This window comes from Pristiophorus japonicus, chromosome 3 (genome assembly GCF_044704955.1).
Source record: "Pristiophorus japonicus isolate sPriJap1 chromosome 3, sPriJap1.hap1, whole genome shotgun sequence".
Taxonomy (NCBI): Eukaryota; Metazoa; Chordata; class Chondrichthyes; family Pristiophoridae; genus Pristiophorus; species Pristiophorus japonicus.
Window position 1 is genome coordinate 288753220 of NC_091979.1, and position 288358 is coordinate 289041577.

Consider the following 288358-nt stretch of genomic DNA (forward strand, 5'->3'; position numbering starts at 1 on the left):
AAAAAGGGTTAGTGTACTTCTTTTCTTTATCTTTGTTGCAGCAATTCAGGTAGATGTGGTCCCCTGAAGGATTTCTAGTATTTTTTTTATTTTTTGAATTTTTTAAATGTAATCAGTTCCCCCCTCTCTAGGCCCGACTCAATCCTCGGTGGTACTTTGCCGAGGATTGCATTTTCTACCGAGAATGGGAGCTACCGCCCACTGCCATCCAGATTCAGGACGTAAGTCACATTTTTGCCGCCGGGCGGTCTTTCCAGGATTTTTTCATGAAATTTTTGCCCAAAGTACCGTCAGGATCTCAACGGTCCTTTGGGCAGTATTTGGGCAGAACTTAGCTTCCATCAAGTTCGGGGCCTAACAGACTTGTCAAATATGATTTCCATTTCATAAATACGTGTTAATACTGCCCAATCACATTATTATTTTCTAAGTGCCCTGTGTAAGTAGTTTTGCCCTTAGTGGTTTTGAATCACCCCTCTTACAACAGTTCTAGACACCGGAATTACAGTGGTGAACAGAAATACAGTTACAGCCAGATCTTTCGGTCTCAATCGTCACAATACTTTTATTCAAGTTAAAGCACACACACTTCCCCCCATAAAACACACCCTGGTAGTGTAAAATAAACAAACACAGTACAACACACAGTCTGGCTCGTCTAAACAGGACCCTAATGTGAAGTACCCATGTCTAAAACACCCCTGCTTGGATTCAAAAGTGCACCTCTGAAATCTGTCCAACAGAATTGTGCATACATTTACGATCTGTGCTAAAACCTCCCCACTAAACCCCTAAGGCTTGGTTGGGACACACAACACCCTTTCACACTATGCAGTGGTCTTAAAGATGTGTGGGTTGGGATAAATGCTCACCAATTACCCCCCTGGCTTACTCGCTGCTTCTCCCGATCTGGGTCTGTACCAATCTGTGGTATTCAAGTCCAGTCTTAAGAAATAGCGAGGCTCTCTTTGCTCGTAGATGGTGTTTCTTCTCTCCGTCCCAGACGGAGTGCTCATTCCTTGTGCGTTGAACAAAACAAGCAGGTGTAGAAGAGGGGAGAGAGAGAGAGATGGATGTCAACTGCTGTCTCTTATACCTGCAAGATGCTTCTTCTCGCACCAAAAGTCCAACTGTCCGTTCGCCTGAGGCAGTCCAACTGAAAAGCAAAATCAAGTCTTCGGCCTGTTCCTTTGTCAATTGGGTGATACCTCAATGTGTGGCTATGAAAAGTCTGGGTGGCCACATTGTTTCCTTTGTCTTTTGATGGCCTGAACATGGGCCACTTTACTTAATGTCTCACTGATGGGTTCCCATTATATGACAAAAGGCGCCATCAACCATGATGTTCCTGCTTTCAGCCATTGATTCATTCCCGTCCAGCTGATGTGTATTCAAGTTAAACATGTTTGGGCCTGCCCCAAGTTAGTGCTGTCTGCTCCTCTGCAGTAACAGAAAATATGTCCAAGCAAAGTCCAAAAGGTCCAAATGTGTGTTTTTGCTGAATTCTTACACCTGTTACCATGTCCTCAATAATAGATTCTAGCATTTTCCCTACTACTGATGTCAGGCCAACTGGTCTGCAGTTCCCCATTTTCTCTCTCCCTCATTTCTTAAATAGTGGGGTTACATTTTCTGCATTCCAATCCTTCTAGAATCTATGGAATTTTGGAAGATGACAACCCATACATCCACTATCTCTATTGCCATCTCTTTCAAAACCCTAGGATGTAGATCATCAGAGGATTTATCGGCTTTCAGTCCCATTAATTTCTCCAGTACTATTTTTTTACGAATACTAATTTATTTCAGTTTCTCGTTCTCGCTAGACCTTTGGTTCTCCACTATTTCCAGGAGAATTTTTGCATCCTTTTCCATGAAGACAGACACAAAGTAGTTGTTTAATTTCTCTGCCATTTCCTTATTCCCCATTATAATGTATCCTGTCTCAGCCTATAAGAGACCCACATTTACTGTCGCTAATCTTTTCCTTTTTACATATTTATGGAAACTTTTACAGTCTGTTTTTATGTCTCTCAAAGTTTACTCTCACATTCTATTTTCCCTTTCTTTATCAATTTCTTGATCATCCTTTGCTGAATTCTAAAATCCTCCCAATCCTCAGGCTTACTGCTCTTTTTGGCAACATTATAAGCCTCTTCCTTTGATTTAATATTATCCTTAACTTCTCTTGTTAGCCACAGTTGAAGCATTTTTCCTATGGAGTTTTTGTGGCTTGAAGAAATGTATATTTGTTGTAAATTATGTATTAATTCTTTAAATGCTAGCCATTGATTGTCTGCCTTCATAACTTTGAATGTAATTTCCTAATTTACCTTAGTCAACTCGCCCCTCATACATACGGAGTTTGCTTTGTTTAGATTTCATACCCTAGTTTCGGATTTAGCGGAATCACTTACAAACTAACATCAGTCATTGAAGGTTGGCATGCAGGTACAGCAGGCAGTTAAGAAAGCAAATGGCATGTTGGCCTTCATAGCGAGGGGATTTGAGTACAGGGGCAGGGAGGTGTTGCTACAATTGTACAGGGCCTTGGTGAGGCCACACCTGGAATATTGTGTACAGTTTTGGTCTCCTAACTTGAGGAAGGACATTCTTGCTATTGAGGGAGTGCAGCGAAGGTTCACCAGACTGATTCCCGGGATGGTGGGACTGACCTCTCAAGAAAGACTGGATCAACTGGGCTTGTATTCACTGGAGTTCAGAAGAATGAGAGGGGACCTCATAGAAACGTTTAAAATTCTGACGGGTTTAGACAGGTTAGATGCAGGAAGAATGTTCCCAATCCAGAACCAGGGGTCACAGTCTAAGGATAAGGGGTAAGCCATTTAGGACCGAGATGAGGAGAAACTTCTTCACCCAGAGAGTGGTGAACCTGTGGAATTCTCTACCACAGAAAGTTGTTGAGGCCAATTCACTAAATATATTCAAAAGGGAGTTAGATGAAGTCCTTACTACTAAGGGGATCAAGGGGTATGGCGAGAAAGCAGGAATGGAGTACTGAAGTTGCATGTTCAGCCATGAACTCATTGAATGGCGGTGCAGGCTAGAAGGGCCGAATGGCCTACTCCTGCACCTATTTTCTATGTTTCTATGTTTCTAAACTCAATATAAAATTCTATCATATTATGGTAACTCTTATCTAAGAGCCCCTTAACTACAAGATTATTAATTAACCTTTTCTCAATGCACAATACTAGATCTAAAATAATCTGTTCCCGAGTTGGTTCCTGAACATACTGATCTAGAAATCTATCTTGCATTCATTCCATGAATTTGTTCTCCACATTATCACTGCAAATTTGGTTTGCCCAGTCTATATGTAGATTAAAAGTCCCCATGATTACTGTATTACCCTTGTTACATGTGCCTCTAATTTCCAGAATTATATTCTGCCCTATAATACAACTACTGTTCAGGAGCCTTTAAATAACTCCCACCAATGTTTTCTGCCCCTTGCTGTTTCTTAGTTTCACCGAAACTGATTCTACTTTTTGATTTTCGGAGCTAAGATCCTTTCTCTCTACTGTTTTTATCCCATCCTTTATTATCATGGCTACCCCTCCTCCATTTCCGTTTTGCCTATCTCTTCTAAAAGTTAAATATCCTTGAATATTTAGTTCAAACTTGGTCACTTTGCATCCACGTCTCCATAACGGCTGTTAGATCAAACCTATTAATTTCTATATGCGCTATTAATTCATCTATTTTTTGCAAATGCTTCACACATTCAGATATAGTACCTTGAGCTTTGACTTATTTCTATTTTTCCCTGATGTCACAATCACTGATGCCCTGTTACCCTTGTTACTCTCTCTGTCCCTTCTGACCCACTCTGCTTATTTTTACCCCAAACTCTGCTCTGCTCTAGAGCCTTGACATTTCTCTTGATACTTTTAAATGTAATCTTTCCTGAATCCTCCCCACCCTTCATGAGGTTAAAGCTCTGGTTCTAGCCCAGTTTAAGTGGAGCCTGTCCCAATGGAACAGCTCCCTCTTTCCCCAGTACTGGTGCCAGTGCCCCATGAAGCAAAACCCTGCCTCCCACACCACTCTATGGGCCCAAGTTTCGGCCTCAGTTGCTCCTGACTTTTTGGAGCAAAAACTGGTGTAGAATGGAGTATCTTAGAAACACAAATTCTCGGCATTTAGTTTGCTCCAGTTCTAGTCAGTTAGAACAGTTTCACTTTGGAACAGAATTTTTTTTTCAGAAGGGGGCGTGTCTGGCCACTTACACCTGTTTTCAAAGTTTCGGCAGTGAAAACTTACTGCAAACTAACTTAGAATGGAGTAAGTGAAGATTTTTGTACGCTCGAAAAAACCTTGTCGACACTTTATAAAATCAGGCGTAGGTTACAAATTAGGCATAGGGAACTAGGTGGGGGGGGGGAGGGGGGAGGAAGGGAAATCATTAAATTCTACAATCAATCCTTAGTTATACTTATACAAATATTATACAAATAAATCCAACCTGAATAAAAATTTATAAGCAAAGAAAAGATTAAATGAACCATGTTCCTACCTGTGTGAAAGTGCTTCAGGCAGGCCTTTCATGTTGGAGACAGGCAGGGGTGTGGCGTCAGTGTCTCGACGGCAGCCCCAACAGCGGCAGCAAGCAGCCTTCGAGCTGAGCTGCTGTGCTGCAGGCAGGCCTTCATTCTCTTAGTGGCTGGCCGGCAGCCGAAGGATCAACACCAGACGCATGCAGCTTTTCAAGGGGGTTGAGGCCATTCGGCCTTGGGATAGGAGCGGCGTCAGTGGCTGGCCGGCAGCCGAGTCCTTTTAAAAATGGCCGAGTGCCAATGTTTGTTTGACACTGCGCGTGCGCGCACGCTCCAACGCACACGCGCAGGGTTGCCGGCACCACGTTGGCTCATTTAAATTGGACCCGCCCCCCACTACTTACAGAATCGGCGCGAGTGTTTGGCTCCGCCCCCCCGCTCTGAAGAGCGCGCTGCGCCAAGCGGAGATCGAGCTCCGAGGAGCCGGAGAATAGCGAAGTTTTTTTCTCGCGCACTTTTAGGCGCGAAGAACAGGCGTCCAGCTCAGAGGTGCGCCGTTTTCGGCGCGGGCTGAAACTTGGGGCCCACTCTTTAAGCCACACATTTAACCATCTAATCTGCTTATCCTTATACCAATTGGCATGTGGCTCAGGTAACAATCCAGAGATTATTAGCTTTGAAGTCCTGCTTCTAAATTTGGACCCCTAGTCCTCAAACACTCTCAGCAGAACCTCATTCCTAGTTCTACCTATGTCGTTGGTTCCTATGTGGACCACGACTACTGGATCCTCCCCTTCCCACTCCAAGTTCTGTTCCAGCCACGAGGAGGTGTCTTTAACCCTGGCACCAGGGAGGCAGCACAACTTTCGGAACTCATGGCTGCAGGGAACAGTATCTATCCCTCTGACTACACTGCCCCCTACCACAATTACATTCACTTTCACTACCGCCCATTTGAATGGCCTCCTGCACCATGGTGCCATGGCCAGTTTGCTCATCCATCCTACAGATTTTTCCCTCATCCACACAGGCAGCAAGAACCTCATACCTGTTGGATAAGGACAAATGCTGAGGCTCTTCCAGTACTGCACCTGGGGTTCCCCTAACTGCCTGAGTTTCAGTCTCACCCTCCTGTACCTGACCATTAACCAGACCAGTACCATTACCTAACCTTATGGGATGAGAGTGAAGTGAGATGTGAGAAGGAGGATAATATATGAGGACATTGGCATCTTGTATTCTTTCAGCCCTGCTGCTGGCATTGGGCTCAGCCCAAACACATTGCATTACATTTACTGACACACTTCCCTTTCTCTTGCAGGGAAAGGTAGCACATAACCAGCATCAACAAAACCTTATTGGTGGGGGACAGGCTCGCTTGCATCACCACACCCATCTTGGAGGAGACGGTGCTGGCCATTCTTAGGAGGAGCGGGGCTGAGCCCGTGGCCAGGAGCAGGGCTGAAAGAGTGTAAGATGCCGGTATCCTCATACATTATCCTCCTCCTCTCACCTCACTTCACCCTCAACCAAACAACTCTTCTGATTTACAATCTGCACATGGTGTAAACATGCACTTCTTGCATTCCCCTCCCCCCTCAACCCTCACTACAACCCTACCATTGTGCCTTTCTCATTTCAGATACCCAAGAAATCCAACCTGTGAAGCCAGTGGTTCTAGCAGAAGCGGGAGAGGAGAGTCATTAAGAAGAAGAAACACCATTACTCGATCTGACACAGGCAGCCTCCAACTCAGATACTGGCACTGCACGGAGTTTAGAGGGTAGCTTAGAGGTGGGATCTGCATGCGGTGAGTCACCAGGCACGAGTGGGCTACAGCCAGGGCAGGGGGAAAGGGTAGCACAATGCCAGCTCCCCAGAGGTCGCATACAAGTTCTGCTGCAAAGGACTCAGATGAGGACTTCGATGGGACAGCCTACAGAAGAACGCAGATGGATATGCACAAAAAAATGCTTGGTGCAATGGCAGGCCTGCAAGAAAGCCTGAATGCAATTTCAAGGAGCATGGAGGAGTGGCACCAACATTGCACAGGGCTTTGGGCAAAGATGGAAGCACATCCTTTCCAACATGGAAGGGATGGGCAGATCCATTAGTGCATTTGTGGACCCAACAATCATGCAGAGTTTGATGGTTGATATCTCAGTTTCCATTGGAGCACAAGCACAAGCCACCCTACGCCTGAGTGCTGCATTGGAAGCTCTGACTGAAGTCATGCAAGCTGACCTTATGATGGAGAGAAGGTTGTTGATGAAACATCTGAAGATTATTGGGCTGAAGCTGATGCCCTGAAGAACTCATGCAGTGTTGCCCTGGGGCTGTAATGATTGGCCTCCAATAGCCAAGACTATCTTTCTTTGTGCCAGGCATGAATCCAGCCACTGAAGAGATTTCCCCTTAACTCCAATTGAGCTCAGGTTTGTTGGGGTTCCCTTGTGCCATTCTTTGTCGAATGCTGCCTTGATCTTAAGGGCCGTTACTCTCTCATCTTTTCTGTCATTCAGTTATTTTGTTAATTACTGTATCAAGGCTATGATATAGTCTGGAAGCAAGTGGTTCTGGAGGAATCCGAAATAAGCATTGATGAGCAGGTTATAGATGAATAGGTATTGTTTGATGAGACTATCGATGACTCCTTGCACCACTTTGCTGATGTTAAGAGAAAGGTACCATGGCAATCATTAACCATAGAAACATAGAGAAACATAGAAAATAGGTGCAGGAGCAGGCCATTCAGCCCTTCTAGCCTGCACCGCCATTCAATGAGTTCATGGCTGAACATGAAACTTCAGTACCCCCTTCCTGCTTTCTCGCCATACCCCTTGATCCCCCGAGTAGTAAGGACTTCATCTAACTCCCTTTTGAATATATTTAGTGAATTGGCCTCAACTACTTTCTGTGGTAGAGAATTCCACAGGTTCACCACTCTCTGGGTGAAGAAGTTTCTCCTCATCTCGGTCCTAAATGGCTTACCCCTTATCCTTAGACTGTGACCCCTGGTTCTGGACTTCCCCAACATTGGGAACATTCTTCCTGCATCCAACCTGTCCAAACCCGTCAGAATTTTAAACGTTTCTATGAGGTCCCCTCTCACTCTTCTGAACTCCAGTGAATACAAGCCCAGTTGATCCAGTCTTTCTTGATAGGTCAGTCCCACCATCCCGGGAATCAGTCTGGTGAATCTTTGCTGCACTCCCTCAATAGCAAGAACGTCCTTCCTCAAGTTAGGAGACCAAAACTGTACACAATACTCCAGGTGTGGCCTCACCAAGGCCCTGTACAACTGTAGCAACACCTCCCTGCCCCTGTACTCAAATCCCCTCGCTATGAAGGCCAACATGCCATTTGCTTTCTTAACTGCCTGCTGTACCTGCATGTCAACCTTCAATGACTGATGTACCATGACACCCAGGTCTCGCTGCACCTTCCCCCTTCTTAATCTGTCACCATTCAGATAATAGTCTGTCTCTCTGTTTTTACCACCAAAGTGGATAACCTCACATTTATCCACATTATACTTCATCTGCCACGCATTTGCCCACTCACCTAACCTATCGAAGTCACTCTGCAGCCTCATAGCATCCTCCTCGCAGCTCACACTGCCACCCAACTTAGTGTCATCCACAAATTTGGAGATACTACATTTAATCCCCTCGTCTAAATCATTAATGTACAATGTAAACAGCTGGGGCCCCAGCACAGAACCTTGCGGTACCCCACTAGTCACTGCCTGCCATTCTGAAAAGTACCCATTTACTCCTACTCTTTGCTTCCTGTCTGACAACCAGTTCTCAATCCACGTCAGCACACTACCCCCAATCCCATGTGCTTTAACTTTGCACATTAATCTCCTGTGTGGGACCTTGTCAAAAGCCTTCTGAAAGTCCAAATATACCACATCAACTGGTTCTCCTTTGTCCACTTTACTGGAAACATCCTCAAAAAATTCCAGAAGATTTGTCAAGCATGATCTCCCTTTCACAAATCCATGCTGACTTGGACCTATCATGTCACCATTTTCCAAATGCGCTGCTATGACATCCTTAATAATTGATTCCATCATTTTACCCACTACTGAGGTCAGGCTGACCGGTCTATAATTCCCTGCTTTCTCTCTCCCTCCTTTTTTAAAAAGTGGGGTTACATTGGCTACCCTCCACTCGATAGGAACTGATCCAGAGTCAATGGAATGTTGGAAAATGACTGTCAATGCATCCGCTATTTCCAAGGCCACCTCCTTAAGTACTCTGGGATGCAGTCCATCAGGCCCTGGGGATTTATCGGCCTTCAATCCCATCAATTTCCCCAACACAATTTCCCGACTAATAAAGGTTTCCCTCAGTTCCTCCTCCTTACTAGACCCTCTGACCCCTTTTATATCTGGAAGGTTGTTTGTGTCCTCCTTAGTGAATACTGAACCAAAGTACTTGTTCAATTGGTCTGCCATTTCTTTGTTCCCCGTTATGACTTCCCCTGATTCTGACTGCAGGGGACCTACGTTTGTCTTTACTAACCTTTTTCTCTTTACATACCTATAGAAACTTTTGCAATCCGCCTTAATGTTCCCTGCAAGCTTCTTCTCGTACTCCATTTTCCCTGTCCTAATCAAACCCTTTGTCCTCCTCTGCTGAGTTCTAAATTTCTCCCAGTCCCCAGGTTCGCTGCTATTTCGGGCCAATTTGTATGCCACTTCCTTGGCTTTAATACTATCCCTGATTTCCCTAGATAGCCACGGTTGAGCCACCTTCCCTTTTTTATTTTTACGCCAGACAGGAATGTACAATTGTTGTAATTCATCCATGCGGTCTCTAAATGTCTGCCATTGCCCATCCACAGTCAACCCCTTAAGTATCATTCGCCAATCTATCTTAGCCAATTCACGCCTCATACCTTCAAAGTTACCCTTCTTTAAGTTCTGGACCATGGTCTCTGAATTAACTGTTTAATTCTCCATCCTAATGCAGAATTCCACCATATTATGGTCACTCTTCCCCAAGGGGCCTCGCACAATGAGATTGTTAATTAATCCTCTCTCATTACACAACACCCAGTCTAAGATGGCCTCCCCCCTAGTTGTTTCCTCGACATATTGGTCTAGAAAACCATCCCTTATGCACTCCTTAAATCCTCCTCCACCGTATTGCTTCCAGTTTGGCTAGCCCAATCTATGTGCATATTAAAGTCACCCATTATAACTGCTGCACCTTTATTGCATGCACTCCTAATTTCCTGTTTGATGCCCTCCCCAACATCACTACTACTGTTTGGAGGTCTGTACACAACTCCCACTAACGTTTTTTGCCCTTTAGTGTTCTGCAGCTCTACCCATATAGATTCCACATCATCCAAGCTAATGTCTTTCCTAACTATTGCATTAATCTCCTCTTTAACCAGCAATGCTACCCCACCTCCTTTTCCTTTTTTTCTATCCTTCCTGAATGTTGAATACCCCTGGATGTTGAGTTCCCAGCCCTGATCATCCTGGAGCCACGTCTCCGTAATCCCAATCACATCATATTTGTTAACATCTATTTGCACACTTAATTCATCCACCTTAATGCGGATACTCCTTGCATTAAGACACAAAGCCTTCAGGCTTGCTTTTTTAACACCCTTTGTCCTTTTAGAATTTTGCTGTACAGTGGCCCTTTTTGTTCTTTGCCTTGGGTTTCTCTGCCCTCCACTTTTCCTCATCTCCTTTCTGTCTTTTGCTTTTGCCTCATTTTTGTCTCCTTCTGTCTCCCTGCATAGGTTCCCATCCCCCTGCAATATTAGTTTAACTCCTCCCCAACAGCACTAGCAAACACTCCCCCTAGGACATTGGTTCAGGTCCTGGCCAGGTGCAGACCATCCGGTTTGTACTGGTCCCACCTCCCCCAGAACCGGTTCCAATGCCCCAGGAATTTGAATCCCTCCCTGCTGCACCACTGCTCAAGCCACGTATTTATCTGCGCTAATATAATATAACCAGGTTATATTTGTTCTGCTTTTTGTGAATAGGACATATCTGGGCAATTTTTCACATTGTCGGGTAGATACCAGTGTCGTAGCTGCAATTGAATAGCTTGGCTGGGAGGGGGCAGTTAGTTCTGCTGCACAGATCTTCATCACTACAGCTGGTACATTATTATTGCTGTGTCTAGTGCACTCAGCTGATTCTTAATGTCATGTGGAGCAAACCAAATTAACTGGACGCATATATCTGTGATGATGGGAACTTTGGAAGGACTTTGAGTGGGGCATCCACTTGGCAAATTTAGCTGAAGACACTGATAAATATTTCATCTTTGCCTTTTGTAGTGAGGGGATCAGTCATCGTTGTGGCTGGGAATACTCATGGAACCTCCTCCTCCGGTCAGCTGCCTGATTATTCACCATCATTCTCAATAGGATATGTTAGTGCTGCACTGCTTTGCTCTGGTTCGTTGATTGTGGGGTGGCCTAGCTCTCTCTGTAGCCTGCTGAATTTTGTCTTTCTCATGCAAGTAGGCCTGTGTTATAGCTTTACTAGGTTGGTGCCTCATTCTCAGACATGCCTTTCTACATTTTGGATTCCCTTCTAGGTTTTCCTTTGAATCAAAGTAAGTCTCACAGCTTGATGATGTTGGCCATATTGGAGGGATGAGAAATGCGTCAAACCTTATACAATTCTGCTGCTAATGATGGCCAGCAGCATCTCGTGGATGCCCTGTTTTTGACTGCTAATCTGTCCGTAGTCTGCCCCACTACATAATTTCTGCCAAGGATTTCATGCACAGATGTGTCTGCATTTGGTAGTTTGGTGAGGATGAGGTAAAGTCTGTTCCTTCACTATCCAATGCATCCCCAATCTGGTAGCTATGTCCTTTAGAAGTCAATCAGCTTGATCAGTTGCTGAATTTTGTACTAATCCCATGCCTGTGTCAGGTCATTGTCGATTCATCCTTCATCTGTCCTGTAGTGATTATTTTGCAACTGAGTAACTTGCTAGGTCAATCCTGAAGGCATTAAAAGAATTAACCACACATACTTTCCATTGGAGTCATGTGTAAGCCAAACTGGAAAAGGTGGAAGGGTCCCTTCTCTGAGGGATATTAGTGAATCAGTTGAGGTGTTATGGCAATCTAACAGCTTTGATGGTCATTTTTCCTGGTGATAGCCATGATAATTAATTTATGTCATCCTTGGACCTCAGCTGGAGACTCCAATTCTGAGCACCACACTTTAGGAAGGATGTCAAGGCCTTGGAGAGGGTGCAAAGGAGATTTATTAATGCGGTACCAGGGATGAGGGACTTCAATTAAGTGGAGAAAATAGAGACGTGTCCTGCATAACCATAGTGACTACACTTAAAAAGTAATTATTTTGATGGAAAATGCTTTGGGATCTCCAAAGGACATGAAAGATGTTGCATAAATGTAAATTATTTCTTCCATTAACACTTCATTTGAATAAGCCTACTTGACATCACTTCTGGTGGGAGATCCTAGAAGTATTAATAGGTGGTGAGGAGCTGGAGAACTGGCTTCCCACCAAATTCCTTCTCAACTTCTTGGAGTTATCCTAGACAGCCAGTGTAACTTTAGAGGAAAACATTCTCAAACACTCCAGTCATTATTGTTTTGCTCTGGGGTTCCCATAATGCATTGATTCCTCCATTACTATAATTAGCATTGAGAATAAATCTTCCCCAATGAGTTGAATAAATTGAATCTTAAATTTGTGTAAGTGGGGATTAAATAGGATTAGTGAACTTTGCTGATTGCATCTCAATATGTAAAAGATGTACACAGTCAACAAGGGTTTGTACCTTGCTACTACTCATGCATTACAGAACAATTTCATGCCAATAATTCTAAGTTTAAATTACTCAAGAATAGACAACAATAATCAGATATTGAATCAAAAAGAATAGCTTTTATTTACAAAAGGTGTAGTCCACACAGACAGTTTTCTCCACAGCCTCGATTATAAGAAATCCTTCTGTTGGATCAACCTTTTAAGAACATAAGAAATAGGAACAGGAGTAGGCCACCTGGCCCCTTGAGCCTGCTCGGCCATTCAATAAGATCATGGCTGATCTGATCATGGGCTCAGCTCCACTTCCCTGCCCGCTCCCCATAAACTTTATTGATTTATCGCTCAAAAATCTGTATATCTCCGCCGAAAATATACTCAATGACCCAGCTTCCACAGCTCTCTGGGGCAGAGAACTCCATAGATTTACAACCCTCTGAGAGAAGAAATTCTCCTCATCTCAGTTTTAAATGGGCGGCCCCTTAGTCTAAGACTATGTCTCCGAGTTTTAGTTTCCCCTATGAGTGGAAATATCCTCTCTGCATCCACCTTGTCGAGCCCCCTCATTATCTTATATGTTTCGATAAGATCACCTCTCATTCTTCTGAACTCCAATGTGTATAGGTCCAACCTAGTCAACCTATCTTCATAAGTCATAGAAACTTATAGCACAGAAGGAGGCCATTTGGCCCATCATACCTGCCTGTGTTGGCTCTTTGAAAGAGAAGTCGTGCTTAGCCGTACTTCCCCACTTTTTGTCTGTAACCCTGTAAGTTGCTCATGCTCTAGTACCTGTCCAACTCCCTTTTAAAATTATTTATGGAATTGACTTACACTACCTTTTCAGGTACAGTGTTGCAGATCTCGATAACTCTCTAAGCGAAAAAAATTCTCCTCATTTCCTCTAAATCATTTTTCAATTATTTGGAATCTATGACCTTTAGTTATTGACCCACTCACCAGAGGAAACACTTTTTCCCTATTTACTCTATCAAAACCTCTCATCATCTTGGAAACCTCTATTAGGTCACCTCTTAGCCTTCTCTGTTCCAAGGAGAACAGTCCTACCTTTTCCAACCTCTCCTCATAACTACCCTCATCCCTGGCAACATCATGGTAAATCTCCGCTGAACCCTTTCTAATGACTTTACATCTTTTCTGAAGTGTAGTGCCCAGAAATCTATTTCCAATCATTCAATTCCAGATGACCATAGCAGTCTCAGAAACAAAATGATTCTTGGCACTTCTGTTCTGCGTGGTATTAATCAGGTGATCCACAGACAAAGGGAGAGAAATTCTGTATTGACCCATTTGGGGACGATAACAGTCAGGAGGCATGAGACATAGCACCAGGCACTGAAGTCTCACCCCTCTCAAGAAATTCGGGTTACCGCCCCCGGAGGGAAGTGGTGTGCTTAGAGAGTAGGGGTAAAAGGTAGATATTCACAGTGGCAGAAGGTGGGTAGTGGTGTTCCACAAGGTTCAGTGCTGGGACCACTGTTGTTCACAATTTATATTAACGATTTAGACTTTGGAATCAAGAACACAATTTCTAAATTTGCAGATAACACCAAATTGGGGGGGATAGTCAATACTGAGGGAGGACTGCAACAAATTACAGGAGGACATTAATAAACTTGCAGAATGGGCATATCAATGGCAAATGAAGTTCAACACAGATAAATGTGCGGTATTACATTTTGGTCGGAAGAATAGAGAGGTCATTTAATACTTGGAGGTTGAGAGTCGAGCTGAGTCCAGTTGGGGTCTCAGAGTACAAATACACAAATCGCTAAAAGTTGCAACACAGGTTAGCGAGGCCATTAAAAAAAGCAAACCAAGCACTAGGGTTTATTTCTAGAGGTATAGAATTAGAAAGTAGGGAAGTTATGCTAAACTTGTAATGAGCCTTGGTTAAACCACACTGCGTACAGTTCTGGTCACATTATAAAAAGGATACAGAGGCACTGGAGAAGGTGAAGAGATTTACAAGGATGATACCAGAAATGCGAGGGTATACATATCAGGAAAGGATGAACAGGTTGGGTCTCCTTTCTCTTGAAAAAAAGAAGGCTGAGTGGTGACCTAATAGAGGTCTTTAAAATGATGAATAATTTTGATAGAGTGGATACGGAGAGAATGTTTCCACTTGTGGGGAAGAGCATAACTAGAGGCCATCAATATAAGATACTCACCAAGAAATCCAATAGGAAATTCAGAAGAAAATTCTTTACCCAACGAGGGTGAGAATGTGGAACTCATTACCACAGGGAGTACTTGAAGTGAATAGTATAGATGCATTTAAAGGAAAGCTAAACAAGCATACGAGAGAGAAGGGAATAGAAGGTTATGCGGACAGATTTAGATGAGGAAAGATGGGAGGAGGCTCGAGTGGAGCATAAACACCAGCATGGACTGGTTGGGCCGAATGGCCTGTTTCTGTTCTGCTTAATAGCTTGTTAAAGTAGCAATAGAGCCACAGTCTAGGCACAAGTTTCCATTCCCAGTCTGCGGGTTAGCTGAACGCAGCCAGAAAGGTAGGAGTGATCCAACAACGGGCAGAGTACTGTTGAATTCCTATTCCAGATCTTTATTCAGTGTTCCTTGCTGTAAGTGAGTACATAGAATTACACAGACCATACAGCACAGCAACATGCCATTCGGGCAACTGGGCTATTCCAATGAATTTGCTCCACACAAGCCTCCTCCCATCCTACTGAAGCTAACCGTATCAACATAACCCTCTATTCCTTTCTCCTATGTGTTTATCTAGCTTCCCCTTAAATGCATCTATACTGTACACCTCAGCTACTCCTTGTGGTAGTGAGTTCCACATTCTCATCACTCTCTGGCTAAAGAAGTTTATTCTGAATTCCATCTTAAATTTATTAGTGACTATCTTATATAGATGGCCTCTAGTTATGCTCTTCCCCACAGTGGAAACCCTCTATATCTACTCTATCAAAACCTTTCATAATGTTAAATACCTCCAGTAGATCACCCCCCCACTCCCTGCCGCCACCCCACCCCTAGCCTTCTGTTTTCAAGAGCAAAGAGCACTAGCCCATTCAATCTCAATCTTTCCAGGTAAGTACAACTTCTCCGTTTTGGTCTCGTCCTTTTAAATCTTTTTTGCACCTTCTTCAGTGCTTCTATATCATTTTAAAAATATGGAGACTAGAACTGTGCACAGTACTCCCAAGTGTAGCCTAACCAAGATATTACTCAGGAAGTGAGGAAATAATTGGATAATTGGAGCTTCGACCTCGAAGGGGATAGACAATTCCCTGTGTCACTTGTCACACGGGTAGGAGGGTAAATTACAATGGCTTCCATAGATAGCTTCCATTGTAAAAGAGAAATAACTTGCATTTCCATAGGGTCTTTGACAATCTCAGAACATCCCAAAGGAATGTATGGTCTCATCTGAAAAATGGCACCTCCGACAGTGCAGCACTCCCTAAGTATGACCCTCCGACAGTGCAGTGCTCCCTCGGTACTGCCCCTCTGACAGTGCATCACTCCCTCAGTACTGCCCCTCCGACAGTGCAGTGCTCCCTCCGTACTGCCCCTCTGACAGTGCATCACTCCCTCAGTACTACCCCTCCGATAGTGCAATGCTTCCTCAGTATTGCCCCTCCCACAGTGCAGCGCTCCCTCAGTACTGCACTGAAATGGAAGGGGGGAAATGTATAATGGAAATATAAAAATAAGGACAAAATCTCTGGATTTAAAAAGGGGAGCGATTTATCTCTGTGAGCCCTGGTCCAATTATCCCTCGGCACTATAACCCTGCTCCCCCTGACACCTACACTTGCCCTTGACTCCCAAGAGCAATGCCTTGTCATGTAAAATTTAAATTACAAATTTTCAAATAAATGGACTTGCCAGAGGAAGAAAAAACACATCACTTAAAAACAACAGCAATTGACAGAAGGAAGCTGGAAGAGAAAGATCAGAGCCACATTCAGTGGGAAAATTGTGCAATTACAAAGTGTGAAAAGCTTACACAGCTGGATTACAGTATAAATGTGGACATTTATACTGGAAGAGTTTGACAAGAGGAAGCTAGGATCAGTAGATAGAAAGTGTGTGCAGATTTTTAATATTATACACAGATAGATGGTGCAAGTGAAAATATTGGTGTACTAGGGGAGGATGTGCAAATAGCAGAAAGAGAGAATGTGCATTTCTACAGCTCCTGTGAGTACCGCCGTCTGCCCCAGAACACTTTACAGCCAATGAAGTACTTTTGAAACATTGTCACTGTTTTAATGTAGGAAAAGGAATAGGTTGTGAAAAGAGTAGCCGAACACGAGGAAGATAAGTCAACAGGGACTGATGACAGGTATCCTATGCTGCTGAAGGAAGTCAGCGAGGAGGGAGAGGCTCTGGCCATAGTTTGTCCATAGAAACATAGAAACATAGAAAATAGATCCAGGAGTAGGCCATTTGGCCCTTCGAGCCTGCACCACCATTCAATAAGATCATGGCTGATCATTCACCTCAGTACCCCTTTCCTGCTTTCTCTCCATACCCCTTGATCCCTTTAACCGTAATGGCCATATCTAACTCCCTCTTGAATCTATCCAATGAACTGGCATCAACAACTCTCTACAGTAGGGAATTCCACAGGTTAACAACTCTCTGAGTGAAGAAGTTTCTCCTCATTTCAGTCCTAAATGTCTTACCCCTTATTCTTAGACTGTGTCCTCTGGTTCTGGACTTCCCCAACATCGGGAACAGTCTTCCTGTCCAATCCCGTCAGAATTTTATATGTTTCTATGAGATCCCCTCTCATTCTTCTAAACGCCAGTGAATACAGGCCCAGTCGATCCAGTTTCTCCTCATATGTCAGTCCCACCATCCCGGGAATCAGTCTGGTGAACCTTTGCTGCACTCCCTCAGTAGCAAGAACGTCCTTCCTCAGGTTAGGAGACCAAAACTGAACATAATATTCCAGCTGAGGCCTCACCATGCCCTGTACAACTGCTGTAAGACCTCCCTGCTCTTATACTCAAATCCCCTAGCTATGAAGGCCAACATACCATTTGTCTTCTTCACCGCCTGCTGTACCTGCATGCCAACTTTCAATGACTGATGTACCATGACACCCAGGTCTCGTTGCATCTCCCCTTTTCAGATATATTCTGCCTTCGTGTTTTTGCCCCCAAAGTGGATAACCTCATATTTATCCACATTATACTGCATCTGCCATGCATTTGCCCACTCACCTAACCTGTCCAAGTCACCCTGCAGCCTCTTAGCGTCCTCCTCACAGCTCGCACTGCCACCCATCTTAGTGTCATCTGCAAACTTGGAGATATTACACTCAATTCCTTCATCTAAATCATTAATGTATATTGTAAATAGCTGGGGTCCCAGCACTGAGCCCTGTGGCACCCCACTAGTCACTGCCTGCCATCCTGAAAAGGACCCGTTTATCCTGACTGAAGGGCAGCCAATGTCACATGCCACTGTTCCTGTAAATGCTGCTATAAAAGTAGAAAAATATTTCAATGTAGCTAATATTGTTACATCTAACTTGCAGGCAAGTAGTTGATGGATTCACATTACATTCATCTTAAGCAAATGAATTTGCATTTTTTACATGGCAGAACCTTTGGATACATCACCGAGGGTTTATGACTGCTGCCATTCATGATCAGGAAAGGAAATGTTATGCAGCCAATTAGTGGCTCAGTGATTGCTGCTGTCATACTTCTGCCCATAACTGCATTAAAGAGTTACTGGAAAATAACATATTGTGTGAGATATTGGCTTGCATACAAATACATTTAATGTTAGCAGTGCACAACAATTGAAATATTTGCGTGTCCTCTAAGAACATAAGAATATAAGTAATAGGAGCAGGAGTAGGCCATTTTGTCCCTCATGCCTGCCCTGCCATTCAATAAGATCATGGCTGAACTGATCATGGATTCAGCTCCACTTCCCTGCCCGCTCCCCATAATTCCTTACTCCATTATGGCTCAAAAATCTGTCTATCTCCGCCTTAAATATACTCAATATATTCCAGCCTCCATGGCTCTCTGCAAACTACTATCTGCCGAATCTTTAGATCTGAGCAAGGCCATCACGATAGCCCAGGCTTCACATCCACGAGCGACAACACGCAACAGATATCTTCACAGAATCGAAGCTGACCGGTAATTACTGTGCATAAAATAATGCCCTCAGCAGGCAGAACTGTACATAGTAGGGCCCACACGACCGCAGAGACCAGGCCTAAGGTGACTCAGAGGCCGCTGGCGCATGCTAATGTGAATCCATTAACACCATGCTGGCACTGCGGGGGCAGTCACAGAGCCCATCAATGTCGATTCAAGCACTATGTGTGCAAGGGCTGTGGAACTCCAGCGAATGTGCAAGCGACCTCGGACTCACCACGTGGCAGAGTCAGCAGAGAGCGACCGATTCATCATGGATCACGCTGAACGAGCAGGAGAGGCAATTCAACCGGAGGATGAGGAGGAAGTGTATGGGGTACACACTTTCACCACCAAAAGCCCTCCGATAATGTTAAAAGTCAAACTTAATGGCATTCCAGTCTCCATGGAATTGGACACAGGGGCGAGTCATCGATTATAAGTCAGAAGGCTTTTGAGAAACTGTGGAGTAACAAGGCACAGAGTCCAAAACTGAGCCCGATTCACACTACGCTGCGCACTTACACCAAATAACTCATACCTGTTTTCGACAGTGTGGCAGTGAAAGTATCATATGACGGAAGGGTGCATGATTTACCACTATGGATTGAACCAGGCGATGGCCCAAAGCTATTGGCATGAGCTGGCTAGGCAAGATCCGGCGGAACTGGGACGACAGCAAAACACTGTGGATGACGTCCTGTGCGCCTAGGTGCTAAACAAATTCTGCCGTTATTTGAGCCAGGCATCGGCAACTTCACAAGCGCCAAAGTGCAGATCCATCATGTTCCTGGGGCACGGCCCGTTCATCACAAGGTCCGAGCAGCCCCATATATGATGCGAGAGAAAGTCGAAATCGAGCTGGACAGACTTCAACAAGAGGGAATCATGTCGCCAGTCGAGTTCAATGAGTGGGCCAGTCCAATCGTGCTGGTACTAAAGAACGATGGGACAGTCAGAATCTGCGGGGACTACAAGGTGACGATCAACCGAGTCTCATTACAGGACCATACCCACTACCCAAAGCGGAGGACTTATTCGCAACACTAGCAGGAGGAAAGTCGTTCACCAAGCTAGACCTAACCTCCGCTTACTTGACACAGGAGCTGGCTGAACCATCAAAGAAATTGACGTGCATCAACACGCACAAAGGACTGTTCGTGTACCACAGATGCTCCTTTGGGATTCGCTCGGAGGTGGCCATCTTCCAGAGGAGCATGGAGAGTCTGCTGAAATCGGTTCCATGCACCGTGGTGTTCCAAGACAACATCTTGATCACAGGTCGCAACATCACCGAACACTTGCACAACCTGGAAGAGGTTCTAAAGCGACTGGACAGAGTGGGACTGAAACGCTCCAAGTGTGTTTTCCTGGTGCCAGAGGTTGAATTTCTGGGGAGAAAGATTGCGGCGGACAGCATCAGACCCACGGACTCCAAGACGGAGGCCATCAAGAATGCACCCAGACATAGAATGTGACGGAGCTGCGTTCGTTCCTGGGACTACTCAACTACTTTGGTAACTTTCTACCGGGGTTGAGCACTTTGCTGGAACCCTTGCATTTGTTGCTATGCAAGGGTGATGACTGGGTTTGGGGTAAATCTCAAGAGACAGCCTTTAATAAGGCCATAAATCTGCTATGCTCTAACAAGTAATGTGTGACCCATATAAACGCTTAGTACTAGCATGTGATGCGTCGTCGTACAGGGTCGATTGTGTGTTACAGCAAGCAAATGTGTCAGGCAAACTGCAACCGGTTGCATAGGCATCCAGAAGTTTATCCAAGGCTGAAAGAGCCTACAGTATGGTTGAGAAAGAAGCGTTGGCTTGTGTATAAGGGGTTAAGAAAATGTACCAATATCTATTTGGTCTCGATTCGAGCTCGAAACCGACCACAAACTGCTTACTTCACTGCTCTCAGAAAGCAAAGGTACCAACACCAATGCTTCGTCCCGCATTCAAAGATGGGCACTAACATTGTCTGTATATGACTATGTAATCCGCCACAGACCAGGCACTGAGAACTGCGCTGATGCCCTCAGTCGGCTGCCATTGCCCACCAATGGGGTGAAAATGGCGCAACCCGCAGACTTGGTTCTGTTAATGCATGCTTTTGAGAGCGAGGAGTCACCCGTCACGGCTCACCAGATCAGGACCTGGACTAGCCAAGACCCCCTGCTATCACTAGTAAAAAGATGTATCCTCAATGGGAGCTGGTCGGGGGTTCCCGGGGAAATGCAAGATGAAATTCAGCCTTTTCATCGACTCAAGGACGAACTGTCAGTCCAGTGGATTGTCTCCTATGGGGGAATCGCGTGATTTTTGCCCAAAAAGGGCAGGGAAACATTTATACGCGACCTACACAGTACCCACCCAGGCATCGTCATGATGAAGGCTATCGCCAGGTCGCACGTCTGGTGGCCCGGTATTGACTCCGAATTAGAGTCATGCATATACCAATGCGACACTTGCTCACAGCTGAACAACGCACCCAGGGAGGCCCCTCTGAGCCTGTGGTCATGGCTCTCCAAACCATGGTCCAGGGTCCACGTAGATTTCGCAGGCCAACTAGATGTTTCTATTAGCAGTGGACGCTTACTCAAAATGGATTGAATGTATAATAATATCATCATGTACATCCACTGCCACCATTGAAAGACTTAGGGCCATGTTCGCCACCCATGGTTTGCCGACGTCCTTGTCAGTGACAATGGACCATGTTTCACCAGCTCGGAATTCAATGAGTTCATAACCCACAATGGCATCAAGCTTGTCAGGCCTACCTCATTTAAGCCCGCATCCAATGGCCAAGCGGAATGGGCAGTCCAAACAATCAAGTAAAGCTTGAGACGCATAATGGACGGCTCATTGCAGACCCGGTCATTTAGGGTCCTGTTCCGCTACCGTACGCGCCCCCACTCGCTCACCGGGGTTCCCCTTGCAGAATTGTTAATGAAGAGAGCACTCAAAACCAGGCTTTCCTTAGTCCACCCGGATCTCAATGATCACATAGAAAACCAGCGGCACCGGCATAACGTGTACCATGATTGCACGGTGGCCTCACGTGACATTGAGGTCAATGATTCAGTGTTTGTTCTAAATTACGGTCACGATCCAAAGTGGATTTCTGGCACTGTCTTAGCCAAGGAGGGGAATAGAGCATTTGTTGTGAAATTGTTGAATGGGCAAACATGCAGAAAGCACCTGGATCAGACCAAACTGCGATTCACGGACTACCAAGAACAGTTTGAAGAAGACCTTACCATCTATGATCCACCAACACACACCCAACCAGCAATTGACCTCGCAGTCAACCACGAGGATGAACCCACCTTGCCCGACAGTCTGATCAGACCAGCTGAGCCACCGTGCAGCGATGATCCGCAGCGTGCAACTCACCCATGCCAGGATTTCAACTCAGGCGATTGACCAGGGAACGCAGACGTCCAGATCACCTCAACCTGTAAATAACTTGTACTCAAGATTTTGGGGGGGAAGTGATGTTATATATGTGAACCTCACCTGTGTGTAAGACTTGCCACTAGGGGCACACCTGTGGGAGACCTATGGGTCACCTGTGTACCCTGGAGCAAGCAGGTATAAAAGGCAGTCCACCACGCTGCTGCCTCACTTTGGAATTATATTAAAGAGACCAAGGTCACAATGGTTTGAGCTCGTGGAGTTATTCTGAACTTAACAATCCCAATATTCATTCACTTGACCAGTAGGCTCTGACCATCAGGTCCTTAACTGATCTCAACTACCACCCTCATTCAATTGGCCCAGTGGGCAGCCTCAGCCTACTTCCTGCCTGCAGATATTTCAACAGATTTACCTGGGCCATTGCTCATGTACATTGCTCATTGCTACAGCGGACTTTGATATCTGTCTTAACTTCAAACCCTGAAAGGTATTCTGACTCTGGACCTTGTTAGAGTTTTTAATCGCTTTGCGATGGTTTGGAAATCTAATTTTTAATCATAAAACATTGTAATAGAGATTTTCCTCGGAGTGTAGTGGCAGCATAATAACAAGTGCGTGAGCAATTCTCCCTTCACAGGCATATGCTGAGTGTGGCATGGACTGGGAGTCCATTAGGAAATGTAGCAGCCTCGATAGAAAGTTGGATGATGGATAGGGAACAAAATGTTAGGTTAAATGAGTTTTGTTCAGAATGGTGCAGGATTGCAAGTGGTGCACCCCAGTGATTAATGCTGTGTCCACTTGTGTTCCCAGTATATATAGATGATTTGGGTTTGAGTATAGGGAACACAATCTCAAAATTTGCTGACAACACAAAAGTAGCTAATTTTGGAAACTAGTGAAGTGGACTGTAAAAGAATTCAAGAAGAAATTGACAAGTTAACAGATAAAATTTAATGTGTTGAAGTATGAAGTAATACATTTTTGGAGGATGGAAAGATGCTGAAGGGTGTCGATGAACAGAGACCAAATGGTTTAAATACATAATCCGTCGAAAGTGCAAGCACCGCAAATAAAGCCACAAAAAGGCAGAATACAAGAGTAATGACGAATTTATAAAAATCATTGTTTGTGAGCCACAGTTAAAGTACTGTGTGTAGATTTGGATACCTTATTATAAAAAGGACACGATAGCCATAGAGAATGTACAGCAGAGATTCACCAGGATAATGCCAGGGATGGGAAATTAATTATGAGAAGAAACTTGAAATGCAAGAGATATTTCGACTAAAGCACAGAAGGCAAAGAGAGATTTAATAGAGGATTTAAAAATGATGACTAGTTTTGATACAGTAGTTTTGATAGTTCTGATAGGGAAGGCTATTTCCTCTGGTCAGGTGTCAGTAATAAAGGTCATCAATTTAAAATTATTACGAAGTGAGGAAAAATGTCAGGAGAAATTTTTTTACTCATAGACTTGTTGGAACGTGGAATGTTTTGTCTCTGAGAATGATTGAGACAGCGACCATTGCATATTTTAAAGGAAAATTGGACAAATATTTGAAGTAGAAGAAGATACAATGGGGGGCAGGAGGGATGCAGGGCAGTGGGAGTAATTTTTGATTTATCTATCTAGGAACCAACACAGATACAATGGCCTCCTTCTGTGCTTTCAATTTCTATGGTTTTATGAGAGTGCAGAGCGGAGGGGACAGGAGGAATTATATCCAGTTCAGCATGACAAAATAGCTACTGCTTCACCTTAAAGAAGCACCTACGCTTCTCTGCTTTTAAATGGAAATATTAGTCTTTATTATTTGCTGGACTTTTGATGATATTAGGAGGCTGCAAGGGCCAAAGGAGGCAGAAGGACTGTTCCCTTTTAAGAGAGGTGAAGTAAAGAAGGGTTCATATCATTCGATCATAGCAAGAGTAGACATATATGAAGTTACTGTTTCTCAGGATGTTCTCACTGTACATTCATACTACCCCATTCAAATGAACCACACACAAGCAAAAAGCAAGTAGGTCCAGATCAGGCAGTCACCACAGAAGCACCATTGTGTCTATAATTGCAAGTAAACCTTATGACGGAGCAGAAAGCAATACAAGCTACCACCAAAGACATCCAGCAGCCAGTCATCTAATTTTCCTCTCCCAATGAATAAGTACAACAAAAGACAGTAGGATATACTCTTTATATTCATTCACAAAGGGGAAGCACCTGCTTTCTTAATCGTAATGTCCTGTGCGAGCCAGTTACTGGGCCAATTCCTAAAATGAGGAAATTGGACTTGTGACTCGTAATACTTGGTCTCCACGCCCACCACACTTGATACACATTTACCACACAGCCCAGGTCTGGAAGGAAAGCTGTTACATGAACTAGGTGGAATATTTAAATTTCATGGAGTGATGTCGTCATTTTCCTGGGTTTTCACTTGACATCAGCCACAGAAGGGTTAGAGTTTGCCAGCCAGCACTTTCAGATCAGAAAAGATCTGAAAAGGGGCAGCAGGCAACCTCTTTGGATCTGTAGCAAGGTCATTTATTTAGGCCAGCAAAGAAGAATAGAAGCACTTGAGACCAACTGTCTGCTGCTTCTGATGGCAACTAGAACTCACCAGGATAGAGCAACCCTGCAGCAGCCTGCAACTTCCCTCCCTTGATTTGAGGTGATTGCTTATTCACAGGCAGTACTGTCACCCAGGGTATGACCAGCCCATGCAAATGACCTGAACCCAGAAATTCAGCCAGGCTCAGCTATGTTCATGTCAGGTGGTTGTCAAATGTACACAATCCAACTTATGCTGCAATTAAGGGGGCGGGGGCTGGGGGGGGGCGGTGGTGGGGAGGGGATAAAGAAAGGCTTGCATTTATATAGTGCCTTTCATGACCCCAGGACATCCCAAAGCACTTTACAGCCAATTAATTACTTTTTGAAGTGTCGTCACTGTTGTAATGTAGGGAACGCGGCAGCCAATTTGCGCACAGCAAATTCCCACAAACAGCAGTGAAATAAATAAGTAGATCATCTGTTTTAGGTGTTGGTTGAGGGATAACTATTAGCCAGGACACTGGGGAGTATTCCCCTGTTCTTCTTCGAAATAGAGGGCAGACATGGCTTGATTTAACATCTCATCCAAAAGACCTCTGACAGTGCAGCATTCCCTCAGTACTGCACTGGAGTGTCAGCCTAGATTTTATCCTTAAGTCTCTGGAATGGGATTCGAATCTACAATCTTCTGACTCTAAAGTAAGAGTACTAATGTTGAGCCACGGCTGAAATAGAAACAAAATTAGCACCAGTAACACTACCAGAAGCACTCGTCTAATAATACATTTTTTGTATTGAATTTTGTTTTTATGCAGAGTCCATTTGCCTGCACCACATTTCTGCAGCATGAGATGAATGAATGACCATGAATGGCAAGTGAGATGAAGTATAGGGTCATGATGTCATTTGGATTGGGTGTATCAGTTCATTGGGAATATGATACAGAAATGTTTGTGAACTTACAAATTTATATAACATGGTTCTCCAGGAAATATCCTGTGGAGCTGGCATTTCCTCAAACGCTTTCTCATTATCTCAGTCTTCCATCATTTTGTGATCTTTCTCTTGCATCTGCTATATGCTGATTGTGCTCTCATTTGGGGATCCTTTACAGAGCAGTACAACAGGACACGCAACATATTCAGGCAGCAGAATCTTTGTTTCAGTCAGCAGGACTATTGTATATTCTGTTTGTATAACTTGTGGAGGTATATGTCTCATAAGATTGTTTCTTGGCTGCACTTGCTGAACTCTGCAGTATCAGCTGTAGCTCCAAAGGCTTTCCTTGCTTAAAGAAAGAAAGAACTTGCATTTATATAATGTCAATCATGACCTAAGGACATTCCAAACCACTTTACACCAAGGAAGTACTTTTGAACTGTGGGGCACTTTTGTAATGTAGGAAATGCAGCTACAAATTTGCTTACAGAAAGGTCTTGCAAACAGCAATAAAATAAATGACCAGATCATCTGTCTTTTTATTTTTTTTATGGGATATGGGCATCGCTGACAAGGCCAGCTTTTAATGCCCATCCCTAATTACTGTTGAGAAGGTGGTGGTGAGCTGTCTTCTTAAACCGCTGCAGTCCAGGTGCTGATGGTACTCCCACAATGCTGCAAGGGAAGGAGTTCCATAATTTTGACGATGAAGGAACAGCGATATATATCCAAGTCAGGATGGTGTGTGACTTGGAGGGGAACATGGAGGTGATGTATTCACATGCACTGCTACCCTTGATCTTCTAGATGGTAGAGTTCGAGGCTCTGTGAGGTGCTGTTGAAGAAGACTTGATGATTTGCTGCTGTGCATCTTGTAGATAGTACACACTGCAACCAAAATGCACCAGTGATAGAGGGAGTGAATGTTTAAGTTGGTGGATGGGGTGCCATTCAAGTGGGCTGATTTGTCCGGGATGATGTTGAATTTTGCCCAGGATCCTTCTATCTAGATTGGAACTTCCATTAATTAATGGTAGAACATAACAACATAAGAAATAGGAGCAGGAGTAGGCTAATTGGCCCCTCGAGACTGCACCACCATTCAATAAAATCATGACTGATCTGATCTCAGCCTCAACTCCACTTCCCTGCCCGCTCTGCACAACCCTTGACTCCCTTATCATTCAAAAATCTGTCTAGCTCCATCTTAAATATATTCAATGACCCACACCTCCACAGCTCGCTGGTGTAGAGAATTCCACAGATGCACGACCCTCTGAGAGAAGAAATTCCTCCTCATCACCACTTTAAAAGGGCGACCCCTTATTCTGAAACTATGCCCATAGTTTTAGATTCCCCCACGAGGGGAAACAACCTCTCTGCTTCTATCCTGTCAAGCCGCCTCATAATCTTATATGTTTCAATAAGATCACCTTTCATTCTTCTAAACACTAATGAGTACAGGCCCAACCTGCTCAAGCTTTCTTCATAAGTCAACCCCTTCATCTCAGGAATCAACCTAGTGAACCTTTTCTGAACTGCCTCCAATGCAAGTGTATCCCTCCTTAAATAAGGAGACCAAAACAGTCCGCAGTACTCTAGGTATGGTCTCACCAACGCCCTGTACAGTTGTAGCAGAACTTCCCTACTTTTCTACTATATCCCCCTTGCAATAAAGGCCAACGTTCCATTTGCCTTCCTAATTACTTGCTGTACCTGCATACTAACTTTTTGTGTTTCATGTACAAGGACCCCCAAATCCCTCTGTACCACAGAATTTTGTAATCTCTCACCATTTAAATAATAATTTGCTTTTTTATTCTTCCTATCAAAGTGGATAACCTCACATTTTCCCACATTATACTCCATCTGCCAAATTTTTTCCCATTCACTTAGCCTATCTATATCCCTTTGTTGATTATTGGCGTCCTCCTCACAACTAGCTTTCTCATTTATCTTTGTATCATCAGGAAATTTGGCTACATTACACTCGGTCCCTTCATCTAAGTCATTAATATAGATTGTAAATAGTTGAGGCCCCAGCAACGATCCCTGTGGCACCCCACTAGTTACTGTTTGCCAACCTGAAAATGACCCATTTATCCCGACTCTCTGTTTTCTGTTAGTTAGCCAATCCTCAATCATAAGGGGAATAGATAGGCGTTTCTGCGGCCGCAATCAAGACTCCAGGATGGTATGTTGCCTCCCTGGTGCAAGGGTCAAGGATGTCTCCGAGCGAGTGCAGGACATTCTGAAAAGGGAGGGAGAACAGCCAGTTGTCGTGGTGCACATTGGTACCAATGACATAGGTAAAAAAAGGGATAAGGTTCTACGAGACGAATTTAAGGAGCTAGGAGTTAAATTAAAAAGTAGGACCTCAAAAGTAGTAATCTCGGGATTGCTACCAGTGCCACGTGCTAGTCAGAGTAGGAATCGCAGGATAGCACAGATGAATACGTGGCTTGAGCAGTGGTGCAGCAGGGAGGGATTCAAATTCGTGGGGCATTGGAACAGGTTCTGGGGGAGGTGGGACCAGTACAAACCGGATGGTCTGCACTTGGGCAGGAATGGAACCAATGTCCTAGGGGGAGTGTTTGCTAGTACTGTTGGTGAGGAGTTAAACTAATATGGCAGGGGGATGGGAACCAATACAGGGAGACAGAGGGAAACAAAAAGGAGACAAAAACAAAAGACAGAAAAGAGATGAGTAAAAGTGGAGGGCAGAGAAACCAAAGGCAAGAAACAAAAAGGGCCACTGAATATAAAAGGGCTGCAGGAGGGGTAAAAACTAAAAATCACGGTTTAAAAACTAGGATGAAAACACTCTACTAAATGAACGCAGCATTAGAAATAAAGTAAATGAGTTGACGGCACAAATCATTACAAATGGGTATGATTTGGTGGCCATTACAGAGACATGGTTGCAAGGTGGCCAGGACTGGGAATTAAACGTACAGGGGTATCTGACGATTCGGAAAGATAGGCAGGAAGGGAAGGGAGGTGGGGTAGCTCTGTTAATAAGGGATGATATCAGGGCAGTTGTGAGGGATGATATTGGCTCCAATGAACAAAATGTTGAATCATTGTGGGTGGAGATTAGAGATAGTTAGGGGAAAAAGTCACTGGTCGGCGTAGTTTATAGGCCCCCAAATAATAACTTCATGGAGGGGCGGGCAATAATCAAGGGAATAATGGAGGCATGTGAAAAAGGAACGGCAGTAGTTATGGGGGATTTTAACCTACATATCGATTGGTCAAATCAAGTAGCCTGGAGGAAGAATTCATAGAATGCATACGGGATTGTTTCTTAGAACAGTATGTAACAGAGCCTACAAGGGAGCAAGCCATTTTGGATCTGGTCCTGTGTAATGAGACAGGAAAAATAAACGATCTCCTCGTAAAAGATCCTCTCGGAATGAGTGATTACAATATGGTTGAATTTGTAATACAGATTGAGGATGAGGAAGTTGTGTCAGAAACGAGCATACTATGCTTAAACAAAGGGGACTACAGTGGGATGAGGGCAGAGTTGGCTAAAGTAGACTGGAAACAAGGACTAAACAGTGGCACAATTGAGGAACAGTGGAGGACTTTTAAGGAGCTCTTTCATAATGTGCAACAAAAATATATTCCAGTGAAAAAGAAGGGCGGCAAGAGAAGAGATAACCAGCCGTGGATAACCAAGGAAATAAAGGAAAGTATCAAATCAAAGACCAATGCATATAAGGTGGCCAAGGTTAGTGGGAAACTAGAGGATTGGGAAGATTTTAAGCAACAGCAAAGAATGACTAAAAAAGCAAAAAAAAAAAGGAAAGATAGAATCCGAAGGTAAATTTGCGCAAAACATAAAAACAGATAGTAAAAGTTTTTACAGATATATAAAACGGAAAAGAGTGACTAAAGTAAATGTTGGTCCCTTAGAAGATGAAAAGGGGGATTTAATAATGGGAAATGTGGAAATGGCTGAGACCTTAAACAATTATTTTGCTTCCGTCTTCACAGTGGAAGACACAAAAACCATGCCAAAAATTGCTGGTCATAGGAATGTGGGAAGGGAGGACCTTGAGATGATCACTATCACTAGGGAGGTAGTGCTGGACAGACTAATGGGACTGAAGGTAGACAAGTCCCCTGGTCCTGATGAAATGCATCCCAGGGTATTAAAAGAGATGGCGGAAGTTATAGCAGATGCATTTGTTATAATCTACCAAAATTCTCTGGACTCTGGGAAGGTGCCAGCGGATTGGAGAGCAGCTAATGTAATGCCTCTGTTTAAAAAAAGGGGCAGGCAAAAGGCAGGTAACTATAGGCCGGTTAGTTTAACATCTGTAGTGGGGAAAATGCTTGAAACTATCATTAAGGAAGAAATAGCGGGACATCTGGATAGGAATAGTGCAATCAAGCAGACGCAGCATGGATTCATGAAAGGGAAATCATGTTTAACTAACTTACTGGAATTCTTTGAGGATATAACGAGCATGGTGGATAGAGGTGTACCGATGGATGTGGTGTATTTAGATTTCCAAAAGGCATTCGATAAGGTGCCACACAAAAGGTTACTGCAGAAGATAAAGGTACGCGGAGTCAGAGGAAATGTATTAGCATGGATAGAGAATTGGCTGGCGAACAGAAAGCAGAAAGTCGGGATAAATTGGTCCTTTTCAGGTTGGAAATCAGTGGTTAGTGGTGTGCCACAGGGATCAGTGCTGGGACCACAACTGTTTACAATATACATAGATGACCTAGAGGAGGGGACAGAGTATAGTGCAACAAAATTTGCAGATGACACTAAGATTAGTGGGAAAGCGGGTTGTGTAGAGGACTCAGAGAGGCTGCAAGGAGATTTGGATAGGTTAAGCGAATGGGCTAAGGTTTGGCAGATGGAATACAATGTCGGAAAGTGTGAGGTCATCCACCTTGAGAAAAAAAAACAGTAAAAGGGAATATTATTTGAATGGGGAGAAATTACAACATGCTGTGGAGCAGAGGGACCTGGGGGTCCTTGTGCATGAAACTCTTTTTGGAGTTCACCTGCAAAACATAAAACATTAAACGGTGCCACCCGACCTGGGTGACACTCCAGACATTTACAAGGCCCTTTTTTTTCCCCCCTTTTTTTTTGTTTTTTTTTTGTGTTTTTCTTCTTTTTTTTTTGGGCACTAAAATCACAATTTTTCCCCAGTGCCCCCTATAAAAGGGAAGGGGACACTAAAAGCACCGGCAATTAAAACAAATTAACTTTAAAACGTAAAATCAAATTAAAATTTGGTTGCCGGGCGTGATGATGCACTCCAGTCCCTCCGGTGCCCACCTCTCGCGAAAGGCCGCGAGCGTACCGGTGGACACCGCGTGCTCCATCTCCAAGGACACCCTGGACCGGATGTAAGAGTGGAAGAGAGGCAGGCAGTCAGGTTGAACGACCCCCTCGACCGCCCGCTGCCTGGACCGGCTGATGGCACCCTTGGCCGTGCCCAGGAGCAGTCCTACGAGGAGGCCTTCGGACCTACCCGCTCCCCTCTGCACAGGGTGCCCAAAGATCAGGAGAGTGGGACTGAAGTGCAGCCAGAATTTCAGGAGCAGCCCCTTCAAATAGTGGAACAGGGGCTGCAACCTTGTGCATTCAATAAAAACATGGAACACGGACTCCTCCAGACCGCAGAAATTGCAGGCGGCCTGGGAGTCCGTGAACCGGCTTAAAAATTTGTTGCACGGCACTGCTCCGTGCACCACCCTCCAGGCCAAGTCCCCGATGAATAGTGGGAGGACCCCTGCGTAGAGTGCCCTCCATCGGGGACCCCCGCCTCCTCCGGACGGCAAGATGGTACGCCATGGCGTGTCCGGACGGCCGGCGAGGATGGCAAAGTTGAGGGTGTGCAGGAGCAGCCCGTACAGGAAACCCCTCCGCGCGGAACTGAAAGGCACGGAGGGGATTTCCCCGAGGCGGCTCAAGTTGTGAGGCGCCGGCCCCCGAGGGAGGTTCCGGGGTTTGGTGCCGATGAGGAATTCCGTCCGGACGGGGGTCAGTTCGGACGGGATCTCCCCACGTGCTTGAGCCTCCTCGATGCACCTAACGGAGTCAGGGCCCAGAGCTGTTTTTAGCGACTCGATGGCATCGGCCGCGTGGCAGACGTTGGTAGAATTTAGGCGCCGCGCCAGCGTGTCTGGCGCCATCCAGCCCGCTCCTCCGCCATCGAGCAGGTCCCTGACCCTGGTCACCTCACCAGCCACAGCCCTCTCTTCCGACCGCCACATAAAACCTCGGCCGTGGAGGTACGGATTCCCGAGCAGCGGTTCCTGCAGGACGGCCGCCACTCCAGCCGGCGGAGAGCTGCGCTTGGTGGAGACTTTGTTCCAGACCCTGATGAGTTCCCTGTAAAAGACAGGCAGCTCCCGGAGGGCGGTCCTGGCACCCCCCAAGTTCACAAACAGGAGCTGCGTGTCATAATTGAGGTCGAGCTGCTGGCGGAAGAAATACCTCGCCAGAGCACACCACCTAGGAGGGGGCTCGACGTAAAGGTATCTCTGCAGGGTCTGAAGACGGAAAGTCGCGAGCTGGGCGCTGACGCACACCAACGACTGACCGCCCTCCTCAAGCGGGAGACTCAGGACCGCGGCTGAGACCCAGTGCTTCCTGTTGTTCCAGAAGAAGTCCACCAGCTTCTTCTGTATCTTGGCGACAAACGCAGGGGGAGGGGTCAAAGTGACCAGCCGGTACCACAACATTGCGGCCACCAGCTGGTTTATGACTAGCGCTCGACCCCTGTAGGACAGCACTCGGAGCAGTCCTGTCCAGCGCCCTAGGCGAGCGGCGACCTTGGCCTCCAGCTCCTGCCAGTTCGCCGGCCAGGCTCCCCCGTCGGGGCTAAGGTAGACTCCCAGATAGAGGAGATGGGTCGTGCTCCAGGCAAAAGGCCTGAGCTCCTCCGGCAGGGAGTCCACCCGCCACTGACCCACCAGGAGTCCGGAACATTTCTCCCAGTTGATCCTGGCGGAGGACGCGGCCGAGTAAATCTCCTGGCACTCACGCATCCTCCGCAGGTCAGCGGGATCCTCTACCGCGAGGAGCACGTCATCGGCGTAAGCCGAGAGGACGACCTCCACGCCCGGCCCTTGCAGAGCCAGTCCCGTCAACCTCGTCCGCAAGAGGCGCAGGAAAGGCTCCACGCAAACAGCATATAACTGGCCGGACATGGGGCATCCCTGGCGCACCCCTCTCCTAAAGCGAAGGGGCGCCGTCAAGGACCCGTTAACCTTAATCAGACACTCCGCGGCGGCGTACAAAAGTCGGATCCGGGCGACGAAATGCGTCCCGAACCCGAAAGCGCGCAGAGTTCCGAGCAGATAGTCGTGATCCACCCTGTCGAACGCCTTCTCTTGGTCGAGGGATAGGAAGGCGACTGACAGACCAGCCTCCTGGGAACAATGGATGAGGTCCCGGACCAGATGGATGTTATCGTGGATTGTCCGGCCCGGGACTGTGTAGGACTGGTCGGGGTGGATCATGTGGTCCAGCACGGCACCAAGGCGAGCAGACATCGCCCTGGCGAAGATTTTGTAGTCCGTGCTGAGGAGGGAGACCGGGCGCCAGTTCTTAAGGAGGCGGAGATCGCCCTTCTTAGGCAGCAGGACGATGACTGCCCTGCGCCAAGAGAGGGGCATCTCCCCGGTCGCCAGACTTTCCCCCAGGACCCGCGCGTAGTCGCTCCCCAGGACGTCCCAGAACGCCCTGTGGAACTCCACGGTCAGCCCGTCCAGCCCCGGGGATTTTCCCCTCGAGAGCCGGGCGAGGGCACCGGTCAGCTCCGCCAGGCTTAGCGGAGCTTCCAGATTTTCGGCGCCCTCCGGGCCGACCTTCGGCAGGTCCTCCCACAAAACTCTACGCGCTTCCTCGCTGGACGGATCCGGAGAGAACAGAGCCCCGTAATATTCACGGACCCTGTTGTTGACGCCCTCCGGATCCGAGACGAGAGAGCCGTCGTCGGCCAGCAGCGTCAAGAGCTGCTTACGGACACTCTGCCTTTTTTCCAGCGAGTAGAAGAAGGGGGAGCCGCGGTCCAGATCCCACAGGAACCGGATCCGCGACCTCACGAACGCGCCTCGGGACCCGACGAGCTGCAGGTCCTTCAGCACGGCCTTCTTCGCTTCGTACACCGTCCGCAGGGCCGGGTCCTGGACGACTTGACCGAGACGGGCTTCCAGGTCGAGCACCTCTTTTTCTAGGCGCCCGACTCTGGCCGCCCGCCTCTTGGTCGACCCCCTCGCGTACTCTTGACAGAAGACGCGGACGTGAGCCTTGCCCACGTCCCACCATAGCCTCAAGGAGGGGAAGCCCCCCTGCTTCCTTCTCCAGTCGGACCAGAATCGACGGAACGAGTCCTGGAACCGCACGTCCTCCAGCAGCCGGTTGTTAAAGTGCCAGTACGCGGACCCCGTCCTCGCGCGGAGCGAAGCGAACTCCGCCCACACCAGGTGGTGGTCCGAACACGGCACCGGCCGCATGGAGGCCGCCGGGACGCAGGAAACGTACGCCCGTGACACGTAAAGGCGGTCGACTCTAGACCATCCAACTCCAGGCCTCACCCAAGTAAAGGCGCTGGAGTCGGGGTGGAGATTTCGCCAGACGTCCACCAAGTCGAAGGACCCGACCAGGTCCCTCAACTTCTCCATCGCCGTCATGCACTGCGGGGCACCGGAGCGGTCCCTCGCCTCGAGGGTGCAGTTAAAATCCCCCCCGAGGACAATGCAGTCGCCGACGTCGACGGAGCCAAGAAGAGCGGACACCTCTTCAAAGAAGCGCGTTTGCTGCGGGCCGGGATGAGGGGCGTACACGTTCACGAGATGGAGCGGCACGTCCCCCAGGCGAACCGTTACGTGCAGCAAGCGGCCTGGCACGGGCTCCTCGACCCCCAAGATCTCCGGCTGAAAATGCGGGCCCAGCAAGATGGCCACCCCACTAGAAATGGCGGTGAGGTAGCTCATGCGGACCTCTCCTTGCCATTCCAGGAGCCACGTGGCTTCGTCTCCCGGAACGGTGTGGGTTTCTTGCAGGAAGCACACCGCATATTTCCCCTCCCGCAGGAGCGAAAAATTGTCAAATCTACGGCGTGCCCCTCTGCCGCCGTTGATGTTGAGGCTGGCTATGGTTATCTTCATGGCAAAAGCATAGTGCAACCTCTACCTTAACCTATTGTGGGGGAGGGAGCGGAGTCTTTTGTTGAACTCCGCTCCCTCCGCAGCCCAGCGAGGAGTCCCTCGAGCTCGCGCAGCTCAAGGTGTTGCGCCTTTGTCAAGGGCACGCCCGCGGCCAAGGTTTTAACGGCGGCGCGGACGGACCCCTTGATCAGCTCCGGCTCAGACCATTTTTCCAGGGCCAGTCGGGCTTGGTCGCGGCGACCCCGGCTCTGGGCCAAAAAGTCCCGGAGTTCCTTTGCAGGAATGAGGAGGGCCTCAGCGGCGGTGGTCTCTAGTTCTTCTCCCGCGTCCCCCACCGAGTCCCCGTCCTCCTCCGGGAGGTGGCCGCCAGCAGCCGGCCCATCGACCGCACAAGGTACGGCAAATGAACCGGCCGCTCCAACCGGCCCTGGCTCTGCCCCGATCCCACCCCCAGGATCGTCGGCAGAGGAGTCCCCACTGGGCTCTTTTAAAAATGGTGCTGGGTCGGGAAATGACAGCGGAAGGGGTTCCCCCCCCGCCCCAGGAACCGGAGAACAAGGAGAGACCCGGCCATAGGAAATCCCCAGGCTCCCCAAGTGCACCAGCTCCAAAGTAAGGGGCGAGGGTGGGTGTTCCTCCCCCTCCCCGCTGCCACCCCCCGGCCCAGCATCTACAGTTTCATTAAAATCAGTTTGTGTTTCTGCCGGGTCGAGCGACTCCCGGGGGAAGTTGGGTATTGGCTGGGCGGGCTCAGGTTCGGCCTTTTCGGCCTCGCCCGCCTCAGTCCCCGGGACGCCCGGCCCGGCGGCTACGCATTCCTCCGCGGTCCCCACGCCCCCCACGACAGGCAGATCTTCCATGCCATCCCCAGGAGGCAGCGGCTGGGCAGCCTCGACTGCCTCACCCTCCCCGGAGACAGACTCTTCGCGCCTGCAGCGCAACTTGGGAGCGCTGGTGGGGGACGCGGGACACGCGGCGGGCACCGACTCCTCCGCGGAGGGATGTTGTTCCCCCTCCGCCTCATCGGAGCCGCGCCTCCTTTTGTTCCTGGGGGCGCGCGGAGGCAGGGAGACCCCCATGTCTGCCGAGGCCTCCCGCTGCGCCCCCCCCTTTTCCTTTCCTTTCCCGCGCCCGGGCCCCTCTGTGGTGTTATTCAAGGGCCCGGGCACGGGCTCGGGGCACCCCGCGCTCGCCGGTGACTGGGTTGGGCTGAGCGCGGTGGTCAAATTATCTGGCGCACCGAGGGGACCCGCCTCTGGATGTTTTGCCTTCTTCCGCGCCTTCTTTCCGGTCGGACGCTCTCCCTCCCCCCCGCCGGAGGCCCTGAAAACAAAGGCCTCCGACGATGCCCGCGCACCTACGGCTCCCGGCACGCGGACGCAACTAGGGGGAGGGGTGGCGGCGGCGCCAGCCTTGGCCGCCTTCGGTGGTTTGGCGGCCTTGGAGGCGGGGCAGTTCTTACGAACATGCCCCACCTCCCTGCAGGCATGGCACCGCACGCCGTCCGACGTCCAAAAGACGCGGTAGGCAGTCCCCTCGTGCACCACATTAAAGTTCCCCTCCGTCGTCTCCTCCCGCGCCAGCCGGACAAAGAGCTGGCAGCGGAAGGAGAACACGTGGCGCAGGCTGTTCTCCCTGAGGCCGAGCGGTATGGGGTTGATCCCTGATCTTACCTCCCCCAGTTGTTGTAGGTGAGGGAGGAGGAGCTCAGCGGGAACAAAGGGCGGGACGTTCGACACGATGACCCTCTGCGCGGTGGCCTCGAGAGGATCCACCGGCAGGAACGTCCCGCCCACCGTGAGCCCCCTTTCGAGGGCCAGGGACACCGCCCGCTCCGACCCCAGGAAGAAAACAGCCTTCCCAGACATCTTGGAGGCCGCGACAATGGCCGAGGGGCCGACTACCCCAGCCATCGCCCGCACGCACTCTTCGATGCTCATTGTGGGGTGAGTGTAGCTCTTGACCCCGTGTTTCTTCGTAATGAGTCTGAATGGTGGCAGAGCAGCGGGTGGCGCAGGAGGTGCCGTGGAAGCGGTTGCCACCTGCGCATATGTCTTCGCTGGCCCTGCCACCGGCGTGGATGGGGTCGCCATCACGGGGTCCCTTTAAGGGCTACACCCACCCCAAAGTCACAGGCCTTAATGGTCTTTAATGGCCTCGTATATTTAACTGAGCAGAGGAGCCCTTAACGAGGCACCTCTCCCCTCGTTGGCAATTGGGGAGAGGCCTTGCTCCCTCTGCTCAGTTGTCTTAATTGTTTTTTTTTTAAAAATTAGGAAGAAAAGCGTTCTCAGAGAGAGAGGGGAGAAACAGAGGGTAACGAAGAGAGAGAGAGGGGGGGTGGGAAGGGGGGGGGGGCTGCGAGGGCAGGTCTCCCCTCGCAGCTGTGGGTGGGTGCACTCCCCAGAATGCAAAACACACAAGCACAGTCTTTGGGTTGGTCTTCAGGTGGGGGGAGAAGACGTCTTCACCTGGGGTAGCTAGAGCCACCAGGCACTCACTCCCAACGATGTTAATGGGGTGATTAAACAATCTTCAGCCTGGTAGCTCCAGCTATCCCAGGCCAGGCAATTGGGGGGGGGGGTTCAGTTTTGTGTGGGGCCTAGTTGTAGCAAGGCCCCCACACACACTACCACACACACACACACCCCCCGCAATGTTCCGGCCCTCAGTGGTCTTCTTTCCTCCCCCCACCGATACAACAAAGTCTTTTTGGGAAATGCACCAACACCCACCTGTTGAAATGTAGAGTCTCCCTCCTTCCACACTGGATGTTGTTTGTCTTTTCCCCCTCTCTCCAACTCCTTGCAGAATGGTAAAAAGATGTTAAATGTTTTCTGTTCTCCTCCTCTCCCTCTGGATAGAAGTTGGTGTTGAAGCCCCTTTCTTCCTTCTCTTCCTGGCTGGTCTCAGGGCTCTCCAGGCAGGAGCTCAAGTTGATAGCTCCTTCTCTCACTGCTCACAGCTCCTACTGTGCAGGACACACCTCCACTGCTCCACGATTGGTTCCTTGTGCATGAAACTCTTTTGAGTTTACCTGCGAAAACATAAAACATGTATCCGTGCCACCCGACCTGGATGACACACACAAGACATTTACAAGGCCCTTTTTTTATTTTTTGGTTTTTTTTTGTGTTTTTTTTTTTTTGGGCACTAAAATCAAATTTTTCCTTTTTTCCAGTGCCCCTATAAAAGAAGAGGGGGACACTAAAAGCACCGGCAATTAAAACAAATTAAACTTAAAAAACGTAAAATCAAATTAAAATTTTGTTTGCCGGGCGTGATGATGCACTCCAGTCCCTCCGGTGCCCACCTCTCGCGGAAGGCCGCGAGCGTACCGGTGGACACCGCGTGCTCCATCTCCAAGGACACCCTGGACCGGATGTAAGAGCGGAAGAGAGGCAGGCAGTCAGGTTGAACGACCCCCTCGACCGCCCGCTGCCTGGACCGGCTGATGGCACCCTTGGCCGTGCCCAGGAGCAGTCCTACGAGGAGGCCTTCGGACCTACCCGCTCCCCTCCGCACAGGGTGCCCAAAGATCAGGAGAGTGGGACTGAAGTGCAGCCAGAATTTCAGGAGCAGCCCCTTCAAATAGTGGAACAGGGGCTGCAACCTTGTGCATTCAATAAAAACATGGAACACGGACTCCTCCAGACCGCAGAAATTGCAGGCGGCCTGGGAGTCCGTGAACCGGCTTAAAAATTTATTGCACGGCACTGCTCCGTGCACCACCCTCCAGGCCAAGTCCCCGATGAATAGTGGGAGGACCCCTGCGTAGAGTGCCCTCCATCGGGGACCCCCGCCTCCTCCGGACGGCAAGATGGTACGCCATGGCGTGTCCGGACGGCCGGCGAGGATGGCAAAGTTGAGGGTGTGCAGGAGCAGCCCGTACAGGAAACCCCTCCGCGCGGAACTGAAAGGCACGGAGGGGATTTCCCCGAGGCGGCTCAAGTTGTGAGGCGCCGGCCCCCGAGGGAGGTTCCGGGGTTTGGCGCCGATGAGGAATTCCGTCCGGACGGGGGTCAGTTCGGACGGGATCTCCCCACGTGCCTGAGCCTCCTCGATGCACCTAACGGAGTCAGGGCCCAGAGCTGTTTTTAGCGACTCGATGGCATCGGCCGCGTGGCGGACGTTGGCAGAATTTAGGCGCCGCGCCAGCGTGTCTGGCGCCATCCAGCCCGCTCCTCCGCCATCGAGCAGGTCCCTGACCCTGGTCACCTCACCAGCCACAGCCCTCTCTTCCGACCGCCACATAAAGCCTCGGCCGTGGAGGTACGGATTCCCGAGCAGCGGTTCCTGCAGGACGGCCGCCACTCCAGCCGGCGGAGAGCTGCGCTTGGTGGAGACTTTGTTCCAGACCCTGATGAGTTCCCTGTAAAAGACAGGCAGCTCCCGGAGGGCGGTCCTGGCACCCCCCAAGTTCACAAACAGGAGCTGCGTGTCATAATTGAGGTCGAGCTGCTGGCGGAAGAAATACCTCGCCAGAGCACACCACCTAGGAGGGGGCTCGACGTAAAGGTATCTCTGCAGGGTCTGAAGACGGAAAGTCGCGAGCTGGGCGCTGACGCACACCAACGACTGACCGCCCTCCTCAAGCGGGAGACTCAAGACCGCAGCAGAGACCCAGTGCTTCCTGTTGTTCCAGAAGAAGTCCACCAGCTTCTTCTGTATCTTGGCGACAAACGCAGGGGGAGGGGTCAAAGTGACCAGCCGGTACCACAGCATTGCGGCCACCAGCTGGTTTATGACTAGCGCTCGACCCCTGTAGGACAGCACTCGGAGCAGTCCTGTCCAGCGCCCTAGGCGAGCGGCGACCTTGGCCTCCAGCTCCTGCCAGTTCGCCGGCCAGGCTCCCTCGTCGGGGCTAAGGTAGACTCCCAGATAGAGGAGATGGGTCGTGCTCCAGGCAAAAGGCCTGAGCTCCTCCGGCAGGGAGTCCACCCGCCACTGACCCACCAGGAGTCTGGAACATTTCTCCCAGTTGATCCTGGCGGAGGACGCGGCCGAGTAAATCTCCTGGCACTCACGCATCCTCCGCAGGTCAGCGGGATCCTCTACCGCGAGGAGCACGTCATCGGCGTAAGCCGAGAGGACGACCTCCACGCCCGGCCCTTGCAGAGCCAGTCCCGTCAACCTCGTCCGCAAGAGGCGCAGGAAAGGCTCCACGCAAACAGCATATAACTGGCCGGACATGGGGCATCCCTGGCGCACCCCTCTCCTAAAGCGAAGGGGCGCCGTCAAGGACCCGTTAACCTTAATCAGACACTCCGCGGCGGTGTACAAAAGTCGGATCCGGGCGACGAAATGCGTCCCGAACCCGAAAGCGCGCAGAGTTCCGAGCAGATAGTCGTGATCCACCCTGTCGAACGCCTTCTCTTGGTCGAGGGATAGGAAGGCGACCGACAGACCAGCCTCCTGGGAACAATGGATGAGGTCCCGGACCAGATGGATGTTATCGTGGATTGTCCGGCCCGGGACCGTGTAGGACTGGTCGGGGTGGATCATGTGGTCCAGCACGGCACCAAGGCGAGCAGATATCGCCCTGGCGAAGATTTTGTAGTCCGTGCTGAGGAGGGAGACCGGGCGCCAGTTCTTAAGGAGGCGGAGATCGCCCTTCTTAGGCAGCAGGACGATGACTGCCCTGCGCCAAGAGAGGGGCATCTCCCCGGTCGCCAGACTTTCCCCCAGGACCCGCGCGTAGTCGCTCCCCAGGACGTCCCAGAACGCCCTGTGGAACTCCACGGTCAGCCCGTCCAGCCCCGGGGATTTTCCCCTCGAGAGCCGGGCGAGGGCACCGGTCAGCTCCGCCAGGCTTAGCGGAGCTTCCAGATTTTCGACGCCCTCCGGGCTGACCTTCGGCAGGTCCTCCCACAAAACTCTACGCGCTTCCTCGCTGGACGGATCCGGAGAGAACAGAGCCCCGTAATATTCACGGACCCTGTTGTTGACGCCCTCCGGATCCGAGACGAGAGAGCCGTCGTCAGCCAGCAGCGTCAAGAGCTGCTTATGGACACTCTGCCTTTTTTCCAGCGAGTAGAAGAAGGGGGAGCCGCGGTCCAGATCCCGCAGGAACCGGATCCGCGACCTCACGAACGCGCCTCGGGACCCGACGAGCTGCAGGTCGTTCAGCGTGGCCTTCTTCGCTTCGTACACCATCCGCAGGGCCGGGTCCTGGACGACTTGACCGAGACGGGCTTCCAGGTCGAGCACCTCTTTTTCTAGGCGCCCGACTCTGGCCGCCCGCCTCTTGGTCGACCCCCTCGCGTACTCTTGACAGAAGACGCGGACGTGAGCCTTGCCCACGTCCCACCATAGCCTCAAGGAGGGGAAGCCCCCCTGCTTCCTTCTCCAGTCGGACCAGAATCGACGGAACGAGTCCTGGAACCGCACGTCCTCCAGCAGCCGGTTGTTAAAGTGCCAGTACGCGGACCCCGTCCTCGCGCGGAGCGAAGCGAGCTCCGCCCACACCAGGTGGTGGTCCGAACACGGCACCGGCCGCATGGAGGCCGCCGGGACGCAGGAAACGTACGCCCGAGACACGTAAAGGCGGTCGACTCTAGACCATCCAACTCCAGGCCTCACCCAAGTAAAGGCGCTGGAGTCGGGGTGGAGATTTCGCCAGACGTCCACCAAGTCGAAGGACCCGACCAGGTCCCTCAACTTCTCCATCGCCGTCATGCACTGCGGGGCACCGGAGCGGTCCCTCGCCTCGAGGGTACAGTTAAAATCCCCCCCGAGGACAATGCAGTCGCCGACGTCGACGGAGCCAAGAAGAGCGGACACCTCTTCAAAGAAGCGCGTTTGCTGCGGGCCGGGATGAGGGGCGTACACGTTCATGAGATGGAGCGGCACGTCCCCCAGGCGAACCGTTACGTGCAGCAAGCGGCCTGGCACGGGCTCCTCGACCCCCAAGATCTCCGGCTGAAAATGCGGGCCCAGCAAGATGGCCACCCCACTAGAAATGGCGGTGAGGTGGCTCATGCGGACCTCTCCTTGCCATTCCAGGAGCCACGTGGCTTCGTCTCCCGGAACGGTGTGGGTTTCTTGCAGGAAGCACACCGCATATTTCCCCTCCCGCAGGAGCGAAAAATTGTCAAATCTACGGCGTGCCCCTCTGCCGCCGTTGATGTTGAGGCTGGCTATGGTTATCTTCATGGCAAAAGCATAGTGCAACCTCTACCTTAACCTATTGTGGGGGAGGGAGCGGAGTCTTTTGTTGAACTCCGCTCCCTCCGCAGCCCAGCGAGGAGTCCCTCGAGCTCGCGCAGCTCAAGGTGTTGCGCCTTTGTCAGGGGCCCGCCCGCGGCCAAGGTTTTGACGGCGGCGCGGACGGACGCCTTGATCAGCTCTGGCTCGGACCATTTTTCCAGGGCCAGTCGGGCTTGGTTGCAGCGACCCCGGCTCTGGGCCAAAAAGTCCCGGAGTTCCTTTGCAGGAATGAGGATGGTCTCGGCGGCGGCCACGAGCAGATCCACCGCCTCGCTGGCGGTGGTCTCTAGGTCTTCACCCGCGTCCCCCACCGAGTCCCCGTCCTCCTCCGGGAGGTGGCCGCCAGCAGCCAGCCCATCGACCGCACAAGGTACGGCAAATGAACCGGCCGCTCCAACCGGCCCTGGCACTGCCCCGATCCCACCCCCAGGATCGTCGGCAGAGGAGTCCCCACTGGGCTCTTTTAAAAATGGTGCTGGGTCGGGAAATGACAGCAGAAGGGGTTCCCCGCCCGCCCCAGGAACCGGAGAACAAGGAGAGACCCGGCCATAGGAAATCCCCAGGCTCTCCAAGTGCTCCAGCTCCACAGCAAGAGGCGAGGGTGGGTGTTCCTCCCCCTCCCCGCTGCCACCCCCCGGCCCAGCATGTACAGTATCATATTTAATAGTTTGTGTTTCTGCCGGGTCGAGCGACTCCCGGGGGAAGTTGGGTATTGGCTGGGCGGGCTCAGGTTCGGCCTTTTCGGCCTCGCCCGCCTCAGTCCCCGGGACGCCCGGCCCGGCGGCTACGCATTCCTCCGCGGTCCCCACGCCCCCCACGACAGGCAGATCTTCCACTCCATCCCCGGGAGGCAGAGGCTGGGCAGCCTCGACTGCCTCACCCTCCCTGGGGACAGACTCTTCGCGCCTGCAGCGCAATTTGGGAGCGCTGGTGGGGGACGCGGGACACGCGGCGGGCACCGACTCCTCCGCGGAGGGATGTTGTTCCCCCTCCGCCTCATCGGAGCCGCGCCTCCTTTTGTTCCTGGGGGCGCGCGGAGGCAGGGAGACCCCCATGTCTGCCGAGGCCTCCCGCTCCGCCCCCCCCTTTTCCTTTTCTTGCCCGCGCCTGGGCCCCTCTGTGGTGTTATTCAAGGGCCCGGGCACGGGCTCGGGGCACCCCGCGCTCGCCGGTGACTGGGTTGGGCTGAGCGCGGTGGTCAAATTGTCTGGCGCACCGAGGGGACCCGCCTCTGGATGTTTTGTCTTCTTCCGCGCCTTCCTTCCGGTCGGACGCTCTCCCTCCCCCCCGCCGGAGGCCCTGAAAACAAAGGCCTCCGACGATGCCCGCGCACCCATGGCTCCCGGCACGCGGACGCAGCTAGGGGGAGGGATGGCGGCGGCGCCAGCCTTGGCCGCCTTCGGTGGTTTGGCGGCCTTTGAGGCGGGGCAGTTCTTGCGAACGTGCCCCACCTCCTTGCAGGCATGGCACCGCACGCCGTCCGACGTCCAAAAGATGCGGTAGGCAGTCCCCTCGTGCACCACATTAAAGTTCCCCTCCGTCGTCTCCTCCCGCGCCAGCCGGACAAAGAGCTGGCGGCGGAAGGAGAACACGTGGCGCAGGCTGCTCTCCCTGAGGCCGAGCGGTATGGGGTTGATCCCTGACCTTACCTCCCCCAGTTGGTGTAGGTGAGGGAGGAGGAGCTCAGCGGAAACAAAGGGCGGGACGTTTGACACGATGACCCTCTGCGCGGTGGCCTCGAGAGGGTCCACCGGCAGGAACGTCCCGCCCACCGTGAGCCCCTTTTCAAGGGCCAGGGACACCGCCCGCTCCGACCCCAGGAAGAACACGGCCTTCCCAGACATCTTGGAGGCTGCGACAATGGCCGAGGGGCCGACTACCCCAGCCATCGCCCGCACGCACTCCTCGATGGTCATTGTGGGGTGAGTGTAGCTCTTGACCCCGTGTTTTTTGGTAATTAATCTGAAAGGTGGCACGGCAGCGGGTGGCGCAGGAGGTGCCGTGGAAGCGGTTGCCACCTGCGCATACGTCTTCGCTGGCCCTGCCACCGGCGTGGATGGGGTCGCCATCACGGGGTCCCTTTAAGGGCTACACCCACCCCAAAGTCACAGGCCTTAATGGTCTTTAATGGCCTCGTATATTAACTGAGCAGAGGAGCCCTTAACGAGGCACCTCTCCCCTCGTTGGCAATTGGGGAGAGGCCTTGCTCCCTCTGCTCAGTTGTCTTAATTGTTTTTTTTTTAAATTAGGAAGAAAAGGGTTCTCAGAGAGAGAGGGGAGAAACAGAGGGTAACGGAGAAAGAGAGAGGAGGGTGGGAAGGGGGGGGGGACTGCGAGGGCAGGTCTCCCCTCGCAGCTGTGGGTGGGTGCACTCCCCAGATGGCAAAAACACACAAAAAACACAGTCTTTGGATTTGGTCTTCAGGTGAGGGGAGAAGACGTCTTCACCTGGGATAGCTAGAGCCACCAGGCACCCACTCCCAACGATGTTAATTGGGTGATTAAAGAATCTTCAGCCTGGTAGCTCCAGCTATCCCAGGCTAGGCAAGTGTGGGGGGTGGGGGGGGTTCCAATTGTGGGGGGGGGCCTAGTTGTAAGCACGGCCCCCACGCACACTACCACACACACACACACCCCCCGCGATGTTCCGGCCCTCAGTGGTCTTCTTTCCTCCCCCCACCGATACAACAAAGTCTTTTTGGGAAATGCACCCACACCCACCTGTAGAATGTAGAGTCTCCCTCCTTCCACACTGGTTTGTTGTTGGTTTTTCCCCCTCTCTCCAACTCCTTGCAGAATGGTAAAAAGATGTTAAATGTTTTCTGTTCTCCTCCTCTCCCTCTGGATAGAAGTTGGTGTTGAAGCCCCTTTCTTCCTTCTCTTCCTGGCTGGTCTCAGGGCTCTCCAGGCAGGAGCTCAAGTTGATAGCTCCTTCTCTCACTGCTCACAGCTCCTACTGTGCAGGACACACCTCCACTGCTCCACGATTGGTTCCTTGTGCATGAAACTCTTTTGAGTTAACCTGCAAAAACATAAAACATTAAAACCATGCCACCCGACCTGGGTGACACAGCAGACATTTTCAAGGCCCCGTTTTTTTTTTTTTTTTTTTTTTTTTTTTTTTTTTTTTTTTTTTCTAAAATCCAATTTTTCCAGTGCCCCCTATAAAAGGGAAGGGGGACACTAAAAGCACCGGCAATTAAAACAAATTAAACTTAAAAACGTAAAATCAAATTAAAATTTGGTTGCCGGGCGTGATGATGCACTCCAGTCCCTCCGGTGCCCACCTCTCGCGGAAGGCCGCGAGCGTACCGGTGGACACCGCGTGCTCCATCTCCAAGGACACCCTGGACCGGATGTAAGAGCGGAAGAGAGGCAGGCAGTCAGGTTGAACGACCCCCTCGACCGCCCGCTGCCTGGACCGGCTGATGGCACCCTTGGCCGTGCCCAGGAGCAGTCCTACGAGGAGGCCTTCGGACCTACCCGCTCCCCTCCGCACAGGGTGCCCAAAGATCAGGAGAGTGGGACTGAAGTGCAGCCAGAATTTCAGGAGCAGCCCCTTCAAATAGTGGAACAGGGGCTGCAACCTTGTGCATTAAATAAAAACATGGAACACGGACTCCTCCAGACCGCAGAAATTGCAGGCGGCCTGGGAGTCCGTGAACCGGCTTAAAAATTTATTGCACGGCACTGCTCCATGCACCACCCTCCAGGCCAAGTCCCCGATGAATAGTGGGAGGACCCCTGCGTAGAGTGCCCTCCATCGGGGACCCCCGCCTCCTCCGGACGGCAAGATGGTACGCCATGGCGTGTCCGGACGGCCGGCGAGGATGGCAAAGTTGAGGGTGTGCAGGAGCAGCCCATACAGGAAACCCCTCCGCGCGGAACTGAAAGGCACGGAGGGGATTTCCCCGAGGCGGCTCAAGTTGTGAGGCGCCGGCCCCCGAGGGAGGTTCCGGGGTTTGGCGCCGATGAGGAATTCCGTCCGGACGGGGGTCAGTCTGGACGGGATCTCCCCACGTGCTTGAGCCTCCTCGATACACCTAACGGAGTCAGGGCCCAGAGCTGTTTTTAGCGACTCGATGGCATCGGCCGCGTGGCGGACGTTGGCAGAATTTAGGCGCCGCGCCAGCGTGTCTGACGCCATCCAGCCCGCTCCTCCGCCATCGAGCAGGTCCCTGACCCTGGTCACCTCACCAGCCACAGCCCTCTCTTCCGACCGCCACATGAAACCTCGGCCGTGGAGGTACGGATTCCCGAGCAGCGGCTCCTGGAGGACGGCCGCCACTCCAGCCGGCGGAGAGCTGCGCTTGGTGGAGACTTTGTTCCAGACCCTGATGAGTTCCCTGTAAAAGACAGGCAGCTCCCGGAGGGCGGTCCTGGCACCCCCCAAGTTCACAAACAGGAGCTGCGTGTCATAATTGAGGTCGAGCTGCTGGCGGAAGAAATACCTCGCCAGAGCGCACCACCTAGGAGGGGGCTCGACGTAAAGGTATCTCTGCAGGGTCTGAAGACGGAAAGTCGCGAGCTGGGCGCTGACGCACACCAACGACTGACCGCCCTCCTCAAGCGGGAGACTCAAGACCGCAGCAGAGACCCAGTGCTTCCTGTTGTTCCAGAAGAAGTCCACCAGCTTCTTCTGTATCTTGGCGACAAACGCAGGGGGAGGGGTCAAAGTGACCAGCCGGTACCACAACATTGCGGCCACCAGCTGGTTTATGACTAGCGCTCGACCCCTGTAGGACAGCACTCGGAGCAGTCCTGTCCAGCGCCCTAGGCGAGCGGCGACCTTGGCCTCCAGCTCCTGCCAGTTCGCCGGCCAGGCTCCCTCGTCGGGGCTAAGGTAGACTCCCAGATAGAGGAGATGGGTCGTGCTCCAGGCAAAAGGCCTGAGCTCCTCCGGCAGGGAGTCCACCCGCCACTGACCCACCAGGAGTCCGGAACATTTCTCCCAGTTGATCCTGGCGGAGGACGCGGCCGAGTAAATCTCCTGGCACTCACGCATCCTCCGCAGGTCAGCGGGATCCTCTACCGCGAGGAGCACGTCATCGGCGTAAGCCGAGAGGACGACCTCCACGCCCGGCCCTTGCAGAGCCAGTCCCGTCAACCTCGTCCGCAAGAGGCGCAGGAAAGGCTCCACGCAAACAGCATATAACTGGCCGGACATGGGGCATCCCTGGCGCACCCCTCTCCTAAAGCGAAGGGGCGCCGTCAAGGACCCGTTAACCTTAATCAGACACTCCGCGGCGGTGTACAAAAGTCGGATCCGGGCGACGAAATGCGTCCCGAACCCGAAAGCGCGCAGAGTTCCGAGCAGATAGTCGTGATCCACCCTGTCGAACGCCTTCTCTTGGTCGAGGGATAGGAAGGCGACCGACAGACCAGCCTCCTGGGAACAATGGATGAGGTCCCGGACCAGATGGATGTTATCGTGGATTGTCCGGCCCGGGACCGTGTAGGACTGGTCGGGGTGGATCATGTGGTCCAGCACGGCACCAAGGCGAGCAGACATCGCCCTGGCGAAGATTTTGTAGTCCGTGCTGAGGAGGGAGACCGGGCGCCAGTTCTTAAGGAGGCGGAGATCGCCCTTCTTAGGCAGCAGGACGATGACTGCCCTGCGCCAAGAGAGGGGCATCTCCCCGGTCGCCAGACTTTCCCCCAGGACCCGCGCGTAGTCGCTCCCCAGGACGTCCCAGAACGCCCTGTGGAACTCCACGGTCAGCCCGTCCAGCCCCGGGGATTTTCCCCTCGAGAGCCGGGCGAGGGCACCGGTCAGCTCCGCCAGGCTTAGCGGAGCTTCCAGATTTTCGGCGCCCTCCGGGCCGACCCTCGGCAGGTCCTCCCACAAAACTCTACGCGCTTCCTCGCTGGACGGATCCGGAGAGAACAGAGCCCCGTAATATTCACGGACCCTGTTGTTGACGCCCTCCGGATCCGAGACGAGAGAGCCGTCGTCGGCCAGCAGCGTCAAGAGCTGCTTACGGACACTCTGCCTTTTTTCCAGCGAGTAGAAGAAGGGGGAGCCGCGGTCCAGATCCCGCAGGAACCGGATCCGCGACCTCACGAACGCGCCTCGGGACCCGACGAGCTGCAGGTCCTTCAGCGCGGCCTTCTTCGCTTCGTACACCGTCCGCAGGGCCGGGTCCTGGACGACTTGACCGAGACGTGCTTCCAGGTCGAGCACCTCTTTTTCTAGGCGCCCGACTCTGGCCGCCCGCCTCTTGGTCGACCCCCTCGCGTACTCTTGACAGAAGACGCGGACGTGAGCCTTGCCCACGTCCCACCATAGCCTCAAGGAGGGGAAGCCCCCCTGCTTCCTTCTCCAGTCGGACCAGAATCGACGGAACGAGTCCTGGAACCGCACGTCCTCCAGCAGCCGGTTGTTAAAATGCCAGTACGCGGACCCCGTCCTCGCGCGGAGCGAAGCGAGCTCCGCCCACACCAGGTGGTGGTCCGAACACGGCACCGGCCGCATGGAGGCCGCTGGGACGCAGGAAACGTACGCCCGAGACACGTAAAGGCGGTCGACTCTAGACCATCCAACTCCAGGCCTCACCCAAGTAAAGGCGCTGGAGTCGGGGTGGAGATTTCGCCAGACGTCCACCAAGTCGAAGGTCCCGACCAGGTCCCTCAACTTCTCCATCGCCGTCATGCACTGCGGGGCACCGGAGCGGTCCCTCGCCTCGAGGGTGCAGTTAAAATCCCCCCCGAGGACAATGCAGTCGCCGACGTCGACGGAGCCAAGAAGAGCGGACACCTCTTCAAAGAAGCGCGTTTGCTGCGGGCCGGGATGAGGGGCGTACACGTTCACGAGATGGAGCGGCACGTCCCCCAGGCGAACCGTTACGTGCAGCAAGCGGCCTGGCACGGGCTCCTCGACCCCCAAGATCTCCGGCTGAAAATGCGGGCCCAGCAAGATGGCCACCCCACTAGAAATGGCGGTGAGGTGGCTCATGCGGACCTCTCCTTGCCATTCCAGGAGCCACGTGGCTTCGTCTCCCGGAACGGTGTGGGTTTCTTGCAGGAAGCACACCGCATATTTCCCCTCCCGCAGGAGCGAAAAATTGTCAAATCTACGGCGTGCCCCTCTGCCGCCGTTGATGTTGAGGCTGGCTATGGTTATCTTCATGGCAAAAGCATAGTGCAACCTCTACCTTAACCTATTGTGGGGGAGGGAGCGGAGTCTTTTGTTGAACTCCGCTCCCTCCGCAGCCCAGCGAGGAGTCCCTCGAGCTCACGCAGCTCAAGGTGTTGCGCCTTTGTCAGGGGCCCGCCCGCGGCCAAGGTTTTGACGGCGGCGCGGACGGACGCCTTGATCAGCTCTGGCTCGGACCATTTTTCCAGGGCCAGTCGGGCTTGGTTGCAGCGACCCCGGCTCTGGGCCAAAAAGTCCCGGAGTTCCTTTGCAGGAATGAGGATGGTCTCGGCGGCGGCCGCGAGCAGATCCACCGCCTCGCTGGCGGTGGTCTCTAGGTCTTCACCCGCGTCCCCCACCGAGTCCCCGTCCTCCTTCGGGAGGTGGCCGCCAGCAGCCAGCCCATCGACCGCACAAGGTACGACAAATGAACCGGCCGCTCCAACCGGCCCTGGCACTGCCCCGATCCCACCCCCAGGATCGTCGGCAGAGGAGTCCCCACTGGGCTCTTTTAAAAATGGTGCTGGGTCGGGAAATGACAGCGGAAGGGGTTCCCCCCCCGCCCCAGGAACCGGAGAACAAGGAGAGACCCGGCCATAGGAAATCCCCAGGCTCTCCAAGTGCTCCAGCTCCACAGCAAGAGGCGAGGGTGGGTGTTCCTCCCCCTCCCCGCTGCCACCCCCCGGCCCAGCATTTACAGTGTCATATTTAATAGTTTGTGTTTCTGCCGGGTCGAGCGACTCCCGGGGGAAGTTGGGTATTGGCTGGGCGGGCTCAGGTTCGGCCTTTTCGGCCTCGCCCGCCTCAGTCCCCGGGACGCCCGGCCCGGCGGCTACGCATTCCTCCGCGGTCCCCACGCCCCCCACGACAGGCAGATCTTCCACTCCATCCCCGGGAGGCAGAGGCTGGGCAGCCTCAACTGTTTCACCCTCCCCGGGGACAGACTCCTCCCGCCTACGGCGCTGCTTGGGGGCGCTGGTTGGGGACGCGGGACACGCGGCGGGCACCAACTCCTCCACGGAGGGATGTTGTTCCCCCTCCGTCTCATCGGAGCCGTGCCTCCTTTTGTTCCTGGGGGCGCGCGGAGGCAGGGAGACCTCCATGTCTGCCGAGGCCTCCCGCTCCGCCCCTCCCTTTTTCTTTTCTTGCCCGCGCCTGGGCCCCTCTGTGGTGTTATCCAAGGGCCCGGGCACGGGCTCGGGGCACCCCGCGCTCGCCGGTGACTGGGTTGGGCTGAGCGCGGTGGTCAAACTTTCCGGCGCACCGAGGGGACCCGCCTCTAGATGTTTCTCCTTCTTCCGCGCCTTCTTTCCGCTCGGACGCTCTCCCTCCCTCCCGCCGGAGGCCCTGAAAACAAAGGCCTCCGACGATGCCCGCGCACCCATGGCTCCCGGCACGCGGACGCAACTAGGGGGAGGGGTGGCGGCGGCGCCAGCCTTGGCCGCCTTCGGTGGTTTGGCGGCCTTGGAGGCGGGGCAGTTCTTGCGAACGTGCCCCACCTCCCTGCAGGCATGGCACCGCACGCCGTCCGACGTCCAAAAGATGCGGTAGGCAGTCCCCTCGTGCACCACATTAAAGTTCCCCTCCGTCGTCTCCTCCCGCGCCAGCCGGACAAAGAGCTGGCGGCGGAAGGAGAACACGTGGCGCAGGCTGTTCTCCCTGAGGCCGAGCGGTATGGGGTTGATCCCCGACCTTACCTCCCCCAGTTGGTGTAGGTGAGGGAGGAGGAGCTCAGCGGGAACAAAGGGCGGGACGTTTGAAATGATGACCCTCTGCGCGGTGGCCTCGAGAGGGTCCACCGGCAGGAACGTCCCGCCCACCGTGAGCCCCTTTTCAAGGGCCAGGGACACCGCCCGCTCCGACCCCAGGAAGAACACGGCCTTCCCAGACATCTTGGAGGCTGCGACAATGGCCGAGGGGCCGACTACCCCAGCCATCGCCCGCACGCACTCCTCGATGGTCATTGTGGGGTGAGTGTAGCTCTTGACCCCGTGTTTTTTAGTAATTAATCTAAATGGTGGCAGGGCAGCGGGTGGCGCAGGAGGTGCCGTGGATGTGGACACCGCCTGCGCATACGTCCTTGCTGGCCCTGCCACCGGCGTGGATGGGGTCCCTTTAAGGGCTACACCCACCCCAAAGTCACAGGCCTTAATGGTCTTAATTAGGCCTCTTATCTAAAAGACTGAAGCAGAGGAGCCCTTAACAGGCACCTCTCCCCTCGTTGGCAATTGGGGAGGGGCCTTGCTCCCTCTGCTCAGTTGTCTTAATTGTTTTTTTTTTAAATTAAATTTGGAAGGAAGGGCTCTCAGAGAGAGAGGGGAGAAACAGTGTAACAGAGAAAGAGAGAGGGGGGTGGGAAGGGGGGGGGAACTGCGAGGGCAGGTCTCCCCTCGCAGCTGTGGGTGGGTGCACTCCCCAGATGGCAAAACAAAAAGTCTTTGGGGTGGTCTTCAGGTGGGGGGAGAAGATGTCTTCACCTGGGGTAGCTGGAGCCACCAGGCACACACTACTAACGATCTTTAATTGGGTGATTAAGAAAACAATCTTCAGCCTGGTAGCTCCAGCTATCCCAGGCTAGGCAAATGTGGGGGGTGGGGGGGGTTCCAATTGTGGGGGGGGCCTAGTTGTAAGCACGGCCCCCACGCACACTTCCACACACACACACACCCCCCGCGATGTTCCGGCCCTCAGTGGTCTTCTTTCCTCCCCCCACCGATACAACAAAGTCTTTTTGGGAAATGCACCAACACCCACCTGTTGAAATGTAGAGTCTCCCTCCTTCCACACTGGATGTTGTTGTGGTTTTTCCCCCTCTCTCCAACTCCTTGCAGAATGGTAAAGTTGTTGAAATGTTTTCTGTTCTCCTCCTCTCCCTCTGGATAAAAGTTGGTGTTGAAGCCCCTTCCTTCCTTCTATTCCTGGGCTGGTCTCAGGGCTCTCCAGGCAGGAGCTCAAGTTGCTAGCTGCTTCCCTCACTACTCACAGCTCCAACTGAGCAGGACACGCCTCTACTGCTCCACAATTGGTCCTTGTGCATGAAACTCTTTTAGAGTCTACCTGCAAAACATAAAACATGTATCCGTGCCACCCGACCTGTATGACACACACAAGACATTTACAAGGCCCTTTTTTTTTTTTTTTTGTTTTTTTTTGGGGTTTTTTTGTGTTTTTTTTTTTGGGCACTAAAATCAAATTTTTCCTTATTCCAGTGCCCCTATAAAAGGAGAGGGGGACACTAAAAGCACCGGCAATTAAAACAAATTAAACTTTAAAACGTAAAATCAAATTAAAATTTGGTTGCCGGGCGTGATGATGCACTCCAGTCCCTCCGGTGCCCACCTCTCGCGGAAGGCCGCGAGCGTACCGGTGGACACCGCGTGCTCCATCTCCAAGGACACCCTGGACCGGATGTAAGAGCGGAAGAGAGGCAGGCAGTCAGGTTGAACGACCCCCTCGACCGCCCGCTGCCTGGACCGGCTGATGGCACCCTTGGCCGTGCCCAGGAGCAGTCCTACGAGGAGGCCTTCGGACCTACCCGCTCCCCTCCGCACAGGGTGCCCAAAGATCAGGAGAGTGGGACTGAAGTGCAGCCAGAATTTCAGGAGCAGCCCCTTCAAATAATAAAACAGGGGCTGCAACCTTGTGCATTCCATAAAAACATGGAACACGGACTCTTCCAGACCGCAGAAGTTGCAGGCGGCCTGGGAGTCCGTGAACAGGCTTAAAAATTTGTTGCACGGCACTGCTCCGTGCACCACCCTCCAGGCCAAGTCCCCGATGAATAGTGGGAGGACCCCTGCGTAGAGGGCCCTCCATCGGGGACACCCGCCTCCTCCGGACGGCAAGATGGTACGCCATGGCGTGTCCGGACGGCCGGCAAGGATGGCAAAGTTGAGGGTGTGCAGGAGCAGCCCGTACAGGAAACCCCTCCGCGCGGAACTGAAAGGCACGGAGGGGATTTCCCCGAGGCGGCTCAAGTTGTGAGGTGCCGGCCCCCGAGGGAGGTTCCGGGGTTTGGCGCCGATGAGGAATTCCGCCCGGACGGGGGTCAGTTCGGACGGGATCTCCCCACGTGCTTGAGCCTCCTCGATGCACCTAACGGAGTCAGGGCCCAGAGCTGTTTTTAGCGACTCGATGGCATCGGCCGCGTGGCGGACGTTGGCAGAGTTTAGGCGCCGCGCCAGCGTGTCTGGCGCCATCCAGCCCGCTCCTCCGCCATCGAGCAGGTCCCTGATCCTGGTCACCTCACCAGCCACAGCCCTCTCTTCCGACCGCCACATGAAACCTCGGCCGTGGAGGTACGGATTCGCGAGCAGCGGCTCCTGCAGGACGGCCGCCACTCCAGCCGGCGGAGAGCTGCGCTTGGTGGAGACTTTGTTCCAGACCCTGATGAGTTCCCTGTAAAAGACAGGCAGCTCCCGGAGGGCGGTCCTGGCACCCCCCAAGTTCACAAACAGGAGCTGCGTGTCATAATTGAGGTCGAGCTGCTGGCGGAAGAAATACCTCGCCAGAGCACACCACCTAGGAGGGGGCTCGACGTAAAGGTATCTCTGCAGGGCCTGAAGACGGAAAGTCGCGAGCTGGGCGCTGACGCACACCAACGACTGACCGCCCTCCTCAAGCGGGAGACTCAAGACCGCAGCAGAGACCCAGTGCTTCCTGTTGTTCCAGAAGAAGTCCACCAGCTTCTTCTGTATCTTGGCGACAAACGCAGGGGGAGGGGTCAAAGTGACCAGCCGGTACCACAGCATTGCGGCCACCAGCTGGTTTATGACTAGCGCTCGACCCCTGTAGGACAGCACTCGGAGCAGTCCTGTCCAGCGCCCTAGGCGAGCGGCGACCTTGGCCTCCAGCTCCTGCCAGTTCGCCGGCCAGGCTCCCTCGTCGGGGCTAAGGTAGACTCCCAGATAGAGGAGATGGGTCGTGCTCCAGGCAAAAGGCCTGAGCTCCTCCGGCAGGGAGTCCACCCGCCACTGACCCACCAGGAGTCCGGAACATTTCTCCCAGTTGATCCTGGCGGAGGACGCGGCCGAGTAAATCTCCTGGCACTCACGCATCCTCCGCAGGTCAGCGGGATCCTCTATCGCGAGGAGCACGTCATCGGCGTAAGCCGAGAGGACGACCTCCACGCCCGGCCCTTGCAGAGCCAGTCCCGTCAACCTCGTCCGCAAGAGGTGCAGGAAAGGCTCCACGCAAACGGCGTATAACTGGCCGGACATGGGGCATCCCTGGCGCACCCCTCTCCTAAAGCGAAGGGGCGCCGTCAAGGACCCGTTAACCTTAATCAGACAATCCGCGGCGGCGTACAAAAGTCGGATCCGGGCGACGAAATGCGTCCCGAACCCGAAAGCGCGCAGAGTTCCGAGCAGATAGTCGTGATCCACCCTGTCGAACGCCTTCTCTTGGTCGAGGGATAGGAAGGCGACCGACAGACCAGCCTCCTGGGAACAATGGATGAGGTCCCGGACCAGATGGATGTTATCGTGGATTGTCCGGCCTGGGACCGTGTAGGACTGGTCGGGGTGGATCATGTGGTCCAGCACGGCACCAAGGCGAGCAGACATCGCCCTGGCGAAGATTTTGTAGTCCGTGCTGAGGAGGGAGACCGGGCGCCAGTTCTTAAGGAGGCGGAGATCGCCCTTCTTAGGCAGCAGGACGATGACTGCCCTGCGCCAAGAGAGGGGCATCTCCCCGGTCGCCAGACTTTCCCCCAGGACCCGCGCGTAGTCGCTCCCCAGGACGTCCCAGAACGCCCTGTGGAACTCCACGGTCAGCCCGTCCAGCCCCGGGGACTTTCCCCTCGAGAGCCGGGCGAGGGCACCGGTCAGCTCCGCCAGGCTTAGCGGAGCTTCCAGATTTTCGGCGCCCTCCGGGCCGACCTTCGGCAGGTCCTCCCACAAAACTCTACGCGCTTCCTCGCTGGACGGATCCGGAGAGAACAGAGCCCCGTAATATTCACGGACCCTGTTGTTGACGCCCTCCGGATCCGAGACGAGAGAGCCGTCGTCGGCCAGCAGCGTCAAGAGCTGCTTACGGACACTCTGCCTTTTTTCCAGCGAGTAGAAGAAGGGGGAGCCGCGGTCCAGATCCCGCAGGAACCGGATCCGCGACCTCACGAACGCGCCTCGGGACCCGACGAGCTGCAGGTCCTTCAGCGCGGCTTTCTTCGCTTCGTACACCGTCCGCAGGGCCGGGTCCTGGACGACTTGACCGAGACGTGCTTCCAGGTCGAGCACCTCTTTTTCTAGGCGCCCGACTCTGGCCGCCCGCCTCTTGGTCGACCCCCTCGCGTACTCTTGACAGAAGACGCGGACGTGAGCCTTGCCCACGTCCCACCATAGCCTCAAGGAGGGGAAGCCCCCCTGCTTCCTTCTCCAGTCGGACCAGAATCGACGGAACGAGTCCTGGAACCGCACGTCCTCCAGCAGCCGGTTGTTAAAGTGCCAGTATGCGGACCCCGTCCTCGCGCGGAGCGAAGCGAGCTCCGCCCACACCAGGTGGTGGTCCGAACACGGCACCGGCCGCATGGAGGCCGCCGGGACGCAGGAAACGTACGCCCGAGACACGTAAAGGCGGTCGACTCTAGACCATCCAACTCCAGGCCTCACCCAAGTAAAGGCGCTGGAGTCGGGGTGGAGATTTCGCCAGACGTCCACCAAGTCGAAGGACCCGACCAGGTCCCTCAACTTCTCCATCGCCGTCATGCACTGCGGGGCACCGGAGCGGTCCCTCGCCTCGAGGGTGCAGTTAAAATCCCCCCCGAGGACAATGCAGTCGCCGACGTCGACGGAGCCAAGAAGAGCGGACACCTCTTCAAAGAAGCGCGTTTGCTGCGGGCCGGGATGAGGGGCGTACACGTTCACGAGATGGAGCGGCACGTCCCCCAGGCGAACCGTTACGTGCAGCAAGCGGCCTGGCACGGGCTCCTCGACCCCCAAGATCTCCGGCTGAAAATGCGGGCCCAGCAAGATGGCCACCCCACTAGAAATGGCGGTGAGGTGGCTCATGCGGACCTCTCCTTGCCATTCCAGGAGCCACGTGGCTTCGTCTCCCGGAACGGTGTGGGTTTCTTGCAGGAAGCACACCGCATATTTCCCCTCCCGCAGGAGCGAAAAATTGTCAAATCTACGGCGTGCCCCTCTGCCGCCGTTGATGTTGAGGCTGGCTATGGTTATCTTCATGGCAAAAGCATAGTGCAACCTCTACCTTAACCTATTGTGGGGGAGGGAGCGGAGCCTTTTGTTGAACTCCGCTCCTTCAGCAGCCCAGCGAGGAACTTTTTGAGCCGGCGCAGCTCAAGGCCTTGAGCCTTTAATAAGGGCCCGCCCGCGGCCATGGTTTTAGCGGCGGCGCGGACGGACGCGACGAGCAGCCCCGGCTCGGACCATCTTTCCAGGGCCAGACGGGCTTGGTCGCGGCGACCCCGGCACTGGACCAAAAAGTCCCGGAGTTCCTCTGCGGGAATGAGGAGGGTCTCAGTGGCGGCCGCGAGCAGATCCACCGCCTCACTGGCGATGGACTCGAGATCTTCACCCGCGTCCTCCACCGAGTCCCCGTCCCCCTCCGGGAGGTCGCCGCTAGCAGCCGGCCCGTCGACCGCACGAGGTACGGCAAACAGCCCGGCCGCTCCATCTGGCCCTGGCTCTGCCCCGATCCCACCCCCAGGATCGTCGGCAGAGGAGTCCCCACTGGGCTCTTTTAAAATTGGTGCTGGGTCGGGAAGCGACAGCGGAAGGGGTTCCTCCTCCGCCCCAGGAGCCGGGGAACACGGAGAGACCTGGTTTAGAAAATTCTCCAGGTCCACCAAGTCCCTCAGCTCCAAAGTAGGGGGCGAGGGTTGTTGTTCTTCCCCCTCCCCGCCGCCTCCCCCCAGCCCAGCGTGTACGGATTCATTAAACTTTCCTATTTTTTCAGTTTCTACCGAGTCGAGCAAATCCCGGGGGAAGTTGGGTATTGGCTGGGCGGGCTCAGGTTCGGCCTTTTCGGCCCCGCCCGCCTCGGTCCCCGGGACGCTCGACCCGGCGGCTACGCATTCTTCCTCTGGTCCCACGCCCCCCACGATAGGCAGATCTTCCACGCCCTCCCCAGGAGGCAGCGGCTGGGCAGCCTCGACTGCCTCACCCTCCCCGGGGAAAGACTCCTCGCGCCTGCAGCGCAATTTGGGGGCGCTGGTGGGGGACGCGGGACACGCGGCGGGCACCGACTACTCCGCGGAGGGATGTTGTTCCCCCTCCGCCTCATTGGGGCGGTGCCTCTTTTTGTTCCTGGGGGCGCGCGGAGTCAGGGAGACCTCCATGTCTGCCGAGGCCTCCCGCTCCGCCCCCCCCCTTTTCCTTTTCTTGCCCGCGCCCGGGCCCCTCTGTGGTGTTGTTCAAGGGCTCGGGCACGGGCTCGGGGCACCCCGCGCTCGCCGGTGACGGGGTTGGGCTGAGCGCGGTGGTCAAATCATCTGGCGCACTGAGGGGACCCGCCTCTAGATGTTTCTTCTTGTTCCGCGCCTTCTTTCCGCTCGGACGCTCTCCCTCCCCCCCGCCGGAGGCCCTGAAAACAAAGGCCTCCGACGATGCCCGCGCACCTACGGCTCCCGGCACGCGGACGCAACTAGGGGGAGGGGTGGCGGCGGCGCCAGCCTTGGCCGCCTTCGGTGGTTTGGCGGCCTTGGAGGCGGGGCAGTTCTTGCGAACGTGCCCCACCTCCTTGCAGGCATGGCACCGCACGCCGTCCGACGTCCAGAAGACGCGGTAGGCAGTCCCCTCGTGCACCACATTAAAATTTCCCTCCGTCGTGTCCTCCCGCGCCAGCCGGACAAAGAGCTGGCGGCGGAAGGAGAACACGTGGCGCAGGCTGTTCTCCCTGAGGCCGAGCGGTATGGGGTTGATCCCTGACCTTACCTCCCCCAGTTGTTGTAGGTGAGGGAGGAGGAGCTCAGCGGGAACAAAGGGCGGGACGTTCGACACAATGACCCTCTGCGCGGTGGCCTCGAGAGGATCCACCGGCAGGAACGTCCCGCCCACCGTGAGCCCCCTTTCGAGGGCCAGGGACACCGCCCGCTCCGACCCCAGGAAGAAAACAGCCTTCCCAGACATCTTGGAGGCCGCGACAATGGCCGAGGGGCCGACTACCCCAGCCATCGCCCGCACGCACTCTTCGATGCTCATTGTGGGGTGAGTGTAGCTCTTGACCCCGTGTTTCTTCATAATGAGTCTGAATAGTGGCAGGGCAGCGGGTGGCGCAGGAGGTGCCGTGGAAGCGATTGCCACCTGCGCATATGTCTTCGCTGGCCCTGCCACCGGCGTGGATGGGGTCGCCATCACGGGGTCCCTTTAAGGGCTACACCCACCCCAAAGTCACAGGCCTTAATGGTCTTTAATGGCCTCGTATATTCACTGAGCAGAGGAGCCCTTAACGAGGCACCTCTCCCCTCGTTGGCAATTGGGGAGAGGCCTTGCTCCCTCTGCTCAGTTGTCTTAATTGGTTTTTTTTTTAAATTATTAATTTGGAAGGAAAGGGTTCTCAGAGAGAGAGGGGAGAAACAGAGGGTAACGGAGAAAGAGAGAGGGGGGTGGGAAGGGGGGGGCTGCGAGGGCAGGTCTCCCCTCGCAGCTGTGGGTGGGTGCACTCCCCAGATGGCAAAACACACAAAAAACACAGTCTTTGGGTTGGTCTTCAGGTGGGGGGAGAAGACGTCTTCACCTGGGGTAGCTAGAGCCACCAGGCACCCACTCCTAAACGATCTTTAATAGGGAGATTAATGACAATCTTCAGCCTGGTAGCTCCAGCTATCCCAGGCTAGGCAATTGGGGGGGGTGGGGGGGGTTCCAATTGTGGGGGGGACCCAGTTGTAAGCAAGGCCCCCACACACACTACCACACACACACACACCCCCCGCGATGTTCCGCGATGTTCAGTGGTCTTCTTTCCTCCCCCCACCGATACAACAAAGTCTTTTTGGGAAATGCACCCACACCCACCTGTTGAAATGTAGAGTCTCCCTCCTTCCACACTGGATGTTGTTGTGGTTTTTCCCCCTCTCTCCAACTCCTTGCAGAATGGTAAAGTTGTTGAAATGTTTTCTGTTCTCCTCCTCTCCCTCTGGATAAAAGTTGGTGTTGAAGCCCCTTCCTTCCTTCTATTCCTGGGCTGGTCTCAGGGCTCTCCAGGCAGGAGCTTAAGTTGCTAGCTGCTTCCCTCACTGCTCACAGCTCCAACTGAGCAGGACACGCCTCTACTGCTCCACAATTGGTCCTTGTGCATGAAACTCTTTTTGGAGTTCACCTGCAAAACATAAAACATTAAACGGTGCCACCCGACCTGGGTGACACTCCATACATTTACAAGGCCCTTTTTTTTTTTTTTTTGGCACTAAAATCACAATTTTTCCCCAGTGCCCCCTATAAAAGGGAAGGGGACACTAAAAGCACCGGCAATTAAAACAAATTAACTTTAAAACGTAAAATCAAATTAAAATTTGGTTGCCGGGCGTGATGATGCACTCCAGTCCCTCCGGTGCCCACCTCTCGCGGAAGGCCGCGAGCGTACCGGTGGACATCGCGTGCTCCATCTCCAAGGACACCCTGGACCGGATGTAAGAGCGGAAGAGAGGCAGGCAGTCAGGTTGAACGACCCCCTCGACCGCCCGCTGCCTGGACCGGCTGATGGCACCCTTGGCCGTGCCCAGGAGCAGTCCTACGAGGAGGCCTTCGGACCTACCCGCTCCCCTCCGCACAGGGTGCCCAAAGATCAGGAGAGTGGGACTGAAGTGCAGCCAGAATTTCAGGAGCAGCCCCTTCAAATAATAAAACAGGGGCTGCAACCTTGTGCATTCCATAAAAACATGGAACACGGACTCTTCCAGACCGCAGAAATTGCAGGCGGCCTGGGAGTCCGTGAACCGGCTTAAAAATTTGTTGCACGGCACTGCTCCGTGCACCACCCTCCAGGCCAAGTCCCCGATGAATAGTGGGAGGACCCCTGCGTAGAGTGCCCTCCATCGGGGACCCCCGCCTCCTCCGGACGGCAAGATGGTTCGCCATGGCGTGTCCGGACGGCCGGCGAGGATGGCAAAGTTGAGGGTGTGCAGGAGCAGCCCGTACAGGAAACCCCTCCGCGCGGAACTGAAAGGCACGGAGGGGATTTCCCCGAGGCGGCTCAAGTTGTGAGGCGCCGGTCCCCGAGGGAGGTTCCAGGGTTTGGCGCCGATGAGGAATTCCGTCCGGACGGGGGTCAGTTCGGACGGGATCTCCCCACGTGCTTGAGCCTCCTCGATACACCTAACGGAGTCAGGGCCCAGAGCTGCTTTTAGCGACTCGATGGCATCGGCCGCGTGGCGGACGTTGGCAGAATTTAGGCGCCGCGCCAGCGTGTCTGGCGCCATCCAGCCCGCTCCTCCGCCATCGAGCAGGTCCCTGACCCTGGTCACCTCACCAGCCACAGCCCTCTCTTCCGACCGCCACATAAAACCTCGACCGTGGAGGTACGGATTCCCCAGCAGCGGTTCCTGCAGGACGGCCGCCACTCCAGCCGGCGGAGAGCTGCGCTTGGTGGAGACTTTGTTCCAGACCCTGATGAGTTCCCTGTAAAAGACAGGCAGCTCCCGGAGGGCGGTCCTGGCACCCCCCAAGTTCACAAACAGGAGCTGCGTGTCATAATTGAGGTCGAGCTGCTGGCGGAAGAAATACCTCGCCAGAGCACACCACCTAGGAGGGGGCTCGACGTAAAGGTATCTCTGCAGGGTCTGAAGACGGAAAGTCGTGAGCTGGGCGCTGACGCACACCAACGACTGACCGCCCTCCTCAAGCGGGAGACTCAAGACCGCGGCAGAGACCCAGTGCTTCCTGTTGTTCCAGAAGAAGTCCACCAGCTTCTTCTGTATCTTGGCGACAAACGCAGGGGGAGGGGTCAAAGTGACCAGCCGGTACCACAGCATTGCGGCCACCAGCTGGTTTATGACTAGCGCTCGACCCCTGTAGGACAGCACTCGGAGCAGTCCTGTCCAGCGCCCTAGGCGAGCGGCGACCTTGGCCTCCAGCTCCTGCCAGTTCGCCGGCCAGGCTCCCTCGTCGGGGCTAAGGTAGACTCCCAGATAGAGGAGATGGGTCGTGCTCCAGGCAAAAGGCCTGAGCTCCTCCGGCAGGGAGTCCACCCGCCACTGACCCACCAGGAGTCCGGAACATTTCTCCCAGTTGATCCTGGCGGAGGACGCGGCCGAGTAAATCTCCTGGCACTCACGCATCCTCCGCAGGTCAGCGGGATCCTCTACCGCGAGGAGCACGTCATCGGCGTAAGCCGAGAGGACGACCTCCACGCCCGGCCCTTGCAGAGCCAGTCCCGTCAACCTCGTCCGCAAGAGGCGCAGGAAAGGCTCCACGCAAACGGCGTATAACTGGCCGGACATGGGGCATCCCTGGCGCACCCCTCTCCTAAAGCGAAGGGGCGCCGTCAAGGACCCGTTAACCTTAATCAGACACTCCGCGGCGGCGTACAAAAGTCGGATCCGGGCGACGAAATGCGTCCCGAACCCGAAAGCGCGCAGAGTTCCGAGCAGATAGTCGTGATCCACCCTGTCGAACGCCTTCTCTTGGTCGAGGGATAGGAAGGCGACCGACAGACCAGCCTCCTGGGAACAATGGATGAGGTCCCGGACCAGATGGATGTTATCGTGGATTGTCCGGCCCGGGACCGTGTAGGACTGGTCGGGGTGGATCATGTGGTCCAGCACGGCACCAAGGCGAGCAGACATCACCCTGGCGAAGATTTTGTAGTCCGTGCTGAGGAGGGAGACCGGGCGCCAGTTCTTAAGGAGGCGGAGATCGCCCTTCTTAGGCAGCAGGACGATGACTGCCCTGCGCCAAGAGAGGGGCATCTCCCCGGTCGCCAGACTTTCCCCCAGGACCCGCGCGTAGTCGCTCCCCAGGACGTCCCAGAACGCCCTGTGGAACTCCACGGTCAGCCCGTCCAGCCCCGGGGATTTTCCCCTCAAGAGCCGGGCGAGGGCACCGGTCAGCTCCGCCAGGCTTAGCGGAGCTTCCAGATTTTCGGCGCCCTCCGGGCCGACCTTCGGCAGGTCCTCCCACAAAACTCTACGCGCTTCCTCGCTGGACGGATCCGGAGAGAACAGAGCCCCGTAATATTCACGGACCCTGTTGTTGACGCCCTCCGGATCCGAGACGAGAGAGCCGTCGTCGGCCAGCAGCGTCAAGAGCTGCTTACGGACACTCTGCCTTTTTTCCAGCGAGTAGAAGAAGGGGGAGCCGCGGTCCAGATCCCGCAGGAACCGGATCCGCGACCTCACGAACGCGCCTCGGGACCCGACGAGCTGCAGGTCCTTCAGCGCGGCTTTCTTCGCTTCGTACACCGTCCGCAGGGCCGGGTCCTGGACGACTTGACCGAGACGTGCTTCCAGGTCGAGCACCTCTTTTTCTAGGCGCCCGACTCTGGCCGCCCGCCTCTTGGTCGACCCCCTCGCGTACTCTTGACAGAAGACGCGGACGTGAGCCTTGCCCACGTCCCACCATAGCCTCAAGGAGGGGAAGCCCCCCTGCTTCCTTCTCCAGTCGGACCAGAATCGACGGAACGAGTCCTGGAACCGCACGTCCTCCAGCAGCCGGTTGTTAGAGTGCCAGTACGCGGACCCCGTCCTCGCGCGGAGCGAAGCGAGCTCCGCCCACACCAGGTGGTGGTCCGAACACGGCACCGGCCGCATGGAGGCCGCCGGGACGCAGGAAACGTACGCCCGAGACACGTAAAGGCGGTCGACTCTAGACCATCCAACTCCAGGCCTCACCCAAGTAAAGGCGCTGGAGTCGGGGTGGAGATTTCGCCAGACGTCCACCAAGTCGAAGGACCCGACCAGGTCCCTCAACTTCTCCATCGCCGTCATGCACTGCGGGGCACCGGAGCGGTCCCTCGCCTCGAGGGTGCAGTTAAAATCCCCCCCGAGGACAATGCAGTCGCCGACGTCGACGGAGCCAAGAAGAGCGGACACCTCTTCAAAGAAGCGCGTTTGCTGCGGGCCGGGATGAGGGGCGTACACGTTCACGAGATGGAGCGGCACGTCCCCCAGGCGAACCGTTACGTGCAGCAAGCGGCCTGGCACGGGCTCCTCGACCCCCAAGATCTCCGGCTGAAAATGCGGGCCCAGCAAGATGGCCACCCCACTAGAAATGGCGGTGAGGTAGCTCATGCGGACCTCTCCTTGCCATTCCAGGAGCCACGTGGCTTCGTCTCCCGGAACGGTGTGGGTTTCTTGCAGGAAGCACACCGCATATTTCCCCTCCCGCAGGAGCGAAAAATTGTCAAATCTACGGCGTGCCCCTCTGCCGCCGTTGATGTTGAGGCTGGCTATGGTTATCTTCATGGCAAATGCATAGTGCAACCTCTACCTTAACCTATTGTGGGGGAGGGAGCGGAGTCTTTTGTTGAACTCCGCTCCCTCCGCAGCCCAGCGAGGAGTCCCTCGAGCTCGCGCAGCTCAAGGTGCTGCTCCTTTGTCAAGGGCCCGCCCGCGGCCAAGGTTTTAACGGCGGCGCGGACGGACCCCTTGATCAGCTCCGGCTCGGACCATTTTTCCAGGGCCAGTCGGGCTTGGTCGCGGCGACCCCGGCTCTGGGCCAAAAAGTCCCGGAGTTCCTTTGCAGGAATGAGGAGGGCCTCAGCGGCGGCCGCGAGCAGATCCACCGCCTCACTGGCGGTGGTCTCTAGGTCTTCACCCGCGTCCCCCACCGAGTCCCCGTCCTCCTCCGGGAGGTGGCCGCCAGCAGCCAGCCCATCGACCGCACAAGGTACGGCAAATGAACCGGCCGCTCCAACCGGCCCTGGCACTGCCCCGATCCCACCCCCAGGATCATCGGCAGAGGAGTCCCCACTGGGCTCTTTTAAAAATGGTGCTGGGTCGGGAAATGACAGCGGAAGGGGTTCCCCCTCCGCCCCAGGAACCGGAGAACAAGGAGAGACCCGGCCATAGGAGATCCCCAGGCTCCCCAAGTGCTCCAGCTCCAAAGTAAGAGGCGAGGGTGGGTGTTCCTCCCCCTCCCCGCTGCCACCCCCCGGCCCAGCATCTACAGTTTCATTAAAATCAGTTCGTGTTTCTGCCGGGTCGAGCGACTCCCGGGGGAAGTTGGGTATTGGCTGGGCGGGCTCAGGTTCGGCCTTTTCGGCCTCGCCCGCCTCAGTCCCCGGGACGCCCGGCCCGGCGGCAATGCATTCTTCCGCTGGCCCCACGCCCCCCACGACAGGCAGATCTTCCACTCCATCCCCAGGAGGCAGCGGCTGGGCAGCCTCGACTGCCTCACCCTCCCCGGGGACAGACTCTTCGCGCCTGCAGCGCAATTTGGGAGCGCTGGTGGGGGACGCGGGACACGCGGCGGGCACCGACTCCTCCGCGGAGGGATGTTGTTCCCCCTCCGCCTCATCGGAGCCGCGCCTCCTTTTGTTCCTGGGGGTGCGCGGAGGCAGGGAGACCCCCATGTCTGCCGAGGCCTCCCGCTCCGCCCCCCCCTTTTCCTTTCCTTTCCCGCGCCCGGGCCCCTCTGTGGTGTTATTCAAGGGCTCGGGCACGGGCTCGGGGCACCACGCGCTCGCCGGTGACTGGGTTGGGCTGAGCGCGGTGGTCAAATTATCTGGCGCACCGAGGGGACCCGCCTCTAGATGTTTTGCCTTCTTCCGCGCCTTCTTTCCGGTCGGACGCTCTCCCTCCCCCCCGCCGGAGGCCCTGAAAACAAAGGCCTCCGACGATGCCCGCGCACCCATGGCTCCCGTCACGCGGACGCAACTAGGGGGAGGGGTGGCGGCGGCGCCAGCCTTGGCCGCCTTCGGTGGTTTGGCGGCCTTGGAGGCGGGGCAGTTCTTGCGAACGTGCCCCACCTCCCTGCAGGCATGGCACCGCACGCCGTCTGACGTCCAAAAGACGCGGTAGGCAGTCCCCTCGTGCACCACATTAAAGTTCCCCTCCGTCGTCTCCTCCCGCGCCAGCCGGACAAAGAGCTGGCGGCGGAAGGAGAACACGTGGCGCAGGCTGTTCTCCCTGAGGCCGAGCGGTATGGGGTTGATCCCCGACCTTACCTCCCCCAGTTGGTGTAGGTGAGGGAGGAGGAGCTCAGCGGGAACAAAGGGCGGGACGTTTGAAATGATGACCCTCTGCGCGGTGGCCTCGAGAGGGTCCACCGGCAGGAACGTCCCGCCCACCGTGAGCCCCTTTTCAAGGGCCAGGGACACCGCCCGCTCCGACCCCAGGAAGAACACGGCCTTCCCAGACATCTTGGAGGCCGCGACAATGGCCGAGGGGCCGACTACCCCAGCCATCGCCCGCACGCACTCCTCGATGGTCATTGTGGGGTGAGTGTAGCTCTTGACCCCGTGTTTTTTAGTAATTAATCTAAATGGTGGCAGGGCAGCGGGTGGCGCAGGAGGTGCCGTGGATGTGGACACCGCCTGCGCATACGTCCTTGCTGGCCCTGCCACCGGCGTGGATGGGGTCGCCATCACAGGGTCCCTTTAAGGGCTACACCCACCCCAAAGTCACAGGCCTTAATGGTCTTAATTAGGCCTCTTATCTGAAAGACTGAAGCAGAGGAGCTCTTAACGAGGTACCTCTCCCCTAGTTGGCAATTGGGGAGGGGCCTTGCTCCCTCTGCTCAGTTGTCTTAATTGTTTTTTTTTTTAAATTAAATTTGGAAGGAAGGGCTCTCAGAGAGAGAGGGGAGAAACAGTGTAACAGAGAAAGAGAGAGGGGGGTGGGAAGGGGGGTGGGCTGCGAGGGCAGGTCTCCCCTCGCAGCTGTGGGTGGGTGCACTCCCCAGATGGCAAAACAAAAAGTCTTTGGGGTGGTCTTCAGGTGGGGGGAGAAGATGTCTTCACCTGGGGTAGCTGGAGCCGCCAGGCACACACTACTAACGATCATTAATTGGGTGATTAAGAAAACAATCTTCAGCCTGGTAGCTCCAGCTATCCCAGGCTAGGCAAATGCGGGGGGTGGGGGGGGTTCCAATTGTGGGGGGGGCCTAGTTGTAAGCACGGCCCCCACGCACACTTCCACACACACACACACCCCCCGCGATGTTCCGGCCCTCAGTGGTCTTCTTTCCTCCCCCCACCGATACAACAAAGTCTTTTTGGGAAATGCACCCACACCCACCTGTAGAAGATGTAGAGTCTCCCTCCTTCCACACTGGATGTTGTTGGTCTTTTCCCCCTCTCTCCAACTCCTTGCAGAATGGTAAAGATGTTCAAAGTTTTCTGTTCTCCTCCTCTCCCTCTGGATAGAAGTTGGTGGTGAAGCCCCTTCCTTCCTTCTCTTCCTGGGCTGGTCTCAGGGCTCTCCAGGCAGGAGCTCAAGTTGCTAGCAGCTCCACTCACTGCTCACAGCTCCAACTGAGCAGGACACGCCTCCACTGCTCTACCATTGGTTCCTTGTGCATGAATCGACAGAAGGATAGTTTGCAGGTGAAGCAGGTAATCAGGAAGGCAAATGGAATGTTGGCCTTCATTGTGAAAGGGATGGAGTACAAAAGCAGGGAAGTGTTGCTGCAACTGTATAAGGTATTGGTAAGGCCGCACCTGGAGTACTGCGTGCAGTTTTGGTCACCTTACTTAAGGAAGGATATACTAGCTTTGGAAGGGGTACAGAGACGATTCACTAGGCTGATTCCAGAAATGAGGGGGTTACCTTATGATGATAGATTGAGTAGACTGGGTCTTTACACCTTGGAGTTCAGAAGGATGAGGGGTGATCTTATAGAAACATTTAAAATCATGCAAGGGATAGACAAGATAGAGGCAGATAGGTTGTTTCCATTGGTGGGGGAGACTAGAACTAGGGGGCACAGCCTCAAAATACGGGGGAGCCAATTTAAAACCGAGTTGAGAAAGAATTTCTTCTCCCAGAGGGTTGTGAATCTGTGGAATTTTCTGCCCAAGGAAGCAGTTGAGGCTAGCTCATTGAATGTTTTCAAGTCAAAGATAGATAGATTTTTAAGCAATAAGGGAATTAAAGGTTATGGGGAGAGGGCGGGTAAGTGGAGCTGAGTCCACGACCAGATCAGCCATGATCTTATTGAATGGCGGAGCAGGCTCGAGGGGCTAGATGGCCTACTCCTGTTCCTAATTCTTATGTTCTTATGTTCTCTATCCATGCTAATATATTACCCCCACCCCCGTGAGCTCTTATCTTGTGCAGTAACCATTTGTGTGGCACCTTAACAAAAGCCTTCTGGAAATCCAAATACGCTACGGGGCCAAATTCAGGGTCTGGATGTGGCCCGTTACTGCCATTTTGCAGCGGAATCGAGTGGCCGCCACGTTGCAGTCCATTGGACGCCACGACCCAAATTCAGCTCGGGGATTTTTTGGCCTGTCCCCACTTCTGCTCTGCTGCTGCAGATTGCTGCAAGTGCGCACCGCCACTCTCCCACATTTCATTACACTCCGCCCCAAATTTACCGTAAAAAAAATCGCCGACCCGCCGCACGGCGCCCCTGACAGCTTTTTATGTCGGTGCATCTGGTTTCTTGTCTGTGAACCACGACAGCGCAGTGGCCCTTCAAGGGGAGGGCGCCCTGCCACTGCCGCCATGTTTTTACTTCTGCCGGCCGACCTCCCGATCGGCTGGCCAATTATTGCCCCTGGTTCAGCCGGGCCACCAATATGCAACCTGGCACCCCCTTTTTGCTCAGTGGCTGAACCTGCAGATTCGCTGGTTCTCTGCCCTTTAAATGAGGGGAGAGACGTGGTGACGCACACAAGCAGTGACGTCACCACCGCACCGCAGCTGAGTGACAACGGCGGAGACTCAATCACACCCCAACCTCCGCCACTCACAGGACTTACCACTGCACTTCCACCCCCATTATGACCGACTTCCGGTCTTGTCGAAAAAAAACGACAAAGATCTGAATATCGGTCAGGAGGCGACCCCTTCCCATGTGGCGGTAATACTAGGTAAGAAATCGTTGGTGCGCCAGATCTCTGGTGTGCCTGAATTTTGGCCTCTACATCTACTGGTTCCCTTTTATCCACCTTGCTCCTTACATCCTCAAAGAACTCCAGCAAAATTTGTCAAACATGATTTCCCTTTCATAAAACCATGCCGAATTATGATTATGATTTTCTAAATGTCCTGCTACTACTTCCTTAATAATGGACTCCAGCATTTTCCCAATGACAGATGTTAGGCTAACTAGTCTATAGTTTCCTGCTTTCTGTCTCCCTTTTTTCTTAAATAGGGGCGTTATATTTGCGGTTTTCCAATCCACTGGGACCTCTCCAGAATCCAGGTAATTTTGGTAGATTACAAGCAATGCATCCACTATCTCTACAGCCACTTCTTTTCAGACTCTTGGATGCAGAAGTATTGACTGTGACATAATAATGCATCGAGGCATCTTCCAGGTTCCCTAGTATCCATTTAGATGATGTAGTTCTATAGTCACACCCAAATATGGTGCTTATAGATTGAAAACCCCATCCAATATAAAAATGCCATTTAATTGATGAAGCGAGTTTGTATGGCCACATGGCTCTACTGATGAAAGGCTGTGTTCTTGGAAAGCCAGCTACTCTAGAAAATTGAATGGCCCTCTCTTGCCACAGATCATAGTATTAGAAAAATTGAAATCGCCCACTGGAACTATATACTCTAATCCCATTTCTCTGTGTCCTTGTAATATTTTCCTTCTTCTATATAACTCCCTCTTCAATGCCCTAATCAGTCAACTTTTACATTAATCCATTTAATGTACCCGTTGCGGAGAATAGTGAAAGTTCTTGAGAGTAGAGCAACTGGGGCTTGACAGAGTAGATGCAGAGAGGATGTTTCCCCTTGTGGGGGAATCTAGAACTAGGGGGCATAGTCTCAGAATAAGGGATTTTGATTCCTGCTGCACTGGCACCAGTACTGGGGTAAGAGGGAGCTGTTCCGTTGGAACGGGCTTCACTTGAACCATGCTGGCATTAGTATCCTGACGAATCGAATAACTAGGGCTGTTGAGAGGGCTTTAAAGTAAATAATATGGGGGAGGGTTCAGGTGAACGGAAATTTAAAAAGTCAAAGAGAAAGGAGACGGTAATAGAACAGGGTAGCGATGAGGGAAATAATAACCACAGTGTGACAGGAAGGGACAGAATATATAAAAATAAGAGTGTATCAGAAAGTGGGTCCAAGCAGGGAAAAATGGTAAAAAGACAAAATGAAAAGCTCTTTATCTGAATGCACACAGCATTCGTAACAAGATAGATGAGTTGACGGCACAAATAGATATAATTGGTTATGATCTGATAGCCATTACAGAGATATGGTTGCAAGGGGACCAAGACTGGGAACTGAATATTCAGGGGTTTTTGACAATTCTGAAGGATAGCAGAAAGGAAAAGGAGGTTGGGTAGCTCAGTTAATAAAGTGTGAGATCAGTGCAGTAGTGAGAAATGATATTGGCTCAGAAGATCAAGATGTAGAATCAGTTTGGGTGGAGATAAGAAATAATAAGGGGAACAATTTACTCGTGTGAATTGTCTATAAGCCCCCAAACAGTAGCTACACTGTTGGACAGAGTATAAATCAAGAAATAATGGAGACTTGTAAGAAAGGTATAGCAATAATCATGGGCAATTTTAATCTTCATATTAATTGGACAAATCAAATTGGCCAAGGTAGCCTTGAGGAAGAGTTCACAGAGTGTATCCGGGATGGTTTCCTTAAACAGTATATTGTGGAACCAACTAGGGGGCAGGCTATCTTAGACCTTGTGATGTATGTAGCACACAAATCACTGACTCCACACGATCTGGTGTTGATCTAACTGCTGTGACCTTGGTCCTTTATTGAACAGCTCCAGAGTGACTCTCAGGTGTGGTGGTCAGCCTTTTATACTGCCTCTTGCAGGTACTTTCAGGTCTTCCACCACAGCGCCTTCTGTGGTGTACCATTGTGCTTATTATACATTTAAGTTATCAGGACAATACACACATCAATACATAACATCTCAGTTCCCCCCCAGGATGCAGGACGATACACACATCGATACATAACATCTCACTTACCCCCCCGCCCCCCCCCAGTCCCGAAGCCGTTGCCGGGGATCTCGGCCTTGTTTGTCCAACGGAAGGCAGGTATGCATAGACAGTGCGTTTGTATGATACATGTTATCTGGTACAGATGTTGCGTAAATGGGTCGGGTACACTGAGCAGTTACATTAAATAGTTATTAAATCCCAGCTCCTCTGGGTGAGGTGCACTGACATGGTAACGGATCCCTGATTTCCTTATTAGCTCTTATCATTAATTGTACTTCATAGCCATTATTTTACACAAACACAGTGACCATTCAGCATTAAAATATTAATTCTTATTATAAATCCATCATCTCACATTAACATAGCTCATTTTAGACTCTCTCTTGCCTTACAAAAGTCACTTTGTGGTGACCACCACATGGTAAGGCCCTTTTAAGACTCCCGGGTGCATTTCCTTTTTAAGGCACCATCTTGGATTCCACGAGGCTTCTCCTTGGGCGCCGCCATCTTTGATGCTCTGCTGCTCTGGACATGAGGCCACCGCCATCTTGCTCTCCGCCGGACTGGATGCCCTCCGCCGCCGCAGCCTCCGCTCCCCTCCGCTGCCACCTGACTTGCCGCCTTTCCTGTGGCCGTCGTCGTTGCTTTTCCGGTGGCCACCGTAGCTGCCTCCCCTGCGGTCGTCGTGGCCTCTCCAGCCACTGCACTTGCCGCCTCCCCTGCGGCCTCCGTAGCGGCCTTCTCTGCGGTCGTCATGGCCGCCGACGACCTGCTGCTACCGCTGCCCGACTCTCCCTCTGCATGGGCCCCTCCGATCTGCCGGCCATCCTGGATCTCTCGCACCACGCCCGCAGCACCCCGCCGGCTCACCCTCCACCCCCGCCCCCCCGCCATTAGGCCCGCCTCTGCAGGTCTGCTTGCCTGTGGGGGCTAAGGCTGCAGGATCTCTGTGGCTTGAGGTCCGGGGCTGGGGCTTGCTCTGCTTGCCTGTGGGTGGATTGAGGCTGCAGCTCCAGCTCGGTCGGCGCTGCTCTCTAGGAACCCGGGGCACGGCAGCACCCTGGGGAACAGTAGCCTGTGGAGTGGCAAAGTCTTCCCAGCTCCCACGGACCTTCCCCATCCACCTCCAGCCGAGGAGCATCGGCCCATTTCCTGCAACGACCCACAAAGGTAAACCATGTGTCTCGTCCCCATGCGATACCTGCACCTCCGCTCTGCCAAGAACAGGTATCAGTTCCCTGATGTAGGTACGCAGCTTCGCCAGGACCGGGACCAGCTTGGGTCGTGCAACTGGGTTAATCCACAGTTTATCAAAATTTCTCTGACTCATCAACGATGGACCCGAACCCGTGTCCCCTTCCATACTCACTGGGACTCCGTTGATTTTTACTTCCATTACCACTGAGGGCGAATCGTTGGTGCACATATACAGTCCCAACACCTCATCTTCTTTTGCCTGCTCCTCGCTGAACAATAGATCATCCCCATCTCCTCAGCCACGTGGTGAGTCAGATTTCTTTTACACATACGCTGAAGGTGGCCTTTCAGATGGCAGGTATTGCACGTGTACTCCGCAAACCTGCACCGGTGAGCCCCATGGCTTCCTCCGCAGCGCCAGCATGGTGCTGCTTGATTGGCCCCCCTCAGTGGACTCTGAGTTCCAGGACCCCGAGGTCTGTGCTCTCTGCCACAGGCAGAGCCACGTTCTGCAGTTTTGTCCGTGGTGGGCGCTATCCTGTGAACAGTGCCTGCTGGGTTCGAGACTGTGTGGATCATTTGTTTGGTGCTGCAAGTCGAGGTCATATATGCCTGGCTGATGGTGATGGCCTTTGTCAGGGTGACTGTGTGTTCCGTGGCTAGCACCTTGTGAAGGAGGCCCTCATGGCCAATCCCCATGACGAAAATGTCCCGCAACGCCTCGTCAAGGTGTGCACCAAAATCACACGACGCCGCGAGTCTCCTGAGGTCCGCAGCATATTTGGTGATATCCTGGCCCTCGGGTCTGCAGTGATGGTAAAATTTGTATCTGGCCGTGAGGATGCTCTCCTTCGGTTTCAACTGGTCACGAATTAGTTCAGTCAGCTCCTCGTATGACTTGTCCCTGGTGCTCCCGGGTGCCAGCAAATCCCTGACGAGACAGTAAATCTCATCTCCACAACTGGAGAGCAATATCGCCTTACGCTTATCTCTCATTGCGTATGTGTTCTCCGTCAGGTCGTTTGCTGTGAAGTAGTACTCGAGCCTTTCCATAAAGGCCTCCCAATCATTGCCCACGGTAAAATCCTTTAGCGAGCCCAGAGTAGCCATGGTAGCGTGGAGTTCGTCCGCTTCCTTGTCGCCAATGTGGTGTATGTACCACACAAATTACTGACTCCACACGGTCTGGTGTTGATCTAACTGCTGTGACCTTGGTCCTTTATTGAACAGCTCCAGAGTGACTCTCAGGTGTGGTGGTCAGCCTTTTATACTGCCTCTTGCAGGTACTTTCAGGTCTCCCACCACAGCGCCCTCTGTGGTGTACCATTGTGCTTATTATACATTTAAGGTCCCAGGACGATACACACATCAATACATAACAGACGTGGTAAAGTGTAATGAAACAGGATTAAGAAATGATCTCACAGTAAAGGATCCTCTCGGAAAGAGCGATCATAGCATGGTTGAATTTCAAATTCAGTTGGAGGGTGAGAAAGTTGAGTCTTAAACCAGTGTCCTGATCCTAAATAAAAGGGATTACAAAGGTATGAAGGCAGAGTTGGCTAAAGTGGCCTGAGAAAATAGATTAAAGTGAAAGATGGTTGATGAGCAGTGGCAGATATTTGAGGAGAGATTTCATAACTCTCAACAAAAATATATTCCAGTGAGAAGGAAGGACTTTTAAGAGAAGGGAGAACCATCCGTGGCTAACTAAGGAAGTAAAGGATGGTATCAAAGTGAAAACAATGGCATACAATGTTGCCAAGATTAGTGGGAGGCCAGAGAATTGGGAAGTTTTTTTTTAAAACAGCAAAGGTCGACTAAAAAAAAATAAAGAGAGAGAAGATGGATTATGAGAATAAACTAGCAAGAAATATAAAAACAGATAGTAAGAGCTTTTACAGGTATACAAAAAGGAAGAGGGTAGTTAAAGTAAACGTTGGTCTCTTGGAGGATGAAGAATTCATAATGGGGAACAGGGAAATGGCAGAGACTTTGAACAAATATTTTGTATCGGTCCTCATGGTAGAAAACACTAAAAACATCCCAATAATTGATAATCAAGGGGCTATAGGGAGGGGGAAGCTTAAAACAATTACTGTCACTAAAGAAAAAGTACTCGGTAAAATAATGAGACTAAAGGTAAACAGGTCCCATGGACCTAATGACCTGTAACCTAGGATCTTAAAAGAAGTGGCTGCAGAGATAGTGGATGCATTGGTTGCAATCTACCAACATTCCCTGGATTCTGGAGAATTCCCAGCGGATTGGAAAGCCACAAATATAATGCCCCTATTTAAAAAAGGAGGGAGATCGGTTAATCTAACATCTGTCGTTGGGAAAATGCTGGAATCCATTATTAAGGAAGCAGTAACTGGACATTTGTAAAATCATAATGCAGTCAAGCAGAGTCAGCATGGTTTTCTGAAAAGGAAATCATGTTTGACATATTTGCTGGAGTTCTTTGAGGATGTAACGAGTAGGGTGGATGAACAGGGTGGATAAGGGGGAACCAGTGGATGTGGTGTATTTGGATTTCCAGAATGCATTCAATAAGGTGGCACATAAAAGGTTACTGCACAAGATAAGAGCTCACAAAGTTAGAGATTATGGGCCCAAGTTTCCACAGGATAAAAAACGGGCGCCCCTCCGAGCTGGGCGCCCGTTTTTTGCGCCTAAAACGGCGCCAGAAAAAAAACACGCTATTCTCGAGCGCTTTGCAGCTCATTGTCTGTTTGGCGCAGCGCCCAGAGGGGCGGAGCCTACACTCGCGCCGATTTTGTAAGTGGGAGGGGGCGGGTACTATTTAAATTAGTTTTTTTCCTGCCGGCAACGCTGCGCGTGCGCGTTGGAGCGTTCGCGCACGCGCAGTGTGAAGGAAACATTGGCACTCGGCCATTTTTGTAGTTCTTTGTAGCTGTTTAATTTTTGAACATTTTTTAATAAAAGCACATCAGCACTGAGGCTACCCTTCTCACTGTCTCCTTCCCCTCCCCACCCTCCACGGCAACAAACGGCTGTCTCCTTCCCCTCCCTCCCCTCTGCGGCAACAACCCGCTGTCTCCTTCCCCTCCCTCCCCTCCACAACAACAACCCGCTGTCTCCTTCCCCTCCCTCCCCTCCACGGCGGCAACAAACCGCTGTCTCCTTCCCCTCATTCCCCTCCACGGCAACAAACTGCTGTCTCCTTCCCCTCCCTCCGCTCCGCGGCAACAAACGGCGGTTTCCTCCCGCGGGAACGAACGATGGCTGAAGCACTTTCACACAGGTAGGAAGTTGGTTTTATTTAATCTTTTCTTTGCTTATAAATGTTTATTCAGGTTGGATTTATTTGTATAATATTTGTAGAAGTATAAATAAGGATTTATTGTAGAATTTAATGACTTCCCTTCCCCCTCCCCCCCCCCCCCCCCCCACCTCGTTCTGGACGCCTAATTTGTAACCTGCGCCTGATTTTTTAATGTGTAGAACAGGTTTTTTCAGTTCTACAAAAATCTTCACTTGCTCTATTCTACTTTAGTTTGGAGTACGTTTTCACTGTGAAAACTTTGAAATCAGGCGTCAGTGGCCGGACACGCCCCCTTTTGAAGAAAAAATTCTGTTCCAAAGTAGAACTGTTCTACCTCACTAGAACTGCAGAAAACAAAATGTGGAGAATTGCGATTTCTAAGATAGTCCGTTCTCCACCAGTTGCTCCTAAAAATCAGGCGCAAATTATGTGGAAACTTGGGCCCAATATATTAGCATGGTTAGAGGATTGGCTAACGAACAGAAAACAGGGAGTCAGGATAAATGGGTCATTTTCTGGTTGGCAAAATGTAACTAGTGGGGTGGCAGAGTTGCTGAGGCCTCAACTATATATAATCTATATTAATGACTTGGATGAAGGGACCGAGTGTAATGTAGGCAAGTTTGCTGATGATACAAAATGGGTGGGAAAGCAAGTTGTGAGGAGGAAACTAAGGGTTGGATTTTTGGCTTTTTGCGCTTTTGCCCGTTTCCATGCACAAATAGCAGCGAAATCAAAAATTTAGTGCCGGGTTAACATTAGTCCCAGAGCAGGCAACTTTTGCCAAATGAAAGTTCACGAGGAGCGTGACTGCTAATTCCAACGTCGCACCACAGAATTTGTCCACCGGAGCCAAACGTGCCGGCGCTAAAAAAATTGGGCATTCTGTGCATGCGCAAATTAAAAAAATATTTTTTCTTCCCGTGCTTCTGGTCTGCTGTCCAATCACAAATGCTAATGCAAGGCACGGTTGCATGCACACGCAGTACACCCGGGACTGAATCAGCCATTTTAAAATTGGATTTTTGATCATGGAGGAGGATTGTAGACTGCATGCCAAGTGATTTAGCCAAGATGCTAATGAAGCTCTCATGGGGGCTGTGGATAGAAGATGGTAGGAATTATATCGGAGGGCTGGATTTAGACGAGAGTTCACAGATGTTTCAATGAAGGACCCGATGTTCCAGTCCTGAACTCCAGTTGAGGGGGTGGAAGATGCCTCTGTGTTGATTTTTAACGTGTGGTGACTGTTGCGTATCAGCCACCACATGGGCTTGACAGAGCTGGGCCTTTATCCAGTGGCAAGGGTTAACCAGGACGACTGGAGACCTGCTCTGCTAAGGGATATAAACAGGCTAAGTGAGTGGGCAATAATTTGGCAGATGGAGTATAAAGGGGGAAAATGTGAAGTGATCCACTTTGACAGAAAAAATAAAAAAGCAAATTATTATTTAGATGGAGAAAAATTACAAAATGCTGCAGTACAGAGGGATCTGGGGGTCCTTGTGCATGAAACAGAAAAAGGTAGTATGCAGGTACAGCAAGTAATCAGGAAGTCAAATGGAATGTTGCCATTTATTGCAAGGTGGATGGAGTATTAAAGCAGAGAAATCCTGATACAACTGTACAGGGTATTGGTGAGTTCACACCTAGAGTACTGCGTACAGTTTTGGTCTCCTTATTTAAGGAGGGATATACTTACATTGGAGGCAATTCAGAGAAGGTTCATTAGGTTGATTCCTGAGATGAAGGGTTTAACTTGTGAAGAAAGGTTGAGTAGGTTGGGCCTATATTCGTGGAGTTTAAAAGATTGAGAGGTGATCTTATTGTAACATATAAGATAATGAGGGCGCTCGTCAAGGTAGGTGCAGAGAGGATGCAGTGATAGGGGAATTAAGAACTAGGGGGCATAGTTTCAGAATAAGAGTGTAAGTGGTTTTGATCCTAGCTCAATGTCTAGATGGACGGTTTGAATTCTACACCCGGGGATTATTATTCAGAGTGTAAATGGAATAAGTCACGGACAGGAATGCTTCAGTGAAAAATCGCACTTATTTATTTGGTCTGACATACACTGGCTAAAACATGCACCACTAAACAAAATCAGTGTCTCTGTGGAGAAGAAGATCCAGGTTAAAACAACATACAGTACAACACTGAGGACCGGTGACATGCAGTAATTCTTTGTTGCTATGGTGGAGTCTAACTACCCCCTACCAGCAAATTATCCAGTCGCATGAAGCTCCCTCCCCAGAATAGCCCGAAAAAGCTTCACTTCCAAGAAAACTCTGAGCCCTTTACACCCCACACAGCTCGCCTGGCGCTCTGGTTACCGGCTTGGGACACTTGCGACCATGCTCCCCAGTTGGTCTCGATCGCTCAGCTGGTCCTTCTTCTTGTCATGTCGGTCTTGGTGGAGCGAGAGAGAGAGAGAGAGAGAGAGAGGGAACGCTCGAATGCTGGAGAACGCTCCAGAACGCTAGAGAATGGTGGAAAAGAAGTCTATCTTTAAAAGAGTCCTGCTGCCCTTAACTCTCCCGCTAATCTTTGAAATCCTTTTACTTCTAAGTACTCCGGTGCTTAGCCGGTGATGGGCCATCAGGCCCATGTGTATCGAACTGATGGCCCTGGGTCTGGGGCATCCCTCGGTTTTTGTGTAGGGAAGAATTGGCCCCTCTTGGTCTGGCCAGGCTAGTGGGTCCATTGTTCTGCTTCTCTTCTGAGATGGACGTGAGAAGTGCCTTGCATATTAGAGTGGTTTTCCAGTAGTTTATGCATGCCTCAGATATCTGAGCCCATTTCCCTTTGCTAGAGCAAACCCGTATATTCTGGATGATTGAAAGTTCTTTGTCATAGCCAACTGCCATGCGGTCTCTGGAGTTTTAACAAACTAGTCTTTTCACGTATCTGCACAGGGTGACCCCATCATAGGGAAAGTCCCCTCAGAGAAGAAAAACCCGTAAAGTCCACAAAATATTCTCGACTGAGTCCATTCTTTAAACAGAGACTTTACGATCTCTTCAAGGGATTGCCCATTTAAAACTGAGATGAGGCTCAGAGGGTTGTAAATCTGTGGAATTCTCAGCCCCAGAGAGCTGTGGAGGCTGGGTCATTGAATATATTTAAGGTGAAGATAGACAGATTTTTGAGCGATAAGGGAATAAAGGGTTATGGGGGCGGGCAGGGAAGTGGAGCTGAGCCATGATCGTATTGACTGGCGGAGCAGGCTCGAAGGCCAAATGGCCTACTCCGGCTCCTATTTCTTATATTCTTATGTAACTGCCACTGGTGGCGCGGACCCCCGCTTGGATACTGAGTTCTGCACACTCCTTGGGCTGGGTTGGGGCAATGTGATGCAGTGTCTGTGGACTACGGTTGGGGCAATGTGATGCAGTGTCTCTGGAATAGTGGTGGTCCTTCAAATGAGCCTGTGGTATGCAACCTTCCTCATGTCACCCTGTTCCCTCCCCTGCTGCTAACCACTCGTCTGGTGCTTTCTACTTCCAGATGACCAGCCACAGCTGCAGCATCCCTCGGATCAAACCTCCACATCAGGCCATCATGTGGAGGAGGAGGAGGAGGAAGAGGTAGAGGATGAATTCAGAGATCAGCCGGCTCCGGGGCCGATGCAATCTACCCTTCATTTACCACCGGCAATCACCTCGTCTGAGGATGATGTAATTTTCTCAGGGTTTGAGACCTCCGAGGCTCCTGGGACCAGTGGCATGCAGTAACGCAGCTCTGGAATCGAATCACATATGCCATCTCTCTGGAGGGTGTGTTGGCAAAGTCAGTCTGTTGACAGACAGGCAAACATGGAACTGGACATGGTGGGACTGTCCCGGGAGAGCATCCATCTCACCCGTCAGCTCCTTGATGTCTTGGGTAGGATTCCTGCAACCATCGACAGTCTCACTGCCACTATTACGGAGGTAGGGTCACAGATTGTCGGTGTGAGCCGTGAAACCTGCAAGGCCATCAGTGCCCACACGAGGCTGGTGGCCTCCAGCAGTGATACTGGAGTCCCAAAGAATGTAGTGCGCACCCTTGCAGAATATGGTCCATCACAAGCACAAGCTCTACTTCAGCTTGAGCAGGTGATGTAGTCCATAAACCCTTCCACCACATTTTCTGCATTCCCAGTGTCGCAACCAGACCCACACCACCTGTGACTGTCGACGCCGATGAAGAGGCTCGCCAGTCAGAAGCTGGGCCTTCCATGCCATGAGCTAGTCCAACGCGTCTCCAGACGGTGTCTTCATTGTCTCTCCCCCCAACACAGCAGTGCTCTGGCAGCCTTATTGCACGTCATCTTGGTGCCACTCTAGATAGGAGCAGTAGGCAAGGGAGGGGGATAAGAGTAAGGGTGGGAGGAAAGAGCCTGTGGTAAAAGATAGTGGGGCAGGGGTTGCTGCATTATGTTCTGCATTCTGTTCTTTATAAGGTTGTAGTTGTTGAATAATCACACTGCTGGATGCAGATAATTTATGTTATTTTATTAAAGTATAAAGTTTCAAAAATAAGTTATCAAAGTTATAAAAGTTTACAATGTTTCATAAATTCTTTTGTTCATCTTAACCATTCCTGTGTAGTATCTCATTTGCAGAATAAGAGCGGGAATAATCAACATGGTGGGATAGGATGATCAGGCAAAGGTCAAACTTGCCGTTCACTCTTCAAGCAAAGCATTGAATTATGAATTGCTGACGTAAGGCTTTTGCACCGGCGAAATTTCTACAATGCCTCCCCTGTGGTTGTGGTGGTAGTGGTGCTGGTGGCATGGGTTCCTCGGCAGGCTCCTCTTTGTCGTCTTCCTCCTCCTCTCCCTCCCCCCTCTTTTCTGAGGTGGTCCTGCAATCCCCATTGGCAAATCCTGTCCCCTCATGATGGCTAAGTTGTGTAGCATGCAGCGCACCATAATGAACTCAGTGACCTGCTGAGGGGAGTATTGTAGGCAGCCTCCAGAGTGGTCCAGGCATCGGAAGTGCTGCTTCACTACTCCAATTGTCTGTTCGATAATGTTGTGTGTGGCTGCATGGCTCTCATTATAGCGATGCTTGGCTTCTGTCTGAGGGTTCCGGAGGGGGGTCATGAACCAGGTGGTGAGACCGTAACCTTTGTCCCCCAGCATCCAGCTCTGGCCTTGTGCTTGACGCTAGAACATGTGTGAGGCAGTGCTTTCCTGCAAGATGAAAGCATCATGGATGCTCCCTAGATATTGGGCATTGACTGCCATGATGCGCTGAGTATGGTCGCAGACGATCTGTACGTTCATGGAGTGGAATCCCTTTCGGTTTCGGTAAACCTCTGGATTGTGTAAAGGTGCTCGCAGGGCGATTGCATGCAGTCAAGGGCACCCTGAACCTTGGGGAAGCCAACAAATCATCCATAATCTACAGCCCTCTTATTTTGGGTCTCCTTGGCCATTGGGAAGTTTATGAAGTCCATCCTGCATGCATACAGTGCAGTAGTCAGTCACCTGGTGAATGCCGCAATCTATAGTGTGCTACAAGATGGAGCATATGTTCCCACTAGTGCATGAAAGGAGCCGGAGGCATAGAAGGCAAGTGCCGCAGTCACCGTCACCTCGACGAGCAGTGCAGTCCTGTTGCCACTGATAGGCAGTAGTTCTCCCTGTATGAGCTGGCATATCTCTGCCTGCACTTCTTTTTGGAAGCACAGCCTTCTAACACACTGTGCCTCAGCGAGCTACAGGTATGAGCGATGCTTCCTGTAAACTCGTGGGGGGTAAGGCCTCCTCCCATATGTCTGCGACCTCTTCGATTACGTTGAAAATGATCATCAATGAGCCTTCTTCCAGCTCAACGCCGTATAATATAGCAGCCAGAGTTAGTGGCTGACATAGTATGGCCCCCATCTTTTAAAATGTCCCTAAATGTCCTTTAAAACAAACTATAAACTCACATAAACTTTACAATCAAAAGTATGCAGTAGCGCAGTGTTCTTCTCCCAATGTTTTAATTACTCAGAACTCTGACTTTCTGCTCTGTTTTCAAGATGCTGCCATTAGCACCTGGTGCACCCTGGGTCTGACTGCTTTTTGCTGGCGGGTTCCAGGGCGGATGCTAAATCAGGCGATAGGCTCGAAAGTTCTGCCCTTGCGCTAGCGCAGCGATGCACGATGATTTACGTCATCTAAATGGTCGAAACAATGGGCGGGCGCTAAGTTTTAGCGCCGCCACAGAACCATTGGTGAAAATTTCGCCCAGGCCCAAAAAAATCGTTTGCGCCCGTCCAGGCACTAAATGGATGCAAATGAGTCAAAAATACAACCCAAAGAATCTGCAAAGGGATGTAGAAAGGCTAAGGGAAAATATTTGGCAGATGCAGTATAATGTGGGAAAGTGTGAGGTTATCCACGTTGGCAGCAAAAATAAAAAAGCTAATTATTATTTAAATGGAGAGAGATTACAAAATGCTGCAGTACAGAGGGAGTTGGGGGTCCTTGTGCATGAAACACAAAAAGTTAGTATGGAGATACAGCAATTAATCAGGAAGGGAAATGTAATGCTGGCCTTTATTGCAAGGGGGATGGAGTATAAAAGTAGAGAAGTCCTACTACAACTGTACAGGATATTGGTGAGACCACACCTGGAGTACTGTGTACAGTTTCTGTCTCCTTATTTAGGAGGGATGTACTTGCATTGGATCCAGTTCAGAGAAGGTTCACTCAGTTGATTCCTGAGATGAAGGGGTTGACGTATGAAGAAAGGTTGAGCAGGTTGGGGCTATACTCATTGGAGTTTCGAAGAATGAAAGGTGATCTTATTGAAACATATAAGATACTGAGGAGGCTCGACAAGGTGGATGCAGAGAGGATGTTTCCACTCGTGGGGGAATCTATAACTAGGGGGTATAGTTTAAGAATAAGGGTCCGCCCATTTAGAACTGAAATGAGGAGGAATTTCTTCTCTGAGGGTTGTAAATCTATGGAATTCTCTGCCTCAGAGAGCTGTGGAAAATGTGTCATTGAATATATTTAAGGTGGAGATAGACAGATTTTTGAACAATAGAGGGTGAAGGGCTATGGGAAGCGGGCAGGGAAGTGGAGCTGAGCCCAAGATCAGATCAGCCATGATCTTATTAAATGGCGCAGCAGGCTCGAGGGGCCAAATGGTCTAATCCTGCTCCCATTTCTTACGTTCTTTGTAACAGGTATTTTTTTTAACTCATCTGCTCTCTCATCTCTTTGTTAGGGTAAAACATACTTATCTAATGTCCCAGATTGTCAAAGCAGTGAAATAAATGCCTATTGTACTTGTGTGCCTGGTTTCATTGCAAGATGTTTTTATTTGGTCTTGCTCTTCAGTGAAAGAAAGCAAGAGAGTGCTAATGAGATTAGATTAGCTCAGCACAATGGGGAGGGCTCAATTAAAATAATGGGGCACTTAAAACTTGTGCAATGGATGCTGAGATAGCTTCCGTTCCCCGGCCTGCTCCAATGGTGCTCGCAGGTTGGGAGCTGCTCAGCCTGCTGGGCTAGGCCGCTACGCTGCTCCTTCCACTCCAGGTCGCTGATTGGAGTGCGAGCGGATACAGCAGGAGCGGCGAGGTCAGGACGAAGAAGCGGCTAGGGATTGTAGAGGGACGTGATCGGGGCCCAGGTGAGGTGTGAATTTGGGGCCCAGAAGAAGCAAGGGCCCAGGGGCAGCACGGGCCAGCTCATGCTGCGATATGTGTGCGCACTAGGTCCACGCAGCAGAGCTGGTCTCCAGTCATCTTGGTTAATCCTTGCTACTGGACCAAGATGTAGCTCTGTCAAGCCCGTGTGGTGGCTGGTGTGCAACGGTCACTACGTTAAAAAATTCCACGCACAGGCATCTTCCACCCTTCAACATGTAGTTCGGGACCTGGAAATTTAGGTCATTCATTGAAACACCTGTGAATTTTTTGACGTGGAAGCAAGTCATCCTCGATTCGAGGGACTGCCTATGATGATGAACTGTGTTACCATAATGTTCTTCTGCTTTCTATCACTGGAAGGTGCGAAAAAGAAAGATTTTTTAAATCACTAAATAACAGCACCAGCAAATCGTATACCTATGCATATAGATAGAATACATTAATGCCACTTGTATACTACAGTGATGGCCGCAATGTCAACTAACTTCACAGTTGCATCCAACATCCCCAGCATTGGAACACTGATCACACTCGATCAGCTCCGCTGGGCAGGCCACATTGTTCGTATGCCTGCCACAAGACTCCCAAAGCAAGTGCTCTACTCGGAACTCCTTCACGGCAAATGAGCCAAAGGTGGGCAAAGGAAACGTTTCAAGGGCACCCTCAAAGCCTACTTGATAGAGTGCAACATCCCCGCTGACCCCTTGGGGTCTCTGGCCAAAGACTGCCCTAAGTGGAGGAAGTGCATCCGGGAGGGCGCTGAGCACCTCGAGCCTCATCACCTAGGGCATGCAGAAATCAAGCGCAGGCAGCGGAAAGAGCATGCGGCAAACCAGTCCCACCCACCCTTACCCTCAACGCCTGTCCCACCTGTGACACGGACTGTGGTTCTCGTATTGGACTGTTCAGTCACCTAAGGACTCATTTTAAGAGTGGAAGTCTTCCTTGATTCTGAAGGACTGCCTATGATGATGATGATGATGTGCAAGTGGGGAACCATCCTTCCATTGATTATTTTGTTTGAAAGCTGTGACCGCTGAGAATATGTGTGGACAAATGTCCTCACAGTACTGTTTATCACTCGCCCACCACTTGCTCGGATTTTTAGGAATAGAAAACAGCTTATTAGGCTGTTGACACTTTTCAATCATTACAGTGTGAGTAGTGGTACATCAAGTTACCAAAGGTTTTAAAAGTTAAATCTATCTTTTGCCAGGGTTTGCAAGTTTAAGCATTACATAATGGTGTTCAAAACTATGGGCTAGATTTTACATGTTTGTGCAGATCGCCCAAAAATGGGCGTTATTTCCGGTGTGGGCGGTAAAAATGGGTTTTCAGATCGCTGGCTTCTCGCCCATTATCAATGCACCTAGTCTCCATTTTTGAAGTTGGGTGTTACCGCGAGCGATATGAAATGGGCGGTAGCGTTAAATCTCGCTGACCTTCTGCCGTAAAGTGTCAGCGTCCTTAACAACAGCATGGCAATGCTCGATTCCTGCGATTCAGGAGGTCAAGGGTCATCATGACATGCACAGAAGGGGAGACAAAGAGAGAGAGGGAGCTGAGAGGGACTGAAGGCGTGTGTGGGTGTGATGTGGCCGCTTTGGGAGGAAGGAGGGAGAATTTAGAGCTTTAGAGCAAATAGGGAAACAAAAATTAGCTGTTACCAGCCACATATTTGCCTGAATTTGGCCTATAATGGAGGGAGAGGAGGAGGCATCACAGTACTCTGTGGAGGCTGACACTGGCAAGAGCAGTGAGCTGGAAGAGGAGCACGTTGGAGGGCGCAAAAGAGCAAGGAAGTTCTCGGACGAGGCAAATGCCTCCCTCCTGCAGGAGAACGAGTTACACTGGGGTGATTTGACCCAGGGAGGGAGTAGGAAGCCCACCCCAAAGGCCTACCAGAAGATATGGACCGAGATAGCAGAGGTGGTCTCGTCGACGTGTCATGCCATGTCGTCCTGTCACCTTTTACAGAAGAAGCTATCGATGATGAGGTCCATGCAGAAGCGAACGGGTGGCGGGCCACCAGTTCCCAGCGACATCACTGAGATGGAGGAGCGGGTGCTCGCACTCGTGGGGAAGCACCCCCGGACAGCCATGGACGCATCTGCAGACCCTGAAGTGAAGCCACGTGAGTAAAGTTGACACCATTGCATGATGTAAAGTCAGTAGATGCCACATCCACTCATATCCAAACAATCATATATGATAGATGATTTCTAATATTGTCCTAGAAATAATGCTGGACTAATGAAAATCATTGCAATGCACAATATGTTGATGATCATGAAATGTGATGTCTGTGATGATTATGATCGCGGTGGTGCTTTTGTCGTGCATATGCTGTATGTAGCACTGGAATCACCTTGTGACCCAGCACCCCCTTCTCCTCTAATAACCTCATTTGTGTTTTGCAGCTCAGCCAGCAGTGTGGCTCCAGGCAAGGCCTCAGACGCTAGAAGGTGGGGGCGCGGGACCGGACTCACCGGACGATCCTACATCTGGTGCTGAGGAGCTCAGATTCTCGCCCGTCAATCCACTGGGTCTGTTCTCCACAGGTGAGCATCACCACGCTCCAGAAGCCTTTCCACCCCAAGGCCATCTAGTGCTCCTCCGGTCATTCCCACCTCCACTCTGGAGGTACCGGGCCCAAGCACCTCACCACAGGGCATCCCATTTGTCCCCAGGATGGCGCCGACCTCGCGGAGGTTTTGTGGACGTGGCAGGTCTGGTCCACGAGCACCACATGAGAGCGGAGAGATGATAGTTGTCCAGTAGCACTGTAGACATTGATATCAGCTCCTCGAAGCATTGGGGCCCGACAGCTGGCCACCATGACTGAGTACATTCCGCGGATGGCGAAGGCCCTGGAGGCAATAGCCAGGAACATTGCTGCCACAGGCCTCCCAGTGGTCCCAGAGCACGGCACTCCTCCCTTAGGTTCTGCACCACCACTGCGAACGACAGATGAGAATGTTTCCCCCTCGGCATTCCCGCTCCTGTACCCGGGCAACCACCGCCTCTGCATTCATTCCCCCCAATGAGGCACCGCCTGATGAGCTCCGGTCACGCGCCGTGGAGCGAGGAGGGGAAGGGGTAGCGATGAGGAGAAGGGGAGGGGGGGAGGAAAGTGAGGTGCATGTCCGCAGGTGATGGCTGTGATATGCAATTTGTTGTAATGTATTGGGGAAGGGGACCACCCTCCTGCTTTGCATTTGTATTCTGTGTTGCTGGACATGTTGAACATTTGATTGATGTCAGTGGTGGAAAAAGTGGGACGTGCGTGAGGGTTGGAGGTTTTTGGCCATGATATTTATAATTTCAGACCAATGTTGGTATAAATTTTTTTTATTGAACATAATCTTGTTGCGCATTGTCTCAGATAGCTGGACCATTACACACTGGTAATTCCTTAACATTAAAGGGTTAAATAAAACTTAATTTCAATCAACATAAACTTTAACTGGCACCATTGATGTCTGAGCTGCACACACAGCAGTGTGTCAGCGTTGTCACTCACAGCAACATTCTTTCAGACAAATTTTTCAAATATCAGCTCCTCACGTAAGAGTCTTGCAGCTATGTAGCCACCATGGGCCCTTTCCTGCGGTCTGGAGGGGGGCATGGGCATGGTTGCATACCAGCCTGATTGTCTGGCCCTAGCTCAGCGTCCAACCCCTCACCATCCTCTTCCTCTCTCTCCTGAGGTAGAGCATCAGTCGCTTCTGGCAATTCATGGCCCCTCCTGGTAGCCAGATTGTGCAGCATGGAGCACACGACCACAAATTTACCTATTGTAGCTCCCCTCCTGAGTGGTCCAGACATCTAAAGCACTGCTTAAGCACAGTTATTGTTTTCTGGACCACATTGCGTGTGTCTCTGGCTCTGGTTGTATCGATTTTCGGCCTCGGTGAGGGTATCACGCGGGGGGGGGGGGTCATCAGCCAGGTGGCTAGACCATATCGGTTATCACCAATCATCCAGCATTGTCCTTGTGGCTGACTTAAATATGTCAGAGACAGCGCTCTCACGGAGGATGTGAGCCTCATCGAAGCTGCCTGGACATCTGGCATTCACTATCATTATGATCTGGTTGTGGCCGACAACTAGTTGGACCTTAAGGGAATGAAATCCTTTTCTGTTATGAGAAAGCTCTGGGTCCTGAGAACGTGGCCGCATTGCGATGTGAGTGCAGCGTATTGCTCCCTGCACCCTGGGGAACTTAGCAATGCAGTAGAATGCTCAGCCCTGTGGTCATAGGGAAGCTGACAAAGTCCATCCTTCGCGCGTATAGGGCCTCCGTGACCTGTCTAATGCAGCGATGGGTGGCATGGTGAGACAGAGGGCAAATGTCGACTGCGGAGGCCCGAAAGGAACCATACGCGTAGAAAGACAGTGCCGTGGTGACCTTGACCTTGAGCGACACTGAGGTCCTGATGGCAGACTGCATATATGGCCTGATGAGCTGGCATATTTCATTGATCATCACCCTGTGGAAGCGCAGTCTCCGAAGGCAGGTGTACTCGGACACATCGCGGTAAGACCTCTTTTCCCTGTACGTGCGGGGTCTGGTCTGGCCCTCCTCCTCATTCTTGCACATCTTAAATTTGGCACATAATGATGTGCATTACACATTGAGCCATCTGCACTCTGCAGCATCTGTGTATTAATCGATGCAGGCTGAGAAATTGCTGGCCCCATTGCAATGAAAGTATAATAGCGATTGATCAGAAGCAATAATTTCCTCACTAAAATACACCTACAGTAAACCCCCAATAGTCCAGAGTCTGAAAATATGTCTGTTGAGATGGTCACTTCACCTGAGAAGAACTCCAAAGTCAATGCAAACTCCCCCAAAGTTGAAGCAGTCTTTTGAATGAAGCGACCTGCGATTTTTAAAATGGCAGCCACATTGCTGGCTTTAGTTCAGAACAGTTCCACTTTTTCCGAGTGTTTTTTGTTCGAGCGATATTGTGGGCGAGATGTGTGCGAGGTGGTGAAAGTGACAGTGGGCAATCTCCTGAGCGTTAGTTTCGGCAAATGTGATCTTTACGACAAAAAAAATGGGCGGGAGGTATTATTGAATCTCGACGTTAATTCAGTGCAGAAACGCTGGACCATATTATGGCCATTGATTTCGCCCATTCTGATGATTCCGCCCCAAAAAAGTGGGCGGGCGGTATTATTTTTTCCCGGTAATATGCACATGGGGAAAGTAACGGTTGGTGATAAGTTCCCAAAAAATGCCCGTCAGTTTCCATTTTGTGGCTAACTGGGTGATATATGGGCGTTATTCGTCATTTCAGCGGTAAAGTGGATGTTAAGTGGACGTTAAGCATGCAAAAAACTTGGAAAATCTAGCCCTGTTACTTTAGACTGGTTTCAATGGCCCCAAGTTTCCACATGATTTGCTCCTGATTTTTAGGAGCAACTGGTGTAGAACGGAGTATCTTAGAAATCGGAATTCTCGTCATTTAGTTTGCTCCAGTTCTAGTCAGTTAGAACAGTTTCACTTTGGAACAGAATTTTTTTTCAAAAGGGGGCGTGTCCAGCCACTTACGCCTGATTTCAAAGTTTCGTGAGTGAAAACTTACTCCAAACTAACTTAGAATGGAGTAAGTGAAGATTTTTGTATGCTCAAAAAAACCTTGTCTACACTTTAGAAAATCAGGCGTAGGTTACAAATTAGGTGTAGGGAATGGTGGGGGGGGTTGTTTAAAGGGAAGTTTACAAACATTAGACACTTCAGTTTTACAAATAAAGAGCCATCATCAATAATAAATGATAAATACATCAATAAATCAACCAATAAATCAATCAAAAAAAATGAATAAAAAATAAAAAAAATTAAAAAAATCAATAAATAAAACATTTTCTACTTACCGACTGCAGCACCGGGAGCCCTCCAACAGTGTGCTGGGATGCCCCCCTCATTGTGTCTCTGTCAGTGTCTCTATCTCTCTGTCTGTCTGTGTGTGTCTCTCATTCTCTGTCTGTCAGTGTCTGTGTTTCTGACAGCGAGGGGAGGGGGATAGAGGGAGAGAGGGGGGAAGCAGAGGGAGGGAAGGGGGAGAAGGGGGAGGGATGGGGAGAAGGGGGGGAGAAGGGGATAAAAGGGAAAAGGGGGAAAAGGAGATGGGGGGGAAAGGAGATGGGGGGAAAGATGGGGGGGAAGGTGATGGGGGGGGAGAAGGAGATGGGGGGGAGAAGGAGATTGGCGGGGGGAAGGAGAAGGGGGAGGGAGGCTGAACGGGCCGGGCCCGAGACTTCGAACAGGGCCCGTCCCCAGCACCAGATTTACAGGTAGGTGGTGTTGGGTCGGTTCGGTTTGGGTCGGGGGGAGGGAGGGAGGGAGGGAGAGGGAGGTCAGGTCGGATCCAGTCCGGAGGCGGGGGTGGGGGAGCGGGTGTCGGGTCCGGTCCAGGGGAGGGGGGCGGGGAGCGGGTGTCGGGTCCGGTTCGGGGGCGGGGGGAGTGGGTGTCGGGTCCGGTCTGGGGGCGGGGGGGGGAGCGGGTGTCGGAGCGGGTGTCGGGTCCGGTCCGGGGGCGGGAGCGGGTGTCGGGTCCAGTCCGGGGGCGGGAGCGGGTGTCGGGTCCGGTCTGGGGGCGGGGGGGGGGGGGGAGAGCGGGTGTCGGGTCCGGTCCGGGGGCGGGTGTCGGGTCCGGTGCAGGAGCGGGAATCGAGTCGGGTCGGGAGGAAGCAGGAGCTGGCCGTGGGAGGAGCCTTATTCATGTAGCTCCAGTGAGGCCATTTGGCCAGGGCTAGGGGCTGCGTGCTTCGGGCCCCTCCCACACAGTTTCAGGCGCCTGGAGCTACTGCACTTGCGTGCCCACTGTAGCGCGCATGTGCAGAGGTCCCGGCACTGTTTTCAGCGCAGGGACCTGGCTCCGCCCTCTACAGCTCCCGGGGGCCAGAGGACCTGCAGGGAGGTGGAGAATACGGAGGTTTTTTTAGGTGCACTTTGCGTCCAGGTCGGGACTGCGCCGTTCTAGGCGCGGCTCGAAACTTGGGCCCAAAGTGTCAAAAATAAGTAGCCTTAATTTTAATTATTTGTTCTAGATTTTTTGGTGGGCTGTTTAGTTAATTCAGAGGTTGGAAGCTATGGGTAATCGGAGATTTATGCTGTATCAAGCCAAGCTGAACCTAATCTATGAGTTGTTGATGCTGATGTTGAGCATCATCAGGTTCCATTCACATAACTAATACCCACTTGGACACACAACTTTGACCTCAAATAGATTTTCAAAGTTAAAATAAAAAAATAGATGTGAAGATTTTTTTTCTTTATAACAACTAACTTTGGTATAGCTACAAAATGAACAATTACAATGTGTATTTCTCTATCTTATTAGTTTATAAAGCGGGAAAACAAGAAAACCATGGACTCCAAGTATTAAATTATGAGGTGAGATTACACAAACTAGGGTTGTATTCCCTGGAATTTAAATGGCTAAAAAGGTGATTTGATCGAAGTTTTCAAAGGGGAACTGTTAGGTTTGATAGAGAGAAACTATTTCTGCAGGTTGCGGAGTCTATGGCCTCAATTTCCCCCAATTATCTGCGCTGTTTTTTTGGCGTGCACTGTTTTTTTTGGAGAAAGTTTAAAAACTCCAAGTTTCACCAAAGTTTCTGCGCTAACGTAATTCACTTATGTAGGATTTTTTTAGGCTACAATTTTGTTACCTCATTGAGGGTGTAACTTGCCACGCGCACCAATTCCAGCTATTTAAGCAAGTTTGGCCAGCTCCGATTTACTCCAATTTTTCTTAAGACCACTCTGGAAAAAGCTTCTGGGCAGTTAACAATATCGGCGCAGGTAAGAGATTCAGTGCAGCAGATCCAGTTCCACGGTCAGGACAGCAACAGCAGAGAGGGAGAGAGAGGGGGAGAGGAGGGGGGGGAGGCCTGTCGGCCAGGGTTAGGAGCAGCACGCATCATCAGCATTGGGAGGAGGGAGGCCTTTCAGCCAGGGTTAGGAGCGCCACCCAGCACCGGCAGTGGAGGGAGGCCTTTCGGCCAGGGTTCGGAGCGGCATGCATCATCAGCATTGGGAGGAGGGAGGCCTTTCAGCCAGGGTTAGGAGCGCCACCCGGCACCGGCAGAGGAGGCCTTTCGGCCAGGGTTAGGAGCGGCACGTGGCAGCAGACCGGGAGGAGGGTGGCCTTTCAGCCAGGGTTAAGAGTGGCAACCGGCACCGGCAGGGGAGGGAGGCTTTTCGGCCAGGGTTAGGAGCGGTACCGGGCACCGGCAGGGGAGGGAGGCTTTTCGGCCAGGGTTAGGAGCGGTACCGGGCACCCGGCGGGGGTGTAAACTTTTGGCATAAACTCTTTAATAATTTAATGCTGCTAAGCTGCTGCAATGTTCAAGGTGCTTGTGCAGGTTGCTGTGAGCTGGCCAGAATGTGTTGTATGTTTCACTTTCCAGCCTCAGCCCGCAGTGTGTCCCTCATTACCCTGGCAATCGATCTTTTTGCCGCAGATCTTAGGCTCCACCCCCAAAGCTAAAGGACAGGCTATGCGGCGTCAAAATCAACAATTCGAATGGGGAAAGTTGGATGATTTTTATTTGGCGTAGTTGGGCCCCCAAAAAATGGGTGTAACTCTTCAAGTACGCTAAAAAAACAGCACTGGGGAAAATTGAGCCCTATGACTGGGGACATAATCTAAAAATTAGAGCCAGTCCTTTCAGGAGTGAAGTTAGGAAATGCTTCTACACGCAAAGTTTGGAACTCTCTTTCGCAAATGGCAATTGATGCTGGGTCAATTCTAAATTTTAAATCTGAGATTGATAGAATTTTATCAGCCAAAGGTATTAAGGCATAAGGGGAAAAGGCATGATCTCATTGAATGGTGGAACAGGCTTGAGGGGCTAAATGGCCTATTCCTGTTCCTATGTTCCATTAGCAAGCCCGATGATGTTAGCTGACATGGTTAACGGTTCTCTCTCCTCGGGTACTGTCCCCCTCTCCCTCAAATCTGCTGTTATCATCTCTCTCCTCAAAAAAACAACCCTTGATGCTTCCATCCTTGCAAAATACCGCCCCATCTACAACCTCCCTTTCCTCTCCAAAATCCTTGAACTTGTTGTCGCCTCCCAAATCCATGCCCAGCTTTCCCACAACTCCATGTTTGAATTCCTCCAATCAGGTTTCTACTCCTGCCACAGTCCCATCAAAGTCACAAATGGCATCCTTTGTGACTGTGACAAAGCTAAACTTTCCCTCCTCGTCCTTCTTGACTTATCTGCAGCCTTTGGCACGATTGACCACTCTATCCTTCTCCAACGCCTCTCCACTGTCGTCCAGCTGGGTGGGACTGCACTCACCTGGTTCCATTGTTATCTATCTATTTAATCTTAGCCAGAGAATCACCTGCAACAGTTCTAGATGAGAAGAAATTTTCTCCAATTAAATATTGGAAAGACCAAAACCATTGTTTTCGGTCCCCGCCACAAACTCCGTTCCCTAGCCATTGACTCTACCCCTCTCTCCAACTTCTGTCTGAGGCTGAACCACACTGTTTGCACCCATATTACTTTCGACCACATATCCGCAGCAAACCGCCTATCCGGAACATCGCTCGTCTCCGCCCATGCTTCAGCTCATCCGCTAATGAAACACATCCAAGCCTTTGTTACCGTTCGACTTGGCTATTCCAATGCACTGCTGGCTGGCCTCTCATATTTTACCTTACGTAAACTTGAGGTCATCCAAAATTCGGCTGCCGAACTCGCTCTAAGTCCCGCTCACTCATCACCCCTGTGCTCGCTGATCTACATTGGCTCCTGGTTAAGCAACGTCTCAATTTCAAAATGTTCATCCTTGTTTTCAACTCCTTCCATGGCCTCGACCCTCCCTATCTCTGTAATCTCCTTCAGCTCCGAGATATCTGCGCTCCTCTAATTCTGCCCTCTTGAGCATTCCTGATTATAATCGCTCAACCACGGTAGCAGTGTCTTCTGTTGCTTAGACTCAAAGTTCTGGAATGTCCTGCCTAAACCCCCCCATCTCTCTTTCCTCCTTTAAGATGCTCCTTAAAACCTCTTTGACCAAGCTTTTGGTCATCTGCGCTAATTTCTCCATATGTGGCTCGGTGTCAATTGTTTTTGTCTCATAATACTCCCGTGAAGCACCTTGGGATGTTTTACTACATTAAAGGTGCTATATAAATACAAGTTGTTGTTGATGCAATGATGTCACGATGTTGCAGTTGCAGCAGGATATTCTCTGCGAGCAGAGTGCATGCTGCCTTTCAGCAGCAGGTACAGCAACAACAACTACAGAGGGATGGCAGAAATATTAAACAATTACTTTATCTCAGTATTTATCAGGGAGACAGAACAGGTGGACATGACTTTGGATCTTGAGATTAGTAATGAAATAATTACAATTAAAATAAAATGAGGGGATATATTAAATAAATCAATCAAATTCAAAGAGGAAGAAAAACCTGGCCTTGATGGATTATGTCCACATATTTTAAATGAATCTAGGGAAGAGATAGCAGAGGCATTATAACACATATTTAATAATTCATTAGAAAAAGGTGTAGTGCCAGAGGACTGGCAGATAGCTGCCATTTCAGCACAGCTGCAAGGGAACGAGCGCATCAGTGCTGGATTGAAGAAGATGACCGTGACCCTGGAAGCTCAGAATGCTCTTATGCATTCTGCCCAACAGGCAATGGAGCGTCTTAGTGCTGCCATGGAGCATCAAACTGCTGCCATGGCTGCTGGCTTTGAGACTCTGGCTGCTCTCATACAGTCTTAGCTCAATGCCACCCGACACCTCAGTGTTGCGTTCATGGCTGGGTCCAACATGGGCCATGGGGGACCTTCTGGTGTTGCACCACAGCACCAACCTGACCTTCCTCAGCTTGGTGTTGGTGGTAATGTGCCAGCCCCGGTGAGTGACTCAGGTTCCTCGGATTAGGATCCTGATAATGTGCTCTCTCAGGACCACAACATTTCTGGCCCCAGACCTGCCACTCTGCCAGTGCCTCCATGCATGGCCTCGCCCAATCCAAGCCAGACTGAACCCTCCCAGGAGAGTGCTGACCAGTCTGGACCCGGCCCTTCCAGGCCCAAAGGTAGTCGAGGGCGTCCGAAAAGGACATCTGGAGCTCCGACACAAGAACCACAGCAGCCTTCCGAGACTCATGAGGCAGCCACATGGGAGACACTTAGGCATAGTGGTAGGATAGGCACGCACAAGAGGTGTTATAAGGAGATGCACAAGGGTAAACAATGATGTTTTTGTGTTAGTTTCTGGTACTGTTTTTTGTTTTCTTTTTGCACTGACTTGCATCATGTCATAAATCTTTATTTTTGCACATATATCTGGTCAGGTATTTCATTTGAGAGTGGGCAATTCTGTGTGAATGTACTCATTGGGATGGCCGTGGAAAATAGGAGCTGAAGGGTCATGTGGGGATGAGATTATGTGAATTGAGCAGCAATGAGATGTATCTGCACCTCCCTTGCACAGTTGCGATGCCGACGACGCCTCCTGGCTGGGTGGCAACGGGGATCTTCCCCCTCCTGCAGTTCCTCCTCCTCCTCAGGTGGTACTGCTGGCTCGATCTCCAGCGGCTGGCCCCTCATGAGGGCCAGGCTGTGCAGCATGTAGTAGCCCTTCCATGAATATGGAGACCCGTTCAGGAGAGTACTTCAAGGCACCATCAGACCGGTCCAGGCAACGGAACCTCTGCTTAAGGATCCCAATGCAGTGCTCGATGATGCACCTGGTGCCAGAATAAGATCATAAGAACATAATGAATAGGAGCAGGATTAGACCATTTGGCCCCTCGAGCCTGCTACACCATTTAATAAGATCATAGCTGATCTGATCTTGGGCTCAGCTCCACTTCCCTGCCTGCTCCCCATAACCCTTGACTCCCTTAACTTTCAAAAATCTGTCTATCTCCACCTTAAATATATTCAAAGACCCGGCCTTCACAGCTCTGGGGCAGAGAATTCCAAAGATTCACAATCCTCTGAGAGAAGAAATTCCTCTCATTTCTGTTTTAAATGGGCGACCCCTTATTCTGAAACTATGACCCCTAGTTCTAGATTCCCCCATGAGTGGAAACATTCTCTCTGCATCTACCCTGTCAAGCCCCCTCAGCATCTTATGTGTTTCAATAAGATCTGTGCTGGCCACTTCCCATGGCAGCTGGCTGATTGCCTTCTCCCTGTTCCTCCTCATGGTCGCGTGCCTCTGCAGGCTGTTGCTGGCAAGACTCCTGGCCCAGTATACCTGGCCCTCCTCCTCACGCCATCTCCCTCCTGGACATCCACTCTATGTGGAGATCTGCGCACATCTGCAGGCCCTTCTGGATGTTGGGCAGGCATTTCTGCTGCCTCCCTTGCCCGCTGCCTGTCTACACGTTGCTGACGGCACTGCCTTCTCACTCCTGCATATCACCCTGCGTCTGACAAGGTGGATAAGGTGTTCTCTTTTTTTTAAAATAAATTCGTAGCCAATCGTTCCAATTCTTTGTCAAATCACAAACGCCAGAGGTCACCTTGCACATGCCAAGGATCACTCTGCGCCAATGCTCTTAGCCAAAAGGCCTAGAGCCACTGCACCGTTCCTGGAAGTACTGCAATACCAGGTTCGTGCCATGGAGGTGGATGGGTCAAGCCACCCCACATTCTCTTGCCAACACTGAGCCCATTCTGTGTGAAGGATGGACCCTGACAAGCAGGCCTCTGTGGAGCACAGAATGCCTACAGTCTTCCACTCTAAAGTGAGAGGTAAAAGTCCTCAAAGCTCTCCCAAAAGTGATGAACACGACTCAAGCAACTTAGCCAAATGCACAAAATGAACTCAAAAAGTTTTTTCACCAAAAATACCCCCGATCACGGGAATCCTCCGTTCTCCTCCAGCGGTGTCGAGTAGCATGGCAAAGTGTATCGACCCAAAAAGCTGGCGGGGGCACTATCCAACAAAAAGCTACCTGAATATGGGTGGCGCGCACCCTCATGACGTCACCACGGCCGCCAGCCCCATCCCGCGGCGGAAGTCGACGGCTTGCGGTGAAAGTCCGCACCGCCGAAGAAACTCCCGCTAAAAATGCATCGTGGGGGCCAATTGGCCAGAACATTGCGGCCAGTCCATTTTGCCCAATCGCCGCCGAAAACCTGCGGTAACGTTCCTTCCTGGGACCCTGAATTTCGGCCCAAGATGTAAAGTCCTATAATTTTATCTTATCGTTGTCTTATCGTTATCGTTAGCTACTGCCAAGCGTTGCTATTTTGTTTCCGTGAGAATGCCAGTGACATGATCCAGGAAATAGTTGAGAGGGATTTCTGAGCTTAATAAATATGAGCGGACTGAACTGACAACATCAGTGTAGATGCAGCCACCAGCTTGTGATACCTGGGCTTCATTCAGCCTTGGATACTACTTGTCATCACACTGCCAGTCAGTAACTCCTCCAATGACAAACATCACCCAGTGTATCAATGTAAATATAAGTGTTGTTAAAGTCAATAGTAATGGTATGTAAGAACTTAATTGGAGCAACAAGCTACAATCCCCCCGCCACCTCCCCGAGCTAAAACATTCAGAATAAATAGGAAAGACATTATAATTTAAGCCCCTATTTAAAGATCCCTTAGCGATTATCAGCTAGTATTGAACGTGCTGCAGCAAACTGAAATCTATCACTCAGGTTGCGGGTGTAAGATTAACAAAATCTTCTCCACATGTTTTTCTGCTTTGGATAATGCATCTCGTATTCCATAAATCCGGTTGATTTGCAACCTGTTTTATTACACTGCATACTTTGTATCTGTCGACTGGGGACTAATCGATCGCCTAAAATCACAAGAAAGCATGTAGCAAGTTGGTTCACATGGAGAAGGTAATTTTCACTTTTGAGATGGTCTATATGGTGAATTAAGTTCCCGACGTGTCGATGGCACTGTATGGTGGAAAACACCGCAACCAGACCTTTGTCCTACATTTTGTAGTTTGACAATAACCTGTATGCACCGGGGGGGGAGGATGATGAGGTTTAGATTTTACTTTAAAAAAATGCATCTCAATATTTTTCCTTTCAATTTCCTTGTTTAGAATTTGCGCAACTTTGTTGCAGGAGCCCATTCTCCGCTCCCCGCCCCCCACCCCCCCCCCCCCCCAAAAAAAAATCATCCGTTTGCTGCACACTGCAAACTATAGCCCAGCTCTAACTGATTTCAGCATAGAAGATTCCTCTTACCCCCTCCCCCTCCAGGCAAAGAACATGTTGTCAGATGTCCATGCCGGCAGATAATTTCATTAATCGCGCAGAATCCCAGGGTGAAGAAGAGTTAATGCTGGAAAAGGGGAAAACCTGTTCTTAAATCTAAAGGGTTACCTCTCTCCTTATACTTTGCACTTTTCTTTTTTGTCAACATTTAGTGAGCCCATAGTGATTGCTGGATGGTATTGGTGAGTTTCTCGGATTTGTGTGTGTAAAGGATGAATTCCTCGTGGAGCAGGGCTGTGAACGGAGCTCTGCCCTCCGAGGACACAGATGTGGTCTTCCCGCCCGCAGACCCGTTCAATGGCCCCCTGCTCACCATCGAACCCTGGAACTTCACACTTTTGGCGACTTTGATGTTTTTCGTGACATTTTTATCACTTTCTGAAAACTTCACGGTCTTGCTGGTGACGTACAGATATAAGGAGTTGAGGCAGCCTCTGAATTATATCATTCTCAGTCTGTCCCTGGCTGATTTCCTCGTCTCGGCTGTTGGCGGGACTCTCAGTTTTATCACCAACCTTTATGGATACTTCGTCCTGGGAGCCTGGGCGTGCGTTTTGGAAGGGTTTGCCGTCACTTTTTTTGGTAAGTGGTTTTACTTTTAGAAGTCAGTTACTGGAATCCGATTTTGTAGCAAATATTTGCCAAATATTACAGGAGATTGTGATATAGAAAGCGAAACGTGAATAGGGATGGCAATAATGTAATATACACTATTCAGACATGTCCACACACTAAGTACATAACTTGGCACAGGAGGGTGTCAACATCCGACCTGTTAGTGTTCCCTCCAAGCGCCGCTCCAGTCATGTTGTTCGGTGGAGAGTCCTGCTGCTTCTCGCTGGGAAGACACGGTGTTGGAGCTGGATTCCGGCAGTGGACCCACGCCTGCTGTCCAGCCTCTCGGAGCTCAGACTGCAATAGGTGAGCGAGACTTTCACACAGCCAGCCATGAATATATCGCCTGCCCTAACGTCGATGTTGTAAATTTAATCTAAAATAGGCTCATTCGTAAGTTCGCGGTTACATCAGCTTGTTGAGTTGAACTTGCCGAGTTGGCGGTGCCTCTCATTGTCCGGAGCTCCGGTCGGAGGCGGTAACTATATGGAGGACTTCAGCACTGCGAGTTATGCAGCGAAATGTGCTCCGTCTTTCTACTGCACCGAACGTCTTAGAATCATGGAATCGTACAAGTTTACAGCACGGAAGGAGACCATTTCGGCCCATCGTATCCGCACGGGCCAACAAGAGGCTATCCAGTCTGATCCCACTTTCCAGTTCTAGATCCATGACGGTACTTCAGGTGCACATTCAGGTACTTTTTAAATGTAAGGGTTTCTGCCTCTACCACTCTTTCAGGCAGTGAGTTCCAGACCCCCACAACCCTCTGCATGAAGAAATTTCCCCTCAAATTCCCTCTAAACCTTCCACCAATTATTTTAAATTTATGCCCCCTGGTTGTTGACCCCTCTGCTAAGGGAAATAGGCCCTTTCTATCCACTACATCTAGGTCTCCCCTCAGCCTCCTCTGTTCCAAGGAAAACTAACCCAGCCTATTCAATCTGTCCTCACAGCTAAGATTCTCCACTCTCGACAACATACCCATAAATCTCCTCTGTACTCGTGCAATCACGTCCTTCCTGTAATGTGACCAGAACAGTGCAGTATTCCAGCTGTGGCCTAACCAGTGTTTTATACAGTTCAAGCATAACCTACTTGCTCTTATATTCCTTGGCTAATAAAGGCAAGCATTCCGTATGCCTTCTTAACCATCTTATCCATCTGGCCTGCTACCTTCAGGGATCTGTGGACATACACTCCCAGGTTCCTGTGTTCCACTACACTGCTCAATGTTCTACCATTTAATGTGTATTCCCTTTCCTTGTTAGCCCTCTCCAAATGCATTACCTCACACGTCTCTGGATTAAATTCCATTTGCCACTGTTCTGCCCACCTGACCAGTTGATTGATATCTTCCTGTAGTCCGCAGCCTATTTTTGTATCATCTGCAAATTTCTTAATCATACCCCCATCATATCTAGATTCAAGTCTAGATCATTGATATATATATACCACAAAAGCAAGGGATCTAGCACTGAGACCTGCGGAACCCCACTGGAAACATCCTTCCAGTCACAAAAACACCCATCAACCATTAATACCTTTGCTTCCTGCCTCTGAGCCAATTTTCGATCCAACCTGCCACTTTGCCCTGGATCCCATGGGCTTTTACTTTCATGACCAGTCTGCCATGTGGGACCTTATCGAAAGCTTTGCTAAAATCCATATATACCACATCATATGCACTTTCCTCATCGACCCTCCTTGTTACCTCCTCGAAAAATTCAATCAAGTTAGTCAGACACAACCTTCCCTTACAAATCCGTGCTGACTGTCCCTGATTAACCCATGTCTTTCTAAATGTAAATTTATCCTGTCCTTCAGGAGTTTTTCCAATAATTTTCCCACAGCTGAGGTTAGGCTGACTGGCCTGCAATTACTCGGCCTATCCCTTTCTCCCTTCTTAAACAAAGGTACCACATTAGCAGCCCTCCAGTCCTCTGGCACCACACCTGAAGCCAGAGAGGATTGGAAAATGCTGGTCAAAGCCTCTGCTAGTTCCTCTTTTGCTTTGCTTAACAGCCTGGGATACATTTCATCCGGGCCTGGGGACTTATCCACTTTCAAAGCTGCTAAAACCCTTAATACCTCCTCTCTCCTCTCAGTATATTTATTCCATCTAATATTTCACACTCCTCCTCCTCGATAGCAGTGCCTGCACCTTCCCTCTCTTTTGTGAAAACAGACGCAAAGTGTTCATTAAGAACCATACCCACATCTTCCACATCCACATACAGATTACCTTTATGGTCTCTATAATAGGCCTTACCCTTTCTTTAGTTATCCTCTTGCTCTTAATATATTTATAAAACATCTTTGGGTTTTCCTTGATTTTAATTGCCAAGAATTTTTCATGTTCTCTCTTTGCTTTCCTAATATTCCTTTTGATCTCATCCCTGGACTTTCTATATTCCGCAAGAGATTCTGCAGTATTTAGCCCTTGGTATTTAGCCCTTGGTAGTCCTTACTACTCGGGGGATCAAGGGGTATGGCGAGAAAGCAGGAATGGGATACTGAGGTTGCATGTTCAGCCATGAACTCATTGAATGGCGGTGCAGGCTCGAAGGGCCGAATGGCCTACTCTTGCACCTATTTTCTATGTTTCTATGTATCCATCATAAGCTTCCCTTTTTTTCTTTATCCTACCCTGTATGTCCGTAGACATCCAGAGGGCTCTAGATGCAATGTTCAAATCAGAACTGGAGTCCAGGTAATGTGCTTTCCTTGGAATTAAAGGTGGGGAATATATCTGTTTTTGTCATGAACTGGTAGATCATAAAACCGAAATTTCAGGAGCTGCCTTAAGCGATCAGTGTCATAGCGGTCCACAGTGCAAGCATTCGGGATAACGCTGAGCTTTAAGACGATGCTTCTGCATGGTTTCATGGAACCAATAACACCTTTTACTGCAGTTGGGCAAACCTCAGTCTCGTTTCACATTAGCAAAAGTTGCACGGTTAATAGGGACTATTGGGAACCGAGACACGTTTCCTCTTCAATCATAGGAGTCAGTTATATTAGAAATTCCCCCGCAGTGAGCATTGAAATGACAAGTCGAAGTATAAAAGTTATTGGTCAGTTATGCTCCACACCATGGGGGAAGATTTTCATCTTTACCGCCTAGGCGTTAAGCTCCGCTTGGGCACAGGGCGGAGAGGAAATCCTGGCGGGGAGGATAACAAGCCAGTAACAGAAGCCACCTGATCATCCTTCCATTGACAATCTATTACCTCTTTGTGTGGACATTGAGCAGTTTTGGCATTGCAGTGACATTTTGCTGTGAAGTTGCTCAAATCAGATCAAGCATTGTGGGCCATCTTGAAGAGGGTAACTGGAAGTGGTACAAAGTGAAGATCTCAGGTGGTCCATTTGACTGCAAAGAAACTTAAAGCCAATTTTTTTTAAAGCCACGAGAGACAGCTGTCCTGTCAACTCTTTGTTAACATTAAAATGTAACCAACATGTGGCTACCAGATGAGTGAAGCTCTATGCATGGAAAATCACACAGCCAGACAAGCTTATCTGCACTAACACACAGCTAGCAGTATAACTGGGATCTTGTGGCCCAAACGGGTGGCAGGTTAGATTTTAGTAATGTGCGGTGGTAGTAGTATAATGGGGTCCTGAATATTATACCTTTGGTGCTACAATGCCCAAAGAGGTGACCTTATACTATTTGGCTCTGCGTTGCTTATAGTGTGAAATCCATCTTCAATTAGCTAAAAAATGAACCTTTTTAGGTCATTGTATTGTAAAGTATCTAACTGACAGTTGAAGGTTAATAACCATCACCCCATAGACACACTTCTTTTTTTTGTACCTTTTGACTTTTATGGATTTTTTTATATGGATATTCTGGAGCCCTCACTCTACACAGATGAAAGATGGCAATGTAGTCTCATTTCTTTCTTAGTGCTTTGCAAAGTTAAAAATTGAACTGACAAAAATCTACTTTTGGTGACAAGCATCCTTAACATAATACATTTCTTAAAGCATTTCATATGGAAGAAATGTTTGTTGATCAATGGTAGAAAATTTGAACAGTTTCAACCAAGCATGGGTGAAGAGACAGGATTTGATGAGGCTTTTAAAGGTGGGAAGATAACTAGCGGGCATGATGTTTTAGAGAGAGTCGAGTTGACTGAAGACTCTACTGTTGATGATCGAGTGAAGGAATCAGGTCTTTGGAGGAATCATAGAATGAAAAAATGATCCAGACCAGAAGGAGGCCATTCGGCCCATTGTGTCCGTGCCGGTTCTTTGAAAGAGCTATCCAATTAGTCCCACTAACCTACTCTTTCCCCATAGCCCAGCAACAAAAAAAACAAGTGTGTCTATGGGGTGATGGTTACAAACGTTCAAATATTTATCCAATTCTCTTTTGAAAGTTACAATTTTTTTTCCAAAGTTGCTTTTGAAAGGTGCTTTCACCACCTTTTCAATCTGTGTATTCCAGATCACAAAAACTCGCTGCATAAAAGAATGTTTTCCTCATGTGGCTGCTGGCTCTTTTGCCTATTACCTTAAATGTGTGTCCTCTGGTTACCAACCCTTCTGCCCTTGGAAACAATTTCTCCTTATTTGCTCTATCAGAACCCTTCATGATTTTGAACACCTCTATCAAATCCCCCCTTTAACCTGCTCCGCTCTAAGGAGAACAACCCCAGCTTCTCCAGTCTCTCCACATAACTGAAGTCCTGCATCCCTGGTACCATTCTAGTAAATCTCTCCTACACCCTCTGCAATGCCTTGACATTTTCCTAAAGTATGGTGCCCAGAATTGACCCCAATAATCCAGCTTGGACCTAACCAGTGTTTTATAAAGGTTTAGCCTAATTCCCTTGCTTTTGTACTTTCTGCCTCTATTTATAAAGCCAAAGATCCCTTATGCCTTTTTAACAGCTTTCTCAACTTGTCCTGCCACCTTCAAATATTTGTGTAAGTACACCCCCAGGTCTCTCTGTTCCTGCACCCCCTTTAAAATTGTATCATTTAGTTTATATTGTCCCTCCTCATTTCTCCTACCAAATTAAACCACTTCACACTTTTCTGCATTAAGTTTCATCTGCCATATGTTTGCCCATTTCAGCAGTCTGTCTATGTCCTCCTGAAGTCTGTTACTATTCTCCTCACTGAATGGGGACTTAATGGAGATTGGAGATGCGTGACTTAGTGTAGGGCAGGATACAGCAGACAATTTGCACCCAGCAAAATCCCATAAACAACAATGGCATAAATGACCAGATAATCTGTTTTTTGGTGGTGTTGGTTGAGGAATAATTGTTGACCACAACATCATGAAAAGTACCCTTTTCTTCAATTAATACTATGGAATCATATGGCCGACTAGGCCTCAGATTAGCATCCCATCTGAAAGACAGCAGTCAGCAGTTCTGACAATGCAGCACTCCATCAGCATTGCACTCAAGTGTAATGTGCTCAAATCTCTGGAGTTGTGCCAGAAGCCATGCCCATGTGCCACGGAGACAAGAATGCTATCACTGAGCCAAGGCTAATGAGCTGTTTATTATCTATTTGTGATACAATTAAAAGTGAGTGATGCTGTAGTTTTCACTTGGACAGACAAACATTGCAAACATATCATCAATAGTGTTAGAGGTGCGGAGATTTGGCAAATGTTTGGTGCAGAGGTGCGGTGGGAGATCATGGTGGAGGTGCGGCGAATGTTTTGTGGTGGAGGAGCGGCGAGAGATCGTGGCGGAGGTGCAGGAAATGGGGCTACGGGGCCCAGAAGAGCCGAGGGCCCGGGGCAGCACAGACCAGCCCACACTGCGATATGTGTACTCACTAGGTCCATGCAGCAAAGGAGGTCTCCAGTCGTCCTGGTTAACCCTTGCCACTGGATAAAGGCCTAGCTCTGTCAAGCCCGTGTGTGGCTGGTGTGCAACAGTCACCACACGTTAAAAAAATCCATGCGCAGGCATCTTCCACCCCTGGAGTTCAGAACTGGAATATCGGGTCCTTCATTGAAACATCTGCGAACTCATCCCTTTTGGTGTGAAAACAAGTCATCCTCGTATGAGGGACCGCCTATGATGATGAATAGTGTTAGAACTGTAAAAGATGCTCATCTGCTTCAGCTAGATCTTAATGTCTTGGGATATTGGGCTCAAGACTGGAAAATTATGTATAAGTTGGATAAGTGTAGTGTTACGCATGTGGGCAGGGCCAATGCTCAACATTCATATACCCTCCAGGGAAAGACATTAAAGATGGTAGTGATAGAAAGAGATTTGGCCATTCTAGTGCATAGATCCTTCAAGGTACATAAGCAATGCCATGCAGTGATAGCTAGAGCAAATATGGTATTGGCATGCATCCATAGGATAATTGAGTATAAGACGAGACGTACTGTTTTGTCCTTGTACAATACCTTAGTCAGCCGCACTTGGAATACTGTGACAAGTTTTGGTCTCCTCACGTGGTATGTGATATTGAGGCTCTGGAAAGGGTGCAGAAGAAGGCCACTGGACTAATGCCAAATCTAAAGCATCTTAGTTATCAAGATAGACTGAAAGAGTTGGGACTGTATACATTAGAGCAATGTAGACTTAGGAGGGATCTGATTAAGGTTTATAAGATAATGAAGGGAATAGATGGTGTTCCAGGTGACAGTTTATTTCAATTAAATAGGTTAGGCAGGACTAGGAGTCACAAATTTAAGTTGTGTAGGGCTAGATCTAGGTTAGACATGAGGAGGTGGTTCTTTTCCCAGCGAAGAGTAGACCTCTAGAACAAGTTGTCGTTTCATGTAGAGGATGAAGACTTTCTGAATTCCTTCACGCGAAAGCTGGATTTGTTTCTTACTGCGGTGGAGATCACCTCTTATAGAAGGTCGGTACTGCAGGGAATTCAAGGCCAGAATGATCTCCTGGACCAGTTTCGATTGCCTAGATGGGTTGGAGAGGAATTTTCTCAGATTTTTTGCCCCCCAAATTTACCTGGGTTTTTTACCCTTAGCCTTGCTCTATAGAGTAAGGTTGGAATCAAGATGCGTTTCCAGAATTGTACTGCAATGCTGGTTACACTAAACTCTTCTGCAACAATACTAACATTGCACAAATGCACTCTTTGGATTATACTGGTTGATTTGTTGAGTGTTTCTTTGAATTTTGAAATCTAGTTATGGCTCAAGAGGAGCACATTTATTTCACAAGTCAGACTCCAAATGTCAGTGGGACAGGTTCTGTTCTAGTTCCCATTCCTATGATGTTGCCACAGTTTTGAAATTAAAGCTATTAACGTTCTATCCAAAGAATAATCTGGAAAAACGGACCAACTTGCATATGTCTTTAATCCCAAATTGTATATCTTCTTGTACTTTCTGTTTTCTTGGACTTCCAATGGGCTCAAATTTCCCCAACCCCTTTTTCTGGTGCTCTCACCCAAGGTGTGCCGCTTTTGTCGGCCTCCAAGCGCGCTGAAAATCTTCTTCCCGATTCTGGCCGCTCCCCAGCCTCTCCTCGGTGGTGGCGTAGCGTGGCCCAGTGGATTGGGGATGGAGGCAGATCCCACGCTGAAAACAGTGCCGGGACCTCTGCACATGCACGGTAGAGTCTGCACACATGTGCAGTAGCTCCTGGCAGGCCGAATCTGTGAGTGCGCGCTGCAGTCTGTGTGGGAGGGGCCCGATGCACACCGGGCCCTAGCCCTGGCCGAATGGGCTCCCTCATCAGCGGCCCGCTGCGTTCCCTAAGGTAGGAGTTCTATTTTTCATTTGTTATTTATTGATTGATTGATTGCTTGTTACTTTGGTCTTGGTGCTTTAGGTGCAGGGTTCCTTCTATTTTTTTATTTGTTAATTAATTGCTTATTACTTTTTGTGCTTTGTTTAGTGCTTGGTGCTTTAAATGTATTTATGCTTCTTTACTGTGTGAAGGTGTTTAGTGCTTTGCAAGGTCCCCTTCCCCCCTCATCTCTGGCTGCCTGCGCTGATTTCTTAAGTCACCGCAAGGTTTTTCTGAACATACAGGAGTGCCCACTTACACTGGCCTAAGTTAGTTTGGAGTAACTTTTAACTGCCTAAACTTGCTTAAATGATCAAAACAGGCATAAGTGGCTGGTAACGCCCCCTTTTGAAAAAAAAACTAAACTTAAAAAAAAAACGAACTCACTCATTGACACTGCGCAAATTAAATGGCTAAAATTGTAACTAAAAAGATGCTTCAGAAAAATCAAGTTGCTCCAATAAAAACAGAGCAACGCCTGGGGAGATTTGGGCCCTATGTGTGCATCTCATAGAAACATAGAAAATAGGTCAGGAGTAGGCCATTCGGCCCTTTGAGCCTGCACTGCCATTCAATAAGATCATGACTGATCGTTCCCTCAGTACCCCTTTCCTGCTTTCTCTCCATACCAATTGATCCCCTTAGCTGTAAGGGCCATATCTAGCTCCTTCTTGAATATATCCAATCAACTGGCATCAACAACTCTGTGCGGCAGGGAATTCCATAGGTTAACAACTCTCTGAGTGAAGAAGTTTCTCCTCATCTCAGTCCTAAGTGGCCGACCCCTTATCCTAAGACTATGTCCCCTGGTTCTGGACTTCCCCAACATTGGGAACATTCTTCCTGCAACTAACCTGTCCAGTCCCGTCAGAATCTTATTTGTTTCTATGAGATCCCCTCTCATCCTTCTAAACTCCAGTGAATAAAGGCCCAGTTGATCCAGCCCAGCCATCCCGGGAATCAGTCTGGTGAACCTTCGCTGCACTCCCTCAATAGCAAGAACGTCCTTCCTCAGATTAGGAGACCAAAACTGAACACAATATTCTAGGTGAGGCCTCAACAAGGCCCTGTACAACTGCAGTAAGACATCCCTGCTCCTCTACTCAAATCCCCTAGCTACGAAGGCCAACATACCATTTGCTTTCTTCACCGCCTGCTGTACCTGCATGCCCACTTTCAGTGACTGGTGAACCATGACACCCAGGTCTCGTTTCACCTCCCCTTTTCCTAATCTGCCGCCATCCAGATAATATTCTGCCTTCGTGTTTTTGCCCCCAAAATGGATAACCTCACATTTATCCACATTATACTGCATCTGCCATGCATTTGCCGACTCACCTAACCTGCCCAAGTCACCCTGCAGCCTCTTAGCATCCTCCTCACAGCTCACACCGCCACCTAGCTTAGTGTCATCTGCAAACTTGGAGATATTACACTCAATTCCTTCATCTAAATCGTTAATGTATATTGTAAAGAGGTCCCAGCACTGAGCCCTGCAGCACTCCACTAGTCACTGCCTGCCATTCTGAAAAGGACCCGTTTATCCCGACTCTCAAGTTCCTGTCTGCCAACCAGTTCTCTATCCACATCAGTACATTACCCCCAATACCATACGCTTTGATTTTGCACACCAATCTCTTGTGCGGGACCTTGTCATAAGCCTTTTGAAAGTCCAAATACACCCTTGTCCACTCTGCTAGTTACATCCTCAAAAAATTCCAGACGATTTGTCAAGCATGATTTCCCTTTCATAAATCCATGCTGACTTGGTCCAATCCTGTCACTGCTTGCCAAATGCGCTGCTACTTCATCCTTAATGATTGATTCCAACATTTTCCCCAGTACTGATGTCAGGCTAACCGGTCTATAATTACCCGTTTTCTCTCCCTCCTTTTTTAAAAAGTGGTGTTACATTCGCTACCCTCTAGTCCATAGGAATTGATCCAGAGTCAATAGACTGTTGGAAAATGATCACCAATGCATCCACTATTTCTAGGGCCACTTCCTTAAGTACTCTGGGATGCAGACTATCAGGCCCCGGAGATTTATTGGCTTTCAATCCCATCAATTTCCCTAACACAATTTCCCGCCTAATAAGGATATCCTTCAGTTCCTCCTTCTCACTAGACCTACTGTCCCCTGGTACATTTGGAAGGTTATTTGTGTCTTCCTTCGTGAAGACAGAACCAAAGTATTTGTTCAATTGGTCTGCCATTTCTTTGTTCCCCTTTGTAAATTCACCTGAATCCGACTGCAAGGGACCTATGTTTGTCTTCACTAATCTTTTTCTCTACACATATTCATCGAAGCTTTTGCAGTCAGTTTTTATGTTCCCTGCAAGCTTCCTCTCGTACTCTATTTTCCCCCTCTTAATTAAACCCTTAGTCTTCCTCTGTTGAATTCTAAATTTCTCCCAGTCCTCAGGTTTGTTGCTTTTTCTAGCCAAATTATATGCCTCTTTCTTGGTTTTAACACTGTCCTTAATTTCCCTTGTTAGTCATGGTTGAGCCACCTTCCCCGTTTTATTTTTACTCCAGACAGGGATGTACAATTGCTGAAGTTCATCGATATGATCTTTAAATGTTTGCCATTGCTTATCCACCGACAACCCTTTAAGTATCCTTTGCCAGTCTATTCTAGCCAATTCACGCCTCATACTGTCGAAGTTACCTTTCCTTAAGTTCAGGACCCTAGTTTCCGAATTAACTGTGTCACTCTCCATCTTAAAAGAATTCTACCATATTATGGTCACTCTTTCCCAAGGGGCCTCGCACAACAAGATTGCTAATTAGTTCCTTCTCATTACACATCACCTAGTCTAGGATGGCCAGCTCTCTAGTTGGTTCCTCGACATATTGGTTAAGAAAACCATCCCTAACACACTCCAGGAAATCCTCCTCCACCGCATTGCTACCAGTTTGGTTAGCCAAATCTATATGTAAATTAAAGTCACCCATGATAACTGCTGTACCTTTATTGCACACATTCCACATCCCTTATTTCTTGTTTGATGCTGTCCCCAACCTCACTACTACTGTTTGTTGGTCTGTACACAACTCCCACGAGTGTTTTCTGCCCTTTGGTATTCCGTAGCTTCACCCATATGGATTCCACATCATCCAGGCTAATGTCCTTCCTTACAATTGCAATAATTTCCTCTTTAACCAGCAACGCCATCCTACCTCCTTTTCCTTTCTGTCTCTCCTTCCTAAATGCTGAATACCCTTGGATGTTGAGTTCCCAGCCTTGGTCACCCTGGAACCATGTCTCCGTGATGCTAATCACATCGTATCCGTTAACTGCTATATGTGCAGTTAATTCGTCCACCTTATTCCGAATACGCCTCGCATTGAGGCACAGAGCCTTCAGGCTTGTCTTTTTAACACACTTTCCCCCTTTAGAATTTTGCTGTAATGTGGCCCTTTTTGTTTTTTGCTTTAGGTTTCTCTGCCCTCCACTTTTACTATTCTCCTTTCTTTCTTTTGCTTCTGACTCTATTTTATTTCCCTCTGTCCCCCTGCTACATTACTTTAACTCCTCCCCAACAGCACTAGCAAACAGTCCCCTGAGGACATTGGTTCCGGTCTTGCCCAGGTGCAGACCGTCCAGTTTGTACTGGTCCACCTCCCCCAGAACCAGTTCCAATGTCCCAGGAATTTGAATCCCTCCCTTCTGCACCACTCTGAAGCCATGAATTCATATGAGCTATCCTGCGATTCCTACTGTGACTAGCACATGGCACTGGTAGCAATCCTGAGATTACTACTTTTGAGGTCCTACTTTTTAATTTAACTCCTAGCTCCCTAAATTCGTCTCGTAGGTCTTCATCCCGTTTTTTTATCTATATCTTTGGTACCTATATGCACCACGACAACTGGCTGTTCACCCTCCCTTTTCAGAATGTCCTGCAGCCGCTCCAAGACATCCTTGACCCTTGCACCAGGGAGGCAACATACCATCCTGGAATCTCGGTTGCGGCCGCAGAAACACCTATCTATTCCCATTACAATAGAATCCCCTATCACTATCGCTCTACCACTCTTTTTCCTGCCCTCCTGTGCAGCAGAGCCAGCCATGGTGCCATGAACTTGGCCGCTGCTGCTCCCCCGTGATGAGTCATCCCCCCAACAGTACGCAAAGCGGTGTATCTGTTTTGCAGTGGGATGACAACAGGGGATCCCTGCACTACTTTTCCTGTTGGTCTTCCATTCCCTATCTGGCTGTGGACCCTTCACCTGTGGTAAGACCAACTCACTAAATGTGCTATTCACATCATTCTCAGCATCGTGCATGCTCCAGAGTGAATCCACCTGCAGCTCCAGTTCCGCAATGCGGTCCGTCAGGAGCTGGAGGCAGATACATTTCCCGCACACGTAGTCGTCCGTTTTCTTAATAATAGAGTTCAGCATATCAACCATGTTCTTTTAAAATCTATGACTCACCATTAGCAATGCCACAGGAGATCTATTGATAAATAAATCCTGTGAATGCACACATTTCCTGCTGCCAGAAGTTTTGGCAATGTTTTTCTGTCAATATTAACAATGTTGAAATTTTGATTTATTATCATCATTTTCCTATCAAGATATATGTTGCCGGCTCTGGTCACAAGTTGGCACAGTGACAAGTCCCTGTCTCTCAACTCCATCTGCCATCTTCTTTTACTTTTTCATATTTTACATTTTCAGAGAGTTGCTGCATGTAAATTTTTAAGCATATTTAAATAAAAATAACATTTTTAAATATAAATGTGACTAGCCTGTCACCTTTTCCATACCTCTTAGACCCCATAGTTTTATACCATTATCTCCTATTTGCATGCTCCAGCCTTGTCTGTTAGAATCACGGCTTGCACATGCTATACTATCAGGCTAATTTTTCGATATTTCTCTGGTCTGCTCACCCGAGGCTGCTTAGCTCACCTCCTAGCTTCCATGCCCATGTCTCCTCTTTCATGTTCTCCTAGCCTAACTTCAGCTGGCTGTTAACCTCCTAGCTCCTTCACCTATAAACCAGCATTTTCATTACTTAAGTGCTCAATGTATTTTTGGTCAGTGAACAGTCAGTAGTCATATCCAAATATTTGCCATCCATTGGCAAAGATGGACAAAGGTAAACATTGTGTCCCACATTTTATATTCAAATATTGCTGGAGTGCTCGGATAAACATTACATTAATGCATTAAAAGCCATCCATCATTCCTTAGTTAACTCAATCAATTTGTGAAAATCCCTTTGAATACTATCAATCTCCCTGACATTCATCACATGGCTGAAAAGTTTGGTAATATCAGTCAACTCAGTATAGAACAGGACCTAAACCTAACCTGATCCCTTTGACTCAGTGCTGCACCAGATAGGAGCCTTTACCAACTTTATCTTCAGGAAATCGCTAAACCTCTTGTTTAAAATAAATCATCAATATGTTTTTCTGTTGTTGCTGGGCTGCAATGCTACATCATATATTCTGTGCTAGTTGTTAGTCTGTTCTTTTTGTAACTTGATACAGTGCCATTAAATTAAAATATGTTGAAACTCATTTTGAGGAGGTGAAGCGGCAGTCGGGAGTTCGTTGCTGAGGCCTACAAAAGGCACAGCAGGGAGTCCGGGGAGCAGCATCGAGGAGGAGATGGAGCGGCAGTCGGGAGTTCGGTGCTGAGGCCTACCGGTGCAGCTGCAGTAGGGAGGCAAAAAAGAAGTAGAAAGAAATCGAAAGGTGACATCACAGCCAAGGGGGTAAGTGATTGGCTGGTGATTGGTAAGTAGTTTTTCTTTTTATTTTCTTTATCAGTAAGTAACCTTTAACATTGTTGTTGCCCAATTAGGTTAATCTAAGGGTTAAGACATGACAGGAGAGCTCGACACGTGTTATGCTCCTCCTGTACTAAATGGTCTACCCCTTATCCTAAGACTCTGTCCCCTGGTTCTGGGCTTCCTCAACATCGGGAACAATCTACCCACATCTAACCTGTCCTATCCCATCAGAATCTTGTATGTTTCTATGAGATCCCCTCTCATCCTTCTAAACTCCAATGTATAAAGGCCCAGTTGATCCAGTCTCTGCTCATATGTCAGTCCGGCCATCCCGGGAATCAGTCTGGTGAACCTTCGCTGCACTCCCTCAATAGCAAGAACGTCCTTCCTCAGATTAGGAGACCAAAATTGAACACAATATTCCAGGTGAGGCCTCACCAAGGCTCTGTACAACTGCAGTAAGACCTCCCTGCTCCTATATTCAAATCCCCTAGCTATGAAGGCCAACAGACCATTTGCCTTCTTTACCGCCTGCTGCACCTGTATGCCAACTTTCAATGACTGATTGAACCATGACACCAGGTCTCGTTGCACCTCTCCTTTTCCTAATCTGCCACCATTCAGATAATATTGTGTCTTCGCGTTTATGCCCCCAAAGTGGATATCCTCATATTTATCCACATTATACTGCATCTGCCATGCATTTGCCCACTCACCTAACCTATCTAAGTCACCTTGCAGCCTTTTAGCGTCCCCCTCACAGCTCACACCACCACCCAGTTTAGTGTCATCTGCAAACTTGGAGATATTACACTCAATTCCTTCATCCAAATCGTTAATGTATATTGTAAAGAGCTGGGATCCCAGCGCTGAGCCCTGCGGCACTGCACTCGTCACTGCCTACCATTCTGAAAAGGACCCGTTTATCCCGACTCTCTGCTTCCTGTCTGCCAACCAGTTCTCTATCCACGTCAGTATATTACCCCCAATACCACATGCTTTGATTTTGCACACTAATCTCTTGTGCAGGACCTTGTCAAAAGCCTTTTGAAAGTCCAAATACACCACATCCACTGGTTCTCCCTTATCCACTCTGCTAGTTACATCCTCAAAAAATTCCAGAAGATTTGTCAAGCATGATTTCCCTTTCATAAATCCATGCTGACTTGAGGGAGCTGGTTCTGGAATATGGGAGCACTGGGTGTGTGTGTGGGGGGGTGGCGGGGGGGAGAGCCAGGAATTTTGAACACTGGAGAAGGAAGTTCTAGGATCTGGAATCACTAGGATCCTGGGATTTTGAGGCATGGGGTGGAGGTTACTGGCTCTGGAAGTGTCAGGTTGGGCCTGGGATCAGAGAGCACTGTAAATGCAATTTATTGGTTTGTGAACATTGAGAGGGAGATCCTAGAATCTGGGCATGGGAGGAAAATTTGTGGAAGGGTTGCTGGATTGCAACAAACCGGGGCGGGGGGGGGGGGGGGGCGCGGGTTGCGGGGGAGAGGCGGGGACGGAGGGGTTGGGCGTGGTGGCAGTGGTAGTATTGGGGAGAGAAGGGTCTAACAGCCTTTTTGGGGAGATGAGGCCAAGAGCCCAAACTGTAATTGCCCTTTGTCAAAGCATCAGACCCCAAATCCCCACTATGTCCTACCCATTAGTATTCTTCTTTGACAAATATGTAGCCCCTTATGCATGCTGATGTATTCCCTCCCCACTACCATTTCCCCCATAATTAGTCAGTTCCTGTCTTTCTGTTCCTGCCTTAAACATTCTACTTTTAAAATGATAGGATGGAAAATCATAAACTGGATTGCATCAGTGTGTACTCCTAGAGTGTATCAGGAGTGCAGATACAGAGCATTTATTGCACTATTAGTGAGCTTGCTGACATACAATTTTTACAATAAACCAGAATTTCCATAAACTGTGACTCAGTGGTTAGCACCGTCACCTCTGAGTCAGAAGGTTGTGGGTTCAAGTCCCAATCCAGGAACTTGAGCATGTAAATTTAGGCTGATACTCTAGTGCAGTGCTGAGGGAGTGCTGCACTGTCGGAGGTGCCGCCTTTCGGATGAGACATTGAACTGAGACCCTGCCTACTCTCTCAGGTGGACATGGCACTATTTCAATGAAGAGCAGGGATGTTATCCCTGGTATCCTGGCTAATATTTATCCCTCAATTAATATAACAAAAAAAAAACAGATTATCTGGTCATTATCACATTGCTATTTATGGGAGCTTGCTGTGTGCAATTTGGCTGCCGCGTTTCCCACATTACTACAGTGACTACACTTCAAAAAGTACTTCATTGGCTGTAAATTATTATGAGACGTCTGGTGGTCGTGAAAGGCGCTATATAAATGCAAGTCTTTTCAAAGAAATAATCTCATAAAATGTTCAAAAGTTTATAATTGAAATGGTTCAGAAGCAAGGCAATGAACAACAATCAATTCTCTACATTGTCTTTGTTTTCTTTTCTAACCATAAACAAAAGCCACAATCACAGGTGTTTCTTTTCACACATGCTGCTGTTCACAAATTGATGTAAATACCAATATTGCCCAAGATAAAAGCTTTGACAGTTCAATTTTCAATTTCTTTCAAGTCGTTTGGTAAAGCAAAGACATTCTCAAACTCTTCATAGAATGAGGAAGCACCCTTGTACCCTTCAACTCATGTTAATGCACAGATTGCACACAGGAAAACTCTGCAAACATGCTCAGAGTACACAGATGTGATTGAAAGCTCTGGAACGTAGCAACCGGAGTAGGCCATTCAGTTCACTTTTGGACTCGATTATATGTAGATGATCTGATCTTGGGTTATAAGGAACAAAAGCTTGATACTTGCTGGTCACACAAAGTAGAAGATTTGTAACAGTAAAGCAGACTGTACAAAACATCAGGAAGATATAGATAGATTAGTGGATTGGGCAGACAAGTGGTACATGCAATTTAATGTGCATAAGTATGAGGTCAAAACCCCTTATTCCCTTATCGTTTAAGAAACTTGTCTATTTCTGACTTAAATTTATTCAATGTTCCAGCTTCCACAGCTCTCTGAGGCAGCAAATTCTACAGATCCACAATCCTCAGTGAAGAAATTTCTCCTCATCTCAGTTTTAAATGGGCAGCCCCTTATTCTAAGATTATGCCCTCTAGTTCTAGTCTCCCCCAGCTCCTCTTTGCGTCCACCTTGTCAAGCTCCCTCATAATTTTATACGTTTCGATAAGATCACCCCTCATTCTTCTGAATTCCAATGAGTAGAGGCCCAACCTACTCAACCTTTCATCATAAGTCAACTCCCTCATCTCTGGAATCAACCTTGTGAACCTTCTCTGAACTGCCTCCACAGCAAGTATATTCTTTCGTAAATATGGAAACCAAAGCTGCATGCAGTATTCCAGGTGTGGCCTCACCAATACCCTGTACAACTGTAGCAAGACTTCCCTGCTTTTATACTCCATCCCCTTTGCAATAAAGGCCAAGATTCCATTGGCCTTCCTGATCACTTGCTGTACCTACATACAAACCTTTTGTGTTTCATGCACAAGTAACCATAGGTCCCGCTGTACTGCAGCACTTTGCAATTTTCTCCATTTGAACAATAACTTATTCTTTGATTTTTTTCTGCCGAAGTGCATGACCTCACACTTGCCAACATTATACTCCATCTGCCAAATATTTGCCCACTCACTTAGCCTGTCTATGTCCTTTTGCAGATTTTTTGTCATCTCCTCACACATTGCTTTTCCTCCCATCTTTGTATCATTGGCAAACTTGGCTACGTTACACTCGGTCCCTTCTTCCAAGTCGTTAATATAGATTGTAAATAGTCGGGGTCAGTACTGATCCCTGTGGCACACCAGTGGTTACTGATTGCCAACCCGAGAATTAACCATTTATCCCTACTCTCTGTTTTCTGTTCATTAGCCAATCCTCTATCCATTCTAATATATTACCCCCAACCCCGTGAACTTTTATATTTGCTACAATTCTCCCGAACTCTGGGAAAACAGAAAGATGTACGCTCATTCTGGGGCATTATTGTGAGGACAAAGAATGTTTGATAGCTAACAATAGCTAACAATAGGCCCAAGCTTTGCAAGATTGAATGTTGAGTTTTTAAAGAAAATAGTATTTATCTTGTACTGATCACTTATCTTGTACTGTCTTGTGGCATTATTTATGGCCAGACAAAACAAAAGTATCTTGAGAACAGAATCAAGACCTGTGCTACCAAAGAGAGGACAGGCATGGAAGAAGGCTATGCTATTACAACAGATACAGAGTCATCATCCTGACATCCTGGAGATAGACTTGAGCATCCCAGAGGGAGGCAAAACCACCAAATCTACAACACTAACTCAGAAGGACATGGTTGCATAAAATTTGAAAATCTTTGCTAAAGCTGCAAGCTTATTAATAATATGTTGAACTAACAAAACTTTTAACATATGCAATAGACTGATATTCAACAATGTTAACTTGTCAGTTATACACAGAGCCAAATCTAAACTAACTTTGTAATTTTTGCTAATCTTGGACATTGTGAACTTTTATTGTAACCTCATATTAATTCCAATGATTAATAATATTTACATATGTACCTTGAATATGCTTACTGTTTGATATGAAGATGCTTCTTAATGTATCGTCATAAATGCTAATCAAGAAATATTTCATGGTCTGACTTTCTTTTTGATGATCTTGGCAAGAGATTGATTCATTCATTAAGTAATTTATATGCATAATCAAAAGGGAATGAGCACAGTAAATGGTATTAAAATCTGGACTGCTTGATGTAAGGTATAAGATGATTCAAGCAAGCCAAATTCAAGTAACTAATACTTCCCAAGACATGGACACTAAATACCCAGACAGTTCTTTGATGAAGAGTTAAGGTAAATAAGTTAACGAATTGTTTGGTGCCCTTTGATTAACATTTCTTGTACGATTTATTTATTTACCAATCCCAGTGTTCTTGCAGAGTATAGGTAGATAAACCTCTAAAAAAAGCCCCACAGTATTTTTTTTTATCTCAAGGGCATACAATAACAACAAAAACTTGTATTTATATAGCACCTTTAAAGTAGTAAAACGTGGCAAGGCGCTTCACAGGAGTATTATGAGGCAAAACAATTTTGAGACCTTGCCACACAAAAAGAAATTAAGGCAAGTGACCAAAAACTTGGTCAAAAAGGTAGGTTTTAACGAGCATCTTAAAAGAAGAGAGGGAGGTAGAGAGGCGGAGAGGTTTAGGCAGGGAATTCCAAAGCTTAGGACCTAGGCAACAGAAGGCGCGGCCACCAATGGTTGAGCGATTATAATCAGGGATGCTCAAGAGGGCAGAATTAGAGGAGTACAGATAACAGTGGGGTGGCCATGAATATAGGTTTACATGGAAGAAGAGATTAAGGGAGGATAGGAGGTTAGTGAACCCAGAGGAGAGAGAGCATGATGAATTGAGATGGAGGTTGAAATCATCGAGGATGAGAAGTCGTTCGTTGCAGAGGCTGAGAGAGGAAAGCAGTGAAGAAATATCGGAAATAAAATTTTCTTGGTATTTGGGTGGGCGGCAGAGTACGAGAATTTTACATGAGAATTGAGTTCGGCGAGAGGCGGGAGTTCCGGGGATCGGAGAGGCCTACAAAAGGCCAGTGAGACCAGGAGCAGAGCGAGTTCGGCGAGAGTCAGGAGTTCCGGGGATCGGAGAGGCCTACAAAAGACCAGTGAGACCAGGAGCAGCGCGAGTTTGGTGAGAAGCGTGCTTGTGCAGCTACAGGGAGAAGGCAAAAAAGTAGAAAGAAACAGAAAGGTGACGTCACAGCCAAGGGGGTAAGTGATTGGCTGCTGATTGGTGAGTAGTTTTTCTTTTTTCTCTTCGATAACAGCGAGTGAACTTTAGCATTGTTGTTGCCAATTTAAGTGTATCTAAGGGTTAAATCATGGCAGGAGAGCTCGGTCACGTGATATGCTCCTCCTGTACCATGTGGGAACTCAGGGACACTTCCGGTGTCCCTGACGACTACATGTGCGGGAAGTGTATCCGCCTCCAGCTCCTGACGGTCCACGTTGCGGAATTGGAGCTGAGGGTGGGTTTACTCTGGAGCATCCACAATGCTGAGAATGACGTGAGTAGCACGTATAGCGAGTTGGTCTTACCGCAGGTGAAGGGTCCAAAGTCAGCTAGGGAATGGAATACCAGCAGGAAGAGCAGTGCAAGGAAGGTAGTGCAGGGGTCCCCTGCGGTCATCCCCCTGCGAAACAGATACACCGCTTTGAGTAGTGTTGAGGGGGATGACTCATCAGGGGAGGGCAGCAGCAGCCAAGTTCATGGCACCATGGCTGGCTCTGCTGCACAGGAGGGCAGGAAAAAGAGTGGGAGAGCGATAGTGATAGGGGATTCAATTGTAAGGGGAATAGATAGGCGTTTCTGCAGCCACAACCGAGACTCCAGGATGGTATGTTGCCTCCCTGGTGCAAGGGTCATGGATGTCTTGGAGCGGGTGCAGGACATTCTGAAAAGGGAGGGTGAACAGCCAGTTGTCGTGGTGCACATTGGTACCAAAGATATAGGTAAAAAAAAGGGATGAGGTCCTACGAGACGAATTTAAGGAGCTAGGAGCTAAATTAAAACGTAGGACCTCAAAAGTAGTAATCTCGGGATTGCTACCAGTGCCACGTGCTAGTCAGAGTAGAAATCGCAGGATAGCTCATATGAATACGTGGCTTGAGCAGTGGTGCAGCAGGGAGGGATTCAAATTCCTGGAGCATTGGAACCGGTTCTGGGGGAGGTGGGACCAGTACAAACCGGACGGTCTGCACCTGGGCAGGACCGGAACCAATGTCCGAGGGGGAGTGTTTGCTAGTGCTGTTAGGGAGGATTTAAACTAATATGGCAGGGGGATGGGAACCAATGCAGGGAGACAGAGGGAAACAAAATGGAGACAAAAGCAAAAGACAGAAAGGAGATGAGTAAAAGTGGAGGGCAGAGAAACCTAAGGCAAAAAACAAAAAGGGCCACTGTACAGCAATTCTAAAGGGTCAAATTGTATAAAAAAGCAAGCATGAAAACTCGTGCCTCAATGCAAGGAGTATTCGGAACCCAGGAGAGGGCTCTGAGCTAGTTAGAATGGGTGAGAGCTCAGATGAAAGAATGCCAAAGGCAGGAGGCAAAAGATCAGAGTAGCACTGGGGTAAGTGTAAACCACAAGGTGATAGGAAGGGACAATATGTATGAATATAAAGGGGCTGCAGGAGGGGTCAAAACTAAAAATCATGTTTTAAAAACTAGTCTTAAAACACTACCTAAACGCACACAGCATTCAAAATAAAGTAAATGAGTTGACGGCACAAATCATTACAAATGGGTATGATTTGGTGGCCATTACAGAAACGTGGTTGCAGGGGGGCCAAGACTGGGAATTAAACATACAGGGGTATCTGACAATTTGGAAAGATAGACAAGAAGGGAAAGGAGGTGGGGTAGCTCTGTTAATAAAGGATGATATCAGGGCAGTTGTGAGAGACGATATTGGCTCTAATGAACAAAATGTTGAATGATTGTGGGTGGAGATTAGAGATAGTAAGGGAAAAAAGTCACTGGTGCGCGTAGTTTATGGGCCTCCAAATAATAAGTGGGGCGGGCAATAATCAAGGGAATAATGGAGGCATGTGAAAAAGGAACGGCAGTAATCATGGGGGATTTTAACCTACATATCGATTGGTCAACTCAAATCGCACGGGGTAGCTTTGAGGAGGAATTCATAGAATGCTTACGGGATTGTTTCTTAGAACAGTATGTTACAGAACCTACAAGGGAGCAAGCTATCTTAGATCTGGTCCTGTGTAATGAGACAGGAATAATAAACGATCTTCTGGTAAAAGATCCTCTCGGAATGAGTGATCACAGTATGGTTGAATTTGTAATACAGATTGAGGGTGAGGAAGTAGTGTCTCAAACGAGCGTACTTTGCTTAAACAAAGGGGACTACAGTGGGATGAGGGCAGAGTTGGCTAAAGTAGACTGGAAACACAGACTAAACGGTGGCACAATTGAGGAACAGTGGAGGACTTTTAAGGAGCTCTTTCATAATGCTCAACAAAAATATATTCCAGTGAAAAAGAAGGGCGGTAAGAGAAGGTATAACCAGCCGTGGATAACCAAGGAAATAAAGGAGAGTATCAAATTAAAAACCAATGTGTATAAGATGGCCAAGGTTAGTGGGAAACTAGAAGATTGGGAACATTTTAAACAACAGCAAAGAATGACGAAGAAAGCAATAAAGAAAGGAAAGAAAAATTACGAAAGTAAACTTGCGCAAAACATAAAAACAGATAGTAAAAGCTTTTACCAATATATAAAACGGAAAAGAGTGACTAAAGTAAATGTTGGTCCCTTAGAAGATGAGAAGGGAGATTTAATAATGGGAAATGTGGAAATGGCTGAAACCTTAAACAATTATTTTGCTTCGGTCTTCACAGTGGAAGACACAAAAACCATGCCAAAAATTGCTGGTCACGGGAATGTGGGAAGGGAGGATCTTGAGATAATCACTATCACTAGCGGGGGGTAGTGCTGGACAAGCTAATGGGACTCAAGGTAGACAAGTCCCCTGGTCCTGATGAAATGCATCCCAGGGTATTAAAAGAGATGGCAGAAGCTATAGCAGATGCATTCGTTATAATCTACCAAAATTCTCTTGACTCTGGGGAGGCACCAGCGGATTGGAAAACAGCTAATGTAACGCCTCTGTTTAAAAAATGGGGCAGACAAAAGGCAGGTAACTATAGGCAGGTTAGTTTAACATCTGTAGTGGGGAAAATGCTTGAAGCTCTCATTAAGGAAGAAATAGCGGGACATCTAGATAGGAATAGTGCAATCAAGCAGACGCAACATGGATTCATGAAGGGGAAATCATGTTTAACTAATTTATTGGAATTCTTTTGAGGATATAACGAGCATGGTGGATAGAGGTGTAGCAATGGATGTGGTGTATTTAGATTTCCAAAAGGCATTCGATAAGGTGCCACACAAAAGGTTACTGCAGAAGATAAAGGTACGCGGAGTTAGAGGAAATGTATTAGCATGGATCGAGAATTGGCTGGCTAACAGAAAGTAGAGAGTCGGGATAAATGGGTCCTTGTCGGGTTGGAAATCGGCGGTTAGTGGTGTGCCACAGGGATCGGTGCTGGGACCACAACTGTTTACAATATACATAGATGACCTGGAAGAGGGGACAGAGTGTAGTGTAACAAAATTTGCAGATGACACAAAGATTGTTGGGAAAGCGGGTTGTGTAGAGGACACAGAGAGGCTGCAAAGAGATTTAGATAGGTTAAGCGAATGGGCTAAGGTTTGGCAGATGGAATACAATGTCGGAAAATGTGAGCTCATCCACCTTGGAAAGAAAAACAGTAAAATGGAATATCATTTGAATGGGGAGAAATTACAACATGCTGCGGTGCAGAGGGACCTGGGGGTCCTTGAATCCCAAAAAGTTAGTTTGCAGTTGCAGCAGGTAATCAGGAAAGCGAATGGAATGTTGGCCTTCATTGCGAGAAGGATGGAGTACAAAAGCAGGGAGGTCCTTCTGCAACTGTATAAGGTATTGGTGAGGCCGCACCTGGAGTACTGCGTGCAGTTTTGGTCACCTTACTTAAGGAAGGATATACTAGCTTTGGAGGGAGTACAGAGACGATTCACTAGGCTGATTCCAGAGATGCGGGGGTTACCTTATGATGATAGATTGAGTAGACTGGGTCTTTACTCGTTGGAGTTCAGAAGGATGAGGGGTGATCTTATAGAAACATTAAAAATAATGAAAGGGATAGACAAGGTAGAGGCAGAGAGGTTGTTTCCACTGGTCGGGGAGACTAGAACTAGGGGGCACAGCCTCAAAATACGGGGGAGCCAATTTAAAACCGAGTTGAGAAGGAATTTCTTCTCCCAGAGGGTTGTGAATCTGTGGAATTCTCTGCCCAAGGAAGCAGTTGAGGCTAGCTCATTGAATGTATTCAAATCACAGATAGATAGATTTTTAACCAATAAGGGAATTAAGGGTTACGGGGAGCGGGCGGGTAAGTGGAGCTGAGTCCACGGCCAGATCAGCCATGATCTTGTTGAATGGCGGAGCAGGCTTGAGGGGCTAGATGGCCTACTCCTGTTCCTAATTCTTATATTCTTATGTTCTTATGTTCTTTTGAGAGGGGTGGAATAAGGTGAGATGCTCAAAGGAGCATCATAGAGTACAAGAGTAAAAGGTAATGATACAAAACATTGGCAGGGGCACAATTAGAATACCATGCAGTTTTAAGCATCCCATTATAGAAAATGCATTAAAGTCATTGAGAACATATATCGTAGATTCACCAGGATGATGCCAAGAATGGGGAGATTTCTGCACTGCAGCAGAGACAGCTAAAAGAAGATCCAATAATGGTTTATAAAATTATGAACGGTTTTGATAGATTGCATGAGAAAATAATATTTCCTCTGGTCAGTCAGTGACAAGGGATCATTCATTTAAAGTTGTGATGGGGAGTGAGGTTAGCAGAAATATCTTTACACAGAGGGTTGTTGGACCATGAAACGCTTTGCCACAGGGAGTGGTTTAGGCAGAGAGAAAATGTGCTAAGTATTTGAAGTAGAAGAAACAGGGCTATGGGGGAGTGTCGGGGTAATGGGATTAGTTCTGGATTGCTCTTCAAAGAGATGGCACAGACAAGATGGATCAAATGACATTCTTCTGTGCTGTAAATCTCAATAGCTCTATGGACATTATACATTTCAGTTGTGAGAAAACTGGTGGACAGCATTTTTATTGATCTATCTGATTTGATTGGTTCAACAATAAACAATTACAACATCTATTTTACGTCAAGAAATTAAATTATGTTTACAAAGGAAAATTCAGTTGAATATTCACTATTTTTTCAAAAAAGTTGGATATTTTACCAAATGGAAACCTACCATTTCTGGTCTCCATCCCTATAGATTGTTTTGGTTATCTCAACGGCAGGGAGCAGCTATGTACATTATAGATTGGTCCATTCATTTTTGTGTGGGTAACAATGTTGGACCCATTTATCATTGGGAAAACACAATATTGCCAAAGAATCCTGTGATTCCTCTTGAAATGACTGGAATTGTTTGGGACGCAGGTGGCTTCTCCTTATCAATGACATCACCTGAGCAGCATAGCGGGAAAGGTGGCAAAAATGGTAGATCATAGTTGGGTCAGGAAATTCAAAGTTTGTTATGATAATGAATATTTTTATCTATGACTGATTTTCTTAATGTACAATATCAAGTGAGTGGTCTGACTGGTCAGCTACATATATTGGAAAATCACATGGGTTCTGTCCACAACTTTCCATTTGTTAAAATGAACTCAATTTGAATCTGGCTGTTCCATTGTGTAAAAAGGACCCATATCTTCAGTGGGTTTATTTGCAGTTTTTTGGCTATTTTATACATGACCAAAGTTATTTGTAATAATTACGCATAAAGTTTGTGTGGCTACATGTTTCTTATGTAGATGGCTGCAATGATGTGTAAGGTACCTATACAATTCAGTTAATTTCTGTAGAGGTTGATAGATTTAATCCAACGTGCCTTTTCTACAATATTTTAGCAGCATTTGAGTAGGAAAATTGAGGCGGGAGACATCAGCTGCATTGACAGTTTGAGAGAAGAGGATGATCCACATGCGTCCCTCTCAGTCTCTGGAGATTCCACCATACACACAGTAACCGGCATTTTACATTATGTTGAATTCAGGTTCATTCAAACCACAAAAAATACATGTTACCTTAATGGTCTTACTGCTCTGTGACTTATTTTATTTAAAAACACACTTGCAAGATCAATAACAATACAATTACTCTATTTTAACAGAATACTCTGCATAAAACATAGACATTACATTTTATTACTCTGTATTTTGTATAGGTTCATTCATTTGGAGGCATTAACAATTGTATATGGTTAATGATGTGACATTAATCCCAGTTTATGAGATGCAGTATCAAGTCTGAAGTAGTGGACTAGATATTTTTAATACAAGTAGTGTTTCTCAGAATTTAACTGATCGATTGGCTCTATGGAAAGTGTAAGACTCTCAGTGCCGTTCAGTGAATACAACGTGGCAGAATCTAATTTACAGGATATTTTGGAATAGATCCTTAATGTAAAGCTTACGGCAATGCAGCTCAGTTCCAACTAAAAACAAATGCGTATTCTGCATTAGAATGGGTGCAACTTTGCACACCAAATTGAGAGACAGTTGACTAAAACGTTTATTAATATACTTTAACTACAATGAGATGAGACCAATATACTAAACAGGTAAGAATAGATATTGTGAGGATGACATAACTGTCTACACTTTGTATATTTTTAAAATTGTGTGAATATAAAATAATTAATGGAAATTTAAATTACACTTACATGGTGATTTGTGCGGAATGTGAACTTTAATAGGCTTCTGTGCCTATCTTACAGGGATTGTGGCACTCTGGTCACTTGCAGTGCTAGCCTTTGAGCGGTATTTTGTGATCTGCCGACCACTGGGTAATATCCGCCTGCAGGGAAAGCATGCTGCCCTCGCCATTGTCTTCCTTTGGGTGTTTTCCTTCATCTGGACCATCCCACCAACCATTGGCTGGAGCAGTTACACTGTCAGTCCGATTGGTACTACATGTGAACCTAACTGGTGAGCCAGCAGCTGAAGAAAGCATGACTGAAATGCATGCAGCTAAGTATTAGTAAAACATTTATGATGTATAGTTTTTTTTTTCTAAGCTACCCTGTTATAGATTTGAATCTGTATCTTCTTTATTCCACAAATACTGAATGGTATTGTGTTGTTATATTTCCAAGCTGTAGATGGTTTTAAGTTGTTAATTAAAAAAAAAATCAGTATTCTTTTTAAAAAACACCAGTAAATATTCTGACTCAAGTAAGCATTAAATAATAATTACAGGCCACTCTTGATTATCCGGGTCCCTCGGGGATTGGGCTATTCCGGGTAAACGATTTTTCCGTTAGGGTGAGTCTACATTTTAAAGTTAAAACTTTAACGAATAAATACAATCGTTAGGGCGAGTTTACATTTATAAGTTAAAACATTAATGAATCAATACAATCAGCTACAAACAGTAACAAAAGATGGACATTACCAGCATGCATGTACAGGTTCTGTGCCTGGAACCCGGCGCAGGCACTGCCCCCGTTCCCAATGTCAGCGGCGGCCGCGAGAGACAGCGGCTGCAGCAGTGCGCGCACACACACACACCAGCAAAGCAAGAGCAGAGGAGGGTGATTTTTATGGTGAGTGAAAGAGAGAGAGTGTGTGTGAGAGAGGGAATGTGCGAGTGTGTGTGAGAGAGAGAATGAGCAAATACAAATGAGCACAGTGTTTGGAAGGCAATTTTTCCAAATTATTTGGAGCTGTCTTTTCACTTGTTAGCAACAGAATTTTAAATCCCGTTACAACGTTTCCTGTTGGATCCGTGTACGGATAATTGAGAGTTGCCTGTATATCTTATATGAGGATACATGTGAGGTTGCAATATGGCTACTTTATTTTTGACACAGAATGGGAAAGCCAGTGTAATGCAAATTCATCATACTTTGTTTAAAATAGCCAGCAGCTAAAATCATGGGTTTTCAGTCCTGTATTATCTGTCAATGTGATTCTGTTGAAGTTCTCAGTTGGTGAAACAAATTTAAAACAAACTTAATTTAATTAGGATATCTTTTTAATATCAATAAATGAACAATATCATGTATGCAATCACATCCTCTTAAGACCGGCTTATGTGTAGGAAGAAGTTTGCCTTAAGCAGAACACATTCTGCATTGAATTACTGAGGGAGAAACATATGAGTGCCTGGGCTCTATTTATCAACTTCACTGAATCCAAAAAGGAATTTAATTTGAATTATCATCAAGACCATGCGGTATTATAGTCTCTCAAATAGTGCAGGTGCTTGCTCTGTGGCTCAGCATGAAACTCGGGAATACATACCAAGCAGGACCCAAGCTCAATGCTGGGATAGTTGATCTCAGCTTGAGTGATGATAGGATACTATAATTGGACTCTGTTGAGTTAGGCTAGGGAACAATCAGCAAGGATTCTCATTAATTGTTCTCCACTCACACCTACTGGCATGTGCACTTTGAGTAAGGAGAGGGTCAGGCTCAGTTATGTTTTCCCCAGGACTGAAGATTCTGACAATAAAAGTAACACTATCTTCATAAATGGGCACACCAAGAAGGATTTGAAATTACAAGTTGAATCTTTCTGGGAGATATTTTGGTTGCATTTCTCTTTCTTTGCTTTTGTACACATCTGTGGCTAACTTCAGCCTTGTATCTAACCCAGGAACATCCAGTCAAAACTAAATTAAAATTATAAATGTCTGGGCTTTGCAGAGAGTGTAGATCACCAAGAAAGAAATCGAAAAGAAAGAAACAAAAAAAAGATTTTGAAGTTAAACAAAGCTGTAATGTCATGTCATGTGGCACTACCACCATGTTAAGTGGGATAGATTAAAAACAGATCTAGCAGCTCAAAGCTTGGGCATTCATGAGTTACTGAATAACGTCAGCAGCAGCAGAATTTTACTCCACCACAACCTGTAATCTCACGGCCTGACATATCCTTCACTCTTCCATCACCATCAAGCCAGATTCCCAACCCTGGTTCAATGAGGAGTATAGAAGAGCATGCCAGAAGCAGCACCAGGCTTATCTGAAAATCAGGTGCCAATCTGGTGAAGCTACAACAGTGGACTACATGCACGCTAAACAATGGAAGCAGCATGCTATAAACAGCTGAGCGACCTCACAACCCAGCGGATCAGGTCAAAGCTCTGCAGTCCTGCAACATCCAGTCTGAATGGTGGTGGACAATTAAGTAAATTATGGGAGGAGGAGGCACCATGAATATCACCATCTTCAATGATGGCAGAGCCCAGCAGGTGAGTGCAAAGGAAAAGGTTGAAGCGTTTGCAAACATTTTCAGACAGACATGCCACATGGATGATTCTTCTTGGCCTCCTCCCGAGGACTCCATCATCACCGAAGCCAGTTTTCAGGCAATTCAATTCACTCCATGTGATATCAAGAAATGGCTGTGTTTACTGGATACAGCAAAGGCTATGGGTCTTGACAACATCCCAGCTGTAGTGCTGAAAACCTGTGCTCCAGAACTAGCTGTGCTTTTAGCTAAGCTGTTCCAATACAGCTACAACACTGGCATCTACCCGACAATGTGGAAAATTGCCCAGGTATGTCCTTTCCACAAAAACAAGACAAATCCAGCCCGGCCAATTACAATCTCAATCATCAGCACTGTGATGGAAGGTGTCACCAAAAGAGCTATCAAGTGGCATTTCCTCACCAACAACCTGCTCAACGATGCTCAGTTCGGGTTACACCAGAACTACTCGGCTCCAGTCCTCATTACAGCCTTGGTATAACCATGGACAAAAGAGCTGAATTTCAAAAGTGAGTTAAGAGTGACTGCCCTTGACATCGAGGCATCCATCTACAAAAAGAGCACGAGAGTGGTAGCAGCCAAGTCTACAAAAAGCGCTAGGTGGGAGCAATGTGAATGGACCTGTAAGGGGAGAGAAAGATAAAATGAAAGTGTGATGTCAGAGGAAAGCAGGTAAGTGATTGGTTGGTGAGTCTCCCTTTTTTCTAAAGTTGGACATTGATTGGTTTAAATTAAGAGCCAGGGTTACAGATTAAAAACTAAGCATTGATAATTGAAATTTTAAAACTTGAAAACCTAATTAGTTAAATCAAATACAATAGAGATGGAAGGGCAGGTGATGTGTTGCAGCTGCAACACGTGGGAGCTGGTGGACACCAGTGTGATCCACGGCGACCACATCTGCAGCAAGTGCTGGCTGCTCAAGTCACTTCGGCTCAGAGTTGATGAGCTGGAGTCCGAGCTTCAGACATTGCGCTAAATCAGGGAGAGAGAGAGTTACCTGGACTTGTGTTCCAGCAGGCAATCACACCACTTAGGTTAAATAATTCAAATTCGGTTCATGGCCAGAGCTAGGAGGGTGTGACTACAAGTGAGGCAGGGATGGGGACCCAGAAGGTAGCATTGGAGGAACCTCAACCCTTGCACTTTTCGAACAGTTATGAGCTTCTTACTTCCTGCGTGGGTGAGAGCAGGGCCTGCAGGGAGGATGAGCAAACCGACCACAGCACTGTAGTATGGGGGCCATTCAAGTGGGGGAGTAAAAAGAAATGGAGTAGTGATATGGGGCAGTATAGTTACGGGGATAGATACTGTTATCTGCAGCTGAGAGTGGGAGTCCTGAAGGCTGTGTTGCCTGCCAGGGTTAAGGACATCTCCTCTGGGCTATAGAGGAACTTGGAGTGGAAGGGAAAATATCCAGTTGCCATGGTCAACGTAGATACCAACTACATAGATAGGACAAAGAAAGAGGTTCTGCTGAGGGAGTATGAGCAGCTAGGGGATAAATTAAAACGCAGAACCACAAAGGTAATAACTTTTGGATTACTACCTGAGTCACGAGCAAATTTGTATAGGGTAAATAAGATCAGAGAGATGAACTCAAATATTGGTGTGGGAGAAATGGGTTTTAATTCATGGATCACTGGCACCAGTAATGGGGTAAGAGGGAGCTGTTCTGTTGGGACAGGATTCACTTGAACCGTGCTAGGACCAGTGTCCTCGTGAATTGAATAACCAGGGCTGTAGATAGGGCTTTAAACTAAATAGTGGGGGGGAGTGCAGATATTTAAAAAAATCAAAGAGAAAGGAGAAGACAATAGTGCAGGGTAGCGATAGGGATAATGATAACCAGAGTGTGACAGGAAGGGACAGAGCGTCTAAACATAAGAGTGCATCAGAAAGGGGTCAGAATAGGGAAAAGACAAAATTAAAAGCTCTTTATCTGAATACATAACAAGATAGATGAATTGACAGCACAAAGAGAAATACATGGGTATGATCTGATAGCCATTACAGAGATGTGGTTACAAGGGGACCAAGGTTAGGAACTGAATATTCAGGGGTATTTGACATTTCAGAAGGATAGGCAGAAAGGAAAAGGATGTGGGGCAGCTCTGTTAATAAAGGATGATATCAGTGCAGTAGTGAGAAATGATATTGGCTCAGAAGATCAATATGTAGAATCAGTTTGGGTGGAGATGATAAATAATAAGGGAAATAAGACACTAGTGGGAGTTGTCTATAGGCCCCCTAACTAGCTACACTATAGGACAGAGTATAAATCAAGAAATAATTGAGGCTTGTAAGAAAGGTACTGCAATATTCATGGGCGATTTTAATCTTCATATAGATTGGACAAATCAAAGTAGCAAAGCTAGTCTTGAGGAGGAGTTCATAGAATATATTCGGGATGGATTCTTATAACAATATGTTGTGGAACCAACCAGGGAGCAGCAGGCTATTTTAGATCTGGTAAAGTGTAATGAGATAGGATTAATTAATGATCTCATAGCAAAGGATCCTCCAGGGAAGAGTGATTTGAATGGTTGAATTTCAAATTCAGTTTGAGGGTGAGAAACAGTTGGTCTCAAACTAGTGTCCTGAACTTAAATGAAGACAATTACAAAGGTATGACGACAGAGTTGACTAAAGTGGACTGGGAAAAGAGATTACAGGGTAAGATGGTAGAAAAGCAGTGGCAGACATTTAAGGAGATATTTCATAACACTCAGCAAAGATATATTCCACTGAGAAAGATAGACTCTAAAGGAAGGATGAACCATCCGTGGCTAACTAAGGAAGTAAAAGATGGTATCAAATTGAAAACAAAGTCATACAATGTTGCAAATATTCGTGATAGGCCAGAGGATTGGAAATTTTTTGGAAACCAGCAAAGGACTAATAAAGAGAGAGAAGATAGATTATGAGAGTAAACTAGCAAGAAAAATAAAAACAGACAGTAAGAGCTTCTACAGGTATATAAAAAGGAAGAGAGTAGCTAATGTAAACATTGGTCCCTTAGAGGATGAGACTGAGGATATAATAATGGGAAACAGGGAAATGGCAGAGAATTTGAACAAATATTTTGTGTCGGTCTTCATGGTAGAAGACACTAAATAGATAATCAAGGAGTTATAGGGAGAGGGGAACTTAAAACAATCACTATCACTAGAGAAAAAGTACTAGGCAAACGAATGGGACTAAAGGTGGACAGGTCCCCTGGACCTGATGACCTGCATCCTAGCGTCTAAAAAGAAATGGCTGCCGAGATAGTGGATGCATTGGTTGTAATCTGCCAAAATTCCCTGGATTCTGGAGAGATCTCAGCGGACTGGAAAACCACAAATGTACGCCCCTATTTAAGAAGGGAGGGAGACAGAAGGCAGGAAACAGTTAGCCGAACATCTGTTATTGAGAAAATGCTGGAGTCCATTATTAAGGAAGTAGTAAAAAGGAAATTTAGAAAATCATAATACAGTCAAGCAGAATCAGCATGGTTTTATGAAAGGAAAATCATGTTTGACAAATTTGCTGGAGTTCTTTGAGGATGTAACGAGCAGGATGGATAAAGGGGAACCAGTAGATATAGTGTATTTGGATTTCCAAAAGACATTCAATAAGGTGCCACATAAAAGTTTATTGCATAAGATAAGAGCTCATGGGGTTGGGGGTAATATATTAGAATGGATTGAGGATTGGCTAACTAACAGAAAACAGAGAGTTGGGATAAATGGATCATTTTCAGGTTGGCAAACTGTATTAATGGGGTGCCACAGAGATCAGTGCTGGGGCCTCAACTATTTACAATCCATATTAATGACTTGGATAAAGGTACTGAGTGTAATGTAGCCAAATTTGCTGATGATACAAAGATAGGTGGGAAAGCAAGTTGTGAGGGGGACACAAAATCTGCAAAGGGATATAGATAGGCTAAGTGAGTGGGCAAAAATTTGGTAAATGGAGTATAATGTGGGAAAATGTGAGGTTATCCACTTTGGTAGGAAAAATAAAAAAGCAAATTATTATTTAAATGGAGAGAGATTACAAAATGCTGCAGTACAGAGGGATCTGGGGGTTCTTGTACATGAAATACAAAAAGTTAGCATGCAGGTACAGCAAGTAATTAGGAAGGCAAATGGAATGTTGGCATTTATTGCAAGGAGAATGGAGTATAAAAGTAGGGAAGTCCTGCTATAACTGTACAAGCAATTGGTGAGAATCTGGAATACTGCGTACAGTTTTGGTCTCCTTATTTAAGGAGGGATATAATTGTATTGGTGGCAGTACAGAGAAGGTCCACGAGGTGGATTCCTGAGATGAAGGGGTTGCCATATGAAGAAATGTTGAGCAGGTTTGGTCTATATCCATTGGAATTTAGAAGAATGAGAGATGATCTTATTGAAATGTATAAGATTCTGATGGGACTCGACAGGGTAGATGCCGAGAGGATGTTTCCCCCTGTGGGGGAATCTAGAACATGGGGCATAGTTTCAGAATAAGGGGTCGCCCATTTAAAACAGAGATGAGGAGGAATTTCTTCTCCCAGAGGGTCGTGAATTTTTGGAATTCTCTACCCCAGAGAGCTGTGGAGGCTGGGTCATTGAATATATTTAAGGTGGTGATAGACAGATATTTGAATGATAAGGGAGTCAAGGGTTATGGGGAACGTGCAGAGAAGTGGAGTTGACGCCAAGATCAGATCAGTCATGAACTTATTGAATGGCGGAGCAGGCTCAATGGGCCAAATGTCCTACTCCTGCTCCTATTTCTTATGTTCTTATGATCTTATGATCTTATGATTGAGTGCTGCACCAAGGAGCTCTAGTAAAAGTGAAGTCAATGGGGATCCGGGGAAAATTCCAGTGGCTGGAGTCAAACCTGGCACTAAGGTAGATGGTTGTGGTTGTTGGTGGCCAATCATCTCAGCCCTAGGACATTGCAGCAGGAGTTCCTCTGTGCAGTGTCCTAGATGCAACCATCTTCAACTACTTCATCAATGACATTCCCTACATCATAAGGTCAGAAGTAGGGCTGTTTACTGATGATTGAACAGTGTTCGACTCCATTCGCAATTCCTCAGATAATAAATCAGTTCATACCCACATTCAGCAAGACCTGGGGAACATCCAAGTCTTATAAGTGGCTGATAAGTGGCGTGTAGCATTCATGCCACACAAATGTTAGATAATGACCATCTCCAACAAGAGTGACCATAACCACCTCCCTTTGATATTCAATGGCATTACTATTGTCAAACTATCCCATCATCAACATCCTGGGGGCCACCATTGTCCAGAAACTCAATGGGACCAGCCACATAAATACTGTTGCTCTCAGAGCAGGTCAGAGGCTGGATAGTCTATGGCAAGTGACACCACAAAGCCTCTCCACCACCTACAAGGCACAAGTCAGGAATGTGACAGAATACTCCCTACTTGCCTGGATGGGTACAGCTGCAAAAACACTCAAGAAGCTCAACACCACCCAGGACAAAGCAGTCTGCTTGATTGGCACCCCAGTTACTAGCTTAAACATCCATTCCCCCTCCACCACCTGCAATCATGGCTGCAGTATGTACTATCTACAGGATGCACTGCAGCAACTCACCAAGGCTTCTTTGACAGCACCTGCCAAACCCAGGACCTCCACCTGGAAGGACAAGGTTAGCAAGTGCATGGAAACACCATCACTTCCAAGTTCCCCTTCAAGTTACACACCATCCTTACTTAGATTGTTGCTGGATCAAAATCCTGGAACTCCCTACCTAACAACTTCACCACACGGACTGCAGTAATTCAAGAAAAAGGTCCGACACCATCTTTTCAAAGGCCGCTAGGGCTGGGTAATAAATGCTGGCCTTGTTAGCCATGTCCATATTCCAATAATGCATTTTTTTAAAGAGAGACAATTCCTTACCTTCAAACAAGGGGGAAAAACATAGTAATCCCATAACAAAGTCTTTTTGACTGTCAAATTTTGATTTCTATTCCAACAGCTTGGCTTCTGTATAAGCTAGTGCAATCTCTATTTCAGGTAGTAGAAATGAGTGAAAACTGAATTCTGAACAGATTATGAAAAAAAGCCTGCCTGTTCAAAGAGTGGTCGATGTTTAAAATAATCTGTGAAAGAATGTCATATGGAGAAAAACATTAGACTTATTCAAAGTACAATTAGATTATGATAAATGCAATGATTTATGTTCTCACAGTCTTGTGAATATATATTGTGAAAGATGTATTAAACAAATTAAATTATAAGTGCTCTCTGAGGACCAGAGACAGTCAGGCTGTGCAATTATTCCATTTCCTCCCAGCTGTAAAAGTGTTGTTTGGTTCTTGCATCACATGTCTCACTTTGGAATTAGAACAGAGGCTTCAGGTTATATTATAAGTCTTTCACAATTTGTAATTTGTCTCCAAATTGGCTAATTCATGTTTTGGGGAATTGGATGCTCGATACTGTTATCTATGTAAACCTGTAAATACCTTGTTTAACCACCAGAGGCCTCATCCCCTGGAGTCCCAAGGGATCCCACAATCCCTTGGGAGCAGCTGTACATAAGGAGGCCTCTCAGGCTGGAGAGGCACTCTGGAGACCTGAATAAAGGACTATGGTCACACGTTACTTTGAGCTCACAGTATCTGGTTAGATTCTTTATGCAAGACATAACAACTGGCGATGAGATACAGATAATGAACCCCATCGCAACAATGCAGAGAACCGTGGGCATCCTGGAGAAATTTTCAGAGGGACATGATTGGGAAACCTTCGTGGAGCGACTCGACCAATACTTCGTGGCCAACGAGCTGGAAGGAGAAGCGAATGCTGCCAAACGAAGGGCCATCCTCCTCACCATTTGCGGGGCACCAACGTATGGCCTCATGAAAAATTTGCTTGCTCCAGCGAAACCCACAGAGAAGTCATACGATGATTTGTGCACACTGGTCTGGGAGCATCTAAACCCAAAGGAAAGCGCCCTGATGGCGAGGTATCAGCTCTACACGTACAAGAGGTCTGAAGGCCAGGAAGTGGCGAGCTACGTCGCCGAGCTAAGATGCTTTGCAAATTTGAAGGACACTTGGAGCACATGCTCAGGGACTTCGTCGTACTTGGCTTTGACCATGAAGTAATACTTCGCAAACTTGACTGTAGAGACCCCAACCTTGAGTAAAACCCAGGCGTTCATCGCCACCAGTGACAATACCAAACAAATCTCTCAGCACACGAGTGCTGTTGCAAGTAATGTGAACAAAGTAATGTTGTTTTCGAATCGTAACGTACAGGGCAGAACTCACATGCCTGCAGCTGCACGTCCGCAGGTATCTCAGAGTACACCATCAAGGGTGGTAAATGCAAGGCCATTGACACCTTGTTATTGCTGCAGAAGTGATCATTGCTTCCATTCATGCCGCTTCAAAGGATACGTTTGCAAGGGCTGTGGAGTAATGAGACACCTCTAACGTATGTGCAGGCAAACCCTGCTAATCCTGCAAACCACCATGTTGCAGAGGAGGACAGATCCACAGGGGATCATGACAACCAGAGCCTCAGACTGAGGAGGCAGAGGTATATGAGGTGCACACATTTACCACAAAGTGTCCCCCAAAAATGCTGAAGGTTGAATTAAATGGACTCCCGGTGTCAAGGGAGCTGGACACGGGCTCGAGCCAGTCCATAATGAGCAAAAAGACTTCCGATAAATTGTGGTGCAGCAAGGCCTCAAGGCCAGTCCTGACTCCCATTCGTACTAAACTGAGAATGTACACAAAGGAACTGATTCCCGTAATTGGCAGTGCTACCGTAAAGATCTGCTATGATGAAGCGGTGCACAAATTACCACTCTGCGTGGTATCAGGCAATGGCCCCACGCTGTTTGGCAGGACCTGGCTGGGAAAGATCTGTTGATGACACTTCATGTGGCTAGGTCTCAAACAAGTTGCCCTCGCTGTTCGAACCGGATATCGGGAAGTTCCAAGGAGCAAAAGTGCAAATCCATTTGATTCCAAGAGCCTCACCCATCCATCACAAGGTGAGAGTGGTACCTTACATGATGAGAGAGATGGTGGAGATCGAGCTGGACCAGCTGCAACAAGAGGGCATCATTTCGCAGATCGAATTTAACGAGTGGGCCAGTCCGATTGTTCCAGTCCTCAAGGAAGACAGAACCGTCAGAATCTGTGGTGATTACAAATTAACTATCAATCGTTTCTTTCTGCAGGATCAATACCTGCTACCAAAGGCAGATGACCTATTTGCGACGTTGGCGGGAGGAAAAACGTTCACGAAGCTGCACTTGACCTCGGCCTACATGATGCAGGAGTTGTAGGAATCATCGAAGGGCCTCACCTGCATCAACACGCACAAAGGTCTCTTCATTTACAACAGGTGCCCATTTGGGATTCGATCAGCCGTGGCAATATTCCAGAGGAACATGGAAAGCTTGCTGAAGTCGGTCCCGCGCACCGGGTCTTCCAGGACAACATCTTGGTTACAGGTCGAGACACTGTCGAGCACCTGCAGAACCTGGAGGAGGTTCTTAGTCGACTTAATCGTGTGGGGCTCAGGTTAAAATGCTCAAAGTGCGTTTTTCTGGCACCTGAAGTGGAGTTCCAGGGGAGAAGAATCGCGGCGGACGGCATCAGGCCCACCGATTCGAAGACGGAGGTAATCAAGAATGCACCGAGACCACAGAACGTGACGGAACTGCGGTCGTTTCTAGGACTCCTGAACTACTTTGGTAACTTCTTACCGGGTCTTAGCACACTGTTAGAACCACTGCACTCTTTACTGCGTAAAGGAGATGAATGGGTATGGGGTAAAAGCCCAGAAAATGCCTTTGAGAAAGCTAAACAAACTGCTATGCTCAAACAAATTGCTTGTGTTGCATGATCCATGTAAGCGTTTGGTATTAGCATGTGATGCGTCGCTATACGGTGTCGGGTGTGTATTGCAACAAGCTAATGAATCTGGGAAATTGCAACCGGTTGCTTATGCATCCAGAAGTCTGTCTAAGGCTGAGAGGGCCTACAGCATGATCGAAAAAGAAGCGTTAGCATGTGTTTATCGGGTAAACAAAATGCATCAATATCTGTTTGGGTTCAAATTTGAATTGGAAACCGACCATAAGCCACAGAAAACTGTGACGATGCTCTCAGTAGGCTGCCATTGCCCACTACTGGAGTGGAGATGGCACAGCCCACAGATTTAGTTATGGTAATAGAAGCATTCGAGAGTGAGCAATCACCTGTTACCGCCTGACAGATTATAACCTGGATGAGCCAGGACCCCTTACTGTCCTTAGTAAAAAACTGTGTGCTCCACAGGAGATGGTCTAGTGTCCTATTAGAGATGCAGGAAGAAATAAAGCCGTACCTGCGGCGCAGAGATGAAATATGCATACAGGCAGACTGCCTCCTATGGGGTAATTGGGTAGTGGTGCCAAAACAGGGCAGGGACACTTTCATTACTGATCTCCCCAGCGCCCACCCAGGCATTATACTGATGAAAGCGATAGCCAAATCCCATGTGTGGTGGCCCGGTATCGATGCAGACTTAAAGTCCTGCATGCATAAATGTAACACAAGTTCTCAGTTAAGCAATGCACCCAGGGAGGCGTCACTAAGTTTATAGTCCTGGCCCTCCAAACCGTGATCCAGGGTCCATGTTGACTAAGCAAGCCCATTCTTGGGAAAAATGTTCCTAGTGGTTGTAGATGCTCCAAATGGATTGAATGTGAGATAATATCGACAAGCACATCCGCTGCCATCATTGAAAGCCTGTGGGCCACGTTTGCTACGCACGGCCTGCCTGATGTCCTTGTGAGTGACAATGGGCCGTGCTTCACCAGTGTCGAGTTCAAAGAGTTCATGATCGCGCAAATGTGTCACATGAAATTGAGATTAATGATCCTGTATTTATGTTAAACTATGGACAAGGTCCCAAGTGGCTTCCCGGCACTGTCATGGCCAAAGAGGGGAGAGTTTGTGGTCAAACTTTCAAATGGACTCACCTGCAGGAAACACTTGGACCAAACCAACTCAGATTCACGGACGATCCAGAACAACCCACAATAGACTACCGTTTTCGACCCTCCAACACACACAAGTGGCAACTGACCCAGCGGTTAACCACAAAGCAGGACCCATCACCTGCAACAACCCAGCAGGACTCACCACACCCAGCATGCGCAGCAGCCCAGCGAGGGCCTAACAAACGACTCACCAAAACCAGCATTTGCACCGAGACGATCAACCAGGGAAAGGAAGGGCCCAGATCGACTCACATTGTAAATAGTTACATTATGGACTTTGGGGGTGGGGGGAGTGTTGTTATATATGTAAACCTGTAAATACCTTTTTTAACCACCATGCCCTGGAGTCCCAAGGGATCCCACAAACCCTTGGGAGCACCTGTTCATAAGGAGGCCTCACAGACTGGAGAGGCACTCTGGAGTCCTGAATAAAGGACTACGGTCACATGTTACTTTGAGCTCACAGTACCTGGTCAGATTCTTTATGCAAGACATAACATACCAATTAGGTCTGGCCCATGAGCCTCTCGAGTGAATATCCACAAAAATGCTGCTGTCCTTCTTCAGACTGACAGGAATAAAACAAATTAACAAAATCAAATTGACCTGCTAGTCTGTTTACAGGCTCACTGAATGCAGAGCTCTTCCCAGGTTATATGGGAACAGCCAATGACCAACTACTTACTCTCCAAGCAGCAATGTAAAAGCGAGCTATTAAATCAGTTATAAACAAAACTGTGCTAGTGAACTAAGGCACATATTAGAATTAAACACTTACATGGAGAGTGTGGTGTGGCCCCAGTTGGGTTGATGTTTGGTACATCTCCTGGTACTGACCCATAGAAACATAAAAACATAGAAAATAGGTGCAGGAGTAAAACATTCGGCTCTTCGATCCTGCACCACCATTCAATAAGATCATGACTGATTGTTCACCTCAGTACCCCTTTCCTGCTTTCTCTCCATACCCCTTGATCCCTTTAGCCATATGGACCACATCTAACTCTCTCTTGAATATATCCAATCAACTGGCATCAACTACTCTCTGCAGCAGGGAATTCCACAGGTTAAGAACTCTCTGAGTGAAGAAGTTTCTCCTCATCTCAACCCTAAATGGCTTATCCCTTATCCTTAGACTATGTCCCCTGGTTCTGGATTTCCTCAACATGGGGAACATTCTTCCTGCATCTAACCTGTCCAGTCCTGTCAGAATTTTATAAATTTCTATGAGATCCCCTCTCATCCTTCTAAAATCCAGTGAATACAGGCCCAGTCGACCCAGTCTCTCCTCATATGTCAGTCCGGCCATCCCAGGAATCAGTCTGGTGAACCTTCGCTGCACTCCCTCAACAGCAAGAATGTCCTTCCTCAGATTAGGAGACCAAAACTAAACACAGTGTTCCAGGTGAGGCCTCACCAAGGCCCTGTACAACTGCAGTAAGACCTCCCTGCTCCTATACTCAAATCCCAGAGCTATGAAGGCCAACATACCATTTGCCTTCTTCACCGCCTGCTGTACCTGCATGCCAACTTTCAATGACTGATGTACCATGACACCCAGGTCTCGTTGCACCTCCCCTTTTCCGAATCTGCCACCATTCAGATAATATTCTGCCTTCGTGTTTTTGCCCCCAAAATGGATAACCTCACATTTATCCAAATTATACTGCATCTTCCATGTATTTGCCAACTCACCTAACCTGTCCAAGTCAACCTGCAGCCTCGTAGTGTCCTCCGCACAGTTCACACCACCACCCAGCTTAGTGTCATCTGCAAACTTGGAGATATTACACTCACTTCCTCATCTAAATCATTGATGTATATTGTAAATAGCTAGGGTCCCAGCACTGAGCCCTGCGGCATCCCACCTGCCATTCTGAAAAGGACCCATTTATCCCGACTCTCTGCTTCCTGTCTGCCAACCAGTTCTCTATCTACGTCAGTACATTACCCCCAATACTATGTGCTTTCATGTTGCACACCAATCTCTTGTGTGGGACCTTGTCAAAAACCTTTTGAAAGTCCAAATACACCACATCCACTGGTTCTCCTAAGTCCACTCGACCTGTTACATCCTCAAAAAATTCTAGAAGATTTGTCAAGCATGATTTCACTTTCATAAATCCATGCTGACTTGGACCAATCCTGTCACTGCTTTCCAAATGCGCTGCTATTTCATCTTTAATAATTGATTCCAACATTTTCCCCACTACTGATGTCAGGCTAACCGGTGTATAATTACCCGTTTTCTGTATCCTTCTTTTCTTAAAAAGTGGTGTTACATTAGCTACCCTCCAGTCCATATGAACTGATCAAGAGTTGATAGACTGTTGGAAAATGATCACCAATGCATCCACTATTTCTCGGGCCACTTCCTTAAGTACTCTGGGATACAGACTATCAGGCCCCGGTGATTTATCGGCCGTCAATCCCATCAATTTCCCTAACACAATTTCCCGCCGAATAAAGATTTCCTTCAGTTCCTCCTTCTCACTAGACCATCGGTCCCCTAGTATTTCCGGAAGGTTATTTGTTCAACTGGTCTGCCATTTCTTGATTCTGACTGCAAGGGACCAATGTTTGTCTTCACTAATCTTTTTCTTTTCACATATTCATAGAAGCTGTTGCAGTCAGTTTTTATATTCCCAGCAAGCTTCCTCTCATACTCTATTTTCCCCCTTCTAATTAAACCCTTTGTCCTCCTCTGCTGAATTATAAATTTCTTCCAGTCCTCAGGTTTGCTGCTTTTTCTAGTCAATTTATATGCCTCTTCCTTGGATTTAACACTCTCCTTAATTTCCCTTGTTAGCCACAGTTGAGCCAACTTCCCCATTTTATTTTTACTCCAGACAGGGATGTACAATTGTTGAAGTTCATCCATGTGATCTTTAAATGTTTGCCATTGCCTATCCACCGTCAACCCTTTAAGTATCATTCGGCAGTCTATTCTAGCTAATTCACGACTCATACCATCGAAGTTACCTTTCCTTAAGTTCAAGACCCTAGTCTCTGAATTAACTGTGCCACTTTCCATCTTAATAAAGAATTCTACCATATTATGGTCACTCTTCCCCAAGGGGCCTCGCACAACAAGATTGCTAATTAGTCCTTTCTCATTACACATCACCCAGTCTAGGATGACCAGCCCTCCAGTTGGTTCCTCGACATATCGGTCGAGAAAACCATCCCTAATACACTCCAGGAAATTCTCCTCCACCGCATTGCTACCAGTTTGATTAGCCCAATCTATATGTAGATTAAAGTCACCCATGATAACTGCTGTACCTTTATTGCACGCATCCCTAATTTCTTTTCTTGTTTGATGCTGTCCCCAACCTCACTACTACTGTTTGGTGGTCTGTGCACAACTCCCACTAGCGTTTTTTGCCCTTTGGTATTCCATAGCTCCATCCATACCGATTTCACATCATCCAAGCTAATGTCCTTCCTTACTATTGCATTAATTTCCTCTTTAACCAGCACACCACGCCACCTCCTTTTCCTTTCTGTCTATCCTTCTTAAATGTTGAATACCCCTGGATGTTGAATTCCCAGCTTTGGACACCCTGGAGCCATGTCTCCGTGATGCCAATTATATCATATTCGTTATTTGCTGCCTGCGCAGTTAATTCGTCCACCTTTTTACGAATACTCCTCGCATTGAGGCACAGAGCCTTCAGGCTTGTCTTTTTAACACACTTTGCCCCTTTATAATTTTGCTGTCATGTGGCCCACTTTGCTTTTTGCTTTGGGTTTCTCTGCCCTCCACTTTTACTTTTCTTCTTTGTATCTTTTGCTTCTGCCCTCATTCGACTTCCCTCTGTTTTCCTGCATAGGTTCCCATCCCCCTGCCATATTAGTTTAACCCCTCCCCAACAGCACTAGCAAACACTCCCCTCGGACATTGGTTCTGGTCCGGCCCAGGTGCAGACTGTCCAATTTGTACTGGTCCCATCTCCCCCAGAACCAGTTCCAATGTCCCAGGGGTTTGAATCCCTCGCTTCTGCACCACTCCTCAAGCCACGTATTCATCTGAGCTATCCTGTGATTCCTACTCTGACTAACATGTGGCACTGGTAGCAATCCTGAGATTACTACTTTTGAGGTCCTACTTTTTAATTTAGCTCCTCGCTCCCTAAATTCGTCTTGTAGGACCTCATCCCGTTTTTTACCTATATCGTTGGTACCTATATGCATCACGACAACTGGCTGTTCACCCTCCCCCTTCAAAATGTCCTGCAGCCGCTCCGAGACATCCTTGACTCTTGCACCAGGGAGGCAACATACCATCCTGGAGTCTCGATTGCGGCCGTAGAAACACCTATCTATTCCCCTTACAATAGAAAGCAAATGGCATGTTGGCCTTTATAGCGAGGGGATTTGAGTACAGGGGCAGGGAGATGTTACTACAGTTGTACAGGGCCTTGGTGAGGCCACACCTGGAGTATTGTGTACAGTTTTAGTCTCCTAACTTGAGGAAGGACATTCTTGCTATTGAGGGAGTACAGCGAAGGTTCACCAGAATGATTCCCGGAATGGTGGGACTGACATATCAAGAAAGACTGGATCAACTGGGCTTGTATTCACTGGAGTTCAGAAGAATGAGAGGGAATCTCATCGAAACGTTTAAAATTTTCATGGGTTTAGACAGGTTAGATGCAGGAAGAATGTTCCCAATGTTGGGGAAGTCCAGAACCAGGGGTCACAGTCTAAGGATAAGGGAAAAGCCATTTAGGACCGAGATGAGGAGAAACTTCTTCACCCAGAGATTGGTGAACCTGTGGAATTCTCTATCACAGAAAGTTGTTGAGGCCAATTCACTAAATATATTCAAAAAGGAGTTAGATGTAGTCCCTACTACTAGAGGGATCAAGGGGTATGGCGAGAAAGCAGTAATGGGGTACTGAAGTTGCATGTTCAGCCATGAACTCATTGAATGGCGGTGCAGGCTCGAAGGGCCAAATGGCCTACTGCTGCACCTATTTTCTATGTTTCTGTGTTTCTAATCCCCCACCAATATAGCTCTCCCACTCTTTTTCCTGCGCTCCTGTGCAACAGAGTCACCCACGGTGCCATGAACTTGGCTGTTGCTGCTCTCCCCTGATGAGTCATCCCCCTCAACAGTACCCAAAGCAGTGTATCTGTTTTGCAGGAGGATGACCGTAGGGAACCCCTGCACTACCTTTGTTCTACTGCTCTTCCTGTTGGTCACCCATCCTCTATCTGGTTGTGAACCCTTTACCTGCGGTGTGGCCAACTCACTAAATGTGCTATTCACAACATCCTCAGCATCGCGGATGCACCAGCGTAAATCCACCCGCAGCTCCAGGGCCGCAACGCAGTCTGTCAGGAGCTGCAGCTGGATACACTTCCTGCACATGTCGTTGTCAGGGACACTGGGAGCATCCCTGACTTCCCACAAAGCACAGGAGGAGCATGACACATGTCCAACTCTCCTGCCATGACTTAACCCCAAGATTAACTCAATTTGGCAACAATGATAAAGGTTACCTACTGATAAAGGAAAAGAAAATGAAGGAAAACTACTCACCAATCACCAGCCAATCACTTACCCCTTTGCCTGTGATGTCACCCTTCGATTTCTTTCTTCTTTTTTGCTTTCTCTCCTTGCTGTTGCTGCACCAGTTGGCCTCCTCAACGTCTCGCCCCTCTTCTCTAACTCCCTGCTTGCTGCTCGACGCCTGTTGGGTCTTTTGTAGACCTCCTCGAGGTCCCGCTCCGCCTCTCCAACTCCCCTCTGACTGCTCGACGCCTGTTGGGCCTTTTGTAGGCCTCCCGACGCTGCCGCTCCACCTCTCCGACTCCCCGCTGGCATATGCCACCTGCATCATATCGTCACCTTCATAGGCAGTCGCTCGGAATCGACGAAGATTTGCTTCCACTCTTAGAATGAGTCCTTAGGTGGCTGAACAGTCCAATACAAGAGCCACAGTCCCTGCCGCAGGTGGGACAGACAGTCGTTGAAGGTAAGGGAGTGCGGGGCAGGTTTGCCGCTTGTTTCTTCCGCTGCCTGCGCTTGTTTTCGGAATGCTCTCGGCGATGAGACTCGAGGCGCTCAGCACCCTCCCGGATGAACTTCCTCCACTCAGAGCAGTCTTTGGCCAGGGACTCCCAGGTTTCGGTGGGAATGCCGCACTTTATCAGGGAGGCTTTGAGGGTGCCCTTGTAATGTTTCCTCTGTCCACCCTTGGCTCGTTTGCCATGAAGGAGTTCCGAATAGAGCACTTGCTTTGGGAGTCTAGTGTCTGGCATGTGGACAATGTGGCCTGCCCAGCAGAGCTGATCAAGTGTGGTCAGTGCTTCAATGCTGGGGATGTTGGCCTGGTCGAGGACGCGAATGTTGGTGCATCTATCCTCCCAGGAGATTTGTAGGATCTTGCGGAGGCATCGTTGATAGTATTTCTCCAGCAACTTGAGGTGTCTATTGTACATGGTCCATGTCTCTGAGCCACACAGGAGGGCGGGCATTACTACAGCCCTGTAGACCATGAGCTTGGTGGTAGATTTGACGGCCTGGTCTTCAAACACTCTTTTCCTCAGGAGGCCGAAGGCTGAACTGGCGCACTGGAGGAGGTGTTGAATCTCCTCATCAATGTCTGCTTTTGTTGATAAGAGACTCCCGAGGTATGGGAAATGGTCCACGTTGTCCAGGGCCGCGCCGTGGATTTTGATGACTGAGGGGCAGTGCTGTGCGTCGAGGACAGGCTGGTGGAGGACCTTTGTTTTATGGATATTTAGCGTAAGGCCCATGCTTTCTTACGCCTCAGTAAATACATCGACTATATCCTGGAGTTTAGCCTCTGAATGTGCGCAGATGCAGGCGTCATCCGCGTACGGTAGCTCGACGACAGAGGTTGGGGTGGTCTTGGATCTGGCTTGGAGGCAGCGAAGGTTAAACAGCTTCCCACTGGTTCTATAGTTTAGTTTCAATCCAGTGGGGAGCTTGTTGACTGTGAGTTGGAGCATGTCAGTGAGGAAAATTGAGAATAATGCATCAAAACAAAATGCAATTGTGCAGCATCTCAACTGTCAAAGACTTTAAAACTGAGCAAAATGCAATAAACCTTTAAAGATCATTGCTCAAAATGTTTGTTGCCAAAACACAATGGCACTACCCTTTACATTTATTTTGGGTTTTCAAAATGTACTCTTCGAAAATAACTAAACCATATGTTCTGTATTGACAAAATTGAGCAATGAAAAAAGTAAAAGGAAGTCACCCTAACTTGAGAAACATGATAAGTTTAGTAATCTGACCTCTCCTAACTTAACATGGTCAACTACTCACTGCCACCATTAGCCCAAGTCTTGTACATGGCTATGACCATGAGTGTACGACAAGCACAAAAAGGAATTGAAAAAATTCACATAGGTCACCTATGACTTATGCTAAGCACTAAATGGCAAGACACTTACCAAGGTCAACCAAGCCCACTTTTGTTGAGTTGTCCATGTTGTTTGGATGTCAGTCAGTAGGTTTCTGAAGTAAGTGTTCAATGTTGATCTGAAGAACATCAAGCACTTCTGTGATGCAAAGTGTTTGAAGGGCACCTTGAAAAGCAACCTTAAAGGATATAGGAGCCAATATATGAAGCAATTCACATTCTGCTCCAGGAGACCAAACAATGGATACCGCAGTAGTTTTGTGGAGGATACCGAGAAAACAAAGAAGAGCCATCGGCTTATATATGACAGACTCAGCCTACGATGGCTACCAAGTGGGGCACAGGGTAATGAAAGATGAGGATAGGGCAGAGATGTTTGGGTCTGCATATTAAATCTTAAGGGGATTGGAATTCAATCGTGAAGAATTGATCTTTCAGGTTTGCTTCAGTTGGCAGAACCCCATCTAGAGCACTGTATAAGGAAAGATAAATTGCCCTTGGATTCACCAGAATAATACTGTGGCTTAAATAATTAAATTATGAGGACAATCTGTCTTGTATTCCCCTGATTTTTAAGCTTACGGGGTCATCTAATCAAAGTATTTAAAATGATGGTATAAATATGTGATAGGGTAGTTACAGAAAAACTATTTCCTCTGGTAGTGGAATCCAGAACAAGTGGGCGCAAACTGGCCATATAGGAAATGATTGGAAAAGTGGAGGTGGGCTCATGTTACTTGTATCTGAAACATGTTTTGTACAGTGGTAGGTGTATAGCCTTGTATCTTTCAGTATGAGTAAGGGGTTTAATATTTTTTACTTTGTGTTGGTCGTGAGATATGTTACTTCAGTAAATTTTCTGTTTACAGAGACAAGCTTACGTTATGTTTAGGCTAAGGTGGGACCATGGTAAATTTCAGAAATTACACTATTGGTCTTGGGCACCACAGGAGACCTACTAACAATATAAAACTGGGGTAAGATGGAATTTTAATCAATTTATTAAAAATATTTTAAAAATTCTGGAAATAATTTACATTGGTGTTTATTGTTAAACACCCAAGCTACTAATAACATTTTTAAAATTCAAACCATTTGTGGATCTCCAAGGACCTGCCAAGTAATTGCAAATAGAATAGAAAAACGTATTTTAAATTGTTTGTTAAATACATGTATTTCATATACTTTCAAAAACATCTATATAAAGTAGATAGGACCAAGGCTCAGAATAATATTGATTGTAGGTGCAATTACATTATATTGGGGAGGTTGTTCTATTGAAGGTTGAATACTGATATGTGGCTTTCTTGTTTTGGTTCAGTGCAATACTGTCATTATCCACTTGACAAGAAGCTGCTCAATGGTTGATATTAATCATGATCTACACTGGTTGCATGCAGGTGGAAAGTTATTAAAGTAAATTAAAAATAACAGATGACCTACAATTGAAACCCGCAGAATAGCTGGAGGAGCAATTGGATTGACAAATTACAAGTAAATTATTATCTTTTTGTTCAATATTGCCAGAAATACAAGTTTTCTCAATATGCGAGTTCAAATGTTTGCTCTTAAATGACTCAGATTGAAAATGTATTTAAAATGTTTTGTATAAACCTGCAGAGGACATGTCTGTAATATTTCTTCAGAATTAAGTCAAGCAAGTATAAATCTTAACTTTAAGTGCAATTTCAGTGAGTGTTGAACTATTGGTCTTGAATTTGCAGTCGGTATGATGGTGAACTGTCAGTGTATGCAGTCATACCGTCTTTGTAACTGAACGCAACTTCAGGATTTGGTGCAGCCGCAAGTGTATGCGTAAATCTCGATGTTGCAGTCTGTAAATGACAGCTCCAAAACTGTTTGCGTTGTGCTTCCCAAACCCTCCCCCCGGCTCCACAGAGCCAGCAATCAGTGAAATCTCGTAAATCATTGAAACCTCCAAAATCTTCGGCTCTTCCGCAGTAAGTACACTGTTAAATTCCCCACTAAAAGTTAGACGAAAAGGGATTACGTGTAACTGGGGTTTTAACAAATGTTAAGGGCCCGGACAACTAATTTAAATTTTGTGCAGTGTGACATTTATACACTTTAATAAAAATTCACTGTTGCCCTGTTTGGGGCGCTAATGATTTCAAAGTTTAAAAAAATTCACTGTTTGCATTCCAAGAAGGAAGTGGAGCGCTAAATCAAGCACTCCATTTCTTTCTTGGAGTGCAATCGACAGCAGGCGGGGTGGTGAGTCCAACAATACCGCACACTGTGCCATACAGCACTGCCGCATTGAAAGACTCCATCACTGCAGGTTCTGCAAAATAAAAACAACTTACCTGGGCCACGATGGCAGCTACTATCCCACGTGATCAGGCTGGACCTCAAGCGATGTTTTCATCCATTGCTGCTACAGGGGGCGGAAGGCAATTTCGGGTCCAGGACGTTACCAGGGCGATGCGCACGGCGATAATGTCACCATCTCCGGGCAAGGAGATTGGGGTGCAATGCCGTAGCAGCGCCACAAAACTCCTGCTGAACATGGCGGGAGTAGGTGTCATTGCCACGCCCGGTCGCAAAGCCATTTGCACTCCCTTGGGGTGCTAATGGAAGGTGCAAAGGCACCCAATTTTGCCCCCCAAAATGTAAAGAAACATTTCAAAAAAAGTAAAACATTTTTTTAAGATTGTGCATCTTTATTTTATGTGTGCTTTTCCCCCAATCTTTCTTTTGCTCCAACTAACTATTTTAAAAAGTTAGAATTATAAGGACTTACCAACTTCCTTGTTCATGGTCTGTGAAAATTCTACCTTTTGATTGGCTGCTTAGACAGCCTATTGACATCACAGCACTTTGCACAATGGAATCTCCATTAAGTTCTGATGAATTGAACTCAAAGTCGGAAAACCCGAAGTTCTCGACGCAGGGATTGTGAGATTCCCTTCGGTGTTGGTCTGATATTAATTGAACTGAATAGGTAGTTAAAGGGGCTAGGGAATGGAGTTCCTAATGTGTACAGTACTCCTTTCTAACCCAACATGTAAAAAGCACAACAGGGGAGAATTCACTATTGGATCTAGTAATGGGGATTGAACCAGAGCAGATAAGAAACGTAAAAGTTGGAACAGCTAGGCAATAGTGACCATAATATAATACACTTTAAGTTGATAATTGAGAAGAACATAAGTATGATGAAAACTAATGTAATAAATTGGAGAAAAGCTAATTTTGAGAGGCTGGGAATAGAACTTGGGAAAATAAAATGGGCAAAGTTATTGGCAAACAATGATGTAGAACAGCATTGGGAAACATTTAAAACAGTGTTCAACAGAGTGCATGAACAATATATTCCACTAAAAGAAAATTGAAGAACATCCAGAAACCAAAAATATAGTAATGAATAGTCAGCATGGATTTCAAAAGGGAAAGTCTCACTTGACCAACCTCATTTAATTTTTTGAAGAGGTAAAAGAGAGAGTAGACAATGGTAATGCAGTCGAAGTAATTTATCTAGATTTTCAAAAGGCCCTCGATAAGGTACCCCATAATAGACTGATGAACAAGGTCAGAGAATGCGGAGTCAGGGGACAAGTAGCAGAATAAATAGTTAGCTGGCTTCAAGACAGAAAGCAGAGAGTAGGGGTAAAATTCACAGTGGCAGAAGGTGGATAGTGGTGTTCCACAAGGATCAGTGCTGGGACCACTGTTGTGCACAATTTATATTAACGATTTAGACTTTGGAATCAAAAATACAATTTCTAAATTTGCGGATGACACCAAATTGGGGCGATAGTCAAAACTGAGGAGGGCTACAACAAATTACAGGAGGACATTAATAAACTTGCAGAATGGGCATATAATTGGCAAATGAAATTCAACACAGATAAATGTGAGGTATTAGATTTTGGTAGGAAGAATAAGGAGGTCACTTATTACTTGGAGGATGAGAGTCTAGGTGGGGTAGAGAAACAAAGGAATTTCAGAGTACAAATACACAAATCACTAAAAGTAGCAATACAGGTTAGCAAGGCCATAAAAAAAGCAAACCAAGCACTGGGGTTTATTTCTATCTACATACAGTTCTGGTCGCTATATTACAAAAATGATGATCATCATCATCATCATAGGCAGTCCCTCGAAATCGAGAAAGTCTTGCTTCCACTTTCAAAGTGAGTTCTTAGGTGACTAAACAGTCCAATACGGGAATTACAGTCACTGTCACAGGTGGGACAGACAGTCGTTGAAGGAAAGGGTGGGTGGGAAGACTGGTTTGCCGCACGCTCCTTCCGCTGCCTGCGCTTAATTTCTGCATGCTCTCGGCGACGAGACTCGAGGTGCTCAATGCCCTCCGGATGCTCTTCCTCCACTTAGGGCGGTCTTTGGCCAGGGACTCCCAGGTGTCAGTGGGGATATTGCACTTTATCAAGGAGGCTTTGAGGGTGTCTTTGAAATATTTCCTCTGCCCACCTGGGGCTCGATTGCCATGTAGGAGTTCCGAGGAGAGCGCTTTCTTTGGGAGTCTTGTGTCAGGCATGCGAACAATTTGGCCTGCCCAACGGAGCTGGTCGCGTGAGGTCAGTGCTTCGATGCTGGGGATGTTGGCCTGATCGAGGACGCTAACGTTGGTGCGTCTGTCCTCCCAGAGGATTTGTAGGATCTTGCGGAGACATAATTGGTGGTATTTCTCCAGCGATTGAGGTGTCTACTGTATATGGTCCACGTCTCTGAGCCATACAGGAGGGCGGGTATCACTACAGCCCTGTAGACCATGAGCTTGGTGCCAGATTTGAGGGCCTGATCTTCGAGGATCGGCCGCCGAAGGCTGCGCTGGTGCACTGGAGGTAGCGTTGAACCTTGTCGTTGATGTCTGCCCTTGCTGATAGTAGGCTTTCAAGGTATGGAAAGTGATCCACATTGTCCAGGGCCACGCCGTGGATCTTGATGACTGGGGGGCAGTGCTGTGTGGCTGGGTTAGGTTGGTGGAAGACCTTTGTTTTACGGATGTTTAGCGTAAGGCCCATGCTTTCATACACCTCAGTGAAGATGTTGACTAAGACTTGGAGTTCAGTCTCTGATTGTGCGCAGATGTTCCACGACGAAATGCAAGCCGTGATCCTGACCAATGGATCCATCACAGACCCAATCCACGTCTGGACCGGGTCAAGCAGGGCTGGGTCGTCGTGTCAACCCTCTTCTCGATCTTCCTTGCTGCAATGCTCCACACTCAACAACACTCAACAAGCTGCCCGCTGGAGTGGAACTAAACTACAGAACCAGTGGGAACCTATTCAACCTTCGTCGTCTCCAGGCCAGATCCAAGACCGTCCCTACCTTTGTCGTCGAGCTACAGTAAGCGGATGACGCTTGCATCTGCGCACATTCAGAGACTGAACAAAAATGATATAGAGGTACTGGAGAGGGTGCAGAGAAGATTTACAAGGATGTTACCAGAAATGTGAGATTATACATATCAGGAAAGAGTGGTGAGAATGTGGAACTCGTTACCACAGGGAGAGGTTGAACAAATAGTATAGATGCATTTAAGGGGAAGCTAGACAAGCATATGATGGAGAAGGGAATAGAAGGTTATGCTGATAGATTTAGATGAGGAAAGTCGGGAAGAGTCTCGAGTAGAGCATAAATGTCAGCATGGACTGGTTGGGCTAAATGGCTTGTTTCTGTGCCATATACCCTGTGTAATCCGATGTAAATTCCAGGCCAATTGCTCCATCTCAGATGTCCTGTTGTGTTGCTCTAGTAGGTATTTATGTACAGAAAGTATGTTTTCTGTACTATAGAAATTATTGCACAGTAATAGTTATCAATATTCTCTTTTGTTCCATCTCAGAAAGGAAAAAAAGTCTAGCACAACAAATCCTGTCAATGGATAACAGTGAGTGGTGAGTGACATTGGCGATGAGTGTAGAAAAGTTCATTGATCAATATATCCTATTATTTCAGCTGAAAAATCTCAGTCATTCATACTGTAAATTACTTATGGATTGCAGCGACTGTTAACGAGGGATGCATGGTAGCCATTAAGTGTGGGTTAAACCCCTTTCTCAATAGACTGGGTTTTTAACATGAAAAGATTTCACATTTATGAGTGATAGTTGTATGGTTTCATTCCAGTATTTTAATATTTAAAAAAACTGATGTTATCAAACTATTAATAATGAGCTAGTAAGAGAGAAATATCTATTTTAACAAAGATGTAAATTGTATGTGACAGCTATGAGCTCCTAACTCCTTGTGTTGGAAACATTTTTAAAATTGAGTCTCAGGATTTGGGCAATGCTGGCAAGACTGGCATTTATTGCCCATCCCTAGTTGCCCGTGAAAAAGAGGTGGTGGGCCTTCTTAAAACATTGCAGTCTATGTGATGCACATGCTCCCATAATACTGCTAGGTAGGGAGTTCCAAAATGTTGCCCCAGAGATGATAAAGGTACAACGATATATGTCCAAGGCAGGATGGTGTGTGACTTGGAATGAAACATGAAGGCAATGCCCCCCACCACCCTGCATCTACTGCCCTTGTCCTTCCAGCTGATGATAGTCGTGGCTTTGGGAGGTGGTGTCGAAGAGTTGCTCCGTTTTTTTTGGAATAGGCTGCTTTTTCTGGCCTAATTTAAAAATCCCCAGTTTCCCCAATCAATTTGTACCTGCACCGATTTCCTTTAACTCTCCGCAAGGGTTTTCTCAAGTGGCCACATACGCTCGTTAAGTTTTTTTTAAGGTTAGTTTTTTTTCTCAAAAGGGGGCATTACCTGTCACAGTCCTGGCCATTTAGGCAACTTTGGCCAGCTAATAGTTACTCCATTTCTACTGAGGCCAGCATATATGGCCACTTGAGAAAACCCTTGCGGAGAGATAAAGGAAATCGGCGCAGGTCAGTACATCGGAGGCCATTCGGCCTGCGTTAAGTGGAGATGACCTGGACCTGAACCAACCAAGCATTAGGGAACAGATTTGCAAAACCATCCTTCCTTCGCACAATTAAAATAAGAAGAAATAAAAAATTAAAGTCCTACCTTCATCATCAAACTGCAATTCACCTTTCTGCACTTGGCCCGGGAAGGCAGCAGGCCAGTGCAGGAGGTCACTCGGCCTGGGCTAGGGGCGGGAGAATGCACTGGAAGGCCACTCGGCCTGGGCTAGAGGTGGGAGCGATCGAACTGGCCGGCATCGGGGCCCACAGAGCGGCTGCAATTCAATGGAGAGGCTGGGGGTTGTTGGGGGGGGGGGGGCGGAGGGAGAGAGAGGTCATGAGACTCATCGGAGGGATGGCGAGAGGAGAGGACAAAAGACCTTTGGGTGTGGTCCATCCATACAGACTTTGGGGGGAGAGTGAGAGAGAGAGAACCTGTGCTGCCTGCTTTCCTGCCGTTTTGAGCTTCTTTGAAAGTTTAACTTTAAGTATGGGGGCAATACTGACAATGCCATATCTTGTGCGAGCATTCTGCATCATTGTGCTATGTAGGAGACAATTGATTAGAGCTCATCACATCAGGAACATCAGAGCCTGTAGGCTACTGGGCAGGAGGCCTTACCCATCTCAGCAATTTTGAGACAGGTGTTCATACCTGCACCTGAGTGATGCAGAACCTGTCAGAAGGCTGCATTTCAGCAGAGAAGTTGTCCGTGAGATCTGTGAGTTGCTGAGACCAGACCTGCAGCCGAAAAGCATCAGGTGGACTGCCTTGTCAGTTGAAGTGTAGGTTACAGCTGCACTTTCATTCTATGCCTCCAGATCGTTTCAAGCTACAACTGGAAATGTCTGTGCCATCTCTCAACATGCAATACATGTCTCCATTCGCCAGGTCACGGCTGCACTGTATGCTCGGAGGAATGAATTCATCAAGTTCCCAAGCAATCCATGACAGGGCTGTGGAGTTCTCAATGATTGCTGCCTTTCCAAAGATACAGGGCTGCATTTATTGTACCCGCATCGCCTTGCAAGCACCTTTGGAGGATTCCGAGATGTTCAGGAATAGAAAAGGCTTCCACTCCATTAATGTGCATCTCGTGTGTGACAACATGCATCACATCATGTCAGTCGATGCAAGATACCTTGGCAGCACCCATAACTGCGCAGATAGCTGTTAATGGATATGATGTAATTGGGATTACGGAGACATGGCTCCAGGGTGATCGAGGCTAGGAATTCAACATCCAGGGGTATTCAATATTCAGGAAGGATAGGCAGAAAAGAAAAAGAGGTGGGGTAGCGTTGCTGGTTAAAGAGATTAACGCAATAGACATTGGCTTGGATGATGTGGAATCTGTATGGGTAGAGCTGTGGAACACCAAAGGGCAGAAAATGCTAGTGGGAGTTGTGTACAGACCACCAAACAGTAGTAGTGAGGTTGGGGATGGCATCAAACAAGAAATTAGGGATGCGTGCAATAAAAGTACAGCAGTTATCATGGGTAATCTACATATTGATTGAGCTAACCAAACTGGTAGCAATACGGTGGAGGAGGATTTCCTGGAGTGTATAAGGGATGGTTTTCTAGACCAATATGTTGAGGAACCAACTAGAGAGCTGGCCATCCTAGACTGGCTGTTGTGTAATGAGAGACGATTAATTAGCAATTTTGTTGTGTGAGGCCCCTTGGGGAAGAGTGACCATAATATGGAAGAATTCTTCATTAAGTTGGAGAGTGACACAGTTAATTCAGAGACTAGGGTCCTGAACTTAAAGAAAGGTAACTTCGATGGTATGAGACGTGAATTGGCTAGGATAGACTGGCGAATGATACTTAAAGGGTTGATGGTGGATAGGCAATGCAGACATTTAAAGATCACATGGATGAACTTCAACAATTGTACATCTCTGTCTGGCATAAAAATAAAACAGGGAAGGTGGCTCAACCGTGGCTAACAAGGGAAATTAGGGATAGTGTTAAATCCAAGGATGAGACATATAAATTGGCCAGAAAAAGCAGCAAACTTGAGGACTGGGAGAAATTTAGAATTTAACAGAGGAGGACAAAAGGGTTTAATTAAGAGAGGGGAAATAGAGTATGAGAGTAAGCATGCAGTGAACATAAAAACTGACTGCAAAAGCTTCTATGGATATGTGAAGAGAAAAAGATTAGTGAAGACAAATGTAGTCCCTTGCAGTCAGAATCAGGTGAATTTATAATGGGGAACAAAGAAATGGCAGACCAGTTGAACAAATACTTTGATTCTGTCTTCACAAAGGAAGACACAAATAACCTTCCGGAAATACTAGGGAACCGAGGGTCTAGCGAGAAGGAGGAACTGAAGGAAATCCTTATTAGTCAGGAAATTGTGTTAGGGAAATTGATGGGATTGAAGGCCGATAAATCCCCAGGGCCTGATAGTCTGCATCCCAGAGTACTTAAGGAAGTGGCCCTCGAAATAGTGGATGCATTTGTAGTCATTTTCCAACATTCTATAACTCTGGATCAGTTCCTATAGATTGGAGGGTAGCTAATGTAACCCCACTTTTTAAAAAAGGAGGGATAGAGAAAACAGGGAATTATAGACCGGTTCGTCTGACATTGGTAGTGGGGAAAATGTTGGAATCAATTATTAAAGATATAATAGCAGCGCATTTGGAAAGCAGTGACAGGATCGGTCCAAGTCAGCATGGATTTATGAAAGGGAAACCATGCTTGATAAACCTTCTACATAGAAACATAGAACCATAGAAAATAGGTGTAGAAGTAGGCCATTCGACCCTTTGAGCCTGCACCGCCATTCAATAAGATCATGGCTGATCATTCCCTCAGTACCCCTTTCCTGCTTTCTCTCCAGACCCCTTGATCTCCGTAGCCGTAAGGGCCATATCTAACTCCCTCTTGAATATATCCAATGAACTGGAATCAACAACTCTCTGCGGCAGGGAATTCCACAAGTTAACAACTCTGAGTGAATAAGTTTCTCCTCATCCCAATTCTATATGGCCTACCCCTTATCCTAAGACTATGTCCCCTGGTTCTGGACTTCCGCAATATCAGGAACATTCTTCCCGCATCTAACCTGTCCAGTCCCGTCAGAAACTTATACATTTCTATGAGATCTCCTCTCATCCTTCAGTGAATAAAGGCCCAGTTGATCCAATCTCTCCTCATATGTCAGTCCAGCCATCCCTGGAATCAGTCTGGTGAACCCTCAGTGCACTCCCTCAATAGCAAGAACATCCTTCCTCAGATTAGGAGACCAAAACTAGAATTTTTTGAGGATGTACTAGTAGAGTGGACAAGGGAGAACCAGTGGATGTGGTGTATTTGGACTTTCAAAAGGCTTGTGACAAGGTCCCACACAAGAGATTAGTGTGCAAAATTAAAACACATGGTACTGGGGGTAAAGTATTGATGTGGATAGAGAATTGGTTGGCAGACAGGAAGCAAAGAGTAGGAATAAACGGGTCCATTTCAGAATGGCAGGCAGTGACTAGTGGGGTACCGCAAGGTTCAGTGCTGGGACCCCAGCTATTTACAATATACATTAATGATTTAGATGAAAGAATTGAATGTAATATCTCCAAGTTTGCAGATGACACTAAGCTGGGTGGCAGTGTGAGCTGTGAGGAGGATGCTAAGAGGCTGCAAGGTGACTTGGACAGATTAAGTGAGTGGGCAAATGCATGGCAGATGCAGTATAATGTAGATAAATGTGAGGTTATCCACTTTGGTGGCAAAAACAGGAAGGCAGAATATTATCTGAATGGTGACAGATTAGAAAAAGGAGAAGTGCAACGAGACCTGGGTGTCATGGTACATCAGTCATTGAAAGTTGACATTCAGGTACAGCAGGCGGCGAAGAAGGCAAATGGCATGTTGGCCTTCATAGCGAGAGGGTTTGAGTACAGGAGCAGGGAGGACTTACTGCAGTTGTACAGGGCCTTGTTGTGGCCACACCTTGAATATTATGTACAGTTTTGGTCTCCTAATCTGAGGAAGGACATTCTTGCTATTGAGGGAGTGCAGCGAAGGTTCACCAGACTGATTCCCGGGATGGCAGGACTTACATATGACGAAAGACTGGATCGACTAGACTTATATTCACTGGAATTTAGAAGAATGGAAGGGGATCTCATAGAAACATCTAAAATTCTGACGGGTTTGGACAGGTTGTTTTCGATGTTGGAGAAGTCCAGAACGGGGGATCACAGTCTAAGGATAAGGAGTAAGCCATTTAGGACCGAGATGAGGAGAAACTTCTTCACTCAGAGAATTGTGAACCTGTGGAATTCTCTACCACAGAACGTTGTTGAGACCAGTTCATTAGATATATTCAAAAGGGAGCTAGATGTGTCCGTTACGGCTAAAGGGATCAAGGGTTATGGAGAGAAAGCAGGAATGGAGTATTAAATTTGCATGATCAGCCATGATCATATTGAATGGTGGAGCAGGCTCGAAGGACCGAATGGCCTATTCTTGCACCTATTTTCTATGTTTCTACGTTTGTATGCTTCTATCCTACGCAACAAAGTTATATCTGCCATGTTTGAGCAGCAGCCAGAAGGGCAGAGCTGGCTACTGAGAGTCAAAGATTATGGCCTCGCCACCTGGCTCATGACGCCCCTATGCATAACCCGGACAGAAGCTGACCATCAATACAACATGTCGCACATTGCGACGTGCAGCATCATAGAGAGGACCATTGGTATCTTGAAACAGCGTTTCTGATGCCTGGACCATTCTGGAGGCTAGTTGCAATACTCCCCTGAGATTGTCGGTCAGTTCACTGTTGTGTGCTGCATACTGCATAACTTAGTCATCATGAGGCAGCAGCAGCTGGTAGTGGAAGAAGACCCACCTGTGATGAGAGTGGCTGATGATAATGATGTGGAAGATGCAGGTAACGAGCAGGAGGAGGTGGAGGAGGATGATGACGAGGATGAGGAAACCATGCAAGTGCCTGAGGCCGGAGCACAATGGCGGAGGAGGACGGGCCATCCTCCTTTAACGATTGGTTGAGCCTTGTGCCAGCAGCTCATCTGTGAACGCTTTACTGATGCCGGAGGGCTCAGTGACAACTATTATACATGGACATGTTTACTGTTTGGAGCTGTTCTGTAATGTTGTGTTGTGTTAATGGAACATGATTCAGTTTTAATATAAAATATATTTTATACAATGTACTTAACTTTACTGTAATAAAATTATTCTTGTATCAAACTTTACTTTAATATGACTCTTTAAGACCACTTAAAAACTTGAAGATCACTTATAAAGTTGTAAATTTACATAACTTACAAAAACCTTTCAATTTGAAAACAGTTGCAACAGTAACATCAACAACAACAACAGCAGCAGCAGCAGCAAAGAAAGGCTGCATCCATCTCTCCTCCACCTTAGTCTAAGACCGCCCGCTGTGCTTGGTCTTGAACTCTCCACCACCCCTGCCTACAGGCGGTGTCGCAGTGATTTTGGGCTTGGTACCAAGCTTATTCCGTCTAACATCTCGGGTAATGTGCACTTCTTGATGGCGGGGCTGGGCGGGGGGGAAGGGGTGTCAGGTGGTAATGTGGAGGGCCCGGCTTTGGGCTCTTCAGAGGCTGGTGTGGGGATTGCAGTGGGAGTGACAGTTGATTTTGTCAATGGGCGTAGGGTCTGGCTTATTGCAGCAGGTAACTCACACATGCCGTCCCTCATGCATCCTGACAGCGGACTGAAACATTCCCTCCCTGATGGCTTATGTCATTGCCAGTGTCGTCATTGCCAGTGTCGTCCTTTCCACTACCACTGACATACCCTCCCTCATGGCCTTGGCCATGCTTTGTATTACCTCTGACATTCCCTCCCTCATAGACACTATTCCAGGACATCGTTCCCATTGCCCGTGTCATTGCTGTTACTTCTCCCGACAGTCCCGCTACATCATCACTCACCCCACTGATGGTGTCCAGGAGTGATTGGGTAAGGTCAAAGCTCTCCGCACTCAATGAAATGATCTGAACCACATCTGTTGCATCCTGCATCTCAGGAGACCATTGTCGATTTCTTCTCCCCCCCCACCCTGGGTGTGCCTCGCAGAATCCCACTAGGACCCGCATCCTCGGACAGTGGGGCCCTGGGTGTGCCTTGCGGCATCCCACTGGGACCCGCATCCTCGGATGTTGGGGCCCTGGGTGTGCCTCGCTGCATCCCACTGGGACCCACAACCTCAGATTGTGTGAAACCATGGAATGTCCCACCAGAACTAAAACCACCAGTCACGGAAGGGGGGAAACCATGGAATGTCCCACCAGTACTCAAACCACTAGTCACGGAATGGTCTGGCAACTCCATGAGTTGCACCTACTCCATATTCAGTAGAAAAGTGGCAGCTTCATCCAGCTCATGCCATTCCCTTCTCCCCACCCCCCAATGTTCTTAGTCTGGAGGGTTGAATTGTAAGATATTCTCTTCAGGCTCGTCCGCGTCTGAATTTTCTTCTACATCTTCAGGATTGGCCTCAAGTTCTGCAAAATATAACAGAACAGTCAAATGGTTAGCAGCAGAGGAGGGGCAGGATGGGTGGCATGAGTAGGATCACACATCGCAGGCTAGGTAGCAAGTTGATTTGAAGGGCTACGATGAATTTTCAGGACTTACCCTCTCCCTCGAGTGTGGGCCCAGTTTGTGCAGTACTGATTGTTTTTCGTCAGGCAGGACCCACAAAGCAACAACCCTGTGTTCCAAGGGTGTCAGTGCGTGCACATTTGGCAGGCCTCCTCCTGTTCGAGTTCTTTCCCTTTTGTTGTGGACCAATTTCTTCTGCAAAGATGAAGATGCAACTTTTTAGAGCGGGTGTCTTTCTGCTGGGTGGGACATATACAGCTGGTCACATTTACAATTGCAATTGCATTGAATAAATGAAAATATTACTTACACTAACTACTTGACCAAGGTCCTGCCAGTTCTTTTTACACTGGCTTCCAGATCGCTTGGTGTTCACCACTGCGCAGTAATCTTCTGCAACTTGGTTCCAGCGTTTCTTCATTTCTTTGGGTGGCACTTTTATGTGATCTCTGCTGGTATCCAGCTCGTGCCATCTGTTCTCAATGACAGTAACTAGTGTCTCCACTTCTTCCAGCAAGAAATTATTTGGCCTTGGTCCACGTTGCTGCATTGCTGTATTGCTGCAGCTGCTCTGAGACGCTCACAGCACTTTTCCAATGCTCTTAGACACACAGTACTGATTTTGCATGCAGCAGCGATTTTTACAACTACAGCACTCCTTCTGGCACTCCTGCTGGCTTGTAGCAGTGATTTTCTAAACACAGCACTCCATCTGGCATGAAGACACAAGCAGCTCTTTAAAAATGGCCGATTGCCAACTCGGAGCACTACTGCTCATGCGCGCCATCACTATTCTCTACTGCACATAAGCAGACGTCCCGGCACATTTTACAGTGCAGAACGCAGGCTCCACCCCCCGAGGCAACTGGCCGTGCTGCGCGGCTGCAGTGAAGCGGCCAGACAGTGGCCAAAGTTGGAACATTTTTTTCCGGAGCATCTCCAGACGTACTTAAGCGGTGCAACTCAGGTAAGTACTGTAAAAAATGAGCTCGGCCAAAATTGAGCCCTTGGTGAGTTGCTGTAGTGCATCTCGTAGATAGTACACACTGCAGCCATGGTACACTGATAGTGAACGGGATCTTTATACTATCATTTGATTAAATCAACAACTGTTTTATTGAGGTATAAAGTAATACTTTCAAGTTCCAGTACTTGGATCTTCAAATTTGTTCAATAACAATATTTTTGCATTTGTTAATTCTTGTTTAGCTCCAATCTTGACACAAAGAACCATAGAAGTCAAAACAGTGAGAGTTTTAAGGGTAGAGATCGCAGTTGAGGTGCAATTTGGCAGGGAAAGGTGTGTACTGAGATCTTGCAACATTTCCTAATAGAAAACAACACTGCTATCCCTGTCTAAAATTTGGTATTGTAAAAATGTTTTATGCATGTCAAACGTTGTGTCATAATGAAAGGAAAAATTAACAATCTTTGCCCCTTTGGGGCTATCTCGGATCAGGCGTACTCAAGTGTTCACTCTCAACTTAAGGTTGAGGTAGCCGAATCCTAAAGACGCTAACTGGGTCTAAAAGTCCGGACTATCTCTCCCTAAAGGAAAGGAACAACCCGAGAATATTACCGTCCTCCAGATAGCACTTTTTAGTAAGCTTTAGCCAGGGGGGCGTCTCTCCTCAGTAATGTACCTCTTCACCAAAAGAGTGGACTTGAGACGTGGTTCGTGAGTTATTGATACAGAAGACTATGAGAGACTGTTCAAAAATATATAGAGATTTATTTAAAGAACCGATATGCAATTTACCGTTGGTGAGTCAGTCAATCGCAATGTTAACAGTTCTAAGAAAGGAGAAAAATACAATCTTATTCCTAGTAGAGAATTTGAATTTGAACTCTGAACTTCGTTACAGTATTACAGTTCTTAAAATTGTTTAAGCAGGATATCCAATTTATCAAGGTAGCAGTTACCTTCAAACCCGAGAAGTAGGAGACCACAGAGCAAAAAGCACGGTGCCTTCTGCTTTGCTCAGTAGTCGAGGCACACTTTTGCCAGTTGAAGCGAGCTAACTTTCTCATTCAAGCCCCCAAAATTTATACCCTTTTTTGCCCTGTTTCATAAGATCTCCAGTTAATCATCATCAGTTATCTTCTTGCTACCTTGCATTCCTAGCTGCTGTATAAACACATCGTTATTGCAAATTTACCATTTTATGTTCAAAGTGCAGATGTTATTTGTTTGTGCTTCAGGCACTTAAAGTGTTTTCTTCCTGTTGTGTCATTCTTAAGAGGTCATCCAATAACTTCCCTATGATCTCAAGATTTTAGTTTTGTTTATGTGAAGTACTTGACATTCTGCTAATTCAACTGAACTAACTGGTATGTTTGTATGTATTCATTGTTCGATTTGCAGTCAAGAGGGCAGCTGCCATTTGTTTATGATGAACAATCCAGATTAGGTCATTCAAGCTGACTGCTTATTTTAATAATTGTCCTGTTTCAAGAAGTTAATAAAGTAACTTATCAAAGTCAGACCTTGAATTCTTTAGGATTTCTGAATCTGGCTGGTCTTATTTTTAAAGAAGTTATAAAGTAGAATTCCTTCATAATAAGGCAGGTTGCCTGTCTGATCATGAAAACAGCTGTCATGAACTCTGAGCTGCCACTGCAGCTATTTAAAGGCTGAGTATGGAGCTTAGGTGGCTGCAAATGATTGTAGTGAAATAAATGATTTCAGACAGCAATTTCAGATTTACAGCGGAAGCCCTTGAAGTGATCCTTTATGAAGTGAGGCAAAGGAGGACTGCTCTATTTGACACTCCAGAGCTCACCCCCCCCCCCATAGAAATTTCATGCAAAATGCTTAGCATTAGGTAGCATGCAGGATGAATGCTGCCTACAACATCCAGAAGACCTAACTGTAAATGAGTGAGAAGGTGACAGAAGAAAGGTGCCAAGGTAAAGTCATTCAGCAGTTTCCTATAGAAAGTACTTGTCCAATGTACGCCCCAATGTTTTCATGTAACCGTTTATGGTTTTAATGTCGCTTCATATAATAAACTCACATAACCTTACATGGCCACACTGCAGCAAGGCACACATTTAAGTTGGAACTTACAACAATCACATTAACATCTTAAAGGGGGCTCAAAGAGAAAATTCTTCCAGCACAATCGAGTGGCATGTTGCATTTTTATCTATTTACACACACAATGGCTGCAGCATGTGCACTTGAGTGTAATTATATATGCTCTTGTAATTTGGATCAACTCAGGACTATTTTTCTGCTTGCAGGATGTGAAACCCTAGAAACTGGAAAGGAGGGGAGGCAACCAGAAGAGTGGGGGAGGCAACGACCTGGGGAAGGGAGGAGGCTAAGATTAGGAAAGGGAGGTGACCGTGATCGGGACAGTGGGGAAGGCAGTGACCGGAAAAGGGAGGGGCAGCAATTGGAAAAGCGGGGAGGCAGTGATCGGGAGAGGGAGGGAGGCAGTGATTGGGAGAGGGAGGGGGGCAGTGATCGGGAGAGGGAGGAGGCAGTGATCAGGAGAGGGTGGGAGGCAGCGATCAGGAGAGGGAGAGAGGCAGTGATCGGGAGAGGGAGGAGACATCGATCAGAAGAGGGAGAGAGGCAGTGATCGGGAGAGGGAGGGAGGCAGTGATCGGGAGAGGGTGGGAGGCAGTGATCGGGAGAGGGTGGGAGGCAGTGATCGGGAGAGGGAGAGAGGCAATGATCGGGAGAGGGAGCAGACAGTGATCGGGAGAGGGTGGGGGACAGTGATCAGGAGAGGGAGGGAGGCAGCGATCGGGAGCGGGAGGGAGGCAGCGATGAGGAGAGGGAGGAGGCAGCGATCAGGAAAAGGAAGGAGGCAGTGATCAGGAGAGGGAGGGAGGCAGTGATCGGGAGAGGGAAGGGGGCAGTGATCGGGAAAGGGAGGGATGCAGTGATTGGGAGAGGGAGGTAGACTGTGATCGGGAGAGGGAGGGAGGCAATGATCGGGAGAGGGAGAGAGGCAATGATCGGGAAAGGGAGGGAGGCAATGATCGGGAGAGGGAGAGAGGCAATGATCGGGAAAGGGAGGGATGCAGTGATCAGGAGAGGGAGGTAGGCTGTGATCGGGAGAGGGAGGGAGGCAATGATCGGGAGAGGGAGAGAGGCAATGATCGGGAGAGGGAGCAGACAGTGATCGGGAGAGGGTGGGGGACAGTGATCGGGAGAGGGAGGGAGGCAGTGATCGGCAGAGGGAGGGAGCAGGGATCAGGAGAGGGAGGGAGGTAGTGATTGGGAGAGGGAGTGAGGCAGTGATCAGGAGAGGAAGCGGGGCAGTGATCGGAAGAGGGAGGGGGTCAGTGATCGAGAGAGGGGGGGAGGCAGTGATTGGTAGAGGGAGGGGGGCAGTGATCAGGAGAGGGAGGGAAGCAGTGAGCGGGAGAGGGAGGAGGGCAATGATCGGGAGAGGGAGGGGGGCAGTGATCGGGAGAGGGAGGGAGGCAGTGATCGGGAGAGAGAGGGAGGCAGTGATCAGGAGAGGGAGCGAGGCAGTGAGCGGGAGAGGGAGGGGGGCAGTGATCGGGAGAGGGAGGGTGACAGTGATCGGGAGAGGGAGGGGGGCAGTGATCAGGAGAGGGAGGGAGGCAGTGATCAGGAGAGGGAGAGAGGCAGTGATCAGGAGAGGGAGAGAGGCAGTGATCGGGAGAGGGAGTAGGGCAGTGATCGGGAGAGGGAGAGAGGCAATGATCGGGAGAGGGAGGGAGGTAGTGATCGGGAGAGGGAGTGGGGCAGTGATCGGGAGAGGGAGAGAGGCAAAGATCGGGAGAGGGAGGGAGGCAATGATCGGGAGAGGGAGAGAGGCAATGATCGGGAGAGGGAGCAGACAGTGATCGGGAGAGGGAGGGAGGCAGTGATCGGCAGAGGGAGGGAGCAGGGATCAGGAGAGGGAGGGGGGTAGTGATTGGGAGAGGGAGTGAGGCAGTGATCAGGAGAGGGAGGGGGTCAGTGATCGAGAGAGGGGGGGAGGCAGTGATTGGTAGAGGGAGGGGGGCAGTGATCTGGAGAGGGAGGGAAGCAGTGAGCGGGAGAGGGAGGAGGGCAATGATCGGGAGAGGGAGGGTGACAGTGATCGGGAGAGAGAGGGAGGCAGTGATCAGGAGAGGGAGCGAGGCAGTGAGCAGGAGAGGGAGGGGGGCAATGATCGGGAGAGGGAGGGTGACAGTGATCGGGAGAGGGAGGGGGGCAGTGATCAGGAGAGGGAGGGGGGCAGTGATCAGGAGAGGGAGAGAGGCAGTGATCAGGAGAGGGAGAGAGGCAGTGATCGGGAGAGGGAGTAGGACAGTGATCGGGAGAGGGAGAGAGGCAATGATCGGGAGAGGGAGGGAGGTAGTGATCGGGAGAGGGAGTGGGGCAGTGATCGGGAGAGGGAGAGAGGCAAAGATCGGGAGAGGGAGGGAGGCAGTGATCGGGAGAGGGAGGAGGCAGTGATCGGGAGAGGAAGGAGGCAGCGATCAGGAGAGGGAGGAGGCAGCGATCAGGAGAGGGAGGGGGTCAGTGATCTGGAGAGGGAGGGAAGCAGTGAGCGGGAGAGGGAGGGAGGCAGTGATCGGGAGAGGGAGGAGGCAGTGATCAGGAGAGGGAGGGGGTCAGTGATCGGGAGAGGGAAGGGGTCAGTGATCGGGAGAGGGAGGGAAGCAGTGAGCGGGAGAGGGGGGGAGGCAGTGATTGGTAGAGGGAGGGGGGCAGTGATCGGGAGAGGGAGGAGTGCAGTGATCAGGAGAGGGAGGGGGGCAGTGATCGGGAGAGGGAGGGAGGCAGTGATCGGGAGAGAGAGGGAGGCAGTGATCAGGAGAGGGAGCGAGGCAGTGAGCGGGAGAGGGAGGGGGGCAGTGATCGGGAGAGGGAGGGTGACAGTGATCGGGAGAGGGAGGGGGGCAGTGATCAGGAGAGGGAGGGAGGCAGTGATCAGGAGAGGGAGAGAGGCAGTGATCAGGAGAGGGAGAGAGGCAGTGATCGGGAGAGGGAGTAGGGCAGTGATCGGGAGAGGAAGAGAGGCAGTGATCGGGAGAGGGAGTAGGGCAGTGATCGGGAGAGGGAGAGAGGCAATGATCGGGAGAGGGAGGGAGGTAGTGATCGGGAGAGGGAGAGAGGCAGTGATCGGGAGAGGGAGGGAGGCAGTGATCGTGAGAGGGAGGAGGCAGTGATCGGGAGAGGAAGGAGGCAGCGATCAGGAGAGGGAGGAGGCAGCGATCAGGAGAGGGAGGGGGTCAGTGATCGGGAGAGGGAAGGGGTCAGTGATCGGGAGAGGGAAGGGGTCAGTGATCGGGAGAGGGAGTGGGGTCAGTGATCGGGAGAGGGAGGGACGCAGTGATCGGGAGAGGGAGGGATGCAGTGATCGGGAGAGGGAGGGATCAGTGATCGGGATGGGGGGGGCAGTGATCGGGAGAGGGAGTGAGCCAGTGATCGGGAGAGGGAGGGGGGCGGTGATCGGGAGAGGGATGGAGACAGTGATCGGGAGAGGGAGAGGGGCAGTGATCGGGAGAGGGAGAGAGGCAATGATCGGGAGAGGGAGGGAGGTAGTGATCGGGAGAGGGAGTGGGGCAGTGATTGGGAGAGGGAGAGAGGCAAAGATCAGGAGAGGGAGGGAGGCAGTGATCGGGAGAGGGAGGAGGCAGTGATCGGGAGAGGAAGGAGGCAGCGATCAGGAGAGGGAGGAGGCAGCGATCAGGAGAGGGAGGGGGTCAGTGATCGGGAGAGGGAAGGGGTCAGTGATTGGGAGAGGGGGGGAGGCAGTGATTGGTAGAGGGAGGGGGGCAGTGATCTGGAGAGGGAGGGAAGCAGTGAGCGGGAGAGGGAGGGGGGCAATGATCGGGAGAGGGAGGGAAGCAGTGAGCGGGAGAGGGGGGGAGGCAGTGATCGGGAGAGGGAGAGAGGCAGTGATCGGGAGAGGGAGTAGGGCAGTGATCGGGAGAGGGAGAGAGGCAATGATCGGGAGAGGGAGGGAGGTAGTGATCGGGAGAGGGAGTGGGGCAGTGATCGGGAGAGGGAGAGAGGCAAAGATCGGGAGAGGGAGGGAGGCAGTGATCGGGAGCGGGAGGAGGCAGTGATCGGGAGAGGAAGGAGGCAGCGATCAGGAGAGGGAGGAGGCAGCGATCAGGAGAGGGAGGGGGTCAGTGATCGGGAGAGGGAAGGGGTCAGTGATCGGGAGAGGGGGAGAGGCAGTGATTGGTAGAGGGAGGGGGGCAGTGATCTGGAGAGGGAGGGAAGCAGTGAGCGGGAGAGGGAGGGGGGCAATGATCGGGAGAGGGAGGGAGGCAGAGATCGGGAGAGGGAGGGAGGCAGTGATCAGGAGAGGGAGCGAGGCAGTGAGCGGGAGAGGGAGGGGGGCAGTGATCGGGAGAGGGAGGGTGACAGTGATCGGGAGAGGGAGGGGGGCAGTGATCGGGAGATGGAGGGAGGCAGTGATCAGGAGAGGGAGAGAGGCAGTGATCAGGAGAGGGAGAGAGGCAGTGATCGGGAGAGGGAGTAGGGCAGTGATCGGGAGAGGGAGAGAGGCAATGATCGGGAGAGGGAGGGAGGTAGTGATCGGGAGTGGGGCAGTGATCGGGAGAGGGAGAGAGGCAACGATCGGGAGAGGGAGGGAGGCAGTGATCGGGAGAGGGAGGAGGCAGTGATCGGGAGAGGAAGGAGGCAGCGATCAGGAGAGGGAGGAGGCAGCGATCAGGAGAGGGAGGGGGTCAGTGATCGGGAGAGGGAAGGGGTCAGTGATCGGGAGAGGGAAGGGGTCAGTGATCGGGAGAGGGAGGGGGGTCAGTGATCGGGAGAGGGAGCGAGGCAGTGATCGGGAGAGGGAGGGATGCAGTGATCGGGAGAGGGAGGGGGCAGTGATCGGGATGGGGGGGGCAGTGATCGGGAGAGGGAGTGAGCCAGTGATCGGGAGAGGGAGGTGGGCATTGATCGGGAGAGGGATGGAGACAGTGATCGGGAGAGGGAGAGGGGCAGTGATCGGGAGAGCGGGGGAGGCAGGGATCGGGAGAGGGGGGGAGGCAGTGATCGGGAGAGGGAGTAGGCAGCGATCAGGAGAGGGAGGGAGGCTGTGCTCAAGAAAGGGGAGGGTGCGATTGGAAAAGGGAGGAGGCTGTGATCAGGAGATGGAGGGAGGCAGTGATCGGGAGAGGGAGGAGGCAGCGTTCAGGAGAGGGAGGAGGCAGTGATCGGGAGAGGGAGGAGCCAGTGATCAGGAGAGGGAGGGAGGCAGTGATCGGGAGAGGGAGGAGGCAGTGATCGGGAGAGGGGGGAAGGCAGTGATCAGGAGAGGGAGGGGGGCAGTGATCGGGAGAGGGAGGAGGCAGTGATCGGGAGAGGGAGGGGGTCAGTGATCGGGAGAGGAAGAGAGGCAGTGATCGGGAGAGGGAGGGGGGCAGTGATCGGGAGAGGGAGGGAGGCAGTGATCGGGAGAGGGAGGGAGGCAGTGATCAGGAGAGGCAGAGAGGCAGTGATCGGGAGAGGGAGGGAGGCAGCGATCCGGAAAGGCAGAGAGGCAGTGATCGGGAGAGGGAGGGAGGCAGTGATCGGGAGAGGGAGGGAGGCAGTGATCGGGAGAGGGAGGAGGGCAGTGATCGGGATGGGAGGGAGGCAGTGATCGGGAGAGGGAGGGAGGCAGTGATCTGGAGAGGGAGGGGGCAGGGAGCAGGAGAGGGAGGGAGGTAGTGATTGGGAGAGGGAGTGAGGCAGTGATCAGGAGAGGAAGGGGGGCAGTGATCGGAAGAGGGAGGGGGTCAGTGATCGGGAGAGGGGGGGAGACAGTGATTGGTAGAGGGAGGGGGGCAGTGATCGGGAGAGGGAGGGAATCAGTGAGCGGGAGAGCGGGGGTGACAGTGATTGGTAGAGGGAGGGGGGCAGTGATCGGGAGAGGGAGGGAAGCAGTGAGCAGGAGAGGGAGGGGGGCAATGATCGGGAGAGGGAGGGAGGCAGTGATCAGGAGAGGGAGGAGTGCAGTGAGCGGGAGAGGGAGTGGGGCAGTGATTGGGAGAGGGAGGGTGGCAGTGATCGGGAGAGGGAGAGGGGCAGTGATCAGGAGCTGGAGGGAGGCAGTGATCAGGAGAGGGAGAGAGGCAGTGATCAGGAGAGGGAGTAGGGCAGTGATCGGGAGAGGGAGAGAGGCAATGATCGGGTGAGGGAGGTAGGTAGTGATCGGGAGAGGGAGTGGGGCAGTGATCGGGAGAGGGAGAGAGGCAAAGATCGGGAGAGGGAGGGAGGCAGGCAGTGATCGGGAGAGGGAGGCAGGCAGTGATCGGGAGAGGAAGGAGGCAGCGATCAGGAGAGGGAGGAGGCAGCGATCAGGAGAGGGAGGGGGTCAGTGATCAGGAGAGGGAGGGATGCAGTGATCGGGAGAGGGAAGGGGTCACTGATCGGGAGAGGGAGGGGCGTCAGTGATCGGGAGAGGGAGGGAGGCAGTGATCGGGAGAGGGAGGGATACAGTGATCGGGAGAGGGAGGGGGCAGTGATCGGGATGGCGGGGGCAGTGATCGGGAGAGGGAAGGGGTCACTGATCGGGAGAGGGAGGGATGCAGTGATCGGGAGAGGGAAGGGGTCACTGATCGGGAGAGGGAGGGGCGTCAGTGATCGGGAGAGGGAGGGAGGCAGTGATCGGGAGAGGGAAGGGGTCACTGATCGGGAGAGGGAGGGAGGCAGTGATCGGGAGAGGGAGGGAGGCAGTGATCGGGAGAGGGAGGGAGCCAGTGATCGGGAGAGGGAGTGGGGCAGTGATCGGGAGAGGGAGGGAGACATTGATCGGGAGAGGGAGAGAGACAGTGACCGGGAGAGGGAAAGGGGCAGTGATCGGGAGAGGGGGGGAGGCAGTGATCGGGAGAGGCAGTAGGCAGCGATCAGGAGAGGGAGGGAGGCTGTGCTCAAGAAAGGGGAGGGTGCGATTGGAAAAGGGAGGAGGCTGTGATCAGGAGATGGAGGGAGGCAGTGATCGGGAGAGGGAGGGGGGCAGTGATCGGGAGAGGGAGGAGCCAGTGATCAGGAGAGGGAGGGAGGCAGTGATCGGGAGAGGGAGAGAGGCAGTGATCAGGAGAGGGAGGGGGGCAGTGATCGGGAGAGGGAGGAGGCAGTGATCGGGAGAGGGAGGGGGTCAGTGATCGGGAGAGGAAGAGAGGCAGTGATCGGGAGAGGGAGGGAGGCAGTGATCGGGAGAGGGAGGGAGGCAGTGATCGGGAGAGGGAGGGAGGCAGTGATCGGGAGAGGGAGGGAGGCAGTGATCGGGAGAGGGGGGAGGGCAGTGATCGATGGAGGGAAGAGGCAGTGATTGGGAGAGGGAGGAGGCAGTGATTGGGAGAGGGAGGAGGCAGTGATCGGGAGAGGGAAGAGGAGGCGATCAGGAGAGCGAGAGAGGCAGTGATCGGATGAGGGAGAGAGGCAGTGATCTGGAGAGGGAGGAGGCAGTGATCGGGAGAGGGAGTGGGGCAGTGATCGGGAGAGGGAGAGAGGCAAAGATCGGGAGACGGAGGGAGGGATGCAGTGATCGGGAGAGGGAAGGGGTCACTGATCGGGAGAGGGAGGGGCATCAGTGATCGGGAGAGGGAGGGAGGCAGTGATCAGGAGAGGGAGGGAGGCTGTGCTCAAGAAAGGGGAGGGTGCGATTGGAAAAGGGAGGAGGCTGTGATCAGGAGATGGAGGGAGGCAGTGATCGGGAGAGGGAGGGGGGCAGTGATCGGGAGAGGGAGGGAGTCAGTGATCGGGAGAGGGAGGAGGCAGCGTTCAGGAGAGGGAGGAGGCAGTGATCGGGAGAGGGAGGAGCCAGTGATAAGGAGAGGGAGGGAGGCAGTGATCGGGAGAGGGAGGGGGCAGTGATCAGGAGAGGGAGGGAGGCAGTGATCAGGAGAGGGAGGAGGCAATGATCGGGAGAGGGAGGAGGCGGTGATCGGGTGAGGGAGGAGACAGCGATCAGAAGAGGGAGGAGACAGCGATCAGGAGAGGGAGGGAGGCAGTGATCGGGAGAGGGAGAGAGGCAGTGATCGGGACAGGGAGGAGGCAGTGATCGGGAGAGGTAGGGAGGTAGTGATCGGGAGAGGGAGTGGGGCAGTGATCGGGAGAGGGAGAGAGGCAGTGATCGGGAGAGGGAGAGAGGCAATGATCGGGTGAGGGAGGTAGGTAGTGATCGGGAGAGGGAGTGGGGCAGTGATCGGGAGAGGGAGAGAGGCAAAGATCGGGAGAGGGAGGGAGGCAGGCAGTGATCGGGAGAGGGAGGAGGCAGTGATCGGGAGAGGGAAAGGGGCAGTGATCGGGAGAGGGGGGGAGGCAGTGATCGGGAGAGGCAGTAGGCAGCGATCAGGAGAGGGAGGAGGCAGCGATCAGGAGAGGGAGGGGGTCAGTGATCAGGAGAGGGAGGGATGCAGTGATCGGGAGAGGGAAGGGGTCACTGATCGGGAGAGGGAGGGGCGTCAGTGATCGGGAGAGGGAGGGAGGCAGTGATCGGGAGAGGGAGGGATACAGTGATCGGGAGAGGGAGGGGGCAGTGATCGGGATGGCGGGGGCAGTGATCGGGAGTGGGAGGGAGCCAGTGATCGGGAGAGGGAGTGGGGCAGTGATCGGGAGAGGGAGGGAGACATTGATCGGGAGAGGGAGGAGGCAGTGATCGGGAGAGGGAGGGAGGCAGTGATCGGGAGAGGGAGGGAGGCAGTGATCGGGAGAGGGAGGGAGGCAGTGATCGGGAGAGGGAGAGAGGCAGTGATCGGGAGAGGGAGAGAGGCAGTGATCGGGAGAGGGAGGGAGGCAGTGATCGGAAGAGGGAGGGAGGCAGTGATCGGGAGAGGGAGAGAGGCAGTGATCAGGAGAGGGAGGAGGCAGTGATCGGGAGAGGGAGGGAGGCAGTGATCGGGAGAGGGAGGAGGGCAGTGATCGGGAGAGGGAGGGAGGCAGGGATCGGGAGAGGGTGGGAGGCAGTGATCTGGAGAGGGATGGTGTCAGTGATTGGGAGAGGGAGAGAGGCAGTGATCGGGAGAGGGAGGAGGCAGTGATCGGGAGAGGGAGGGGGTCAGTGATCGGGAGAGGATGAGAGGCAGTGATCGGGAAGGGAGGGGGGCAGTGATCGGGAGAGGGAGGGAGGCAGTGATCGGGAGAGGTGGGAGGGCAGTGATCGATGGAGGGAAGAGGCAGTGATTGGGAGAGGGAGGAGGCAGTGATTGGGAGAGGGAGGAGGCAGTGATCGGGAGAGGGAGGTGGCAGTGATCGGGAGAGGGAAGAGGCAGCGATCAGGAGAGCGAGAGAGGCAGTGATCGGATGAGGGAGAGAGGCAGTGATCGGGAGAGGGAGGAGGCAGTGATCCGGAGAGGTGCGGAGGCAGTGATCGGGAGAGGAAGAGAGGCAGTGATCGGGAGAGGGAGGGGGGCAGTGATCGGGAGAGGGAGGGAGGCAGTGATCGGGAGAGGGGGGAGGGCAGTGATCGGGAGAGGGAAGAGGCAGTGATTGGGAGAGGGAGGAGGCAGTGATCGGGAGAGGGAGGGAGGCAGTGATCGGGAGAGGGGGGAGGGCAGTGATCGGGAGAGGGAAGAGGCAGTGATTGGGAGAGGGAGGAGGCAGTGATCGGGAGAGGGAGGGAGGCAGTGATCGGGAGAGGGGGGAGGGCAGTGATCGGGAGAGGGAGGGGGGCAGTGATCGGGAGAGGGAGGGGGGCAGTGATTGGGAGAGGGAGGGAGGCAGTGATTGGGAGAGGGAGGAGGCAGTGATTGGGAGAGGGAGGAGGCAGTAATCAGGAGAGGGAAGAGGCAGCGAACAGGAGAGCGAGAGAGGCAGTGATCGGGAGAAGGAGAGAGGCAGTGATCGGGAGAGGGAGAGAGGCAGCGATCGGGAGAGGCAGAGAGGCAGTGATCGGGAGAGGGAGGGAGGCAACGATCCGGAAAGGCAGAGAGGCAGTGATCAGGATTGGGGGGAGGGCAGTGATCGGGAGAGGGAAGAGGCAGTGATTGGGAGAGGGAGGAGGCAGTGATCGGGAGAGGGAGGGAGGCAGTGATCGGGAGAGGGGGGAGGCAGTGATTGGGAAAGGGAGGAGGCAGTGATCAGGAGAGGGAAGAGGCAGCGATCAGGAGAGCTAGAGATGCAGTGATCGGGAGAAGGAGAGAGGCAGTGATCGGGAGAGGAAGGAGGCAGCGATCAGGAGAGGGAGGAGGCAGCGATCAGGAGAGGGATGGGGTCAGTGATCGGGAGAGAGAGGGATGCAGTGATCGGGAGAGGGAAGGGGTCAGTGATCGGGATGGGGGGGGCAGTGATCGGGAGAGGGGGGACGGCGGTGATCGACGGAGGGAAGAGGCAGTGATTGGGAGAGGGAGGAGGCAGTGATCAGGAGAGGGAGTAGGCAGCGATCAGGAGAGGGAGGGAGGCTGTGCTCAAGAAAGGGGAGGGTGCGATTGGAAAAGGGAGGAGGCTGTGATCAGGAGATGGTGGGAGGCAGTGATCGGGAGAAGGAGGGAGGCAGGGATCGGGAGAGGGAGGGAGGCAGTGATCGGGAGAGGGAGGAGGCAGCGATCAGCAGAGGGAGGAGGCAGTGATCGCGAGAGGGAGGAGCCAGAGATCAGGAGAGGGAGGGAGGCAGTGATCGGGAGAGGGAGGAGGCAGTGATGTGGAGAGGGAGAGAGGCAGTGATCAGGAGAGGGAGGGAGGCAGTGATCGGGAGAGGGAGGAGGCAGTAATCGGGAGAGGGAGGGAGGCAGTAAACGGGAGAGGGAGGAGGCAGTGATCGGGAGAGGGAGGGAGGCAGTGATCGGGAGAGGGAGGGAGGCAGTGATCGGGAGAGGGAGGAGGCAGTAATCGGGAGAGGGAGGGAGGCAGTAAACGGGAGAGGGAGGGAGGCAGCGATCCGGAAAGGCAGAGAGGCAGTGATCGGGAGAGGGAGGGAGGCAGTGATCGGGAGAGGGAGAGAGGCAGTGATCGGGAGAGGGAGGGGGGCAGTGATCGGGAGAGGGAGGGAGGCAGTGATCGGGAGAGGGAGGGAGGCAGTGATCGGGAGAGGTGGGAGGGCAGTGATCGATGGAGGGAAGAGGCAGTGATTGGGAGAGGGAGGAGGCAGTGATTGGGAGAGGGAGGAGGCAATGATCGGGAGAGGGAGGAGGCAGTGATCGGGAGAGGGAAGAGGCAGCGATCAGGAGAGCGAGAGAGGCAGTGATCGGATGAGGGAGAGAGGCAGTGATCGGGAGAGGGAGGAGGCAGTGATCGGGAGAGGGAGGAGGCAGTGATCCGGAGAGGTGCGGAGGCAGTGATCGGGAGAGGAAGAGAGGCAGTGATCGGGAGAGGGAGGGGGGCAGTGATCGGGAGAGGGAGGGAGGCAGTGATCGGGAGAGGGAGGGAGGCAGTGATCGGGAGAGGGGGGAGGGCAGTGATTGGGAGAGGGAAGAGGCAGTGATTGGGAGAGGGAAGAGGCAGTGATTGGGAGAGGGAGGAGGCAGTGATTGGGAGAGGGAGGAGGCAGTAATCAGGAGAGGGAAGAGGCAGCGAACAGGAGAGCGAGAGAGGCAGTGATCGGGAGAAGGAGAGAGGCAGTGATCGGGAGAGGAAGGAGGCAGCGATCAGGAGAGGGAGGAGGCAGCGATCAGGAGAGGGATGGGGTCAGTGATCGGGAGAGGGAGGGATGCAGTGATCGGGAGAGGGAAGGGGTCAGTGATCGGGATTGGGGGGGCAGTGATCGGGAGAGGGGGGAGGGCGGTGATCGACGGAGGGAAGAGGCAGTGATTGGGAGAGGGAGGAGGCAGTGATCAGGAGAGGGAGTAGGCAGCGATCAGGAGAGGGAGGGAGGCTGTGCTCAAGAAAGGGGAGGGTGCGATTGGAAAAGGGAGGAGGCTGTGATCAGGAGAGGGGGGAGGGCAGTGATTGGGAGAGGGAAGAGGCAGTGATTGGGAGAGGGAAGAGGCAGTGATTGGGAGAGGGAGGAGGCAGTGATTGGGAGAGGGAGGAGGCAGTAATCAGGAGAGGGAAGAGGCAGCGAACAGGAGAGCGAGAGAGGCAGTGATCGGGAGAAGGAGAGAGGCAGTGATCGGGAGAGGCAGAGAGGCAGTGATCGGGAGAGTGGGGGAGGCAGTGATCGGGAGAGGGAGAGAGGCAGCGATCGGGAGAGGCAGAGAGGCAGTGATCGGGAGAGGGAGGGAGGCAACGATCCGGAAAGGCAGAGAGGCAGTGATCAGGAGAGGGGGGAGGGCAGTGATCGGGAGAGGGAAGAGGCAGTGATTGGGAGAGGGAGGAGGCAGTGATCGGGAGAGGGAGGGAGGCAGTGATCGGGAGAGGGGGGAGGCAGTGATTGGGAAAGGGAGGAGGCAGTGATCAGGAGAGGGAAGAGGCAGCGATCAGGAGAGCTAGAGATGCAGTGATCGGGAGAAGGAGAGCGGCAGTGATCGGGAGAGGAAGGAGGCAGCGATCAGGAGAGGGAGGAGGCAGCGATCAGGAGAGGGATGGGGTCAGTGATCGGGAGAGGGAGGGATGCAGTGATCGGGAGAGGGAAGGGGTCAGTGATCGGGATTGGGGGGGCAGTGATCGGGAGAGGGGGGAGGGCGGTGATCGACGGAGGGAAGAGGCAGTGATTGGGAGAGGGAGGAGGCAGTGATCAGGAGAGGGGGGGAGGGTGCGATTGGAAAAGGGAGGAGGCTGTGATCAGGAGATGGTGGGAGGCAGTGATCGGGAGAGGGAGGGAGGCAGTGATCGGGAGAGGGAGGGAGGCAGTGATCGGGAGAGGGAGGAGGCAGCGATCAGCAGAGGGAGGAGGCAGTGATCGCGAGAGGGAGGAGCCAGAGATCAGGAGAGGGAGGGAGGCAGTGATCGGGAGAGGGAGGAGGCAGTGATGTGGAGAGGGAGAGAGGCAGTGATCAGGAGAGGGAGGGAGGCAGTGATCGGGAGAGGGAGAGAGGCAGTGATCGGGAGAGGGAGGAGGCAGTAATCGGGAGAGGGAGGGAGGCAGTAAACGGGAGAGGGAGGAGGCAGTGATCGGGAGAGGGAGGGAGGCAGTGATCGGGAGAGGGAGGGAGGCAGTGATCGGGAGAGGGAGGAGGCAGTAATCGGGAGAGGGAGGGAGGCAGTAAACGGGAGAGGGAGGGAGGCAGCGATCCGGAAAGGCAGAGAGGCAGTGATCGGGAGAGGGAGGGAGGCAGTGATCGGGAGAGGGAGAGAGGCAGCGATCGGGAGAGGGAGGAGGCAGTGATCGGGAGAGGGAGGGAGGCAGTGATCGGGAGAGGGAGGAGGGCAGTGATCGGGAGAGGGAGTGAGGCAGTGATCGGGAGAGGGAGGGAGGTAGTGATCTGGAGAGGGAGGGTGTCAGTGATTGGGAGAGGGAGAGAGGCAGTGATCGGGAGGGGCAGGGGGGCAGTGATTGGGAGAGGGAGGAGGCAGTGATCGGGAGAGGGAGGGGGTCAGTGATCGGGAGAGGGAGGAGGCAGTAATCGGGAGAGGGAGGGAGGCAGTAAACGGGAGAGGGAGGGAGGCAGCGATCCGGAAAGGCAGAGAGGCAGTGATCGGGAGAGGGAGGGAGGCAGTGATCGGGAGAGGGAGAGAGGCAGTGATCGGGAGAGGGAGGAGGCAGTGATCCGGAGAGGGAGGGAGGCAGTGATCGGGAGAGGGAGGAGGGCAGTGATCGGGAGAGGGAGTGAGGCAGTGATCGGGAGAGGGAGGGAGGTAGTGATCTGGAGAGGGAGGGTGTCAGTGATTGGGAGAGGGAGAGAGGCAGTGATCGGGAGGGGCAGGGGGGCAGTGATTGGGAGAGGGAGGAGGCAGTGATCGGGAGAGGGAGGGGGTCAGTGATCGGGAGAGGAAGAGAGGCAGTGATCGGGAGAGGGAGTGGGGCAGTGATCGGGAGAGGGAGAGAGGCAAAGTTCGGGAGAGGGAGGGAGGCAGGCAGTGATCGGGAGAGGGAGGAGGCAGTGATCGGGAGAGGAAGGAGGCAGCGATCACGAGAGGGAGGAGGCAGCGATCAGGAGAGGGATGGGGTCAGTGATCGGGAGAGGGAGGGATGCAGTGATCGGGAGAGGGAAGGGGTCAGTGGTCGGGAGAGGGAGGGGCGTCAGTGATCGGGAGAGGGAGGGAGGCAGTGATCGGGAGAGGGACAGGGGCATGATCGGGAGAGGGAGGGGGGCAGTGATCGGGAGAGGGAGGAGGCAGTGATCGGGAAAGGGAGGGGGTCAGTGATCGGGAGAGGAAGAGAGGCAGTGATCGGGAGAGGAAGAGAGGCAGTGATCGGGAGAGGAAGAGAGGCAGTAATCGGGAGAGGGAGGGGGGCAGTGATCGGGAGAGGGAGGGAGGCAGTGATCGGGAGAGGGAGGGAGGCAGTGATCGGGAGAGGGGGGAGGGCAGTGATTGGGAGAGGGAAGAGGCAGTGATTGGGAGAGGGAGGAGGCAGTGATTGGGAGAGGGAGGAGGCAGTGATTGGGAGAGGGAGGAGGCAGTGATCAGGAGAGGGAAGAGGCAGCGATCAGGAGAGCGAGAGAGGCAGTGATCGGGAGAAGGAGAGAGGCAGTGATCGGGAGAGGGAGGAGGCAGTGATCGGGAGAGGGAGGAGGCAGTGATCGGGAGAGGGAGGAGGCAGTGGTCGGGAGAGTGGGGGAGGCAGTGATCGGGAGAGGGAGAGAGGCAGCGATCGGGAGAGGCAGAGAGGCAGTGATCGGGAGAGGGAGGGAGGCAACGATCCGGAAAGGCAGAGAGGCAGTGATCAGGAGAGGGGGGAGGGCAGTGATTGGGAGAGGGAAGAGGCAGTGATTGGGAGAGGGAGGAGGCAGTGATCGGGAGAGGGAGGGAGGCAGTGATCGGGAGAGGGGGGAGGCAGTGATTGGGAAAGGGAGGAGGCAGTGATCAGGAGAGGGAAGAGGCAGCGATCAGGAGAGCTGGAGATGCAGTGATCAGGAGAAGGAGAGAGGCAGTGATCGGGAGAGGAAGGAGGCAGCGATCAGGAGAGGGAGGAGGCAGCGATCAGGAGAGGGATGGGGTCAGTGATCGGGAGAGGGAGGGATGCAGTGATCGGGAGAGGGAAGGGGTCAGTGATTGGGAGAGGGATGGGGGTCAGTGATCGGGAGAGGGAGGGAGGCAGTGATCGGGAGAGGGAGGGATGCAGTGATCGGGAGAGGGAGGGGGCAGTGATCGGGTCGGGGGGGCAGTGATCGGGAGCGGGAGGGAGCCAGTGATCGGGAGAGGGAGGGGGGCAGTGATCAGGAGAGGGAGTAGGCAGCGATCAGGAGAGGGAGGGAGGCAGGGATCGGGAGAGGCGGGGAGGCAGTGATCGGGAGAGGGAGTAGGCAGCGATCAGGAGAGGGAGGGAGGCTGTTAACAAGAAAGGGGAGGGTGCGATTGGAAAAGGGAGGAGGCTGTGATCAGGAGATGGAGGGAGGCAGTGATCGGGAGAGGGAGGGGGGTAGGGATCGGGAGAGGGAGGGAGGCAGTGATCGGGAGAGGGAGGAGGCAGCGATCAGCTGAGGGAGGAGGCAGTGATCGCGAGAGGGAGGAGCCAGCGATCAGGAGAGGGAGGGAGGCAGTGATCGGGAGAGGGAGGAGGCAGTGATCTGGAGAGGGAGAGAGGCAGTGATCAGGAGAGGGAGGGAGGCAGTGATCGGGAGAGGTAGGAGGCAATGATCGGGAGAGGGAGGAGGCAGTAATCGGGAAAGGGAGGAGACAGCGATCAGAAGAGGGAGGAGACAGCGATCAGGAGAGGGAGGGAGGCAGTGATCGGGAGAGGAAGAGAGGTAGTGATCGGGAGAGGGAGGTGGCAGTGATCGGGAGAGGGAGGGAGGCAGTAAACGGGAGAGGGAGGAGGCAGTGATCGGGAGAGGGAGGGAGGCAGTGATCGGGAGAGGGACAGGGTCATGATCGGGAGAAGGAGGGAGTCAGAGATCAGGAGAGGGAGGGGGGCAGTGATCGGGTGAGGGAGAGAGGCAGTGATCGGGAGAGGGAGCAGACAGTGATCGGGTGAGAGAGGGGGGCATTGATTGGGAGAGGGAGGAGGCAGTGATCGGGTGAGAGAGGGGGGCATTGATTGGGAGAGGGAGGAGGCAGTGATCGGGAGAGGGAGGGAGGCAGTGATCGGGAGAGGGAGGGGGTCAGTGATCGGGAGAGGGAGGGAGGCAGTGATCGGGAGAGGGAGGGAGGCAGTGATCGGGAGAGGGAGAGAGGCAGTGATCAGGAGAGGGAGGAAGCAGTGATCGGGAGAGGGAGGGAGGCAGTGATCGGGAGAGGGAGGGAGGCAGTGACCTGGAGAGGGAGGGTGTCAGTGATTTGGAGAGGGAGAGAGGCAGTGATCGGGAGAGGGAGGGGGGCAGTGATCGGGAGAGGGAGGATGCAGTGATCGGGAGAGGGAGGGCGTCAGTGATCGGAAGAGGAAGAGAGGCAGTGATCGGGAGAGGGAGGGGGGCAGTGATCGGGAGAGGGAGGGGGGCAGTGATCGGGAGAGGGAGGAGGCAGTGATCGGGAGAGGGAGCGGGGCAGTGATCGGGAGAGGGAGGGGGCAGTGATCGGGAGAGGGAGGGGGGCAGTGATCGGGAGAGGGAGGGAGGCAGTGATCGGGAGAGGGAGGGAGGCAGTGATCGGGAGAGGGAGGGGGGCAGTGATCGGGAGAGCGAGGGAGGCTGTGTTCAGGAAAGGGGAGGCAGCGATTGGAAAAGGAAGGACGCTGTGATTGGGAGAGAGAGGGAGGCAACGATCAGGAGAGGGAGGGAGCTAGTAATCGGGAGAGGGAGGAAGGCAGTGATCAGGAGAGGGAGGGAGGTCGTGTTCGGAAAAGGAATGTAAGGGATGGTTTGCAGGGGGTCAGCTTTCCCTTCTGACCTTATATGAGAGGTTCCGAATCGCTCCCACACCCTTGGTTCTAGATATTGGAATTATGAAGGGACTGTGACAGACTTGGACAGACAATCGGTTTCAAGGTCGGAAGCAGGTATGGCTTTATTGTGTTTAAAAAGAAGTAAAAGGCACACCTTTAATAACACACACAGACCAATACACACTGAGGGGTACAACACATTGAATAAAATGCCAAATTATAGCCTGTGGGGAAAAGAATACAGCTTGAACTCTAAATGGGGTAAAATGGAGAATGCAGATACATTTACACAAGTTATCCCAGCCTCCCCCCTCCCATTTCCCCTAACTAACTAAGTTTTCGCTCAGAGGGTTCAGGGGCTATGCTCACCAATCCCTTTAGACAGTTACCAGTGAATCACGGTTTCGGGGTTTGCTGCACTTGACCTTCTAGGCGAACCGTACCCCGGGCGGAGGAGAGGGCTTCGGACTGCGTAGTCTTCGGTTGGGTTGCGTCCGTTGATGCGCTAAGTTGCGTTTTGGATGTATGAGGTAAGTACCCACTTTCTTTGATTAGGAATAGTTTTAGTTTGTCCCTTTTGGTAATTTCTCCCCCGTTGGGTCGTTCAGAAGTAGATTGTAGAGTGGTTGTCAATTTGGTTGCTGACAACCTTCCGTTTCATGCGCCTCGTGCTCGGTCGGTCCTTGACGATTTCTTGTAGGTTCCTTCACGACTCCATTTCTTCACTCCCCAGCTCCGGCTGCTTGTGTCTGTCTGTGTTCAAGTCTGTGCTCTGCTTCGTTCTGTGTTCTGCTTGTCTGTGTTCTGCTACTTCTGTGTTCCGCTAGTTTTTCTCGTAAAACTGGGGGATAGATATATCCCAAAAAAAGGCTCCATTATCTCCCATCAAATCTCTTGGGCTCGGTTTAAACTGTCTCCTTTGTCAGCAGTAACTCGATTAGGGTGTGAGAATGTGCTATCACTGGTTTTGCATTGTTTTAGGATGGTCCAGTTTTTCTGACCATGATTTCCATTGTGCTTGATTGGGTAATTCGATTATCTCTTCGGGGGTGAATAGTTCCCCCAGACAGTCTGGGATCCTTAATACATGAATTTGCTTCAGACGTTGGCCACACCTCCTGTATTTGGTAACTCTTTTACGCAGCCAAAATGTTGTAGAATCTTAAAATTGATATGTTCCTTCCCATAGATGTTTAGGGGATCTCAAGCTTCTGTAATTTAGGTCCATTTTGAATTCCCTTTCCTATGAGTCCAAACACTGGGGGGGGGGGGGGGTCTCCATGAATGCATCCCCTTTCATCCCCCGCAGGCTTCGTCTGCCCCTTTAAACTCATTTTAAAAGCCCAGAAAGGGATTCTTCTCCTCTGCAGGGGAAAGGTACCTGGAATCTTTGCGAGATATTGGTAAATTCTACATTCCCTCCTGTGATACCATATCACTTATGGTATCATTCTTCGAGGTAAGCAAAGTTCCTGACTCCCAAGAGATATCCTTCCCCGTAAATTAGCTAAACTAATACCCAAAATGCATTACACTTATGCCACATCACCATAGATACACACTTTTCCCTTTACAGGTACAAACTTTTTACATTTACACCCTCCCAGCTTGGAGGGGGTTCAATCACTACAATTGCATTTCAGCACAGTTACATTTCATTTCAGTTACATTATATTCACCAGCATATAGGCAACGTACAACCACATTACAGAAGGAAAAAAACATAGATTAAAATTAAACAACATCAATTGGTCTCCTGAGGTTTGTCCATCACCCGATAATGTCTGGATCCTGCCCTTGAGAACTGCTCTCAGGCTGGCTGACACACAAGACGAACTCAAAACAATCACCTAAACATTACTGCAACATTAACCTCAATTCTAAACTGAACCTTAAAATGTAAAATGGTGCAGTCAGCTGCCTTAAACTAAAATTAGAGCTATGTACAACCGCCACCCGTCTCCGGGTGGCCTGGTTAGTTCCTGTCAGGCCTATGCCTTGTGCGGCCTGATAGCCGCCTGCATGCTCGGGTTTCCCCGCAGCCGGTGAGCTGGAGACCCTTGTCTCTGGGACAGCTCGTTGCTACTGCACCTGTGAGACACTCACCGCTGGAGGCAGCTGGCTGGTGGTCCCTACTCTGAGCGGCCTCTGTACTTCTGACCTTCGGCCTTTCCTGTCGGGCTGCCCTTCTCCTAGGATAGAATCGCTGAGGCTCAGATGCCGGTGACCACGGTATCTTTGGCCGTGGTGTACGGAGGGTCCTTCTCAGGGCTTGGGTTACTGGCGTTGCGTCCGAATCCCAAACGATGGGTGGGATAACCCCTCCAGTAGTGCAATTCACCGTCCCTATAGGCATGGTTTCTGAGCCTGCCACATTCCCTGTGGGCCCTCCACCGTCGAGGGTCCCTGTCCTGAGGACGGTTCACCCCTCCCGGCTGCCCTCTGTGCTTGGCTGACCCTGGGTTGTACAGCTTGCACTGGTTGATGTGGAACCACTTAGTACGGCGGGGCAGCTTTGTGGCATAGACCATCGGGCTTGCCTTGTCCACAATGCTGTATGGCCCCATAGATAATGCTTCAAAAACCCCGACCCAAGCATAGTTCCTCACCATGACCTGGTCCCCTATCTCCTATTCGTGGTGTTTGCTGGGTTCTAGCAGCAATCGGTTCCCCTGATGCTGTCTGCCCATGTTACTAGCAGCCTGCCAGTGAATCTGTTTGAGGTGTTCAAACAGGTTCCTGACAAACCTATCCCGGTTCACCTCTCTGAGCTGACCTTCTGTGAGCACCGGGGCTAGGACATGGGTGGGGGTCCGCATGATCCGGCCAGTCATGAGCTCGTATGGGGAATATCCCGTGCTCTTTGACTGGCTGGCTCGGATCCACATTGGGACCAACGGTAAGACCTCCACCCACTTTTGGGGTGAGTCTCCCGTTTCCTTCCGCAGCCTTTCTTTAATGGTGCGGTTTAAACGCCCCACAATACCCGATGACTGTGGATTGTGGGCAACGTGCCATTTCCCCTCAATGTCGAGCACCTTAAGGGTTGCCTGCATTACCTGCCCAGTGAAATGGCTCCCCTGGTCCGACTCCACATACTGTGGGAGTCCCCACCGGGAGAACACTTCCCTCACTAGAACCTTAGCTGTCCCTAGTGCGGTGGCTGTTCGGCAGGGGATGACTTCAACCCATTTTGAGAACATGTCCACCAGGACTAGGCAGTATTTGTAGCCTCCCTGGGCGGTGGGTAGGGGCCCGATGTCATCAATTTGGATTGACTGCCATGGTCCCTCTACCCTCCTGACGTGTCCTAGGGACACCTTCCTTTTCTGGGGGTCAGGGTTGTTCGCAGCACACACCAGGCAGTTCGCATAGAACACGCGGACGTCCTCCCTGAGTCCCGGCCACCATCCTGCCTGTTCCACCCGTTGCCAGGTGGTCTCAGGCCCGGGGTGTCCCACTCCTGGACCCTCATGGGCCAGTTTTAGGAATTCCCTCTGGTGCTGCTGCGGCATGACCCATTGTCCCTCTTTAACCAGCATGCCTTCCTTAACGGTAATGGCTGCTGTCCCGTACGGACCTTCTACTCTCTCTCCTCTAGCTAGCGAGTTCAGGACAGCTTTCAGGACTGGGTCCTGTGCCTGAACTGTTTTTAAGTCCGGGGCCAAAGCTATCCCTGTACTCTCTGCTGCACTGTTCTTATTCTTGACCGCTGCTATGCGGCCGGTCTCATGGGGTCCCAGAACTTTCCCGTGCGGGCACCTTCTTTGGCCAGATGATCAGCCTGTTGGTTTCCCTCTGCACGGGTTTCGGATTTTGAATGGGCCTTCACCTTATGTATGTAGATCTTTCCCTCTTCCCCCACTGCTGTCATGATTTTCTCCAGCAGGGGCTTGATTGCCAGGGGTCTCCCGTCAGCGGATGTGTATCCGCGACGGGACCAGATAGCGTACATGAATTGCAGGTGAACATACTGTCCGAGCAAATCGTGTACGGGGTAGGGAATTCCTCGGGGTGGGTCACCACGTACATTATGGCGGACAGTTCAGCATGCAGGGCGCTCATGGTGCTGGGGAGCTTGATTGCCAGGGCAATACCTGCCCTTGGGTCATAGACTCCGCACCCAGTGAGTCGTTCGCCAGCAGATACCGTGCTGGACCCATCCACGTAGATGTCCCGGCCTGTAGGGTGTAACCCAGCCCGAAGGCCAATGTTCACTTCCCATACCCCTTCTATGGAGCACCTGTGGGCTTTCCCTGGGTAGATTAGGTTGACTGCGAGCCTTGGCTCGCGGGGGCCTTCTACTCTGAGGTCCATCTGGGAGAGGAGCAGGGTCCAGCGAGCAATGCGGGCACTGCTCACCGTCCTGTCCTTAATCCTCCCATCTAGGAGCATCTGAGTAGGTGTGTGGTGGGTTAGGAGTGTTAGAGGAGACCCTCCCGTGGAGATCAAGGATCTTTTCATTGCCCAATGTGTGGCTAGGAGGTGTCTCTCACAGTTGGAGTACCCCTTCTCCACATCTGTGAGGATCCTGGAGGAGTAAACCACCGGCCTCAACTGGCCGTACCGCTCTTGAAGCAGCACTGAGCTCAAACTGTCCCCGCTGGCTGCCACCTCCAGGAAAAACTCCTTTCCTACATCTATCGCTCCCAAGGCTGGCGCGGTCTGCAAGTCCTTCTTGAGCTGATTAAATGCTGCCTCGCAACTCTCATCCCAGTCCCACTCTACCCCCTTGTGTAGGAGCCTGAGCAGAGGGGCTGCGGTGGCTGCATAATCCTCAATGAAGTCTGTGCAGTACCCGGTGAGCCCTAGAAAGGATCTTACCCCTGTCACTGTGTTGGGGGCTGATAACCCCTGTACTGCCTCCCTTCTAGCCTTGTCTGTGGCCCTTTCCCCAGCACGCACAGTCAGCCCCAGGAATTTGACTTCCTTCTGGCCGATCTGTGCCTTCTTGGGGTTTACTTTAAACCCTTCTTCTTTTAGCAGCTCCAGCAGCTCAGCCAGCAGTGGGCCATGCTCCTCCCCCTGATCGGTGAACAGGAGCAGGTCATCCACATAGAAACATAGAAACATAGAAAATAGGTGCAGGAGTAGGCCATTCGGCCCTTCTAGCCTGCACCGCCATTCAATGAGTTCATGGCTGAACATTCAACTTCAGTACCCCATTCCTGCTTTCTCGCCATACCCCTTGATCCCCCTAGCAGTAAGGACCTCATCTAACTCCTTTTTGAATATATTTAGTGAATTGGCCTCAACAACTTTCTGTGGTAGAGAATTCCACAGGTTCACCACTCTCTGGGTGAAGAAGTTCCTCCGCATCTCGGTCCTAAATGGCTTACCCCTTATCCTTAGACTGTGACCCCTGGTTCTGGACTTCCCCAACATTGGGAACATTCTTCCTGCATCTAACCTGTCTAACCCCGTCAGAATTTTATATGTTTCTATGAGGTCCCCTCTCATTCTTCTGAACTCCAGTGAATACAAGCCCAGTTGATCCAGTCTTTCTTGATAGGTCAGTCCCGCCATCCCGGGAATCAGTCTGGTGAACCTTCGCTGCACTCCCTCAATAGCAAGAATGTCCTTCCTCAGGTTAGGAGACCAAAACTGTACACAATACTCCAGGTGTGGCCTCACCAATGCCCTGTACAACTGTAGCAACACCTCCCTGCCCCTGTACTCAAATCCCCTTGCTATGAAGGCCAACATGCCATTTGCTTTCTTAACCGCCTGCTGCACCTGCATGCCAACCTTCAATGACTGATGTACCATGACACCCAGGTCTCTTTGCACCTCCCCTTTTCCTAATCTGTCACCATTCAGATAATAGTCTGTCTCTCTGTTTTTACCACCAAAGTGGATAACCTCACATTTATCCACATTATACTTCATCTGCCATGCATTTGCCCACTCACCTAACCTATCCAAGTCGCTCTGCAGCCTCACAGCATCCTCCTCGCAGCTCACACTGCCACCCAACTTAGTGTCATCCGCAAATTTGGAGATACTACATTTAATCCCCTCATCTAAATCATACTGCACCAACTGCTGGGGTCTGCTAAAGCCCTTTAAACAGTTCGCCATACATTGGTGAAAAGTGCTGGGACTATTGTGGAAGCCTTGGGGAAGACAGTTCCACGTGTATTGTTGGCCCTTAAAGGTAAAGGCGAACTTGTACTGGTCCTCCCGTTTTAAAGCAATGGACCAGAACCCATTTGAAATATCTAGCACCGTGAAAGTGGTCGCAGATGCTGGAATACTCCCTATGAGATCCGCTACGGCTGCTACAGTGGGTGCACAGGCAGGGATATTCTTATTTAGTACTCGATATTCCACGGTGGCCCTCCATGAGTTGTCCGGTTTCTTAACCGGCCACAGTGGAGAGTTCACATGGATTGCTAGCAGTCTTAACACCCCTTGCTCTACCAGTGATCCCAGCGCCGTTGTCAGGTCTGCCTCTGCCTCCCTGGGGAAGTTATATTGCTTTGGTGGTCGGGTCATGGGGTCCCCTACTATACTAACTTCCACCCCCGTTACCCTACCACAGTCATGTTTGTGGGTGGCAAATGCTGCAAGGTGTGCCTGTACATATGCCTGGTACTCCACTGGGGTGTTACTGACCAGTAATTCCAAGTCATAACCCTCCTTTGGCTTCACGGTACACAATGTTCCCTTGGCTCCCTTTTCTGGGATAACCGCCACCTCACCTTCCCTGTCAGTTACTATGGCTCCCCATAGACAATGGTTACTGAGATCCACTAGGATCTGGTGGCTAATGATAAAATCAGCCCCCAGGATCCCTTTTCCCTTCTGCTCCCATTTCATCAGGACACACTTCCATTTGGTTTTGAGTGTCCCTAGCTGAATGGTGAGCGGGATGGAAAACGAACCAGTTTGCTCATTGCCTGTGAACCCCACTTGACTGTACGGGACCCCGTTCGATAGAGGTGAGGTAGCTGGGTTATCTGCATATACAAGGGTGCTGGAAGCACCAGTATCTAGCAGGTAGGTCCCTTTTACTTTCTCCACCTCCATCGTAACGCACGGTCTCTTCCAGGCATCGTACTCTAGGGAACACAGGTACACAGGCTGCGCTGGCTCTAGTCATGCATCTGGGTGGGTAGGAGCAGAGGGTTTTACCGTACCGGCTGCTGCACCAGTTGCGATAGCTACTGCTCCCTGTCCATTTATGAGTGTCTCTAGGGCAGCTACGAGTATCTCATATGAGTCGGGTGCTCCTGCCCCGGCCTTACGGGCTGGGGCTGAAGTGGGCTTTCCCTTTGTCTCTTTCCATGGCTTCCTACAGTCCTTCCTCCAGTGCCCACTTTTCCCACACCCAAAACACTCGTCCCCTTTGTGGGGAGGGTTCCCACCTTCCTGATGCCACTCTCTCTTGCCTTGGCTGGGTTTAATCTCATGGACCATCCCTTTAGAGGAGGGCTCCTCTGTCCCTCTACTGTTCCGATAAGCCAGTGTCAACTGTCTGACCATTGTCTCCTCGGTGGTTCTGGGATCTCTTGGATCGAACCAGACCTGGGCTTTTGCCTTCGCTCCAGGTAAGCTGTTTGCCACCAGGCTGCGGAGCCAGTGAGCCAGCTCGTTAGGGTTCAGGCGGGCCCAGTCAAGAACCCCACTACAGGCCCTTTCGTAGACCAGCCACAACCTGTCGGCGAAAGCCTGTGGAGTCTCCCCATAGAGCTGCACTGTTTTCTCCACTCGGGAGAAAGGACTCCCGTCGTTCATACCCATGGCCTCTAGAACCTCCTCATTAACCGTAGCGTACGTGTTTCGCCCCTTTCTGCTGTCTGCAGAGAGGGAATGGCACAGCTTGGTGTCTAGCGAGAAGAGCAACAGCTTAGCCTGCTCTGAATCATCGCATCCGTTAATATCCCCTGTGTGTTCCACTTCCAGGAAGTGTACCGAGGGATCCCCCTGTTGGGTGAGCTTACTTAGGTGGCCTATCATAGCCCTCAGTTTTTGGGTGTCGTGGGGGACTACGAAGTTGCTTTCTAGGGGTCCTGCTGCCCCATTGGCATCAGGCGGGCCAAACTTCTGCTGCCGGACCGGGTGCATTGGCTCTGGTTCCAGCCCTCCTTGTATTGGCTCGCCCTCTTCCCCCTGCTGCCAAGCCGAGTTAAAACTCGGGGCTGCCGGTGTTGGTAGTTCGCAATCCTTGCCTGCCCCGCACTCTGGCTGACACCCCTGCTGCCCCCATTCCTGGGAGCTGCAGGCGGTGACTGAGGGGTTTCTCCTTGCCCAACCAGGTGTTCCTGGGCTAAACCCGGGTTTATCAGGCACACCATGCCTTTAGCCCGGGATAGTGCAAGGTTCAAGCTTTGGATCTGCTGCTGGCAGGGGCCGTGGTCTCCTGCCTCAAATTCCCTGGTACTGGCTACCTTATAAGCTACCTGAATGTCGCTCACCCTCTCACCCTCTTTAACTTGCTTGGCGAGGCGGGAATTCTCTTCCCGCAATGCCAGTTCGCTATTCTTGGCTTCAATAATCTGACACTGTAAAAGGTCCAATTGGGTTTTGTGCCTTTCTTTAGTGAGCTCTCTACTTTCCTTTAACTGTCCCACCTCTGTCCACAGCTTTTCCCCGACTGTGGCCCTTGTGCTGGACCTCTCTTCTGCCTGTCTCAATACTCCCTTTAATTTCTCATTCTCCTCATCTAGAAGCCGGATCTGTTGCTGAAGGCAAATTAGCCAAATGGCCTTCTCTATCGACTTTTTATGGTCCTTGCTCTCGGTCCATTGAGCTGCAGATTGATCGAGTACCCACTCCTTAGCCACATTTACCCTCTTAAACACATACAAGGAAATCCCCTCTTCCATTTTACTTTGTTTCCTGAAACCAGTCTCTCTCTTATCACGTCCCTTGTACCAGTGTCCCATCTGGGTCGCCATTATGTAAGGGGTGGTTTTCAGGGGGTCAGCTTTCCCTTCTAACCTTTTATGAGCGGTTCCGAATCGCTCCCACACCCTTGGTTCTAGACACTGGAATTATAAAGGGACTGTGACAGACTTGGACAGACAATCGGTTTCAAGGTAGGAAGCAGGTATGGCTTTATTGTGTTTAAAAAGAAGTAAAAGGCACACCTTTAATAACATACACAGACCAATACACACTGAAGGCTACAACACATTGAATAAAATGTCAAATTACAGCCTGTGGGGAAAAGAATACAGCTTAAACTCTAAATGGGGTAAAGAAGAGAAGAAGAGAATGCAGATACATTTACACAAGTTATCCCATCCTCCCCCACCCCCCCCCCCCCAGTCCCAATTCCTCTAACTAACTAAGTTATAGCTCTGAGGGTTCAGGGGCTATGCTCACCAATCCCTTTAGATAGTTGCCGGTGAATCACGGTTTCGGGGTTCGCTGCACTTGGCCTTCTGGGCGAGCCGTACCCCGGAGAGGACTTCGGACTGCGTCATCTTTGGTTGGGGTGCGTCCGTTGATGCGGTAAGTTGCGTTTTGGATGTATGGGATAAGTACCCACTTTCTTTGGTTTTAGTTAGTCCTTTTAGGTAATTTCTCACCCGTTGGCCGTTCAGAAGTAGATTGTAGAGTGGAAATAAATGTCGATTCTTCGGGTTTTTGCTGAGTTGGTTTTGGTTGGTCGTTTCGCTGGTTGTGGTGGCCCGGGTTTGTCAATTTGGTTGCTGACAACCTTCCATTTCATGGGCCTCGTGCTCAGTTGGTCCTTGACGATTTCTTGTAGGTTCCTTCACTATTCCATTTCTTCATTCCGGCTGCTTGTGTCTGTCTCTGTGTTCCCATCTGTGTCCTGCTACTCTCTTGTCTTCTGCTAGTTTCTGTGTTCTGCTAGTTTTCCTTGTTCTGCTCGTCTGCGTGCTGCTCCTTTCCTTGTAAAAACTGGGGGATAGATATATCCCCCAAAAAAACGGCTCTTATCTCCCATCAAATCTCTTGGGCTCTGTTTAAACTGTCTGTCCATTGATTTTCAAATGTCTCCTTTGTCAGCAGTAACTCGATTAGGGTCTGAGAATGTGCTATCACTGGTCTTGCATTGTTTTAGGATTGTCCAGTTTTCCTGACCATGATTTCCATTGTGCTTGATTGGGTAATTCGATTATCTCTTAGGGGGTGAATAGTTCCCCCAGACAGTCTGGGATCCTTAATACATGAATTTGGCCCCACCTCCTGTATTTGGTAACTCTTTTTTGCAGCCACAATGTTGTAGAATCTTAAAACTGATATGCTCCTTCCCATAGATGTTTAGGAGATCTCAAGCTTCTGTAATTTAGGTCCATTTTGAATTCCCTTTCTTATGAGTCCAAACACTGGGGGGGGGGGGGGGGGTGAATGCATCCCCCTTTTATCCCCCGCAGGCTTCGTCTGCCCCTTTAAACTCATTTTAAAAGCCCAGAAAAGGATTCTTCTCCTCTGTTGGGGCAAGGTACCTGGAATCTTTGCGAGATATTGGTAAATTCTACAGGGAGGAGTCAGCAATCAGGAGAGGGAGTGAGCCAGTGATCAGGAGAGGGAGGGAGCCAGTGATCCGGAGAGGGAGGGAGGTAGCGATCAGGTGAGGGAGGGGGGCAGTGATCGGGAGAGGGAGGGAGGCAGTGATCGGAAAAGGGAGGAGGCAGCGATTGGGAGAGGGAGGGAGCCAGTGATCAAGAGAGGGAGGGAGGCAGTGATCGGGAGAGGGAGGGGGGCAGTGATCGGGAGAGGGAGGGGGGCAGTGATCAGGAGAGGGAGGGGGCAGTGATCGGGAGAGGGAGGAGGCAGCGATCAGGAGAGGGAGGGGAGGCTGTGATCAGGAAAGGGGAGGCAGCGGTTGGAAAAGGGAGGAGGCTGTGATCGGGAGAGGGAGGGAGGCAGCGATCAGCAGAGGGAGGGAGCCAGTGATCGGGAGACGGAGGAAGGCAGTGATCGGGAGAGGGAGGAGGCAGCGATTGGGAGAGGGAGGGAGGCAGTGATCGGGAGAGGGAGGGAGACAGTGATCGGAAAAGGGAGGAGGCAGCGATCGCGAGAAGGAGGGAGCCAGTGATCGGGAGAGGGAGGGATGCAGCGATCGGGAGAGGGAGGGATGCAGCGATCGGGAGAGGGAGGGAGGCAGTGATCAGGAGAGGGAGGGATGCAGTGATCGGGAGAGGGAGGGAGGCAGCGATGAGGAGAGGGAGGAGGCAGCGATCAGGAAAAGGAAGGAGGCAGTGATTGGGAGAGGGAGAGAGGCAGTGATCGGGAGAGGGAGGGAGGCAGTGATCGGGAGAGGGGGGGAGGCAGTGATCGGGAGAGGGAAGAGGTCGCGATTGGGAGAGGTTTGGAGGCAATCAGGAAGGGAACGATCGGTGTCCAACAACGGATAATAGCTTTAATGCGGAGCTGGGATGAGAATTCCTGCACCTCCCGGCTCCACCTTTAGGTAAGTATTTTTAAAGAAAGTTACCTTTTTGGTGGCAGCCTGTAGCAGTCTGTTTAAAGACTGACTGTGAGGCCTCATTTAGATCACGTTTGTCTGAACTCAGCCAGTCCTGTGCCAGCTGTATTCAGGGTAGCTGAATTTTACAAACAGTGTTCGGCCCCCTATTTACGTATGCAAAGGGCCTAATGGCTGTTTCAGGCGCAGGCACTGGACGCCTCTTTTATTGCCTATACCAATATGCCGGTGGGTGAACTTCAGATGCGCACACACAACACCCATCATATTGGGCATTTGGGTGCCGGTAAAACTGCTGCAGCATCATCAAATTTCTAGGCTGCAATCTCGGCTGAAAAATTAAATCACTATCAGTGAGATACAAGCAATGGTTTTCAAAATAAAATCTAGCTTTGCATGAAGATATTTCACAAGCTAAATCCCAATGAGGAAATCATTTGCTCATTCATTATTACAGTGCAGCATCATCGATTTCTAGGCCGATGGTTAATAAGAGGAGGGAGTAGGATCACAGGCGGATATCCAGCAATGTTGAATGACTCCCTTCATAGAGGCCATGTAGGAAATCATTCACATTCAAGATTATGGTAGGATAAAGCTCGAGGCCACCTCCAAACTAACAACATTCTTCTCTTGTCTTCACCTCCTGCTCACACACTAGGGTGGCAACTCCAAGGACATCTGCAGCAGAGCCCCTAGTAGCACAGATCCTACACACAATGGGATGTCCTCATTTCCAATATGTGCTCCTGCATTGTGAGGCTCCCTGCTGAGTGCATGAGTCGAGAAATGATTCCTGCAGTCTTTCGATGTTAGAAGTTACACATATATACGAACAGACATATACCCCACCTGCAGCCCAGCTGTATGATAGTTGCTGACCATACATTGTGGAGCATGGTTATGTTACACTGGTTCTGTGTGAAGTGCCAGTGTTTCAGTTGTTAGTAGCAGATTGATGACTAACACTTTGAAGCTTACATATTGGAGTCACCTTTAATCCTGACATATGTTATTGTTCTGCAGGCATATCTTTACAGCTTTCTTAAGGTCTGCCATTGTCTTCATCTGTTCCTCAATCCAGTGGGTATTGTGTGGTGCATTCAAAATGGCTACTACTTTCCAGCACGGATGCTACACGACCGTCCCCTGGGAAGGGTGCCCACGAGGGTCAACAGGGCAATCCTCCTTGCAGTAGCACCTTCACTTTCTCATCTATCAATCAGGGGGTTCAGGTGTTGTAGTAGTCCATCACATGCCCACAAACTCTATTTCCTGCCTTCATATTTGTTCTGCCATTCATTTTTTTTTGCCAACTGCATCTTTGGCCCACAAAATGCTTGGGCAGGCAACCAAACATTTTTGACAGCACAAATAGGGCTGGATTATACAGGGATCAGTGGGTGCAATGGGTGGAAGGTCAAGTGGGAAAGTGTATTTTTCCCCATCAGCTCGGAACCCCGCTGTGAACCCACCGCCGCCAACCTTTCCTTGATGTCAGGTCTGTCAGCACTGAGCAAACCCGAAATGCAGCGATGGGTTCACAACGGGGCACTCAATGCAGGTAATTGAGCCACTTACTGAATTTCAGCTCACCACCTGCTCGTTCACAGGGTCCACGCTGGTTGTGGACCATGTCTGTGAAGCTGAGGCAGGAGGTCAGTGGCCATTGAATCAGCTGTTGAGTTGATAGTTTCAAATGTACAGTGAAAGCTCCCACCTTACAGAGATATCTTCCCTCAGCTACAAACTCTTCCTCACTGCAGATCTACAACAGATCTACCATGCTGCAAGCAGGGTCTGCACAAGAGTAATTGGCGCCCTAGGCAAACTGTTCACCTGGTGCCCCGTCAATCCCCTCCACCTCAACTCAAGTTATCCGAGATGTCCTGGTCCTCATCGATGGCTTTCTCGGAGGCCGATAGGTAAAGCAAGCTGCTCGATCGTCGGGACCAGGATCTCTGCAAACTAACTCTGCGCAAGACCTGACCAAACCAAGTGGTCCCAGTGCGCAGGGCCATCAAAACAGCACGTTCTAGGTTGGGGGGGAAATGCTTTTCGTTGAGAGATCTGTTCACAAAGGATGTGATCGGCAGCGGAGTCTGTGTCAAAGCTGACTGGTGACAGTGGAGAGATGCTGACTGTGGACGGACCAAGTGGGCTTGGCGGACCCCTGATGGATCTGGGTGGGATGTCCACCTAGTTGGGCTGGATGTGATTGCTGGAGAGCGTTGCGTCCCCCCAGGTCGCCTTTCCTTTCTAACCACACCCAGTTGGATCCTAGCCACCGCCACATCAGGGTGCCTGTTTATTTATTTATTTTAAGGGCAGGTATTTTCAACTGGCTTTTTATAAGGTAGAGCCTCTACTAGACGACTGGCTGAACTCATCTCCATATTTGTACTATAATGCGCAAAAGGCGGGAATTAAATAACCTGCTAAAGGGGGATTAATTCGGGTTAATCCGAAGGGGAGAGGGGCGGGGACAAGCCGAGTGAAAGACCATCAACGGGAACTTTCTTACAGAAATGTCAAATCGTGTTGTGCACAAACTTCTACATCCACCCCTTCCCCCCACTCAACATAAACCCCCATTCCCAATCTCTCAAGGGCGCCTGGGTTAGGTACCTTTTCAGCCAAATTAATCAGGGTAGCTTGACATTTGACATTTTAATAATTGCAATAAGTATGTTTTCTTTCCGTTTTATTTTTGTGTATATATTATAATGCGCGCTCACTGTTGTTTCACTTGTAATGGATTGCTTTTGAGTTTCGGGCTATACGTGTTTTCTTCAAAAGTTCCTCTCTAAAAGCATAGACAACTAGTCCAAGTGGCTCGTTACACTGAGCACCCTGATTACTCGGCACAAGGTGTCCCTTTCCTCACAAGACTGGTGCTTAGACCGTTTGGAATTCAAGTACATGAGTACCGAAGTGATGCACCGCAGCTTCACCAATCTATCACATGATTCCTCCAAACGTATGATTTTTTTATTCCCTGTCATGTCATTCTGACTGATAGAAAGGCAAATACGAAATGGTATAGAAGTGAAACAGAGCCCCAGAAGTGACGCGATATCAACGATTACCCTTTAACTAGAGTAACTGCAGGGAATGGAAACAACCCAGCTTTGGATCGCAGATAAACATCTGCGCGAATAACCCAGTAAAATTAGCGATCAGAAACCATACAGAAGAATCCAGCAAGTAAAACAACAGAATCACTTAGGGTGGCTGGAGTCATCCAGAAATGGTCCCCAAGATATTGTACATAATTACTCATACTCTGACTTCAGAATACTGTCAGCCCATTGCCCCTGTTTCATTGGGGTCAAATTTTGGCTGCCCACTAGAACGGCGCAGATCGGAGAGGCGCGCCTAATTCATAGAACAAAAATTGCGCCAAATACTTACCTCGCAATTCTCCGATATCTGTAGGCCCATTTCCACCTCGGCGCTGCGCGGCAGGAGCTGCGACCCTATCCCAGGCTGAAGGGACGTCGCCCCCTATCCCCAGTCGAGTGGCCTGCGCATCTTACCTCGGCGGCGGGACCCGCCCGGCTGGCCTCTCACTGGGGGCAGGCCCCGCCCAAAGAGTCGTCGGCGGCGGCGGCGGCAGCCCGGCATCGGCTGCGTGCGGGCCCTGCCCGAAGTCCTCGGCGGGGCCAGGCTTCTTCATCGGTGGCAGGGCCCGCCCGCCCGCATCTCGCTGGGGCAGGCCCCGTCGTCTTCTCTCTCTCCCCCCATCTTCTCTTCTCCCCCACCCATTTTCTTCTCTTCTCCCCCCATCTTCTTCTCTTCTCCCCCACCCATCTTCTTCTCTTCTCCCCCACCCATCTTCTTCTCTTCTCCCCCACCCATCTTCTTCTCTTCTCCCCCCATCTTCTCTTCTCCCCCACCCATCTTCTTTTCTTCTCCCCACATGTTCTTCTCTTCACACCCCCCCCCCCCATCTTCTTCTCTGCCCCCCTGCTCTTCTCCCCGGTGCTCCAGTAGGTGAGTAGAAATAATTTTTTATTTATTGAGTGATTTTGAATTTTTTTTAATTTTTAATTTATTTGGATTGATTTATTGGTTTATTTATTGGTTTATTTATCATTTATTATTGATGATAGCTCTTTATTTGTAAAAGTGAAGTGTTTAATGTTTGTAAACCCCCCCTCCCCGCCGCCCCCCCCCATCTTTCGTTCCATACGCCTGATTTCTAAGTGTAGGCAAGGTTTTTCTGAGCGTACAAAAATCTACACTTACTCCATTCTAAGTTAGTTTGGAGTAAGTTTTCGCTGCTTAAACTTGCAAAACAGGCGTAAGTGGCTAGACACACCCCCTTTTTGAAAAAAAAATCTGATCCCCAAAAATGAAACTATTCTAACTCACTAGAACTGGAGCAAACTAAAGGCAGAGAATTGCAATTTCTAAGATACTCCATTCTAAACTAGTTGCTCCAAAAAAATAGGAGCAACTCAGGCCGAAACTTGACGCATTGAGTTTCTTGTCCCAAATTGTTTACTCCATTTAAGCGCACAGGAAGGGATTCTAGTCAACTTAACCTAAAATAACAAGTATTTGAAAAGTGTGATAGATTTTGTGAGAGAAAAATATCTCCTTAAGATCTTGTTACACTGTTACATAATGGATAATTCAGTCAAGATTTGGAAGTTATCCATGTTATCTGCCATGCATAGAAATCCGGATTCAAGTGTAATCTTGATTCAAATGTAACATTCTTGGGCAATGTAATGATGCCCTTATCAGAATTAAACTGTGGTGTATCTCAAGAATTTGGAGAAACACAGCTGGTGTAAATCTGGATCTGTTTTTGCATTTGATTCTACATTAAAGGAGTCATGATTCATGCACGATCAAAGCATGGTCCCAAAATAGCATTGGTTATGTGGGACCGCCGATGTGAAAAGGTAATTGGTCTAATAAAAAAAATCAATAACATTATCATATGAGAAGATGCCATGTTGTTTTTTTGTTGTTTCTTTACTGTTGGTGGTCCTGAAAGGCATCAGCAGGCACCAACTCCGGGGCGTGTTTTCCTTCTATGCGTCATCTGCAGGAGAAGAAACTGACATCATGGGTCAGTTACGTGGAAATCAAGAGGTGCAGGAGGAGGGACGTGAGATAGTCTACCCGAATCAGCTTTCTCTCTGCTAAGTCAGCGGCTGTGCCAATCTCGTTAGTCCGTGAAACTTCAGCCAGGCTTAGACAGCTTCTCCAGGGCTAGAGCCATTTAGGACGCTGATTGTAGATTAAAATAGTGCCGTCTCCACCGACCAAGACATTCAGTTAAAATAAACTATCTTATTAATACGGCCAACCATTCAAAGTTCAATGCTCTGTATTATTATTTTAAAAAACTTGTGTTGGAAGCAAACGTCTAGTTTCAGATGAATTGTTCCCCTGAGTTTGTTCGGCGCAACAACCCATAGAAACATAGAAAATAGGTGCAGGAGTAGGCCATTCGGCCCTTCGAGCCTGCACCACCATTCAATAAGATCATGGCTGATCATTCCCTCAGTACCCCTTTCCTGCTTTCTCTCCATACCCCTTGATCTCTTTAGCCGTAAGGGCCATATTTAACTCCCTCTTGAATATATCCAATTAACTGGCATCAACAACTCTTTGCGGCAGGGAATTCCACAGGTTAACAACTCTCTGAGTGAAGAAGTTTCTCCTCATCTGGACTTCCCCAACATCGGGAACATTCTTCCCGCATCTAATCTGTCCAGTCCCGTCAGAATCTTATATATTTCTATGAGATCCCGTCTCATCCTTCTAAACTCCAGTGAATGAAGGCCCAGTTGATCCAGTCTCTCCTCATATGTCAGTCCAGCCATCCCTGGAATCAGTCTGGTGAATCTTCGCTGCACTCCCTCAATAGCAAGAATGTCCTTCCTCAGATTGGGAAACCAAAACTAAACACAATATTCCAGGTGAGGCCTCACCAAGGCCCTGTACAACTGCAGTAAGACCTCCCTGCTCCTATACACAAATCCACTAGCTATGAAAGCCAACATACTATTTGCCGTCTTCACCGCCTGCTGTACCTGCATGCCAACTTTCAATGACTGAAGAACCATGGCACCCAGGTCTCATTGCACCTCCCCTTTTCCTAATCTGCCGCCATTCAGATAATATTCTGCCTTCGTGTTTTTGCCCCCAAAATGGATAACCTCACATTTATCCACATTATACTGCATCTGCCATGCATTTGCCCACTCACCTAACCTGTCCAAGTCACCCTGCAGCTTCTTAGCGTCCTCCTCACAGCTCACACCGCCACCCAATTTAGTGTCATCTGCAAACTTGGAGATATTACACTCAATTCCTTCATCTAAATCATTGATGTATATTGTAAAGGGCTGGGTCCCAGCACTGAGCCCTGCGGCACTCCACTCGTCACTGCCTGCCATTCTGAAAAGGACCTGTTTATCCCGACTCTCTGCTTCCTGTCTGCCAACCAGTTCTCTATCCACGTCAGTACATTACCCCCAATACCATGAGCTTTGCTTGTACGGGACCTTGTCAAAAGCCTTTTGAAAGTCCAAGTACACCACATCCACTCTGCTAGTTACATCCTCAAAAAATTCCAAAAGATTCGTCGAGCATGATTTCCCTTTCATAAATCCATGCTGACTTGGACCGATCCTGTCACTGCTTTCCAAATGCGCTGCTATTTCATTCTTAATGATTGATTCCAACATTTTCCCCACTACTGATGTCAGGCTAACCGGTCTATAATTACCCATTTTCTCTCTCCCTCCTTTTTTTTTAAAAAAGTGGTGTTACATTAGGAACTGATCCAGAGTCGATAGACTGTTGGAAAATGATCACCAATGCATCCACTATTTCAAGGGCCACTTCCTTAAGTACTCTGGGATGCAGACTGTCAGGCCCCGGGGATTTATCGGCCTTCAATCCCATCAATTTCCCTAACACAATTTTTACCCACCTAATAAGGATAACCTTCAGTTCCTCCTTCTCATTAGACCCACTGTCCCCTAGTATATTCAGAAGGTTATTTGTGTCTTCCTTCGTGAAGACAGAACCGAAATATTCAATTGGTCTGCCATTCCTTTGTTCCCCATTATAAATTTACCTAAATCCGATTGCAAGGGACCTATGTTTGTCTTCACTAATCTTTTTCTCTTCGCATATTTATAGAAGCTTTTGCAGTCAATTTTTATGTTCCCTGCAAGCTTCCTCTCATACTCTATTTTCCCCCTCTTAATTAAACCTTTAGTCCTCTGTTGAATTCTAAATTTCTCCCAGTCCTGAGGTATGTTGCTTTTTCTGGCCAATTTATATGCCTCTTCCTTGCTTTTAACACTATCCTTAATTTCCCTTGTTAGCTACGGTTGAGCCACCTTCCCCGTTTTATTTTTACTCCGGACAGGGATGCACAATTGCTGAAGTTCATCCACGTGATCTTTAAATGTTTGCCATTTCTTCCCCACCATCAACTCTTTAAGTATCCTTTGCCATGAAGCTACAAAGTAAACTGTTCTGCAAGATCTGATCCATGCCATTTTTTGGCACCCCCCAAATTTTGGCGCTCTAGGCAAGTGCCTTGTTCACCTAATGGTTGTGCCGGCCCTGGCTGCAAGTCTTTACACATGTCTCCATCCAGTCTGACTTTATTACCTCTCACCCTTGACAGATGTTATCTCTACTTCACTTGCTATCTTTTCCATCAGTATTGTTGCCCTTGAACTATCACCTTGGTCCTCAGAATCCCATCATGATCAGTCCCAACACCAGGCTCACCAGGCACACCAGCAGCATCATCAGCAACATCACCAACCTTCTCCACAATCACCTGATGCTGCACATGACAGAGGGCATCAGCACCTGACCATTACTGCCCTGGAGGCCAAGGAAGGCCTCACCATGGGAAGATTTACATCACTTGACTCTGTACACCCTGGCTGCCACATGATGCGCCAGGTTGGCACCATCCCACACCAACACCATAAAGCATTCCTACAATGCCCAAGCTATTCTTTTCATACTCATCACTATTGCGGGGGGTACCCTTATTTCTCACCGTTCACTGCAACTCACTAAGTCGCTTCCAAAGGTGCACATAAATCTGTCCAAGAACGCAAAGTGTTGAAAATAAAGGTTTCAATGTTTGACATCACATTAACAGAAACTTTACATAAACATTGCATTAAACACCCTTGTGCGTTGTTAGTTGGTCTGATTGCACTAGGATGAAGGTGAGTGTGAGGAGTGGCTAGTGAGATGGGGATGTGATAATGTAGATAGAGAGCTGGAGGTGCAAGGTAAGTTGGTGTGAGTAAGGATGTGCAGGAGTAGATTAGGGAAGGCAGAGTGATGAGGATGTGATGAGAGGCACAGCAGAATGTGGTTGGGTGTGGCTTTGTACATTTTGTGATCTACGGAAATGTTTGCGGCACTGCACCCTTCTGACAACATCCTTTGATTGTGTCCTCCTGTGCAATCAGTTTGTGTTGATCTCCTAGAGAGATCTCTTCCATCCATGGGAAGGGAGGAGAACCTCCTTGTGTGCTGTGACTCCCTCCATAAGCATATGGAGGGCGTCATGGGAGAGCCTGGGTGCAGCCATGCACCTCTGTGCAGCCATTGTCAGTGTTTGTCGTACCTCAATGCTGCAGAACACTGATGGCACAAATGTCAAACTAAATTTGGGCATTGTTCCTTTAAGGAAACCGGCTGATGCCACGTCATCAAATGACATTACCAGACCCTCTTCGTCTAATTGGCCGGGAAAGTATGCTGGGCGGGCTTAACAAGCCCAATCAGGGGAAATTCATTTCAGAGGCCGGGAACAGTGGGGTCGGGACCTGTCACCAACGTCGCCTGCTACAGATTCACTGAGGTTCGTAAAATCACGGCCATAGTCACTTACCTTTTAAGTGACTGTCTCCCTTTGAAATCACACCTCCCACTTTTTAAGGGATGCAAACACTCCAAATACCCACCTTTTCCTGGGACTCCTGAAATTTCAGGGTCATTGAATTTTCAGAAATACAAATCAGTTGTCTTAAGGATAAATTCACCGATACTACACTCCCAAAAAGGAACCACACTTGAGGAACATGAGTGGATGATAGAGCTGTAACACTATAGGGCTGCAATTATTTCCTGTACTACTCCCTTCTGGGAATGCAGTATTGGGGAATTTACTCTATAATGTCAGTACAGTGCCGAAATTGATAAATGTGTATTGGATTCATAATGTAACATTGTTTCTCACAAGGAGACTCGGAGAATCCAATGGACCACTTGGACCATTAGAAGAGCATTACTCACCAGAGCAACAGACCTCACTATTGCCATTTGAAGCAGGCACCAAAACAGATATATATGGGTGATATTCATGTGTATGTGGGAGTGCAGATGAGGAAGTGGTAACGATGCTATTGGCTGATGAGATGACAGCTGGTACAGGCAGGGGGTCCAGCATACTATGTGTCGCTACTGAAATGTATAGGATTTCAGACTATTAGTGAGTGGGCTTGCTTTCAAGTGAAGACTAGTACAACAGCAGGACAATGTTGTTTTCTGACCACTTCAGAGCCCCTCCCCCCCCATCCCCAACCCACCTTCCAATTAAAATTCTGACCTAAATGTTTACTATTTATTATTGAAAGCATTAGTTAAACACTAACTTGGTATGATGGGTAAAAATAAAATTTTAATTGTGGACAATAATGGAAAATTTTCTATGATTTCACTACTCCTAGTGCTCAGATGAAATCTCCACCTTAATTTTCGAGTGGTTTGGTTTGGTTGCTGCTCAGGACAATACAAATGCTAGTTAGACTACTGTGTAATGTGAGGGTCATGCTGAATATTCTCTTCAATAAGTTTTCTTGTAATTAGAATGTGAGGTGATGTCCTTTATATTGACTAAGACAACTGTTTATTAAAATAGCATTACATATAATTAACACTAGTTATCTATCACACTTGAGCCATGAAAAAATGTGCATCACATTGCACATTTTTCCAAACTGCAATGAGGAAATACTTGTTCTGGGACTAAAAATTGCTGAGTAGTTAGTTGAACTGCTACACTATCTCCAATTCTTAAAATCATGCATTTTATATTTATAGGTTCAAATAGATTGTGGGTATTAAGTTGCTTGGTATTATGTATAACTGTGCTAAATTTCTTGCAGGTATTCCGGAGAATTCAATGATCGTACCTACATCATTGCATTTTTTACAACTTGCTTCATTATGCCATTATTGGTTATATTTGTATCCTATGGAAAACTGATGAGGAAACTAAGGAAGGTAAATTATTGTTCACAAATTATTCTCTTCTCTGATTCAACCATGAACCTCATCTTAAAGATGTTAGTTTTATTAGAGAAGTTGATTTTCCAAATAAAATATTTTTTTTAATCCATATCACTCAAATTAGTTTTCCTGCTTTTCATTATTGCCAATTGGTTTGGAATATTAGCTTAATATTGCTCTTGAACCATTTATTTCTAAATGTTGTCAAACATTGTGTATGACTATGACTTCTCATTGGGCACTTGGAAGTCAAGTTCCTTTTGTACTATTTAGTTTAACTCTGGCAGCAATCTAAAGCTTGAGAGTAAAATGGAGTTTTGACCTCACCTACACTACGGGATAGAAATTGAGGTCAGAGGCATACCTCCAGGGTACGCCTTCGACCCACGAAACAATTATGAAAGTATCTGCTGACAGCCAGGCTGCAAAATGTTGTGGCCTCAATCCTCGAGGCGGAGGGCAGCGTAATGGCCCCATGGATCCCTGGGATACAGGCAGTGTGGAAGCGTACCAGGATCACGTGGGCCTGATCCTCCAATCAATAAGCAGGATTCCATTCCATTATGAAGGTAATCCCCTAATGATATGCAATGGAACCCCCCAAATTAATAATTATATAAGTACAGAATAGAAATGTTATTCATAATTACCTTCATTCCACCAACCTCACTAAAAATGTTATTTTTTGATAATTTTATGCATCATTAAAAGTGTAATCCAGGCCAATATTTGCATATACACATTTAATACATTGTATGTGCAAAATTTAAGATATGAAGATGTTTAATGAAAACCTTAGATATCCCTTACGCTGATGTAAATATGCCCTGTTCCTGGTAAAACCCCGCATCAATGGTAAAACGTCCATGCGGAATTGCTGTGCAAATAGCCCAACTCTGCGGCAGCAATTACTTTTTCGTGGCCCCTGTGGATGGCTTGTCAACGCATACAGCCCACAAGTTCCGGATTTTGCGAACTTGCGGGGCATTTTAAAGGGAATACGATGGCGTACGCACAGTAAGCCATTATACACACCGCAATTTCAGGGCCTACATGACAGTGAGATGGGTTTTATAGGCAGTTACATTTTGTGCATATGTAGATTTTCCACAGCTACATTTTTTTTGAATCAGCATTCAGAATAGTTCATATTTAGATTGAAAAGGAGAAAGAAAATATTTGAAAGCTGCAATTGTGTACATTTATGTAAGTCAAAAAGCTACCAGATGCTTTCAAAATTGTTTGGTATTCAAATTTGTATTAAATAAAAGGTAATTATGATACAAGAGTACACTTCCTGAAGAAAGCAGCTGACTTTTAATTTTTTTGCTATAGGTGGCAAATACTCAAGGGAGGCTGGGAGTTGCAAGGCGGCCTGAAAAGCAAGTCACCAGGATGATAATTGTCATGATATTGGCATTTCTTTTCTGCTGGTCCCCGTATGCAACTTTCTCCATAATTGTGACTGCTTGTCCAACCATCAAGTTAGATCCACGGCTGGCAGCAGTACCTGCTTTTTTCGCAAAAACTGCTACAGTTTATAATCCAGTCATTTACGTGTTCATGAACAGACAGGTATGTTTTTATTTTGCTCTACTCTATGATGTAACAATGATAATGTCTAGATTTATTGATAATAGTAACATACGTAGTCAGCAACAATGATGACAATCTGACATGCGGCGTAACTGTTAAAAGCATTTTGCCGATTCAACTGGAAATTCAGATCAGTTGTTGCAATGCAATGCTTTCACTGTGGTGATAAATGTATGTAACCATACTAATAATCATTTCTTAAACCACACACTAACAAAACACATTAATAATACAAATTAAAATTGAGAGCTTCAAATGCAAATGGCCAAATACCATAAAAATAACGATGCATTTCTGAAATGCCATTTGTAATCATTTGCATCTAAAAATGAAGGACATAAACCATTGCAGATAGCATTTGGCAATACCTGTTCAGTTTATTAAGCAGTTTAATTTATTGATTTAGTAATGCTTACATGAAAGAAATTAGATTGGGTTGGACAATTTCACTGGAACTCCACCAAGTCATTGTATTGTAGAATTCAACTCCAGATGCTATCCAAACCTAAATAAGCAATGTACATCCAATCCTTTAATTCTAGATGATTCTTCACGGCAATATTCGTGTTTTCATATGAAAATAATCAGATCAAAGTGGGAGATATGCATTTTATTTTCATACATAACCGGTCCTAAGCCTTCATTTAACAGAAGATGCATTAAGTGCAGCAGAACTATTTTTCTTTCTCAAGACAGCTTTATTGTAATTAATGTTACTTGAAATATTGTTTAAAAATAACGCATAGATTAAAGACATCCACAAGACCAAATGAGATAGCTCAAAGAATTTATATTTGAATTATTTAAATTTTAATCATATTGGCATATACTTGGCAATATTCTGCTTAAGTCACGGGTTATGAAAGAAATACTTGAAAGAAGAATGATAGGGTTAAGAATAAAACAGGGAAATGTTTATTTATATGTGGATCACTTTAAAAAAATGATAGATGAGCAGAACGATTCCAGATGTTGTCGATAGCATATTTGCAACGAGGTAGATTGATTCGATTTTGAAACACTGGTGTGAAACTGTGTGTTAAGTGAGTACATTACATTTTTAATGCATGAGTCTTGCTATCAAAAAGGTGCATAGAGAAATTGAATCACATATAGGTGAATTATAGAATTTCTGAATAAATATGGCTGAATTGCAGGCTGGATACTTTTACAGCATTTTCTTAGAGAAAAGTTTGCATGAAACAATGCTGACTTAATTTGTCTACTTTTAAGAAAGTAATTTATTATTTACATTTTCTTTGTGGTACTTTACTGGTGAAGTCACTGCTACAGATTCTATATCTGTGAGCAGTTGTGAAGAACTTTGTCCTGCAGATCGATCACTGATTGATGCATGTGGCTTCTCTTGATATAGAAGCCAAGAAATTCCAGTCCAGGAGCTACACCACTGGAAGTGTCTTGGAGTGAGACTTCCATCTGCCTTTCTGCCTCAGAAATTAACCTGTCCTAAGTTGTGGGGACAGGATCATCTGCATAAAAGGCACCCACAGCATTTACAATGCTACTGTGCATTGGAATTCTGGAACAGCACCTGACCACTCCATCAGGGAGAGTGTGTGGGGGCAGTCTGGGCAAGGTGTCTAGCAGAAATATTTTTGCTGCCAGCCCCTTTGTTGCTGCTTTGTTGCATTCCCAATGGAAATTGATCCTTCCAAGATTGTGAACCCAATTTGTGGCCAAAGTGAGCCTGCTTCATATGGGTTTACTTCCATTGACCATACACTGGATATAACTGGCAGGATTGCTAGGGGTGCCTGATATCCCACCACGTCTATCTTCTAATGTGATGGCACGACGGAGAATAGGCAGGCAGAAGAAACGCCTGCCCCTTAGTCAGATTTTTTTCGAACTGCCCAGGAAATTGAAGAAACCCACCAGAATCTGGCACTGCCCGCCCCCTCCCCGCTCAGGTTGCACAATATAGTTTGCAACTTCTAGCCCGCGAACTCAGTGTCATCCTTTTCGATCTTTTGCGGTAAAAAAGGCAAGCTCTTCTGTGTAGATCATTCAACCACCTTGACAGTAGGAAAATCTCTGGGCTTTGGGATGTGAGTTGGAAAGCATTATCTTGAGATTAAATATGTCAGCACGTTTCTACCCAGGCTCCCATCCAAGTTTGTGATGTAGATTACATTGCAGATGCAAGTAGTTGTCCCTGCAGCACGATAACTCCAACTGGTGGAACCACTCCCACTCCATGCTGTGGCCAGGAGGATGGTGGCAATACAGTCAAACATTTTATGGTGAATTATGTTGTTCGTCATGATGCTTTGAGAGAGTTCCTGGATCCTGCTATCTGCCTAGTGAGGACCTAAACTCTAATAACCAACTAATGATGATCTTCCTTGAGGTGGAGGTAAGTGTGCTCTGCTGGGATCAAGATACCAAGCCTGCCAATGAGAGATTAGAATCTAGTCACTCTTATGTGGTGATAATCACATGCCTGAGCGAGACAGGTTTGTAGCATTCTAGGGTGCTGTTAACTGGCTAGCCTGACTTGTCTCTGGAGGCTGGAATTCATCCATACTGCTCCATTTTAATGAATAGGGTTGTCCCAGCGGGACAGCCAATGAGAACCTAACCCAGTGCTGGTAAACTACACAGCTATAGATGGGTAAACCCGAGCAGTACCCCTACATTCATTTGGGAGTCCTTGATCATTGACATTTGTCAAATTACATAATTTTTCTTTGGGTTTATGTAAGGTCGATACAGGGAGGGTGTATGCACTTCCAATCCAGTTAATGGAAACTCTACTTGTGTGGATTTCACCGTTTGATTGGGAGTTTCTTAAACATTGTGTTGAGTTTTCACATATATCAGAAATCCAGCTGAAAAGAACATAAGAAAATAAGAACATAAGAATTAGGAACAGGAGTAGGCCATCTAGCCCCTCGAGCCTGCTCCGCCATTCAACAAGATCATGGCTGATCTGGCCGTGGACTCAGCTCCACTTACCCGCCCGCTCCCCGTAACCCTTAATTCCCTTATTGGTTAAAAATCTATCTATCTGTAATTTAAATATATTCAATGAGCTAGCCTCAACTGCTGGCTTGGGCAGAGAATTCCACAGATTCACAACCCTCTGGGAGAAGAAATTCCTTCTCAACTCGGTTTTAAATTGGCTCCCCCGTATTTTGAGGTTGTGGCCCTCTAGTTCTAGTCTCCCCGACCAGTGGAAACAACCTCTCTGCCTCTATCTTGTCTATCCCTTTCATTATTTTAAATGTTTCTATAAGATCACCCCTCATCCTTCTGAACTCCAACGAGTAAAGACCCAGTCTACTCAATCTATCATCATAAGGTAACCCCCTCATCTCCGGAATCAGCCTAGTGAATCGTCTCTGTACCCCCGCCAAAGCTAGTATATCCTTCCTTAAGTAAGGTGACCAAAACTGCACACAGTACTCCAGGTGCGGCCTCACCAATACCCTATACAGTTGCAGCAGGACCTCCCTTCCAAGTTACTATTGCAAAACCAACTGAACTTTTTTGTGCGTGCCATTGTATCTTGTGGCGAGGTTTTCCTTCTAATCACAACTGCCAAATGTGTATTCCATCCCTCTCGCAATGAAGGCCAACATTCCATTCACCTTCCTGATAACCTGCTGCACCTGCAAACTAACTTTTTGGGATTCATGCACAAGGACCCCTAGGTCCCTCTGCCCTGCAGCATGTTGTAATTTCTCCCCATTCAAATAATATTCCATTTTACTGTTTTTCTTTCCAAGGTGGATGAACTCACATTTTCCGACATTGTCTTCCATCTGCCAATCCTTAGCCCATTCGCTTAACCTATCTAAATCTCTTTGCAGCCTCTTTGTGTCCTCTACACAACCCGCTTTCCCAGTAATCTTAGTGTCATCTGCAAATTTTGTTACACTACACTCTGTCCCCTCTTCCAGGTCATCTATGTATATTGTAAACAGTTGTGGTCCCAGCACCGATCCCTGTGGCACACCACTAACCACCGATTTCCAACCCAAAAAGGACCCATTTATCCCGACTCTTTGCTTTCTGGTAGCCAGCCAATTCTCCATCCATGCTAATACATTTCCTCTGACTCCGTATACCTTTATCTTCTGCAGTAACCTTTTGTGTGGCACCTTATCGAATGCCTTTTGGAAATCTAAATACACCACATCCATCGGTACACCTCTATCCACCATGCTCGTTATATCCTCAAAGAATTCCAGTACATTAGTTAAACATGATTTCCCCTTCATGAATCCATGTTGCGTCTGCTTAATTGCATTATTTCTATCTAGGTGTCCCGCTATTTCTTCCTTAATGATAGCTTCAAGCATTTTCCCCACTACAGATGTTAAACTAACCGGCCTATAATTACCTACCTTTAGTCTGCCCCCTTTTTTAAATAGAGGCATTACATTAGCTGCTTTCCAATCCGCTGGTACCTCCCCAGAGTCCAGAGAATTTTGGTAGATTATAACGAATGCATCTGCTATAACTTCCGCCATCTCTTTTAATACCCTGGGATGCATTTCATCAGGACCAGGGGACTTGTCTACCTTGAGTCCCATTAGCCTGTCCAGCACTACCCCCCGCTAGTGATAGTGATTATCTGAAGGTCCTCCCTTCCCACATTCCCGTGACCAGCAATTTTTGGCATGGTTTTTGTGTCTTCCACTGTGAAGACCGAAGCAAAATAATTGTTTAAGGTCTCAGCCATTTCCACATTTCCCATTATTAAATCCCCCTTCTCATCTTCTAAGGGACCAACATTTACTTTAGTCACTCTCTTCCGTTTTATATATCGGTAAAAGCTTTTACTGTCTGTTTTTATGTTTTGCGCAAGTTTACTTTCGTAATCTATCTTTCCTTTCTTTATTGCTTTCTTAGTCATTCTTTGCTGTCGTTTAAAATTTTCCCAATCTTCTAGTTTCCCACTAACCTTGGCCACCTTATACGCATTGGTTTTTAATTTGATACTCTGCTTTATTTCCTTGGTTATCCACGGCTGGTTATCCCTACTCTTACCGCCCTTCTTTTTCACTGGAATATATTTTTGTTGAGCACTATGAAAAAGCTCCTTAAAAGTCCTCCACTATTCCTCAATTGTGCCACCGTTTAGTCTGTGTTTCCAGTCTACTTTAGCCAACTCTGCCCTCATCCCACTGTAGTCCCCTTTATTTAAGCATAGTACGCTCGTTTGAGAAACTACTTCCTCACCTTCAATCTGTGTTGCAAATTCAACCATACTGTGATCACTCATTCCGAGAGGATCTTTTACTAGGAGATCATTTATTATTCCTGTCTCATTACACAGGACCAGATCTAAGATAGCTTGCTCCCTTGTAGGTTCTGTAACATACTGTTCTAAGAAACAATCCCGTATGCATTCTATGAATTCCTCCTCAAGGCTACCCCGTGCGATTTTATTTGACCAATCGATATGTAGGTTAAAATTCCCCATGATTACTGCCGTTCCTTTTTCACATGCCTCCATTATTCCCTTGATTATTGCCCGCCCCACCGTTAAGTTATTATTTGGGGGCCTATGAACTACGCCCACCAGTGACTTTTTCCCCTTACTATCTCTAATCTCCACCCACAGTGATTCAACATTTTGTTCATTAGAGCCAATATCGTCTCTCACAACAGCCCTGATATCATCCTTTATTAACAGAGCTACCCCACCTCCTTTCCCTTCTTGTCTATCTTTCCGAATTGTCAGATACCCCTGTATGTTTAACTCCCAGTCTTGGCCACCCTGCAACCACGTTTCTGTAATGGCCACCAAATCATTCCCATTCGTAATGATTTGTGCCGTCAACTCATTTACTTTATTTCGAATGCTGCGTGCGTTTAGGTTGAGTGTTTTAATACTAGTTTTTAAAGCATGGACTTTAAACCATAAACCAGAACTTGGGGTCCTGTTCATCTGAGCTCTCACCCACTCGAACTAGCTCAGAGCCCTCTCCTGGGTTCCGAATACTCCTTGCATTGAGGCACCGAGCTTTCATGCTTGCCTTTTTATTACACTTTGACCCTTTAGAATTTTGCTGTACAGTGGCCCTTTTTGTTTTTTGCCTTGGGTTTCTCTGCCCTCCACTTTTACTCATCTTCTTTCTGTCTTTTGCTTTTGTCTCCATTTTGTTTCCCTCTGTCTCCCTGCATTGGTTCCCATCCCCCTGCCATATTAGTTTAACTCCTCCCCAACAGCACTAGCAAACACTCCCCCTCGGACATTGGTTCCAGTCCTGCCCAGGTGCAGACCGTCCGGTTTGTACTGGTCCCACCTCCCCCAGAACCGGTTCCAATGCCCCAGGGATTTGAATCCCTCCCTGCTGCACCACTGCTCAAGCCACGTATTCATCTGAGCTATCCTGCGATTCCTACTCTGACTAGCTCGTGGCACTGGTAGCTATCCCGAGATTACTACTTTTGAGGTCCTACGTTTTAATTTAGCTCCTAGCTCCTTAAGTTCGTCTCGTAGGACCTCATCCCTTTTTTTACCTATATCGTTGGTACCAATGTGCACCACGACAACTGGCTGTTCACCCTCCCTTTTCAGAATGTCCTGCACCCGCTCCGAGACATCCTTGACCCTTGCACCAGGGAGGCAACATACCATCCTGGAGTCTCGGTTGCGGCCGCAGAAATGCCTATCTATTCCCCTTACAATCGAATCCCCTATCACTATCGCTCTCCCACTCTTTTTCCTGCCCTCCTATGCAGCAGAGCCAGCCACGGTGCCATGAACTTGGCTGCTGCTGCCCTCCCCTGATGAGTCATCCCCCTCAACAGTACTCAAAGCGGTGTATCTGTTTTGCAGGGGGATGACCGCAGGGGACCCATGCACTGCTCTTCCTGTTGGTCTTCCATTCCCTATCTGGCTGTGGACCCTTCACCTGCGGTAAGACCAACTCGCTATACGTGCTACTCATGTCGTTCTCAGCATCGTGGATGCTCCAGAGTAAATCCACCCTCAGCTCCAATTCCGCATCGCAGATCGTCAAGAGCTCGAGGCGGATACACTCCCCGCACACGTAGTCGTCAGGGACACCGGAAGTGTCCCTGAGTTCCCACATGGTACAGGAGGAGCATATCACGTGACCGAGCTCTCCTGCCATGACTTAACCCTTACATACACTTAAATTGGCAACAACAATGCTAAAGTTTACTCACTGTTATAGAAGAGAAAAATGAAAAACTACTCACCAATCATCAGCCAATCACTTACCCCTGGGCTGTGACGTCACCTTTCTGTTTCTTTCTACTTCTTTTTTGCCTTCTTCCTGTAGCTGCAGAAGCCTCTCACCGACGCTGCCCGACTCCTTGTCTCGCGGCCTTTTGTAGGCCTCCACGCACCCCGGACTGTCGCCTCTCACCGACACTGCCCGACTCCTGATCTCGCGGCCTTTTGTAGGCCTCCACGCACCCCGGACTGTCGCCTCTCACCGACACTGCCCGACTCCTGATCTCGCGGCCTTTTGTAGGCCTCCACGCACCCCGGACTGTCGCCTCTCACCGACGCTGCCCGACTCCTTGTCTCGCGGCCTTTTGTAGGCCTCCACGCACCCCGGACTGTCGCCTCTCACCGACACTGCCCGACTCCTGATCTCGCGGCCTTTTGTAGGCCTCCACGCACCCCGGACTGTCGCCTCTCACCGACGCTGCCCGACTCCTTGTCTCGCGGCCTTTTGTAGGCCACCACGCACCCCGGACTGTCGCCTCTCACCGACACTGCCCGACTCCTTGTCTCGCGGCCTTTTGTAGGCCACCATGCACCCCGGACTGTCGCCTCTCACCGACACTGCCCGACTCCTTGTCTCGCGGCCTTTTGTAGGCCACCACGCACCCCGGACTGTCGCCTCTCGCCAATGCTGCCCGACTCCTTGTCTCGCGGCCTTTTGTAGGCCTCCACGCACCCCGGACTGTCGCCTCTCGCCGACGCTGCCCGACTCCTTGTCTCGCGGCCTTTTGTAGGCCACCACGCACCCCGGACTGTCGCCTCTCACCGACACTGCCCGACTCCTTGTCTCACGGCCTTTTGTAGGCCACCATGCACCCCGGACTGTCGCCTCTCGCCAATGCTGCCCGACTCCTTGTCTCGCGGCCTTTTGTAGGCCTCCACGCACCCCGGACTGTCACCTCTCGCCGACGCAAAAATGAATTGATATGCTGAATCAAGTAACAGTGAACTTATAGATCAAAGAACAGCACTATTTGGTGTACAGGCGAAACAATTTTCTGTACCTTTTATGCACAGAAAGATTGCACTAGTTATTATGAGAACCGGGTGCAGTGTCTGAGACAGCAAAGGCTCTTGTAAAATAATGGCCCAGGCGGATGCCTCCGACCTGAAAAATTTCTACGAATCTACCTGGTGGTCCTGGAGGAGCGTGGGATTCTGTTGGGGAGGCCTCTCTTCCCGCATTGCGAAGCGCGTTCCCGTCCTCCAGGTTCCCACACAGAAGATGCAGTCACGTGTGACTGCTCAGCCAATCAGGTACAGTATTCCACAGCTTTCTTATTAATATCAATGAGAACTCCATATCTACAAGTTCTCATTGCTATTAATGAGAAAAACAAACAAACACATTAAACACCATCATAAAAAATAAAAAATACACCTCACATAATTAAATTTAATTGAAATTAAAGTTAATAAATGCCTTAGAAAAAATATATATTTTCCGAAGTTTTGTAATAAGGGTTAAAAATAAACTTACCTTAGTGGGCAGGATTTTTAACAATAAAATGTGTTTTTTTAATTTAATTTTATTAAATATTTGTATGCTTTAAAACTCTTACGCCTGTAAAACAGGCTATGAGCCTGTTTTTATCAGGCACAAGAGTTTTGAGGACATTTGCTGGGCAAGATATGGGTAAATCCTGCAATCTTGCCCTGCAAATGTCCTCGCTCCCGATATGCGTTGGAGCTGTCAAACTCCAGCTTGACAGATTGGAAAAGCTGATTTTCAGCGCATGCGCATTGTGCGCTGAAAACTGGCTTTTGCGATGCCTTCCCGGGTTCGTACACACTCCGCACAGACCCGGGGAGACCGGTGTTCCTGTTTAGAAAAAAAAAATCAGCCATTGACTTCTTGGCGATGTAAAGAATCAGACTGGTCAAATGCAGGCACATTCATATTTCTTACTTCAAATATTATCAATCCCAATATCTAATCAGGTATTTGAAGAAATGTAACCTACATTCTGTGTAAGAATCAAAGCCATATATTTCAAGTTTCTGATGTACGGAATGAAGGAATTAATCTTTTATGATCCCATATGTGAGAAGCGATCCTGCTACATGATCATACAGGAACAGATTTATACTCCATGTAGAATGTGCCGCTGATGTTGGATTTAAACTTGTTCTTCACTTATTAGAACTTATGAACTGACAGCTCTTCCGCTTCCTCCTACTCCTCCAACCTTTTCTCTTCCTCCAAAGTTATCCTGAGACCCTGTAATCCACATGGGCACCCATACCCCGCTGATAGTGGTTCCTGTTAATCTGAAGGAAGGGAAGAATTAACTGTGGAGATATGAGGACATTATCTTGGTTAATTGATATTGGACCATGGATAAACTGAGAAATATATCACAAATCGACACTTCAAAAACTTATTAAAACGCAAATGACTCTAGACCAAGAAAAGTACATATACTTTAAAAATCTTCAAAATATTTGAGTGAAATGCACATATATAACAATAAATGGGAATGAAATAAAACACAATTTGATAAAATATTGTAACAATCAATGGAGTGAAACAAGTAGAATGTTTAGATTGTCATTGTAAATGATACGTTAGGAATACTGGGCAAGGTTTTCATCTGAATTGTTCTTCATCTGCCCAAAACACCTTTAAGTTCAGCATTTGCACAACTGCATTCAAAGGGGCTGATTTTATTGTTCTTTCCCCACCTGGGCACCAGACAGGCACATAATGTGTTCTCCACTTGCAATGACCAGAACCCAGTGATATTTCTGGATTAAAATCATTATCATTCCTCCATTATGTCCCTGTTACAGGGTCTTCCCTGGCATAGCCTTACATTTAGAAATGAGGCGGATAATAGAAACATAGAACCAAAGAAAATAGGTGCAGGAGTAGGCCATTCGGCCCTTGGAGCCTGCACCACCATTCAATACGATCATGGCTGATCATTCACCTCAGTACCCCTTTCCCGCTTTCCAGACCCCTTGATCCCTTTAGCCGTAAGGGCCACATCTAACTCCCTCTTGAATATATCCAATGAACTGTCATCAACGACTCTCTGCGGCAGGGAATTCCACAGGTTAACAACTCTCTAAGTGAAGAAGTTTCTTCTCATCTCAGTCCTAAATGGCCTACCCCTTATCCTAAGACTGTGTCCCCTGGTTCTGGACTTCCCCAACATCGGGAACATTCTTCCCGCATCTAACCTGTCCCGTCCCGTCAGAATCTTATACGTTTCGATGAGATCCCCTTTCATCCTTCTAAACTCCAGCGTATAAAGGCCCAGTTGATCCAGTCTCTCCTCATATGTCAGTCCAGCCATCCCTGGAATCAGTCTGGTGAACCTTCGCTGCACTCTCTCAATAGCAAGAATGTCCTTCCTCAGATTAGGTGACCAAAACTGAACACAATATTCCAGGTGAGGCCTCACCAAGGCCCTGTACAATTGCAGTAAGACCTCCCTGCTCCTATACTCAAATCCCCTAGCTATGAAGGCCAACATGCCATTTGCCTTCTTCACCGCCTGCTGTACCTGCATGCCAACTTTCAATGACTGATGAACCATGGCACCCAGGTCTCGTTGCACCGCCCCTTTTCCTAACCTGCCGCCATTCAGATAATATTCTGCCTTCGTGTTTTTGCCACCAAAGTGGATAACCTCACATTTATCCACATTATACTGCATCTGCCATGCATTTGCCCACTCTCCTAACCTGTCCAAATCACCCTGCAGCCTCTTAGCATCCTCCTCACAGCTCACACCGCCACCCAGTTTAGTGTCATCTGCAAACTTGGAGATATTACCCTCAATTCCTTCATCTAAATCATTAATGTATATTGTGAAGAGCTGGGGTACCAGCACTGAGCCCTGTGGTACTCCACTAGTTACTGCCTCCCATTCCGAAAAGGACCCGTTTATCCCGACTCTCTGCTTCCGGCCTGCCAACCAATTCAAGCCGTTGCTGGAATATTAGCCACAGCCTGTGAGTATAGCTGTACTCACAGAATCATATCCATCAGCCAACATTCCAGCCTCCTCTATTATCATTCCTGTGTCTGTCCTGTCCCAGAGACTGGGCTCGCATCAAGTGGTGAGAGAAAGCAACATCTTACCAATAAACTGCTCACCGATGCTCAATTCATGTTCCGCCAGAACCATTCAGCTCCAGACATTAACACAGCCTTGAACCAGACATGAATGCAAGAGCTAAATGCCAGAGGAGAGATTATGGTGGCTGCCTTCAATAGCAAGGCAGCATTCAACTGAACAAATTTTAAGTCGGCCCAACTGGCTGTAATAGGACTGGCATGCAGTTAAATGAGGCTCGAGCCTCAAACTGAAGATGTTAGACAGGGTTGTTAGTTCCCATTTTCATCACACCACACAAAAAAATGCTTATTTTATGTCTACAATGAGCTTGAATATAATATGGCCTGGCATTTAAAATGTCCTTTACAATAAATTGCGAATTTTGTATTTTATAATCATTGTCCTGCCTCAACTTACAGTACTTAGTAAAACAAATAAAACAATGGGCCAGATTTTGCTGAGGTGGGGCATCTCACAGCCACCCCATTAGACTTACATTTGCACATTTAGATTTTAAAATATTTGTCAACAAAGTTGCCGGAAGTGCGAGTTGATAATGGTGAAAAATGGGACAAACAGTGTATCTCCTTAACCAATGAGATTAAAGAATTGAGAAATAAACAGATGAAGGATCGAGGAGGGTGAATTAGAGTGGGTGAATTCAATGTCAAATCAGGTACAGAAAAGGAAATAAAGAGAGGGAAAGAAAGATTCGATTAAGAGAGAGAGAAAAAAAGAGACAGAAACAAAAGTAAGAAAAAATGCTTACATTTTAAGTCTGACATTTTAAAAACCCTTAAAACAATTAAAACCTGAAGTAATGAGACTCCACACTTAGAAGTGTTTACTTTCTGGGCAAGACAGGCTGATTGGGAGTCAATAACAATTATCAAGTCGTTAATAGGGTACTTACGCTGATAATTACTAGACTTAACTTTCTGTGACGAGTTTAATGGGCAATTAATGTGCAAATGTAAAACATCGTGAAAACCACGCAGGTTAAGTACGTGATGCCGTTTTCATAAAGTTAACGGCAAATTGGCCAGCAACTTATGGTGATTCACAATTCACGGGGTATCTCTTGCTCGCTACAAGTTGTTGGCCAATTTTCGCATTATTAACGGCGTGCATCGTTCGGACACCGTTACTTTTTCGACAAATTCTGGCCAATTGTATAATTTTATCTTCAATAGTTCTGTGCAACTCCCACAGGTTTTCATGTACAAATATCATCAACATACAGGTACCTGTTACAAAAGGAGGAATTTTAGTATAGTTTCAAATAGCTGAGATTTAAAATGGGGGCAGTTCACAGAGTACAATGTTTAAAATGTTAATAGATGGCAGTATTTTGTCGAGGCAAAAATGTAAATTTTGAGTACTACATACCATATATCAAAGAAAAGTAAAGGTTGGTCAAATAAACTGTTGAATTCCAAGAAGCTGTAAAAAAAAGGTAGTGTTTTTGAAAGGGTATATTAACCCCTGGAGGTCTGATTCTAGTTTTCTAATATGATGATTGCGTTTGTTAGTATTTTGTCTTTGTAATATTTCATTTATAAATAAATCTGAAACAGTGGTTTAACCTGTACAAAGTGTTCTAACCATATGATTGTTTTCCATTGCCTAGACTGACAGGAGTGAGCATTTGATGTCTTCTCCAATAAACAATATCCTTTAAACAGGATAATTGTTAGACTTGGGCTACGCTAACCCAAATACAGCAAAGAATAAAGTCACAGGTTTCATTTCAGAGAATGTCACAGCCTATTTACAGTAACGGTTGTCCAGCTGTTTACGTGGTGAAAGGTATTGGGGAATGCCCAAACTGTAAAAGAATGGCCCATTTCCCCCAAACCACAGTATGGGCTGAATTTTCCCCAAAGCATTTTTTTGGCGAAGAGTTACATTCGATTTTTTGGGGCCTACGTACGCCAAAAAAAAAATTCTAAGTTTCCCCATTGGATTTCTTCATGTTGGCGTGGCATAAACCGACCTTTAGTTTTAGGGGTGGAGCCTTGATCTGTGCCAAAAAGATCAGGTTGCCATGGTAACCAGGGACACAATATGAACTGAGGCTGCAAAGTGAAGCATACAGACAGCTCCCAACACATTAAAAGAATTGAAAAACACAGAGCAGCAACTTACCTCCAACCCCGCCCGAAGGGCTTGCCGGTCCGATCCCATTCTAGGTCCCCGGATACACACACACACTCTCTCTCTCTCTCGCTCTCTCTTGTGCCGGTTTCCTTAACTCTCCGGAAAGTTTTTCTGCAAAGGCCACATACGCTGAGAGTAACTCTCAGCTGGCCAAACTTCGCTAAATGGCCAGAATTGGCATACATGGCTGGTTATACCCCTTTGGTTGAAAAAAAAACTGACCTAAAAAAATTGTAACTAACTGAGTTACACTGGTGCAAATTGATTGGGGAAACTGTGGTTTTTCAACTGAGGCCGAAAAGAGCAGCCTGCTCCAAAAAAAACGGTGCAAATCACTGGGGAAAATTGAGCCCTATATATATTTCCAAAAAACAGGAAATAGAATGGGGCTGCTAATGCAAAGAGAGCCTGAGGCCTAACCTGTGTCTAATGCATCCGGCATTCCACAATATGGCCAGCCAGCTCGTTAAGGTCCCAACATTTATTTAAATTTGTAGTATTTGGATGCATCTGGAGTGCTTGAACGGGTGGCTTTATTAAAATAATAAAAATAATTTGCTTGCTTCCCTTCTACTTCCTCCACATGCTTCTCTGTCACCTTTGCTTTCTCTCCCTCCCCCATGGATGTCATAGTCAGTCAGCAGGTCCACACTGACTTCTGGCACCAGAAATTCCAGCTCCCACTATCCTAGCCAGCACTTCCAGTACATTATGAGCTATGTGTTGGAAGCTCTAGAACTATATGTGCATTATCAGGCTAGGTCACCTCATTCACACGCAGGCACACACACCACCTATGGGCAGCAAACCCCACCGAGTCGACGCAGATTCTTCTTGTGCACCTCCTAGTGGACAGTAAGAGAAATACATACATTAGATCTGGAAGCAATGTAGCTCTCACCCTCTCAGATGGCAAATGCTTCATGACACCTAGGGACCTAAAACAGGACTGCAGCAGCAAGCACTGCTAGTCATTATTGTATTTCAGAGAGACAACCTCATATAATACTCTCTCCACTAAGGATGAGCTAAAACTGACTAAATCTTCCAATCATATGGTATTGCACAATCCTCCCTTGTAAAATTGGAACTGGCAGCAAAAAGATTTAGGATTTTAGAAATTGATGTTTTGTAAATGTTATCCTTGAAAATTCTCATTCCATGTGACTGGAGGGCAAACCCAATGTCATATTTGGTGGCACTTTTCTTGCTTGACAGACAAGAGAAACATTTATCCTATCTAAAAAAAGAACTTATCAAAGCACAAATTAACTAAAGTTCAATTTCACTTTAGTTAGGAATTATAGACTGATGTTAGGTCTATTTATCAAGTAACTCAATCTCTATTATAAGTCCTTGGAATGAGAGACACGATTTTGCAACAATTGGAAGCTAAAGTCCAATAAACTTGTTACAGAGAATTTTATATCAAGGGTAAGTGTAACCTTAACTTTTCATATTGATGAAAATGCATTCCTGCATTTGTAAAGAAACAAAACCAAATCATTTGATATCCGATAATTCGATACCGGCAAAAAACGGAGACGGGCACCGCAATGCAAGATATGCCCTCACCTGTTCAAAAGGCGCAGGCAGCATGTTCATTTTGTGCTGCCAGCTAATCATCATGATTGTAGCACACAGCCTAGCACTTAACGTGCTGCTGACGGGCTATGGACTCAGCAGGGGGCCGTAGTTCATGTTGCTCAAGCAAGGCTTGCTTTACTTATAGCTAGCCTGCTCCTCTTACAGGCAGTATGCACCTCTTAAAGTTGAGCTGCCTTCTGCACATGAAAACATTTTAAAGTGATTCAGCACTAGGAAGTCTGCACCTTCTAAAGCTGAGCTGCTTTCTGGTGATGAAAAATGGTAAAAGTGCTTCAGCACTAACACAAATGGCTCAACAGGCCAGGGAAAGGGCACCCAGGGTCTCGAACGCAGCACCCGAGCTTTGTGCAGCGGGTTTACACTGGAAGAGAGGTCCTCTACCCACAGGGGGACCAGGAGGCCCTCCAGAAAGTAGGATATGGGACCAGGTCACCGAGGTGGTCACTGCCAGCAGTCTTACCCCCAGGACTTGGCTCCAGTGCCAAAAGACATTGGTCGAGATCAGTGAATGCATGCTTCAAAGCCATCTTCTACCATCTGCACCACTAACTTCACACACTGCCCAGTGCACAACTGCACCCCCCTCCCCATCACTTACCTATCAACAATCTCTACCAAAAATGAGTCACACCTCACATTCAATCCCCTTTCATCACCATAACACTACCCTTGTGCCTTCCTCATTACACATACCCAAGAAATCCAACCTTCCAAACCTCCTTACCTCCTTTGTGGTTGAACAAGGGGGAGAGGAGAGCGAAAAGAAACACCGTCACTCGATTTCACACTCTCAGACACCAACACCTCGAGATCATCCTGCTAGGCTATATGCAGTCTTCCCATTGCAAGTCAGCAGCCTTCCACCAGCCATGCTGCAGCCATTGGGGTAGCACTGCGTAAGAGCACTAGGATAAGCAAAGGCACATGCAAGACACTCACTAAGGGAATGCATGAGGTTCATTCATTGTTTTTTTTTATGTAATCTTGGATGCATATATGGATTGGAAAGTTTGCTTTGTGGTGGCTTTTATTTCAGCATTTGGCCAAGAGGACACTGTGATGGTCAGTAACAGAGGGAAGGTAAGGTGTGAGACAAATATTGAAAGGGGAATTGGGGTTGTGTTCACTGGATGATTCGATCCTGGATATTTCGGCCAGAAAGGGGCTATCAGGGTTGCCTCCTTTGTTTCGCTTCCTCCTCTTCTGTTTTTCCTCTCCTGATTCCTCCTCTTCCGCTTCCTTTTTTGCTCTGCTTCCTCCTCCTCTTCCCTCTGCAAGCAACTTGTCTTTGCTGCCTCTGCTCCATTTCATGCTGCAGCTCAAGGAGGACTGCAACTAGAGCCCCCAGGAGTGGGAGAAAGTGGTGTTCTCAGAGGCCTTCCTTTAAGAGTCAAAGCCTTCCAAACATCCAGCAGCATTCTCTGCACACTTTAACAACATTTTTTAAGGTATTACACAAAATCATGACTCCAAAAAAATGTAAAGAAACCGGTACAAAAGCAGAAATCTAAACTTACCTGAAAGTTGTGCGTGTCCCTTTGAGAAGTGCTAGCAGCGGGTCCGTTGTACAATTGCATGCACATTCTGCCGTGCATGGTTTGGAGAGAGCATTAGTAAGAGCAGCAACATCCAACATACCAGACTGTGCATCACTTCATCATTGCATGCTGATTGGCGTCACAATCTGGATCATTTAAATATATGAAGTGAGCGCAGGCAACTACAGCACTGCTGACCTGCCCAAAATGGTGATCGCTGCAGTTATTAGAATATTTGGTTTCTGAACCTTTTTCTTATGTCTATCCAGTTTCGAAAATGTCTCCTTCAAATGTTCAGCCTTAGTGAACCTGACATCAACCCAACAGGGGAGCACGCAATGCAAGCTGGTAACAGTCGTGAGAGAGAAATGTCCACCATTGCAACAAGGATGACTTCTGACTGCAATATAGTGACAAAACATGAAGAGGGTAACAAATGTGATACCTTTGCTCAGCTGCCAATTCCTGAGAATGAAGTTTGCCCAGTGTAAAAGCAAACAACATGTGATACCCAATATAAATTGATAGTATTAAATCATGACATATCACCATGCAAATTGGTAGCAAGCCAAGCTTTCAATATTCTATTCTATTTCAAACCAGGAATTCACTGATCATAACAATAAAGAGCTTCAGATAAGAGATTAATGAACACGCTCAAGAGAAATGTCTAGATATGGTCAGTGGTTGTATCATAGAGTTCTGTCAAGCTTGCTGCTTAATTTGTTAATCACAACTTTGCATGGACATGTAATTCACAACAGCATTGTTGAGATTTGGAATTATGTGGTTGATAGTGATTCGTAGTACTATGCAGGCACATACCCTTCATATCAGTACCTGTAATCTGCAAATGTCCTGAATTATGACAAGAATTTTAAAATTACACGTTTAGATGTGGGAATGAAAGTGTCATGCATTATAAACCAAATAGAGCCGGGGCGCAAGAGAGCGAGGCGGTAAGTGTTAGCACCAGCACAAAACCGCCAGGGAAGTTTGTAGGCATCGTTGAATTCGCCATGCCTGGTCGATAACCTCATAGCGCCCCATTACCACCACAGTCGCTAACGGGAGATGCAAAGCAGGCCAATTTTGCCCCTTGATCTTTAAATGATTAGAAAATTGTTGTTCTGAGTTTATTTCAATGTAAATTGGAATCTCAGTGCTCAAAGCTATGAGCAGAAGTATGAACAGAATTACTGGGTCATTAAACTGATGGACTCTACCACCACTAGAAACTGGGATGTTATAAATATATAATACAGCTGAAAAATATGTCTAGTGCAAGTGATGTCTACCTAATTCAATAGAATGTATCATTTATTATGCTTTAGTCATCATTAAACTATTTGAATACTGAATGTGATATTGAAAAATGTAAGATATAATCAAACACTAATAATAAATTTGCATTAAATAACTCTAACAATGCATTGAGTCTGAATATAATTGTGTATCAGTCTCTGTTTTATAAAGGTACCCAACAAACATTTGCATTATTTGCAAGTAAAAAGTGTGTAACTGTAATAGGGTATAAATCTCCATTATTTCAACTTCAGTGTTAGTTTATGATTGCACATAATCTCACATATAACCCTTACTCTGAACTAATAAAAATAAAAAGATGACACAGACATATTAAGCATTCAAAACATAACATGAGATAGTCTAAAATAATTTACAGGATTGATTTTATTGAACACAACAATGTTGAAATCATTATGCATCTATGTCACGGTTTGTTTCTAACATGACTCATCACATGTCAGGCACACAAATGCAAACATTTGTGTTACTCTTGTAACTGATGCCCTCAAATCTCAAATTAATGAAACAGAAATAATTACAACTGCACAAATAACAATTGGAAACAAAAACAACCAATCAAGAGTTAGCAGTCAGTAAGCAATTACTAATCTCGGGATTGCTACCAGTGTCACGTGCTAGTCAGAGTAGGAATCGCAGGATAGCGCAAATGAATACGTGGCTTGAGCAGTGGTGCAGCAGGGAGGGATTCAAATTCCTGGGGTATTGGAACCGGTTCTGGGGGAGGTGGGACCAGTACAAACCGGACGGTCTGCACCTGGGCAGGACCGGAACCAATGTCCTAGGGGGAGTGTTTGCTAGTGCTGTTGGGGAGGAGTTAAACTAATATGGCAGGGGGATGGGAACCAATGCAAGGAGACAGAGGGAAACAAAAAGGAGACAAAAGCAAAAGACAGAAAGGAGATGAGGGAAAGTGGAGAGCAGAGAAACCCAAGGCAAAGAACAAAAAGGGCCACTGTACAGCAAAATTCTAAAAGGACAAAGGGTGTTAAAAAAACAAGCCTGAAGGCTTTGTATCTTAATGCAAGGTGTATCCGTAATAAGGTGGATGAATTAACTGTGCAAATAGATGTTAACAAATATGATGTGATTGGGATTAAGGAGACGTGGCTCCAGGATGATCAGGGCTGGGAACTCAACATCCAGGGGTATTCAACATTCAGAAAGGATAGAATAAAAGGAAAAGGAGGTGGGGTAGCATTACTGGTTAAAGAGGAGATGAATGCAATAGTTTGGAAGGACATTAGCTTGGATGATGTGGAATCTATATGGGTAGAGCTGCAGAACACCAAAGGGCAAAAAACGTTAGTGGGAGTTGTGTACAGACCTCCAAACAGTAGTAGTGATGTTGGGGAGGGCATCAAACAGGAAATTATGGGTGCATGCAATAAAGGTGCAGCAGTTATAATGGGTGACTTTAATATGCACATAGATTGGGCAAGCCAATCTGGAAGCAATACAGTGGAGGAGGATTTCCTGGAGTGCATAAGGGATGGTTTTCTAGACCAATATGTTGAGGAACCAACTAGGGGGGAGGCCATCTTAGACTGGGTGTTGTGTAATGAGAGAGGATTAATTAGCAATCTCGTTATGCGAGGCCCCTTGGGGAAGAGTGACCATAATATGGTGGAATTCTGCATTAGGATGGAGAATGAAACAGTAAATTCAGAGACCATGGTCCAGAACTTAAAGAAGGGTAACTTTGAAGGTATGAGGCGTGAATTGGCTAAGATAGATTGGCGAATGATACTTAAGGGGTTGACTGTGGATGGGCAATGGCAGACATTTAGAGACCGCATGGATAAACTACAACAATTGTACATCCCTGTCTGGCGTAAAAATAAAAAAGGGAAGGTGACTCAACCATGGCTATCAAGGGAAATCAGGGATAGTATTAAAGCCAAGGAAGTGGCATACAAATTGGCCAGAAATAGCAGCGAACCCAGGGACTGGGAGAAATTTAGAACTCAGCAGAGGAGGACAAAGGGTTTGATTAGGGCAGGGAAAATGGAGTACGAGAAGAAGCTTGCAGGGAACATTAAGATGGATTGCAAAAGTTTCTATAGATATGTAAAGAGAAAAAGGTTAGTAAAGACAAATGTAGGTCCCCTGCAGTCAGAATCAGGGGAAGTCATAACGGGGAACAAAGAAATGGCAGACCAATTGAACAAGTACTTTGGTTCGGTATTCACTAAGGAGGACACAAACAACCTTCCGGATATAAAAGGGGTCAGATGGTCAAGTAAGGAGGAGGAACTGAGGGAAATCCTTATTAGTCGGGAAATTGTGTTGGGGAAATTGATGGGATTGAAGGCCGATAAATCCCCAGGGCCTGATGGACTGCATCCCAGAGTACTTAAGGAGGTGGCCTTGGAAATAGCGGATGCATTGACAGTCATTTTCCAACATTCCATTGACTCGGGATCAGTTCCTATGGAGTGGAGGGTAGCCAATGTAACCCCACTTTTTAAAAAAGGAGGGAGAGAGAAAACAGGGAATTATAGACCGGTCAGCCTGACCTCAGTAGTGGGTAAAATTATGGAATCAATTATTAAGGATGTCATAGCAGTGCATTTGGAAAGAGGTGACATGATAGGTCCAAGTCAGCATGGATTTGTGAAAGGGAAATCATGCTTGACAAATCTTCTGGAATTTTTTGAGGATGTTTCCAGTAGAGTGGACAAGGGAGAACCAGTTGATGTGGTATATTTGGACTTTCAGAAGGCTTTCGACAAGGTCCCACACAAGAGATTAATGTGCAAAGTTAAAGCACATGGGATTGGGGGTAGTGTGCTGGCATGGATTGAGAACTGGTTGGCAGACAGGAAGCAAAGAGTAGGAGTAAATGGGGACTTTTCAGAATGGCATGCAGTGACTAGTGGGGTACCGTAAGGTTCTGTGCTGGGGCCCCAGCTGTTTACACTGTACATTAATGATTTAGATGAGGGGACTAAATGTAGTATCTCCAAATTTGCGGATGACACTAAGTTGGGTGGCAGTGTGAGCTGCGAGGAGGATGCTATGAGGCTGCAGAGTGATTTGGATAGGTTGGGTGAGTGGGCAAATGCATGGCAGGTGAAGTATAATGTGGATAAATGTGAGGTTATCCACTTTGGTGGTAAAAACAGAGAGACAGACTATTATCTGAATGGTGACATATTAGGAAAAGGGGAGGTGCAACGAGACCTGGGTGTCATGGTACATCAGTCATTGAAGGTTGGCATGCAGGTGCAGCAGGCAGTTAAGAAAGCAAATGACATGTTGGCTTTCATAGCGAGGGGATTTGAGTACAGAGGCAGGGAGGTGTTACTATAGTTGTACAGGGCCTTGGTGAGGCCACACCTGGAGTATTGTGTACAGTTTTGGTCTCCTAACTTGAGGAAGGACATTCTTGCTATTGAGGGAGTGCAGCGAAGGTTCACCAGACTGATTCCCGGGATGGCGGGACTGACATATCAAGAAAGACTGGATCAACTGGGCTTGTATTCACTGGAATTCAGAAGAATGAGAGGGGATCTCATAGAAACGTTTAAAATTCTGATGGGTTTAGACAGCTTAGATGCAGGAAGAATGTTCCCAATGTTGGGGAAGTCCAGAACCAGGGGTCACAGTCTAAGGATAAGGGGTAAGCCATTTAGGACCGAGATGAGGAGAAACTTCTTCACCCAGAGAGTGGTGAACCTGTGGAATTCTCTACCACAGAAAGTTGTTGAGGCCAATTCACTAAATATATTCAAAAAGGAGTTAGATGTAGTCCTTACTACTAGGGGGATCAAGGGGTATGGCGAGAAAGCAGTAATGGGGTACTGAAGTTGCATGTTCAGCCATGAACTCATTGAATGGCGGTGCAGGCTCGAAGAGCCGAATGGCCTACTCCTGCACCTATTTTCTATGTTTCTATGTTTCTATGACCCCGGACTTCCTTTGTCTTCTCTGCTCATTCATTCAATGGAAAAACAATTGATTTTATCTACATAGTTTAACTTATTTTTGGGCACAATTGAGGCAGGTGCTTTAAAAAACAAAGAATATTAAGTTGCATGTGGTTAGCTATACACTATGTGCTGTGATTCTTTGTGATAAATGCTAATTATAGTTTAAGAATTCAGATTTGGGACGGCTCCAATCGTCAACCACTTTAAGGTTATTTTTGTTCCTTTCTACATATTGAGGGCATGCAAGGCAAGATTTATGCACAGTATTGGGGCATACAGATGAGGAAAATTACACATCACCCCTGTCCACTGGAAATGAGAGTTTGTATCCTGACGCATTTTCCAGGGGGTGGACTAGAGCCATCTGTAATGCCTGCGGGTGCTTCGTTGTGGAATATTAGGCTTGTTTGCCGTTCCTTCAAATTGGAGTGCAGGATGTCTAACATGAAGCATATCATTTCAAATGGCTGACTACGGTAGCTAGGTGGTTTTAAATACTCTGGAAGTCAAGGAAACGACATAGCAATTTGAAGGCATGTATATTTAAGTCATTAGAACAGTGGCCACACTTCAAAAGTACTTAGTTGGCTGTAAAGAGCTTTGGCATATCCTGAGGTCATGAAAGGCGCTATAGTAATGCAATTCTTTTTTTTCTTTATTTCTTACCCTTTTATCTCCATTTCTTTTTTTTCCCTCGTACCATTAGGTAAGAGCCTTTGCGCCTATTGATGAAAATTAATGATTTTTTTTCCCTTCAGCACCATTACTGGCAATAGTTAGTTTCCCACTGGGAATCCACCCATCTGATATGTCTGAAAGAAAAAGAAAACCTTTGAAAGGATTCCAGACTTGTCCAAGTGCATGAGAGGCTCTGTGCCTATCTGCACATAATCATGTGCAAAGAGAGTGTAAAGTCCTTACTCTACAGCATGAAACCACATGAGGCACATTCCAGGGACAAGGCCACTCAGTGACCTTAACTCTTTATTCAGCACTCCAGAAGTGATGACCCTGTGTGGGACCTCCCATTAAATACTTGAGTGATCAGGTAAGGAGTGTCTCCCACAAGTTCACCCCCTGTGGTCAAGGTGTGCATCTGAGTTGAGTGTATACAGTAATACATTGATGTTACATTCTGGTTACAAACATGACATCACCTTCCCCCCGGCAAAGTCTTATTGGGATCATAGGTTTAGTCTTTCAGGTGGTCTGCACTCCCTCATGGAGCGCCGCAGTTGGGGCTCTGGTTGTTGGACACTGACGTGAGTGTCTTTCACCTGTGGTGATTCCGGCCTGTCCGGGCTGACCTCAGGAACTGTGCATTCCTCTGATTGCTTTTATAGTGTGAGCTCCATCTCATGGTCTTCTTCAGGTTCCTCCGTGTCATTGCTGAACCTTTTTTTTTAATTGGTCCAGATGATTACGGCATATCTGGCCATTGTTGAGTTTTACTACAATGACCCTATTCCCTTCTTTGTCAATTACGGTATCCTCGAGCCATTTGGGCACCATGGTGTGATTGAGGACGAATACGGGATCATTTATTTCTATACATCTCCCCCTCGAATTACGGTCATGGTACTCGTTTTGTGCCTTACACTTGCCCTCAACTATGTCGGTCAGGACTGGGTGGATGAGGGACAACCGAGTTTTGAGTGTCCGTTTCATGAGTAGCTCTGCGGGCGGGACCCCCGTGAGCGAGTGCGGGCGGGACCTATAGGCCAGCAGGAGGCACGATAGGCGGCATTGTAGGGAGGGTCCTTGAATCCTGAGCATCCCTTGCTTAACGATTTGGACTGCACGTTCCGCCTGGCCATTGGAGGCTGGCTTGAACGACGCAGTCCTGACATGGTTGATGCCATTGCCCGTCATAAGCTCCCGGAATTCATAGCTCGTGAAACACAGGCCATTGTCACTAACCAGGATGTCCGGCAAGCCATGGGTAGCGAAGATCGCACGTAGGCTTTCCACGGTGGTGGATCATGTGCATGAATTCAGGATGATGCACTCGATCCATTTCGAGTACACATCTACAACAATAAGGAACATCTTCCCCATGAACAGGCCCACGTAAATACGTGACCATGGCTTGGTGGGCCAGGGCCACGGGCTGAGCGGGGCCTCTCTGGGGGCATTGCCCAGCTGGGCACATGTCATGCACCTGTGAACACAGTGTTCCAGGTCTGAGTCAATTCCGGGCCACCAAACGTGTGACCGGGCAATGGCCTTCATCAGCACAATGCCTGGGTGCTCGCTGTGGGTTGTTCAGGGCAGTCTGTAAACCGCAGCCTCGTTTGGTCCAGGTGCTTTCTGCAAATTTGTCCATTGTCTAGTTTGACGACAAATACCCTATTCCCTTCTTTAGCTATCACCGTGCCTGCGATCCACTTGGGACCATGTCCATAGTTCAGCACATACACAGGGTAATTCAGATCAATTTCCCGTGACACAGTGGCGCGACCATCGTTTACATTTTGTTGCTGCCGCCTGCTCTCTACCTGATCATGCAGGTTGGGGTGAACCAGTGAGAGTCTGGTTTTAAGTGTCCTTTTCATGAGTAGCTCAGCCGGGGGCACCCCTGTGAGCGAGTGGGGTCTCGTGCGGTAGCGGAGCAGTACTCGGGACAGGCGGGTTTGGAGTGAGCCTTCTGTGACTCATTTAAGGCTCTGTTTGATTGTTTGTACTGTCCACTCTGCCTGCCCATTGGAAGCTGGTTTAAACGGGGCCGAGGTGACATGTTTGATCCCATTGCGGGTCATGAATTCTTTAAATTCGGCACTGGTGAAACATGGCCCGTTGTCACTGACCAGTATGTCAGGCAGGCCATGGGTGGCAAACACAGGCTTTCAATGGTGGCGGTGGCGGTGCTTCCCTACATTATTTCACATTCAATCCATTTTGAAAAAGCATCCACCACCACCAGGAACATTTTACCGAGAAACGGGCCCGCATAGTCGACATGGATCCTCGACCATGGTCTAGAGGGCCAGGACCACAAACTTAGTGATGCCTCTCTGGGCGTGTTGCTCAACTGAGCACATACGCTGTATTGCCGTACACAGGACTCTAAGTCAGAGTTGATACCGGGCCACCACACGTGGGATCTGGCTATCGCTTTCATCATTACTATACCCAAGTGTGTGCTGTGGAGATCCGAGATGAACGTCTCTCTGCCCTTTTTTGGTAGCACTACACGGTTACCCCACAACAGGCAGTCTGTCTGAATGGACAGCTCGTCCTTTCGCCGCTGGAACGGCTTGATTGGCTCTTGCATTTCAACGGGGATGCTGGCCCACTCCCATGCAGTAAACAGATTTTTACTAGGGACATCAAAGGATCTTGGCTGGTCCAAGTCCTAATCTGGCGGGCCGTGACAGATGATTTATCATTTTCAAATGCTTCCATGACCATCAACAAGTCTGCGGGCTGCGCCACCATCAACAAGTTTGCAGGCTGCGCCATTTCCACCCCCGTGATGGGCAATGGTTGGCGACTGAGAACATCCGCCAATTCTCGGTGCCTGGCCTGTGGCGGATGGTATAGTTATACGCTATAGCGCGAGTGCCCACCTTTGTATGCGGGCTGAGGCATTAGTATTTAACCCCTTGTTTTCAGCGAACAGGGATGTGAGGGGCTTGTGATCGGTTTCCAGCTCAAATTTGAGGCCAAACACGAACTGATGCATTTTCTTTACCCCGAACACACACGCTAATGCCTCTTTCTCAATCATGCTGTAGGCCCTCTCGGCCTTAGACAAGCTGCTGGAAGCATAGGTGACAGGTTGCAACTTCCCCGCAACGTTAGCTTGTTGTAATACACACCCGACTCCGTACGATGACGCGTCACATGCTAGCACAAGTCTTTTACACGGGTTATACAATACAAGCATCTCGTTGGAGCATAAAATGTTTCTGGCTTTCTCAAAAGCAATTACTTGATTTTTTCCCCATACCCAGTTCTCACCTTTGCGCAATAACACATGTAGTGGCTCTAAAAGGGTGCTTAACCCCGGTAGGAAGTTACCAAAATCATTGAGGAGTCCCAGGAATGATCGCAGCTCCGTGACGTTCTGTGGCCTGGGCGCATTCCTGATAGCCTCTGTCTTGGCATCTGTGGGCCGGATGCAGTCCGCCGCGATCTTTTTCCCCAAAAACTCCACTTCTGTTGCCATGAAGACGCATTTCGACCTCTTTAGCCGCAGCCCTATGCGATCCAGTCGCTGGAGGACCTTCTCCAGGTTTGTAGGTCCTCGGCGGTGTCCCGACCCGTGAACAATATGTTCTCCTGAAAGACCACCGTGTGTGGTACCAATTTGAGTAGGCTCTCCATGTTTCTCTGGAAGATCGCTGCAGCCGACCGAATTCCAAATGGGCATCTGTTGTAGATGAACAGTCCCTTGTGTGTGCTGATGCAGGTGAGGCCCTTCGAAGACTCCTCCAGCTCCTGCTTCATGTAGGCCGAAGTCAAGTTGAGCTTGGTGAACGTCTTGCCTCCTGCCAGCGTCGCAAATAGGCCGTCTGCCTTAGGTAGCAGATATTGGTCCTGTAGCGAGAAACGATTAATATTTACTTTATAATCACCGCAAATGCTGACTGTGCCATCACTTTTGAGTACTGGAACAATTGGGCTGGCCCACTCGCTGAATTCCACTGGGGAGATGATGCCCTCGAATTGCAGCCTGTCCAGCTCGATTTCCACTCTCTCCCTCATCATGTGAGGTACCGATCGCGCCTTGTGATGAATGGGTCGTGCCTCTGAGACCACGTGGATCCGCACCTTCGCCCCGGAAAAGTTTCCAATGCCTGGATCAAAAAGGGAAGGAAATTTGTTAAGAACCTGAGTACATGAGGCCTCATCGACATGTGATAGCGATCGGATGTCATCCCAGTTCCAGCGGATTTTGCCCAGCCAGCTCCTTCCAAGCAGTGTTGGGCCATCGCCCTGGACAATCCAGAGTGGCAGTTCGTGCACCGTGCCCTCGTAGGTGACCTTGACCATGGCGCTGCCCAGGACAGTGATGAGCTCTTTGGTGTACGTTCTCAGTTTCATGTGGATGGGGCTCAGGGCTGGTCTGAGTGCCTTGTTGCACCACAGTCTCTCAAACATCTTTTTACTCATGATGGATTGGCTAGCGCCAGTGTCCAGTTCCATGGCTACGAGTAAGCCATTCAATTTTACACTTAGCATTATAGGTGGACATTTCATCGAAAATGTGTGCACCCCGTGTACTTCAGCATCTGCCTCCTCTCTCTGAGGCTCAAAATTGCTTTGATCCACCATGGACCGATCTTTTTCTGCTACGTGGTGATTAGCAGGTTTTGCAGAGCTTGCAGCTCATTTGCAAGCTCGTTGGAGGTGCCCCATTGTTCCACAGCTCTTGCAATCATACCCTTTGAAGCGGCATGAATAGGCTGAATGGAAGCCTCCACAACGCCAACAAGGTGTGAATTGCCTTGCATTTATCCCTTGTTGCGGACTCTGAGTCATCTGGGTCACCTGAGGCCTGCTGGCAGTTGCAAACTCATGGGTTCTGCCCTCTACATTTCTGCTCGCAAACACAGTTCCACTTAATGTATGAACATTGCTAGCACTTGTGTGCTGAGAGATTTGTTTGGTTTTATCACTGTTGGACATAAACGCCTGTGCTATTGCAATGGCCTTACTGAGGGTCGGTGTCTCTACAGTCAAAAGTTTTCATAGGATGGTCTTGTGGCCAATGCCCAGTATAAAAAAGTCTATGAGCCTTTGCTCCAGGTAGCCATCAAACTCACATTGTCCTGCAAGTTGCCTTAGCTCGGCGACGTAGCTCGCCACTTCCAGACCTTCAGATTGCTGGCACGTGTAGAACCGATACCTCGCTATCAGCACACTCTCCCTCGGATTAAGATGCTCCTGAACCAGTGTACACAGCTCCTCATACGACTTATCTGTGGGTTTCACCAGAGCCAGAAGATTCTTCGTGAGGCTGTAGGTCAGTGCCCCGCAGACTGTGAGGAGGACCACTCTCCTTTTTGCAGTGCTTCCTTCTCCGTTTAGCTCGTTGGCTACAAAGTACTGGTCTAGCCGTTCGACATAGGCTTCCCAGTCCTCACCCTCCGATAACTTCTCCAGGATGCCCAAAGTTTGCTACATCTTTACATTGGATTCGTATTCTCGTCGCCAGTTAATGTGTTCCTAACACAGATGAGGTTGCACACAGGGAAGTTAAAGTAACAGTGACCTCAGTCTTTAATAAGACACTCCAGAGTGAGGAACAGGCTTATATACACTGCTCGCAAGGGATGCTGGGATCCCTTGCGACTTCCGGGGATGAGCTCCCTGATGACGGAACATGGGAGTGCATGCTTTACAGATGCACAACAGTTACTATGTGATTTGCTGAAATAAAGATTGTCATATTTGATAGGAGAGATTTTCTAGCTATGGCCCAGATTTTGCTACCAAAATAGTGGTGAGTTTAATGGCACTTGCCATAATTAATGTATAAATCGTCTAGCAACTTGTGGGCCTATAATCTCTCCGAGTCACTGCTTGTTGTTGCCTGATCTTCTGTAAAGTTCCTTGGGGAAGTTTGTTACTTGAAAGTGCTATATAAAATGTAAATTGTTACTGTTGTCTAAACTGAGCTGGGTCTGATATGTAGGAGGCTAGAATTCTCCAGTATAACTCAGGCTTTTGTGCTATATTGAAGGCAAAATCTGCACTAGTGGAGCAGTGCACTGACTGCCCCATATCTCTCCTCCAGCTCATTAATGAGAGAAAAACTTACTGGAGGAGAATGGAGAAAACACTGTTCTTGTAGCTCTTTAGTGTCTGAAGAACCCGAACACATACAATCAGGATGATTTCCTCTTAAGTGCTGAGGGGAGCAAAATTTGGATTTTAGTTTGTAAAATTCTAGCTATTTTTGATATACCCATGCTGTTGTACTGGAAGCCTTTGTGCTGTAATAAAGCAACAACAACTTGCATTTATATAGCACCTTTAATGTAATAAAACATCCCAAGGCGCTTCACAGGCGTGTTATCAAACAAAATTTGACACCGAGTCACTTAAGGAGAAATTAGGGCAGGTGACGAAAAGATTAGTCAAAGAGGTAGGTTTTAAGGAGTGACCTAAAGGAGGAAAGAGAGAAAGAGAGTTTTAGGGAGGGCACTCTTGAGCTAATTGAAACATGAAACCCATTGCTTTTCACACATCTATAAAATGTTAATAGCTTGTACCACAGAATTTCTATTTACTATCTTCTGTTTCCTTAAAAATATGTGCTATTAACCAGTTAACTTAGCACACGTGCCTTTTGACTTAATGTTCAGTTGGTCCAGTCAGTTAACATTCACTTATTGATAGATTGGATCCTGGGAATTTGAAAACACTCCCAGTTAATTATGATTAAGGTCCAGGAATTTCTCAAATTACCTTTAACCTATTGATGTAAGTACATTCCCCAGATATTTTAATATCAAACCCCTCAAAATGGTTGAGGGCATTCTGTTTAGTTAGTAATTGTGCAGAGTATTTCAATAAATGTTCCAGAGTTTCTAGAAAAGAACTTCTATTCTATAATGCATATTGTCATATTCTAATTGGGATTTTACAACCATACCAGACACTTAGTTTTGTTTTTCATGTAAACCATCCCCCAGGATCATTCTGTAGGATTTACAAAATCCTGGGACCCCCTATTCAATGGACATGTGTCTAGAATTTAAAAAGGGAACTGTGTTAGACTTTTGGAGGAGAAATGTGGACAGAAATATCTCACTATTAGGTGCTTTTGGACTAAACTAGGGCCTTTTAGATTGAGTTTGGACATTTTAAATTGTATGCTGGGTCTGCATAGGGAAATGGGATCCTTATAGGGCTGCTAACCCACCTGGGAGGCAGGTCCCAGGGAGACATTAGCAGTCTAACAAAAGCCCACTTTCCAGGGACCAGATGCATAAATATTTTAATAGTTCCTAAAGCGGCTATACAGAAAAATCCTGGCATCAGCAAAATACACAATGGACAGTATCAAGACCTGATTACATTCTAACAGCACCATTCAAAAACCCCATCAACACCTTTGGAAATCTTGTATCATGCTAATGCTCAATCAGCCCACCAAAATTTTCACAAAGGGATCACATTAGAGTTGATCAGCCTGCCAAAATCGCACAAAAGCAGTAATCAAAAATCAATTGTGTACCTGAGTTTTGGCGCGAAAGTTTAAGCAGCCTCTCAGCTATAACTGGGGGACTTGCTGGTAGCTTGGGGGGTAACTTTTGGGCTGAGGAAACACTTTTGAAGAAACGTACCCGAGTAAACTCTGGAAAAGCACTTGGACTCTGGGCTCTTTGACACTGGCTTTGAAACATCTAACTTGCCACACGAGGTTAAAGCAACGCAACAAGAAGAACCTAACAAGAAGCCTCGGAGTCACTGAAAAAACCAACAATCATCCAGCGCTGACTCAAGGAAAAAACTTATTTACTATCAAAACGTCGACCAATACCGAAGACACCTCAACCAGCCAAAGAATCTACAAGATTGAGGAGAGAGAAAGCAGTGTGCAACTGGTCTAAACTGTGGAGAAATCCTTTGGTGAGCATAGTCCCTGCAATTTCAGAGTCTAACTTAGTTAGTGTAGTGGTGAGAGGTGTATTTTTTTCACTGTATAACCTCTGTACCCGTTGTGTATACGTTTTCCCCCTTTTTTCTGTACATTTTGTTATATGCTATTAAGTTAATTAGTGTGGCGTGCTATTTTCTAAATAAAATATTTGTTCTTGCACCAAACAGTTGTCTGTCCACATCTATCACATCCCCTACATAATTCCAAGCCCTAGAACCAGGGAATGGGACGATTTGAACCGTCAAGGTCAGAAAAGGCTGACAAACCCACCATCCCCTACAATTCTGACTGCACGTAGTTGAAAAAGCCAAAACATTTGCCAGTTCTGACAAAGGGTCATCAACATGAAACATTAACTCTGTTTGTCTCTCCCCAGATGCTGCCTGACCTGCTGAGTATTTCCAGCATTTTCTGTTTTTATTCAAGCCAAAACATTTTATAAGCAAAAGCACATGATTTAGCGATAAATTGATTTTTGTTACATTTGACTTTATAGGTAATTTACTTGTGGCACAATGCTACACATGGCTTAAAAGGATATTGATATACTCAAAATCTTGAGTTGCAGGCTTTGGCTACACTACATTTAGTCCATGCTAAACATGTAGCTTCACAACGGTTCAGGATTACTTGGCCTCTTCTCCCCAGAAGGCTCTCCACTGAAGCAGAACTCACCTCTCCTGTGGACAATCTGCAAATTAATCTTAGCAGAAAAGTGATCTCCCCTTTCAGTATCACTACCAACTCCCAAAAAATGTTAATTCTCTCAACCCACTTTTCCACAGCAACTGTCAGCGTGGGTAAGAATAATACTCATTCAGCTGACAATTTCAGCCTAACCCCTGCAATACATTTGTTGTTCTCACTCAATAATAAGAAGCTAACTAAAGGCTTTTCCTACAAAACCAGTTGAATTTTGTCTTCTCAATGCTGCATTTTTTCATATCGATCTCATTCATAATTAAACAGGCTATCATGCAGAGAAATAAAGCATATAACAGCTATGAGCAAAACTGATAAGAAACTGTCAGACACGTACAATAGTCTCACCTTAAAATATTATTCTAATACTGACAGCTGTAGTGACTGAAAACTTCATTGACATTTGCTAATCTGGCTTCTCTGCTTTTTGCTTAATGCAGAAAAATAAATCTTTTATTCTTGTAACCTTTATTACTCTTTCTTTTTAAATGTTACTGTACATTTCACAATTTGTGTGAAGTATACAACTGGCATGTTGTCAAATATCTAAATGTACAAACAGTTATCGTGCAACTAAACTATATTAAAAAATTAGAGTAGTTGAAGCTTTTAATGAAGCAACTGCCTTGAAGAATTTAAATATTTTTCTTTTATCAGAAAGATCAGAAAGGCAGGCAGGAGTTGAGGTTCATTTGAACTTGAAATGGAAGAGCAAGGCTATGGCTTTAAAGAGTAAATTAATTCTCCTGCTCTGCCAAGGGAAGCCATGGTCAAAGGGAGTGAGGATCAGAGAATTAATGCTAAAGTGCTGTTACCCTATTGCTGATCTGCACTCCCTTCCAGCATGACTCCCTGCTGGGATCTCCCAGTGAATTTAGCCTTAAATGTCAATCTTGGAGGTGGTCAAAAGGTGGGTGGAATAACATGAAGAAAATGAATCCAAGCAGAGCAAACAAAGGTAATGACAATGATTAAGCAATTATACCCAAATGCGAGAAACATTCAACATTCAGGATGAAATAATTTAGTTAAATGCATATGTAGCAGTATTAGGGATTATAGAAGCACCGTTCATCCCAAAACACAGGAATCAATTCAAAGTCCAGTGCTATAGGATATTTCATAAGGAGTGAAAAAGCAGTCGTCATCATCATCATCATCAAAGGCAGTCCCTCGAAATCGAGGAAGACTTGCTTCCACTCTAAAAGTGAGTTCTTAGGTGACTGAACACTCCAATATGGGAATTACAATCTCTGTCACAGGTGGGACAGAGAGTCGTTGAAGGAAAGGGTCGGTGGGGAGTCTGGTTTGCCGCACGCTCCTTCCATTGCCTGCGCTTGATTTCTGCATGCTCTCGGCGACGAGACTGGAGGTGCGCAGAGCCCTCCTGGATGCTCTTCGTCCACTAAGAACAGTCTTTGTCCAGAGACTCCCAGGTGTTGGTGGGAATATTGCATTTTATCGAGGAGGCTTTGAGAGTGTCCTTGAAACATTTCCTTTGCCCACCTGGGGCTCGCTTGCCGTGTAGGAGTTCCAAGTAGAGCGCTTGCTTTGGGAGTCTTGTGTCAGGCATGCGAACAATGTAGCCTGCCCAACAGAACTGGTCGAATGTGGTCAGTGCTTCGATGCTGGGCCTGATCGAGGATGCTAATGTTGGTGTATCTGTCCTCCCAGGTGATTTGCAGGATCTTGCGGAGACATCGTTGGTGTTATTTCTCTGAGCCATACAGGAGGGCGGGTATCACTACAGCCCTGTAGACCAGGAGCTTGGTGCCAGATTTGAGGGCCTGATCTTCGAAACCTCTCTTCCTCAGGTGGCCAAAGGCTGCACTGGCGCACTGGAGGCGGTGTTGAAGCTCGTCATCGATGTTTGCCCTTGCTGATAATAGGGTCCCAAGGTATGAAAAGTGGTCCACGTTTTCCAGGGCCACGCCGTGGATCTTGATGACTGGAGGGCAGTGCTGTGTGGCGGGGTCAGGTTGGTGGAGGACCTTTGTCTTATGGATGTTTAGTGTAAGGACCATGCTTTCATATGCCTCAGTGAAGATGTTGACAATGACTTAGAGTTCAGTCTCTGAATGTGCATAGATGCAAGCGTCATCCGTGTACTGTAGCTCAACGACAGAGGATGGGATAGTCTTGGAACTGGCCTGGAGACGAAGAAGGTTGAACAGGTTCCCACTGGTTCTGTAGTTTAGTTCCATTCCAGTGGGGAGCTTGTTGAGCGTGAGGTGGAGCATTGCAGCGAGGAAGATCGAGAAGAGGGTTGGCGCGATGATGCAGCCCTGCTTGACCCCAGTCCGGACGTGGATTGGGTCTGTGGTCGATCCGTTGGTCACAGCTTGCATGTCGTCGTGGAGCAGGTGGAGGATGGCGACAAACTTTTGGAAGCAGCCAAAACGGAGGAGTATGCTCCATAGTCCCTCATCATTAACAGTGTTGAAGGCCTTTGTAAGGTCAAAGAAGGCCATGTACAAGGGTTGGTGTTGTTGTGCATGGAGAAAGAATCAGATTGAACATTGTGAGCTCAAAGTAAAGTGTGACCTTAGTTTTTTATTGCAGGTCTCCAGAGTGCCTCTCCAACCTATGAAGCCTCCTTAAATACCTGTGCTCCCAAGGGTTTATGGGTCCCTTGGGACAACAGGGGATGAGCCCTCTGGTGGCTGTACAGAGTAAATACAAGTCCACATATATAACAACACTCTCCCCCAAAGTCAATAGTGTAACTATTTACAATGTGAGTCGATCTGGGCCCTGGTTGCCCTGGTTGATCATCTCGGTGTGAAAGCTGGTGTTGTTGAATCGTTTGTTGGGCCCTCGCTGGGCTGCTGTGCAGTTGGCCTTGCTGGGCTGCCTGGTGTGTTGGGCCCTGCAGGGCTGCTGTGGATGATGGGTTCTGCTTTGTGGTCAACTGTGGTGCTGGTTGCCACTGGTGTGTATGTTGGGGGATCAAAAAAGTTAGGGTCCAAGGTGGGTTGCTCAGGATAGTCCGTGAATCTGAGTTTGATTTGGTCCAAGTGTTTCCGGTGAATGAGTCCATTTGAAAGTTTGACCCGAAACACCCTGCTCCCCTCTTTGGCCACGACAGTGCTGGGAATCAACTTGGGACCTTGTCCATAATTCAATACAAACACAGGATCATTGATTTCAATCTCGCGTGACACATTTGCGCTATCATGGTATGCACTTTGTTTAAGCCGTCTGCTCTCTACCTGTTTATGTAGATCAGGGTGAACTAACGAGAGCCTTGTCTTAAGTGCTCTTTTCATGAGCAGTTCAGCAGGTGGTATCCCAGTGAGTGAGTGGGGTCTCGTGTGGTAGCTAAGCAGGATTCGGGATAGGCGAGTCTGCAGGGAGCCTTCAGTTACCCTCTTCAAGCCTTACTTGATGGTTTGCACTGCTCTCTCTGCCTGACATTGGACGCTGGTTTAAATGAGGCAGATGTGACATGTTTGATCCCGTTACGGGTCATGAATTCTTTGAACTCAGCACTGGTAAAACATGGCCCGTTGTCGCTCACCAGAACATCGGGTAAGCCGTGAGTGGCAAACATGGCCCGCAGGCTTTCAGTATTGGCAGCGGACGTGCTAGCCGACATTATCTCACATTCAATCCACTTGGAGTACGCGTCTACAACCACAAGGAACATTTTACCCAAGAATGGGCCTGTATAGTCGACGTGTACCCTAGACCACGGTTTGGAGGGTCAAGACCATAAACTTAGCGGCGCCTTCCTGGGTATATTGCTTAACTCCGAGCATATATAACATCTGTGAACGCAGGACTCTAAGTCCGCATCGATACCGGGCCACCACACGTGGAATTTGGCTATCGCTTTCATCATTACGATGCCTGGGTGGGTACTGTGGAGGTCATTGATGAAGGTGTCTCTGCCCTTCTTGGGGACCACTACTCGATTGCCCCACAGAAGGCAGTCTGCTTGTATAGACATTTCATTTTGTGTCGCTGGAACAGCTTTATCTCTTCCTGCATTTCCACTGGGACACTGGACCAGCTCCCATGAAGCACACAGCTTTTGACTAGAGATAATAAGGGGTCCTGGCTTGTCCAGGTTTTGATCTGCCGGGCAGTGACGGGTGATTGCTCACTCTCAAATGCTTCCATAACCATGGCTAGATCTGTGAGCTGCGCCATTTCATCCACGTGGTGGGCAATGGCAGCCTACTGAGAGCATCGGCGCAGTTTTCTGTGCCTGGCCTGTGGCGGATGGCATAGTTGTATGCGGACAACGTGTGCGCCCATCTCTGGATGCAGGCCGATGCATTGGTATTTATCCCTTTACTCTCGGAAAACAGGGATATAAGTGGCTTATGGTCAGTTTCCAATTCGAATTTTAGCCCAAACAGGTATTGATACATTTTCTTTACCCCATAGACACACGCTAACGCTTCTTTCTCAATCATGCCGTGGGCTCTCTCAGCCTTAGACAGACTCCTGGATGCATAAGCAACCGGTTGCAGTTTCCTGAAATCATTAACTTGTTGCAATACACAACCGAAGCCGTATGACGATGCTAGTACCAAACGCTTACATGGATCATACAACACAAGCAATTTGTTTGAGCATAACAATTTTCTCGCTTTTACAAAGGCACTTTCTTGGCTTTTGCCCCAAAACATTCGCCCCCTTTTCGTAGTAAGACATGCAGTGGTTCTAACAGTGTGCTGAGACCCGGTAAGAAGTTACCAAAGTAGTTCAGGACTCCCAGAAATGACCGCAGCTCCGTCATGTTCTGTAGCCTCTGTGCGTTCTTGATTACCTCCATCTTCGCGTTGGTGGGCCTGATGCCGTCCGCCGCAATCCTCCTTCCCAAGAACTCCACTTCGCGGTTGAGTCGACTAAGAACCTCCTCCAGGTTCTGCAGGTGCACGACTGTATTCCGACCTGTGACCAAGATTTCGTCCTGGAAGACCACTGTGTGCGGGACCAACTTCAGTAAACTTTCCATGTTTCTCTGGAATATCGTCACCACTGATCGGATTCCAAATGGGCATCTGTTATAAACGAAAAGACTTTGTGCGTGTTGATGCAGGTGAGGGCCTTCGATGATTCCTCCAATTCCTGCGTCATGTAGACTGAAGTCAGATCCAGATTCATGAACATCTTTCCTCCCGCCAGTGTTGCAAAGAGAGCGTCGGCCTTTGGTAGTGGGTATTGGTCCTGCAGGGAGAAACGATTGATAGTTACTTTGTAATCGGCACAGATTCTGACGGTGCCATCTCCCTTAAGGACTGAGACAATAGGATTGGCCCACTTGCTGAACTCGATCGGTGAAATGATGCCCTCTCTTTGTAGCCGGTCTAGCTCGATCTCTACCCTTTCTCTCATCATGAACGGTACCACTCGCGACTTGTGATGGATGGGTCGCGCCCCCGGAATCAGGTGGATCTGCACTTTTGCTCCTTGGAATTTCCCGATGCCTGGTTCGAACAGCGAAGGAAACTTGTTTGAGACCTGGGCACACGAAGTGTCGTCAGCGGGCGATACTGCTTGGACGTCGTCCCAGTTCCAGCGTATCTTTCCCAGCCAGTTCCTGCCGAGCAGCGTGGGACCATCGGCCGGTACCACCCAGAGTGGTAGCTTGTGCACCGCTCCATCGTAGGAGACCTTTACGGTAGCACTGCCGGTTCCAGGAATCAGTTCTTTTGTATAAGTTCTTCGTTTCGTGCGAACTGGAGTTAAGACTGGCCTTGAGGCCTTGTTGCACCACAACCTTTCGAAAGTCCATAATGGACTGGCTCGCGCCTGCGTCCAGCTCCATTGACACCGGGAGTCCATTTAGTTTTGTATTCAGCATTATCAGGGGACAATTCGTGGGGAACATGTGCACTCCATGCACCTCTGCCTCCTCGATCTGAGACTCTGGTTCGTCGTGATCCTCTGTGGATCTGTCCTCCTCTGCAACATGGTGGTTTTCAGGTTTAACAGGCTTTGCAACTTGCCTGCACACTCGGTTGAGATGTCCCATTGTTCCACAGCCCTTGTAAACGTACTGTTTGAATCGGCATGAATGGAAACGATGATCACCCCCTGCAGTGCCAACAAAGTGTTAATGGCCTTGCATTCATCACGCTTGATGGTGGACTCTGAGACATCTGCGGACGTGTAGCTGCAGGTATGTGTGACCTGCCCTGTACGTTACGATTCGAAAGCAACATCACTTTGTTCGCAGTACTTGTAGCAGCACTTGTGTGCTGAGGGATTTGCTTCATATTGTCACTGGTGGCAATGAATGCGTGGGCTATCACTATGGCCTTATTCAAGGTTGGGGTCTCCACAGTCAAAAGTTTGCGAAGTATGGTTTCATGGCCAATGCCAAGTACGAAAAAGTCTCTGAGCACGTGCTCCAACTGTCCTTCAAATTCGCAATGTCCTGCAAGGTGTCTTAGCTTGGCAACATAACTCGCCACTTCCTGGTCTTCAGACCTTTTGTAGGTGTAGAACAGGTACCTCGCCATCAGAATGCTTTCCTTCGGGTTCAAATACTCCCGGACCAGTGTGCACAAATCGTCGTATGATTTCTCCGTGGGTTTCGCTGACGTGAACAGATTCTTCATGAGGCCACACGTTGGTGCCCCACAGATGGTGAGGAGGATCGCCCTTCGTTTGGCAGCGCTCTCTTCCCCATCTAGCTCGTTGGCCACGAAGTATTGGTCAAGTCGCTCCACAAAAGTTTCCCAATCATCTCCCTCCGAAAATTTCTCCAGGATGCCCACTGTTCTCTGCATCTTTGGGTTCGCTATCTGTATCTCGTCACCAGTTGTTGTGTATGGAGAAAGAGTCAGACAGAATACTGTGAGCTCAAAGTAAAGTGTGACCTTAGTCTATTGTTGCAGGTCTTCAGAGTGCCTCTCCAACCTGTGACGCCTCCTTAAATACCTGTGCTCCCAAGGGATTATGTGATCCCTTGGGACTCCAGGGCATGAGCCCTCTGGTGGCTGTACAGAGTAGATATAAGTCCACATATATAACAGTTGTTCCCTGCATTTCTCTTGCAGTTGTCGCACCATATAGATCCTGTCCGTTGTGCCCCGTAGTGGACGGAATCCGCACTGAGGAGCTCCTCAGCCACAGGGAGAAGACGGTTGAGGAGGATTCTAGCGATGACTTTCCCAGTGGCTGATAACAGGGAAATTCCTCTGTAGTTGTTGCAGTCGGACTTGTCCCCTTTTTTAAAAATGGTCATGATTACCACATTTCTGAGATCTCCCAGCATGCTCTCTTCCTTCCACATGAGAGAGATGAGGTCATACATTCGTGCCAATAGTGCCTCTCCGCCATACTTTAGTGCCTCAGCGGGCATTCCATCCGCTCCCGTTGCCTTGTTGTTCTTGAGCTGGCAGATGGCCTTTTCTACCTTGTGCAGGGCTGGGGTTTTGCTGAGATAGTAGCGAGTAGCATGCTACGGGATGGAGTCGAGGAGATCTTCGAAGTGCTCCTTCCAGCGGGCCTCGGTGTCCTTGATGAGTGTCTCCCCATTTTTGGCCAGTAGTGGGGTGGGGCCTGTGCCGTAGGTGGACTTGAATGCGGTGAAGAATCCTCGCACATTATGGCTGTCGGCCAGCTGTTGAATCTCCTGTGCTTTCTCCACCCACTATCTATTCTTTTGGTCACGGGTTATTTGTTGAACCTCGGCCTTAAGCCGTCTGTAAAGCTGCTTTGCTGCATCCGAGTTGGGTTGTTGTTTTAGGTTCAGAACTGCCCTGTGCTTGTGATTTATTAGCTCTTGGAAAAAGCAGTACAGTGTTAGGGACAGCTTTACATATTCAGGAGAATTTTGACATTAGGGAAGGTGAATTGATATTCCAGAGGATGGCAGAAAATGAAATTGCCTGGCTTAAGTTAGTAAAGGTCTTCACTAAAGCAGACTGCAAGGAGGGTTTCTTGCAATGTGAACTAAACATAGAGTCCTCCTAACTCATGATCATCCGACTCCATGGGGACGATATCGATATAATAGAATGCCATTTGGCATCAGTCCTGCCCCAGAAATCTTCCAGCAGAAGCTAGACTAGAACCTCACGGGTCTAGATGGAGTCTACAAGATTGCTGATGATATCTTGATCACTGGATGCGGTGAGACACTTAAAGAGGCCAATCATGATCATGACGCAAACTTACGCAAATTCATGCAGAGATGCAGAAAGCGAAACATCAAATTTAACTTTGATAAGTTCGACTACAAGAACTCCGAAGTGAAATACATGGAACACATACCGTCTACTGATGGACTCAAAGCCGACCCAAGCAAAGTAGTCGCAATCAACGAAATGCAGAAACTACAGGATGTTGCAGGTGTACAGCGATTTGTCGGCATGACAAAATACCTCGCATAATTCTTGCTAAATCTTTCAGACCTCAGTGAGACTCTGCGACGGCTTACTCATAAAGACACGGTCTGGAAATGGACTAACGAATAAGACAAAGCATTTGAAGCTATCAAACAACGCGTGACAGATTCTCTGATGCTCAGGTTCTTTGACCACAAACTTGCAACCGAAGGTCAAGGAGATGCTTCGAGCATTCGTCCTTCTGCAACAGGGACAACCAATTGCATACTCGAGCCGAGTGCTTACTCCAGCAGAAACGCGATACTCACAAATCGAAAAGGAGCTGCTCGCTCAAGTCTTCGGAATGGAATGAAGCCATCAATATATATAAGGTCACAAGATCACGCTATGGACAAATCATAAGTCTTTGGTTGCTATACGACGCAAGCCATTATCTGCAGCATCCAAGCGACTACAACATCTGCTCATTCGGCTCAACCAATATGACGTTGAATAAATTATCAACCAGAAAAAGAAATGTACCTAGCAGACACACTCTTGCATGCATACCTCGAAAAGGTCGAGAGATTACCGACAGAAATTGCAGTGGAATGCATCCACATGGTGGACTTTCTCCTACTCTCCAAACAAGGACTGACTACCATACATCATGCAACAGCAAGCGACTCCACATTACAACTGGTCATACAACAAATCACAACAGGATGGCCAGAAACGACACATGAATGCCCGCCTGAAACGCATGCATATTTCAAAGTTCGTGACGAACTCACAACACAGGAAGGCATAGTCTTCAAAGGCTTTTGCTTTATCATACCAAAATCCCTGAGATCGACATTCATCAGCGACTTCATGCTGCTCATACTGGCATCAAGAGTACTCTTCGACATGCTAGAGAATCAGTTTACTGGCCAGGACTGAACAGTGACATAAAAGACTGTGGGCTAAATTTTCCATTATTTTTGCATGCATATTGCCCACTTAACATCCATTTTAACGCTGAAATTAGGTATAATGCCCATATAGCGCCCATTTAGCCACAAAATGGAAACTAATGTCCATTTCTTGGTCACATATCACCGAGCGTTACTTTCGGCATGTAGGTAACGGCGATAAAAAATAATACTGCCCACCCACTTTTTTGTGCAAAAGATCAGAATGGGCGAAACCAATACCCATAATACCGCCAGCGTTACTTTCGGCACGTAATTAATGCCGAGATTTAATAATACCGCCCGGCCACTGTTTTTTGTTGTAAAGATCACATTTGTTGAAACTAACGCCCAGAGAATCGACCAGCATTACTTTCGGCATCTCGCACACATCTCGCCTACAATATCGTTCGCCGGAAAAACTGCTGTGAAAAAGTTTCTCTCACCTGAACTAATCACAGCGGTGTGGACGCCATTTTCTAAAGTGCAGGTCGCTTCATTTAAAAGGCTGCTCTGCTTCAACTTCGAGGAAGTTTGGATGTACACTGGGGGTCTTTTAAGTTGATGTGAACATCTAAACAAACATCTTATCATACTGTAGACGATTGGAATTTACTTTAGATGTCTTAGTAGGGACATTTATTGTTTGTGAACAATCGGTGTAATACTGATAGTTATTGGAATGGGGCCTGTCATTTCTCAGCCTGTCTTGATGAGTGCACACATGCTGCAGACTAGAGACGGCAGAAGATATATTCAACAGCATTATGTGCCCAATCTAAGATGTGCCAGATTGATGAGGAGGACCAGACCTTACACCCCCCGCACTTACAAGGAGAAGCAGTCTTACCTCAACTTCTCTGATAACACCTGCCTTAGGAGACTGCGCTTCCACAACGAGGTTATCAGTGAGATATGCCAGCTCATCAGGGGCGATCTGCAGCCTGCCAGCACCATTAGGACCGCATGGTCCGTCGAGGTCAAGGTTACTGCGGCACTTTCGTTCTACATGTCGGGTTCCTTTCAGGCCTCAGCTGGCGACATTTGCGCTAGATCTCAGTATGCCACACATTGCTGCATTAGACAGGTCACTGAAGCCCTTTACGCATGCAGGATGGACTTTTTCAGCTTCCTCATGACCCGGGAGGCCCAGACTGAGAGGGCTTTAGGATTCTACCGAATTGCTAACTTCCCCAAGGTGCAGGGAGCAATATACTGTATGCACATCGTGATGCGGGCTCCTTTTCAGGATGCAGAGATTTTTAGGAACTGCAAGGGATTCCATTCCCTGAATGTGCAACTCATTGTCGACCACCAGCAAATAATTATGGCAGTGAATGCCAAATTTCCGGGCAGCATCCATGATGCTCACTTACTGCGTGAGAGCGCTGTATCTGACATGTTTACCAGTCAGCCACGAGGTTAATGCTGGATGCTTGGTGACAAAGGATATGGCCTCCTTGACCCCCTTGTGTGATACCCACACCGAAGCGAGAAGCAATAAAATGAGAGCCACAGAGCCACTCGCAATATCATTGAGAAAACCACTGGAGTGCTTAAGCAGTGCTTTAGATGCCTGGACCATTCAGGGGGCGAGCGCCTTTACCATCCTGAGCAGGTAGCTCAATTCGTGGTGGTGTGCTCAATGCTGCACAACTTGGCTATCAGGAGGAGACAAGAATTGCCAGAAGGGACTGATGGTCCACCTCAGTACCATGGGGTACTGAAGTGAATGTTCAGCCATGAACTCATTGAATGGCGGTGCAGGCTAGAAGGGCCGAATGGCCTACTCCTGCACCTATTTTCTATGTTTCTATGTTTCTATGACATTGACCGTGGGCCAGACAATTAGGCTGAAGCTGAAGCTGTGCCCTCACCCCCCTCTAGATGACAGGAAAGGGCCTGTGGTGGGTACATAGCTGCAAGACTCTTACGTCAGCAGTTCATAAATGAGCGCTTTGCTTGAAAGAACGTTGTTGTTATTTACAGAGCTGCAATACTGCTGGGTGTGCAGGTCATACATCAATGGTGTGCATCACCTTGGTGACAGTTAAAGTTTAAGTTGATTCAAGTTAAGTGTAATTAAAACCTTTAATGTTAAGGAATCACCCCAATGCGCAACAAGGTTATGTTAAATAAAAAAACAGTTAATCCGACCATTTGTGTGAAATCATAATTATAACTGTAAAAAACGCCTCACCCCACTCCCACCCCACAACAAATTTATCACATTTACATCATTCGATTGGTCACCATTTCCAGCAACACAGAACACAAATGCAACCCAGCAAGGTAGCTCCCTCGCCCCTTCCCCCAACCCTCCGAACAAAATAGCACCAACAACATAAAATATGTCCAAGACAACAGCTGTGGCCATGCACCTCACTTTCCTTCCCCCACCCCGCTTCTCCTCCCCACCTCTACCCTTTCCACCTTTCTCTCCTGACTCCAAACCGCCTGGCCGAGGAGCTCCTCAGGCGCTGCTTCATTGGGGGGGATGATGGCAGAACCGCTGCTTGGACAGATACGGGAGACAAGGGCCCCAAGGTGGGAATGTCCTCCGGGCCAAAAGCAAGATCTTCCTCCTGGCTCTCATTTGTCGTTGGCAATGGGGGCGCGGCACCTTGGGGTGCAGTGTTGCACTCCAGGACCACTGGGAGGCCTCTGCCACCAGTGTTCCTGACTATCAGCTCCAGGGCCTCCGCCATCCGCGGCATGTACTCCGTCATGGCGGCGGACATGCTGGCCAGCTGGAGGGATATGCCTCCCTTTGTCTATTGGATCTGCTGACCTATGGCAACACTCCTCCTGGACAAGTGTACCATGGCCCCGCTCAGATCTGCCGCTCATGGAGCAGACCTGCCGCATTGAACCAACCTCCGCTTGGTCGGCGCCGTCCTGGAGACACCTGGGGTGCCCTATGGCAAGGTTCTTGGGCCCGGTACCTCCACGGTGGATGTGGGAATGGTCACAGGAGCACTAAATGTCAGCGGTGTTGAATGGATTATGGAGGTTGGGGATGCAGGCTCCTCAAAGTCGGCACTGTCATCTGTTGAGAAGGGACCCAGCAGACCCAGCGAGAATCGGGGCTCCTCAGCACCAGAGAGTCTGGCGAGTCAGTCCCCGCGCCCCCAGCTTCTGGGCTCGGTGTTCTTGCATGGGGCTGCGCTGCTGGCTGAGCTAGAAAACATAAATGAGGTTATTAGAGAAGAAGGGGGTGCTCGGGTCACAAGACACTACACACAGCATACGCACGACAAAAGCAACACCGCTATCAAGATCATCACAGACATCACATTTCATGACCATCACCAAATTCTGCATTGCAATGATTCTTTGCAATGATTCTCATGAGGACATCATTATTTAGAGAAGAATTTTATGATTCATCTATCAAATAATAATGGTCGGATATGAGTGGGTGTGGCATCTATTGACTTTACATCACGCAATGCTGCATACGTTACTCACGTGGCATCACATCAGGCTCTGCTGCTGCTTGTGTGGCCGACCTTGGGTGGGTCCCCACTAGTGCCAGCACCCACTCCTTGATGTGGTGAGGTCGATGATGACTGGTGGTTCCCCACCTGTTCGCCTCTGCTCGGCCCTATTCCTCGAATGCTTCTTCTGTAAAAGGTAACAACAGCTCGACATGGCATGAGATCATTGTGTGATATCATTGCTAGGTACTGTCACAGAGACTGATACAACACATAACCGACAGATGTAATCATGATTATAATGAACATTATTATTCTTTACCTAAAGATGTACCATGACCGCAGGCTTTGAGTACAATCTTCCCGGTATAAGTGCAAAACATCACATCTGATTTTAATCACTCATTATACTTACAATTCCAATTATATAAATATATAAGTACATGTAAATAAATGTAATACTTATTCTGGCAGATCCAACAAGGTCATTGCTTGCGGCATTGGTTGTCCTTATGTACCTCATTGGTCGCCGACGAGACCACCTCGGCTATCTCGGCCCATATCTTCTGGTAGGCCTTTGGGGTGGGCTTCCTACTCCCTCCCTGTGTCAATTGACTCCAGTGTAACTACCCGTTTATACTGAAGCTAACTTTAATTCATTTTTGTTTCTTATGAAAGGAAAGTTGTCACGAGATAATATATAGCGCCCTCTAGCTAGGAAGTATAGGGAGCTGTATTGAGAGGGAAGGTCAGTGAAGGAATGCCATCTTAAAGCTCCACATGGCTGTCTGAGATCTCCCAAATAAATAGTTAAGTTGAACTAAGAGTGTTCAAGAGTATTCAAGAGACTATAAAATTCAACATCCATCACCACCGCGCTGAGCATGTCAGCAGATGTGCTGCATCGCCCTGACATGTAGCAATGTCCCTCCCTTTCAGTTAAAGGGGAGGGATTCTGCAAGACTGAGTTTGGCTTCTGTGGCGCCCACTGGGCCACCAAGGAAGGGTTCGGCTGGGCCAGCGGTTTGGCAACCAAGAGGGGATGCTGAGCTGCCTATTGGTGGCCCGGCCGAACCTGCAGAGTCAGCCGAAATTTAAAAGAAAATGGCAGCTGTGATGGTGCGCCCTCCCCCTTAAGGGCTGCCACACCTCACAGCCACTGGCAGCTTCCTGCCTCGTGAAGCTGTCAGTGGCACCGACTGGCGGCGGCCATGCTCCCACGGGGCAATTTCCCCTGCGGGGCAGAAAAGGCGTCACTGCTGGGCAGTACGGAGTCAGCGTGTAGCCGACAAGAGGTTGGTGTGCCAGGCAGGGCGGGAAGTCAGGGCACGACGGAAACCTGTTTCCGCCGCCCCCAGCCGGGGTGCAATTGCAGATGGGTCGAACCCTCCACCTGCCCTCAGTTGATAAGGTCTTACCGCCCCGTTACTGCCTCTTCGAAAAAAAGGGGCAATTTTGGTTCCACAGTTCCTTGCCCTGTTCATTCAGATCCCAGATGCCCTGTAGAGGGCGCCATGCTGTATTCACCTTGCACTTACAGGAATGTACATCACATAATGGCCCAGAAATTCCTCTGAGGGTCTTCCCACAGGCAATTGCCTCCTCACTGGATATTTTTTACGAATTTACCTGGTGGTCTAGGAGCACCCTGATTTCCGATGGGGAGACCTTCTCCTCCTGCGCTAAGAAGCGCGCTCCTGTGCAGAGGGTCCCGATGCAGAAGATGCAGTCATGTGTGACTGCTCAGCCAATCAGGTAAGTAAGTACGAGTTCTCAGTGCTATTAATGGGAACAAAAGCAATCACACAAAATAATAAAAAATAAAAAACAGATCACACATATTTAAAATTAATTGAAATTAAAGTTATTATGTCTTATAAAAATAAAATACTTTCCCGATTTTTTAAAGTTTTTTTAATTATGGTTAAAAATAAACTTACTGTAGTGGGGAGGGTTTTCAACAATAAACTATGTGTTTATAATTTTATTTTACAATTGTTTTTGTGTGTTTTAAAGCACTTGCACCTGTAAAAGTAGGTTGTGTGCTTGCTTTTTCAGACGCAAGATTTTTGAGGACATTTGCTGGGCAAGAAATAGGTAAATAGTCCAATCTTGCACGTACAAATGTCCTCCCTTCGGATCTGTCTACAAGCTGTCAAGCTCCAGCTTGACAGATCGGAAAAGCCGGTTTTCAGCATATGCGCATTGCGCGCTGAAAACCGGCTTTTCCGATGCCTTCCCGGGTCCATAGAAACATCTTTGGTGTTCTTTGATGGCTGAACAGTCCAATACGAGAGCTACAGACTCTGTCACAGGTGGGACAGATAGTCGTTGAGGGAAGGGGTGGGTGGGACTGGTTTGCCGCACGCTCTTTCAGCTGCCTGCACTTGATTTCTGCATGCTCTCGGCATTGAGACTCGAGGTGCTCAGTGCCCTCTCGGATGCACTTCCTCCACTTAGGGCGATCTTGGGCCAGGGACTCCCAGGTGTCAATGGGGATGCTGCACTTTATCAGGGAGGCTTTGAGGGTGTCCTTGTAGCAGTTCCACTGCCCACCTTTGGCTCGTTTGCCGTGAAGAAGCTCTGAATAGAGCACTTGTTTTGGGAGTCTCGTGTCTGGCATGCGGACTATATGGCCTGCCCAGTGGACCTGATCAAGTGTGGTTAGTGCTTCAATACTGGGATGTTAGCCTGAAAGAGGACGCTGATGTTGGTGCACCTGTCCTCCCTCGATATTTGTAGGACCTTGCAGAGACATCGTTGGTGCTATTTCTCCAGCAACTTGAAGTGTCTACTGTACATGGTCCATGTCTCTGAGCCATACAGGAGAGCAGGTATTACTATAGCCCTGTAGACCATGAGCTTGGTGGCAGTTTTGAGAGCCTGGTCTTCAAACACTCTTTTCCTCAGGTGGCCGAAGGCTGCACTGGAGGCGGTGTTGGATCTCATCGTCGATGCCTGCTCTTGTTGATAGGCCGCTCCCACAATATAAGAAGTAGTCCACATTGTCCAGGGCCGCGCCATGGATCTTGATGACTGGGGAGCAGTGCTGTGCGGCGAGGACAGGCTGGTGGAGGACCTTTGTCTTACATATGTTTTGCGTAAGGCCCATGCTTTCGTACGCCTCAATAAATACGTCGACTATGTCCTGGAGTGCAGCCTCTGTATGTGCACAGATGCAGGCATCGTCCATGTACTGTAGTTCGACGACAGAGATTGGGGTGGTCTTGGATCTGACCTGGAGATGACGATGGTTGAACAGGTTCCCACTGGTTCTGTAGTTTAGTTCCACTCCAGCGAGGAGCTTGTTGACTGTGCAATGGAGCATGGCGGCGAGAAAGATTGAGAAGAGGGTTGGGGTGTTTGTCCCCGGTCCCGACGTGGATTGGGTCTGTAATAGATCCGTTGGTAAGGATCACGGTCTGCATGTCGTCGTGGAGCAGGCGGAGGATGGTGACGAATTTTTGGGGGCATCCGAATCGGAGGAGGACATTCCATAGACCCTCGTGGTTTGCAGTGTCAAAGGCCTTTGTAAGGTCGAAGAAGGCCATGTATAAGAACTGGTGCTGTTCCCTGTATTTTTCCTGTAGCTGTCACGCTGCAAGAATTATGTCCGTTGTGCCTCGTAGAGGTCGAAATCCGCACTGTGACTCGGCTACGGGAAGAGGAGGGCTCCAGCGACGACTTTCCCAGGGAGATTCTTCTGTAGTTGCCGCAGTCGGACTTGTCCCCTTTTTTAAAGATGGTCACGATTACTGCATCTCTGAGATCCCCTGGCATGCTCTCCTCCCTCCAGATGAGAGAGATGAGGTTGTGTATTCGCGCCAGCAGTGCCTCTCCGCCATACTTCAATACCTCAGCAGGGATTCCGTCCGCACCCGTAGCCTTGTTGTTTTTAAGCTGTCTTATGGCTCGTGCAGTGTTGGGGTCTGACTGAGGTGGTGGTGGGTAGCATGCTGTGGGATGGAGTCGAGAACACTTGAGTCAAAGGCAGAGTCTCGATTGAGCAGATCCTCGAAGTGCTCCTTCCAGCAGGCCGTGACTGACTCGGTGTCCTTGATGAGTGTTTCCTTGTTCTTGGCCAGCAGTGGGGTGGGGCCTTGAGTGTTTGGCCCGTAGGTGGCCTTGACTGTGATGAAGAATCCTCGCACATCATGGTTGTCGGCCAGCTGCTGTATCTCCTGTGCTTTCTCCATCCACTACCTGTTCTTTAGGTCCTGGGTTTTTTGTTGGACCTCAGCCTTTAATGCTGCTTTGCTGCTCCCACATTGGGTTGTTGTTTAAGGCTCAGAAATGCCCTGCGCTTGCGATCTATTAGCTCTTGGATCTCCTGATCATTCTTATCAAATCAGTCCTGGTGTTTCCTGGTTGAGTAACCGAGTGTCACTTTGTAGGCACTGGTTATGGAGGCTTGGAGGGCAGACCAAGCACTGTGGGTATTCTGCATCTCGGAATTGTCAAGGCACGCTAGGTTAGCTGTGAGGCGTTGGCTGTATAGGGCTCTCTAAGCTGGGTCTTTAAGTGCTCCGGCATTGACTTTTTTACGACACTGCTTCTGCTGCCCCTTCCACTTTGGGGCTATGTTGATGTCAATGATGGATCGGATTAGGCGGTGGTCCATCCAGCAGTGGTCAGCTCCTGTCATGGCGTGGGTGATGCGCACATCCCTGACTCGGACAATGATATAGTCGAGCAGGTGCCAGTGCTTGAAGCGAAGGTGTTGCCACGATGCCTTGTATTTGTCCCTCTGGAGGAACAAGGTGTTGGTGATGACAAGTTCGTACTCTAGACATTTTGTCAGGCGTAGGGTACCACTGGAGTTGGCTTTCCCTACCCCCTCTCTGCAATCACACCCCCCCAGAGATCTGTGTCCTTGCCAACCCTGGCGTTGAAGTCACCAAGGAGAATCAGTTTGTCATCCGCGGGGACGCAGGACAGGGATTTTTCGAGGTTGGTGTAAAAACCCTCTTTGGCCTCATTAGTTGCATCGAGTGTTGGGGCGTACGCATTGATGACTTTGGCGCACTGGTTCCGAGATAGGGTGAGTCGGAGAGTCATGAGGCAATCGTTAGCCCCGCAATGGGAGTCTTTGAGGAGGTCAACCAGCTCGTTTTTGCTGCCGAAGCCGACTCCATGGAGGTGGCGTTCTTCTTCTGGTTTCCCTTTTCAGAAGAAGGTGTAACTTCCACCTTGTTCCTTGAGCTGGCCTTCCCCTGCCCGCCGGATCTTGCTTAGGTCGATATCAAAGCATCTACATTCTCGGGCAACTATGGCGGTGCGGCGTTCCGGCCTGTCGCTGTTGGGGTTGTCCATGAGGGTCCTGGCATTCCAGGTCCGGAACTTCATGTTAACGGAAGATGCCTGTGCGTGAGTTCTTTTAACGTGGGGTGGTCGTTGCACACTGGCTACCACACGGGCTTAGCTGAGCGAGGTCTTGATCCAGTGGCAAGGGGGTCCAAGATGACTGGAGACCAGGCACTGCTGTATGGGCCTAGTTGCCTGCGGCAAGATGTTGGCCGCAGGCTCGGCGCTGGGTAGCATCCTTGGTGGTAGGTGATCCGAGGCCTGGTTGGGGACAGGCATTGGGAGGGTCAGTGGCCCACCAGGGTTCAGGGTGGGAGGGCAGGGGGGTCACAGCCATGGTACTCACCACATGTTGGAGGTGGAGAAGAAGCCAGGTCGCCGGTGGGGAAGGAGAGCTCCATTATTATTATTATTAATAATAATAAGGGAAGATGTCAATCAGGGAATTGCTTAATAAAAGTGAATCAGCAAGCATTGTACGAGAATTTTTTTTGTCGCTATAAAATACATCAAGGATCACACCAAAGGTAACTTCTGGTTTTTACAAATACTAAGAGTAGCATCCATAATATAAAAGTAGCAGAATCTGTAGAGATTAGTGACAACAATATCAGTAAATCAAGGATGATCTGGCAATCAGCACCAGTAATGATCAGGAGAAAAATATATGATTTTATGAATGGAAATTTCAAATAATTAAAAAGATTAAAGGAAGTTGGCCTTGAATTTCCACATGGTTCTGCCAATCTCCTACCGTAACTTTGGTGGGTGATTGGCAGAATCCCCGGAGAAACTATGTAAATGGCCGTTTGTATCCATTTACACAATTTCTCCGAGAAGTCTGCTTATCTCCCACTGGAGAACCCATGAAGAAATCCCAGACAATTAATTGGATAATATTACTGATCAATATCAGAATGGACTAAAATGTTCAGTATGTAAGATAAGTATATAGTAAGAAACTTGTTAAAAATTAAGAGCATGTACTCATGAATGTTTTAAGGAATAATTTTACGTCTATGCTGCCATTTGGTCATAAAATTGTTGGAAGCATGTGCTTGAATTTCTGATACATGCTTCTATGCTAGAGGCTGCCCACTGACCACACCCACACATGAACTTGTCATTGTGATGCAAAATGTTGGCAGGAGGGAGGTAGTATTGTGTGGAGTTCTGCAGAGGTCAGTGCATGAAATCCTATTGTATCTGATGTAGAGAAATGGACCTATAAATTAGTCTGTGCATTGCCCATTTTTTGGGCGCTCTTCAGACTACTAAGACTCCAATATGGTAGACAGGAGGTGTTTGCTTATTTCTGGCTGAAATTGCGTCACCCACCAAATGATGAAATATTCCCAGACTTTTACTTTAAATTAGGCCAAGAAAATAGGACCAGAGCACATAAATGGAAATTAGTGAACAATACATTTAGAACAGTTTCAAGAAAATTTCTATACTCAAAGAATGATAACATTTGGAATTATTTCTCGTGTAAGGTAATAGAGCTAGAAACAGCGGAGTTATTCAAAATAAATTAGATACTATGCCTCATTCCTCCAGTTAAACCACTATTTTATGATCCCTTCCATGCATTTTAATTGGCCAATGAAATTCTAAGTACCTAAGAAAAGGCAGATATAAGAAGAGGCTAATGTGCTACTGGGATGAGATTTTTCTTAACTCTGACTTCTTAGGTTCTTAGGGCTAGACATTCCACTTTGCTGGCTATCGCCCAAAAAATGGGCAATGTTCCAGCCTTGCTTGATGTGTCAGTCTTACTGATCATTGGAACATCGCCCATTTTTTGGTCCGCGATTTTCACCTTGGCGATAGGCCAGCGATGTGAAATGGGCAAAGTTAAAGGCCAGTGATGTTACGTGGGCCCAGTGATAGGCCAGCGATGTGGAAGGCAAAAGCTTCCTTCGCAACGGGCTTCTGCACATGTGATTTTTTTTTCGGTGGTCCTGAGGTCCTCACAAGCCTCCTCCTCCTCCTGTTTCTTGTTGATTGCCTCTACCGCCTCAACTCCTTCTGGAGGTGGACCAGCAGCCCCATCTGGCATTTGTTGTCTTCTCCTTATAGCTGGGTTATGCAACATGCAACACACTACAATAAACTCAGCGACCTGCTCAGAGTGGTAATATAGGCTGCCACCAGACTGCTGCTTGAGCACTACAGTTGTCTTTTTGACGATGTTGCGTGTAGCTACGTGGCTTTCGTTGTAACGCTTCTCAGCTTCCATCAAGGAATTACGCAGGGGGGGGGTCATGAGCCAACTAGCAAGGCCATGGGCTAGAACTTCCACTTTTTTTGCACGCTTAACACCCACTTAACATCCATTTTAACGCTGAAATGATGTATAACACCCATATACCACCTGCTTTGGCACAAAATGAAAACTGGCAGGCATTTTTCGGAACCTTATCGCCGAGCGTTACTTTCCTCTTGTGCTTAACGCAGGAAAAAATATACTGCCCACCCACTTTTTTGGGGCGGAATCATCAGAATGGGTGAATTCAACACCCATAATATCAGCCAGCGTTATTTTCCGCACGGATTTAACGCTGAGATTCAATATTAACGCCCGCCCACTTTTTTTGTCGTAAAGAGCATATTTACCGAAACTAGCAGCCATGAGATCGGCCAACATCAATTTAGCCACCTTGCCCACATATCGCTCAGAATATCACTCGCCCCAAAAAAACGCCCAGAAAAAGTGGAACTAACCGGAACTAACCACAGCGTTATGGACGCCATGTTCTAGATCACATGTCGCGTCGTTTAAAAGGCTGCTGTGCTTCTACCTTGACGGAGTTCGGATGCACTCTGCAGGTCATTGGAGTTGATGTGAACATCTGTAAAAACATCTTGACCATACTGTGACCAATTAGATTTGAATAGGTGTTTTCGTTGGGACATTCCTTGTTTGTGACCGATCGGTGGAAAACAGAGAGCTACTGCAATGGGGCCTGTATTTTTCCACACTCTCTTGGTGACTAATTACATGCAGCAGACTCGCCATCGTGAAGGAACGCTCCACAGCATTATGTGCTCAATGTAAGACGTGACAGACAGATGAGGAGAACCAGACGTCACACCCCCCGCAAGTACATGGAGAAGCTTTCTTACCTCGACTTGCCTGACACCATCTGCCTTTAGGGACTGCGCTTCCACAAAGAGGTTATCACTGAGGTATGCCAGCTGATATGGGCAGATCTGCAGCCTGCCAGCACCATCAGAACTGCACTGTCTGTCGAGGTAAAAGTCACCGCGGCACTGTCGTTCTACACCTCGGGTTCTTTTCAGGCCACAGCTGGAGATATTTGTGGACTTTCTCAGCATGCCACACATCGCTGCATTAGACAGCTCACTGAAGCCCTGTACGCAAGCAGGAGGGACTCGATCAGCTTCCCTATGACCAGGGAGGCACAGAGTGAGAGGGCTCTCAGTTTCTCCAGAATTGCAAACTTCCCCAAGATGCAGGGAGCAATAGACTGCACTCACATCGCGATGCGGGTACCTTTTCAAGATGCTAAGGTTTTCAGGAACCGCAAGGGATTCCACTCCCCGAATGTCCAACTGATGTCGACCACCAGCAAATTATACTGGCAGTGAAAGCTCAATTTCCGGGCAGCATCCATGATGCTCACATCCTGCGTGAGAGCACTGTATCTGACTTGTTCAACAATGAACCACAAGTTTAATGCCGGATGCTTATGGACAAAGGATATGGCCTCGCCACCTGGATGATGACCACCCCACCCCCGCCGCATGACACCCACACCGAGGCCGAGAGGCAATACAACGAGAGCCACAGAGCAACTCACAATATTGTGGAGAAAACCATTGGAGTACTGAAGCAGTGCTTCAGATTTTTTTTTTTTTTCGTTGCCAATCTTTCCAATTCTTTGTCAAATCACAAACGCCAGAGGTCACCTTGCACACATCAAGGATCACTCTGCGTCAATGCTCTTAGCCAAAAGGCCTAGAGCAACTGCACCATTCCTGGAAGTACTGCAATACCAGGTTTGTGCCATGGAGGTGGATGGGTCAGGCCCCCCACACACCTCCTATTTCCAAAAAGCATAGGAGAATCACCTTCCTGATCCAGGGAGAACCACGTTGGGGTCATGGTTACTCCCCTGTCAAGTCAGTTATGCATGAACTTAGCCAAAAGGCCGAGAAGCTTCAGATTTTTTTTTTTTACGTTGCCAATCTTTCCAATTCTTTGTCAAATCACAAACGCCAGAGGTCACCTTGCACACATCAAGGATCACTCTGCGCCAATGCTCTTAGCCAAAAGGCCTAGAGCCACTGCACCGTTCCTGGAAGTACTGCAATACCAGGTTCGTGCCATGGAGGTGGATGGGTCAGGCCCCCCACACACCTCCGTGGAGGTGGATGGGTCAAGCCACCTGCCTCGACCACTCAGGAGGTGAGCTCCAATATCACCCTGAGCAGGTAGCTCAAATTCGTGAAGGTGTGCTCCATGCTACACAACTTGGCTATCAGGAGGGGACAAGAATTGCCTGATGAGTCTGACAGTCCACCTTACCAGAGAGAGGAAGAGGAGGATGAGGAGGCGGACGCTGACATCAGCCCAGCCAATCAGGCTGACGCTGAAGTCATGCCTCCGCCCCCCTGTAGACCGCATGAAAGGCCCATGGTGGCATGATAGCTGCAAGAACCTTACATCAGGAGTTCATCAATGATTGCTTTGCCTGAAAGAACATTGATGTTATTTACAAGGCTGACACACAGCTGGGTGTGCAGGTCATACATCAATGGTGCAATCACCTTGGTGACGGTTAAAGTTTACGTTGATTGAAGTGAAGTGTGATTATACCTTTTGATGTTAAGGAATCACCAGCGTGTAATGGTGCAGCTAGCTGAACCAATGTGCTGCAAGGTTTTAAACCGAACATTAGTCTGAAATCATCAGTATTTCTGTACAAACCAATCTTTCCCCCACCCCCTTTCTCCTCCCCACCTCTACCCCTTCACCTTCCCCTCCTGACTCCAAGCTGCCTGGCCAATGTGTTCCTCAGGCGATGCTTCATTCGGGGTGGGGGAAGGGCGGTGAGGGCCGCAGCGCTGCTTTTTACGGATATGGGAGAGGTGGGAGCGTGTTCCGAGCCATAAGCAAGTTGTTGCTGCTGGCTCTCATGTGTGGTTGGCAATGGGGGTGCATCACCTTGGGGTGCAGTGCCACGCTCCGGGACCACTGGGAGCCCTCTGCCACCAGTGTTCCTGGCTGTTATGTCCTTACTACACAGTATGAATGCACACGAGGCCCATGCTTGAGAGAAGGTCAGTCTGTGACCTGTCCTTTATTCCTTAGCACTCAAGTGATGAAGGTGGGTGGAGCTTCCCCTTTTATACCTGAAGGTCCAGGTTAGGAGTGTCTCCCACCTAGAGGTCAGTGTTCTCACGGTGTACAACTTAGGTCAGTTTATACATGGGTTACAATGCTGGTTGAATACATGACATCACCTCCCCCCCCAAAATCTTATTGGGATCACAGGTTGAGTCTCTCTGGTGGTTTACGCTCCCTTGTAGAGCGCCTGAGTTGGGGCTCCGGTTGTTGGGCACTGGTCTGAGTGTCTGCTGTTTGCGGTGCCTCAGGCCTGTCCGGACTGCCCACAGTGACTAGGCACTCCTCCCTTTGGTTCCAGTGTTCAGTCACCTGTGGTGGAATGAACTCTATATCGTGTTCTTCCTCTGCTTCTTCTATGGGGTTATTGAACCTCCTTTTTGTTTGATCCACATGTTTGCGGCAGATTTTTCCATTGGTAAGTTTAACTACCAGAATCCTATTTCCCTCTTTGGCAACCACAGTGCCTGCGAGCCATTTGGGCCCTGCAGCGTAGTTGAGGACAAAAACAGGATAATTTACATCAATACATCGCGCCCTCGCATTCCTGTCATGGTAGTCATTTTGTGACTGGCGCCTGCTCTCGACAATTTATTTCGTGGTGGGGTGTATAAGGGATAACCGGGTTTTGAGCGTCCTTTTCATTAGTAGCTCTGCGGATGGAACCCCTGTGAGCGAGTGTGGTCGGGATCTATAGGCCAACAGGAGGCGTGATAAGCGGCTTTGTAGGGAACCCCCTTGGATTCTGAGCATCCCCTGTTTGATTATCTGCACTGCTCATTCTGCCTGGCCGTTTGAGGCCGGCTTGAACGGTGCCGTTCTAACATGGTTAGTTCCATTGCCTGCCATGAAGTCCTGGAATTCAGTGCTTGTGAAGCACGGGCCATTGTCGCTGACCAAGATGTCCGGTAGACCATGGGCGGCGAACATTGCCCATAGACTTTCTACCGTGGCAGAGGATGTGCTTGAATTTAAAATGTCACACTCGATCCATTTGGGGTCCGGGTTTATGTACCTTGGCCCCCATGAAAGTGCCAATGCCGGGTTGAAATAATGAGTCAAATTTGTCCAGGATCTGTGAGCATGATACTCGCTCCACAGAGGAAATTGCATTGACATCGCTACATTTCCAGTTCATGACAGCAAGCCAACTCCTCCCCAGTAGTGCGGGACCGTCCCCTGGGACAATCCAGAGTGTCAGTCTGTTCTCCGAATCTTTGTGGGTCACGACTACCGTGGCACTGCCAAGCACTGGAATGATCTGCTTTGTGTAAGTCCGTAGCTGTGCGTCAATCGGCGATAATTTTGGCCTCCTGGCTTTGGATGCCCACAACTTTTCGAACTGTTTGATACCCATCAGGGACTGGCTGGCACCCGTGTCTAACTCCATTGATACTGGGATGCCATTGAGGAGCACTTTCATCATTATCGGTGGCGTCCTGGTGTATGAACTGTATACGTGCTCCACACGAACTCGCTGAACTTCAGCTTCCAGCGATTTCCCCCAGTGTCCATTTCTGCAATTTCTGCAGGTATTTTGCTCATCTCTGCAAACTCCGGCTGAGTGTGTGCCTCCACGCCTCCAGCATGAGTTGTTGTTTGAAAAAAAAGTCCCTTGCCAGTCGATCGTCCCTGACTGCCCCTGTTATTGTCCTTGAGTGCACCATTAACAGGTGTTGATGGCCCCATTACTGGCCGCATTGTCCCTTGCAATGGCGTGAATCGCCGTTCAGCTTGCCATTGTCTCTGTCGAACTCCCCCTCTGGGTTCGACTACATGTTGGGGCATGCCCGACTGCTCTTGTCTGCCTGGAGAACTGTGTGCTGCTTTAACAATGTTGAATCTCTGTCCCAACCATTCCTTAACACAGTACCTCTCGTCTGTTCTGCTAGTGGCCATGCTCGCGTGGTTTAAATCCCAGTTTCTTGTCGCCATTGTTACGTCCTTACTATACAGTATAAATGCACACGAGGCCCATGCTTGAGAGAAGGTCAGTCTGTGACCTGTCCTTTATTCCTTAGCACTCAAGTGATGAAGGTGGGTGGAGATTCCCCTTTTATAACTGAAGGTCCAGGTTAGGAGTGTCTCCCACCTAGTGGTCAGTGTTCTCACGGTGTACAACTTAGGTCAGTTTATACATGGGTTACAATGCTGGTTGAATACATGACACTGGCTACCAGTTCCAGGGCCTCCTCCATCCCTTCCATGTTATATCTTATTTGTTGGACAAAAACTCGGTGCCAACTATGTTCTTGGGACTCAGTGGGCTTTTTGCTGCTGGTGAATCTCCACCGTGCCTCCCACAACAGCCAAACAAGCACACAAAACAGCCACACACGTGTTCAGTGCCTCTGAGCTCCCTCTCTCTCTGTCTCCTCTTTTGCGCATGTCATGATGACCCTTGACCTCATGAATCGCGGGAATCGAGCGTGGCCATGCCGTTGCTAAGGACGGCCACACTTTACGGCAGAAGGTCAGAAAAATTTAACGTTATCACCCATTTATTATCACTTGCGGTAACGCCCATCTTCAAAAATGTAAACTAGGTGTTTTGAGAATGGGCGAGAAGCCGACGATCTGAAAACCCTTTTTTAACGCCCACGCCGGAAATAACATCCAGTTTTGGGCGATCTGCACAAAAGTGGGGGTTCTAGCCCCTAGAATTTCGTCTCTAAACCTCTGCTTCTCCACCTCCTATAAGAATTTTCTCACAATGCATATTTGTGGCCAAGCCTTTAGTCACCCTTCATAACTTCTCCCTTCCTGACAGACATCTATTTTCCTTGCACCTATCTGTGAAGCACCTTTGAATGTCCTTTACATTAAAGGTGCTATATAAATGCAAGTTGTTGTGTATAATTGTAAACAACTCCAAAACTTTTGTCAATCCTTTTCATGAACACACTACCCTTGACTGAGCCATGCATTTTACAGGATATTCAACGATTTCTCATTTTTGCCGGAAATCAGTGCCACGGACAGCAGCAGAGACCTGTGTGCATAAGTATTGATGGATAAGAACCTACCTGGTCCTGCAAAAAGGAGCGTGCAGCTAGTAATTCACTAGTTCTTTGTTCCCACGCAGGTCGGGGCCGCCACACTGCTCCCAGGCTGCCACTCACCGCTCCTTTTAAGGCCCCGACTGTCATGTATTCAACTATCATTGTAACCCATGTATAAGCTGACCTAAGTTGTACATCTTGAAAACATTGACCACAAGGGGGTGAACTTGTGGGAGACACTCCTAACCTGGACTTTCAGGTATAAAAGGGGAAGCTCCACCCACCTTCATCACTTGAGGCCTTGGTAATAAAGGTAACTGGTCACAGAGCGACCTTCTCTCAAGTATGAGCCTCATGTGCATTTATACTGTATAGTAAGGACATATCATTGACAACGAGAAACTGGGATTTAAACCACACGAGCATGGCCACTAGCAGCACAGAAGCAAGGTACTGTGTTGGTGATGATTTAGACGACTTTATTGAGAGACTACAACAAAGTTTTGTCACTAACGAATGGTTGGGACAGGATTCGGCTGACAAACGCAGGGCTCATCTCCTGACGGTTTGTGGATCCAGAACGTACTCCCTGATGAAGGACCTTCTAGCGCCAGAGAAGTTGGCGGACAAGACATTCGAAGAGCTCAGTAAGTTGATCGGGGAACACCTTAAACTGGCGAGCAGCATGTACATGGCGAGACACCGGTTTTACATGCACCGGCGGTGAGAAGGGCAAAGCTTTCCAGACTTCGTGGCAGACCTCCGGCGACTGGCGAGCCTATGTAAGTTCCCAGATGCATGCAGAGTGTAGATGCTACGAGACTTTTTTATTGAGGGCATCGGGCACTCTGGGGTTTTCAGGAAACTGATTGAGACCAAAGACTTGACCTTGGAAGTGGCGGCTCTGACAGCCCAGACATTTATCGCAGGGGTGGAAGAGACCAGAATGATATATGACAAAAATCTTGGCTCAAATGCGGCAAACGACCAGGGAGTCAACATTGTTAACGCGGCACACAGTTCTCTAGGCAGACAAGGGCAATCGGACATGCCCCAGCATGTAGTCGAACCCAAAGGGGGAATTCAACAGAGACAATGGCTCGCTGAATGGCGATTCATGCCATCGCAATGGACAATGCGGCCAGTAATGGGGCCATCAACACCTGTTAATGGTGCGCTTAAGGACATTTACAGAGACAGTCAGAGACAATCGACTGGTAATGGACCTTGGGTTTCCAACAACGAGGCCTCCAGCTCATGCTGGAGGTATGGAGGCAAACACCCAGCCAGAGCTTGCAGGTATCAGCAATATACCAGCAGAAACTGCAATATCAGCGGTCACTTGGCGCGTATGTGCAGGAAGCCTGCAACCAGGTTGATGTACGAGGAGGACGAGTCCGATGTAAGCCCTATGAGGCCAAATGAATACTGGGGGAAATCGCTGGAAGCTGAAGTTCAGTGAATTAATGTGGAGCACATATACAGTTCATATACCAGGACGCCACCGATAATGATGAAAGTTCTCCTCAATGGCATCCCAGTATTAATGGAGCTAGACACGGAGGCCAGCCAGTCCCTGATAAGTATCAAACTGTTCGAAAGGTTGTGGGTGTCCAAGGCCAGGAGGCCAAAATTATTGCCGCTTGACGCACAGCTACAGACATATACAAAGGAGATCATTCCGGTGCTCGGCATCGCCACGGTAGAAATGACCCACAAAGATTCAGAGAATAGGTTGCCACTCTGGATTGTCCCGGGGGACGGTCCCGCACTACTGGGGAGGAGTTGGCTTGCTGTTATGAACTGGAAATGGGGCGATGTCAATGCAATTTCTTCTGTGGAGCGAGTATCATGCTCACAGGTCCTGGACAAATTTGACTCATTATTTCAACCTGGCATCGGCACTTTCATGGGGACCAAGGTATTGATTCACAGAAACCTGGACGCCAGGCCAGTACACCACAAGCCAGAGCGGTGCCGTACATGATGCAGGAAAAGATTGAATGCAAATTGGACCGCCTGCTGAGGGAAGGCATAATCTCGCCAGTCGAATTCAGTGACTGGGCGAGCCCGATTGTGCCGGTGCTCAAGGCGGATGGGTCGGTCAGGATATGTGGCGATTACAAGGCCACCATCAATCGGGTGTCACTCCAAGACCAGTACCCGCTACCGAGAGCGGAGGACCTCTTTGCGACGCTATCCGGTGGCATACTTTTTTCAAAATTGGACCTGACCTCAGCTTACATGACCCAGGAGCTGGCGAGTGAGCCAAAGAAGCTGATCACCATCACGACACACAAGGGGTTGTTTGAGTATAACAGATGTCCGTTCGGCATTCGTTCGGCAACCGCGATCTTTCAGCGAAATATGGAAAGCCTCCTCAAGTCGATTCCAGGGACGGTGGTTTTTCAAGACGACATCCTCATCACGGGTCACGATACTGAAGAACACCTCCACAACCTGGAGGAGCTGCTACGCAGATTGGACCGGGTAGGGCTGCGACTGAAAAATGCGAAGTCCGTCTTCTTAGCTCCAGAGGTAGAATTCCTGGGCAGGAGGGGAGCAGCAGACGGGATCAGACCTATTGTGTCCAAAACGGAAGTGATCCAGAGAGCAGCCAGACCCCATAACATGACGGAGCTGCGTTCGTTCCTGGGGCTCCTGAAGTATTTTGGGAGCTTTCTTCCCAAATTGAGCACGCTGCTAGAGCCGCTACACGTGCTCCTACGCAAAGGTCGTGAATGGGTCTGGGGGGGACAGCCAGGAAAGGGCTTTTGATGAGCATGCAATTTGTTATGCTCCAACAAACTGTGAACATTATATGACCCATGTAAGAAACTGGTTTTAATGTGCGATGCGTCATCCTATGGGCCGGGTATGTGTTGCAGCATGTGAATGCCAATGGTCAGTTACAGCCGGATGCTTATGCCTCCAGAAGTCTGTCCCAGGCAGAAAGGGGCTACGGGATGGTAGAAAAGGAAGCGCTAGCATGTGTATATGCAGTAAAAAAAATGGACCAGTACCTGTTTGGCAGGAAATTTGAGCTGGAGACAGATCACAAATCCCTAACATCCCTTTTGGCCGACAACAAGGCCATGAATGCGACTGCATCGGCCCGCATACAGAGGTGGGCACTCACGTTAGCTGCCTATGACTACACAATTCGGCACAGACCGGGCACTGAAAACTGCGCCGATGCACTCAGCAGGCTCCCACTAGCCACCACTGAGGGGGCTACCGAGCATGGTGCTGAGATGGTCATGGCTGTTGAAGCTTTCGAAAGCAAAGACTCACCTGTGACAGCCCGTCAGATTAAAGTCTGGACAAATAAAGATCCGCTACTGTCTTTAGTCAAGAAATGTGTCCTGAATGGGGACTGGGCAGCCACGTACAGGGCATGCCCTGAGGAATTTAAACCGTTTCATAGGCGCAAGGATGAACTCTCCATTCAGGCTAATTGCCTACTGTGGGGAAACTGAGTAGTCATGCCCCAGATGGGCACAGAGGTGTTTATCAGAGAACTTCACAATGAGCACCCGGGCATTGTCATGGTGAAGGCAATTGCCCAGGTCACACGTTTGGTGACCAGGGATAGATGCAGACCTGGAACTTTGTGTTCGCAGGTGCAACACGTGTGCTCAGCTGGGCAATACACCCAGGGAAGCTCCCCTTAGCCCCTGGTCCTGGCCTGCCAAGCCATGTTCACGCATCCATGTGGACTACGCAGGTCCTTTCATGGGAAAAATGTTTTTGGTTGTCGTAGATGCCTACTCCAAATGGATTGAATGTGCCATTTTAAATTCAAGCACATCCTCTGCCACGGTAGAAAGTCTACGGGCAATGTTCACCGCCCATGGTCTACCGGATATCTTGGTCAGCGACAATGGCCCGTGCTTTACAAGCATTGAATTCCAGGACTTCATGGCAGGCAATGAATGTCAGAACGGCACTGTTCAAGCCGGCCTCAAACAGCCAGGCAGAACGAGCAGTGCAGATAATCAAACAGGAGATGGTCAGAATCCAAGGGGGTTCCCTACAAAGCCGCTTATCACGCCTCCTGTTGGCCAATAGATCCCGACTACACTCGCTCACAGGGGTTTCACCCGCAGAACTGCTAATGAAAAGGATGCTCAAAACCAGGCTATCCCTTATACACCCCACTATGAAAGAAATTGTTGAGAGCAGGTGTCAGTCACAATGTGACTACCATGACAGGAATGCGAGGGCACGATGTATTGATGTTAATGACCCTGTTTTTGTCCTTAATTACGCTGCAGGGCCCAAATGGCTTGCAGGCACTGTGAATGCCAAGGAGGGGAATAGGATTTTGGTAGTTAAACTTACCAATGGACAAATCTGCCACAAACACCTGGCTCAAACTAAAAGGAGGTTCAGCAACCCCATAGAAGAAGCAGAGGAAGAACACGACGTAGAGTTCACTCCACCACAGGTGACTGAACACTGGAACCAAGTGAAGAAGAGCCCAGTCACTGTGGGCAGTCCAGACAGGCCTGACACTCAAGCCAGCGTCCAACAACCGGAGCCCCAACTCAGGTGCTCTACAAGGGAGCGTAAACCACCAGAGAGACTTATCCTGTGATCCCAATAAGACTTTGGCGGGGGGAGGTGATGTCATGTATTCAACTGTCATTGTAACCCATGTATAAACTGACCTAAGTTGTACACCTTGAGAACATTGACCACAACGGGGTGAACTTGTGGGAGACACTCCTAACCTGGACTTTCAGGTATAAAAGGGAAGCTCCACCCACCTTCATCACTTGGTAATAAAGGTAACTGGTCACAGAGTGACCGTCTCTCAAGTATGGGCCTTGTGTGCATTTATACTGTATAGTAAGGACATATCACCGACCTGCCGCAGAGGTCGTGGCCGTCACGCTGCAACTCAGGACCTTAAAAGGAGTGGCAAGCAGTGGCCTGGGAGCAGTGTAGCGGCCCTTACCTGCAAGGGAACATCTGTGGCAGGTTAGGGCCTTAAAAGGAGCGGCGAGCGGCAGCCTGCGAGCAACTTGGTGGCCCTGAGCTGCGAGGGAACATCAGCAGCAGTTCGGGGCCTTAAAAGGTGCACTCCAGGGAGCAGTGCAAGCTGGTACAGGGGAGCGACGGCAGTGAAGAGGGTGACTGGATTGGACCACCATAATCCAGGTCAGTGATTGGAACGTGGGCAGGTACAGCGAGGTCAGGGCAAAGGAGCATCAGGAGATTGCAGAACATTGTGATCGGGGTCGAGGAGAGGCGCGAGTTCAGGGCCCAGAAGAGACGTGGGCCCAGGGGCAGTACGACGGGGCAGCCCACACTGCGATATGTGTGTGCACTAGATCCGTGCAGAGCTGGTTTCTAGTTGTCTTGGTTTACCCTTGCCACTGGACCAAGAAGGCCACCACACGTTAAGAAAATCCACGCACAGGCATCTTCCACCCTTCAATATGCAGTTCGGGACCTGGAATATTATGTCCTTCATTGAAACACCAGGGAACTCATTGAACTCCCCCGTTTTTGGCGTGGAAGCAGGTCATCCTCGATTCGAGGGACCGTCTAAGAAGAAGAAAGAAGAGTTCTTTGTTCAATGATGCCTACGCCTCTTCTGGGCCCTCATGGTCGTGATGAGCGGTCTGTGCCTTGGAGATCTGCAAAAGGATCTGCACTTCGATGCCTGGTTCAACTGAAGGTGGGGGTTTGCTCAGCCTTTGAGAAGGGGAGACATCGTTCACCGGAGAAGGTACACAGAGATCTTCCCAGTTCCATCGAATCTTCCCCATCCACCTTCAGCTGATGGGCCATCCACGTTGGCCCATCACCTGAAACAATCCACAGTGGTAAATCGTGCACCGCTCCCTCATGGGATACTCTTATGTCCGCACTACCAATAACTGGTATCAGTTCCTTGGTGTAGGTGCGCAGCTTTGCCTGAATCGGGATCAGCTTGGATCGCTGTGCTTTGTTGCCCCACAGCCTCTCGAATGCCTTCTGGCTCATAACTGATTGACTTGCCCCCGTGTCTAGTTCCATGGAGACTGGAGTACCGTTAAGTTCAACTGTTAACATTATCGGAGGGCTTTTGGTGGTGAAGGAGTATCCCATGTACTTCCTCTTCATCCTCAGGTTGCATTGCCTCTCCTGCTCATTCAGCGTGATCCTCAGTGGATCGGCCGTCCTCTCCTGACTCTGCCACGTGGTGAGTCAGAGATCATTTGCACATTCGCTGGAGGCGCCCCATTGTCCCACAGCCCTGGCACACATAAGGCTTGAATCGACATTGATGAGCTCTATGAATGCCCCCACAGCGCCCAAATAGTGCTAATGAATATGCATTCATGCCCCACGGCAAACTCTGATTTACTCTAGGCTTAGGTCTGGCCTCTGCAGTCGTGTGGGCCCTGCCCTGTACAGTTCTGCCTGCTGAAAACATTATTTTGTGCACAGTGCTTGCCGGTGAGCTTCAATTCTGTAAAGATATCGGTTTCATGTTATCGCTCGTGGATATGAAGGCTTGGGCTATCGTGATGGCCTTGCTCAGATCTAGGGATTCAGCAGACATCAGTTTGCGAAGAATGACCTCGTGGCCAATTCCAAACACGAAAAAGTCCCGCAACATTTCCCCCAAGGATCCTGCAAATTCGCACTGTCCCGCAAGGCGTCTTAGGTCGGCGACAAAGCTTGCCACATTCTGGCCCTCAGAGCGATGGTGCGTGTAGAAGCAACACCTGGCTATCAAGATGCTCTCCTTTGGCTTGAGGTGTTCCCTAACCAGCGTACACAGCTCTGTGTAAGGCTTGTCCGTTGGTTTGACCGGTGCCAGAAAATTTTTGAGGAGGCCATATATCAAAGACTCACATACGGTGAGGAGAATCGCTCTGCGCTTGACCGCCGTCTCAGCCTTGTCCAGTTTGTTGGCCACGAAGTACTGGTCGAGGCTTCCCAATCATCACCCTCAACAAATCTCTCAAGAATACCAACGGCAGCCATTACCTCGTGAAAGTTCGTGATCTGTTACTTGTTGCCAATTTGTTATGTTCAGAATAAATCCACAGGACTATATTGCAAGCTCAAACTGTTGTGACCTTGGTCTCTTTATTCAGACTCCAGAGTGCAAAAGCAGCATGATGAATCACCTTTTATACCTGCTTGCCCAAGGGTGCACAGGTGACACTAAGGCCTCCCATAGGTGTGCCTCCTAGTGGCAAGTCTTACATTTTAGTGAGGTTTACATACATACATAACACACAGAACTAAAGAATCATGGTAACTTCTAGGCTAGCATGTATTCACGTGCATGACATGAGATAAGTGTCACATGCTTGTGGGGAATAGGTGACTTTGAATCTATGGTTCGCAAAGCTTTACACAATTGGAGTTTTCCTCGTATCATGTCTGGGTCTGTTGTAGACTAATTGATTGTACATTGATTACTATGATTGGTCAACAACTTCACTATCATTGTATCATGTGACTAACTGATGGTAGAAGGTGAACAGGAGATCGGACATTAGTCTCTCCCTTATCATGCTGAAGGCCCTCCTCTGTTGGTGGCTGCGTATATTGTCCCTGGCCATGGCCGACAACCTCCACTTTTGTGGTGGGCGATATTTCCGGTGTAGGTAGTAAAAAAGGGTTTTCAGATCGCCGGCTTCTCACCCATTCTCAAACCTCCTAGTCTCCACTTTTGAAAATGGGCGTTACCACCAGCGATATAAAATGGGCAGTAACATAAATTTTTTTGACCTTCTGCCGTGAAGTGTGGCCATCCTTAGCAATGGCATGGTAACGCTCGATTCCTGCGATTCTGGAGGTCAAGGGTCACCATGACGTGCGTAGAAGAGGAGACAGAGCGAAAGGGAATTCAGAGAGATTGAAGGCGTGGCTGGGTGTGGTGTGGCTGCTTTGGGAGGAAGGAGGGAGGCTTTAGAGCTTCACAGCAAGTCGGCAAACAAGAAGTAAGTGGTACCAGCCACATGTTTGACCGAATTTGGCCTATAATGGAGAGAGAGGAGGAGGCATCACAGCACGCTGTGGAGACTGATGCTGGAGAGAGCAGTAAGGTGGGAGAGAAGCCCATTGGAGGCCACAAAAGAGCCAGGAGGTTCTCGGACAAGGCAAATGCCTCCCTCCTGCAGGAGGTCGAGTTACGCTGGGGTGATTTGACACAGGGAAGGCTTGGGAAGCCCACCCCAAAGGCCTACCAGAGGATATGGACCAAGATAGCAGAGGTGGCCTTGTCGGCGACCAACGAGGTGCGTGAGGGCAACGAATGCTGTAAACTATAGAACGACCTTGTGGGATCCGCAAGAGTAAGTATTACATTGATTTACATGTACTGATGTATTTATAAGCAGTGGTGCAGCAGGGAGGGATTCAGATTCCTGGGGCATTGGAACCGGTTCTGGGGGAGGTGGGACCAGTACAAACCGTACGGTCTGCACCTGGGCAGGACTGGAACTAATGTCCGAGGGGGAATGTTTGCTAGTGCTGTTTGGGAGGAATTAAGCTAATATGACAGGGGGATGGGAACCTATGCAGGGAGACAGAGGGAAATAAAATGGAGAAAGAAGCAAAAGATAGAAAGGAGAATAGTAAAAGTGGAGGGCAGAAAAACCCAAAGCAAAAAACAAAAAGGGCCACTTTACAGCAAAATTCTAAAGGGGCAAAGTGTGTTAAAAAGACAAGCCTGAAGGCTGTGTGCCTCAATGCGAGGAGTATTCGGAATAAGGTGGACAAATTAACTGCGCAGATAGCAGTTAACGGATACGATGTGATTGGCATCACGGAGACATGGCTCCAGGGTGACCAAGGGTATTCAGCATTTAGGAAGGATAGACAGAAAGGAAAAGGAGGTGGGGTGGCATTGCTGGTTGAAGAGGAAATTAATGCAATAATAAGGAAGGACATTAGCTTGGATGATGTGGAATCGGTATGGCTGGAGCTACGGAATACCAAAGGGCAGAAAACGCTAGTGGGAGTTGTATACAGGCCACCAAATAGTAGTAGTAAGGTTGGGGACAGCATCAAACAAGAAATAAGGCATGTGTGCAATAAAGATACAGCAGTAATCATGGGCGACTTTAATCTACATATTGATTGGGCTAACCTAACTGGTAGCAATGCGGTGGAGTAGGATTTCCTGGAGTGTATTAGGGATGGCTTTCTTGACCAATATGTCGAGGAAGCAACCAGAGGCTGGCCATCCGAGACTGGGTGATGTGTAATGAGAAAGGACTAATTAGCAATCTTGTTGTGCAAGGCCCCTTGGGGAAGAGTGAGCATAATATGGTAGAATTCTTTATTAAGATGGAGAGTGACAAAGTTAATTCAGCAACTAGGATCCTGAACTTAAGGAAAGGTAACTTCGATGGTATGAGGCGCGAATTGGCTCTATTAGACTGGCAAATGTTACTTAAAGGGTTGACGGTGGATAGGCAATGGCAAACCTTTAAAGATCACATGGACGAACTTCAATAATTGTACATCCCTGTCTGGAGTAAAAAAAAACGGGGAAGGTGGCTCAACCGTGGCTAACAAGGGAAATTAAGGATAGTGTTAAATCCAAGGAAGAGGCATACAAATTAGCCAGAAAAAGCAGCAAACCGGAGGACTGGGAGAAATTTAGAATTCAGCAGAGGAAGACAAAGAGTTTAATTAAGAAGGGGAAAATCGAGTACGAGAGGAAGCTTGCCGGAAACATAAAAACTGATTGCAAAAGCTTTTATAGATATGTGAAGAGAAAAAGATTAGTGAAGACAAACGTAGGTCCCTTGCATTCGGTTTCGGGTGAATTTATAATGGGGAACAAAGAAATGGCAGACCAATTGAACAAATACTTTGGTTCTGTCTTTATAAAGGAAGACACAAATAACCTTTCAGATGTACTAGGGGACCGAGGGTCTAGTGAGAAGTAGGAACTGAAGGATATCGTTATTAGGCGGGAAATTGTGTTCGGGAAATTGACGGGATTGAAGGCCGATAAATCCCAGAGCCTGATAGTCTGCATCCCAGAGTACTTATGGAAGTGCCACAAGAAATAGTGGATACATTGGTGATAATTTTCCAACAGTCTATCGACTCTGGATCAGTTCATATGGACTGGAGGGACTAATGTAACACCACTTTATAAAAAAGGAGGGAGAGAGAAAACGGGTAATTATAGACCGGTTAGCCTGACATCAGTAGTGGGGAAAATGTTGGAATCAATCATTAAAGATGAAATAGCAGCGCATTTGGAAAGCAGTGACAGGATCAGTCCAAGTCAGCATGGATTTATGAAAGGGAAATCATGCTTGACAAATCTTCTGAAATTTTTTGAGGATGTAACTAGTAGAGTGGACAAGCGAGAACCAGTGGATGTGGTGTATTTGGACTTTCAAAAGGCTTTTGACAAGGTCCCACACAAGAGATTGGTGTGCCAAATCAAAGCACACGGTATTGGGGGTAATGTACTGAGGTGGATAGAGAACCGATTGGCAGACTGGAAGCAGAGAGTCGGGATAAACGGGTCCTTTTCAGAATGGCAGGCAGTGACTAGTGGAGTGCCGCAGGGCTCAGTACTGGGACCCCAGCTCTTTACAATATATATTAATGATTTAGATGATGGAATTGAGTGTAATATCTCCAGGTTTGCAGATGACACTAAACTGGGTGGCGGTGTGAGCTGTAAGGAGGACGCTAAGAGGCTGCAGGGTGACTTGGACTTGGACAGGTTAGTCGAGTGGGCAAATACATGGCAGATGCAGTAGAATGTGGATAAATGTGAGGTTATCCACTTTGGTGGCAAAAACACGAAGGCAGAATATTATCTGAATGGTGACAGATTAGGAAAAGGGGAGGTGCAGCGAGACCTGGGTGTCATGGTACATCAGTCATTGAAAGTTGGCATGCAGGTACAGCAGGCGGTGAAGAAGGCAAATGACATGTTGGCCTTCATAGCAAGGGGATTTGAGTATAGGAGCAGGGAAGTCTTGCTGCAGTTGAACAGGGCCTTGGTGAGGCCCCACCTGGAATATTGTGTTCAGTTTTGGTCTCCTAATCTGAGCAAGGACGCTCTTGCTATTGAGGGAGTGCAGCGAAGGTTCACCAGATTGATTCCTAGATGGCTGGACTGATATATGAGGAGAGATTGGATCAACTGGGCCCTTATACACTGGAATTTAGAAGGATGAGAGGGGATCTCATAGAAACATATAAGATTCTGACGGGACTGAACAGGCTAGATGCAGGAAGAATGTTCCCGATGTTGGGTAAGTCCAGAACCAGGGGACACAGTCTTAGGATAAGGGGCAGGCCATTTAGGACTGAGATGAGGAGAAACTTCTTCACTCAGAGAGTTGTTAACCTGTGGAATTCACTGCAGCAGAGAGTTGTTGATGCCAGTTCATTGGATATATTCAAGAGGGAGTTCGATATGGCCCTTACGGCTAAAGGAATCAAGGGGTATGGAGAGAAAGCAGGAAAGGGGTACTGAAGGAATGATCAGCCATGATCTTATTGAATGGCGGTGCAGACTCGCAGGGCCGAATGGCCCACTCCTGCACCTATTTTCTATGTTTCTATGTATATAATTTGATTTGTAACAGTCATGAGTGGCTATCAGCAAATGTGAGGTCTTGCACTTTTACCGGGAATGTTTTACTCAAAGCCTGCGGTCACGGTGTACGTCTTTAGGTAAAGAATGATAATAATCATAATAATTGTCATGTATCCTACATAACTACTGTTGGTACTATCACAAAATGTGCCACCAGAGGGCACAGCAGTGGGAGACTTGTAGGTTACCTGTACAGGTGCGTCTGGCCGAGTATAAAAGGCAGGCCATCAGGTCTGATCCTTACTCTGGAGTTAGCAAATAAAGGACCAAAGTCACTACAGTTCAAGTGCAACACATTGCCTTGTGGAGTCATTATTAGAGCATCTAAGGACACAACAATAATCATGATTACATCTGTCGGTTATGTGTTGCATCAGTGTCTGTGACAGTACCTAGCAATGATATCACGCAATGATCTCATGCCATGTCGTCCTGTCACCTTTTACAGAAGAAGCTATCGACGATGAGGTCCATGCAGAGGCAAACGGGTGGGGGGCCAACAGTCCCCAGCGATATCACAGAGATGGAGGAGCGTGTGCTTGCACTCGTGGGGAAGCACCCCCAGACAGCCACGGATGCATCTGCAGACCCTGAAGTGATGCCACGTGAATAAAGCTTACACCATTGCGTGATGTAAAGTCTATAGATGCCACACCCACTCATATCCGAACAATCATATATGATAGGTGATTTCTAAAAGTATCATAGAAATAATGCTGGCCTCATGAAAATCATTGTGTTGATGGTCATGAAATGTGATCTCTGTGATGATGTTGATAGCGGTGGTGCTTTTGTCGTGCATATGCTGTGTGTAGCGCTGGACTCACCTTGTCACCCTAGCACCCCCTTCTCCTCTAATAACCTCATTTGTGTTTTGCAGCTCAGCCAGCAGCGCGACCCCAGGCAAAACCACAGAGGACAGAAGGTGGGGGCACGGAGCAGGAGTCGTCGGACGATCCTATTATATCTGGTGCTGAAGAGCTCCGATTCTCGCCCGTCAATCCGCTGGGTCTGTTGTCCACGGTTGAGAGCGCGGACTTCGAAGAACCTGCATCACCATGCTCCAGAAGCCATTCCACCCCAAGGCCATCTAGTGGTCCTCCGGTCAGTCCCGCCTCACTCTGGAGGTACCGGCCCCAAACACCTCTCCATAGGGCACCCTATTTGTCCCCAGGACGGCACCGACCGCATGGAGGCCTCGTGGATGCAGCAGGTCTGTTCCACTAGCGCGACATGACAGTGGGGAGATGGTACAGTTGTCCAGGAGGATTGTAGACATCGGTGACCAGCTCATCAAAGCATTGGGGGCATATACCGACAGCTGGCCACCATGACCGAGTACATTCCGCGGATGGCGGAGGCCCTGGATGCAATAGCCAGGAACACTGCTGCCACAGGCCTTCCAGTGGTCCCCGAGTGCGACACTCCACCCCTAGGTTCCGCACCACCACTGCGAACGACAGATGAGAGCAAGGACCAAGATCCTGCTTCTGCATCAGAGAATGTTGCCCCCTCGGCACCCCCTGCTCCAGTACCCATGCAACGACTGCATCTGCCTTCATCCCCCCCAATGAGGCACCACCTGAGGAGCTCCTCAGCCAGACGCCATGGAGCGAGGAGGGGAAGGGGTAGAGGTGGGGAGAAGGAGAGGGGGGAAGGAAAGTGAGGTGCATGTACGCATGTGATGGCTATGTTATCTCTCCATCTGGGTGTATGCAATTTATTGTAATGTATGGGGGCAGGGGACCAGGCTCCTACTTTGCCTTTGTATTCTGTGTTACTGGACATGTTGAACATGTGATTTATGTCAATGGTGGAAAAAGTGGGATGTGGGCGGGAGTTGGGTGTTATTGGCTGAGATACTTATGATTTCAGACCAATGTTGGTATTACATTTTTGTTCTTGAACATAACCTTGTAGCGCATTGTCTCAGATAGCTGGACCGTTACACACTGGTGATTCCTTATCATGAAAGGGTGAAATACAACTTAACATCAATCAACGTAAATTTTAACTGGCACCAAGGTGATGGACACCATTGATGTGTGAGCTGCACACACACAGCAGTGTGGCAGCATTGTCACTCACATCAGCGCTCTTTCAGGCAAATCTTTCAGATATCAGCTCCTCACGTAAGAATGGGATTTTAAAAATGCCAGCCACACTACTGCCGTTCATTCCCGTTAGTTCCACATTTTGTGGGCAGTTTTTTGAGCGAGCGATATTGTGGGTGATATGTGTGCGAGGTGGTGAAAATGAAGATGGGTGATCTCCATGGCCAGCTGTCATGGTACATATAGGTACCAACGATATAGGTAAAAAAATGAGATGAGGTCGTACAAGCTCAGGTAAGGGAGCTAGGAGTTAAATTAAAAAGTAGGACCTCAAAGGTAGTAATCTCAGGATTGCTACCAGTGCCACATGCTAGTCAGAGTAGGAATGGCAGGATAGCTAAGATGAATATATGGCTTGAGGAGTGGTGCAGGAGGGAGGGATTCAAATTCCTGGGACATTGGAACCAGTTCTGGGGGAGGTGGGACCAGTATAAACTGGACGGTCTACACCTGGGCAGGACTGGAACCAATGTCCAAGGGGGAGTGTTGCTAGTGCTGGAGGGGAGGGGTTAAACTAATATGGCAGGGGGATGGGAACCTATGCAGGAAGACAGAGGGAAGTAAAATGGGGGCAGAAGCAAAAGATAGAAAGAAGAAAAGTAAAAGTGGAGGGCAGAGAAACCCAAGGCAAAACTCAAAAGGCGCCACATTATAGCAAAATTCTAAAGGAACAAAGAATGTTAAAAAGACAAGCCTGAAGGCTCTGTGTCTCAATGTGAGGAGTATTCGTAATAAGGTGCACGAATTAACTGCGCAGGCAGCTATTAACGAATATGATATAATTGGGATTACAGAGACATGGCTTCATGGTGACCAAGGCTGGAAACTCAACATCCAGGGATATTCAACATTCAGGAAGGATAGACAGAAAGGAAAAGGAGGTGGGGTAGTGTTGCTGGTTAAAGAGGAATTTAACGCAATAGTAAGGAAGGACATTAACTTGGATGATGTGGAATCTGTATGGTTAGAGCTGCGGAATACCAAAGGGCAGAAAATGCTAGTGGGAGTTTTGTACAGACCACCAAACAGTAGTCGTAAGGTTGGGGACAGCATCAAACAAAAAAGTAGGGATGCGTGCAATAAAGGTACAGCAGTTATCATGGGCGACTTTAATCTACATATAGATTGGGCTAACCAAACTGGTAGCAATGCGGTGGAAGAGGATTTCCTGGAGTGTATTAGGGATGGTTTTCTCGACCAATATGTCGAGGAACCAACTAGAGGGCTGGCCATCCTAGACTGGGTGATGTGTAATGAGAAAGGACTAATTAGCAATCCTGTTGTGCGAGGCCCCTTGGGGAAGAGTGACCATAATATGGTAGAATTCTTTATTAAGATGGAGAGTGACACAGTTAATTCAGAGACTAGGGTGCTGAACTTAAGGAAAGGTAACTTTGATGGTATGAGACGTGAATTGGCTAGAATAGACTGGCGAATGATACTTAAAGGGTTGACGGTGGATAGGCAATGGCAAACATTTAAAGATCACATGGATGGACTTCAACAATTGTACATCCCTGTCTGGAGTAAACAAAAAACAGGGAAGGTGGCTCAACCATTGCTAACAAGGGAAATTAGGATAGTGTTAAATCCAAGGAAGAGGCATATAAATTGGCCAGAAAAAGCATCAAACCTGAGGACTGGGAGAAATTTAGGATTCAGAAGAGGAGGACAAAGGATTTAATTCGGAGGGGGAAAATTGAGTATGAGAGGAAGCTTGCTGGGAACATAAAAACTGACTGCAAAAGCTTCTATAAATATATGAAAAGAAAAAGATTAGTGAAGACAAATGTAGGTCCCTTGCAGTCAGAATCATGTGAATGTATAATGGGGAACAAAGAAATGGCAGACCAATTGAACAAATACTTTGGTCCTGTCTCCACGAAGGAAGACACATATAACCTTCCGGAAATACTTGGGGACCGAGGGTCTAGCGAGAAAGAGGAACTGAAGGAAATCCTTATTAGTCAGGAAATTGTGTTAGGGAAATTGATGGGATTGAAGGCCGATAAATCCCCAGGGCCTGATAGTCTGCATCCCAGAGTACTTAAGGAAGTGGCCCTAGAAATAGTGGATGCATTGATGGTCATTTTCCAACAATCAATCAACTCTGGATCAGCTCCTATGGATTGGAGGGTAGTTAATGCAACACCACTTTTTAAAAAAGGAGGGAGAGAGAAAACGGGGAATTATAGACCGGTTAGCCTGACATCAGTCGTGGGCAAAATGTTGGAATCAATTATTAAAGATGAAATAGCAGCGCATTTGGAAAGCAGTGACAGGATCGGTTCAAATCAGCTTGGATTTATGAACGGGAAATCATGCTTGACAAATCTTCTAGAATTTTTTGAGGCTGTAACTGGTAGAGTGGATAAGGGAGAACCAGTGGATGTGGTGTATTTGGACTTTCAAAAGGCTTTTGACAAGGTCCCGCACAAGAGATTGGTGTGCAAAATCAAAGCATATGGTATTGGGGGTAATTTATTGACGTGGATAGAGAACTGGTTGGCAGACAGGAAGCAGAGAGTAGGGATAAATGGGTCCTTCTCAGAATAGCAGGCAGTGACTAGTGGGGTGCCGCAGGGCTCATTGCTGGGACCCCAACTATTTACAATATACAGCAATGATTTAGATGAAGGAATTGAGTGTAATATCTCCAAGTTTGCAGATGACACTAAGCTGGGTGGTGGTGTGAGCTGTGAGGAGGATGCTAAGAGGCTGCAGGGTGACTTGGACAGGTTAGTTGAGTGGGCAAATGCATGGCAGATGCAGTATAATGTGGATAAATGTGAGGTTATCCACTTTGGTGACAAAAACATGAAGGCAGCATATTATCTGAATGGCGGCCGATTAGGAAAAAGGGGAGATGCAACGAGACCTGAGTGTCATGGTACATCAGTCATTGAAAGTTGGCATGCAGGTACAGCAGGCAGTGAAAAAGGCAAATGGCATGTTGGCCTTCATAGCTAGGTAATTTGAGTATAGGAGCAGAGAGGTCTTACTGCAGTTGTACAGGGCCTTGGTGAAGCCTCACCTGAAATATTGTGTTAAATTTTGGTCTCCTAATCTGAGGAAGGACGTTCTTGTTATTGAGGGAGTGAGGCGAAGGTTCACCAGACTGATTCCCGGGATGGCAGGACTGACATATGAGGAGAGACTGGATTGACTGGGCCTGTATTCACTGGAGTTTAGAAGAACGAGAGGGGATCTCATAGAAACATATAAAATTCTGACGGGTCTGGACAGGTTAGATGCAGGAAGAATGTTCCCGATGTTGGGGAAGTCCAGAACCAGGGGGTCACAGTCTAAGGATAAGGGGTAAGCCATTTAGGACCGAGATGAGGAGAAACTTCTTCACTCAGAGAGTTGTTAACCTATTGAATTCTCTACCGCAGAGAGTTGTTTGATAATTTCAAAAGGGAATTAGATATGGTCCTTACAACTGAAGGGATGAAGGGGCATGGAGAGAAAGCAGGAAAGGGGTGCTGAGGTGAATGATCAGCCATGATCTTATTGAATGGTGCAAGCTCGATGGGCCGAATGGGTTACTACTGCACCTATTTTCTATGTTTCTATCTATCTATGGCCGCTAGTTTGGGTAAATATGCTCTTTATGACAAAAAACAGTGGGCGGGCGTTAGTATTGAATCTCTGCATTAATTCCGTGTGGAAAGTCACGGTGGGTGATATTATGGGTGTTGATTTCGCCGATTCTGCTGATTCCGTCCAAAAAAAGTGGATGGACAGTGATATTTTTTCTTGCCGTTAAACACATGGGGAAAGTAACGCTCAGTGATAAGTTTCCTAAAAATGCCCGTCAGTTTCCATTTTGTGTCAAAATGTACGATATATGGGCGTTATATACCATTTCGGCAGTAAAATGGCCGTTAAGTGGGCATTAAGCATGCAAAAAAAGTGGAGGTTCTTGCCCCATGTTCCTATACAGAATGATGTGGCTGTCATCACTCACAAGTTGCACATAGAAAGAATGAAAACCTTTCCTGCTCGTGAAATTTAAGTTTGCAGCCGGACCTTTAATACGAATGGCACCCTATACTTGGAGAAATATTGCCGCAATAAAATTCCCATACTTGTCTTTGATTTGTCCATAGGAAGAGAATTAAATCTGTGCCCACCTGAACAAGGTCTCCTGTACCTGTTTAATGAAATGTTGCACTACCTATTGATTTATGTGATTTATGTGACAACCTAAGGCTGTCTGAAAACATTTGTTGCGTAATAATTTAGAGCTGATTTTAGTTTTACAGACATTTACAAGGCTGTGCCCTGGTACAAAGGAGCTTGAGGTCTAGTGCCAACAGCTAGCGTAATTCGCTGACTGCTTCTTGAGGAAAATACTGCCTTTAGGAGAATTTAAAACTTTACCTTCTTGGACTATAGACATTCTCATATGGATATCGATGTTTCAGATCGTGCCAATGTACATGATGTCTGACTCTCACAGCTTACCCCTCTCCTCCCTGTTCGCAACATTTTCTTCCTCAAAGTATAACCACAATGGAGTTCTAAGAGAGAAATCTGTTATTTTTGTGTATTATACCTCGAAATTCTTTGCAAATAGCAGCAACTACTTTTAAATCCTGATAAACTCAATTATGTACTCTTGTGGAAGTTTCCTCCAATCTCCAAACTCCTGCAGAACTCTGCCTGTACTGACCATGGTCTTCACTATCCTTTCTCATCTCTGGAACACCATACAGGCCACAACACTGTTCTTCAGTGCAAAGTCATGACAATATCATGGAGGATTCAGCCTAAAGCTTCCACCTCCTGGTGGGGTGGGCTAAAGGTTACAGCAGAGTCAGTGGAGGAAAACTGCAGCATTTTTAGGCATGGAGCTGAGTCAGATCGACTATATACCATGCAAAATCAGATGGATTTAGATAGGATTACATAGTATATATGACACAGAAACAGGCCCAACCAGTCTATGCCGCCATTTATGCTTCACTCGACCCTTCTCCTGTCTTTCCTAATCTAACCCAATTAGCATAACCCTCTATTTATTCCCTACTCCCTCATAAGCTTATCTAGCCTCCCCTTAAATGCATCTCTACTATTTGCTTCAGCCACTCCCTGTGTTCGCAAGTTCCACATTCTCACCACTCTCTGGGTAAAGAATTTTCTTCTGAATTCCCTATTGGATTTCTTGGTGGCTATTTTATATTGATGGGTTCTCGTTTTGCTCTTCCTCACAAGTGGAAACAATCTCTGTGTATCTACTCTATCAAAATCTTTTATAATTTTAAAGACATCAATTAGGTCACCCTTCAGCCTTCTTTTTTCAAACGAAAAGAGACCCAGCCTGTTCATCCTTTCCTGATAGGTACATCCTCACATTTCTGGCATCATCCTTGTCAATCTTCTCTGCACCCTCTACAGTGCCTCTTCATCCTTTTTATAATATGGCGACCAGTATTGTACCCAATACTCCAAGTATGCTCCAAACAAGGTTCCATGCAGGTTTAGCATAACTTCACTGCTTTTCAATTCTATCCTTCTAGAAATAAATCCGAGTGCTTGGTTTGCTTTTTTATGGTCTTGTTAATCAGTGTCGCTACTTTTAATGATTTGTAAATTTGTACTCCGAGATCCCTTTGCTCTTCTACCCCACCCAGACGTGCTGCCTTCAAATAACAAGTGAACTCCCTATTCTTCCTACCAAAATGTAAACCTCACATTTATCTGTGTTGAATTTCATTTGCCAATTATATGTCCATTTGCAAGTTTATTGATGTCTTCTGGTAATTTGTTGCAGTCCTCCTCGGTATTAACTATCCCCCCTCAATTTGGTGTCATTCGCAAATTTAGAAATTGTGTTTTTGATTCCAAAGTCTAAATCAATAATATAAATTGTGAACAACAGTGGTCCCAGCACTGTTCCTTGTGGAACACCACTCCCCACTTTCAGCCACATTTCAGCAGGCCTCACCTTGAAAAATAATCAATTTTGTATTTAACTGATTCAGTTGCCACTCTACATTAACTTCTTCCAGCCTGGCGGAATTAAATACAACACATGAAACTACGATCAAAGAAGTTGCATGATGAAAGTAGGATGTCATTTTGTTTGCTTGGTCTTCTACCTTTGAGTAAAAATATCTTCTTACAAAGAGTTTTTTTTTCAAATCTGCTTTCTCCTTATCCCGACCTTATATGTATTTTCCTCTTCATTCATTAGACCCTTCCATATCAACTCTGAGTCATAATGCAAGATCCAAGATACCAATAATGCCAGAAATTCAAATGCTTACATTTCATTAACTTTTTGAAATTAGATCAAAAAATAGGATGGGGTTATACATTATAAGAAATGTATGAGTCCTACCAGCAGAATTAATTAAGTTAGTCAATCTCACGAAGAAAATTTCTGTCTTATATGTGCAGACTAATATAATCCATTTAGGAAATCAGTTTGAGAAGGAATGCTTACTAACCTCACTTTGGGATGGGGCAGTGTAACCAGTTGATATTTACATTGTAGTAGACTGCAGACCTAAATTGTCTTGAAAGCAGTGGTCAAGTTTCTATCCAAAGTATTAAGAATATGTATTCAATTCATTCACTTTCATTTCTGAATAGTAAAACAACGCATGTAATATTAACATATGAACTGAACAGGGGCTAAATTGGATAGCCCCTGAAAATGGGCACAGGGATCATGATGCGCAATTAACCAGCGCCCGTTGATTGCAATGCAGGCAGCACACCAGCTTTGTGCTGCCTGCTCATTTCAATGATCTCTGCTTCCAGCCAGTTCAGGGGCTGGATGGGTCAGCAAGGGGCCAATATTATGAGAGGCTAGCACCAGTTAAAACTAGCCTGCACTGCTTAAAGCTAGCCTGCAACTCTTAATGGGTGGAGCAGGTGCTGGGAGTACTGGTTGAAGGAATTCTAATCTGGGAAAGAGTGACGAATGGCACAACAGGTGAGTGAGCAGGCTCCAATGTTTTCAGACACTGCACTGGAGGTCTTGGTGGAGGAGTTGGAAAGGACGAGAGATGCCCCATATTCACAGGGGGAAAGGTGGCCCTCCAGACACATGCTCAAAAGGCAGTAGGAGCAGATAGCTATGGAGATCAATGCCAGTGGTCAAGCCCAAGGACCTGGATGCAGTGCTGCAAGAATTTCAATGACCTCACATGAGTGGTCAAGGTCAAATGCCATATCCTACCAATGACATCAGTAGCCTCAGCCACTGTTCAAATCACCACACCCGCATCACTCACCTACCAACAATCTCTATCAATCAGGCTTTATACCTAACATTCATATGCTTCACGTCAACCTTACACACTTAGCACTGCTGCAAGCCTCACACCCACATCTCACAGCTTGCACACACTGCCAGCTGTTCAACTATGACAGGCACATCAGCCAAACAGACTGCACCATAATCACTGACACACTTACCTCTCTCTTACAGGATAAGGTGGCACACAACCAGAGGCAGTAGGAGTTAACCAGATGGGAGCAGGCCCACCTGCATGTCCTAACCCCATGGAGGAGACAATGCTGGCTATTATTGGGATGGCCATTGCTGAGGCTGTGGCCTTCTCACAGCCCATTTTCCTCTCATTCCACACTCTCTTCTGATTTACAAGCTGCAGATCGTGTAAGTGTGCACCTTTTACTACCCCCTAACCCCCACCCTCACACCACAACCTTATCCTGTGCCTTTTCGCTTTCAGATACCCAAGAGGTGCAACCTGGCCAGGCAGTGGAGGAACACCAAAAAGAGAGGAAGCCTGCAATCCTAGCAAAGCCGTACGCTCGCTTCGCCTGCTTGTCTCTGGCAGGAGAGAATGAAATGTAGGCAGCTCTCTTTGAATACAGACACTCAGTGACCTCCCTAATGCAACAGTGGATGGCAAACTGAGAGATGTTGCAAATATCTCCAGATGCAGCCTGCAAAGAGCTAGGTGCATAAAAGTTCATTGCCCCTTTCATTTCACCTTCACAGCCACTGGCGATGCTATCCTTGCCCTGCTCTGAGCTTGCAGTTGTGGCTGCAGCAGATGGCAGATTTCGGTGAGAAAGTCGTTACTGAAATGCAGATATCAACGAGGTTCAGTGAGGAGAATTGCTCCCTGAACACCCTGGGGCGGATATGGCCTGCTGCTAAAAGCCCTTAACCCCCTCCTCCTCCTCTCTCTTCCAGCAGTTTGTCCTGTACTGCGTGGTCTCTATTCATTCTCCATGTCATGCTGAATTCCAAGGAGAGTGCCTCCTAGTGCACCCATGTCTGACAGCAAGTGGATTATGCAGAAGCATTGCAATAAGTGCTTCAGCACCTGTCACGTCAATCCTTGTAAAGTTTTGCAACTTGAAACAACTATAGAAACCATTTATAGAATCGCAGCAATAGCCAAAAGAAATCAACCAAGAACTAACCTATAAGTAGTTGATGATCATTTTAACTAGCACTGGTGGAGGATCATTCCCACTGCTGAATGCGTGTTCAACTGTGCGAGCTTAAGAGATGGCATTGGCTGGAGTGTTGAGCTGGCATCAAATCAGCATTGCGCGCTGATCAACATCATGATCTGCCTGCTCTCCATACTTCCGGTGGATGTTAGCTGTGTGCACGCTAACGCCCTCACCAATATGGCGTCCAGCGCAATTCGCCCCACAAGTTTCCGCGTGTGCTTGATACACCATTTTGGAATCTAAACAGCGGGTGCTACTGATCCCAATTTCATGACAAACATCTTTATCAGTAAATCTATTTTCTCTATACAAACAAATCAGGTTAACAAAATGAGCCAATGGCATTGTGCATAATAGCATAGAAATTAGCTGATGTTGTACAAATTTTACAGACATGAAATGGGTGCAAAAGCATCCAAATGCCAGATGGTGAACACACAGGCATTCTGAGTTGTAAGTGCACCACCCGCCATATTGGTATAGGCATCAAAAGAAGCATCCAGGATCCACACCTGAAAAAGGCGATAGGGCCTTTGCAAATACAAATAAGTTGGCCTCACATAAGAACATAAGAACATAAGAAATAGGAGCAGGAGTAGGCCATATGGTCCCTCGAGCCTGCTTTGCCATTTAATACGATCATGGCTGATCCGATCATGGACTCAGGTCCACTACCCTACCCGCTCCCCATAACCCCTTATCCCATATCGGTTAATAAACTGTCTATCCCAGTCTTAAATTTATTCAATGACCCAGCTTCCACAGCTCTCTGAGGCAGAGAATTCTACAGATTTACAACCCTCAGAGAAGAAATTTACCCTCATCTCAGTTTTAAAGGGGCGGCCCCTTATTCTAAGATTATGCCCCCTAGTTCTAGTCTCTCCTATCAGTGGAAACATCCTCTCTGCATCCACCTTGTCAAGCCCCCTCATAATCTTATATGTTTCGATAAGATCACCTCTCATTCTTCTGAATTCCAATGAGTAGAGGCCCAACCTACTCAACCTTTCCTCATAAGCCAACCCCCTTATCTCCAGAATCAACCTAGTGAACCTTCTCTGAACTGCCTCCAAAGCAAGTATATCCTTTCTTAAATATGGAAACCAAAACTACACGCAGTATTCCAGGTGTGGTCTCACTAGTACCTTGTATAGCTGTAGCAAGTCTTCCTTGCTTTTATACTCCATCCCCTTTGCAATAAAGACCAAGATTTCATTGGCCTTCCTGATCACTTGCTGTATCTATATACTAACCTTTTGTGTTTCATGCACAAGTGCCCCCAGGTCCCGCTGTACTGCAGCACTCTTTCTCCATTTAAATAATAACTTGCTCTTTGATTCTTTCTGCCAAAGTGCATAACCTCACACTTTCCAACATTCCATCTGCCAATTTTTTGCCCATTTACTTAGCCTGTCTATGTCCTTTTGCAGATTTTTTGTCCTCCTCAAACATTGCTTTTGCTCCCATCTTTGTATCGTCAGCAAAGCTGGCTACATTACACTCGGTCCCTTCTTCCAAGTCATTAATATAGATTGTAAATAATTGGGGTCCCAGCATTGATCCTTTGGCATCCCACTAGTTACTGATTGCCAACCCAAGAATGAACCATTTATCCCGACTCTTTGTTTTCTGTTAGTTAGCCAATCCTCTATCCATGCTAAAATATTATCCTAACGACTGTTTGAAGCCTCCTTTAGCCAATCTGTTGGCCCTGAATGCTGCTAAATAAGTAGTTATTTATTTCATTTGCTGTTTGTAGGACCTTGCTATCTGTAAGCTGGCTGCCACATTTGCTTGCCTAATATCAGTGTTTGCAGTTCCAAAGTAACTCAATGTCTGTAAAGCATTTTAGGACATTCCGAGTATATAAAAGTCATTGTATAAATACACCTATCCAGTTAACTGTCAATATAAATACGCATTAGAAACCTTTCTGCAGCAACAAATCTTTACAAATTAAAAACAGAAGAAAAAAACTTACATTTTAATCCTAGTTCTGAAGACTAGCAGTAAATTTAAATCAATTGCAAATTTTGAGGCTTTCTCAACTCAATTACAATTTAATATATTTTTTTTTAAATAAGAAAGATAAAAAGTGTACTTTCCATGCATTCCTAAAGCTAAAATAGAAAGCAGAGCATATTATTTATTTTCCAACTTCATTCAGAAATCTGCAGCTGTGCGATAAATTTATAAGGAAAATGTTGCAGAAATAATTATTAAAATGTTTCTTTTGGATTACTCAGACTTTCTCATATTTATCAGTAATCCATATGTTAAAATTGGTTAATCCCTGTGGTGGACTTGGCCAGGGGCATAGCAATTCATCAGCTTCTCCTCTGTCGTTGTCCTGCTGACACTCTATATAGCCACTGAGACTCCATGTGAATCTTAACAGCCCAAGGGGCTAGAAATTCATCTCGGGCGGTGGCATTAAACATGCGATATCGGATCGGCCACCCGATATCAGGTATGCAGTGCCTGATATTCAGTTCCACTGCAGTCAATGGAATTAAATATCAGACGCTGCATATAACGGCGGCCAATCTGATAACGCCTATTTGGCACCACTGCTCGAAATGAATTTCGAGGCCACAATTTTTACTGCTGCTCAACATAGGACATAGGAACAGGAGTAGGCATTTAGCCATTTGAGCCTGATCCGTCATTCAATGGCTAGTCTGTGACCTAACTCCATAGACACCCACTTTGCCCCTTATCCCTTAAAACCTTTGGTTAACAAAAATCTATCAATCTCAGATTTAAAATTAACAATTGACCCAGCATTAACTGTCATTTGCGGAAGAGAGTTCCAAATGTCTACCAGCCTTTATGTAGAAGTGTTTCCTAATTTTACTCTTGAAAGGTCTGGCTCAAAATTTTAGGCTCTGTCCCGAGTCCTAGATTCCCCAACCAACGGAAATAGTTTCTCTCTATCTGTGCTCTCAGTTCCTCTTATAGGGCCCAAGTTTCGGGCCGCGCCTAAAATGGCGCAGCCTGGACCTGGACACCCGTTTTTAGCGCCACAAAGTGCGCCTAAAAAAAACTTACCTTTTCTCCGACTCCCTGCAGGCCCTCTGGAGCTGGGCGCGGTGCAGCACGAGCTGTAGGGGGCGGAGCCAGGTCCCTGTGCTAAAAACAGTGCCGGGACCTCTGCACATGCGCGCTACAGTGGGCGCGCATGTGCAGTAGCTCCAGGCGCCCAAAACTGTGGGAGGGGCCTGAAGCACGCAGCCCCTAGCCCTGGCTGAATGGCCTCACTGGGACGGCGTGGGTAAGGCTCCTCCCACCCGACCGGACCCCCGCTCTCCCTCCCCCCCCGTGGCGACCCGACCTCCGCTCCCACCCCCTCCCCCCCGATCCGACCCGACCTCTGCGACTCATCCCCCACCCCCCCGGACCTCCGCGACTCCCCCCCCTCCGCGACCCCCCCTCCGCGACTCCCCCCCCGGACCTCCGTGGCTCTCCTCCCCCCCCCCCCCCCGGACCCTCCGCGGCACCCCCCGAGACCTGACGCCACCTATCTGTAAATCCAGCCAGAAGTCTTGGGCCCGGCCGTTCAGCCTCCTTCTCTCCCTTCCCCCCCTCCCTCCTCTCTCCTTCCCCCCCTCCCTCCTTCCCTCCTTCCCTCCCTCCCTCTCTCCCTCCCTCCCTCTCTCCCTCCCTCCTCTCTCCTTCCCTCCCTCCCTCCCCTCTCCTTCCCTCCCTCCCTCCCTCCTTCCCTCCCTCTTTCCCTCCCTCCCTCCTCTCGCCTTCCCTCCCTCCCTCCCTCCTCTCTCCTCTCCCTCCCTCCCTCCTCTCTCCTTCCCTCCCTCCCTCCTCTCTCCTTCCCTCCCTCCCTCCCTCCTTCCCTCCCTCCCTCTCTCCTTCCCTCCCTCCCTCCTCTCTCCTTCCCTCCCTCCCTCTCTCCTTCCCTCCCTCCCTCCCTCCTCTCTCCTTCCCTCCCTCCCTCCTCTCTCCTTCCCTTCCCCCCTCCTCTCTCCTTCCCTCCCCCCCTCTCCTCCCCCCCTTCTCCTTGCCCCTCCTCTCCCCCTCCCTCCCCCTCCCACCCCCCTTCTCCCTCTCCCCCTTCTCCCCCTCCCGCTCCCACCCCCCTTCTCCCCTCCCCCTCCTACCTCCCTTCTCCCCCTCCTACCCCCCTTCTCCCCCTCCCGCTCCCACCCCCCCTTCTCCCCCTCCCCTCGCTGTCAGAAACACAGACACTGACAGACAGAGAGTGAGAGAGACACACACAGACAGACAGAGAGATAGAGACACTGACAGAGACACACTGGGGGTCCGTCCCAGCACGCTGTTGGAGGACTCCCAGTGCTGCAGTCGGTAAGTAGAAAATGTTTTATTTATTGTTTTTTTTTATTTTTTTTATTTTTTATTAATTTTTTTTGATTGATTTATTGGTTGATTTATTGATGTATTTATCATTTATTATTGATGATGGCTCTTTATTTGTAAAACTGAAGTGTTTAATGTTTGTAAACTTCCCTTTAAACCCCCCACACCCCATTCCCTACGCCTAATTTGTAACCTACGCTTGATTTTCTAAAGTGTAGACAAGGTTTTTTCGAACGTACAAAAATATTCACTTACTCCATTCTAAGTTAGTTTGGAGTAAGTTTTCACTGCCTAAACTTTGAAAACAGGCGTAAGTGGCCGGACACGCCCCCTTTTGAAAAAAAAATTCTGTTCCAAAGTGAAACTATTCTAACTGACTAGAACTGGAGCAAACTAAATGCCGAGAATTCAAATTTCTAAGGTACTCCATTCTAAACCAGTTGCTCCAAAAAAACAGGAGCAACTCAGGCCGAAACTTGGCCACATAATCTTGAAAACTTCAAGCAAATCAACCCTTAACCCTCTAAATTCCAGGGACTACAACCCTAGTTTGAGTAATCTCTCCTCGTAATTTAACCCTTGGAGTTCAAGTGTCATTTTGGTAAATCTATACTATACTCCCTCCAAGGCCAATATATCCTTCCTAAGGTGTGGTGGCCAGAACTGAACACAGTACTCCAGGCGTAGTCTAACCAGGGCTCTGTATATCTGCAGCATAAGCTCTACAGTTGTATTCTCGTCCTCCAGATATAAAGGCCAGCATTCCATTAGCTTTTTTGATTATTTTCTGTGTCTGTCCATGACATTTTAACAATCTATGTACATGGACCCCTAAATCTCTTTGGACCTATACTGTTTCTAGCCTTTCACCATTTAGAAAGTATACTGTTTTATTCCTTTTACGTCCAAAGTGGATGGCCTCACATTGGCCGATATTGAAATCCATTTGCCACACTTTTTCCCATTCCATCTTCATAGGCAGTCCCTCGGAATCGAGGAAGACTTGCTTCCACTCCTGAAGTGAGTTCTTTAGTGCTGAACAGTCCAATACGAGACCCTGTCACAGGTGGGACAGACATTCATCGAGGGAAGGGGTGGGTGGGATTGGTTTGCTGCGCGCTTCTTCCGCTGCCTGCGCTTGACCTCTTCACGCTCAACACAGATAACTTCCCTTCAGACTGGTAAATCTGGAATGGACTAGTTTCTCTCTGAAGTTACAGCATGATAGATAAAAATAGTGTTTCAGACAATATTAGAGAAAAAAATTAACTGTTCTTCTATACTGCAGAATGCATTGCCTCAAGCGGACTTTGGACCAGATGCATGCAGAATTGGGTTTGAATGAGCTTGTGGCAGGTACAGCTGTTCATTCACTTGCACTGTTCACAAGAGTATCACCTACAGACAAGAATTACTTTCTAAGTGGTTGCAAAAGTAAGTTATTCAAATGGCTCAGTAAAAGTTCCTGGAAGGTCTGTTGGTTCTCAATAGCACACATTAAGGAGCCAAAATTCAGTAGCGTTGCGTTTGGGGGTGGTAACCGAGGCGAGGAAAGACTTCCTGCGTCTGGTGGAAGTCCCGTCCTGGTCTCAAAATTGGGGTTACCGCTCCCGAGAGGAAGTGGAGCACAATGTCTGGCACTCCACTTCCTCTAAAGGGGCGGTTTGGGAGTGCTAAGCACACGCAACTCAGAACACTCCGCGGCCTCTCCACGTAGTGCTGTCACAATTGCAGGGCCCTTGCCTTCCATTAAAGGGGAGGGCACGCTGCGAGTTCTGCAGGGGCTTTGAGGGGTCTCCACAAGGCCACTGTGAATGCGGGGTGGTGTGGCCACAGTCTGGCACTGAATCGGAGTGCCGGCCTACACCATCGCAGCATGGACCCAGCAGAAAAACTGCACCGATAACGGGCCCTTAAGTCGGCCGGAGATTCAAAATGGTGCTGAGCACCTGGGCTTCAACTTTCGCACTGCGAGCGGAGTGCGGCCTGGATCACGACCCACGAGGCTGGCACTGACATCGCCTGCTGCAGCCTCATGGGACGCTGCCCAATTTCAGCCACAGGGCAAAAACGGGCGAAAAGGGATCACCGTGCACAGTGATGATACCATCGGCAAAGGCGCTGCAGCCCGGGGCACAACTAGCGGGACGGGGCGCTACTGGTTTTGCGCCTCTGTAAACTCCTGTGCAATTTCACAGGAGCCGGTAACGCCCCCTCCCCCTCCCCCCACCCACCCTGGCGAAAACACTTTTGCCCCTTGTTAGTGCTTCCCAGAGGCCAGTTTCGCCCCTAAATGTTAGGGTGCACTGATGGATTTTCCAGAAGGCTTTTACAGTAATTATTTAAGGACACAATTAACTACTTGCAGTTTTGTACAGCTTCAATTTTGCTGGTTTGCTCTAGCACATAGTTAAACAGTGCAAAGTTCTCAGCCTCTCCTGTGCAATATAATCAGAATACAAAAACATTGGTTATCCGTTGCAATGTCCTAAATACAGGATGGTTTATAAAAGAAAATAAGCTCTACCTGTTTTATACAAAAGAAAACCTGCAAATACTGTAAATCTGAAATAAAATAGAAAAAATTGGAATCATAGAGCCCTGTGATTTGCATCAGTAAAGAAAAATGATAGGTCAATACAAAGGCAAAATACTACAGATGCTGTAAATCTGAAATATAAACAGAAAATGCTAGAAATACTCAGGCAGTCAGGCAGTCTCTGTGTAGAGAGAAACAGGCCAGTGACCTTTTGTCAGAACAGGAACTAGTTAGAGATATAACAGGTTTTAAGCAAGTACAGTGTCAGGGAAAAGGGGCGGGGAGGAAAGACCAAAAGGGAAGGTCTGTGATAGGGTGGAAGGCAGAAGAGATTAAAAGACAAAAGGGAAGATGGTGTAAGGCAAAAATGAATAGTAATGAGACAAGTAAAGAAACAAAAGATGGGTTGAGAAGAGGTGTAAATAGCAACAGCAGAATCTTACCAGCACCTGCTGTCTGAAAAAATGGGAGGAGTGGTTATAATCTGAAATTGTTGAACTCGATGTTGAGTCTGGAAGATTATAAAATGCCTAATCGAAAGATGCTGTTTCTTGAGGTAAAGATATATTAATGTTTTGAATGTATAACCTTTCATTAGAACACACTGGTTCTGGATAAAGGTCTGTCCCTGGAACAATATACTATTCTTTTTCTTTCAAGGTGCAGCTGTACATTTCCAGCATTTCTGTTTTTAGTTTATTTTAAACAAGGACAAGGTGGTTCTGTGGGTTGGAGTATTAACTATCTGGTACCAGAGTTTCAATAGCCTAGATTGATGGGGTGAACGTCTCTACTCTCTCTGAGAGCTATCAGTAATTAAACTTTAATGATGTGAATCCAGTTCCTCCTGGCTGGGTGGATTGCAGTCACAGAGGTCACAAGATAGACTGCTGTAGTAGGAAATGGTTCTTTGATGTCACATTTAAAGCATATTATTGGTATACAGTATTGGAGCTTCCTACATTACAACAGTGAATACACGTCAAAAGTATTCATTAGTTGTATAGCACTTTGGGACATCCTGAGGTCATGAAGGGTGCTATATAAATGCAATTTTTTTTGCTTTCTTTTTTAATATGTGCCCAGGTAGCACTGCAAAACTCGGGCTAGAATTGTTTTAAAAAGCTGTAAAAGTATTCTATTCCTCAACATGGATATCCTACACCTCCATCAGAACACCTTTGAAATAAATAAAACGAATCGGAATTTCATGACAGATTTGTACTTTTTGAAGAATTGAGCGGTGGTGTTTATTATATACTTGCTGCAGGTATTTAATAATCTTGACATGAAATATTAAACAGAAAATTAACAAAAATAATGAAAGCCTAATGATCAATGTTGATTTAATGAACCAGCAACTATTTCGGTTACAATTGCTTTTACACAAATGATTTCATTAATTATATTCTGTGAGTGTACTTTCAATAATAAATGATATTTTAATTTAAACAGGAGAAGAACGAGTACAGAACAAGGTATCTGAAGTGAAGTAAGTGGCTGGATTGCTACATACTTTCTATAAACGTTTTAGAAACATAGAAACATAGAAGAAAATAGGTGCAGGAGTAGGCCATTCGGCCCTTTGAGCCTGCACCGCCATTCAATAAGATCATGGCTGATCATTCCCTCAGTAGCCCTTTCCTGCTTTCTCTCCATACCCCTTAATCTCCCTAGCCGTAAGGGCCATATCTAACTCCCTCTTGAATATATCCAATGAACTGGCAGCAAAAACTCTCTGCGGCAGGGAATTCCACAGGTTAACAACTCTCTGAGTGAAGAAGTTTCTCCTCATCTCAGTCCGAAATGGCCTACCCCTTATCCTAAGACTATGCCCTCTGGTTCTGGACTTCCCCAACATTGGGAACATTCTTCCCAGTTGATCCAGTCTCTCCTCATATGTAAGTCCAGCCATCCCGGGAATCAGTCTGGTGAACCTTCACTGCACTCCCTCAATAGCAAGAACGTCCGTCCTCAGATTAGGAGACCAAAACTGAACACAATGGGCCCAAGTTTCCACATGATTTGCGCCTGATTTTTAGGAGCAACTGGTGGAGACCGGACTATCTTAGAAATCGCAATTCTCCACATTTTTTTTTCTGCAGTTCTAGTCAGGTAGAACAGTTCTACTTTGGAACAGAATTTTTTCTTCAAAAGGGGGCGTGTCCGGCCACTGACGCCTGATTTGAAAGTTTCCACAGTGAAAACGTACTCCAAACTAAAGTAGAATGGAGCAAGTGAAGATTTTTGTAGAACTGAAAAAACCTGTTCTACACATTAAAAAATCAGGCGCAGGTTATAAATTAGGTGTCCAGAACGAGGTGGGGGGGGAGGGGCGGGGGAAGGTACGT

General features: G+C 48.6%; 1 protein-coding gene and 1 pseudogene across 1 annotated transcript; one reads left to right on the top strand and one right to left on the bottom strand.

Annotated features, from left to right (window-relative positions):
- The first annotated feature begins 96529 nt into the window (after positions 1 to 96529).
- On the top strand, positions 96530 to 216522 carry valopa (vertebrate ancient long opsin a). The gene is made up of 5 exons (XM_070875027.1): positions 96530 to 96872; positions 122917 to 123127; positions 197699 to 197826; positions 199174 to 199397; positions 216301 to 216522. The coding sequence occupies exons 1-5, from the start codon at positions 96641 to 96643 to the stop codon at positions 216520 to 216522; spliced, it is 1017 nt and encodes a 338-aa protein (XP_070731128.1). The 5' UTR covers positions 96530 to 96640.
- Positions 216523 to 252588: 36066 nt separating this feature from the next.
- LOC139260538 (U2 spliceosomal RNA) lies at positions 252589 to 252789 on the bottom strand (annotated as a pseudogene).
- Between the last annotated feature and the right edge of the window lie 35569 nt (positions 252790 to 288358).

What these genes read in the sequence shown, in the direction of transcription:
- valopa (XM_070875027.1), top strand. Translation starts at nt 96,641, where the DNA reads ATGTTTTTCGTGACATTTTTATCACTTTCTGAAAACTTCACGGTCTTG. An exon ending in GTTTGCCGTCACTTTTTTTG is followed by an intron (nt 96,873 to 122,916) that starts GTAAGTGGTTTT and finishes CCTATCTTACAG; the next exon opens with GGATTGTGGCACTCTGGTCA. An exon ending in ACTACATGTGAACCTAACTG is followed by an intron (nt 123,128 to 197,698) that starts GTGAGCCAGCAG and finishes AATTTCTTGCAG; the next exon opens with GTATTCCGGAGAATTCAATG.